This window comes from Hetaerina americana, unplaced genomic scaffold (assembly GCF_022747635.1).
Source record: "Hetaerina americana unplaced genomic scaffold, ioHetAmer1.1.p SCAF_8, whole genome shotgun sequence".
Taxonomy (NCBI): Eukaryota; Metazoa; Arthropoda; class Insecta; order Odonata; family Calopterygidae; genus Hetaerina; species Hetaerina americana.
The window spans coordinates 69,289,555-69,577,912 of record NW_027287427.1 but is presented as its reverse complement, the minus strand read 5'-3'; the positions used below and the strand labels follow the sequence as shown (position 1 = coordinate 69,577,912).

Sequence of the window (288,358 nt, the reverse complement as noted above, 5' to 3'; positions counted from 1 at the left end):
GCATTTCATAAAAAATGCTTAGATTACAAATTCAATATCTTGTTGAAAACAATCTTGTAAATGGTGATTTTTTAAGTGCATAAAGATTCTAGGGAGAAGAATATCTACCTCTTTTAACCACTAATGTAAATTCGTCCATGAGGCGTGAAGAAACACGCATTGACTGGAAGGAGAAGAGTTTCTAAATAAAACTTCAAGAGGACAGAAAAGGCGGATCGAGAAGATATATTGTGTGGTAGTGATATGAGTAAGGCAATGAATGATTAAAGAGAGAATATATTGGGAATGCAAGGAAGGTCATGAATTTTTGAACGGAGTAGAATTACTAGATGACTTGCCGATGTGTAAATGGTATGTACTAAAAAAAACAATGATTTAAAATAGATCAAAGTTTACATGAATATTTTGAATGAAGGTTTAGTATTACGCTATACAAAATATTTTTACGGGCCGTTTAAAATCTATTTAACAGCATATCAGCTTTTGCGATGACTTTAAACCGGAAAATTACGAATTTTTTTATCCCTTCAGCTAAAAAGTTACTAGTTTCACTTTTCATTTTTAGTAAAAATTAATGTGGAAACCAAAATTATTATAAACATTTTTGCTAAAATCTCAATCATAATTTTTCAATGAAACTCGTTGACCTTATCAAAAGCATTTTTTCAGATTCCGGATCCCTGGAATATTTGCATATCGGCATCCAATCGGTCTGAAACCCCAAGGCTGAAAAAGACGATTTTGGCTTCAGCTGAAACGCTAAATAGGGTTTCCTACCCAAAAGTTAGGCGAGCCCAAGACAATAAGCTGAAATTATTCGTGCATCGATAAAAATGGTATGAACTTTCGGTGTAAAAGATTTTACTGGATCATCATTTATACTAAAATTCCATTTAAAAAAATGGTAATTTTTGGCAAAACTTCTTGTTAATAACTTTTTTGTCACGTTAAAACTATGAAGGTCACTCTGCGAAGTTGGAGTGCAGCGGAGAATTTTTATTTCTCATACATTAACTGTATAATCGAGTTTTCGACTATTAGGCTCTCATTCTTTCGAGAATTAAAATTTTAAAAGAATTGACGCACAATATACAACTTGCACTGTCTTAAAAAATGTCCAGCGATTTTTTTGCACTCAAATCACTCCTATTCATAGTTCATCAGCAAAATATTTTGACCATTTACCAGTTAATATTAAGCCAACAAATAAAGCATGAAGGGACATGTTGAAGGCTTTTAGATATTATTTATTTATAATTTCATAAACTACTACAAAACCATTGAGGAAGTAAAATTTTAACCGTGAAATATTTCTGACATTATTAATACATCCTGACAAATAAATTTTTATTAAAAACTATCAAAAAGTATATCGAACTCATAACTATATAATAAACTGTCCATACTAATTTTGAGTCATTTAGTGAGCTCAACGTAAATCTTAGGTTTAAGTATAACAAAATGTTTCGCATACTTATGGAATAAAAATGCCTTTAAACTTTACCGTATTTAAGTTGATTTAAGTCGGGGAGTTTTATTCTACTTAAAGTTAATACCATATTTTGTTTCATTTTTCTGCACGTGCACTTCATTCTTAGACATAGAGTAAGAATTTGATCAATCTAAATATTAATTTAATAATATATTATTAATATTTAAAAATACAATTTCTTGTATTGAATTGCTCCGTAGCTTTTATTCATATATTTAATTTAGTTCATAAATGCTAAAGTAACACTCCTAGATTTTCTGCAATTCAGTTAACATAAAATGCTTGAGATTACATTAATTGAAAAAAGATATAATGTATAAATATATTTTAGATAATTTTCTAAATTTATACATTATAATACCAAGCCATAAACTATGCATAAGTGTCTAAAGGGCCCTCAAAAACCAATTCTTGGAAAAATAATAATGGATCCAATCACAAATGGGAATACCCACAGATTTCCTCTCTGACTGACAATTTCCCACGAAAGCACCAGAAATGGCATAAATATATTATGGCGACATTATAATATCAGTTTAATTTTTAAGGTAAGCAGGTAGGTATTTAAGAAACGAATAATTTGTGACCCATTTTAAGCGGAGATTATGCAGTGAAATTTGTTCGGATGTGCTTGTAGTCTAAAAAAATTGCAGGAATCCTTTTTTCCTTTATTTCACAGAATAATACCTTTGATCCAGGGTGCTAATAAATAAGGCTTAATAAATGCTTAAAGCTCTAGAGAAGCAATGGAAAATCGATAAATCATAGTCTAAATATTTTTCCGTCGATTTGATACTTTCCATACACACGTTTCATAAAAGCACAAACCATACAGCCAGCATAATTAGATAAAACTATATGCATTCCGAATGAAAACGCAAAACAACAAATGAGACGGGAAAATAAACAGGGCAACTCGACGAATAATGATTTGTGCCGCGTATCATCCTTTACTCACGATCCTTCAATAATAATTCAAAGAAAACTACCAGGCCTTTTTAAGCTTACTCTATAGAAGTAACTCATGACGAAATTGATATGCTCTGACGACCATTTCCTTTTATTCCACAACCTGAGTTTCTACGTAGCTATGTATTGAAATATAGACCTTAAAATACTGAAATTCGTTTCGAAAAACTGGGTCATTGTTCTACTATTCAAGTCATAAATATGACTGCAAAACTATTCCCGAAATAAATATCAGGAATGGACCAAAAAGAAAAAAATGAACTTTTCGGACAACTGGGGAGAAGAATTTAGAGCAGCCATCGTTACAACGAAACGTGAAACGCTCAGAAGAACGGTGCTAGACCCATGCATGTTGAAATATAAGATTTCTTTAAGTGTGCTATCACAAAATTGACTTTTTGTTTCAATTCCTCCATTCGCTCCAAGTGGTTTTAGTATTGGAAACACCGAAAAAATGTGAAAACAGGATGAACCTCCACTGATTTCAATGTCAAACTTTGCATGAGGCATTTATTTCAATAGACAATCCCAATACTCTAGGCATAAGTGAATCTTCAAAAATAATAAATACCAAGACAAAAACAGTAACTCCCATTATAATTTCCTCTCTCACACTATCCTCCATACTCTCTCCATACGTCAACGCAATAGAACGCCATCAAGCTTCATCTCGCCAACCTGATATATATACATTCTCTTCCTCATCTTATACATTCTGCTTCTCAAGCATTTTCTCTTATTCAGACGTCCCTTAAATTACAAACTCCCTCGCCTCCTCCTCTCCTTACTTCGCATATTCATTTGTTTCATTCCCAAACTACAACCTGCTGGACCGGGGGACTCGCGAAGATATTTATTTGCGACAGAAATCATTGCAAATCATTCAATAATTGGGAAATTAAAAACTGCATTTTCCCCTATAGTTAGCTTACCCTCGTCTATTTCAAGATAAAGCATGCTTCATCAATATATTTGCACATATATACCATATTGAATGAACATGAGACAAAGGTATAGCCTACTTGAGCCACCACGGTTAACGTGCAGTCTTTCCCGTCGAGTCGAAAGTTTGGGCATCGCTGACTCATTGCATGCCCATTTAGAGCTTTGACAACAATGATAACTCCTTAAAATGTTATAATGAATTACCAGCCTCAAGCCTGTACACATAAACCTAAATTCAAAATATTTACTTGAAAATATTTGCACCTGAAAATGATAAGACGAACGACTTTTGCGCCGGAAAAGTTCGAACGCAAGTTAAAAATGAACGACCGATGCGCTTTTAAAAAAAAATTGCTCCTTCCGCTATCGGCTCACGCCTTTATCACCGCGCAGAAGGAAGAAAGCGGACCCAGGAGATAGAGGCAGCCCTTGGCGCGGCAGAGAGAAAGAATTGTTGGACAACATCTTCCTTCCCTAGTGCAGAGTGACTACTTTTGCAGCGAAAATAAAGTGGGTTGTCGGTGAAGCAGGCACACGCCCTCGCGGAAGGTGCTCGAGGCAGCCGGAGTGTTTGTCAAGTGGTCTCGGGCGGATTTAAAGATGGTGGTGGTGCCACTTGACTCTGGCCCAGGGCGGACGCGAAATGAAGAGAGGCCTAAATAATTTTCGTCGCTCCACTCCAGACCATGCAAAAAAAATTTAGAGGAGTGCAAAAAAAAGTGTAGTGAGCCTGTTTTATGCCTACTTAAAGCGGCAAAACGACGGCGTCGAATGCCTTAGCGCTGTCTCCACGGTTGTGCCGGTCTGATAAACCATATAGAAGTGAGTAAACAAACATGAATGAAACATCAGAGGAAAACAGGGAGAAAATAATTAATGTATTCATGAAGAAATGTATTCACGCGGCAAAGGCAGTAGTTGTAGCGTGGTCATCCTCGTAGTTTACTACATATTACCCCATATTGTATTTCAATTTTTCTTCCAATTTCATAGCAATGAGATATGCCATCAAATACTTAATAGATTACTTTCTTGTATATTTCACTAGTCGAAACTTTATTATTAAAGTTTTAAGACCAAAATACTTTATTTTTTTCTCTTTTTGGCTTTTTCCATAGAGCATACATTCTATACTTTCATAGATTAAAAATAAATATTCACTTGGAAGTATCCTCAAATCAATGTTTTTTGTATTCTCTGAAATAACCTACAAAAGTTCCTCACGTATCTATTGCAGCACTGCGGCTTTCATTATAATACCCCTTTTGAGCCATGGGATTAACATTTATCCCCCTGTTTTAACTCTGCACGGATGTATTCCCATATACATATATATATACATACATATATATATATATATATATATATATATATATATATTTATTTATTTATTTATTTATTTATTTATATATAGTTGGAATACTAAAATTATTTTCTCTTCCAACGCACCCAGCGATCACACTCATCCCGTTCTTCATATCTTTCGTCGTGTTTGTTTTACGGCAATGCTCTTTTGTCATTTTCCGTCAGTAAATAGTTTTATTCTGTGTTTTAAATCAGGATTAGTAACTAGAAAATGTTTATCAATTGGAATAGTTTTTTTGCATATTTTAACTCTAAAGCTCTTCTTTTTTAAATATCAACTGATATTCTTGAAACAATATGGCACTGTAATAAGGATTTATTCCAGGTTTTTTTGCAGATAAAAGCATTTTTCGTTCATTAGTTCACGAAAGAATAAAGCTATTTGGAGCGGGTGGCTTTTAAAATGTTTAAAACAAATTAATCCATTGAGTTTGGATTATTTCCACATTTTTTCTTCCATACGCATTCAAAAAGATTCAAATTCATATGTTGTATGTAACCTAAGATCTTTCCAATATAACGCTCAGTTTTTGGATATGGTTAAGGTTTTGAGTTTGATATTAGGTTTAGCTCGTTTTTAACTTATTCTTGGAAAGGTATTCACACGTCAAGAAATAGATTGTCAGAATGGTAAGATACAGAATGTATGTATTTGAAAGGGAAAGAGTAAGGACTATTAGTTTTCTGGACTATAAAGTTATATCAGGAGAAAGAAAACAATTCTGCGTGGTTTTGTACAAAAATTAACATTCATGTCTATTATAGTGAAGCTTTGTATTACCCTGAAAATTATGGCTGCAATTTTTTCTAGTTAACATCACATTCTGAAAATCAATTCTTTTCTTTCAAAGTTCTTTTTTTATCATTTTTTGCCTAATGGATACCGTGATGTTTCTAGATAAAAATTCACTATGGGATCCCCTTGCAGCTAAAACTTTCCAATTGAATCTAAGTTGTAATGAATTCATTGTTTTTCTATAATGATGATATGAACTATCAACTATTCACTACGATTATCTATCGGAGTGTAGCATGGGCTGCAATTGAATTTATTTTCTCTGCTTTTATCTATATTGTTTCTATCCTTTTCCTCATTATTGTGTCAGACTTCTCAATGTCAACTAAAAAAACCGATGGAGCATTTTTTGTGTTCATTGCATCTCAATTCACCCAACTCTTACAAAGATTCCTTTTTTTGTTTCAAATTTTGAAGCTTAATTATCTGGGATTCTCTCGGGATTTTCCAAATATTCCACATCCACTCTCAAACAGTGTCAGTCCTTTGCTGTCTCTTGTCTGTCTCCACTGTTGATTCGGTTCTTCCAATAAACAAAGCTATTGTAAGTAACACCAGAGCACAAGGAAAACATCCGAGTGATCTGGAGTTCTGTACATTATATCCCCTCTCTGTGGGTGGTCACCGAGTCGACCAAAATTCTGGTACAGGAGAAGTCTTGTTCCTTATAATAATATTAGCTTGGGATATTTTTTTAACGACTTACAGTCAATGAATTATGCCTTCCATGCTACGACTTCACGAATATTTCGTGTGATGGCAACTACGGACTAAGGTCCCCTCTAATGAGCACTTACCCATGCCGAACCGGCCAAAACTAATTGTATATGAATCGTAATTCTTTCGTTCATCGTGTTTTCATGAAAAAGTTTTGAGTAATTTTCTATAATCTTAGTCAGCATTGTTTAAATGTGAAAACAGTATTTTGTCATTGTTTCTCAAATTGTCTCAGCGAAAACGTACGATCTACTTGCGTCAGATGCCTTTGCAGTCATATGGAGAACGTTTTGAGGTTGAGTTACCTTCCGCTCGAGTTATAGCCTTTGATCTTTCTGGCATGTCTCATACCTGTAGGAATAGTCCTCATTTCTCTGAGGAATAGTAGTGAGGACAGTTCACGTGTGAGTTACAGAGGTCAACAAAACGTGCGAAGCCTTCTACCGCGTCGAGGATGCAGTACTGGGGGAAGCCTTTACAGCATGATGAACGCAGTCAATGAGAAAGGAAGGATTTTTTTGGAGCTGGCATGTGCACTGTAAAAGTTAATGTAACAATAATATCAACACTCTAATGAATTTTAAACAAAAATATCAGATTAAAATGGTGTAAGAATTTCATCGTGATCCCAACTCCATGAATCACATTAAAGAGGACAGGTGAAAAAGAATGCTCGTTTGTTTAGGGTTATTCGTCCAAAAGTCAGCAATTTGTAATCTACTAATTTTCGTCCAATAAGCATCATACGAAATAGGCTACAGCCCACAAGTACACACGACTAATAAAATTTGAGTACGTTTTAGAGGTTCTCATTTAGATTGCTTGGTTAGATAAATAACCAATCCGTTCGGAAACGTATTCCAGTTCCCAATGATTTCCCTCGAGAGTGAAAACCTAATAACCTAATACTAAAATTGAGCAATTTAATTCTTTTTACCATCTATCCTCAAACTCACTGCAATCGCGCATGTGTATATAAAACTTGAATATTTCATTAAACCCATAAAGTTTTCGCATGATAAATTAATATTATTGTTTAAATTAGTATTATTTAAACTTAACATTTTGACAGGTGATCATCAGCTAAAGAAAACAAACCGTTAGCGGAAGGATATGAAAATACTTTACTACACATTTCTCTTTCAAAATAAAAGGCTAAATTGTGCCGAGGAAAGTAATCAACTTGGCTTTGCATTACTGTACGTGAATACATGCGTGATAAATAAAAAATAATGAAATCAGCCGAATCCGCGTTTAAAATAATTGTCATCCTTGGTAGACCGATTTCGATAGCTGGAAAAATATTGCTATTTGAGGTTGATGTGCTTGAAGTCCTCGAAAAGACTAGATAATTCTGTATTCGTTGCCATGTGCTACATTCGGGAATAGGAACATCATTTGGGTCCCCTCACATAAAAAAACCCATTCCGCCAGCACATAGAAACTGTTCTTACGCGAGAGAGTGTGTGAAGGGAGGGAAACAATGCGAGGGCTCCCGCATTAGCGCAATAAGCAAGGCTCTAACCTGTTGTGTAGCACATTTCTGCGACTTTATGACCCACTATCTCGCAGATTAACAGCGCGGAAACCCTCTCCCGAAAGAGGAGAGATGGAGAGGGGAACGGATGAGCCATTCACGTCACCCTCCCAATCTCGCGTTGCCCTATCAAAAACAGCGTTCCAGTATGAGGGGTTTAAACCAACCGGGAAGTTCATCCCAAGGGGTTACCCTAGAATCCAGCCCAATTCTGTAAAAATAATACCACAGGTGAGCCCTTTGCCTCGCCTAGCGAAATGATTCATCCACGGCTGTGTTGGTTTTACCTAGTTGAGATTGGTCATCCACTCGCGGGAGCCACGGGTTTGCCAGGCCACTACGGTTACCTTCGGAATTGAGTTTGAAAATGTACTCTTTCCCCTCCACCTATCTATCTTTCGTTTTCAAGGATAATAAATCAAGAATTTTAAGGCATGGTTACGGAAGAGCAAAGGTTATTGGCTCAAATACTAAGGCGGTAGGAATAGTGAATGCGGGAAAAATGAGAGGCGATGGGATGCTAAAGGCTGTCGAGTAAGAGAGATTATTGGGTAAGTGAGTAGTGAAAGGAAATTATTATACATGAGAAATTATGACATGTCTATTTCCATGTATTTTTTACTATATATTTATAGTCGGTAAATAAAGTGGAATAGGGTCAACAGTTCACCTACTCAGAAAATATTGTATGAACTCTTCGAGCCAAAGGATAAATAAATTTATATGGTGTTTTAAAATGACCTTTTTAATGAAATTTTTACGAAATTAGTCTCCAGTTGGTTTAATGCATATTTGGAGGAAATAAAGTGAATCATATACAACAGTTCACTTTTTTAGGAAATGCTTTCCATACAACATTGGTAAAAGTAGTAAGGACATTGCATGAAGCCTTCCATCACGAAGGAGAGCTATTACAGACTGAATGGAGTTTATTATAAGGGGCTTAATGAAAGATGTAAAGAAAATTGCCATAAAAATTTGATGTTTGACATGATTTTTTATGGATAGGAAATACCCGATGAGGAGACAGAATTAACATAGATTCGGAGTTTTTTAAGTATGGTTGGGGAGAAGGATAAAACAAAATGAACATAGAGAAAAAAAATGAATAAGTACTGTGAATGGTAGGGGAGGAGAGAAGGTCCATTGAAACTCATAAAAATACGCAAAATTGGATGCAGGGCTTACTGAGTAGAAATGGAGTATTCTAGGTTTTCATGCTAGGTAAATGGGTAAGGTAAGGTTGAATGTTGAGTAAGTGGGTTGAAAAGAGCAATAGATAAGGCACGTTATATGAAATCAAGGAAGGCGAAAAATATGCAGAATGTATAGTGGCGTGTTAGAATTTTATAATATCATGTTAGAGTTATTTAGAGACGCATCAGTACTCAGTCCCTCGATCGATTAAAAATATGCCTCGGCTGTTATGCTGTTGCTATCAATGATCACCTCCTACAACCTAACAACAACCACCTCCTATGACGGACTCTTTTCACTCGAACCTGGTCGGCAGAATGCGAGTGGAAATCGACATGATTCGCAGTCAAGGCCGCCGTCGCCGCCGTTAACTTTCTGGGTCGCCCGCCGTCCCCGCACGCTTTGTATGCGTGTTCTTTCGGACCCGTGAGGTGCGCGGTCAATAAGGCGAGAGGAGGGGGACAGTCCCTGGAACTGCCGTCATCACTCCCGCCAAACGCCCAGCGGAATCCGAATCCTGTAAAAGATGCAGAGCGGAAGCACGGCGACAAGGTCATGGCTGTGCCACATCAAAATTTTTAAAGACTGGTGAGGACTCGCATCGGTCGAAATCGTCAACAGCTAAGACCTTAACATCACCAAGGCTTTCAGCATTCCAACAAAGCCACAATAATCAACCAAAGCAAAACCCAGTTAAACCGCCACACCTGATTAATGAACATTTCGTAGATAAATTTTATCCTTATAAGGAATAAAATTACCGATCAAATATGTAATAACTACGATTTTTTTGTGATATATTTGAAAGAAATGTTGGATGACTTGCTAAATAGTTTAGTCCATCAATGCTTCTCTCTCTATCTCTCTCTCTCTATCTATATATATATATATATATATATATATATATATATATTCATATATGAATATATATATACTATATATATATATATATATATATATATATATATATATATATATATATATATATATATATTCATATATGAATATATATATACTATATATATATATATATATATATATATATATATTCATATATGAATATATATATACTATATATATATATATATATGTATATTCATATATATATATACACATGCATATACTATATGTATATATAGATGATGCCAAAGCACTCCCTAGAGCAATTTTGTTCGTATTATATATACAGGGTCCGTACAATAAGTATCGTGACTGGTCCGCTGTAGCCTCAACGGAGCGGTGGATGGGTGTCCGACCGGTTGGCTCGGTAGAGGGGTCCCCCACCACTCAGGTGTACTTTAGTTCAGTCGCCTCGGGGCATGCATTGAGACAGGAAGTTGATTTTTTTCACGTGTGATTGTTTGTAATGTCGTTGCGCCAGCATTGAGCGCACCGTCGAGCAACGCTACACTGTGAAATTTTGCGTTAAACTCGGGAAATCCGCGTCGAAGACCCTTGAACACATTAAACAGGCTTATGGAGATGATATATGTAGCCGCAGAAGAGTTTTTGAGTGGCACAAAATGTTTAAGGAAGGCCAGGAACTCGTCGAAGATGAGCACTGCTTCGGACGCCCGACGACCGCTCGAATCGATGCTCAGGTGGCCAAAGTGAAAGACGTTTTGGACGCTGACAGGCGTTTAAGCATCGCCCTTATCAGTGAGGAGACCGGCCTATCAGTCGGAACCGTCCACACCATTGTAACAGGTGATCTTGCGATGAGGAAATTGTGCGCGAAGCTGGTGCCGAAAGTCTTGAGCGAGGAACAAAAACTGTCGCGGGTGGAAATTTTGGACCTATTCCAGGAAGTTGAATATTTTCTCGACAGCGTTATTACCTCAAAGGATAGCTCAAAAGGAGCTCAAAGGATATCGGTTCGACTCCATCAAGGCGGTTCAAGCGGCGACGACAAAGGCTCTCAACAGTATTCTGGAAACCAACTTCCAGCGGACTTTTGACGAGTGGCAGACGCGCCTAACTACAGGTGCATCGATGCATGACGAATTTATTTTGAAGATTATAAAGTAATTGTAATGATAACTACAATACATTTTGGTTTTTGGAACCAGTCCCGATACTTATTCTACCGACCCCGTTTATATAATGTAAACAAAGAAGCGGAATAACGCTGGCGAACACAATCACAGAGAAACACACACAAATGAAACTCACACGTATTCCGAATTTTAGTTAGCAAAACCATCTTGGCCCAAAAGCCAAAAGGTGATTTTTCCGCCGAAAATGTTTAATGATCGTGATTTTAATTTGTTTATAGATTGTTTCTCTGCTCCTTCCGTGATTTCACCGGAATTCTGGTAGCCGTGATAATTACACATCTTGAATGCAGCTAAGGATGCGCAAATTTGTTCCCCAGAATCGAACACAAAACTCTCCGGTCAATATCAAAATTATATCATGCCACATTTTGAGCAGTTATAGTTATTATTTGTAATACTCCGAAAACTATAAATGCACGGCGTATATCACCATAGATTGATATCTTTCGCTGGAATCAAAACACGGTGAAACGTCATCGATCCACTATTTTCCAATATCTTTCATTTTACTTATGGATTTGGTGTGAATATACTTATTGCAGACATTTAGAAATTTCGGCCCTGCTAAATTTGGAGCGTAATGAGTCGTAAGGATGTCACCTGCAACAGTCGCAAGCACTAGGACGCTGTGACGTTGCTGACAGATATACAACTGTTACCTGAAACTATTGCTTAATTAGCAGTAGTCCAAAGGTTTGGGTAGGTTTTCAATTCAGGTTCCAATTGTTACTCATTGCTATTATTCTAAGCCCAAGAACGCCTGACAAAAAAATACCCCTTTACCCCATATTACTAGTTACCATGGCTTGTGCTCTGCATGGTTTCTACTTCCCTTATTTCTGTCCAAAATGCCTATTGTTTTCCTTTCTTTATGCCATTATCCCAAAATACTATCATACCGGGCCGGAAGAAGTACCCACTCGTATATTTAAATATCTAGTTTCAGAAATTGTGCTGCATCGTGATGTAATATTTAAGAAGTGTCTGGTAGATAACAAGGTTTCGAGAGATTGGAAAACGGCTAACGTAACACCAATATTTAAAAACGAGACAAGGAGGAACTGATCAATTACAGACCTATTTCTCTCATATCCATTTCGTATAAGATTATGGAACATATAGTATTCCTCCCTATTACCATCATCAGAATCCCATATCCTCGCAGTATCTTTTGCATCCAATTTTCCTGCCGTCTTCCAATATCTAAAACAGCCTATTTCACTTCACCTACTCTGCCCAGAGCTTGTGTCGGTATGGAAACTACTGAAATTTGTCGCAATAAAAAAATGTACTTTCACTTCTTGTTTGCATCCAATTACCCCTGGAAAAAATGGCTGATTGCGACTAAGGTTACGCGAAAATATGAAAAATATCAGTAGTAAAGAAGATAAGAGGTCAAAGTATGGCTGATACGCATCATATGGCTTAATTAAAGTGAGAAATTAGACAAATGAAACTAGAATAGGAGAAGAAATAAAATGCTGTTTATGGTAGAGAAAACAGGGAATTTCTAAGGATAAAACCAATTTATTTTAATTAAGTTCCATTGCTTGAGATACTCTTTGCGAGTCGTCCATCAGACGTAGCTATGGATACCACAACACATGTCGATACTATGATATGTACCAATCCTTCTTCGCCCTGTTTTGAGTTCTGCAACGTTTTAAATAACTGTATACAACGCAAGGATACAGTTTATTCCTCGTCGACGGTACAGCCACAGGTTTTCCATCAAGTTTTGGCCGGTACTCATCACGAACATCATCACTTTCCACTCAACTGCGCCGGGAAAGGCACAGAATCTGAGTTCTGGCATGAAATTTTGTTCATTGATTCTGGTAAAAAAATATCAGAATATTTTCTCGTGTTGCAAATTTATTGCGAAATCAGCTCAATATTTTCCACGATTTTATTACCATTTCCCGAGGAAAAATCAAATAACGGAATTTTCTAATGCTGAAATCACTCTGGCGTTATTCCTCCGTAGAAATAGGTAACTGACCTTTGAAGATCGAGAGGGTCAACCACTCAAATCCTCAATTGCTTCACTAACAATTTTATAAATGCCCTTTACGAATAGGATAATGATAATTGAATAATCAACTGATTTAATATTTTAATCACAATACCAACCGATACAGTTCACTTAAATTGATTCCCCAAATTCAAATAATGATTTCTCATAGAATTTTAAATTGACAATTAAATACGAATTCATATAAACTTATTATTAGCTTAAAATTAACCGTCGACGTAGAGGTAGACTAACTAAAGAAATACGGATAATACGATATATTTACTGGCATAAGTGTTTAAAAAGTGATTTCATTAACTGTTCAAGCACTATATATTAGGAAAAGCCATTATTTTTTTCTGTCTGAAATTTTCTCTTCAAAGATTGACTTAGTTTTGCTCTCCTGTCAGTTATCTTCTTCAAATCGTTTCAAACTCCAATATCCTAATTCTTCAACTTTACGTTCCATTTTCGGTTTCCCTCTGTATTTTTACCATCCATTCGTCTTTCATTTAATGGCATAGTCATAATTTTAGGACATAAATGCGCCATATTAATGATTATTTTTTCTCGCAGTGTTCTCAAAAGCCTACTCTAGTGTTCAGTCCCTTGGAAAAATGTGCTCCAAATGTTTTAATGATCGCTCTTCCCTTCAAATCTTTAATGCCATTTTCTCCCCTTTTGGGAGACCTAGCCGGGATTTTAATGAGCATTTCGTATCTGGGACAGAAATTTTCTAGCGGGAAACCATGCCTGCATGTGGAATCTAGTGAACATCATTACGACCGCTAATAGTTTTCTCTTCATCAGGATATCCATTTTCGGGAATGACAATAATCCTGCATCATATATTTTAAGAATATATATATGAAGACCGGCGGGTCAATATTAACCCCGTTACGGTATTATGAAAATGAATACGTAGGGTAACAAATAAAAATGAAATATAAGAGAGATAAAACTTGTAATACAATATAAATTCTTATAATACGAGAAATTTATAGCCTTTAAATCATTTTTGAGAACATATATTTGTGAGTTATTATTAATCGCGCTCTCTGATTTTCCCTAAATTGTTTGCTTATTTCATTTGCGTGACTATAGCCCTTAACAAAGGAACAGGGTATTTATAGACATCAAAAAAATTCAATGAGATTAAATCCTATTACTCAAACGAGTGCTTTTCTCGCAAAATGTAAATTTGAAAAAACCTTTAGTAGATTTTATCCTGAAGATTGGAAATTAACATTATTCTTAATTCACTTTCATGCTTATTTCTCAACTATCAAGCAATTTTCTTCCGTTTCATGTACACCTCACTTTATAATTATACAAAATTTCTCCAACTCAAGCGTATATTTATTTAATTTCGCAATAATCATTATGAATTAATTCCCCATGATGGACATATCTATTACATTTTCTAAATGGTTTTTCTTAAGGATTTTACCTACGATATTAATATTTAAATCTCCTTTTTTACGCGGGGCGCGGGGTATATTGATTCTTTTCGCTCACCTATCGTCGTAGTTTTTAAATTCTTACTCAATTTTTAAGTTATCAAATGTAATTAAAGCTGATACAAAGAAGAATACTTTTGAAATTACTTTTTTACTCAATTCAAAACTTCCATAAATCCTATTTAATGGGTTCACAGCTCAATTACTATTCTCGGAACCCTTGTGGAAAGTTTTGACGAATGGAAGCATTTCTATTCCCCATAGGCCTCACCCAACCAACACCGCGTCAGACCGCCTTTCCTTTTAGGTAAATTCCAGTCTCCTGATTCGGACTCGTGGGGATTTTTGGGTCGAGAAACGAGAGTGAGCGCGGGTGGATTTAGGCAGAGTAGCCTTGCTGCTGCCGGTGAGGACAAATGACGTGAGGAAGGGAAAGGAGACGAGGTGGAGAAAGCCGTGATGATGAAGGAGGGAGAGCGGGTTGGGGGTTGGAAGAGGGAGAGTAATAGCGGGTGAGAAATTCGACCGGGGGTTGCGACCGTGCTCTATATCGGAGGCGCGGGAGGTGAGATTTCTCCCTCTCCCCCTCCATCTCCCCTTTCTATTCCGCTCCCTCCCTCCATGCGAATGGTGGCGAGAGGTGCGAAGTAGCTCTCTGTAGCCATGATGCGAGTCGCAAACGCCCTTCGGAAATTGCGAGAGGGAGCCTTGGCGTAGTCCCTCGGGAGAGATAAGAACGAGGAGGGAGAGGGACCTGGGGGAAAGGCAGGCGGCAGCAGAGATCGGGCGGCCCATGTGGCGGCTGGGGTAGAGGGGCAAGGGGTTTTCCATGGTGAAGAAGGGGAGCGGAGGGTGAGGTGGAGGGGATCTCCTAGAGGCCCTAACCCGCCAGGTGGCAAATACAAACTACTGGTGGGGAGTGGAAGGGACGGATCGATATTGTGGAGGAGGTTTCGAGGGGATGGCGAAGGGGAGGAGAGGATAAGGGGTATAATTCATTGCATTCCAGGGATCTGGTTCGAATCCTGGATGGATGATTGTCTCCTCCCGACACGAAAATTCATTCCATTACCCCAACTCGGCTGGAAGAGGTGTTCCATGTCGCCGGCTGAACTGTAGATGTTTCAGCGTCGGCTGACAGCGTACTAAGCAACGATTGCGTAAAAAAAATAATTTATGTTACGTAGTACTTGCACAGTGAGTCGTGGCCAATTGGATTTTTGCACTACTTGGCCAAATTTCTAGGATCCCTTCCTCATTCTTCCTCCATTTCGATATGCAAAAACCTGGAGGAGCGCGCGAAAAAAATGATGACAACGATGCTCCTTTTCAACTCCCTGTCATTGGAGGATGTAGTCACAAAAACCCTCGAAGTCAGACTAAACCTACGGAGATCCATGTGTTTTACTTGGGCCATCACAGAAGTTGCATGGGCAAAGGAGGGGTTAATGAATACGCAAGAGATGGACATGAATGAATTTTCATTAATTAACTCATGCTTTGCTGTGACTAATTGATTGTGAGAAATAAACTATGGAGTATAATTTAATAAGCCTTTCGGTATTTGTAGGGAAAGACATAACAATATCTCTGTTTTTTCATTCAATATATGACAGGCAAATCTTTATTTTAAATAATAAAGAATAAGGCAGCACGATGCTGCATAAAAGCCATGTCATAATCCCTAGCTTAACTCTTGCCGTTCGATGTACCATAGTCTCGGAGCTGTGTGACCTCCCAGCTCTCTCCAACAATAGTATAAACCCGAAGGACATCAGGAAACTTTGTGCCACGCCCCATCTGGGAAATCAAGGTTGCTGAGGCAAAAGTTTGAGAGGGCTGTGTCTCCCAGCTACTTGTGCAAAGCAAGAGACCTTTCGGCAAAATATAACTTATTCTTATTACGGAAAATTGGATAGAATTTGAGTAAACTCGTAAGATGTCATGTAAATTTAGAATTCGTTCCTGCTTATGTACCAGAGCGAAAGATTCCACACGATGTGAAAATAAAGTTTTCACGGACAGCCTAAAACACTAGTTTAACATTAAAAATCATAAAATTTAATTTCTAATATGGTGACAGCATTGTAGGCGAAAAATATCGTTGAATAAGAAAACGAAAATGATTATTTAGAGAAAAAGAGGCATTATTTCGTAATTTAAATTGATTAACTGCCATGATTAGGTTTCATCTTGAGATTACTAATTAAATATAACCTGAGAAAACCTCTAATTACGCAACATAGGTCTAGGCCGTTTAAAGAAGATAGTGAAAAAATACAGTCGTTTTTCGTATATATGCGCCCATTTTTGTTGACAATGCATTTATGTATCAAAGAGATGTCTTTCGTTTTGTAACTGATGCATATTAAACTATCCTTATGGCCAATTCTTCTCATATAATTATGCTATTAAATATATTTTCCTTAAACAGTATAAAATGGAGTATATTTGATATTAATACGAGATTCAATCTAAAATTAATTTTATTTATTTACAACATTCCAGTGGTGGTGACTTTAACGAAGTCATTTTGACTCTGCGGTCTCTTTTGAACTTGAAACTATAATCGGGACTCCACGGAATACAATGTAATGGCTTGGTCACATGGGTAAAATTAAATAATGATTAACGATAATCAGATAACCAAACCAATCATTCCCTCAAAACTTGTGCTCTGATTCGTGGGTAAGTGAATTCCACTTGAGGGATCAAATCACGACTGGCAACGAACAATTAAAGCACACCAAGAAACGCAACTACCTGTGGTTTCTCTTGAAGGGAAAATTAATTCCACGGCAAAGCAACCACGAGGCCTCAATCGTTCTATCTTATAGCGGTTCTTCAAGGGAGTATTTGGGGGCCAATGTTAAGGAATAGCTCTGCCAGGTTGCTGGCACATTAAGTAGTTTGCAGGGAAGCTGATTACACGCCAAGGATCAACTTTCCAAACAAGTACACACATACGCCAGGGACCTCGAGGTGGGTTACGAGTAATTTAATGCAGATACTCATAAGCAACCTCGAAGAATTCAATTACAAATTCCTCATTTCTCCGCAAATTGTCCTGAAAAACATGACTGATTGCTTGCAAGCAGATTGCTGATTAAATCATTCTTCTTTTCCTCTTACTTTCATGAGGTTTCAAACCTCAATAGAGAAAAAGTAGATTTTGTTTTGATTTTAATATTGAAGGATCATCGGAACACACCACATAAAATTAGAAAATCTCTCTGCTTTAAAATCGCTAAAAATTTATTTTGCTGCTCTTCGTTTAGTGAAATTGAAGTTTGGGTTACAACACGTCCGGAATCACCGCAATTTGTCTTATTTATGAGGATCTACGGGGGTTGGTAGAGACATTAGTCACTGTCTGAAATGTTTCAAGTATGGAAAATATGTACTCACATTTGTGGGTGCTTGCGTGTAAAAACATATAAACTTATAAATCATAGTCTTTTTTAAACAAATTTCTTTCCTATAACCCTAAATTTTCAAGTAAAAATTCCATATAACTAATATTTCAGTTACAAAGCCAAACTCAACAAAGAACCTCACTATATTTTACGCGTAATCTTTTGGTAGTCTTAACGTTTAAGGTAGTCTTTGAAATTTCACGGATGGTAACTGAGTTACCACTGAGTTTCTAATTCTCACGTTTAAAGACACAACCCTTACAAACAGAATACAATAAACCCTTTTATAAACTTCTGCCTCCCTTCATTCTATCCTACAAGTAGAGGTTACGACTAATACTCGTACATGTACCTTACTCGCCAGCCAGTTCACACATCTATCACAATATTCAACATTCAATCGCTAATCAAAATGCTTTGTATCTACGTATCTCCCTTTGGTATATCCTTTGGATTTCTCCTAATAATCCTCTCTCCTCCCCCACCATGCCAAGTATTTCTTCGCATGTTTTCTTTTCAGTCAGTTTTATCTTTGTACGTATTGCAAGTGCGAGATTATGAATTGAAAAATGGTTTGTAGTTGAGGGAAGAAGATGGGTGGGGCTGGATTGAAATCTTGTTGGAGCTTGCTTGCCGAAATCAGCTTGCTCTTGGCAGGAAACGTGGGCAACAAAAGCTTAATGGCTCATCCGATGAATGTAATACTGAACTTTTTCTCCCCCAGAATGAGACTTGACAAGAATACAAAAAGCAAGTTGCTATTTTACTGGGAAAGGAACCGGGACAGTGTGTTATTGCGAAGACTTCCGCGGTGTAATGTGTAAATTTCGTCTTATCCGCGGTTTCTTCCACGTAGGATCATATTTTGAGAAGAGGGTATTACTGGCATTTTATTCGACTTATTTAGGTCATAAGTGTTTCATTTCTGATCTAAGACGCCGACTGCAAGAAGTCTTTCAATATACTTAAGCTTATTAAATCCCGAGTTCCCCCGAATCTTCCTCTTCAACGGTTCTTCATTTTAGTAGTCTTTTGTGCAATTCAAACTTGGAAAGTTTTCGTGAAGTATTTAGGAAAACTTTGATCCCGCTCTCATGCAACTTGGCTACAACAGTTTTTTTCATCTTTACCGTGTCAAAAACATGACTGTTACTCCAAGTGTACTGAAAATATCATTGCGTCCTTGATTCAGTTCCTCCGTATATTTTTGTGGTGCTGTAGCTCATAGTCACATTGTTTTAAGTACACTCACTAGAGTACTTTTCTACAGTTACCAGCAAGAAAACCAAGAGCCACGGAAATAGTGAGCGATATAGGGGGCACCCGGACATTTACATTAAACTCCCATTATATTACGCATTGAAGAACATTACACGTGCTTAATTCGCGAAGAAAGAAATATCTCCATTAGAGAGAGCATGAAAACGAAGAAAAACTTGCTATCACTAAAATAACTTCTAGGGTATTAATCAAGTTTGAAAGCAACGCCACCAACTAAAATATTTAAAGGCAAACATTAAGAAATGTTTCTATGAGCTATCACGCATTCATGCCATGGTTTCTTCTGATTGGAAGTGGCCCATAGGGAAACATAATTCTATTCAGAACGCTTTCTCGTGCAGCTTCTAGCAAAACAAATATAAGGTTGACAATATATTCCATGTTGGAGTAAATATTAAACGTGAGTCGTAGGGAAATATGGCCTGTCTCTGATACGTCCTTTGGTTTAATATTTGTTATGCTTAACTCAGAGCCGATGCGAATTAACCGATGAGCATAAAAGTAAACGAGAAGAGCGCTCTGGTAAACCAGGCTGCCTTAACCACAATGAATTTCCACATTTAGATTATATCGACTTTACTTTAGATGCCTTTATTCGGGAAACGCCGTATCTCAAAGAGGGAAAAAAGCTCTTCGCTAATTCCCTAAGTATGTGCTTTATAATTTGTGATTTTCAGCTGCTCCAAATTTATACCCCCATACTACGAATCGGAGGAATTGGCCATTAATAATTATTTGGCCGAGGAATTTTTAAGTGTTTTTATCCTTTGTTTGCAATAGATAATACAAAAATATCGTTTACCAGAAAGCGAAGGTTTTTTTAAGAAGGAGTGTTTCAACTTATTCAGGCGAGAAGAAATAAAACAAGGAAAAGTTGGAGAACGGACAAAAAGAAATGATCCGGCCATTGATAAGGTGATTTGTTTTATTGATTCGCTGGAAGAACATTAGCTAATAAGCCGCTGCTTGTCTGATTCGGGACCTAATAAATTTATTAAGGGTGTATCGATAGGATAAGTAATTGGAGCGCCGAATTCTCGTTCGAAATATTATACCTCTCTCGACATAAGGGATTATTTAGGGCCAAGGCCGCCAGCTCAGTTTTAAAACTTACTGCCTTACTGGTTTCATGATGGGGGATAATTGTGAGGTGAATATTAAACGAAGCGCAGTGAGTTAAACTCAGGTAAATGTATTTTAACCAGCTATGTAAGTTCCCATCCAAAAAATTATCACTCTATAAGGGAATAAAAAGCGTATAATTATGGGAAAGAGGGCAATGATAGTGGGAGAAAAGTAGGATAGTAGTATAAAAGGCGTTTTAAAACAGCAAACTGCTTGCTTCTGCATCCCTTAAATAAGTATTTCATATGGTGTACTACTTTCAATATTTATTAACTTTTATATCGTAAAAAAACGAATTTAATTAGGTTATCAACATTTAAGGAAGAAAATAATCTTAGCTCTGTCTTGTATTTCTGAAATAAGTATAGTTGTTATTGCTTTGTGCAGTATTATCATTATACATTGAATAATATAATCAGCATTCTTTCAAAAAAGAAGATTTTACATTTAATAAACGTTTGATTTTTTGTTCGCTAAAGCGATTCTGATGGTACTCGATGAAATTTGATATATACTTATAGATAGAATATGCAATGCTTACATGAGTCAACTATGATTTCGGCATTCAGTGCTGCCATATTTTTAATATTTATATTACTTAATTTTAATGGCTATGAGTTTTATTAAGAATCAATATGAATAATCTGTCCTAAATGTAACTGCCCTGCATTTTTGTATCGAAATAAAACTTGAGTAGGTTGGGATAAGGAAACATTTAAACGCCATCAGTGGGTATTGATGGAGTTTATATAGGAGAGTAACGTATGGTAAATATTGGCTTATACGTAGAATTATGTGGATTAGATGCACCTGAAATGGATAGGTATGGGAGAAGCGTACTGGGTTATGGGGTACAAGGGTATGTAGAGAGAATGGATCACAGTCGTAACCCAAAACAAAGGGGAAAGTCGTCTGTTTCAAAAGAAAGAGTGGACTGAGAAAGGCATGGGCGAATACGGCCGAAGAGACTGACGGCAAAGGACGTAAGTAGTGTTAAGAGAGGAAGGGCATGTGTTAAAAACATGTATCGTGTGATGGGGGAAAGAAGTATTCAGCGGTATAAAAACTGAATACGGTAGCAAAAAATCAGTACAGAGAACATATTTGGTTAAAATTATAATAGAGATTTTTTAAATGTCTGGCAAGAAGTCTTTTAAAGACTGAATGATGAAATGAGGGCGAACTCAATGATATGGGAACTAAATTATTCCTTTATTCTAAAACCAAGCGTCTTAAAGAATTGTTGAAGGATGATAAAAGAAACACATGTTGATAACAAGGGCTTCCATATCATTAAATTGTAATCCACCCGGTTATTAATACAGAAATAGATGAAAATTTAAGTGAAATGGCTATTCATGATGGTCCTAATCACTATTCTCATCACTGTCTCCTTTTCCAAGGAAACATTTGTAGGACTGCCCTTTCTTCTGGTTATATACAAAATTCTTATACGAGTAATGCCTTAATATACTTGAAAACTGGAATCATTGAAATTTTTCAACTTGAAATATAATACTTAAGTTACTTTTGAGTTCATAAAAGTCGGAGACTTAACAACAACATCACGTGTAGTTCCCTACCTTACTTTAAAATTTCCCAGTTTCATCTCTCAAAAACGTGCTTGTAATGAAAATAAAAGCAAATTAATTCAGCATGTCGCTTATAAATTGAAATATACGTCATGTAAATTAAATCCTGTAATTTTTTTCCTCTCAATGTTTTAATTAAACGTGACCCAATGCATCGATTTTTGAAAAATGACATACGTCATTGAGACTTATCACGTCATTTGGGTTTTAGCATGAAAAACCATAACACCTCCTGTATGTTATGAATTAAAAGTGTTTAACCAAGCAAGAATACCGTTTCACCAGACAAACCGCAGATACTAAAAAATGGCTTTCTTTTGTACATTGTTCAAGAGCTTTCATAGATATAGAGGTTGCCTTTGGACATGGAATACTAGTCAAAATTTGACAAACTTTAATGAAACAATTTTATTAAAAGTAGACCTTCCAAAAATATTGCTCGGAAATTATGGCTAAAAATGTCTTTTATAATTTTAACAAAACCACATTTAGTGTATGTTTTTAATTAAAGCTGAAATAATCCGTGTAGTTCCAAGATAATACAGATTTAATGTAAAATTATGATTGAATTAGCATTGAAACCTTGCCAGTTTAGCAAAGTCTGAGATCGTTGAACGGAATTCCCAGAGTTTTTGATGAAAATATTTGTATAAAATTTGTTATGAAAATCCATGGATAAAATAGAAATTTACAGTCATTTCATTGAAATACTTAGGCAGCTTAAGTACTTTACACTGCCTTAATCCGGGCCTACATTTAAAAACCATTCCTGAAATATTGCGATAGTCTTCGGGAATATTTTTTCCTTTGGTTTTGTTTACATCGGAATAAAATGAAAAGCGGTGCTTGCATTTCAATTTTATCAATTACATTGGGCCCAGGAGCATAGATATAGAAAGACTTGGAAAAAGAAAATTTTTCGAATCCCTTATGCATTCTTCTCCGCTGTAATGTTCTTGAAAATTCATGCCATTCGGGTTTACTTTCGCGTAGGTAAACCGTCTAAGACAGCAATTTTGACGCCATTGCGGTCAGAACCTGAGTTATAGCTTGAGATGCATGATTTGAACAAATTTCTATAAGTCTCTCAATTTTTTTATCCTCTCAGTTGGCATATAAATACGATTCATTCAAAATAAAAATTATAAAAACATTGGACATTACAAAAATAAATATATCCATCTATACTAAACTTGAAAAGGTCTTATGAGAAGCATAAATAAGGTGCCCTCAGAATTCTAGATATCAAATAAAATCCACCGCATTAAGCTTTATTCTATGGCATTAATTCAAGTTGAAAAAATGGAGCTCATTTAATATTTTTCATTCACACCCTCATTCCAGTTGTGATTTTAACGCTATAACAAAAATGGTTAATGGTAAAAGGAATGATAAGCTCTATTTACACATCAGTGTTGGAGTGAAATATCGAAATCGTCACTCAGAAATGTTTGTCATATTTGAGAGTAAGTACTTACTCTTTTCTCAAATACAAGGTTACGTACTCCTGGGCACTGAAAAAATGCATAAATAAGATTCACAACCTAAATTTTCCATTTGAAATTTTGTAGGAACGAAGAACTTCCGTCATTGAGAACCCAATGGTTTGTGTTCAAGGGGTTGGAGAGGATGAATTTCCCGAATCGGCGCGTTCAAAAATCAGAGAGAGGATAACATTTCCTGGGGGAGAGGAAACATAAAATCAAGGAGAATTTTTCCTCCTCTCGGAAGAATGGAACATGATCGAGAGGAACCTCTGGGAAGGACACGAACCAGACGAGTTTGAGGAGAGTGGCGGACGTGAGCTGATGGAGACTTCCTCGAGGCGAAGTGCATCGCGAATGCAACGCAGGATCCCAGTAAATTTCGTTTGTAGAGAACTCAGTAAATCGTGGATATCCTTCACTCTTCAAATGGTCAACATAAGTAAAAATGATTGGTGATTGTCTGTGCCATCGTACAAATACCTTTGCCTAAGGTCAAAAGTATATATGTTCCGATATTATCCGAACTGTCGAAGGAATTGTATTCGTTTTAGTAGATAATAATCCATGATCTAGGAAAACCACCTGACAGTTGCAAATGATTCATTAAAAAATACCCGAACATCCAGATCAGAAGAAGTATTTACGGTGCATATCGCGTAATTATTCCGATAAATAATTTTTTTATTCAACTAATGAATCAGATTCGTGATTTACGATAGATACATCACCCGCTTCTGTCAATTTTCCACGAAATATCTGTTATCTCAAATTGGGAAAAATACGATCATCTTCGCGTGCGATGCATGAGCGGAAATTTTTAAATACCGAATACTAACTTTTAAATCTTGTATGGGGTGAGAAAATACTTTATTTAAACAGTGACTGCATCGTAAGTGTTTACATATTAATTTATGACATTATTCCACCAAATAATAAAACATTTGACTAACTCTATAAAATAATGTAAAAAATAAAATTGCATTGGTATAATTACTAAATAAGTCTATAGTAGGGAGACATTTTACTTCTCTTGCGTGCTAAAGAAACAACTTGCTGCCACCTTCAAAATTTTCCTTCTCCCTAAAGCATTATACGTGTCAAGTGACTAGATACTAGCATACATTTTAAAGTGGCACCAATGCCAAATCAGAAAACAGGATAAGGAAGTTGATCATGTTATATCTAGAATTTATCATATCTATTATCTGACTCTCCTTCAAAATGATTAAAAGAACAGATTCCACAGAATTGTTTTTATTGATGCACCAATTAAATATTTTTGAGCGCATCATTGGAAACTATTATCAGGAATTGTAATTTCTTTCATCAAGTTCAAGATGGAATTCCACACATAAAACCGAAGACTGTCATTGATTCTCTTTCAATTTAAATGCCCAATATTAATTGCTATTTCCAGCTAAAGGAACGCTTTTAAGAAATTCATTACTCGGTCTCCTTCTGAAATTTATGATATTAAAATATCTCATATATAAATGCAAGGATTTTTATATACTTAATATGCATAACATGATCTAGAATTGTACATTCCTTTTTTAGCCTGAAACGTAATTGAAAAAAATCTTGGATTACATTCTTGGCAATCTACAGTAAGTTTGCATATGGCATAGATGTTTAAGGTATGCAATTTAATAATTTCAAACAGTCCTTCTCTAAAATTTGAAAGGTATTAGGGTTCATTGATTTTCAACACTATTAAACTTCAGATAAAATGTACACCACATGTGGTTGACGCTGAAGCCTATTTAGAATTAAGGACAATCATAAAAAATACGAATCAATTTCGGAATCACGTTCATAAAAATAAAGCCTTGATTAAAATGAGATTCATAAATGGAAAGACTCCAAACTATTTACTCCTGGGTACTTATCTATAATGAGCCTTGCTTGCTATTTACTTGAGGAGAAGTAAAAAAGTGAATTCAGCGAGAAATTTCTAGTGCTCTTGTTAAGATCCCAAGATTTCATCTTTACTTATATTTACTGGCACCGGGACCTCCATGTGAAGATACACTTTTGAGCTAGCCTCCTTCTATCGCGACTGTCGGTAAACTTTGGAGAAAGAGGGACAAACAATTCCGTAACCCGGGCACGTGCTTCTCCCGGCCATCGACGGCCGACGATCGGTGCCCCCCCCCCCCGAGGGAAGAGAAACAAATGAAAATCACGGCTGAGGAGACGTCCACGTAGAGATGGCGGCGCCGTCTATTTTTATTTTGATGACATTCCCACTCTACTTCTCTTTTTCCCTTTCAATTTCGTCCCTCTACCTACCTACCTCCCTCCCTCACGATTGCGGAATCTCATCCGTCCGCTGTCGTTAAAGGACCCCACGCAATCAGGGACGTGCATGAAATGCACCCAGCAAGTGGTAAGATTTTTCAGCGGTAGTCCGATCCCAACTTTGACTGAAGTATTCTATCCGTCAGTTTGGATGCTACATTTTTGCGTGACCCCTTGGCGTTTTTCGTCGTTACGTGAGGAGACTAATGACGGCGCCGAAAATCTCTCCAAATTTCCTCCCCATTTCCTGAACACTCTACCTCAACCATATTACCCACCTATCTCTAATAGTGAAAATGACCATAGATTCCAGTTGCCTTCCCTAGTAACAAATACATGCTACATGTTACACTACTACATGCATAAAATTAATGCCAATATAAAATGTTTTTTTTTATTTAGCAATTTACCTTTCATGTTAAGTATGGGCTGGATACAGAATAAACACAACTTAATTTCTAAGTCACGCCCAGCACAAGAATATCTGACAACACGTACAGCTATAAACCCTTCAATCACTCTTTAATTCTATTTCCCTGGATTCCGTTCAACATCCCAATCCCTTTCTTGCAGTCAGTCAATCGTCAAAATTCCACGACCACTCAAAATGCTCTGAATTCTTCTTTCCTGCCTTTTTGTATTTCTCCCAATAACCCTCTTGCCTCCATCGACATGCCTAGTTCTTCTCCGTTTATTTGCCTTTCTGGGCAATAGAGTACAAGTAAATTAAATAAACAAATGCAGATGTATGATAGTATTTATGCTGAAAAAATTTTTTTCCAAATTCATGCAGGTAAATAAGCCGTTGCCCGTTATATTTTATGTGTTATTCGTAATCGCAAATGTTAATAATCACTATCAAAATTTAGCTCAAAATTGATTGATGTTACGTGAACCAGATCTCCTTCCCATTGGCATTTACCTCACCGGTATCTTTTTCGTATTGTTGCAGAATGGAGTGAATATTTGATAGCTTTATTTATTTATGCATATTACAAAACTTAAAATAAGCGTTTTTATGTCCAGTTTTGTACATTAATATGCATCAGCTGTGCAAGGTCCTTTTCATCCTTTAGAATGTCAAAAAAAGCCTTCCCTGAGCTGAAATCAATGCGCAAGTTCAACAAAACAGCAAAAATTACATTCTGTATTTTAATTACTCGTTCCGGTCCATAATGCTGAAGCACGAGTATAAAGCATTTCCTTCGACATAAGTTCCTTATTTTTTACGGATATGACGTATGGTATAGCATTCACTAAATAGCCTTAAACAAACTCACCTTTGCACAGAAAAGCTGCCCTAAATAATGTCAGTGGTACTGTCCCGTTAGGGGTGGTGACCAGCAGATGAGGTAATTTTCTTCGTTGACGATATACAGGGTCCGTAGTAGTATCGCGACTGGTTCGCTGTAGCCTCAACGGAGCGGTAGATGGGGGTCCGACTGGCCGGCTCGATAGAGGGGCCCCCCACCACTCAAGCGAACTTTAGTTCAAAGCTCTAAGGATATCGGTTCGACTTCATCGAGGCTGTTCAGGCGGCGACGACAAAGGCTCTCAACAGTATTTCGGAAACCGACTTCCAGCGGGCTTTTGATGAGTGGCAGACACGCCGAACTAAGTGTATCGATGCAGGAGGAATGTATCTTGAAGATTATTGAGTAATTTTAATAATAACTGCAATAATTTTTGATTTTTGGAACCAGTCCCGATACTTATTGTACGGAGCCCGTATAGGCAATTTCATAGAAGTAGGAATTTTGAGGAAATTACGGAAATTTGGAGTGAAACTCGGCGCTGGAATCAACCTTCTCATAATGGAAGGGGCCAAGGAGTTCACATTGTAAAATCTCATCCGACGAACGACGTTCTCCACTCTGAAGGCTCTTCCCTTGGCAACCAAATTAGAGATCGGGAACTTCCACTGAGAAATACCACAACTACCGGGATTTAAACCTGAATCCTCAGACTGAGAAGACTGTGCACAATAGGCATTGCGCCATCTCGATTTTCAACTCGGCTTCTATTTGAGAGAAAGTTTTTCAAAGCGGAGAATAACTTCCTCCCGGCCTTTATTCGCGGAACCTTGTCGAGTTTGGACCTAAGGTAGGAGAAGGAAATTCAGAAAGGAAATAAATGACGGAGAGGGAAGAAATTTTGTGCGGGGTCTGACAGGAGGGTATGCCGACAGAAGGTCTGCCATCCCTTCGTAACCCTTTCCACCACACTCGCCTCTCCCACCCACCCCCCCCACGTATCCACCCAATCTCCCTCAACTCCCCCGCCGTGATATTAAAAAAACCCAAATTTACGACTGCCCATGGAAAAAAATAAAATGTATGGAAAGGAAAACAAAGGCTAAAATTCTAGGCGTGGTGAGGTAAGAGGGAAGGACAAGTGGATGCATGAGTTACTAAGAGGCTAGACGGTTGAAGAGGATGCTGAAGACGATGCTAGAGGGGGAAATGTTGGGAAAACAATGCAGAGGGAGGAAAAGAATAGACATTTTAGGATGAATTAAAGGAATTAAAGAGTATGTAGAGCTATGAGTTAATTTAATATTGAGTTTCGGTAAACTTTGTGTCATGTTAGTCAGAGCTTCAGTAACGTGTAGTGCTTAGCCTAGTCAAAAACCTACCAATACCCGCGAGACTACTTTTTGTAATAATCACGTAGAATACCTTAAGTGCATTTTCCTCAATCTTACAATAATATCTACTGTCGAAAAAATGAAACAATGCTAAATATTTTTTTAATGAACAACAAAACGATTTAACTTAGAGATCTGTCCGCACCGCCCACTGCACCCGCGGTCTCACTCGCACCCACAAAAACATACGAGCGCAGTTGTGAGCTGGCAATCGTCTAAATTACAACCTGCAACCCAAATTCAACCACCACCTCTCCTCCTCCAACGCTTGTGCTTCTTCCTAATTAAACCCCCGCGTAATTTCTTTCATTTTAATCTTTTCACGCGAGAAACCCTTGACGCTTCGTATTTAACCCGCAACTTAGGTGGAAATTATTCATGGACCGAAAAGTTGACTGCCTCCAATACGATGGAAAAAATGGGAGGAGTACGGCAGAGGGTTTCGACCGCAGGGGAGGGGGTGAAAGAGTTGGGGGAGGGAGGGAGAGGAGCAGTAGAAGAAAGAAAGAGAGATGGAAAGAGCAAGGCGGTAAAGAGCAAGCAAGCGTGAGAAGGGAAGAGAGGGGAAAGAGAAAAAGATTTACGGTCTGCGGAAAGGGAATAAATAAAAGATGAGAACGGGGATCGAGGGAGGGAAATAAATGGAAGAGGGGGAAACTGAGAGGGATAAAAAAAGGAAGGATGGGAGCGCAAGCCTGCAAAACAGGGAAACGAAACGACGATCGCCTGCGTGCACACAGGTGAAAATAAAATATCTGTGGAGGGCATAATGGAAACTGCGCAGAAGGGGGATGTTGAGCAATCATTAGGGAAATGAAAATGAGCAGAAAAACGGGACCCAGGCGGGGATGGGCATTGCGAAATGGGGGAGAATGGAAGTTGTCGAAAGGTCGGGACAAAAGAGGAGAGAGAAATGTGCTCTCCGATGTACATGATAATTAGGAAATTCCGTTGTGCGAGGCTAAGAAAACGTTTTGTGGTATCTATTGATCATCCTGTGTTAGCTTCCGCCGGCTGACAAAACATTGAAAGAAAACTCGCCGTGGGACAGAAAAAGTTATTTATTTCAAAACGATGCTGAAAAGAAGTTTCTGTATTTTTCAAGGATTTATACTTTATTCATCAATTTTTATTCCTATATAATAAATATATATAGAGGAATGAAAATTGATGGATAACTCCTATTTATATATATATATATATAGTATAGAAACACAAAAAAAGAGAACACTCACACGTATTTTCTTGATATTTCGACGGAAACAATCCGTCTTCCTCTGAAGATATAGAAGTAATTTACTTCTATATCTTCAGAGGAAGACGGATTGTTTCCGTCGAAATATCAAGAAAATACGTGTGAGTGTTCTCTTTTTTTGTGTTACTATATTATGTGTTACTGTGTATTGTACTATTCGGCACTTCCGTGTTACGTCTATGAAAGCATATATATATATATATATATATATATATATATATATATATATATATATATATATATATATATATATATATATAAAACAGCACACTATGACTCTCTTTGAAGCCCCTTGGGAATCTTATACAAATGCTTGAACTTCAGCGTTTTAAAATTTTCGCGCCAACTGTAGATACTCATGGCTTAGTACTGATTATGTATCATCCGGCCATAGTTGTTACCGTGAGCAATAGCATGTAGTGAATGAATTCATTATAAATGATAGTCTAAGAATTTGAGGTCTCATTTCAGACAAAAAATATATAGCTTTTGATTCAAATATGACTAAAACTAAAGATCGGTCAGCGTAGAAAACCAGTCATAGTGTCATTCCTGTATGAAAAATAAAAAAAATTATATTTTCGCCAAATGTGAACATCCCATTTCGTACGTAAAATTGATCAAAAAAATTTCATATCACCAAATGCAGCAATATAAATACTACATCACTAATGTCGGTCTCTTCTTTCATCAATATGAACATACCATCAATATAAAATTATTATAGCGGCAAATTGTTTCTCAAATATTTTCATAAAAAATCGTAGGTGCTCTCAAGAAATTTAATCAACTCATGATGACAGAAAAACTCTTTTCAATTTCCTTTTCTAAATTTGTTGAGATACTAAACAGGTTCCAACGTTTTCACATCAATGTCATGAATAATAATAATATTGATTGGAAAAACTGACCGTGGTAGAGTGTCTCAATAAATAAACGTTAATAAACTCTCCGAATTTACTATTTTTCCAACTTAAATTTTTCTGAACAAGAAAAATCAATGGAGTAGTCATACGAGCATTAACCTTTTCTTTTACTCCAAATCTGACCAAAATATATTTTCTTAAGTTTAATGAAATTATTTAAGGATATAATTTAGCTTCTCTCAAAGTAATAAGCACCGAACATTGTGCTCGAAAAATCCAATCCGCGAATTCACACATTCACACTCTCAAAACTACAACCAATCGCTAACATGATGAATAGGGTCGCCATATGTCTGCAACACCTCAATACGTGTCTATCGGTCCAAAATAAAAAACTCAAATTTATTCATGAATTCAGTACTTTCTCCAATGTCAAGTAGACCGAATGCTAGATATATTAAAAAGTGTTTCCTATCTTCGGTCCTTGACATTATTTATTCAGGAAATAAAATTGAATGATTTATGTTTCCTCTCTTTTTCAAGTGTCGCACACTGTTTCATCTCTCCAAAACTCGATTTATGGGTTCGTTGTCACCTTGGAAAGCGGTCACGAAAAAAATACACACCTAACTGCCGCGGATGAAAAATAAGTTATGAAACTGGGGCGCGGTGGGAGGAAAGTTAAGAAGGCCGCGGTTAAACGGGAATTCTCAACGCGAATGAAGGATATGGTGGGACGGGCTGATGAACGTTACATTTTCAGGGGATTGAACTGGAACCCCGCGGCAGGGCACACGGATTCGATAAGTGAGAAGTAAGACGAAGGAAGCGGAGAAAGCGCCTCAGTGGTGATAAATTGGTACGGCAGAGTGTAGAAAGGTAGTGCGGAAGAGGAAAATAGAACAATGGAGGTGGGGATATACCGAAAAGATTCAAGGCGTCTAAAGCGTTTCTGCCATTCCACGAATGGCTCGACGTAAGACATACCGATAACAATCCGCGTTCCCGTATTTCCTCCCGAGCAGTCTGCTCGACAACCCGCGCCAAAGGGATCATTTGTAAGGCTCACAGAATGGCGTGGCAAATTCTGTGTGGTTGTGGAAATCGTCGTGCTCACATTTCTTTCCCTTCCACCGGAAATTATTTTCAGGAAGAGTGCCATTTCGTTCGCAGGTTGCACACACAAACAGCAGAAATTTGACTACAATCTGACGACAGCATAAATAAAAGAAGCATATTTATTTGGTTCCAGGGCATAAGAGTTTTTTTATCGGATAAGCTCTCTATTTAAATTGTGTTTAATGCAATTGACAATTTTCCGTTAAATTCATCTTAAAAATTGTACAGATCACGTTTGAAATTCATATGTGTTTTTGTTTAAATAATATACACATGTGATTCACCTCAGAAATCGAAATTAAGAATTTGGGATTCAATTTTAAATAATGTGAAAACTCTGTAACACGTAGTTTATGATGCAACTTCATGAAAAATTATGAATCGACGCTCCAATCCTTTTAAAGAGTAGGAAGTAACGGAAGGGTACATGTCGAGAGGCTCCCATATTTTTCCTCCCCGGCAAGAAAGATAACCCTTTTTCTTTCATGCCCATCTCTCGTGTATTATAATTTTCTTTTATTCGAATACGGTAGCAGTTTCCTCTCATGTTTTCCCTTTTTATCAGCACCGCTTTGGTAACACAAACGGCGTTATCTCTTGCCAGGCATATTGAGGTAATACGCGAATTTCAATGCGATAAACGGCCGTTGAAGTGAGGTTTAAGCTTATCGGTACGAAATTGAGCCCACGAATTCCCTTTACACTCGATTCTGTCTTCCTAAAATTAAAATAATAATGTTCAAACAAATTGGAGATTTATTTACGAGATGGATTCAAATAAAGTGGGCAAATAATAAAACTTTTAAAAAAATAAAACCTGTGAGAGAGGAGAAAAGCTAGGATAATAGCGGGAAACTAGAAAAAAAAGCTTCGTCTAGGCCATTTCGGTTGGAAATCCCTACCCGGGAAAAAGGGTCACTGGGAGAATGAGGGCGTGAAAGGCCGGAGATGCCATTATTACAAAGGTGAGGAAAAATGCTCAACACGAAAAATAATATTCCCAGCCGTGTGGTGCGTAGTTGACGACAGAGACGAAGTTGTGAGGAGTAAGTGTAAGTAAGTAATGCATGGAGGATGGGAAATGTGGGAAAGAGGTCGGAACACGAAGTAATGATAGGAAGAGGCGGATAAAGATAAAGCAGGAGATAAAAAGAGAAAGGATTAACCTCTTTCAATGTTTACCAGAGAAGAGAAGGCTTTAGTGGAGAGGAGGTCATTTTTAAAGTATACTTATGTCACCGTGACATAAATACATAAAACCGCTTTTATTTCTTGCGCAGCAATCCTGGCCAGCCGAAAAGCCTAGAATTCTGTTTAATTTGCGTCTATTCGTAGAATTTAACATCCATGGTTTATAGTTTATTTTTTAATCCTAACTCCCTTCTTATGATAAAGGTTCATGAGGTCTTATAGTATTCTTTCCCGTATTACTTGTGCTAGAAATATTTTGGCTGTGTGAACATAGTAGAATCCATCTGTTCTTCATCCGTGATTTTTGTTTTTCGTTTTGTGTGCTTTCGAGTGCTCATTTCAGATTGTATGTCACTAAGGTACATCGTACATAATCTGGAGGAAAGTTTGTTCAATATTCTATATGATTTCGACGGGAAACAAATTTTAATTTAGCTGCAATGCGACACTGTCGCTACCATTTCAAGGTTTATACGATCCAGCGTACAATATGTGTATATTTTCAAATTTCTATCAATTTAAATAGATTTCAATAGATACAATTAGTCCCAAATGGCTAGTTTTGTTTTAAAAGATATCATTGGAATTAAACCTATATTTCTGAGTGCATTTCCATTGTAACAAAATGTATTATTGTATTTGTGGATAAACTGGAATATTTTGAGTACGGCACACATATACTTGCAAACATTAAATTTTATTTAATACTTAGAGCAAATATTTTGCAAAGCAAATACATACGGATTGCATTGCAAACTGAACGATGAAGTAAAATTTGCAACAATATAATAAATATGGACGGGAGTATTTGTACCGTGAAGAATTACAACAGTCACTTTGTTTTTGCACTATTTATATGTGCTCCACACAATTTCTGTAAATTATAGTAATTGAACTTTTTTATATAATTTTTTTACTTAAAAATGCCAACGTGTGCGTTTGTCAAAACTTGTCTTAAAAAATGTTGATGAGTGTTCAATGGTTTACAAGAAAATATTTTTTTTAAATGTTTTATTATCATATTTTGGTTTAACCGTTCTCTGTTTTGAAGTCCTCCTATATTATTTCATTTTATTTAATTATTTACTTTATGTTTCCTCTCTAATTTCCCTCACCCATCCTTTGTCCATGCATAACAGTACGGCTGGGGTTGACTCATCCCTAAATATTGTTTGAAATATTCACTGCAAAAGCACGGGAAAATGTTTTACATATATTTGAATATTTCTTCCATGCCCTTAAAGCTCGGCCTCTTTGTAAGGCTGTTTCGTTCTCGAGTTTTTCCATGTAAACCACGATGTCGTCAAATGTGTTCAACGGCTCACTGGAAATTTTTAAAAAATGCTAACGTCAAAACACTACGAAATGTTCTCAATTTTTGTATAGTTCTCGTTGACAGCTATAAAATTAACATAAAATAACAAGCCACATATAGGTGTATAGGCCTCAAGTTTGCTGAGATGGACACTGTCAAACGCGGCGGCACGCCCATAAATATTGCATGATTTCCTCCTTTAAGAATAAACGACCTATAAATCCACCAAATTGTGAGTAATCTTGCGTAAAAGCTGTGTTACGCTGTATGCGACTTGAACTCAATTGGATATGTTGCTTACGAACATGCCAACACGATTACTTTTGGTTCATAGATGTATTGATATATCAATTTCATCTGGTGTCAGTTTTTGTCACAGTTGGTTGGTCTTAAGTCGCCCTACAAAAATAATCTTACAGTTATGGCAAATAGCATAGTTATATTTCATCATTACACATTTCTCTATGCCTTAAAGTTCCTATTAGAAAATTATTATAGTACTAATTCACTTATTATTATTATTATTAAAAATACACATGTGCTAATAGACATTGTCAGGTGGCACACAAGTCCCAAATATAACTTATAAGTTGAGTAAGTTATTATTGAAGTGTAACTTTTTAAGTTCGATCTTTGACAATTGCTACAATAATAAAACAGGTTTGTACAAAAAGTATCGGGAGAAGTTTCGAAAAATAGATTTATTTCAGATATTACTACGGTGCCTTAAAAGTCTGCAAACTACATCCGCTGAGCGACGACACACTTTGGCCAGCGGCTTTGTCCATGACTCGAAGTAGGCGGATTCCGGGAAGTCCTTAAGGGTGCGAGTGCAAGCATCTTTGGATGGTCCCTTTGAGGAAGAATTTCACTTATGGGTATGGAAAATAGTCTGCTGGTACCAAGACGGTACTGTAAGGGAGTTTGGGAATCGTCGTGATGCCGTCTTCGCAAGTAGACACTCGACTATGCTCATGGTCGTCCGCCAAGACCTTCGGGACGAGTTTAGCGTAAATCTTTCGCATCACCACATTTTCAGTCATAATAGCGTGCGCTATCATCTTATCAATGTCAATACCATCTGCGATCATACTTACACTTGACAGAAAGTCTGAATTCAGCACTTTACGTACACGTTTCAGGTTGTCTTTAGTTCTTGACGTCGACGGCCGTCCAGCGCGGGGTTTGTCTTCCACAATTCCTCGGCATCTTTGAAGTGCTTGTGCCAATTAAAAACTGTAGTTTGAAACATACTTTCATCCTTGAACAATTGGCAAATTATGCCCAACGTCTTTATACCCGATTTCTCCAGTCCAACACAAAATTTGACGGCGTACCGCAGTTCAATCTTTGGCTGAATTTTGTGCTTGCACCGAGTCACTCGACAGGGGTCCACTAAAAGAGCATCTAGACTGAAATAACGCTCGCAGACGATTGGCGCTTCTTAAAGGCCAGACCCCTCACTACCGAGCCTGCGTGGTGCGACGCACAGTCCCATCAGGAAAAAAAATTGTTCCCGAAACTGTTAATGCAAACCTTGTAGTTTCGTTGAATTATTCTTGAAAAATATAATATAATACCTTATAACCAAAAAAAAATTTAAAAGAAGAACGAATTGCAAATTAATATAAAATGAAAATTATTTTACCATAAAAAAATGAAAGAACAGTAGATATAATATGCTCATATAAATTTCTTGCGTTTTTATCTTCATTTTGGTATCGCTGCTCAAATAGTTCGACAACTTCATATATGCTCTCGCTCCTATTTTTAATCATTAGCCCCTATAGGTACTTATTTTTACAAAAAATTCCTACAATCATTTAATCCATTGCTAAAGATGAAGAGAAACTGGAGAGCCGAAACTTGTTATAATTCTATACAAAAATGTAATTTATCAGAATTATTTATCCCTATGAGACTACAAAGAAGTCTGCAAAGTATATTATATGACATATATATATATATATATATATACTCATATATACAGAAAAAGATATAAGGAAAAGGGATAGGAACACACATAAAGGACGAACACAATAGAGGTGGTGAAGGCGGAATCGAACGGATCACAAGAGTAAAAATATTTCCTTGACCGGGACATAATATTTTTACTCTTGTGATCCGTTCGATTCCGCCTTCACCACCTCTATTGTGTTCGTCCTTTATGTGTGTGTACCTATCCCTTTTCCTTATATCTGTTTCTGTATATATGAGTATTTATTCGCCGTTTGGCGGGATTTCGTGTTTGAATGTGTTATATATATATATATATATATATATATATATATATATATATATATATATATATATGTATATATATATATATATATATATATATATATATATATATATACCAATAGATGCCCATAAAAATCAAATGTGGCTATCACCAAAATTATGAGGATAAAAAAGTGTCAGCAATAGTTTCCAGAGATGAAATTCACAAAAATTAATTACTGAAGGATGAAAAAATATATCGAACTTTTTAGGTTAAAGATTAAATTATATTTGGATAAAGCGTTGAAACAAGAGAACCTTTGTGAGATATCCACTTTACTAGAAGATAATGGAACAAAACCAAAGATCTTCAACCAAAATCGCGCATCTGAGGACGAATATGATAAATGTTTGCAACAAATATTCAGCATGTGATATCAAATTACTGAAGTAGTGACGCCCGAGGATAAATGTTCAGTATGATGCGTTTTAACTGACTGCATGAGGCAAAACAATCCGAATAAGATAGTTATGAACGATGTAATACATCCCGAGGGTAAAAAAAGTGTAAATATTGTGACATAATACGGTGTTTAAAAAGCTGAGTCTTCGCAAATGAAAAAAATAAAAATCATAGAAGCGAATGTCTTGAACAATTATGGAGCCGAATGAACAGCTGCGGTAGATGAAAGAATGGAAAGGAGAGAATAAAGTCTTCATTAAAATACATCCTATCAGAAGAAAATTTCAATTAAAGATAGGTAAAAAAATAAAAATAATGGGGAAACTCTTAATTAAGATATATTTGGAAGAAGCGAATACTATATGGTTATTGACATTATAAACATCAGAATACAGGAGATTAGAATTCTTATAAATTTAATGCTACCGCATGATGATGAAGACAAAATGAAAAGACGTAACTAAAAAAATGGATAAATTATGGGAAGATAGAAGAAAGAAAATCCTACGGAGAACAGCCATAAAACAAGTTATTTTTAAATTATAAGACATTTTATGACCCAAAACTTAACATTATACAGAAGGTATTTCGAAAGAGAGTATGAACTTCAATAACCATGATGAAACGACGTGAATGCGATAGATGGAACTGGAATGAGAAATCATTAAGAAGAAAAAAGAAACGAACGGGCAACTTTGTTTTTCTGAGGATGTGTTTGGGAAATATGCGAAAAACTAATCCTAAGAAAGTTGGCCATTTATCGCGGTTATTCCTTAATACGCATTTCAAAATCACTGAATTTCCACAGCTGCCTTTTATTTTCCACAGGTTTTACTGAAAACGAAGATACTGTGGAGCACATTCCGTTTGAAGAATGTATCTGAGAAAACAGAATAACGCCAGTAGATGCTTCAACGAAACTTAGAGGAAAAAACACGTAATAAGAGACTGAAATTAAGATCAAAGGAACATTTGAAGTCCAGAAAGCAACGAGATAATCATGTGGACAAAGAGAACGGCGAGGATTCAAACCCTTTACGATAAATTTGTTTCCAAGAGGTTTAATTAAAGCGCAAGTTCCGCGGAGGAAATGACTGCTACTTCCAAAAGCTAATATAATTCAAGCGAGTGAAATACAGGAATGGAACTGAAAGAATTTTTTTTAATTTGCCTTTTTGTGGGCAAAGAGTATAAATTAGGTACAAATAAGTATTAGATAATAAAGTTGATTTTTTTAAGTTTTAGCTCGGCGATCTAGATATCGTATTAATGAATTGTATTAAGATCGCATGTGATAAAGGTTTCAATCTACATTCTTTCGTCATTTTTTGAGAAATTTTTGCACATAATAACATCTAACGAGCTCAGATGGATGAAAGTTGTAACAGCTTGCACTTCAAATGCGTGATCATTGTTTGCTAAAAATGAAAGTTAAAACTCGCCTCTTAATAATGTAACTTAAACACTGCATAAGCATTTTAACGATTACTTCAATTATAAAAAAATGAAGCTATTTTCATTATACATGCAAATATATCTTTTTCGGGTAAAACAACGCGTTAAACAAAGACTATGCTCACAAAATGTATCAGTATTTTGCATACATTCGCAGTTTTTTAGTCATACAAGCATTCCACCCTGTGGCCACTGACAAACTTTAACCTCGGTGTCAATACCTAACAACTTATGTTAGAGGATCCGCAGGGAACAATGGAATTCCTACGGTACTAAAACAAATGAAGGAAATCCATTCAAGGGTTAAATTTCAGTGAAATATAGCAAAAGAAATAAATAAAAACTTAAGCAATGCTGTATCGACCGAGGAATGACACCGCACTATGGAGAGTGGAATATTGGAAGGTCTGGAGGAAGCTGTGGGTGAAGATGGGCAAATGCCATAAAAGCGCTTGCTCGGCAGTGCGCGTGGATTGAGATGTGTTGTGGCGTGGCGGCTGTATTTAACGGAATACGGGGTAGACAGGCATTGAGATGGAAATGGGCCCAGTAACGTGAGAGCGAGCGAACCAAACACGGTGAAATGCTGAAACAGAGACCGAGGGCTCGCTATAACCCTAAATTACATGATGCATGTTCAAATAAATGATGAATCCGTATCTTGCCTATTAATACCCTGTCCATTTCCCAAGTTTTTTCCAAGAATTAACATGGTTTCAATTCACGCAGAACCGCTCTTCACTATTTAGTATACCATTTAACAAAACTATTACCGTACCTAAATTAATAGAAGAACCAGGTTGGGAATCACTCTTGGGACGAAGATTAATTCATTCGCATAAAATGGAAGCGAGTATCTGGAACGATGACGTTGAAACTGTTTTACTGGCCCCACCATGGAGAGATCAAGACTAGATGATTAAGCGTAGAATGAAAAGATGATGTAGTTGTGTCTACAGTTCACGTTAGGTTTTGGATGGACTCAAAGAATGTACACTCCAACATTTCTTACTCTCGTATACCATGACTAAATCTTTCACCCCAGGTTAGAGTAGACTGTTCATCAATTCCGCTTACAATGTATCTCCATTCATTCTGTCAAACATCCCTATCCTTTTCCTACTCCTACCACGTCTACCTGACGTGTTTTTCTCTTAAATATTTCCAAATTCCATTGCTCATTAAATGTTCTGCATCCATCTATCATGCCTTCTTTGAATTTCTCTTTAAAAGGTTCCCTCCCCCATAACCATGCCCTGTGTTTTTCTTCATTCCCTATAGAGTCATGATACCCTTCCCATCTTCCTTCGTAATCACTACACAAAAGCCTACAATCTATTTCTGTCGTTTTGCCACAACAGCCATGTTTTCGCACCGAACGAAGTAATGCTCCATATCAAGGTTTTTACTAGTATTTTCCAAAACTCCTTACTTCTCAGCCCTACCATCAACTTCCTTCTACTTGTAAAAGCTTCTTTGCCAAACGCAATTTGCCTTCTTATCACCCTATTTATTTGACCATCTTATCTCGAGACTCTTCAAAGATACGTCGTGTTCCACCTGTTCCAGCTTCAACCCACCATTTTCGACGTTTAAATTCGCTTTCTTCCTTTTCGAAAATGTCATATTATTCGTTTGCTTACATATATTTACATGCTAGACCTATCATACTTATTTTTTAACACTTCCAGCAGTGACTGCAACCTCTTCGCTGACTGGCGAATTAAAGGTTGATCACCCGAAAATCTGTTTTTTTTTAGATTCCTCACCAGCATTCATTCCTATTTCCATATAACGAGTATTTAATTCAATTTTTACGATTTCCTCTACGTGTATTTAAGCTGGAAAGTGTAGTTTGAATGGAGAGTATTTTCCTTAGATTGTCCTTTCAACCTTTCCATCCGACACACGCACTTACTTGGTTCACCCACAACAACCACTCTCAGGCAACTCAATCCGTACTCAAAGATTTGTACAAAAAAAGCCGAATCTGCTTACCGAACTGTGAGTTACCACTTTAATAATGCTGAGTAGAGTTCAATAGATAAAGTTTTAGATTAAATAAATGTAGATAATATATAACACAAAAAAATAAATCAAATAAATATATGGAAAGAGTATTTGAAGTAACTGTATTCCCTAAAATAAATCAATGCATGGCATTTACTAAAAGTATGCATTTACTAGTAAAATGCAAGAAAGTGCTAGAAGAAGAGATGCCGTCCATGATAAATAATATTTTAGGGTTTAGATGCACCTAGAGCTTAATCGAGAATAGAAAGGTAGGACTTGAGAGGAAAAATAAATAAGGGATAAAGCATATATCTTAAGAAGAAATAAAAATTTAGGAAATAATGTTTTATAAAAAGCTCTTCATTTTAATATTTGGTATTTATTTCAAGAGGATAAATATCACGGAGAATAAAAAGGTCCCCGTGTCGGAAAATAAAACGGCAGGTGAACGTATTAACTTACTTGCGAAGAGTCTGACGTTCTTAAATATATGATGACGATAATCCAATAATAAATGAAGGGAACGGTGAGAGAATCTATTTATATTTTGATTATTTTGATTTATAGGAAGTAGAGTGACGGGAGAATATATTCTACTCCGTAAACTTATCGTAGAGTATAAACAATCAACATCAATTGCATAATTGGATTTTGAGAAAGGTTCTGGCATTCTGGCAATCAGCTCAACGATGGGTGGGACGAAATACTACAATTACTGAAGGAAATTGGAATGTAACAAAGCATAATAAGATTAAGACACACTCAACAACCTTAATGGAGAGAATACAACCATTAAACCTGAGAAAAAGGAGAAGCTAAAATAAAGAATCCATTATCAATTGTGTTTACCGATTTTTGCATCGAGAAAACAATAGATAGAGAAAGAGGTGAAAGGAGAACTTTCATTCAGTGCACTGAGAAAACATAAGCTGACTGTGGTATGCGGGCGAAAGCCATTTTTGATTAGATGAAATTAAATGAACGGTGATCGTCGATTTCTAAGGGGAAAAAATGAAAAGTATTGCTATCATAAATAAGGGAAACAAACTTAAGAAATGATATCCAGCAGAATCAAGGACATTACGTAGCCATTTTTATAATGGAAGGGTAATTCTGAATAAGTGTATGAATTTCGCCAGTTGAGCTGTTAGGCTAAAAATAACAAACATTAATAATGAAAAGAGCAAATGGGATGTAGTAATCGAAACAGGTATAGCGAAGAAGGCATTTTACCAGAAAAAAATCCGCTGTTAATGGAACATTCGTCAAGATATGAGAAGGCGATTCATTAAAACTCCAGGTCACTGACAAAAAAATGGGAAATAGAAAAAAACAATGAAAATTTGATGAAAGAGATAAAGTTAAGAATAAAGAGAAAGAGAAAAAAATGAAGTCCATAGAGGAGAAGATAATAATAATAAAACGCCTTCTTTGGGGAGATAGTCAGATTAGATTGTCCCTTCTTCCAAGTATGGCCAAGAAGGTAGGAGGAGGAGAAGTTGGTGGAACACAAGATGAAAGGAAAAACTAATTGGTATGATGATGCAGCAGTGTAATCTCCAGGTAGCTGTGGCGTAAGGAACCACAGAAGGTAATATGCGTGAAAAAGTGCTATAGCTGAATTTTTTATAAGCAGAAAGCGATGAAAGATTTCAGTTCGAATGGTATGGATATAAAGACTTACAGGGACCCGGTGATAATGAACTACTGAAAAAGTAAATTCTTAACCTGTAGAATGAAATTGAGACCCTAATTCATTATAGTACGTTTTGATTCCAAGATTTGAAATATTTAGTTTAAATAAATATGGGAAAGAAATTAATCAAAATTCGTTCACTGATTAATCATTAAAAATTACAACAACAAAATTAATTTTCTTTTTTCATTCAAATCCGATGCATAGATCATTTTTCCCGTCCATTCAACGTTTATAACTTAAAAAAAACATAATATTTGAATTTAAAAGCATAGGAGAGGTTTATACCAGATTTTTCAAATTTTCTCGCACAATCTCCATCCAAAGTTTTAGATCATTGAACCGTCAAATTTGAACAAATTTCGAGAAATAAACGATATTTTTGTTTCATTCACTCATCCTGAATTCTCACTTTTTAAGTTAACTTTATTAATTGTCATCGATAGGATTTTTCGCCCCATAATAATATACTTTGGCCAATATTTTCTTTTATCTGAGATTTCTTTCTGGTTCAATAATATATAATTAACTTCTTTGTCATTTAATATGATTTCTCCAGATCATTTGCCGAAATCAGAATTCAACGGACATCATTTTTTGTTTTCATCTTTTCTTTTATTTCAACGAAGAAAACTTTCACTACGTCCAAAATAACATTTGAAATCCTCCATGAAACCATTACATGACGCTGTCTGAACTAAGTAAAATAAGCGCATTTTATTCAACAAAATATACGACCGGGGCAAGTACCAACACGTCTCGAGACACGTTCCTTTCTTCACGTGAGTGACCTGGGAAAGGAGCCTGGAATGAAACTGCTCTACTCTCTTCTTCAAGTTTGTGTTCAAAAAAGGTATAGTTGTTGAGCGTTCGAGTTGGAGCGGAGATATCAAAAAATTTTGGCATTTGACGTGGGCACGAAACTGGAAGAAGAGAACAATTTTGGGACGTCATAGGCCAAGGAAGAAGTAGAGAAAGGTGAGGTGAGACTCTCTTCTTAAAATCCATACGCAGTGAAGTTGGTTATGCTCAGGAAGCGCGTATAGGAATGTAAAAACCTCGGTATGACTTTAAGACAGAGAAAAGGACTTTGGTGAGAATAAATTGCGGTGCATGAATCTGGAAAAGTACTTCTAGGGACTTCGATGTCCCATCCTACTGCTGCTTGGGATAAATCTCCCAGAAAAATACGAGATCTAGAAATGCTTGCGTGACAAAATTATGATTACACTGATTTATAGCGCAACAAGTTTTCCAACTGTTTTTGTTCACGTGAATACACCTCGTTAAAACTTGACCGACTACGCGAGATCATCTGTGTGTATTTCTAAAAAATATCAAGGAACTGCATTAGAATAGTGGAGAAACAGAAGCCTACTTTATATCTTAAAGAAAAATTGAATTTTTGACTTTCTCTCCGTGTACGATATAATTTCATTAAAAATCATGTTGAATTAAGAGAATTTGGATAAACATTTAATCCTATCTCCTTTTTTATAATTAAATATTTTCTTTCTATTTCAAAGTTTAGCGGTCTCAAAATCGTGAAATGCGAAGAATTTAGGAAATCATATGGTCCAAGGTTTTGAAGCTTATTGATTTTACCAGTAAATATTTCATTAGTCTATTTTTTTTAATTTTCGGATGCTCACATTTACTACGGGTTACATTTTTACCATAAAGGCAGGTTAAACTGAAATTTCAGCCATCATAAGATACACAATCCTTCGTAAAGTTTTCCATCATAAAGAATAATAAATTAGAAAATATTTTAAGTACTTTGCATGGTAAGATTTTTGAAATGGTATGGACCCCTCCAAAACGTTGTTTTTCATCATTGAGGGCATATTGGAGTTTTCGATAATTTTTAGATTCATTATTATGCCTTATCATGAGAAATAGCATATAAATTTAATAATTTACTCAGATCGATAACTTAAAAGTTAAAATTGCGCTATAGTTTAAGACTAGCTAAGGATAACATTTTAAATGTCCACTTTTATTGATCGATTTGGAAAGTCAGGAAGATAATTAAAGGATCAAAAATATGTTCCACAGGCTGCGGCCAATTTGTGTGAATACCATAATTCGAAGGATTACCGCTCTAAAATACAATTAATCACGGTGTGATTAAAGTTACCAACCTAACAACCCAGCAAGAGGCTGAATACAGACTGGCAAAAGTACTTTTCTAGAGTAATAATGTATTCAACCTGTATACAATCCATCCGTGTTCTATATGAGTTTCATATCTCAATTTCCTTCTTCAAGACACTTTTGGCATATATTTTAAAAACATCGAAGTAAAATATTAACTCATATTAGCCATATTAATTTAAATGAAACGACCTATCTCTAAGACTTTTTCTATCATGCACAAAACGTTAAAAATTATAGATGGATAACAAAATTTCCAGCATAAAGACTTGATTACTATCATTAAATTGACATTATAAATTTCTCTGGAGTATGATCAAGGTTTAGAGTTGTCCAAAAATGCGTGGTCATTTCTTTATTTTCCTTGATTATCGCTCGTGTAAATAACTCGAAGGGATTTGTGAGTTCGCCGGCAAGCTTTTATAAATTATGATTGACCGAGCAGCAAAACGAACCAAAGTTTTGCACTCAGTATTCCATTTCCGCGGTAAGTTTCGATATTTGCACTACAACGAGAGTTCTTTATCTTTCCGTACCCTCAAACATTCAGCAGAAAATTGCTTACCATTTGGTCCCTACGCTTGCAAAACAAACGATCTGCTTTTGAGCACGCTGATGCAAGGATAAAGATACCATTTCAGCAGCAAGAAATGTAAACGAGGCAGTCCGATAGCAAACCAAAATTTGTACTACTCACCAAAATAGGCGTGAAATAATTATTCAAGTTCTTCTGAAAACGACTTGAGTGGTATTTTCTTCAACGTTAATTTAAACCAGCATGCGTTATTATTTGCTATCAATATACATATTTTCTGTTACATAGCGAGTTTAATCAGGTTGGCGGAATTCATTAGGCCCATAATCCATGTACGTTTTCATTAAAACGTTGTGAATGCAAACTACCGCGTATATTATATTCGTGAATATTTCGAAATATTATAGTATATTAAACACTGTAAATTAATATTAGTCAATGATAATAATAGGTTTTAGAAATATTTTTGATAATTTAACACATTATTCGAAATATCCTAGCATTCTTTGCTCAGCAAACACTTTTTAGGGAAACGTAGTATAATTTTGGAAAACCCAACAAGATTAAAGAGTCCCAGGGAAATATGACGAGAGGACAAAACAGTAGTACTCATCATTCACTACTTAAGCCTCACCTAACAGAGTGAATATAAGGGATCATCTCATAAAACATTTAATTGCAAAATTAGATCTTATGTTCAATTACGAGGGTCATCCGGAAAGTAGTACCCGTTCGTGAAATAAAGACACAAAAGTAAATATTAACAAACATAAAAAATTTTATTTGAAAGAGGATACTTTAAACTACTTCTCAACATAATCTCCAAGCAAATTAAGGCATTTGTCATAACGTGTGACAAGTTTCTGTATTCCTGCTGCATAGTCCTTCGCCGCCAGCTCATTGAGATACGCGAGGGACCCATCTTGCACAAATTTTTGCATAATGCAGATGGTGTTTAACAATTTCATGAACAATTGTTCGAGAAACATTGGGAAAATGCTCACAGATGTCATCAATTGTGACGCGCCGATCGTTCCTCACGAATTCGTCAACTGAGCTCACCAGTTGGTCTGTAATGACAGACGGTCTCTCCGAACGCTCATCGTCGTGTGTGTTCCCCCTCCCCATGTTGAATTTGCGACACCACCGCCGAACAGACGACTCGTCCATTACATTGTCTCCATACACCTCCTTTAATTGGCGATGAATATCACATGGGCGAACGTTTCTTGCATTGAGGAATTTAATCACTGCCCTCACTTCACAACTGGCGGCGTTCTCAATTTTTTTAAACATTGTAAACAATCACAGAAACAACACAGGCAATGCTAGCGTCACGCAACTTGGCTCAGAGAAGGCAGACAAGCCACTGAAGCTATCTGACCTCGTCCAGCGGCTACTCGCGTCGTCAGCACTTCATGCGGCACGAACGGGTACTACTTTCCGGATGACCCTCGTAGAACAAAGAGGATTTAGATTGATAAAACTATGTCATGATAAACTTAGCAGCATAACTAGATTATTTGAGGAACTAGGTTGAGCATTACTCATCGTCCGCAGATTTAAAGTCATGGATTAATAACTTGTATAATTTGGAGCAGGACTCTTTTGTAGTTATATTAAAACAAGTAATATAGGGCCGAATAACTACTGCAGTAGGAGAGAGACAAAATTTTTAAAAGAACGATAAGAATCAGAATTATTTTCAAAACAGACACTCAGAAAACAGTTGTTATACTAAGTAGCCTGATTCGTAAATATTCTTTTAACTACATTTAGTTTGATTTTAATCCTTACTAGTAGCTTATCTCTATCGTCGTATTTTTCGGCCCTGCTTGGCGCGGGGTCACGTCCTTGCCTTCTACCTAGATGTCACGGGTTCCATTTCCAATTAGATTATATTGCTTTTTAAGCGCTCTAGTAATAATATCAATGTTTGAATTATAATACTCCTTTTTAAGTCACAAATATTTTAGTGATATTAGTATAGAAGTGGACATCTGGTGCTGTCCTCGTACATCCCATTGGTGGTGTTCAGGGAACCATGGATATTTTTGCATTCATTTTCATTAAGAATATGAAACAAGCCCGTAAGTAATTACCAAAGGGCCAAACCACTTCTCGTTTTAATTATTATGGAGAGGCAGCCCACAAACAAGTTTTTTCTCCATCATTTGAAAATGAGTGAGCAGGTGAAGATAGCATTTTTCCAACTTGATAAGAGATAGGAGAAAAACCCATTTGGACAACAGTCTGATCCTGAATCAAGGCTGCAAGGAGCTCACAGCGCAACTAGCCATCCAACAAACGAATGCAACCTTCAAAGTGCTCTCCGCCAGTCTCCCATTTGTAAAGAGAATACCACGGAGAAATTCGACTTTAAAACACCTTTTCGATCCATTTCTCGATCCTGATTCTCTTTTGTGGCCATTTCAACGGCTTCAGCCTTAAATTAAATCAGAATTATTGGAAACGGAAAACTTAAGATTTCATCTTTTGCAAACAATTCACAGTAAGGTGGACACACTTAGTTTTTCCACTTAAGGTTTGCCTATTCCCCAGCCTAATCTCTTTGTACTCATGTGGAAACGTAGGCCATGAAATATTTTAAATGCGTTAAGAAGAGCCAACTACGTCAAACTCACCGATCTTTTAGGTAAAATGCTGTACTAAAAACCATGTTAGAGGCAAGAAGCACGGGCCCTGAACCGTTGGTAGTCGCAAATATCATGATGAGATAACAATTATCTCATACACAAAACACACTGAGGACACCTCTCATTGACTGCCTCATATTAGCATATACAAGATTTCGATTTTAGAGGAGAGTTACGGCGGTGTCGGGTCCAAAGAAAATAATATAGGATAACCAATATTATTCAAAAGTTCAGTAAGTTTTATCAATAATAGAAACTTATTGACGGCACCTCTTGTTTAACACTTTGAAAATTTATTGTAAACTACCATAAATCAATCTCAACTTCCCTTTGGATGTACGTCAAAGGAAGGCCAGCGAGCCGGTTGACTTTGGGGAAGGGGTTATGGTCTCCGCGAATCCACACCTTAACAGCTGCTACGTATACAAATATCAATTCGAATCAAACCTTACAGTTTTGTAATAATGAATTCAAAAGCTACGGAAACCAAACCATTTAAAGTACATTAACCTACTTTATAGAAAGAACTATTCCATAAATAATGGATGAATATCCAATTGAACGTTATTTCAACGAGTTATAATCAATGGAATTTTTTCAATCATATGTTTTCCAATGATGTTTAATGAGGTGTATGAAAATCACACAATGCATAAAAATAATACAAGTTGCTGAAGATGAGTCAGAACGGTCGCTGCAACAGGGAAAAATTTTCCCGCCGCATTCCGCCACATCAGGATATCGACCGATCGTTTTTGTCGAGACCTTGAACGTTTCAAACGACGGTACCCTCATGTTTAATATATGTACGTAGGATTCACTATGGAGAGCATAATCCGCTCTAAATGATAATGATCCTCACTATAGAAAATTAGTGATGAACATAAATTTCCCGCTATGGAACCAATATCGCCTCTCTCCCGAGTTTCTGTTGAAAATAAAGGAAAGACTGAGGAAAATGCATACATAGACACCATGGCATCCACTGACGTTTATAACACATGCTAGACGCCAATTAGGCGGTGCTATTTAAATCTAACTCATGGAGAGCAGTTATTTTGCGCTTGAGATAGACGTTTTCATCAATCATTTTATCGTTTATAATGTCTAACTGGGACATAATGACCTTGGAAATAACGAGAGGAGATTTAATTGGCTCCACGATCGCAGGGCACCTCGACCATCGACGTTCTGTCATTAAGTGGTATTACTGTTGAATGCTCGTTGCGGTGTGAGAATGCCTGTGTTTGTTCCGAATGTGCACACTTGTAAGATTACGAAATCAAATTTTATCCAACGTTTAATCGATTAAAATGTGTTCAAGTTTCCAAAAATCAATACTATTACTGCTTGAATATTTTAAACACTATGCATAGCATTCAAATGAAAACCAAGCGTGTCGAACCTATGATGCTTTTATTCACACAATATGGGGTTTATGCGCCTTAAATTATGTGGATATTGGGCGAAGTTATATCACAACTTTAAATGGATTAAAACTAACACCCGAAAAACATAATTCAACGAGAAGACCTTTTGCCACGACTCCGCAAGATGCATGCAGGTAAATATTACGTCTGGTAAAAAAGGTATTACAGAGGAAGAGAGAGTACTGCTAGAAGAACGTTTTGCTGAGTTGAGTGCCAAGGCAAACAAGAAAAGATAAAGATATTTTTCGAGAAGGAAAAAGGATAAGTTAAACGTTGACATTAAAGGGAAAAAACTAGATCAGATAGAACAGTTTACCTATCTTGGGCGTGTTTTGGAACAAGAGGGTCTAAGTAGTGAGAGCATCAGAATAAGATTTTCGTAAGAAGGTTTTCTCAATGAGGAGGGAGCTGATGACTGGGACTTCGAGCAAGGGTGTTAAAAAAAGATCAGTAAAAGCTTTAATATGGAGTGTAGTTTTGCAAGGTTCAGAAACATGACCGTTAAAGCAGGATGATAGGCATCAATGGAAGAGTTCTAAGATGTGAGCGTGGAGAAAGATTGACAAGGTGAAATTGACGAAAAGGAAAATAAAGGAAGAGAAAACAGGTATCGTGGGTGAGGAGAGGGGATTGTTGGGAGAAATCCAAAGGAGGTAGGAAAGCTGGGTACATAGTACCACAGTTATGGATAGAATGTTGAAGACTATGATAGAGGGGAGAATAATGGGCAGACCAATTGGGATTAAATTAAAGGGCACCCATGTGGATTGGAATGTAGGCAGAGGAAGAGATCTTAAGTGGAAGAATGATTAATTATAATGAATTGTATGATAACATTTAGTATTTTTCGTATCATGTGGGACTTAAAAGTGTTACTGTATAATATTTTCAAAACTCCTAACAATTATAAGTACAATGTCCTTAATTTTAGCAATGAACATTGCAATTAATTCTCACTTTTTCATAATTTAATTTAAACAAAATTAAAGGTAAGCAATAGTTATAATGACTCATAAAATAGAAATGCAAAATGTGAACATAGAAATACAGATAAGCCAAACCCGTAAACAGTACATAACTCTGCAAACCACCGATTTTAAAGAGAAAAAAATAGCCTAATGTAGGTAGAAAGGTATATTCTAAGAAATGAAAATTCAACACATTAGTGTGCAATTTCAGGTAGTTACAATTGGACAAATCAAGAGGATAATTGTGCTTTAAATGCCTATTCAGATTTCTAGCCTTAATTATATCCTTTTTTCTATCAAAAAAACCATGTAAAATAAAATTCTCATTAGAGTTTGAAATATGATCTTGTTTGAAGGATTGAAGCTCACGTTAAGCAGCTTACAATGAAAATTCATTTTATGTTCATCCATTAATCAAATATATAAATGATTTATCCAAATCATTACAAAGCAAGCTCTGTATTCCAGTTTTTGTTCCATAAAACAATGAGAATGTTACTCACATGACATTAGTCATTTCAATTCCCCTCAGGTAATTCATTTTTTACCATTCCATATCTGCACGCTTACACTTCCACCGTGGATGGTAGACCCTGTATCGAAATTGTCACTGCTTCACTTTAAGAGCCATATATTATCAGGTTAGGATATAATCGAGTTTTGGTTTCCAATAACCTCATTACCAATGAAATAAAAATTCTTTCACCCTCGGTTGAAAACTCTTGTTGAATATATTTTTTTTAAATAAAGAGGCTTAACATTAGAAAATATACTGCACGTGTTTTATGAGAGCCAATGATTTTGAATAGCCACTACTTATTCTGTTCAATGAATAATAAATTTTATGGGTTTACTTTTTTAACCTGAATTGAGGGCCACCAAGTCATGAAAACATTGAACTTCTGTTTGTGCAAAGAGGTAAACATATATTTAAACTCCTTCCCCGATTCGAATATTTGGATTTTCAAAGACCTCTGAAGAAACTTGATTGTATTATATTCGAAATTATCGTCCAACCAACAATCTGGTTTACAAATCCTTTTCTTTATTATAACCTTTGAGGAAATACAGAAGCAATTATTACTTATGGTTGTATTCAGGTATTTATTCACGCAATTGCCTCAAACATCTCCCTGGTGTAAGTCCAGGATGTCTCACAATCTGCTTGTTTAACGGTAAGCATCAATATTCCACTGGAGAATAATTTTTTTTATTATTGCAAAGTGTAATGAGCAGTTTCACTTTAAGCGCACATGAACACATAAGGAAAAACGGAATTTGAACCCGGAACCATCTGGTCAGAATCCGAACCTCATGCCCATGGGTAAACACTCCCGTAGACCTTTCTGTAAATTCCGTTAAATATCTTGCGAGGCCATAATGGAACATGATTAAATGCTTATGAATCAAGATCCATGCTTCTTGTATCGACGAGGTAATCGTACAGCTCTCTGTGGTCGAGGAATACGCTTGCAAAAAGCGACCTAAATAAAATATGCCAGAGCGAATACAATTGCGGATGCAGAAAAAAATCTACCGCAGGGCAGGGATATCTTTTTCACTTTTCAACATAAATGAATGTTAATAGGGGAGTAGATGGTTTCTTATTCTGTACGGTGTTCAATTTTCCTAAAGCTTAAGATTATCGATTATCTTATGTTTAAGAGCATCTAGCAGAAATGTTAAGTGAACTTTGCTCCATACAGCCATACTTGATCTTGAAATAACACTTAAATTGGCGCCGTGCCAAATTTTAATTTTTTTAAATTTATTATGAGCTTCTGCACCTAATGTCTGACGTACGGACATATATTTTAACTTTGCGCATTTAACTTCACATTGCTTACTTTAGTGTTTTTCCCATTGTTTGCACGCATTCAATATGCGACGATTTTATTTTCAAGGAATGGGTTTCTAACATCCCGCATCTGTTTGTCAAGAGGATCCGGATTTATGATATTATACATTATTTTGAAATAATAACGCGGATAAGTTATGAAAACTAAGAATTAGAGCCCTTTCTATTAAATCAGAATAAAGTCGGATGCAACATAAATGCATTTGTGACCGGTTTCGTAAGGCGATAAACTCCTGCCATATGCCCTGACTTCATTGATAATTGTATTCCACTGTTACTGTTTTCTCCCTACATAGTGCACAAGATAAAACTTTCCAAAAATATAAGATCTTGGCGAGAATACCGGGTAATGGAGGGGGAAATATCGAACAAGTGAGGTTTTCTCATGCTGCTCTTTTATTTACTGCCTACTTCTAATATGGGTATATATTTTGACCTTTTTGGTTTCCGACTGCCCTAACTCTAACCATATCAAGGGCCCTGATTTTATAACCTTCGTTTTCATGGCGACATTTGAAACAAACCGCTGTGATTTGAAGACCGTAACGCATCCTGCAGTAAATACTTTATGCCCAGGAGATGTGTGTTATTCAAAATTTAGTGCCAAGTACTTCGGTAATATTCATTTTGAATTTTATTGAAGCCAAAAATATTTTTTCAAGGGGAGTCCATGGCTTAAATGATCCCCCCTTTCATCTTCCCCGAAGCAAACGGTAGGAGGACCAGAATACGGATTTTCAAGGCGGGAATAATATGAAAATCCCAAGTGGGATGCGGATGTCTCGCGCGGGGCACAGGATGTCTCACGCGGGATTGCCTCTGGAAGGAACGCGTCGTTTCACGACTAGAATTTTCGGCATGCTTAGCGTAGCCCGACGACGTCGTGGCACCGCGGATGCCGTCCCTGCGCCAGAACACACACACACACACACACACGTGAAGAAATGCCGCAAGATAAATCGAGACCTCGCAACCGAAAACAGGGCGGGGTAAGGAGGGACGGGGGGAGGGGGATGGGGCGGAAACGAAATAAAAGGAGCTATGAGGAGCGGATGCCGATCCGTTCCCGAATGGGGTGGGAGTGAAGCGTTCAAATGATTCCCCTCCTCCCCCTCGCCATGTCCGCGGTCATGAATCACGTCCTGCGGATTTCAATGGTCCCGTTCACAGACACACACACACGCCGAACTAAAAACCTCACTCTTTGATTCGTTCGATTGGGCGTTGGGGATGGAGTGTATACTGGGTGGAGAGGGTGGGATGGGAAGAGAGGGAGGGAAAGAGAGGATGTCTCTCATATATGAGAACCGCGACCATTGCAGTAATTCACGAGGGGCCCGAAGAAGGGGAGTTGGGGAGGAGGAACGCAGATCTCTCGTCCGCTATATTGATCCCATCCCTTCCGCTAATTCTTTATAGGCGTACAAGCGCCCGGCAATATGTCTACCTCTTCATGATAATACATTTTTTTCTTTTCTAAAAATATTTTTTGAATCAATCGTTGGGTATTTTTCAACAAGTGTTCACCGTATAAATCGATTTCCTCTCATCAATTCAACTTAAAAATGGGAGCTGCGAGTCAGTGGCGAAGAGAGACCGTCGGATATCCTCCCTATGGATGGATGACACCGGCTGTTCTCGAATTCGTAGCGCCAGGTTCCTCACTTACATTTTCTTCCCACTGCTGTTTTTTTAAGAGTATTCAGTACCCGGACCAGATAAAACTCATGCAAAAATTTACTTTCCTCCTCTTATACTGTTTACACATAAGGTCGTATCAGCTCACTATTCAATCGAAGAAATAATGACTTTCGAGGATACTTAACTGAAGAAATATCACTAGCCATCACTTGAACTTAGAATTATGAGCGGTGGTAAACAAACTTTACGACCGCGGAAGTCTTATACTCTGTTGTTTTGAATATTCGTAGTTGTAATTGATGAAATGTAGTCAGTTCGAGAGGCAACCGATCAATTATTACGTAAAACGCGCCGTATTTATTCTACCGTGGGCTTTGGTGACGCTGATACCACATTTATACAACCGTCTAAACAGATTGTGCCTGTGTATTGAAATCATTTAGGTTCAAAGAGACTTCCAGAGTGACGGTGTTATCAATAAGTAATAATAACCTGAAATTGGGTCGAATAAAATGAACTTTTCCATTTGATGAAAAAATTGGGAACAACTGGCATCAAATTGTGAAGAACTTCACCTGATATCATGAATAATTTCAGCCGTAACTTTGTGGGATCGTAATGAATAATGTTAAAACAAAACTTTGTATTTCCACATGAAAATAAGTTTTATTGCGACCTAGGTTTCACTGCGGTTCAGCATCCTAGGCCTGAAGATGCAGCACCGCAGTGAAACCTAGGTCGCAATAAAGCTTATTTTCATGTGGAAACACTAAGTTTTGTTTTAACATTATTCCTCACCTAATATTTATTAGTGACGTTACTTTGCCATCCATCGCAATACAACATTTAAGCCTACTAATGTTCACGCTCTATTTTAAAAATTTACGAACCATATCTCCGTAAATGTCAGCAATCCACAAGTTTTATATTCCCTATATTTATCCTGAATTTCAGAGGCCTTTTGAATAAAATAAGTTGGCAAAACTAGGTTGGGTAATTTTTTAAAAATGTATTGCAACAAGTATTTTTATTCTATTATATCGCATGTTCGTGGAAGTTCCTAGTTTATGCTTTTAATAAAACATTCTTGCTATATCATATTCGTAACTATATGAAAAACTATCAATAACAGTCTCCTGTGTATTATGGGGAAGACCAATCCCGGCCGTATTTGTGCGGCTGGAGTTGATCTTTTCCATCATGTTCACACAGCCGTAGTTACTGTTCCTGTTAACTCATAGTTAAGACCTCCAATTCAACAAAACGGAATCGCTTTCACTGTCTCAAAAATAACATCAGTCTAATTTCCTCAGACATAACCTTCCTCAAGACTTGCCCAAAACATAATATTCTGCCAAAATTGATCTCTTTGGCAAAAATTGTAAACAATCAATTCAAATGATACGATGCTAAGTTTAAATCACAGATTCTCTGTAATCCAATACAAGTACGGCAGGGGTAGATCTTTCCTATAATATGCATTCGGCCTTATTTAAAGTTCCTGTTAATTCAGTCTTCTGTATATCTTCTAAAGATTTCTCTCTTGCACTATGATTCCAAAAATGATTCCTCGCTCGCCCTAACAGAAACCCTACCACCACAACACTTGCCCCAAGATTCTCATCAATCATTATTTCTTTCACAGTACATTTCAATCATCTGCTGTAATAAACCTGTATCCTCGATGAAAACAAAATTTAGAGATGCTCAAGATATTGCCAATTACATTAATCGTTAATACTCTGCTGATTAAGCACCTATCGTGCTCTACTTTTCACATATTCAATCAATTTCGTGAATGATGAAGTGACATTCCTCGAGGACCAATCGTGCTCTATGAAATGTCCAATATTCCTAATCTCTGAAACTCTATGAGACTGGCGCAAATGAAACCCGCATTGTGGAGACCGCCTCCATTATGATCTGGGGCAAGAGCGACCCCATTAACGTTACGCGAATGGCGGAGAGGGAGAGCCAGGAAGAGAAAAAACTCGGCCCGTAAGCAATTAGCGTGACCCCACGGAGCCACTTTATGAAAATTTTATCACCGCCATCATCCCTCTTCCCCCCCCCCCTCCACTAGGAACTAGACCAAAGGGCCCGTTAACACCCCTTCACGAACTTTTGGCGAGAGAGAGAGAGAGGGAGAATAGACTTTCAAAAGCTCTCTCCCACAAGTTAAGGCAATTAGTATTTCTGTCGGGCCATCCTTTGTGATCAAACCCTTGAAAAATTAAACAAAAATCCTGCTCCATTCGGCAGCGGAGTATCGTAGTATTCGTCACCACGACCATTCTAACTGCCTTGGCCTGCCCCTTAGTATATATTCACGTCAGTTGCACGCGATGTGCTTCCCTCCAGCTTTGTCGACGTACAGGGATGCACTGCAGTGCAGTCGCGTCCGTATCACCTTCACGCTGCAAAACCCTCTAGCGCTCCATTCCCTCGACGAATTGGAAATGAAATTGTTCGACTCCATCACGCAAACCCCAAATTTGAAATGGGAGAGTGCTCTGTCCCGTTTGTTACCAGCGAACTATAGTGTTTTCTTTGCAGTTATAGACTCAAATTGAGGCTCTCGCTTACAACTTTATGTCCAGCTTGCCATAGAGTGTATTGTTGATTAAAAATTACTTTGAAGCTAAGCAAAATTGTACTGGATGGGTGGAAGCTAAGTGAGCAGAGTTTTGAATAACTAACCAGAGTATAGGGTTCCATTCCTGGTGACGCAATAGTCTTATCTTCACTCGTTATGATTTTTTGGGTACCGGATCTCCCTAGGAAACCGAAACCAAAATAGCGAACAGATCCCCTTCAAAGTTCTTTTAATTTCACTCGACATTTCAGTCCTAGTAAGATGTGAGCACTGTCCTTAGCAATCAAATTAACCTTCGGATTAATCACTGGATTTTCCTTTTAATATTATGACATTTCCCTCACTTGAGCCAAGGAATGATATCTCAAAGGAATCAAACGAGAATCAAGAAATTAGCCGATAGAAGGATTTAGTTTGAAGTTTCGGCAAATATAAATGGTAACTCATAAAAACCACTTGCAACAAATGGGTTTTGAGAGTTAAGATATCTGGAGATACCTTAGAATTGAAATCCATGACATTACAAAGATACTTTAATGCCATTTACTCTTTTTAAATCAATTTTAAAATATTATTTATTATAAATTCACCTGGAGTGAAAAATTCAAGTGTAACTTACGCGTCATGATGATGAGAGGAAACTTTATTCTGAATGGTTTATAAGTCCGTATTCATAACATTGACACGCAGGAAAAAATGACTTACATTTACTACTACTGAAAGAGCCCTTTAGTTATGCCAACCATAAACTTATTTTCCCTGAGTCTCTGCCTTTTAGAACTAAAGAATTATATTTCCCTTGTCACCAGTTTCCCCTGAATGACTTCCATATTTTGATGAGTTAGTTGGGACGGTCATGTGCTCAGGAAAAGGCGTGCATAATATCATCTTTAAAATGTATACCCTCCGGAGGGGGGGACTTTATCACGGCTCTAAGATTGCCCTTATGTATTATTTCATTCTGAACAGAATAGGATATGTATCTATAATAGTAAAGAAGAATAATAGCCCGTGATATCTACAACAGTCTTGCTGATGGCATTTCTTCTGTCGGAAATCAGGTAGTAAGAAAACCGCTGGAAATTCACTGTAAATATAATGTTTGGGCTCCTTGGGCGTTTTGATGATGAATGATATTTTGGTGCTATAAGTATTAAATACTTCCAGGTCAACAATATATGAGCATTAAATTCTCAACTTTTACACTCTCTGAATAAAAAATGGTTTTTTATGATTGCAAAAAATTTCGCGAAAAAATACATTCTAAGGCATACTGACTAAATTTCACATTTAAAGCTATTCCTTCCTTGGCATAAAGATGGTACCTTTCAAATTATTCTTTCAACTTGAAATATAGTTCCACCTTAATCCGCTAGCTTATTTCTTTCATGAAAAAATTCCGCTTTCTTTTGACGAATCTAATGTAACCATATGGTTCGGATTGTTTACGCAAAGAATACTACAGTTATTTGAAAGATTAATTAGCGTAAATCACATGGCGAATCAAAATTTCAAGTGCCATAGTTGTACCAATAGTTGCAAAGAGAACGTAAACTGAGGTACAACTCGTGTGGCTACCATTTTATTGCCGAGGGAGGTTATTTTGCTAGACTTAGTTCAGTAATTGATCAGGTAAGGTTGCATATAAGGTTGAGGAGCCATTAGCCTCTTATAAAGGAGAACCGTCTATCAGTTCCTGCATTTAAGCTATTGAAATAAAGTACAATGCAAACGAGTAATATGATAAAGATTGCTTGAGACTGAATTTCTGCAAATAATTTGAACGACAATAGTCCCAGGTAATTTTTTACGTATTCCAGTAGTGGTTCGAATTTAAGATGCATCAGGAATTTAGATGAGCCATCACCTTCTGAAGAGCATTATTATGTGTGGAAGGAAATAAAATGCTTAAGCACATGTAGCGGAATATAGAAGTACAAGGGTTAGTAGGGAGCAGACAAACTTATATGCAATCGCTAATTCGTCTTAAAACAGCTGTGAAACCCTCAACTCCCATTTGAACTTGAATAAATTAAAGGATTTGTAATTTGTGCGTCATACTACTCTCCCATTCAAAAATACGTCATATTTGTGCGAGAGAATATTGTCTGCCACATTTACTTAAGTATTTTTGCAAAACACTGGCAATCCCATTAAATTTTCGTCCACTCAATCACCTCAATTAGCTGGTTGGAAGGACCAAAATTTTAAAGCCAACATGATGGCTCAATTGATACTTGAATTAAGTAAATATCGACTGAATGACTGTTAAATGAGCCATATTTATAAAGGGCTTGCAAAGCTTCTTCAAAGGAGATGGAATCCAGTTCGCAAAAAAAGTATTAAACACCGCCAGGAGCGGGGGAAAATAATGAAGCCACCTAAAAAAGGATTTGCATGTCACATCAGAAAAACACTTTTCCTCACAAAACGTGAGCAAGGACATTAGGGAATAGGCGGAGGATGGGAGGAAGACCATTATTTAAGCCTTTCAACTTTGGTGAGGGCCATTTTTTTCCATTAATCCCTCACAAGAAGGCGGAAACCTCTCCAGACCCCGTTCCTTTCCTTTGGTTGCCATCCTAGATAACAACGACACTATGTTTCTTGCTCATATATATATATGTGTGTATATATATACACACACACATCATATATATACATACATATATATATATATACATACATATATATGTATATATATATATATACATATATAAACATACATATATATACATATATATATACATATATATATACATATATATACATACATATATATATATATATATATATATATATATATATATATATAAATATGCGCACTTACATTCCATCACCTTGCTTTCAACTGTTCCTTTTGGAATATTTTCGTAAGTTTTTTGCAAAATCCTATTCGTTTCGGTTCGTCAGGCTGTCTGTCCATCACAGCCTTTTCTCTGCCCGTCTCTTAGAGTCGACTTTGCGAGTCGGAGAAAGGTGGGAGATGAAATTCGCGTGAAAGGTTGAATCCCTTAGGCTGCCCCTTTGTGAATACACTTCGAGAGTTTTTAGTATTCAAGAAAGCTCTCAAATCTTCAGAAGGGCAAAATAGGCACTTTGAAAATACATTTTAGGCAACATTTTAAAGTTTTGTCTTAGAAGTAGATTTTAGTGGGACGTGTTGTTTGTTTTTTGTAGAAATATTGCTGAAAAGATCTATAACACATTCTCATTTCCTCAAAGTATTACAGTGGTATTGTCAAGTAACTCTTGCCTTACTTTATGCAACTACGCCCCCTGATTTGAAAAATTATTATATTCATTTAAACATAAAGTTAAGTTTGCAAAAATTTTCTGGAATTTTCTAGTTTGCAAGAAATTTTCTGATACCGAAAAATCACACAGCTTGGACGAAGCTAAGTGTGCCCGGAGGCGTCACCCAGAATCGAGCCCTGGCCATCCGTTAAGAAGCCCGGCATTATTTCCAAAGGACTTACAACTTCCTCGTTTTGTATATATTAACTTAATATTTAACATAATATTTCATATGAAAGCTAAGTTAAACGTAAAATAAGGAGTCCAAAAACTAGAGCACGTTGAAATTTACATATCTAGGAAGTATTTTGGACCAAAATGATCAAGATGTTGGAAGTAGGGTTATAAGAAGAAATGCGTTAGGAGCTTTCACGAGAAGGTTAAATGGCGTATTTTAAATATCTTCTAAATAAACGTTGTATCATCCATGCAATACCTTTATACCAATGTTGTCTCTCGCCCCATTTATGACCCAGTTCTCTTTCGTCTCGGCAGGAGGGAGAGGCGAGGGGGTGGGAGGAGTCGGGGTCACGGACTGGGTGTCGGAGGAGCACACGAGGAAATATTCTGCGACCGGTGGCCACCACGTGAGAGGTGGGGGCGGAGGAGGGCTGGGGGCCAGGCGAGATGGGGGCCCAGGTGGCGGTGGGCCTGGCCCTTGGGGCCCTCTGTGTCGCCGTCGCTCTCATCGCGGCTGTTGCATGTTGCCGTTGCCTGTGGGTCATCTGGCCGCACTCCACCGCCTGGCTCCTCTCCTCCCGGGAGGAGAAGGTCGGGCTGACGAGGGCCGGTGCGGGACACTACAGTGCCAACGGCTACCTGGTGAGTGCATCCACAGTCATCACCCTCCCCACGAAGTATATTCTTTCTTTCTAATTTATCCATAAGGATCCATATGGTGTTTCTAAGACAAAATTAGACTTAAGGATTTCAATTAAAATGCAGGTTATAATGTCCTCTGAATAGGTTTTGATAATTTTCCAAATGATTTATGGAAGTGCCTTTACGTTTATGTGTGTTTGAGCAGATTATATTAGCTTTTTGTGGGAAAAATCGCTGAAAAACTATTGAATTAAACAGTTCGAAATTTTATTTTTTATATATTTATTAATAATAATTATATTTTGGTATCAAGATCAAATACCAAAAAATATCAGTTAAAAAGTCCCGGAGATCTGTGAATTGTGTTCATTGAAATTGATACGAAATTCAACAAATCACCATTTTATTCTAATCATTGAAATGCAAGTTAAATATTTGAGCTATTAACTTGAGACTTCAAAAATCAAATCTGGGTGTTTCATGAAGTTTTCTCGGGTCTTCCACCGGATCAGAAGTTCCATATTGCCCGACGTTTCGATGTCCGACTCGTGTATCGTCCTCAGATTAGATGATGGTTTAGATGATATACAAATACGCCGGGAAAGCACCAGATCTTACTAGATTCTGGGTGTGTTCACAATCAAAACCTCATTGTCGATGCTGTTTCAATTTCTTTAGCAGTGTTAATTCATTCCACTCCAGAAGAAAAGTGTTTTCTAAAAAGGTGCGTCTTTAATTTCTTTTAAATAGCATTAAAGATATAATTTAGAGGACATTTTTCCATTTCGTCTCGCAGGTGGCATGGGCACTAATAAAAACATTAATATGCACCAATAGTGAAATGAATTACTCTAAATTAGTAATATTTTCTTTGGGCATAAATATAAATCATAAGGAGAAATTATTTTGTACTGACCGCATCAAATTTTCTCGGCCTGCTATCTTCCCTCGGGTTTTGGTCAAAAGCAGGCTGGAGCGATGGAATTGCTCAGGAGCTCTATTTAAACAGCTGGTTTATCACGATGTTATTTTGTGCCGTCTTCCTTTTTTCTACATGTGATTTTCCGGTCACTTGCTGCAATTTATACCAATGGACTGCAACATTGACGTGAAGGAAAGGCATACTCGCTTCAGCCATTTCTAGAGCTATATTGATAAGAGCTATGGTGATAATTGCTCCTGATTTCTAGAGCTATAATGATAATTGTTCCTGGTTGGGTCGGAATACTTGCGTAGGGCCCTGACGAAAGATAGACCACGCAGTACTATGATCCCCTATCGTTCCCGGAAAAAAGGACATCTTAAATCTATCTTTCCTACACTTAGTTTTTCTAATTTTACTGACATGATTTCTCTTACCGTAGTACGATGGGGGTAATAATAGATTTTCAACACCACTGCTTAAGTGCTTAAGAGAAGTCCTTCCAATTTATGCAAGAGATTTAATTTAACCTTCGCTCCGTTAATAATTTCCAGCCAAGCTGCTCTAATATTTTGGATACGCGAATAAGTTTATCATAGCAACGTTTTACCAATCTAGCTCCTCTACCCCGCAAGCAATCCAATGCGGCAATTAATCTAACTTCGTGAGGATCCCACGTGCAAATTAATCTAATAAAGTTCCTCTATTTGAGCGCATTACCATTTAAACGAATGTTTGGGAAAAGCTCAGATATCACAATTTGTGTGCAAGGTGGGTATTGAATATGCTTACTGACCAGCACAAAGAGCAACGAATGTTGTGGTCGAGAATTTGTTCTATTTCCTCTTCTTGCAATTGAAACAGGGGCTTGGCGGGCAAGGTTTGAAGACAGCGAGGAACTGAAGACCAATGTAAACTGTTTACGGCTATTGGAGTTGTTCATTTATTCAATACTACTAGCCGTAAGAGCTCAATTCTATCAATATCGATAACAATGTTGTCAAATGATTCGTTTCCCAGGCGGTGAATATCTATGCTGAGGGATTGAATATGGTGCAGCGTTACGAAAAGTGCTTCGATGTGAACGGCAATCATGCATAAAAATGAAATAGATTTTTAAAAAACTATAACTGACAGAAATACTTTTTAACAAATATTTTCATGACCAAACCGACTTAACTTAAAAAATAACCCTTCTACTTTCCTAAACTAAAAAATTGCGGCACATTACATTTCAAAATTGCCTTCTAAAAGACCCAAATGTGACATCAGTTCAATGTGCACAGTCGCATGTGTGGCCAAATAAAGCACGTTTCCCCTGCAATAATTCAATTCTACTCACAAAGCATTCAAGTGTGGAGATTCACGGAGTGCAGAAGGTTCGATTGGAAGCACAGTAAGAGCAAGAGAGCTCTTGGCCTTTGGACTACCAGGCGGCATATTATTACCTTCAACAGAAAGGGTGCATGCCACCCGCTATGTCTTGTGTTCCCTTTTCGTTTGACATCCGACTTACAGAGAATTGTAAGCGCCGTTTTCGTACACCAGGCATCGGTGATTTTAACGATGGCATCTCCCGTCCTCCACCCTCCAGTGCGGGAGAGGTCGGCTGAGTGAGTCTGCCGAACCCTCGCAGAGCATACTTATTGCACTCGGAACTCCAGGTTTGCGTGGGTTAAATTGCTTTCCGTAGTACCTTTGTATTCCTTTCAATTCAAATTGATTAGGTGAAGCTGTACCGTAGGCTTATGTTATTCCGTACCTTGATCTTTACCAAGAAAAGGTCATTGCGTGGCAAGGCAATATCCAAGATTTTTCTTTCCTGTAGAAACCGTATTATCCGACGATAGGGACTCATCTGCAAGATTTTAGTGCATTTACTTGCCTAATTGAACCAGCAAGCTTTTTTAAGATAAATATGACAACAATTTTATACACCAAAGGATATACAAATATCAACGAACCTAACTGCTCTGTGCAGCTCTGAGAGGCAACGGGTAACGATATATTTCAGTATTCTATAGAAGTGTCTTTACTATTTAATCTGTTCATTACTTTTTAACATTCTTATCACTATTGAACTTTTCCAGCCACATAACATGGTAAATAGGTGCCTATCCGAAATCCTGTAATACAAGCGCCAAATGTTTTATTCTCTTTTCGGGAAAACATTATTGAGTGCCATTTGATAATTTTCTAAAAGTGTGGAGGACATTGTTTAACGTAAAAGGCAAACATGTTAGCTTGGAAAGAATTGAGGTGCACGAGTATGCCTGTGAGAATTGCTTTGTTTATCTCATTGGGCAAACTGGCCAAAACAATTTAGGAAGAGAACAGAATTGTTCATTAATGAGGTTTCATTTATGATGACCACAAATCTCAACTTTGGAAACAACTGTTTTAACAAAATATTTTAGTTATTTTGGCCCTTTTTATTTTACATTATATGAGTAAAGGCTCCATGACGAATTTCATCCTAGGGATGATTAATTACTATGTCTTACTTAGGCGTCGATTCAGACGTGATATTGAGGAAAGCAAACATGATACAGGTAGTTAAAAGGCTTAAGGATTATGGATTTCCTCTAGCCATAAATTATTCGCAGTAGTGGATAGTTGTAATCATTGACCTAATAATCTATCTTCTTTGATCAATTTGAAATTTTCAATAATCCGGATAAAGTTTTAATTTGGATTTACCGTATGTTCTTTTGTCATTTTCACCTCCTAAATATTCGCTTACCTCCCACCTCACCACCAGCCGTCCTCAAATATGTGCGAAAGTGACCAGAAACATGTTTGTCTTTGTTTATTCTTTCCTCTTCCTTCTATTATTAGATTGTGAACCCGCACCGATACTGTCGAACCTTACCGTTACTCCTCACCCTTCAAACAATCCACTCCAACCGAAAAAAATTACCCCCTACGTAAAACCTATAGGTAAACCCCCCTACGTAAAACCTGTAAATACACGAAATTGCTCTGATGATCCAACACCAGACAGTGCCGAAACCATGGTTGATTTATAAATGAAGAGCGTAATTTCACCTAATGACTTCATACATCACTATAATTGCTAAATAATAACACCTAGTAACAACTGATACCATTTATTTTCTTCTTTAATTTCGACTTTCCCACTTGGGTTCTACTAACCGTGAGTAGGAATATGCGCACAGATTTACAAGGTTCAATTAAGGCTAAACCAGTGAACGTGAACTATAGATGGTCGCACTCTCGCCGATCATCAGATATTATCCTAATGATGAATATAATTTAAGTTGGAAAATGGGTATTAAAATACGGTTGCTAAGATAAATTCATAGTTACAGAGATGAATTATTGGAGAACTGCTGCATTGAGCCGTGCTAATGATACGACAACAAATGGACTGCTGAACTAAACAAGAATTTCCCGCCCTAGAGTTGGTAAAAAGAAAACGGGGTAAAGTTAGTAAGTGCACATAAGCGGAGAGATAACAACAGAGCGGCAGATTGAAGACAGAAAGGGTATTCGGATGTCGGTGATTTTGTTGAGCGTTTTTTCCTGGACAGATAGGAAATTTTTCGATTCAGTTCAAGGGGCATACCTTCGGAGATTTTTTATGAAATCCATGTGGTGCGATTTGCTAATCAATAAATATCCTATCCTGGCTGCTTATTGAGCGGAGTATCCTGATATTCGTCTTAGATCCATTCAGGGTGACACTTCTGGACACCCTCGGTTTTGAACGTAATTTCTCATATTCTAAGGACTTCTTTCTTTGAGTTACAACTCAATTTGTGACTTCCTATAGTTTTAGCATGCAGGACTTTTTGATAGATATAAATAAATTCCCGCCTTTTATCCTGTCTGATGGTTTTAGAGGACTTGTAAATTAACTTAGAGCTTTCAAAATGGACCCATGGTCTTGCAGGAAACTTGCAAGTGTTGCGAGAATAAGCCAATCCACGCTAACTTGGCGTGTTAATTTCGTACATCTCAGAGGGGACGTGTTTTATCGTGAGCTTAACCCTTATCAATCAAAGTCAGACTTTCGTTTTCTTACTACGGTGATGGAATTGCAAATGTACTCAGTGTTAGCAAATATAATAACAGATGAACATAAGGTTTTAATAGTAGTTGTGGAAAAATGTCTGAACTCTTTTGGTGATCATAAGTTTTTCAGGGGGAATTTTTTTTTAATTTGACATCGTTTTTTAGTTTCATTTCACTTGTTTAGGCTGGGCGGTCTATTATTCCGATTTAGTTGGAGGTTCAAATAATTTCTTCAGTGTAAGAAAAAAACTTAAATGTGCTGCACCTTTCTGAAACCCTTAGGCTTGTTTGAATTACTTGATGAAACACATCAGTTAATCCTTAAGAGAGTCTACACTCCTCAAATATTCTATAAGAATTTTTAATGAAGACACCTAAGAAACTCCCAAAGAAGATTGATAATACGGATCTCAATTTCTCTCTTTTTCAATGAAATGGCACCAACCCTGGTTCCTATGGTAATTCTTTTTCTCTTAATTTTTCTCGTTTGTATATTTCACAAATATAGCAAATTTTCTTTAAACTAAATCTAACCCCGCAACAATCCCTTCCTTTAATGATTCCAAAATATTTCCCGTGCATAATTTACATCAGTGAATTGAATATACGAGTAACATGTTCCTATACTGTTTTTTTTTACCTCCACTCATCTTCCTTGTAAGGTTAAGTTTCGTCGAGGCTGGCCAATATTTTTTTTAATGCTTGATCCTAATTAAACGAGTAGGTAACAATGAGTCCTAAGTGCTTATGCTGAGAATTGTCCCGATTCGACTTCATTCAATCCAGTTTATGCTTAAGCACTGATATGGTACTCGTTCTTTTATTGCGTCAATTTTAAACTTCAAATTTGTTAATAATTAGTCGTGATCGTCATTAATAGACCCATAATTTATTTATCCACGAGGTTCCACAATCCTTCCGAAAATTACCAAATTTTGCACTTTCGGCGTTCCTTGATTTTCAACACGAATGTGACTTATCTTGAGCGTCTCGCGGATTACATTCGCATACACCTTTCTCGATCCATCCCCCCATTAGCATATTCAATTTTATCTCTATTATATGTGTTAATACGACTTTCCTGCATTTTCTTAGATGATCAAATCAGTGAAGCATACACCCTTTTTCCACAATTCTCTGTTCCGGAATTTATAATACTCATTCCGTTATGACCAAAATACGAGTGCTTAACAGCCTATCACTCCTATTTTTTACCCCAATCGTCCTTCAATTACCTCATGCCTACAGCATGTAGTCAACATGTGATTTTATGTCTGCATTATTATAAAATTTTCATCGCTTTTGTTTGTTCGGATGGGTCATTAGATTTTATTAACTTCATATGTCGAACAGTCCACTGAGCTCGACCTATCGACCGAACAACTATTAAATACTACCGATATCTATCTCCATTACTGCATATTTTTATGAAATTATTTGCGTGACACCAAACGTGGGTTTACCAGGTCTCAGATTTCTTTTTAATAATTAGATAAATAAAATTAGTTAAGTGGCAGCCTGTTTTTATGTGATCACCATTAATCTGCTCCAATTCATTTTGCGATTCAACTACATTCAACACTTCAACTATTAACTCGTATTTTTCCGCTACTATGAATCATTGGCTGATTAAACCTCATGGCAGAATAATTGCCCATTGAAAGGGGATTTTACTGGTGTTAACAGTCTTGCGTAAATCGCGCAGAGGATTTCGATTATTGCATGATTTTCTTGCACCAAAGTGGTGGTTGGACTAGTTCCTGCATATTAAAATTGAAAGAAACCTCGTAGTAAATTTTGAAGAACAAAGCAAAGCTGTTTGTTTGAGACAGTATCCTTTTACAAAGAGAATGATGCCACATACACTTACAGAAAATATTCTGCAAATTTTAAAGTAAGACACAAATATTTGAATACGTAAGAAATTCTTTCTATTCATTTGTTTATAAAGAGAACAATTTACTGCTCAGCTGATGGAATTTTTTTAAGGTTTGTTGATTGTTTTGAAATAAGTGATTTTTATACGTTCCATTAGCTCACTCTCTTCTAATGTCCTGATAATTATAAATTAAATAAAAAATAAAATTAATATGCTGAGTCATTAAAATTTACAGATTAATATTCAAATGATTATTCACACAGAGACGGAGAAAAAAATTGTTGTAAATCAGACGTTACCAAAGTATAGTTAAGCTGAATGTATTCTTCACAAATAAACAATAATGTCTCTTAAAGTGGGAATACTATAAGAAGTGTCGACATAGCATTGTATCTAAAGAAATTATGGCACCTATTAAGTGTTGCTCCCTCATATTATATAATTTTCACAGCACAGTGTCAACGAGGGCTTACGAGTATAATTGTTGAATCCTTGAAGAAGTAAAATTTCTATCCCAAAAATAAGTACAATAAATCTAGGGAAAAATGTGTAATGCAGATTTAAGTACAAATTGCTGAAATTCTTCTTAAGGGCATCCTTATGTATCGACACACCAATGCCAGTGCCTCCGAAGGTTATGGTATTCTTCCTGTAAGGCATCAACAGGGCCTTCGTTAGGCACCTCGTCATGACCTCTTGGACATTAATCAGTGGTCCAAAATGGTACTCAAAGGGTTTTTACTGGGGTCGTACTCAAAGATCCATGTCTAATCACCAGTAACCACATATTCTAGAAAATTCGGGTCACTTTCACCGTGGTTAAAGCGGTCAAAGGTATGATCGTCACACAAGTAGTCTTCTGATAGCACCTTGGTGACCATCTTGGCACACTCACGGACCCTCAAGGGAGACGGACGTGTTTTCAAACTGCGCATTAGCGACCGCTCGAGAGGTTTAGTGACCGCTAGAAGGCACAGTGCCTTGGGCGAAATGGGAAAGGGCATGGCGGTGGATGTAAAGTGTGTTATTTGCCGTAGAAAATTGAGAAATGGAGTCCAGTGTAGTGGGTGTTGCTCTTGGTACCACTTTAATTGCTCTAAGAGTAAACTGGAGGATTGCGTGAGTGATAATTGGCAGTGCAGTAAGTGTGAAAGTCAGAAAAATCGAAGAGGTTTAGAAGAAAAGGAGGAGGTAATTGAAAAGCTGCAAGCGAATTTAAACATCGCTCGGAAGACAATTTTCAGTCTTTCCGCTGAAAATGAGGAACTGAAAGCATCATTAACAGAGATGAGGCGGCGGGTGAAACAGCAAATCGAAGATGATCTCCACTTTGTCCGGAGGTGTGATAAGAGGAAACCGGAAGATTTAAGGCCGACCAGAAGTGGAACAAGCTCATGTGACGCGGATGCCGATCGGGCTGGAGGAATACGGGAAAGCATCCTACGGAGAGAGCAGCCAAAGAAGCGAGGAGATGGAAGGAAGGATAGGATAAATGTGAGACCGAAGAGGGAAGTGCTTCCGATGAGGGAGGTCATAGTGTCAAGGGAGGGGACGTCTCTTGGTGATCCAGGGCCACCCAAAGTGAAAATATTTGGTGATTCCATAATACGTTTCGTCGGAGATTGTGGCGAAAGTATCAATGAAGGCGTTCAGTGTTTTCCGGGGATAAGAGTGGAACAATTGGATAATAAAATAGCTAATATGGCTAGTGATGGTGATGAAAGTGTTGTCATAATTCACGTAGGGACAAATGACGTAAAAAGTGCTAAGTCAGAAGACCATCTAATCGGTTTTATTTGGGATTTGGCGACGTCGGCCAAAAATAAGTTCAAAAGTGCTCAAATTGATATTAGTGGAATTCTTCGTAGAAGGGACATACATTGGAAGAGAATTGACGCCATCAACGAAGGAATAGAGTGGGTTTGCGTACAACAAAGTCTGACATTTGTGGACCCAAACTGTTGGGTCGGTGATAGACACTTGGGCCGCGATGGAGTGCATTTAAACAGGAAGGGATCCCTGGTTTTGTCAAATCTGTTTAAAAATGTCGCACTAAAGCTCAGTGAGCAGGGAAACCTGTAATGGGCACAAGAGGTGGACCTCGCAATACCGAAGGAAAGAAAGGTAAGGGCTTAGTAGTTTTGCAGGTAAACTGCCGAAGTATTCTAAATAAAGTATGCCATTTCGAGACGTTAGTTGATGCATGTAATCCGGATATTGTGATAGGTACGGAGTCGTGGCTAAGTGATCATATTATGTCAAACGAGATTTTCCTCAAAATTTGGCAGTTTACAGAAGGGATAGGGATGGTCGTGGAGGGGGGATATTCATATGTGTAGATAAAAACCTAATAAGTACATTGGAATGGGTAAGAAATGATTGTGAGATGATGTGTGTTCATGTTAAAGGTAGGAATGGAGGGAAAATTTTAAAAATAGTTGCTATGTACAGAAGCCCCAACGAAGGGATGCACGCAGTCGAGGTATTAGCAGACATATAGTATGCTCGGCTAACCCTGAGGATCACACCCTCATAGCGGGGGACTTGAACCTTCCAGGTATTCAATGGTCGGCAGACGAGGTCACGGTGGGGGGTGGGAAGGCCCAAGAAATCGTTAGTCGTCTTATAAACGAGGAGGGTTTTGTACAGATGGTGGAAAAACCCACGCGCGGGGGAAACATCCTCGACGTCATACTTGTGAGACCGAAAAAGTGGGTAGGGGAAGTCGATGTTCTTCCGGGAATAAGTGACCATTCAGCTGTGCGTATGTATCTAAACTGGGAGAGGGCTCAGTATAAGGGGCTAGTAAACAAAAAGATAGTTTGGCAATATAAACGGGGTGATAGGGAAGGGTTCCAGACCTTTTTAAGGGAAAAGTATTCGCAATGGGTAAGTGGTGGGCAGAATGTAGAAGAAATCTAGAAAACATTTAAGGGGATAATGGAGGAGGGATTAAATAAATTTGTCCCGAAAAAAATTCTTAAAGAAAATACTGATCCAGAGTTCTACAACCGCAAAATTAGATCCTTGAAGAAAAAACTGAGAGTGATTCACAAAAAACGGAACGAGAGCTCGGAATGGCTCATAATTTACAAAAAATTAGTTCGTGAATTAAATAGAGAAAAGAAAATAGCCAAAGATAGTTTTCTACAGAAAATAATCGGGATAGATAATGGAAATAAATTTTACAAGTACCTCCGGAGGAGGAAAGAACAGGGAAAACATAACAGCTTTAAAAAAAGAGGATGGGACACTAATCGTTGATGATAAGGAAAAGGCTAATACGTTTAACAATTGGTATGCAAGTGTATTTAAGGTTATGGTAAATAAAAAGGATCCTGTAGATTCATCTCTGAGTCAACAAGGAGGCGAAAAAATATTAAATACCAAAAGTATTAAAACGACCAGCGCAGAAATTTATAAAAAAATTATGAAAATGAGGGCAAATAAATCAAAAGGGCCAGATGGTATCTCAATTGACTTGCTTAAATTGGGCGGTAGTGTAGTTTCAAATTATATAAATCATTTATTCAATGTTACCTTAAACAATAATGCCCTGCCAAATGATTGGAAGGAGGCATATGTTACGCCAATTTTCAAAGGAGGAGATAAGGCACTAGTTGATAATTATAGACCGGTAAGCTTGACATCAGTTGTATGCAAGCTATTAGAAAAGATAATGGCTGATTATCTCTGGGACTTGTGGGAGAGTGAGAATTGGTTGTATAGTCGCCAATACGGTTTTAGAAAAGGGCACTCTTGCGAAACTCAGCTATTAGGGTTCTGCCAAGAAATGTTCGACTCTATGGATGCGGGAATAGAGGTGGATGCTACGAGCTATTAATACGATTACGAGCTCGTATAATAGTCGACCTGTCAAAAGCCTTTGACAAAGTTGACCACGATCTCTTAATGCTTAAGATGGGCCAATTGCCACTACACACAGATGGAAGAGTAATCTCTTGGGTCAGAAATTTCATGGAAGGTCGAACACAAAGGGTCAAATTAGTAGAAGTGTATTCTGAAAAAGCAAGGGTAACATCGGGAGTCCCACAAGGAAGCGTACTTGGCCCGCTCTTGTTTTTAATATATATAAATGATCTCCCAATAAATATTAATTCTCAGATAAGACTTTTTGCAGACGACTGTATTATCTACAGGAAAGTCGAAAATGACAGAGACCGTGACAAACTTCAAAGGGACATTAATAAAATGGCAGATTGGGTGACAAAAAATGGGATGGATATTAATGTTAACAAATGCAAATCAATCACTTTTAGCAATAAGGTAATTGGAAACAATAGGGAATATAAATTCTCAGAAAATGTCATTCCTAGAAGTGATACTGTCAAATACTTAGGTGTATATTTAACTAAGGACTTAGGGTGGGGGCTAAATGTGGAGTGCATCTATAAGAAAGCTTTCAAAACTCTTCATTGGGTAATGAGAAACCTCAAAGGGAGCGTTAGAGCAACCAAGGAGAAGGCTTATCAGACCCTAGTAAGGCCAATTTTAGAGTACGCTTCTCTTGTATGGGACCCTCATGAAGAAGGTCATATTAAAAAACTGGAAAAGGTGCAAAGAAAGGCTGCCCGATATGTACTGGGGAAGCATGGGAGGATGGAGAGTGTGTCTGACATGCTAGAAACGCTGGGCTGGGAACCTCTAGAATCTAGAAGAAAAGTAAGCAGACTTTGTGGAATGTTCCGAATTTTGAAGGGGGAGAAAGCTTGGGCAGATCTTAGGAAAGAGGCGGGGAACCCAAATTTTATAGGCAGAAATGATCACAAATTTAAGATAAAATGCCGGGCACAGAGAACAAATAAAAAAAAATTTTCTTTTCTAAATAGAACAATTGTTGAGTGGAACACTTTACCTGCAAAAATATTCGAGCCCTTTCCTAACAGAGTGTATACTTTTAAGAATAGATGTAAGGCATATATGTAATAATTTGATTGATGTGTGGTGTATGGTATTATATGTAATAGCTTAATTTTTTTTTTTTAATTTATCTTTTTTTTTTCTTGCTGATAAATGGTTGTAAATGGGATGGGGATTCACTTGTTTTGTTAAAGAGATTTGTGTTTTGAAGTCTAGTTTTATGTATTATCTTTTGCAATTATTTGGGACTTGTGTGCCACCTGACAATGTCTATCAGCACATGTGTATTTTTAATAATAATAATACAATATTGAAAGCTGATGACTCAATACCCCATAATAAAACACCTTTTTCATGGCTAAATCTTCTGTAAGAATTCAATACCCTGTGGTTTTATGAATATTGCAATCTTCTTCTAACATTCTGACACCTTGGGGTCAATCAGAATCAAGCATGTGTCTCACTTTTTGCACATTTTCATCAAACTGCTTGTTGAGGGATGTCCAGGGAATTTCTCATTGTCAACCTCCTCGTTACCCTCCAAGAACATCCAGTGCAAGCAAAAAACCATCACTTGGGACATTTCTCCATCTCCATAAGCATCCTCCACATGGTATCCGGACCCCAATCAACCAAGCTCACTGCACAATTTTATCGCATATTATTGCTCCATGGAAAGGGGCATCGTGAATTCGTGACGTGACATTTGACCAGGGTTTCAGTCTACCAGCAATCCGCACACCGCAAATGCCCATAGTTCACTGAAGTAGGTCGTACTGCTTTCCCAAGATCCCGCATTACCTTTCCTACCACAAATTATCCCACTCCAGCTATCTGAATTGGTGTAAAAAAATCGTCCTACTTATTTTTGGGACAGCCTTTGCATGTATACGAAAAGCACAAAAAGTGTTATTCTTTTATGCAACGACAATGAAGATAAGTATTTTCACTTGATCGCTAAACATACGCATATACGTAGTGAGGTGGAATTGTCTAAAATATTAAAGAAAGTGAATTTCTTTCTATCCACTTTGAATACGTGATAGAAGAACGTTAGGTAAAGGAGGATGGGGAAGAAAGGATTATGCGGGTTGAACGGGATGAAGGTAAAGGATTTCCAGAGTTTGAAGGGGTTTTTACTGTTGAGTATGCAGTTTAGTCGTACCTTTTAGAGAGAGGCTTAGAATTGTAGTGTTGGTATGTACCCATCAAAAACCTGCACTGAACGGTGGTATACCTTAAAAAAATTCATTATATCGATTCAAAATCTCTGCTATATGCAAGGTTGCCACATTTTCCCCACAATTTGGGAATATTGAGATTGTTTCCACTAAGTAGTTCATTTTATTCAAAATTCAGCATATACTATCCGGTTAATTACATTTTCCACATCCGGTAACATACGTGTGTATTTCTTATTTCGTGCGCCTATTACTAATATGTAACGATCAAAGATTTCCTATTAATTCATTCTTACAACTTCTTTCTCTTTTATTTTGTGAAATTTTGCTTAAAGCCCGGATCTTTCCTCCTATTTGGCGTAATGTAGTTCCAGCAAGGGTCTCAAACCAATTCACATTAAATTTCTGCATATAAACAGGCCGATATTATTTTCTTCAATGTAAAGATTAAAATTTGTCCTGATTACGATTAATATTTAAGAAGCGAATATCCACCGTGCTATTTAATTTAATTGCTTTGTGTGGTCTTCTTATATAATTATAGAGGCATTACGCTGCGTCAGGGGCGTTCCCAGGTGCATATAGTATTAGAAACATACGAAGTTTTATTATATGCATAAAATTCTTTTCCCGTTAGCTGTGGCCAGTGGAGTCTGGGGTTGTAGTCGGTACTCTCCGTGTTTAACCCGAGGAAACAGAGCCATTATTACGTATAAGGGACAGTTCGGTAAGGCAATTTGATTAATTCACATGATAGGGAGATATTATATTCTTAGAGAACTTTGTACTGAATTTATAAAAGTATCCACCAACACATATTACATAGGAACACGAATGCACATGTACAACAAGATGTCACGCACAGGTGATTGCACGGGTGAGAAAAAAACATTCTTATCCTTTACGTACCCCGTAATTTCGAAAATTATGGGTTGAAAATAGGTCAGAATAATGTTAGAGTATAGTACTCCAGAGTGTTTTCCATCTTTAGATTTAAATGGATCTAACATGGATAGCCGGAATGAACGTCGTTGGGTTCGTCCTTTCACCATCTAAGGGTATTTCTTCTGAATTTACTCCATGCCCTTTTATTTCATATCCTCTCTCCTTTGATTTTCTTGGTTATAGGCATCGTTTGATAATAATTACCCTAGGTGAAAGTACTGCATGGAATTAGAGCTCCCGTATTTTTTTTAAATACTTGCGACATCTTTGGAGAATACGTTATTATAGTGGGGCAGGAAATTTGATGTCATTTCAATTATCAAACTGTTTTATCGTATTTTTGCCTTCAATTCAACTATAACCTTATCAAAATATGATTTCATGTCTATCAAAAACGTTTCCCAGGTGACTTATCGTTTATTTTGTCACATATTCTAATAAGATTAATAATTTTACAATATCTGTCAAAATCAGAATGATGATAAACTATCTTATTCATATTATTTATTGAGCGAAAATTTGATTTAATGCTATTATTTGCTTGTTGTGTAATGTATATGTGATACAAGTTTCATTACTTTGACTCCTACATTGTGTCAGCGCCAGCCGTTGCTATCAGAAACATGTTCAGCTGGCCTACTCCTACTTCTGATGATGAAAAACGCTTTCCACGAAGAGGTTTCTTCTCATTTTGGGACAGGAAATTTCACATATGCCTAGACTCAAGAGAAAATGAGGAAGACACTTCACATAAGTATTTTAGCGAAAAATTATGACTTCGTGGTTGGTTTCGGGGAACCCGTGCAAACATCTCGTGTAATTTTTCTGATTTCATCGCGTGGGTGGGACCCAATTATATTTCAGTGTGATTGAGTGAACAAAGTCGGTCAGAATTGACATTCAGAAAAAACACAGAAATCAACTTGAGGAAGAAAATAGAAACAAGGCGTGAATTATGAAATAGATGAGAATTATGCATCTCAGACGAGGTAAATCACTTGTTTTTACATTAACATCAAACCTTGCTAGGGGTACACACATCAGAAGAGTATGTGGTTCAGCCTTTAAAAGCTAGATCTCATTATTAGACTTGCAGGGAAATGCAATGAAAATGGCATGAGAGAGGTATTATCAGCTTCAACTAGGTCGCATTTGGAATGTGCCATAAGTATTTGAGATCAATAGAAGAACACTCAAGAATTAGAGCATTTTCAAATAAAACTGACCAGATTTGTGAACATTTTCTAAGAGCTGATTTCAAGCGTGACGGGTGTGTTGGATTAATTTGATAGATTGATTCACATGAGGAAAGTGCAAGAAAAACTCAGAATGATAAATAGAATCCTTCAGTTTTCTTGCGACACAAAGGTGTATCATAACGGCAGTAAATTACATTGGTAGATTCGATCAACGAGATAAAACGACAAGCAGTCATACTGTATTCCATTCCAACCATCAGAGCATACTTATAAACAAACAAGTAATCATTTAATCAATTAACTAATCAATGATTTATATAGACATGTACGTGCGTATCTGTAAGAGTATTTTTTTCATGAGGTAATATAAGGATCCATTCCAATGAATACATGAACTAAAGGTTATGCTTGTATGGCTGGTGCTCAACACCCCTTGCCACACCCCCTTGCGGCGACATGATGGATATTGTGGGGATGTAGATGTATCCCTTAGCTGTTAATGTTGTAAAGAGTTCAATATTCCCGGCGTCCGATCCGAAAAAAAGAGTCTCACCACCTTCCTTCTCATTCCCGCAGATCACCTCCGACTCGGACATCCGGCTCGACGTGGCCGCGGGCAGCTTCCAGCGCTTCGACCCGGTCGACCGTGACTTCCGCGTCGTGCTGGCCGAGACGAGCGCCTGCGGGGGAGGTCCGAACCCCTGGTCTCCACCCCCACCCGGGTCCTCCGGCTCCCCTCCCCCCGCGTCTTCCTCCTCAATCGCCCCGGCTTCCATTCCCCCGCAGCCCCTCCGGCCAGCCCCCGCTCCCAAGCGCTCGCAGCTCCCCTCCGTCTCCTCAACCTCATCCGCTTCCTCCACCTCCCCTCCCCCGGCCTCTCCCCCCCCGCCACCTCCGCCACCAAGGCCCCCCGCCCCCAACTTCACCACCTCTTCTACCGCGCTCACATTCTCCTCGTGGGCTGCGACGCCCCTCCCGCCTCCGCCACCGTCCGGGGCCGCTCCCCCGCCGCCACCGCCCCCGCCGCCTCCCCCGCCCATCCCTCCACCCCCTAGACTGCTGCAGCAGTCCGCTTCCCTCCCCGAGAAGGACCTGGGTCCGCCGCCCCCGGTGCCGGAGCCGCCGAGGGAGCTGGTGGAAGCCCCGGAGGGCATGATGATGCGCATGATGTCTCAGGACATGATGATCGGCAACGTTCCGGGGCTGGCCCCGGATCTGCCCCCGGAGCTCCCGCCGGAGTTGCCTCCGCCGCTCCTCCGGGCGTCCTCATTCGACTCCGTCTGCTCCGACACGTCGGTTGACCTCTCGGACTTGGAGGTGGGCAATCCGGGAGAGCCCCAGGTCACCGGATTCCTCTGCGTTGGGATCGAATACGACAGGTTGGGGTCGTTTTTTCACCTTCTCTTGCCCTCTCACCCCATTCCCGGTGTTCCAGGGTCACAAATTTTAAGCCTAAAGGTATAAACCCTTTTGCTTATCCTCCAGGCTAAAAATCAAATTCGGTATCAAATATGGGGCGATAAATTGACCCGTAAGAGAATCAGAAATACTTAGGATTCTTAGGTGGATTTCTGTTTGAGCATCCGAATATCGTAATATTTTGGTTGTGCATCACATACACCTGGACATTTTAGTTGCAAATAGATATCATGACAAATGCCTTGAAGAACCCCCTGTTACAGCCACTACTCAAGTTACTCGAACAAACTGTAAGAAGTGAGTTATTCAAAAGTATAAGAGCATTACTAAGAGTAGTTTACGGGGTCGAGTAGTTTTTTGAATGACACAGACACTATACCGTTTATAAGCCCTGACTAGTGCGACAAAAATACATTTTATACCACAATCACATAAAGAACATTATTTGGGTATTCTTCCGCTTAAAATAGGTTTTGAATGGATGCTGACTTAACGCGCCTATATTTTTCTAACAAAACATAACGTGATACACCACTCTATAATAAAACTTCATCAATTCTACTTATATTCTATCTGTCTTCATTCCGTTAGATGAAAATCCTTTTTCTACTTCTGCCTTGCTTGCCTTACACCTTCTCCTCTATTATAGTCTTTAGAATTCATTAACAGCAAAATTCTTTGAGACAATTTCGCCTGACTTCTTTGGATTTCTACCAGCGCCCTCTATTCACAAGCACAATGCCTAGTTTTTGTTTTCAATCAAGGTCATCAAGAACGATAACAAATACTGATAAAAACATTAGTTTAAATAAACTACCTAAATATCATTCAAAATAACTGTCAATTAGGCACTTCAATAGTATTTCTGGTAAAATGGTTATTCATGTATTGGACATTCTTTATTTTTAGAAAATTATTATATACAGGTAGAATCTAGAAGTCATTTACCATAATAATGCGTCTTTCCTATATTCTCCCAATTATCATGTTGCCATCATTCAGGCATATACTTGTGTAACTATTCAAGGATGATACAACGAAAAAGTGATTTCATTATAATATACAATTTATTTGAGAATTTGAGTCGTTCTTAGATTATTTCTTAATCTGGTTTACATTGCACAATTTTTCACGAATCTATTTAAACAATTTTCAAAGTCATTATATGATAAGGGCTATCGCCTATTATAACCATTTTTATTCCATTTGTAATCCTTTCTCGCAAAGTAACGAAAATGGTTCGGATTAAATCGCTGTCGATATCGATAAGTAGTGATATTCTTGTGAGATAAAACACAATGGCAGTATAAATTTATAAAAATACTGAGTACAATGTTTATTGATACAAATGCGCTACTATTTATGAAACGTTTTTAATGTAACACGGCATACCAACTAAAGTTGTTGAATCTTCGAGGAAAAAACGTATTGCCTTAAAAAACCTAAATTATCACAAAAATCACAATATGCAAAAAATCGTTCGAGCGATCGTTAAGTACTGCTTTAATATCTCTCCGTAAGCCTGGATGAACACCGTGAATTATTTGGACACAGTATACTGGTAGAGATGGAGGTTATTACACGTTGATGTTATTGATAGTTTCGAACGGAATATCCGATGAGATAGGAAAATAAAAATCGCAAAGCCAGCACGCTTTCAGGGGCTGATATTAATTCAGTCAACTGATCACAAAAGGGCGGTTCCGGGAATCTTGATTAGTTCTTTTATTGATTCATCGAATTCAGGGATTTTTACAAAGCCGGAATCCCTTTTCAACCTAAATTCCACTTCTGGCAAAAGATTTAACTTAAATCCATTAAAAATAGATCTACAAAAAAGTTCATAATATTTTTCGTGTTACAAGATCACTATATTCTTTATCAAGTGAATCTAACGCGAATATATTTTAATCAGAGATTCAAAATAAACGTGATTACATTTAAGTAGATAATAAGCCACTTTACCGTGATGGTTGTTCTAGATTTTTGAATTGCAATTGAAATATTATGACGGAAATTGGTTTCTATCCAGCGATTATATTTATCGATCCCGGTTATCTATTCTAATGTGGATTCAATCCAATATGAGGTCTATCATAATCAATCCAATGGAATACGGCTGTTGTAAACGAAGGTTTGACGCTCATTAAGGGGAATTAAATGTCATTATAAGCATGTAAATTTGCTGAAATATTTTAGTTAAAAATCCGTTCATTCTTAATTATTTAAATCTTTTCTACCCTCGACAGTATTTTTCTCCTAAAATTTCTGCATTTCGTTGCACTTTTTGCTAACTCTCTTGAAGGAAACTATGAAGTACGTATGACCAAGGATGGGACAATTCTGCATGTGTATGCATAAGACTGCTAAAGCCACACTAAGGGAGTATTTGAAGCAGGAGGATAGACGTAGATTGGAGGCTTTTGAAATGTGGGTGTGGAAAAGAATGGAGAAGGTGAAATGGACAGAGAAGAAAACAAATGAGGAAGTACTTGGTATGGTGGGCGAAGAGAGGGGTTTGTTGGGAGTAATCCTATGGAGGCAGGAAAAGTGGATGAAGGGGGTGTTGACCGGCAGTGGGATGTTGAAGACTGTGATAGAGGGTAGAATGTTGGGCAAAAGAGGAAAGGGAAGGAACAGGATAGGGATGTTGGACAGGATGAAGGGAGGAAGAAAGTACTCAGAGATGAAGAGGGACCTGTTATAGAGTAGGATGATGGATTTTGTGTTTTGCTAGGAGTAATCAAATATTTGTTTGGTAGTTGTGTCCATCCAAAAACCTACCTTAACCGGTAGATTACCTTAAAAAAAAAAAAAAAAAATATATATATATATATATATATATATATATATATATATATATATAATGAAACAAATGACCAAATTATTAAATGTTGTCTTGGAGTAAACATAATCGGATTCTTGGGTTCAATTTTTTTAATTACGTATTGTGCGAGGGAATAATGAGTACTTGAATCAGTCAGTAGCATCGTCTACCTCTCTCTTATTTTACCTATGAAGTCAAATATATCTAAATTATTTGTTGTAATAATATTTCCCTCCGAGCTGCAAGAAAACTCGGTCATCCTGTACGTATTTTGTACCTCAGTCTTGTACTGCAATCTCACCCCAAAATAAAAACGATTACCTATCTATATAAATGCCTTCTTCATGAATCTAAAAGCTCCTTACCTAATTCCTTTAACATATCTCAACTCTTACTCTCTTTTGTACATTGTCGATAAAAAGAGGCTTAATAATGTCGAATAAAGAGAATAGAGGCAATTAGCATTCATTCCAATCACTCACGAAATAAAAAGTGACGCACCCAGCTTTGGGGTTCGCCGAAGAGTGAAGCAATGTAAACAAAGCAAGAAACGAGTCATGAAAATCCTTTTCGATGATGAAGCACAGAGGAAGAGATAAATGAAATGGGAAATTGCGGAGTGAAAATTCTGACCCATAGTTTTATGTTACAGGAGTTACTTTCCAAGTAAAACGGCCCCCACGCTGCTTGTAGATAGAGAAGTTTCGTTAGTGACCACTAATCGGACTTATTGGAAAACCATTGATGAAAAAAATTAAAGAGATACAAGCAAGGCTCACGGACTTGTGGGCTTGTGCGCGAGGTCACGATCACTCGAGAAGAAACCAAAGCAAACTTGTTGGCCTGGTGCAGCAAAGGTAGACTTGTTTAATTAAAAGGACGGATATTGCAAGAAAACGGGGAAGGGTAGTTACTCGAATCCACTGTCAGGGTTTACGAAAGTTTAAATACAAACACCATTGACCCACATTCAGCCTCGCGGGCCAAAAGGTCACGGCAGTGTCCATCAATCACACACATACACGTGAGTGATGAGAAACGTCCACTCAAACACGGATTGTAAACGTGACCGCGTCGAAATCACTCGAAGCAAACAGATAAAAAATTTCGGCTCGGGGGAATCAAAAGAGGAAAAAATATTGTTGTATAGGAAAATGGACGAAAGCACGTCTTCAAAAAGGCGAAGGATGAATAATCAAATGTCAGAAGGAAGTGATAAATCTGGAAAAGTTATTAAAGTCATTTTTTCGAGAAAAAAAACGATGATTGTAAGGACGATGGTTTTATAAGTGAAAATTCTTTCACATTAATGATTAGAATGGGGTTCCAGCATTTTGGTTGGCTGAATAGCATGCATTTTCAACGAGAGGGCGTAGTTTTTGGAGTAATTATGAGAGAGAGTGAGTAAAAATGAGATCAATTGTTATAATCCATTAAAGTTTTGGAAAGAATACATAGAATAAAAATCTAAGTTTTAATTTTCAGGTGCTTGTACATGTTACATTTTTTTTGCGTGACATTTTCATCATTTGAAAGAAATTGAATAAAATTATATCACACGTGATTTGACAGAAAATCCTAAATGAGGTAGATTTTATGGAGCAAACTTGTAATTGCACTATAAAAGGATTACAAGATAGTAGAGTATATGGTTTATCAAAAATAATCAGCATATTTCATGTTTAATTCTTCATTATTGTATGGTGTGGTGGTTGAGGTGTAAAACCCCTGCCTTCAATGCGGCGATAACTACGCTAGTATAACCACACACAGCAGGAGCTTTAATAGCATAATCGGGATTGAAAAGTGGAAGGAAGCATGGACCAGTTTCTTATGCTAATTTAACAGTTCTCAATATATCAATCCCAAAATAGTCCCTTTCTCACAATGGCCTCGTTAACAAATCCAAAATTGTGGTTTCTATTTTTTTACAAACGTGGCGTTCGAGTATTTCACAAATAATATGTATTAACCTCCCTTTCCTCCGAGATTCCTAAGAGACTGTCACTTTCGCGTTCTACACAATTTATTTGGGAAAGGTGTTTTTGAGTTTAACGAATTTGTTGACAAATGGAGTCAAATAGCTTCAAAATAATAAATTATATGCATAAAAGATATGGAACCAGAGGATTATTTACCATATTATCGTGTAAAATATCACCGTTAAATTTACCAAATCGGTAAAGGAAAAATTCTCCACCAATATATTTTAAATTACAGATCATATAGGGCATAAATTTTACGGTGCTAAAAATGTAAATTTTGACACCTAAGCTATGCAGTCAGAAATAGTATCTCTCATATTCAGCTGGAATTTTTTCCTGGTTCTTTGGTCCATTTTTGATATATGAAAGCGTTCCGCTAATAAACGAGCGCCAACGAACAAAACTTGAACAATATAGTGCGACCAATATATCTCTGCATTTGAAACATATTCATGGTGACTACCGGGAACAGTAAATTGCATAATTATTTTTCAGAGCAAATTTTTCATTTCACTTTCAACGACTCAATAATTTTGAATACACGGCCTAATATTTTCAATTACCAATATAACGCCTCCAGCCAATAAATCAAGAAAATCCATAAATATACATTAGATTATCCATCCTTATAACCATTCTCATGACCTACGAGTGATTTTTTTGCCAGTAGCTGGGTCAGTGAGCTTTCACTTCGCTTGGAAAAATATTTGCTCGCCAAAGTCCGAAAGTGCTGAAACTAATATAAGAGGTCAACTCATTTGATTTATAGAACGTGAATGACGGAGCAAGTTTGAAAATATTCACGTTCTTATCTTTAAAGCTGTAACTGTGTATCCTGGAGAAATATTAAATCAAACTTCGCATTTGAATACAGCAACCGATAAACTAATTGAAAGAGTACGTCGACCGTAATGAACAACGGCGGAAATGTTCAAGGCCCATGTGAATGGAATTAATGAATGAATACATTTCTTTTTACGAAAGAGGACTTTTAAAATCTCTATTACAAACTGGTTAGCAAACTGTGTTCTTTAATTTTGGTTCAAACCCACAAGTGTTCATTAATTTGCCTAAATTTGTTTATATTAAGGGAATAGAAAAACTCAGGATTAATATTTCGGCCATTTATATTCTGATTTTAAGCCCAATTAAAGAGAAGGGATATAAAGTGCGTACCCATAATATTTTGTCAATTGGTACATGAATTAGAATCCTCGACCTTTCCATTGACAGGACCGAATTGAATAATCCCCAAGATAATCATATTCCTATTAAAACCTTTAAATGATACATAACGGGAAGCCTTGGGTGCAAATATTTGATTATCGGCGATACCAATAATATTTTCAAAACCTTATTTTTTAAATATTCAGTATTTATTTACAGTAAAATATTTAGCATTTTTCAATAGCCGTTTAAAATATTAATTGTGCTTTAAGACCATTATACTATTTCTTCCATCTGTTCAACCTCGATTTACGGAATGAAAGAAGTGAAGCACGTGAAAGTCAATCTGTAAGACGGCCCTGGAACGTTGAGCAAAGTAAATATACATATTTATGCTTCATACAGCAAGTTTTCACGTCCCAAGGAGAAGGATATTTTAGAGCGAGGAAGTTGCATTGATAGATCAATCATAAAGCATACCAGTCAATCACTTAGGCAATTTATTCAACTGACCACACCAACTCTAAAACAACTGTCTGCTTGAACATTTCACAATTGGAGTTTAAAAAGTCGTTCCTTGGAAATTATTCATAGAAAATGGATTAATTTAGTCCCTTTCATATGAAACCTGAATGTTTCCGATTTTGATGTAGCCGTTTCAATGGAGAGCGTGGTCTTTTAATTAGTTTGCGTGTGACATAGCATTCAAACCTCCACTCCGTTGGGTTTGACGTAATTTTTTTCCGCTGGCATATTTGGTCCTTCCCAGCGCCTATTCCATAAATGTAGCATTTAGGGCAACATTCTGACAAACAAGGCGCAGTGTATTTCTAACAACCGGATTCTCCTCCCATCATTCATGTTGGACAAATATGAATTTGATTTCGTGGCTACTTCAGCTTTAATTGCCGCGAAGAACGAGTACTCCCGCGTGGCCATAATCCAATCACCCACCCATACACTTGCACCAATCAAAAAAGAAATAAAACAATTACCGGTTTGACCTGGGAGATCTCGATATTAAATCCTTTTTTTCTCCCACTCCAACCCTAGCACGAGCCCATACAACTCCCACCTCTCTTGGTGCCCCGCGGTCATTTCCGATTGGTCGGTATATTAGGGCATTGTGTGCTTTACTAGGTCGTACCCCGGACTTGCATAAACATTTTTTTCTCCCGTTATTCGCTTCCACTTTCAACCCACCCTCCCCGCTTTCGTCGACGACTGGAAGTAATAGGTCACCCGCTGTGCTGGTGGAAGAGATGGGAGAGAGAGGATTGAAAAAATAAGGGGGAACTAAAATACCTCACTTCCCCTCAGAGGAAGCGGGCTTGGGCTCCGGTGGGGGTTGAAAGGGGTGAGGTGGATAGAGGAGTGGGGGTAGGAGCTCCATCCAATCGAGAGGTCCGCCGTGCTCACTACACCTCACCCCCTTCGCCAATTCCCCTACCCACCAATCTTGCCTGGCCCATTCTTCTCCCTCCACTTTCGAACGATTGGTACCCCAAGGCACCGTTCTTGGACTCCTATCGTTGGCTAATTCCCACGATACCCCTGCATTCATCTGGGACCTCACGCACACAGATTCCGCCGCCAGTGAATCTCAAGTACAGAGGAGGAGCGCAAACGTATTCTTTCCCCTTGACAAGGAATAGTCACGCCTTTGGGTGTCTGCATTTTCAATTTCGTACAGAATTTTCTCTTTTTATTACAGAGTAAAAATTTATTCTTTTTAATATATCCCTAGGCTCTTTAAAGGTTTTTTGTTGAACTAATGCTGCGAGGAAGGTACGCTTACTTTGACAATCAAAACTAGCAATATCACCGAAAGAGATAATTTACAATCGTTACATCTTGACAAATGAGAGACGTTTCAGGCGTCATATGGTGGAATAGCATGATTAATTAAAAATTGGCAATTTTCCACAAAATTAAATTTAATACTACCGGTTTCAATGTAACGACATCATCATCAGGTGTAGCCTGATAACAAGTTGCTACATTGAAACCGTTCGTATTAAATTTTATTTTGTGGAAAATTGTCAATTTTTAATTAATCTTAACAAAAGTTCGATTCAGTCCTTATTCATTCATTCAATGTGTTTTGCTACCTATCTTCATGCTCTCTAGATTTCCACCTCTCTGCCTTCCTCAATCACGCTAACCCTGCATTTTAACTTCTACCACGGCCTTCAACATCCCAATGCCTTTCAATATTTCGTCCACCCACTTTTTTGACTTTTTGTAAAAGTCCTTAGGGACTTCCTCTCTTTGCTCATTACACATAATTTCATTTAGTATCAAACGTTTGAAATAACTACCGCAAACTATATAAGGAAATAGAACTTATAGAGTGTGGAATAAAATATTAAAATGCTCTCGTTTCTACCTTTGGCCTCTCATAAAGGTCAGTTGTAGTTAAATAGTTAAACCCATCCCAAACCTGTAGTTAAACTTATCCCAAAGACATTTTATGCTCCTATTAGGTAAGGTCTGTATAAAATGTGTCGGGAAAAGTTTTATTTATTTATTTATTTCAGAGATTGCTACAAGGCCTCAAAATTCTGCCAAGTACATTCCTTGAACGTCGGTGCCCTTTTGCCAGCAGTTTTCCCACGGCGCGAAGGCTCCCTGGTAGGCGGATTCGGAAGGTCCTTAATAGTACGCGTGCAAGTTTCTTTCGCGTGCGGCACTAAGAATCCCTTGGTGGTGTTCTTTGAGGGATAATTTCACTTTAGGGAATAGAAAATAGTCTGTTGGTGCCATGTCGGGACTTTTAGGGGGTTGGGGAATCCTCGCGATAGCATTGCATAAGGTCTTCGCAAGTAGACACTCGACTGCTTTTGGTCGTCATTTAAGACCTTTGGGACGAGTTTTGCGCAGATCTTTTGCATCGCCAAATTTTCACTGATAATGGTGTGCACTATCATCTTATCAATGCCAATACGATCTATGATCATGCGCAAACTGAACCGGCAGTCTGAATTCAACAATTCACACACCCGTTGTCGCCGGTTCTTGACGTTGACAGCCGTCTAGCACAGGACTCGTCCTCCACACTCCCTCGGCCACATTTGAAGAGCTTGTGCCGCTTAAAATCTGCATTTTGAGATTTACTTTCATCCTTAAGCAGTAAGCAAATCATGTCCAACGTCTCCGTACCAAATTATTCCAGTTCAACACAAAATTTGATGGCGTACCGCTGCTCAATCGCTCGCTGCATTTTGCGCTCGCACCGAGTCACTCAACATGTATTCACTAAAACACCATCTAGCCTAAACGAACGCTCGCAGACGATTGGCGCGTGTTGCTAGTCAGGCACCCTACCGCTGAGCCTGCGCGGTGAGAACGCACAAGCTCGGTGGCACACGCAATGTATATTCATCATGAAAAAATTGTTCCCGATTCTTTTTATACTAACCTTGTAAAACCAAATCAAATTTTAAAACTTGGATGTACTTTAACGCGTTGGTAGGGGAAAGTTGCAATAAAAACGGAGAATCCATTTAGGTTCTAAGAGGAGATTTTTGAAAGTTTTCAAAATACCTACTCAAACTCAAGAATTTCATGGTAAAAAATGGTTATTTCTTTATGCATGTAATATAAAAAAATTATTTTAACCCCCTACTCTGATTGAAATAAAATTGTACAAAACATAAAGATAAAACGTTCACTCTCAGGATCTCACTTGGATAAAATCGGCAATCGAGTTGAAATATGAGGGTGAAGGGAAGTGAATCCATCTCACACGAACAAGTAACCAAATTCCCCACATATCCCGAAACAACGCGGCAGAAAAGGAGCAGTAAATTCCCTCGAAATTACCAACCCTACCCGCCCGATGAAGCCTTGGACATCGAAAAGGAGATTACCCCTGTCGTCGAAATCGATGCATTGATTCGCAATCTCAGGAACTCCGATCGCTCGGCACGAATATTTGGACACGGAACGAGGTTTTATGAGCAAGACCAGCCGGCGCGTCAAGATTTAAAGCTGGGCGAGACGGATGCTTGCAAATTGAATAATTCTAAACAAGATTCGAGTCGTTCATATGACACGGGGCGAACTTCACCGCGAGAATGAATGCTTCCCTCGGTCACGGAGATAGAGGGTAAACTCAAAATGGATTTGAGGAGAAAATCCTCGATTTCTTTATCTCCCTTTTTCAACTCCCATTTTCTCTTTCTCTCTCTCTCTCCCTCTCTTCCTCATTCATCTTCTAACCCCCCCCACCTATTTTTACTCAACCGTAGCCTTGATTCGGTCCATCAAATCGCGCCCCTTTCCTCTCAACCCGAAATCAACCCCTCACCCTCCAGAAAACTCACCCTCGCAATCGCCTCTCCCACCTTTTTTTTCAAAGCTGTAACACCCCATAACAACCCACATTTCAAAAAATTTTGGAAGGGAAGCCGCTTTCATTTCCGACCCATTTCAAATGCAGCGAGGCTTCCGCACTTAATTGAGTTCCCGTGCCCTCACTATAACTTCTCGCATCCCCACAAAATTCACATTTCATCCTCCCTCCCCCCCCTTTTCATCTTCAATTTCTATCTCTCTCGCTCTCGATTCCCGTCGCTGGTAGATTGCCGCTTGTTACTCTTTCCCCCGAGAAACGGGAGAGGTTACCGCTCACGCATTGAGCTTGAATGGTGATGGGCGAAACACGAGGGATGAATCCCAGTCCCTCTCTGTCCAATCCTCATTGGAATCTAGAGATGAGGCAGGGAATGTGGCCCATTAGCCGCTTACCAGTTGAAATTTGACCGCAATATCTTCCATTTCCCTGTAATTAAGAGGAAGCCATTGCTCCTATTCCATCGACGTGGTTGAACTGGGAGAGCAACGCCAGTTGGAGGATATTTTCTCTCCCGCAGCGTATCACTCGCCATTTTGGCCAAGGCGGGAAATTACAACGAACAGAATCATGCTATAGCTACTTGGCGTTTGTGGGGTGCTTTCCCTGATGGATATATTTTTAGTATCCGGGCATTTCTTCAACACCAACGTGTGGACCATGTGGATTTGTGATGAAAATGAACCTAACTGAAGTGAATGCATTTACATTTCTGCATTTACAAAAACAGTAATGATACTCATATAGTTCGGATATATTCAGAAAAACTAAAAAATAGATTATATTGCTATTAACTTCCTGGAAATATTATTCTTTTTCACTACCACACTGAGGCATTGTATTTGAAAGATAATTTTTCGTGACTTTTACGAAAAGCTCATAGCGCCAATTTATAGATGTCTACCACGACATAATGGAATAAAACGTGCCCTGCCATGCATCTATTTTTGCCGCTCTCGATGTTTATCTAGATTCATATTCATAAATATTCTTCCCCATTCTGCCCTGTTCTAAGCGGTGAATTCTTATCAAATTTCTGATTTATCCCAAGTTTTTCATAAATTCAGTACTACAACATCATCTAATAATGACGAATTACTCCAATTATCTCCGCCAGATTGAGTTAATAAATTTATTAAAAGTGTTTTGAGGAATTTTTCTTAGAGAAATCTAAATTAAAATACAGCAGAGTACCTAGTAGCCTTCTGAGAAGGCCAAACTTGAATATTTTTTAAATATATTAGATTCGGAATATTATTTCTTGTTATAGCAAAAAGTAATTTGTTCTATTTCTTTAATAGGGGTGAAAAATCTATTTATTCTTTGTTTTATAAACAATATTTTAATATGAAACTTCATGATTTGAATACCAGCGTTGATAAATACGAGTATAGCACCGTATAATGGTGTGAAAATCAAACCTTTGCCATTCATATTTATGCAATTCCGTCTATATTTAAAATTATAGAATATTTTTAACCCAGACTCAAATTTATTAATTCTTAAATCCAATTGAACAAATTCGTTTTTCCTTGACTTTTTGTCCACGGCAACTTAAAGATAAGCCTATGTTTGAGAAACTACATTTTTAAAACAATTATCAGTGCTGACGTAATCCTTACAGTTTCATACGAATGACGTCTGAGGCACAGCAGATTATTGATGCGGTAGATGGGTATTCATGTTCCAATTACCCTATAGAACAGCCCTGGAGAGAGTAGTGATAATTACACTTGGCAGGATAACCCATTTCAAAAGATAAGAGCAGGAGACAAACAATAAGGGGTCAGCTCAGCATCTTTATCTCTCGTTCATCTTTATCTCAGGGCCCTCAGTGATGTCGCTGAGAAGGATTCTAACCCAAGGGCGTTTAATTAAATTCAATTAAACTTACAGGTTATGCTCTGTCTCTTAAATCGCTTACGCCCTGTAAGTAAAGGGCGAAAGAGATTTTTCGAATCACGAAATGCATTCGTCATTAGAATTGACCACTCTAATGACAAATGCATTGGAAAACAACCTTTATTATTCCTTCCATACGATCAAAATGGACATGGTATTCTCGATTTAAATAAAATATGTACTCAAATTAGCTCTCGGTATCATCTCTCATATCCATTCAAGATACATTTATATTGATTAAAGATGCACAAAATATGCCTTCATCTAGTTATTTTAAGTTATTTAGGAAGAGTTAGAAATCAGTACGAGGTAGGCGATAAGGATATCACAGGAACAGGTGATAACTATTTGTCCAGCATTCATCTGTGGAGTATGTAGGGCCCCAATTTGATCAATGAGACTCTTATCCTTGAAAATATCAGAACACAGCAAATGCTGTACTCTTTCCGTCGGATATAGACGTAAACTGTTCAGACCCCTTGACTAATTTCCTTAAGAGTGCGTTTATTTCAAAACCGGATTTCTCTCCACACTTCCTCGACATCCTGAACATTTGAACGCTGCCAAATTACCCATCCTAATGGAGTAAATGACCTTGGCTTTCGATTGCCTCCCCTAATAAATACGCCTACCAGAAGTCAGATATGTTATTTCCCTCCGCTCTATAGCTGCAAAGCTCGTCAAGTCGGTTAAAATGAGAAACTCGATCGTGACTACGGTAGGTATTTCGCAAATTAAAAAATATAAATACGATTTCTACTTTGCTTATTATGTGATACCAACATCATCCCGCGAGAAGTTGAACAACATAGATTTCCAGGGAAATTTTCCGCCAGAAAGTAACACACCCAACCTTTACAAGGTAGGCGGGTAATTTGAAAAGTTCTCGGAATGGAATAAGAATAAACGACTTATTTTAGTGAAACATTTTTTTTAATTTTACTGTAGTCTCTCTGCACACTAATGTACTTTGTCCAGTGATATTCCAATGTCTTAATCCCGTCTCAAAAATAAGATTCCTTCAGGCCTGCAAAATACCCATCTACTTCAGCTGTTTGTTCTTTGTTTGAAGAGAATCCCCATCCACAAAGGAAGTTTTGAGCTTTGGGAAGAGATCAAAATCTCATGGAGCCAAATCAGGTGTTGGGTGTGGCAACAAATCGTATTTTAGCTCACGCTTTTTTGCCATGGCAAACGACACTTGTGTGGGGGCGTGCATTATCTTGATGTAAGATGACTTTCTTCCTTTCCAAAAATGGTCTTGTTTTGTGTATCTTTTGCATAAGTTGGTCCAGGAGGTTAGCGTAGTATTTTCCACTAATTGCTTGACCAGTGGGAAGATAATCTATTCGCAGAATCCCTTTCGCATCCCAGAAAACTGGAGCCATTACTTTTTCGGTCAACCGTATTGTCTTGGTTTCTTTGGTGGTGGTGAATCAACATGTTTTCATTGCTTTGACTGCTGTTTTGTCTCTGGGATATAGCAGTGGCCCCAAGTTTTATCCGTGGTCACAAACCGGCGCAGAAAATCTTGTTGGTTGCTCATGAAACGGGTCAAACCCTCTCGATTCGGATGTAGTAGCTCAGTAGGTACAGGGCTAGACTAATTACCAAAAAGTCCGGGTTAAAATATGGATGATACCATTAGCATAATCCAAGCTGTGTAACTTTTATAGGTCCCAGATCTTCCGAGGAAACCATAGACAGAACAGGCAAAGGAACTACCCTATACTCTTTCCTACCCTAATAAATTATTTCATTCGGTATAGGGAATAGCATTGGGCTAGCTCTATTCACACGTATCAAAGCAACCCTCGAGTTGATAACTGTGATTGTTATAAGTAAACCCTGGGCGCTGCTCTCTCGTCCATAAAATAATATTGTTGCAATAGTCATAGTAAGTCTGGTGCAATATAAACATGGCGGAGTAATTCCCTGGTATCCAGTTATTCTAGACAAGACAGATATTCATCCAATTAATCCTCTACAGCACGAATTGGCGGATACCCGAGAGTATTGACGGAAAAATCAACCGAACAATCAATTAGCGGACCGATAGAATGTTTTGGGGACTTATCAAACGCTGCTCACATTTTTCCCTCCAGTCTTTCGGGTGACATGTCCGATCAGGTACAACAATTCAGCGTCGGTGCTCCGGTCATTCGTCGAGTGGCATATCTAAAGTTTATAAAAAGAAAAAAATAATAATAGGAAAAAATAAAACTCCCTTTTGTCGTCGAGGAATCCGCTCGCATGTGGACTGGTCGGAATTATTGTCGCGCTTCAATCTTGGTGGATATAGCGTGGCGCCTCCATTCTGCACTGACACACGGAGAGTTCGCTGTGGTCACCGGGATGGGACGCAGGATAAATGAGTTTGAACAGCTCGCCGCCCTCGATGGCAAAATTTCAGTGGCACACAACACACAAGACCTCTCTCGCGACCGGGGAGATGAATTGAAAGCACGGATCATCGGTGTCCTCTGCGGTAACACTGGAGCTTAATTGCAAAATCATGCCCATGCTCCCAACAATCGATAAGACCCTTCCTAATGGTGACACGAGACATTTATTTTTCTTTCTTTTCGGCCCAATATGGGTCTACGAGTGAACATTATGAAATGATGAAAATTGGAAATGATGAAATTATGACATTTGGAAAAATGATGACATTTGGATATAAATAATTAAATATTTTTTTAGATATTTTGTATATTCATAATAACTATTCATTATTAGACAAGATAAATATTTTTATAAGTTAATTATTGAATACTTATAATTAGGATAAGTAAGATTTAGATACTGATTATCGTAACGCAAACGGATACTCGCGCCCATTTCGGTTCTACCTATTTTGAATTTTTTAAGGCTAATAAATACTATATTAATTGTATAAACACACGTATTACTGTTTCAAAATACTTTGTAACAAACCAAATATGTTATAGTAAATCTAAGCTTATGATCTTCATTGCCTACCTTGAACACATGATTTTTCCGTGTGGTTTACTCAAACGTTAATTTCGATTTTCGAGCTTGTTTAAAAGCTGAAAAGTTTTAAAGATATATCACCATTTACAGTATTATATATTTCTCAATGAGGATTTGGTTACAGCAAAAAGATATCATCTGCGATGCGTTGTTTTAAAAATGAGAGCATACCTACGAAATTTACTTTGGTAAAAAGGAAATTATTCCAAGGGTAAACTTTCCGGATTTATATTTTTGCCGAAATTTCTAATTTACAACTCTTTTGTCGTAAATTAAATAAGTTGCTTCAATACCCAGAGTGTTACAGAATACATTAGTATTCTGAATAAATAGTTTTAAAGAATAATTTTACCGCTTAAAATAACTGATAAAAATCATTAGAGACGCATTATCCTGGAAATTCCCTAAAAGTTTATTTTGACCATCTTTACTAAAAGGGAGGGCATTATTCATTAAGTTTTAGTTGGAAAAGAAAACCATTAATTTAAATTGAAGTTGATAAATCAAAAATCTCAAATTCTTAGTCTTTAATATTCCTTCTGTGCCGCAGCTTGTTCGCATGAAGAAAAATAATGTAATTGTAAAGCCTATAAAGTGATAAGAATAAAAAGTAACTCAAATAAATGATAGTTTTTTACATTTCTCAATCTATTTTCTGAATAACTTTTCGAGTAAATAGCTAATAATTACCACTTCTGTGCTTTTTTACATCTTTTACAATAATACGTATAATTTGAAAGTTAGGTCCAACATTAAATTAAATTCTTTTTGACTCATTCTATTTATTATATTTGATGCTCTAAATTGTAAATAAAATTTACATTGTCTAGTATGGATAGATTACACCGTTGTATTTTCCATGCATTCTTTAAACTCTTACCGCTAAATTGAAATTAATTGGGCTTTCAAATATATTCGATCGGATTACCGGATCGCCAAATTTGCTGTGGATATAATTTCAGTGAAACAAGAGTAATCGTCAACCATAATTTTCCCTTTCCATCACATTTTCCAACAAACCGATTAAAGACACCTAGCTTCTTTAAAGCTGACCTGTGTGTGTACCCATCTTTATACTCCATAAAAGACAACGTAAGAGCTGACATGAAAACATTGGACCAGTTCTGAGCCACTTAATGGATTCCATCTCAATGCAACAATTTCTGAGTGTAAAAATCATTCGCCTTGACTAGGATTCGAACCCGTCGCACGCGACAACGAATGCCTGTGACATTGTATGCACGGTATTTCGTCACAATATCTTGTTCCTTTAAAAGCCCCAAAACTTCAGAGTTTAAGAGGACACCTCGATAGCTTAAATGGCTAAACCCTCGAACGGATATTGAGGAATCTGGGTTCAAATCCCAGTCAAGGCGAATGATTTTTACACTCTGAAATTGTTGCATTGAAATACAATATTAGCGGATGACTCCGTTAAAAGTTACCGTTGCGGCATCTCCCGTAGTTTCTATGGAAATTTGGATTCCATCTGTTTTATAACATATGCAGGTACTTTGCTGTTATTTTCTTTCACCGAAATCGCTTGTGCTGTCTACTTTGTTATGATCAATTATAACACTCATTTCTTACATCACTCCCATATCTCATCTAAACGCTAAGAAGAACCTCACCATCTCTTGATATCCTTCTTCCTCTATAAATTACCTTGTCGTGTTCTCATTAAAAATATAAGTTGAAAAGTTAAGTCTTCAATGTATAGCACGAAGATTGGAAGTCCAAAAAAATTTTCCCTAGCCACTCCTGAAGTTACATATATTGCTAAATAGGCATATATGTATTTTATATATCTATATACAAATTTTTCGTGGTATTATGTTTCATTTTTTAAAAATCTACAATGAACTCGACGCCAAAAAATATCTTACATTGTCTTTTTAGCACTGGTGTGTTTTACTAGGGTCTGCAATAATTTACTTCATTTCCACAATAGGTTCACAGTGGAATCTGGAATTTTCATTTCCCGGGAAGTAGGATAAAGCATGGCGATCGATGGGTCAATTTCCATTTAACTGAGCTACACATCCGCAAGTGATGAAAATGAACAAAAAAACTAAATGCCTTGGAGTGAATCTTTACAAAATGCCCTTATTGATTAAATTTCCGCTTGCAGTCATTTCACAGTTTCGCAATTAACATGCAATTTCCCCTTTTTTTGTCGAAAAAAAACTTTAGGGGCTGAAGGAACGAGCAAATACAACCGAGACACAATTACAAATTCATCTCTTCTCGGAGTGCGTTAGCACTAAGTGGGAAATGTGTGGAGTGGCAATACAAAGCATGGGATAATCTCGAGCGCCCTTATCAGATTTTCAGAGCCCCATTCTAGACCAGGATTGAATTTTAGACGAGCGTCAGCTCTCACGATAGCCTTTCATCAGCTCGGCAATATTTCCGGTAAACCTACAGTAAAAGGAATATATCCGCACCGTGTTTCTCACCCAGTCAATTGTATACGCGAAATACATTCAATGGCTCAGTTAGATTTGCGAGATAACCTCTACGTGCGTGTAAGCCAATTTATCCCAATTCCGAAAAAGAATCGGGTTTCATTCCACAAGGCTCCGTTAACGAGCAAAGATTTTAATCGAATGTTCAGACCCTAAAAAAATACAAGTTATGAGGCCGACTTTGTAAATTAAAACCATACCTACATTATAATTAGATTTGAAGATAATCTATTCTAATAGCAGCCAAGATCCGCTCATGAAAATGAAAAAGTGAACAAACATTTTAAATTCGATGGTATAAAAGGACGAGTATGATAAACTTCGCGGAATTTGATGAGAGACTGAACTGTACACTGAAATCTATATAATTTGCCATAGCGATATTATGGCTTAGGATCAGTAAGAAAATCAGTATAACAAAGATGGCCATTCATAACCTTGACAAAAGATAAAGATGATTGTGGCGATAGGGTGGTAATGAACAAACTAAAACACCTCTTAAAAGAAAGTCGTGTAGATCATATGCATGTCAATTTTCACCAATTTAAAAAAAAATTAATTTTAATTTTTTTAATGAATTTCTGGGTGAAAATAAATCTTTAAATTTGAAATTTGAATGTTTTATTATACACGTGAACCTAATTTGCCGTCTAGGCAGCAGTGGGATGTCAATTTGGCCCATTATGTTCCTAGTTCATGGATATCTACCAGAGTGGCTATGACGTACAGAAAAGTATGGGTATTGTGCTGACAATGTCCTGCTCAAGCACTTTGAATATTTACGGCGAATTCAATACAAAAAATGGGAAACATGCAAGAGAAAACTATTTTTTTATGTTTAATTTTTATTAAGTTAATACAATTAAAAAATTAGCTAAAGTGCAACAATTTCTGAGTGTAAAAATCATTCACCTTGACAACGAATGATTTTTACACTCAGATTTTGTTGCATTATAATCCGCATATTGCGAATGACTCCGTTAAAAGTTACTGCCATGGCATCTCCCACAGTTTGTGGTAATTTAAAATGTGAGTGCTATAAATCGTTTTAATAAAAATGTATTGTTGAATATTCCGACATTTAACTAGATGTGCATACAGGTGCAATTTACGGTACGTTAGCTTTTGAAGCCGAGGATCCGGTATGCAATGGAGGATGGTGCAACTTGGTGGAACTCCATGATGCGTATGAAAAAAAACACTCAGCTATTCCACAAAATATAACTTTACTGCGACCATTTTCGACGCCGTAAGCCGACAGCCTAATGTCATCAGCAGCGCCAGATGATGATACGTTGTATCTAAACCAGTCGCCATAAAGTTTTATTTTGTGGAATAGCAGTTTGTTTCCATTCCTACCCACCGAGTACTCGGATTCGAGGAAGAGCAAAGGCGCTTTTCTGTTGTATAGGCATTCCAATTTATATGTCTACGCCGATCCGTTCAACTACAGTGAGTGGTAAATCGGTTTGGGATTCATTTAATCGCTAATTGAGAGTAGAATGATGCAATGGGACCCTGATCAATAATGTTATCTGGGTGATTCAATGTTCTCCTGCACTCATTTCTGGGCCTAACAATGTGAGAGGTCATCGTTTCCAAGACCTCCCAACAGTTGAAAGGGCGTATAAAATCATTCGATAAATTTACTCATGTCCTTCCGATCCAAACTTGATTTTTTGAAAGGATTAGGTAATAGTCATGTCATTATATCCATTGAATGTAATTAGTAAAATAAATTAGCTCACTTTTATACTGCTTGTGTAGAAAGGCTCTCTCGCACAAAATTCCATCAGAAATTCCAATTTCCAGTCATTGTCAGATAATTTTTTTTTAGTTTCCAAGAGAATCTTTGCGAATACAAATCCCAAAAGTGAAGATATATTGACGATTGGTGTTAAAATTTTCCACTGAAAATAATCGCCAGCGTACAATACTTTCTAAATTATATTCATTGCTTTTTATAAAAGCAATATGTGGCTAAGCATTAAACAAATGTATTAGTTCTATTATGCTCAATTTTAAACTAATCACTCGGATTTGTTCATTGGCACTAACTTAGATGAAACGGATCCTTAGTTACATGTTCTTACTGGAATTCACTTTTGATTGGAGGTCATACGCATAACAATGCACTGGTGCTGACACAATTTTGAAAAAAAAATTTTTCATGAATTTCATTTTTTTAACTTTTATTTTAGCATAGATATTTCGTGGTTGAAACAAAAGAGACGATTCATTTGACTTTATTTCCTTAGCATTCAAAATATATATCCAAAAACATCATTGCGTTCGCATGTATTCATTATGGCAAGCAAAAGGCGCTCATAAGAGCCGTACGTATGCCATTAAATTTCTTGGGAGTAAGGGCAGATGAATGTTGTTGAGTCTCTGCGCATGAATTTGTGATGCAGTCATGATCAATCGTCAAAAGAGCAGTAATTGAGGTTTAGGTGGCATGGGATGTGTCCGTAGTTCTAAACTGAGCAGATAAAATTCAAGAGGTCTCTTTCCTTCATTAGTGCATTTTGAGGTAGTGTGCCTGCTAAAGTTAACGGTTACCGAAATTCATTCAGCTTGGAGCCGCAAGAGAGTAAATGGAGACGAAGCGTTCCTCGTCAATCGTAAAACCTCTCTCTCACACACTCACTCAGTCACTCAAGGGCAAACTGTAAACCAGGGCTCCGGAGAGTTTGAATCCCTGTATCAATTAAGACCCACAAGTGTATGCGACCATTAAAATTAGCTTTCTCTCCGACGAACCACCCGAAAGGTCTCATATTTCATAAAACGCCCGTTTTGCGTCCACTTGTCGTGATACAACTCCGAGATTTGTTAGACGTCTATCGTAAAGGCTTGACGAACTACCATACAAGTAGTTACTTTAAATTAATTTTTCTGAATAATGTCTTATATGATACAATTCTTAACAATAATAACAACCTTTGCTATTTTGTAACATTAATTACTCTGTAACTCTAGAAAGAGCATACTCAGATTCTGCCGTGGATGAGGATGTTGTCTAATTGTGGAAGTCTTTATTAGAAAAAAATAGGATAATGTACTTTGAATGAATAGACTGCATACGTATTTTGTTAATTTCGATTGTCTATTAGAGTGTAGACAAACAAGGATAGATTAAGGATGGTTCCCGGTAATTTTTGTTCTGTTCGTGTGAGTTTTGAATAAATTTTCCATGTATTGTATTAAATTATTTCCTTCTTCAATTCATCATATTTTTACCTTCTTTCATGTTGGCTGTTTGAATCAACATCTATCTTTAAGACAAAATCTAGATTATGAAAGTGTTGATAATTCCCAGATGGAATGAAAATGCTTTATGACAACAGATAAAATATTGAAATCGTTTCTAAAATATGGCAACCTTGGCTAATTTTAATGAGGGCGTGGCCGGATAAAATATTTTTTAAATTAATGAGTGTAATACTAAGTAATGATTGGTACTAAATACTGGTAACAATTAGAATGCATCATGTTAAATACAGTATTACAAAAATACAACGCTTTAACGTTTATTATTGTGCTTGGCTGGCGGTATCCTAGGTTTTATCATACGCCATTCAGTAAACATACATTTACATACATTCAGTAAACATTCACTATTGCTGCACACAAATTGCACACAAATTACTAATTGAATTATTATTTTTAAATGGCATATACCTCTGTATTTTTTTATAAATATGAGCTCGCACCTCACAAATAATGAACGATCGCGAATGCAAAGTTCATAAAAAAACAAATACATATCCATTTCCCAAATCAGATAAAAGACCTGCTGAACGCACGTCATACATGTTGCCACATAATATGGCGTCCTTTTTACGGAATATTCGATCAAGATGACGTGCTACTCTTAGAATCCTTGCAATCCAGATTAATGCGCAGGTAATGCGACATTGATGAGTTTGAAGTACTAAAGGAAGATGTAACCTCAATGCCGAAGTTGTTGCCCTCTTCAGGTCGAATCGGCATCGATTCTCAAAGAGAAGTAAAGTGGGGTAGGATACAGCCATGCTTCCGTCCGTTGACCCAGCCTATTTAAAAAAACCAGTAATTTTCGTCCGCTCCCTTTCTGTGTCTGAAGGATTTCGATTTTTTTTTGCACGAGGTCGAAGGAAATGATTCCGATTGTTCCGCAAGATCTAAGATCGCAGACGCTTACCACACAATAGTCCAACGGATAATGCACCGCAAAAAACTGAAAGACAAAGACGCTGAAAAGGGCCTCGCAGACGGCGGCCTCCCAGACGGCAGGGATTTGTTATCCCGGCTCAAAAACAAAAGTGGATCACTCCGGGAGATTAGTGCCCCCCCCTTCCTATCGCGCATCGGCTCTACGAAAGCTTAAGGAATGAGAATGTACAATCCGCAAATGGCGACAGAGAACAACGGATAAGGATGGTCGCCGGCGTATTTGCAATGGCCGAACTCTTTTCTATGGGTTCGAAGGAGACCAATGGCCTCTCCTCCGGCGGAAACCTCATTGCCCACTCAGCTAGCGGTGCTGAAAGATGCACCCGTCGCATTTCCATCTTCCTCGAGAGGAAACATAAAGAGGTCTAGTGTCCTCCAAAAGGTTTTTTACGGTCCAGTACAAATGATAGGGGCTCTAGGAAAAATCAATTTGAGCTTCACACCAATGAATTTCGTTTCTCTTAGAAAAAAATTGTACTCCATGCACAAATAACTAATTATTAATTGTCTTTTCCATTTGCATGTTTCCGATTAAAATAGATGACGATTGCCAGGATCTACGAGTTTCACTTTCTATATTAAATCAGCTAAATTAAATTAGGAGAGATGTGATTATTAACAATTGTGATTTCCACCATAGTATTTTTATTCACACGACGCCGGTTTCAACACTTCGTGTCATCTTCAGGTCACCTTCAGGCCAGCTGAAGATGAAACGAAGAGTTGAAACCCGGGTCATGTGAATAAAATTACCATAGAGGTAATTGTAACTGTTAATTATCATTTATCTCCGATATGGAAAGTTTCCGCTAATTTAAGCCTGAAAATATACGGTAAATTAAATCATATTAAAAAATCTACGTGATTCATGCGATAAAAAAACAAAATTTATTATATTTTTTACTCTCATCCTCTACCTTCTTTCATCGTTTCAATGAAATGCTTTTGATTGTTTTCGCCCTGTATTTTCATCCAAAATGAATTTATTCTGCTCCCGGAGCATTTATTAATTAAATAAATTGATTCATATAGATAATCTCACACTTATCCGAAATTCTTGTGATTTTCCGTAAAATAAAAAATGCAGAAAAATGATATTCATATTATATTTCTCGCATATCCCGATAGGAAAATATAAAATTGGAAAATATTATCCATTAAACGCTTTCACCTAAAAATATGAGAATTGCCATTAAGGATTAGAAAAGGGGTATATTTATTTGATTGTCTCATGGAATGATTTAAAATTATTTCTGACTTTTATACCGGTTATCTTTTAGTGATTGTTCTAATTCCTGTATTCTTTACTCGCTTCTTATATTATTTGCTTGATAATTCTCGCCAAGACACATAACATTTTTGGAAAAGGCTAAACCGTCATTGTATCTATCAAATTTAGTAGTTTCAGGTGTAATATGGTGGAATTCAAACATGATAAATGAATGATAGTAACAATTTTCCACTGGATAAGGTAAATAGTACTACTGGGTTTAAATGTACTACATCATCTTCAGATCAACCTGAAGATGATGTAATACATTAAAACCCGGTCACTTTTCACCAGCTACCTAGTGTAAAGTTGTTACTAACTTTTCTTTATTGGATCTTTCGCTTAAATATTTTACCCTGTTCTCTTAGGATTTCCATTCAACGACCTTGGTGTATGTAGGCTCACTCTAAACACACCGTTAGCTCCCTAAATTTACATACGGTAGGTATAGACCTTTACATTTGTTTCAATAATTAATTTCATTAAATTCATAGGAAACCAAATTAAATTTCAATCACGAGTTTTCATGATGTCTCTAAAGGACAATTCAGTTTTTATAAGAAAAGCATAATATATTCCATGATCCGTGTGAGCGAATGATGAAAAATTAAAATTTTTCTTACCTTAATCTCAGCATTCATCACGTCATGCAGCGATCTTTTCCTTTCGTTCCTGCACCAACTACAAAGACAGCCTCCGATCTTTTTTTCTAGTTAAGATTCCTCTTTCCATTGCTCGTTATATGGCGTTCAAATTAATCGCCCGCAGTGTAGAGTCCTTGTCATCTCCCGTCGCAATCATGAGTTACGCTTACAGGCACTCTTTTGTTCTTTTCCGGTCATCAGCAGGCATGTTTAATGAGGGCTGCTGCTTCTTGAATTTCCCCTCTCCTCACCTTGCCACCGCTCTCAAAACTTTCCACCTTCCAACACATATCCCTGCAAAATATTTGTACCAGTCTTCTGTAATCGGGTGCAAAACTTGAGAAATTAGTTAATGTTTTTCCTGAAGTTCCTGTTAAAATCTTCAGGTCTATAAGTCGTGGGTAATCTCATGACGATTGGCTAAGTGAGTAAACTTAGAAAATAAAATTGCGAAATTAAAATCAGAAAATTTCCTTTTACCTAAATAAGTAGTGTTTTCTAAATGACTTGGTGCATGCTATAAAAAAATTGCAATAAAGGGACCAAAATAATCTAATTGCTGACTTATCGTATAATGCTCTCAGAATCCATCATAAAGTAAGAGACAGGCTCTTAAAAATGAAATTAATTTTCAAAAGGCATCACACAAGGCAGCAGAAATATTCTCCCGAAAATTGAGGAATCGCTACTATTTTATTGGCTGGTAGGTTTTCAGGGAGCATCGTATAAAATTTTAAGCATATGAAACTGATTGGGAGCGAATGTCTTTGTCCTATAGTTTTTTCTTATTAAATTTTTAATGGTCGAAAATCGGTCTTAGATATGATTCCTTATTTTCTCATTTGATTAATGTTTAATTAAATGGACATTATGAATCATTGTTTTCAAATATTAGGTTAATGGCAAAAAATGAAAGAATAATGTGAAGTTGAGCAGAAGGGTCCCTATTTCGAGTAAGACTGTGGGAAAAATACGTACTTTATGTATCATTCATGAATACATGTCACGGTCTATTTTTTATCTCGAACGTAAGGTGATACTATATTTAGTTTTGAGTTGCCCATAATATTCAATCATTATGATTATTTTATTTCTAGTCAATATTTTCTAAGATTATCAAATCAATTGCACTTATTTTGTGATATGTTCCCAGTATCTCTCAGACACATCGTATTATTTGTAACATTATTTGTACAAGAGTAAAAAATAGAGTTTAATTTATAAAATACCATTTTACATGCAAATATATGAAATCATTGAAATTCATAAATTATAAATAAGAATTTATTCGGGATTCTTCCAATTAATGGTAGGTTTTAGGCGCTCCATAACGGCTATTTTCCTCTTCGTATCACAAGTACTGCCCCTGTCACTACATTATTTCCTACATTAGTACTACATTCCTTCATTATTTCCTAGATTATTTTCTAAATTAGTCCTACATTCCGACATTATTTCCTACATTAGTTCTAAATCCCTACAGTATTTTTTCTCCAATTATTCTTAACTTATACCAACCTTTATGCTGTCTAAAAAAACCTATTATTCCTCCCTCTCGCTCACCCACTCACTTTATCCAATAAAAAATTTATTTTTCAGGTAAAAAAATTGTGAATTTATTTTAATTCATGATATCCATTATATATGTTAAAAGCATAGACTGGTGGTCATTATAAAAATGCTAGATTTTCGACATCAATTTCCTAATTCGCTGTGTTTAATTCTCAACTCATGTGAATTGAGGGTATTATAATACAAAAAATGTTAACTTTTCGTTATGGAAAGTCAACATTACTTGAACGTTTTTCATTAGATTTAGCAATCCTGTGAATAGCAACGGAAGGAGAATTTCGAGCGAAATCTTTCGTATTGAAAAACTGAATGGAGGAGTTACTGTGCCGAAGCAAAATCTAATGCCAACGATAGATACAGAATCATCTAATTTTTCAAGCCAAAAGACAAGTTCTGTCATCGAAGCATACACGTGCCCTACCCTTCATCAAATGCCTTAATCGTAAGGAGTATACACCCGATTCATGGAAATAATCTCTACCTCAATATCACCAAATAGTATCCTAGTGAGGGATTTGGGGCCCTAAACCATTCAATTCACAAAATTAAATTACTTTTTTAAAATGAACATATATCATCTATCATTTTCGTTATGCCGTGAGTTGGGTCTAAAATTGAAATTCTTCCTTCAAGCCAAAAGAAGAGAGAAAATTTGATACAAGAAAATTAAAGCAAACAAAGTTTTTCAGATGAAATTTAGCTCACAATAGTTTGAAAATTATTAGCGATATTACTATTATGGTAAGTGATTGCTAATTAACCTTGCCACAACGAAGTATCATAATTTATTCTATTGTTTCAGGCTTCACTTCGTGGAAGTAATTGATATCCATTATTGAAATAGAAAGAAAGACTCGTACTTTTCCACAGATTTTATTATACGGCACGACGCGTTTCACCGACTTGCGGCATCATCAGGTACAAATTTGCAAAACAGACAGAGCAAGCATATATACCCTCAGGACAGAGTGGGGGCGGGGAGGGTTGGAAGGATTTGAGGGGGGTGGGGGCTCGCAGGTGCGTTGATGGATTGTTTTGACCATTTCCAGGCTAATTTCTCGGAGAGGAGTGGGGAGGGGTATGGGAATAATTGCTCATTACAAAGTGTCGTGTTGGGGTTCACCAAGTGCCTTCTAATCTCTAATTGCTCGAGAGCGTCCCCCTTCCTAGCCGAAGTCTTCCTCAATTCTGTAGAAGAACATCTTTTTAATGCTGACAATCAGCATAACAAAAACGTGGGCTATTGGTTTCGTTACGTGGACGATATACTATGCCTATGGACCGGAACCAACCGACAGTTAGACTCCTTCCTTAATTTCCTAAACACTCTTCATCGGAATATCTCCTTCTCCATGGAAAAAGACGTCAACGGCACCATCAACTTCCTCGACTTGACAATCACAATTAGGGATAATAGACACGAATTTGCAATTTATAGGAAACCCACATATACAGACCATATAATTTCTAATGATTCCGCACACCACTTTTCTCAGAAACACGCAGCCCTCCACTCCATGATCCACCGTCTCCTACACATCCCCCTTTCCCCCAAAAACTTCAAACTTGAACTCGTGAACATCACTAATATAGCTACCAACAATGGTTTCAACCCCAAACTAGTTGACACATTACTACGGAAAAAACAAAAAGCAATGGCCATAAAAAGCATTTTCGTATCTCAGCCCGCAGTATCTAAAGATTTTAAGTGGTGCTCGATCCCGTTTCTGGGAGATCTTTCATATAGGATTTCCAAATGCCTACCCACCTCACTCAAAGCAGCCTTCCACCCACCCATAACCCTCTCCAAACTTCTAGCCAATGGAAAAGACACCCAGGATAGCCTTCTCAAATCAGGCATTTATAAACTGAAATGCGAGGATTGCAACAGCGTTTATGTCGGTCAGACCGGCAGGAATATCAAGTTACGAGTCAAGGAACACGCTAGGTGTCACAAAAATCAGAATAACAACTCTCTCTTCGCCAAGCATTTACTAGAATTCAACCACAGCAGTGACTTTGTCCCAGAGATATTACACACACTCCCAAAAGGATTAAAAATGGACGCTCTCGAGCAATTATAGATTAGAAGGCACTTGGTGAACCCCAACACGACACTTTGTAATGAGCAATTATTCCCATACCCCTCCCCACTCCTCTCCGAGAAATTAGCCTGGAAATGGTCAAAACAATCCATCAACGCACCTGCGAGCCCCCACCCCCCTCAAATCCTTCCAACCCTCCCCGCCCCCACTCTGTCCTGAGGGTATATATGCTTGCTCTGTCTGTTTTGCAAATTTGTACCTGATGATGCCGCAAGTCGGTGAAACGCGTCGTGCCGTATAATAAAATCTGTGGAAAAGTACGAGTCTTTCTTTCTATTTCAATAATGGATATCATAATTTAGTACGAAGATGCTGCGATAAAAGTACAGTAATTCCTAAACTTCTTGTGACGGGGTAAACATTTCCGAACTCAACTTCCCTGAGAAATGACGAACTGACTTATTTTCTTTATATCATTTATTTCGGTCCAGTATTTCTGTATAAATAGTTAATTTTTCAAAAATGTCCAATTATTGCAGGAAAATGATAGCTAGAGGGTAGAGTGTTAGACTACTGACCGGAGGACCCGGATTCGATTCACCCGTCTGATTACCCTCAGCTTTACCCCAGCTAATCTTTCAGGTAATGTTTTCTGGTAAATTATAACCGTCACAGAGAAAGGAACTGACCCTCGCCTGTTGTGTTAATTTCACAAACCGCCGGGCTTAGTAGTAGGTGAGCTCTACTCTCACCTATCAACCCCAACCTTCGGGTTCAAAACTGTGGTTGATTATATAATTATTACATGACGGGCGGTGGTTTCTTTGGCTGGGTTCGATAGAGAGAAGTCTCAGAAAAGGCTAATGGCCGGTGGCAGTTGGCTCTCAGCCTTTACGGAGGGTCAATCGTTCGTTTGAGTAACCTCAATAACGTGACCTCCCTAAGCTTCATCATAACCGGTTTAATGGAACAACGATACGCCCGAAAATTTTGCGTAAAACTGGGAAAAACCGGGAATGAGACTCATGTCATGCTCAAGACAGCTTATAATGATAACGCTTTGAGTATATCGGGTTTTTTGAGAGGTACAATTTGGAGAGAGTAGAGAAGATGTTTGAAGACGCCGAACGTTCAGGATGTCCTTGGACCTCAAAAATGACAAAACCTTGCAAGAGTGGAGGCTTTGTTGGACAGGGATGGCAGATGAATTGTTTACATGGTTTTAGATGAACTTCACATCCCAAAAAGTAATGTCCATCGACTTGTGAACGGAAGTATGGACATGAGAAAGGTGCGTGCGAAGTTGGTGCCGTGAGTGCTCTCGGACGAACAAAAGAAAACTCGCACGCGGATCTGCCAAGAGCTTTTCAACAGTGAGGAGCCATATTTTTTAGACAATGCTCCACCAGACTTCTCCCTCTTCCACCGCCTCAAATCTGTGCTGAAAGGACGTCATTACAACTCGATGGGAGCGTTACAACAGGCCGTGACGATGGAACTCAGCAGCATTCAGGGCGCCAACTTCCAGAAGGCGTACGAGGCGTTGAAATCAGCTGACAGCGGTGTGCGGACGCTTAAGGTTGCTACTTTAAAGGCTTTTGAGTGAATTTATCAATTCTGGAATGATTTTTTGAATCGCCTGAGTTCTACTACTTTTGGAGAGACCTTGTTTATTTTCTTATACAAATTTATCCCTATTCTCTATTCATGATACCATCATTCTTGCATCCATTTTCAAATGTTTTTGGACTTATATGGGTTCATACGCGAATGGAAATGTATATACTTAATAACAATGATGATAAATTCCAATATCATTGATAAATACTCAACGCATCATAGTAGTTGATAAAGTTGACAATTTTTTGTAAAGATGCAATAAATATTCAATATTGGATAGCTAATAAATAAATAGTAAATAATGGTCGTTGAGAAAATCGAAATTTTCTCTAACTTTCCAAAAGATCGCTCCGCAAGTCCCTCCTTGTGAAATACTGCAAATGATTAAGGCCATAAAACACATTTCATGGACGATAAATCCAAAATGGCAAAAAGTGCTACGCGATGGTTTCCCTCTACTCCTCCCACCTCTTCCTGGGACCTCTGCCGGGAGACCCGCCAACTTCGGGGCCGTGGCCTTTGCGAAACCGTTCTGTGCATCCTTCCCCTGACGTCAATTGGCCTTCGCGTGTCTGATCCCTTGCCCTCCCCTTTTTGTCTCCTCCGCAGGGGGATCTGCTACGGCGGCGTCGGCGGGGGCGGGAGTGCGGGGACCATCTCGAGCGCGGGCGGCGGCGGAACGGGGGGCGGGGAATCTGGGGGCGACCTCATCGTCAGCGTCCTCGAAGCTAAGGACCTCCGGGGCACGGATGGGGTGAGCCCGGCGTCGGACACGTACGTCCGGGTCTTGCTCCTGCCGGACAAGACAAGTCACATGCAGACCAGGGTGAGTTGTGTGCTTTCTGTTTCCGGATCTCGGCATCGTATGGAATCGATGCGTGGAGAGCTCGACTTTTCCTTTGCCGTTCCTCAACATTTGACGCAGCGGAGGAGACCGATCGCAGAGGCGCGGTAACCTGCGATGGGCGCCGACTCCTGCAGTGGTGTCTGCTCATACAATCGTTGTGACATACACAAGGCAGTCCTTGTAAACGTGACGATAGATGGCTCTACGTGTTGTGGGCAGTATAATACAGCCGACCATCAGTCCGCCCCGTAACGGTGTAAAACGTAATTTAATAGTCCCTAAAACACTATTCCATTTGATGAACATAGTTGTGGACGTAAGGGGAGGAGACATTTGGGTCATGTCACCCTTTTCGAGATAATTTTGGCGCTAATAAATTTAAAAATAAACAGTACTTTTTACACTTTTTGTTCCTCTCATAAAGGATTAAATTCAGTATGTTCTGTTGCTGCCTTTTAATGACTGTTATCAGTGAAGTAATGGATGAACTCTATATTTGGTGATAAAGGATTATAATTTATTTTTCTGTTAATACTCCTCCCCTCTTTAGAGGTTTTCGAATTCCGTTACTAAATGGACGCCTGATTCTTCATGGATGGTCGTTAAAAATCAGGTAACGCGTGTTTGGTTCAGATGGCTCAAGATTGCACAACGTGAGCAAAAGAGGTATGTGAGGGGAAATATTCATTTGAATATGGCGTACTTTATGACTGCGTATTCTCAAATGCCGCTCGACTCGCAACTTTTCGACTGTGAACCGATTTCAACCAACCATGAGCTGGATCAGGAATGCGATTTATTTTATTGGAATCATACGCGTTTATCGTGCAAGATTTTGGTCTCTTTCGCAATGCGCCACGCTTTCTAAATCTCTACCCTCCTTCCATTCTGCTATCTGTCCTCTTTTAAGATATGAATTATACATACACACAACAAACGCTGGCGTGGAGCACTTCTCTCCAGACGGAATAATGGTTTCATTTCGGAGAGACTACATTTATACTGAAGGAAACTCTCAACAGTAGAATAAGAATCCTGTTATACAGCGTACTGCTTCTCGCAAAGTTCATTCGCGATTTTCAGTCCCTCAATTTAATAAAAACAACAAAAACTTGTTTGCAGGGAATAAAAGTGTAGGAAAGAAACATTTTGTACAAAAGTACAAGGGGATTACATTGAAAAAGAAGGATTTTTCAAAAGTGTTTTACTACTGCAAAGATATATGCCAAAATTTTTGGAATGAATAATATTTCAGAATAACTCCCGAATTCAACGAATCGGGCAATATATGAGAAACAAAAAATATATATTTTGTTCGAAAGCAAAAAGGACTTTAAAAATCAAAGTTATAATTATGTTTTAAAAAAATACAAAATAATTTGATGATCAATGTCGATAATATTTCAACTCCTCCGAGTGCCTCGGACTAAAATTTGTGTTTGCTATTCCAAGCCAGGAAATATCGTGGAACATCATGAGCATCGTTAAAAGATAAACACGTACTAATCGGTCATGCGCAAATTGTTCGGACAAAATATACATTATCCAACCAGCAAGAAAAGATTTCATTTTTAACTATTTCTTTCCCACAAAAAGAGTCCATTATGAGAGATTTCAGAGCGACGCAAGGCAAATCAATACAAATAATATTATATGAAAATATTAATATTTTTTCAATTCAGATTAAAGTGGACGCCTTCTTTGGTCGTAACACCTTCGAGGTGGTATCAAATAAAAAATAAATATTAATGTATTTGTTATTAATCGCAGAAAACCTTATAAGTTATCATTCATTGTCTGGGGTATAACAATTAACGGCTAATCAATAATTCCTAAGATGATTCAATATCGTATATTTGAATTTTAATCGAGATATACTGTTTTAGAAAGATAACTGGCATATAAGATGGTAGATTTTCTACTTAATAAAATTAAGTATTATCAATATTGAAAATGACATGCATTCAAATTATGAAATAAATCTATGCCATCTGTGCCTAGACAAGATATGGAAAACTAGTAGTAGTAGTAGTAGTTTTTACGGGAGGCGACCGACAGCTGAGGTCATTTGCGCCATAGGGGATGGACAGGAAAGGATGAAGGGTGGAGAGAAACCCGGCGTCGGCATTAGCCTACTCTTTACGAAAGGCGCCAAGGGGTCCGCAGTTTAACGTCCCATCCGACGGACGGCGTACTCACCCAAAGTGCCCTCCACAAAGCACCTCAGGTAGGGATCGAGATACCTCTGAAAAATATTCAACACCGCCGGGATTTGAACCCGCGCCCTCTGGGTGGAAAGCCAGTACGTTAGCCCCCGCACCATCTCGATCCCCATATGGAAAACTATGTAGTACCATGGTATTTTAATTATACTGGTTTTATTCCCGTAAGGAGCATAGTTATAACTATAACTAGATAACTATGAAATTAGATCACTTTGTATATGTGATAATTTTGTTTAATTTATCCTGGCTCTAAATTGTATGATAATTTAAAAGCTTCTAAAAAAAAGGCATCCAAGTGAATCTTAATTTTTTCTTCCAAGTGAAATTCCAAGTGAATCTAAACACCTTTTTTTTCTTAATTTGATATTTTTTTTAGGAAAATAATAGCATTATTTGTAACAAATTTTGACCATTTGCATTTTATTCATTCAATAATTAGTTTTACAAGTTTTATGAACAATTTTTATTTGTTTTCTTGTATTTTCATATTTATTTGTACGTATATCTTCATTTGTATTTTTCCCTGTCACTGCCCTCATTTAATTATCATATTTTCCCTCAAAAGTTCCTTCATAGCTCCCTAAAACTCATAGGACTCAGCTATTTGTACTAACATATTGTATGTTATTCTTAGAGAGTGAAAAATAAATATTCATTAGTTTATTTAAAAGAAATATTTATGCTGTGAGAAATAAGCATACTCTGTGAATGCAGTAGAGTCCTACCGTACCGAGGAGCTAATGAAACAAAGTCAATCCATTGTCATTACCAACTAATGCACTATTCGGGGGTCTCACTCATACAGCATTCGCTCCGATTGTCATGGCACATTAACCCTCATAAATTTAGAACTAACCGACTAATCACGCTCGGGATGAATTATATAAGGTTGCAACTGTTCTGATGAATCACCTGGTATTCTGTACGAAAAAAATGAAGTGTTGCCATAATTTATCCCTCCTTTCTTAAAGATAAAGAGTTTTCTTTGAGAAAACTTTTAACGTATCTACAAATTTCGGTGATGTTTAAAATATGCTAACGACCACCGTCACACCTGCCAACAAACTTGGCTTGGGGTTGGGGGCTCCCCCAACAAGTAGTTACGCGCGGGGCAGTGTTCAAGGGACCGCCCCTAACATAACCACCTTGAGATGTTTTCTCTGCCCAAAATTTTTATTTGAGCTTGGGTTGATTCTGAGATAAAAGCCCTGGATTTTACTCTCAAGTTGTCAAAAATGCTTAATTCTTAGTTTCGTCAATATTTTCAGTAATATTCCGGTTTAGTCAAGGTAACCATTTATTCTTCCGGTGAATACCTTGAGGTATACCTGTATATGTAACAGTAGTCTTATACCAAGTTGTAGATTAGACTAAACCTTTGTTTTCCTCCTAAGGAAATTATCTCTATTTCTGGTAAAACGTATGTTATACACCAATAAAAACAGATACTCCGTACCCTCAGCGACCCTAAAAGATAAGCCTATACCAAGACTACGAGTATATACCTAATTTCAGTTCATAAATAAATGTTTGGCCATTTATAATTAAATGCACATATTTAAAAAACAGAGGCATGGTATAAGACTCAAGTAAGTAAGTAAGTCACGCAGATATTTTCTTCGTATTTATGAAAAGGAAAAAAAAGGAAAACCAAAACTATGTTCACATTTTCTAAAATGATATAAAAGCAATTATGATTTAATTTTTTGCTATTTTACTTCATCAATTAAACTGCAAATAACTATATAAAATCATTTCCTGTTTTACACATGGAAGATATGCACTCAAGTATTGATCATCATACCCATTTTGTCCATATTCCGAGCGAGTTGTCCAGTTTGATTTTGAAAATCGGAGCATAATAAATAGAGGAGTAATTATCTAAAATTCGATTTCATAATTTCGAATCAACCACAGAAGTTGTTCAGATTAATAAGACTTAGGTCAATTCCCTTTAAAGAAGCATTATTTTAGGATAAGGATATATCAAGAGGAATTGAATATTTATAATACGCCTTCAACACAATAATAATTTTGCCCAATCAATATAAAACAAAATAATAAGGCCTTAAATGAAATAAAAGAGAGAAAATTATTTCGCATAATGTAGCAAGGAGATTATCATTCTATTTTTAATGGAGAGACATATCTGTCTACCATTTGCATGAATAAATTGTATTTTCTACACGAGGGAAAAATGTATTTCATCCTAACATTCTCCTTTGAATTGTAGAATTAATTATTCAAATATATATTAATCAGCCGACGTAACTGCAGAAAAGACAAAAAGCATCCTTGACATTCCTTAAAGTTTTACCGCAGCCAAAAGTAACCAACTATAGGGATAAAGTACAGCGGAATTCCACTAGAGTCGTATGTCCGACAGGTAAGAGAGCTTTTAAATCAATAGAATTCCACCTAAAGGGAAATAATTAATCAGTTAAAATATAATCGATCACTTACTTCTATGAACATTTGCATCGCTATAATAAGCATGAAAAAATAATCAAACAGTAAATATCGTCATTCGTTTCACATGTTGCAAATTTGTGATGTATTTCAATAAAAATACTATGGAGACGATGAGGAATCACTTTGTTTTGATGAACTTGTAGATTCACCGAATGCTAAATATCGAATTCGTCATTTACCATTCCATTAAAATTATCTATTACCATCTAACTCTCACGGGTAATGTTCTTTAATTTTTAAAACGATACGAAGGAAAGCAGAAACGACTCGCGAAAGGATTAAGCATTAGAGCCAGGAAACAGTCTTAGGAATTCTCCACGAAGGAACGCGCACTTCTCAAGGCAAGAAGGGATAACTCAAATGGCGGGAGGCAGTAAATTTTAACTTACTGCTCGACGGGACACCGCGTGCCCTGTCACGCTTCCCCCTCTAAGAAGCACTCGTTAAGCGGTGGCGAGTACAATGACACATCGCTTCACTCCCTTCTTTGAGTATCTATCTCACCGGAGAAAGTCGGGCGAGATATTAAATAATTTCCCTCCCGACTCAGGGAGGGGACGCCACACCGAGCAGTCTGGAGGAAAATGACTCCCAGTTCGCCGCTTTCCACGGGCGTATTTCACCGCTACGAGAAGAGTTAGTGGATGGGAAGTTTCGAGGGAGGAGGAGAATTGGAGGAAGTAACTGTCCAAATACGGCAGAATCCCCAAGACTCTCATGCCCAATCCCTCGAGGATTACATTTTGTTTCCAGGGGTCTGTGTAAAAAATATTTTCAAGTGCCACATTAATCTTTAAACTACATGCTATCCTGAGAGCTTTTAGTGAGAAGTGTACAAGTTCAGCGAAATTTTGATTATGAAAGTACATTAAGAAATAGAACATTATCATCTATCGCCGATAGAGGTATGGGCTAGCAGTCTAATCATGCAGAGCAGTTTTTTCCTCATTTAATTCTTTTTTATTTCTCTTTTCTCATTTCTTTCGGTGTTTTCTTAACTCTTGAAGATGGTCTTTTGATCTTTTCGGACATAGGACCAGCTTTCCTTGTTTAGTTGTGTTCATGTATGTGTCTATGTTATATATATATATATATATATATATATATATATATATATATATATATATATATCACCACTTTCTTCCCCGGAACACACAAAATTAAACATCTAATCCGTGACCTCTTCCCAATTATCAATAACACTCAGTCCACATCACTTTTATTCCCACACTGTCCCTCTGTTTCGTTTGAACGCCCGTCGAACTTGCGAGACATCTTCAAGTCCACAAATCCAACTTCAAGCACCCCCGTCTCTCCCCCGCCCCTATCCGCACCATGCAACCGCCCACGCTGCAAATGCTGTCATCTTTTAAGACCCTCCCCCTCACTCAGTACCAACTCCCAACCACTCGCCACCTGTACCTCAAAAAATATTATATATCGCCTCTCCTGTAACTTCTGCCCTGCCTTTTACGTAGGCGAATGCACGACCGCACTTTCCCTCCGCATGAATAACCACCGATATTCCACCAAATCTCCCACTTTTCTTAATTATCCCATCCCTACTCACACCGCTTCCCACAATCAATCTTTTGACGACTGCTTCTCCGTTTCGGTGATTGAAATCCTTCCCAAATCTGCGACAATAATAGAGGTGAGAACCCGCGAGATGGCACATATCTGGGTGGCCCAATCATTCAAACCGCCCGGGCTGAACCAAGCCTACTGAATGCATCAATTGGCTGCCTACATATCCCCCCCCTTGTTCATTTCCTATTGGTCCCTTTACCTCTCCCTCCCCCACCTCTCCCCCGCACATCCTCTCCGCTCTTCCCCGAGAACGCCATTCTGAAGACGACAGCCGTGCTGTCGAAACGTCAAATAACAAATTGTGAGTGTCCTTTCTTTGTGTTTCTATATTCTAAAAATCTAAATCTGTTTTTACATATTTGTGCGTCGCCGAAGAGCGTTCCATTTCGAAGATATTATATATATATATATATATATATATACTATATATATATATATATATATATATATATATATATATATATATATATATATATATATATGTATATATATATATATATTCATGTCACAATCGCACCCTAGACTACTAGTAATAACCTGTAACTTTTAAATCTAGGACTTATTGCTAACGTTTGAAAATTTTACACTAAATACATAACCGCAAGTTTGGTTAGAGTTGGAAAAATGGCCTAGGGGTTTGGGGTTTCAATCCGAGTGAATATGATACCCTCATTTTCACCCCAGTTCGGTAATTTTTCGGGTTCACATTTTCCTCGTGGTTCATGAAAACATGATTTGATAATCAGTTATACCAAAAATAAAATGTGATGGAGTACAATTTGACTAAATCATCAGGTCACATCATCAGATGGTATCCCTTTGAGATAATTACGACGAACAGTAAAATCCATCAATCTTACACCTAAATAATATCTATCCATCTCCCTCTCTATATATGTATGTATTATATGTGGGTATATACAAAAATATGTAAGAGAATGGTAGTATTGATGCAATTATAATCATAGTTAGCAGAACTTCGAAAAACTAGCTATGTAGGAAGTATACGCCAATATTAATTCATAACATTTTGCAATTGATTCAATAGAATTCCATTAAATTTTTTGTCCCCTCATTCTTGGGCTAAAAATTATAACCAATTAGACGTAATGCATTTGATTCCCTACAATGTCAGAATGTGACTGCAGGTTTTATTCAAATGAATCAAGGGTAAGCTACCTGTCTAGAAGTAGGTTTTGGACTTCATTAACTTTTATCTTCTAGGCATCATGCTACTACTTATTTTTCCCTCATTACTTCCATCTCCATTTCTTTTGGACTTCTACTTGTCTGCATGGCACTTGAATAGGCCTCTCCACTTTCTTCTATTATGCATGCCAACAATTCTCTCTTCTATTACGATTGTCAAGATCCCATAAGCTCTCACTATGTTCTCCACCAACTTTTTCTACCTTCTTTGGACTTTACCTCACAGCTTCTTCTCTTCTCCCAATATGATGAATATTTATTTTTCTTTTTGCATAAGTCTCAGGACGCTCCAAGCAAAGGCAATAAAAATTTCTTCAAGGTCTTGATCAAGTATTGATTGACTACCAACCCCTCCCTATTCCCTAATCTGTTTTAATTCCATTGTACTCCCAAATAGCTCTTTCGTCTATCATTCATCTTTATTGGGCATACTCCTACATGGGCATTTGTCCATTTTCATTCAAGAAGGGGATTCCTCCATTTTACATTCATCTGAAATCTGATACATCTCAAGGTGTACCCATTCCATGTCATTCTTCTTTTCATTATTGAATCCAGTATTTTTTTCCTTCTATAATATTCTGCGTGTCCCTACTATCATCAAATAAGTTCATACTCAATGACCAAGTAAATGAAAACTCCTCGGCCTTCCTATAATAATGACGTTTATCACGCAAGAACGAATTGTAAACCTAGGTGTTTATAAATAAGCATTTTTATTGCAATGGAAAGATTCTTTCTTTATCTAAAATGTTCTAGTGTAAGAATCAAGTGATTTAAGAATAAATTATTCCCGGGAGAGAATATATATTAACGATTTCCAAATTTTCAGTATAAGTATAGACAAAATTTGAAGTTTCTATGAATGTCTATTAATTTGATAAAAATCAGTAAGCACATTCCCCAAATTATTATTTAGCGTATTCAAAACAGAATCACAATAAAAGTGAATAATTAAACGCATAATACGTAAATATTTAAAATATGTTAAAACCCTTCGAAGCCTTAAGTGTTTCTTGGTTTGAAAATAAATTAGACAAGACTCTCTCAGGCTAATCATTATAATGAACGACTGCGAATTTCCCTAGGTCTCCCCAGTACGTAATTTTCGGACAAGGAATTCGAAATATTCCGCCATAGAGTAAATTTTATGGAGAATTGGAATACGTCACCCGGTATGGGAGCAGGATTGGTTGGAATTTCCTGGGGAGGAGAACGCAATCGAAGAGGAGGACCCTGAGCTCGGAAGAATCGTAGGAATGTGACAGCAAATAATCTTCCAAGGATACTTTTGAGTTTTTATTTGAAATTATAAGAAATATATGGATTTATGCATGTATGTATGTATATATATGTATATACATATACACACACACACATATATATATATATATATTTATACAAATATTAGATCTACTCCCCTCTCCCTGCATCCCCTCATTGCCCCCTCACCTCGTTCCCTCGCTAATTGCCTCTTAAAAAACATTGTTTAACTTTTGTCATGCAAACGTTGCACTTCCTTTTACATAGGCGAATGCATTACCCCCTTATTCATTCGAATGAACAATCACCGGTACTCCTGCAATTCTGCCTCAATCTCTTCTCTTCCTATCCCTTCACACATTCCCACATCCTTTCATTCGACCAGTGTTTTGCTCTTAGCATCTAGAATCCCTACCCAATTCAGCCACCAATATAGAGGCGAAAACTCGCAAATCCGCGTATATATTAGCTTTCCGATCTTTCAAAATTCCCACCCTTGACCGCCATCTTTAATTTCCCTCCCAGCATTCCCTGCACCACACCTCTCATCCCCGCCCATACCCCTTACCCCTCTCCAGCATATTTTCCGTCTCACTTGAAGAAGGCCTCGGAGAAGGCCGAAAGGTCAAACATTTTACCTTGTGAGTGTCCATTTAAATTGTATATATTTAGTCTATTTTATTTGTGTTCTATTATTATGTATATATATATACTATGTCCCATTATTATATATATATATATATATATATATATATATATATATATATATATATGCGCGTGTGCTCGTGTGCTCTTGTGTGCGTACGTGCGTGTGTGTTTGTGTCTTTGTGCGCGTGCGCGCGCGCGTATATACATATATTTATATGTATGTATATGTGGCATACATGGAAGAATTTTTTTGCAATTGATAAAAAGGCCTTAATTTTTTAAATAGCCGTGCCTTCTTACCCATTGAACACAATATTAGATTATTAAACCATAAATATTTACTATCACTGCTTCTTTCGTATGAACTCAGCCTCTTAATGTGAAGTTCCAACAGCGCCGTCTGTGACATCCCAGCATAATCTTTGAACCAAAAATTAATAAGTTTTGGAAAAATATGAATATGTCCAGCATGATTTAGCAACCTAGATGTGAGCCAAGATTCTCTGCTTACTATCCCAGCCATCCATTCACTACGCTAATACGTCGCGCGAAAACATATAAAAGCCTCTTGTGTTTTAGATCAAGCTTCGATGGTCGCGAAAATTCTCCATGGCCCTATAGCATCAAACCTGATTTTACTAACGAATTCTTCTGCTCTTTAGATTAAATGCATAAATAGCAAAATAAAAAAACATCAAAAATACGAGGAAGAACTTCAGAACAAATATTTAAAATAAAAAAATCTGTCTTGTGAACCCCTATTCATATTGGACAACATTAATACGTAGATAATTTCCTAAGATTTCGTGGAAAATAATTTGTATTACTTTATTAAACTTTCTTGATGCACCAGTTTAATTATTTCGTTGCTTTCATACCCACAGGTTTATCGTCGATCCAGCTGTCCTACGTACAAGGAGAAGTTCCTCTTCGTGGTGGATGGGTCGGCTGTTGAAACGCGATCTCTTCAGTTCTACGTCTACGCCAGCGATCGTTACTCCAACACACTCATTGGCGAAGCAGAGCTCAGGCTAAGCGACGTCACGGCCAGAAGGCAACCGGTGACGACATGGCTGACCCTTACGGACACCGGGTCACAGGTAAGCTTGAACTAAAATCAGCTCAGGAACTCTCCGATTAAATGCATCACTCCGTACGCCTAATCTTGGCTTTCAATTTCTCTGGGTTTAGAGCAGTTATCATGAATAAATTATTTTTTTATTCTCGGAAAAGTTATTTTAATAGATTTTTATTTTAAATCCAGACCTTCTAATGGATGCTACTCAGAATAAATAGTTAATGATGCACTTTTCATGTTTCGTAGTTTTCCTAGGTAAACGAGGAGTAAACTTCCATTACTCTTTGCAGTCCGTGAATAACAGGATAGTATTCCAAAGAAACTGCGGGAGATGCTGCAACAGTAACTTTTAACGGATTCATCCGCTAATGTGCATTTCAATGCAACAATTTCAGAGTGTAAAAATCATTCGCCTAGACTGGGATTCGAACCCAGATCCCTCAATATCCGGTCGAGTGCTTTAGCCACTTAAGCTACCGAGGCGTCCTCTTAAACTCTGAAATTGGGCTTTTAAAGGAACAAGATGTTGTGACGAAATACCGTACATACAATGTCACAGGCATTCGTAGTCGTGCGCGAGGCGCCACAGTCCACGAGGTTAAAGCCAACTTTAAACACTTATGGATATTGAGGGATCTGGGTTCGAATCCCAGTCAAGGCGAATGATTTTTACACTCTGAAATTGTTGCATTCAACAGGATAGTACTTTACTTGGAGTCACATGAATCTAAATTAAAACTTTTAATGCTTTTAAAAAATTTCGTAATAAATCCTAAAAATTAGTGACGCATCATTTATGTTTTATAAGTACATTTTAGTTTATTGATCACATATGCTCTTTTTAATCTTACACACCTTAATATATATTTCCGGCAGCTCCGTTTAATCCACGTAATCCTATGATAAGCACATATGGGTTCGTCTCCTAGATATATATAGATATAGATATATATATATATATATATATATATATATATACTCTCTTTCTCTCTCTCTCTCTCTCTCTCTATATATATATATATATATATATATATATATATATATATATATAGTCAATCCGCGGGAGTAATGCACGCAGTGCGGTCCGGTCCTCTGAAGCCTTGGACTCTAGTCGAATATGAGTAAAATATTCAAATTCCATCATAGGTGGCGACCACATGCTTTCAGAATTTTTTTTCTACATTTGATCTTTAATTAGATAAGAAAGTAGTCAATATAATAAACTCCAATATTGAACGTTTTCTTAATTACTCGTTAACTCCTCCTGGTGACATAATAACCTATAATGTAACTGCTGAGTGTTAAAAAGATCGCAATTCCACATATCAATGCACGTTAATTTGTGGAAGGGCAGACTTTTTATTTTCCTGTATGATGATAAACTGTAAAAAGTGAAAGTTCAAACAGTTCCACATACGTATTACGTCTATGTAAATTTTAGTGGCATTGTATACGAATATCTTCATTCATATAAAGTAATTATCTAAGTCAAAAGTATCTTATTTTATGTATCGGCAACTATAATTTAATGCGAGATACAGAACACTTTATTCACAACGGAATATACACAAAATGATCGTATTATATTTCGGTCTTCAATTTATATGAGTATATTGAAGGAATGCATTCAGTATACATCCGCACGTGTGTCTTACCTTAGACAGCTCTCTCAGGGAGTATGGCTTTAACTGTTCGAATAAATAATATGAAGAACGAAGGGTGTTTTGAACTCGTAAATCAGTCTGTTAGGACATCAATTTTCAAATACAAGGATGAGAGAGAAATCAGTGATATAACGATACACCCGAATAATATCTGATCCATTACAATGAAAACTTAAGACCCATCCATCAGGAACGGATAGGGTAGCGAATCAGCAATATCTCACCAAATAAAAGTCTCAGTAATTAGATATCTCGTTGCACATCCAGGGCCAAATCTATTGCATTAAGCTATATCATTCACAAACAACCTCGTCGAATCGGTGGGTGCGCACAATGGTGCTATTTCCTCTCCCAGTGAAGGGTATCAGCTCGCACACTGCGGCTGCATGTTCCGTCTCAATCAGGTGTGGAGAGGCACCGAAGCGCGCCGGCGCCTTGCACAAAAGCAATCCAGTAATTCAATTGCACCCCGGCCTCACGAGTGAGCGCGGTGGTCACCAGGTCACTGGCACCGGGCCTCGTTCGCCCCCCAAGGGGCGAAAAAGGGGTCAAAGGGAGTGAGGGAGGGAAGGGTGAGGAGAGCAACAGGTGAGGAGCAAGTGGAGGAGTGAGAGAGGTAAAGAGAAAGAGAGGTGAATAGATAACCTTGGAAAGTTCTCGGCATTTTCCGAGTTATGGCAACATTGTGAGAGATGTATTTGGCGGGTGTAAGGGTGGGAAAGGGGTGGGAGATGCCATCTTAGAGAGAGAGAAAGAAGGCAAGAAAGAAACGTAACTGGAATATTGCGACGAGAGTGACGAGAAACGTAAACATTTCCGTTCTTCCGAGACTAGCGGAGAAAGCTTTGGGAGTGATGTCAAAGTGGATATCCTCGGGTGTGTATATGTATATATATATATATATATATATATATATATATATATATATAAATGCAACGTTTCCCGCTGGCCAGAATATCAAATTTATGGATTTCATCAAAAATCCGGGGAATATATATCAATATGGATCGATCCGAGGCGCGACTGAGATACGTGTCCCTCCGCAGGGAAATGCACCGCCTTCCATTCAAAGTAGAGCTCGTGAAACATTTACATTGTGGTACGCAGGCAATATCACTACGCTAAAGCATTACTACGAGGGTTGTGGGTGAAAGCTCAGATGTAACCCGTCATTGGATTGGTGTGGAGAGCCCCACTCCGTTCTCCAATAACGCGGCATGTCTCTGCAAATGATTTGTGACCGATATTACTCAAGCTAAGTTGACTCTCTTCCAATGAAAACACAAATAAAATCCTTCAGCGCATTCCTTGTGCGTTTCGATAAGTAAATGTGTCTTTTACAGGTGAGAAAAACATGCCGAATATTGATGGAAACTGAATATTATGTCAAAATGTATCAGTAATAGCAAAAACGTTTTCAATTGACCTCAATCCTTCTACGGGGCGATACGGGATCAGTTGGTTTTTATGCGGAAAATGTTTTCCCAGAATCCTACTTTGCAATTATTTATAATTTGGGCGGTTACTTTTTTATTAGAGATGGCCAAAGAATGGCCAAGAGATGGATTATTTCTTCTTCTTGTGTGTTTTCTATTTCTCCTTTGGTAGGTGAAACACCTCCCTGACGCCATCTCTTTGCCAAAGAATCGGGGCACTTGTTTGCATAAAGCATCGCAGATATCAGTGTATATTACGTTTCCTGGATAGCTCAAGTGGTTAAGAGCCTCCACCTGGCAACTGGAAAGATCCGGAGTTTAAATCCCGGTCTAAGAAATATTTTTACATTCGTGATCTGCTTGATTCCGCCTTCCCCACCTCTCCTGTGTTCGTCCTTTATGTGCGTTCCTATCCCTTTTCCTTATATCTGTTTCTATATAAATGAGTATTTGTTCGCCATATGGCGGGATATTGTGTTTGAATGTGTCTATATATTATATATATATATATATATATATATATATATAATATATATATATAATGTATATATACATGTATGTATATATATTATATGTGCATATCTATGTAGACATACACATTCAAACACGGAAACCCGCCAAATGGTGAACACATATTTATTCGATAGGAATACATGTAATATATATGTTCCCATTCCTTTTCCTTAAATCTGCAGTAAAGTGAATGAATATACACACGCACATATATATGAATTTATTTATACACATATATTATACGCTCGCATTAATTCACGGTGTCTTTATTTTAAAATATCTTCATGATAGTGTTGGCACTTACTTGGGAACAAAAAAAGAAATCGATAGCCGACAAAGAAACTATAGGATTGGTAATTAGTGAAGGATAAGGAACCCATGAATTAAGGACGAGATGATTAGAAAGAGAGACAAAACAAGGAAATAGGATGAAAATACTGAGCTAGATAGAGAGAAGTTTAAAGAGTTCAAGAGGTTCAATATTAAACTGAGGCGCGAAACAAAAAATGGCGAAAGAAGCGTGTTGAAAGTCATATTGCGAGGATATGGAAAGTTATAGAGAAATGATGAAATCGGGGCGCTATAGAGGAAGTTGAAAGAACTGTCAGGAAATAAAAAGAGAAAATCGTTGCAAACAATCAAAGCTAAGTCAGGAAAATTAATATCAGGTAACATTCAAGAGAGAAGGAAAATGTAGAGGAACTGTATAGTACTATACAGTTTTGAACAGCTGCCTGTCCTCATTATTTCCGAAAACCCTACTATCTTATCTCCCAGCTTACCTTGTATTCTTTCATATACCATGGCCTTCAGCATACCATGGCACTACCTTTCAATATTTCACTTCCCTCTTTTTATGCGTGTTTCGAATTTCCCTGGGAAACTTGCTCTCTTCGCACCCTCAAATTAAATTCTCATCGTTTTTCTTCCTCTCTGTCAATCTTATTTTCTCCTTTCATCACTACACCCAAATCTAAAAAGCCTCCAATCTGCCCTCATGCTTTTCCCTCAAATTAAATAAACTTTATCTTATTAATTAAATTGTTAATTTAAATAAATACCAGGTTAAATTACGCTGATTAATGACATCACATCCCCATAAGAAAAAATATTTATTTTTTGACTAAAAATATTTTTAGCCTTGCTATCGGAGTGTAATATGTAATACCTCGCCGGAATGAGCAATATATTTGTTATTATTTATTTACTTGTAAACGCGGGGTATCTCCATGCAGTCAAAAATATCAGATCAATCCTTTCATTGTTTTATATGTTTTAAATTTGAACAATGATTCATTAAATTATCAGGAATCACCTAATAACCGAATGTATGTTCAGAATCTTCCATAACAACTATTATGTGTAAAGTATCGCACAAGCTTGCACTACCTTAGCATTTCCCTTGGTTCTCCCTGCATTACTTTCGCCTCCGGTACTTCATATTTCCTACGTGTCTACATCACTACTAAAGAGTCATTATTTACCTTCGTTTATGTTGCTTTCTCAACATTTTCCCCTATAACATCAACTTAATTCGCTCTCTCTATTTTTTTCCGTCTATTCCTTCTACCATCTCCGGAATCCACCAAATAAATTCCTCAATTTTCTTCCCAGGTCTTGGATATTTTGAATCTTTGTTCTATTGATTAAAAAAATCAAATCGTATTAGAGAATGATTAAAAAAAATGCATGACTGTAGCAACTCGAAATATATATGCCACAATATGTAAGGATTTAGAGTAAGGAAGTTAATTGTCTAAAATAATTTCAAATTAGGCTCTCTCGCTTTACCTGTCTCAAACGTTATCGTTGGTAAGAAGCATGTATGTGAAATGTTAATTTATTCTCGAAAACTCTTGACCCGGTTTTATAATGTTTCGCTAAACTCAATTGTGTATTAACATGGCGGTTTACTTCACGTGGATGCAGTTGGAAGGTCTGAATTTTATGAAAAATTCAGATGGAAATAATCCTCTCGTTATCTACTCTGACTACGTTAACGATCAAAGTAACAAGCAGTCTGTGTGTATGCAGATGCAATAAAACTGATATTTGACTTTAACTAGAAGTTAAAATCAACCTTACGATACATAAAAAAAACTGGGCTTTAAGAGCATTTGAAAAGGCATTCAGGGTTTTCAACAACCTACTATTTCGCTATCCATCACGTACCTCTTTTACTCTCCAAGCATCGTTATATTCGGACTTTTTGCGCACATGGATGTGCAAAGCTAATTTTTTACACTTTTGCACTTTTTACTGTCATTATCTCATGCGTAATTTAATAATAGAACGTTGACTTTAAATCAAGGCGTATTTTGTTACCGCCGGCATGGCCGTCCAAATTTGCAATATAGGCCAACATTGAAACATGGGCAGCAAGGGCCTTGAAGAGCCTTGTATTCTCCTCACTTGACACTCCGCATTTGTAGTCGGTAGGGCATCATGGAAATGAAGCTCTAATCTATTCAATATGGCATAAGGAATTGTCAACGTGTCGTAAGCAAGGGGGAGCACACCGCTAAGGAAACGATAAGTCTGGAAATTGGAATCGTGCCTTTGAGGCATGAGCCTTTTCAAAGGAAATCGAATCCCACGAGGAGTGAGCTTGTGGGGCTTCAAACATTCTCAGAATAAGATCCATTTTCGCCCATCCCCACGCATTCTAAATGTCAGATTGATAAAAATTAATCGCATATAATATGTGATTTATAAATAGCATCTTCTCTGCTTGTCAACCCTAGGGTCAGCTCTAGGTTCAAGTTACCTCTTTACGTCAGCATCACTCGTCCCTTTGAAATCTGTCATTATTTGATACATTTATCTCATTCTGGGGATTTCTCTTTTATTCATCCCGTTCACTTTTGCCACTATTCCTGTCTTTGCCAGACAAGCCTGCTCTTCAAAGCGTGCCCGATAATACCGTCCAATCTTCTTTTCAGTATTTTTATTAGAATTTCCCCTCTTTTTCTTGATGAAATCTCTTCTTTAACATTGATTCGATCGTTGAATTTGATTTTTATCCTTATCTTCATTCAATCAAGGCATTTCGCCTATTTTTAAGTTGGTTTAAGAAATTTGCTCATTACTAATTATTGATTGAATATCGTGGAAACTTACCATTTCTTTGTAACTTCTGCAGATTTTCATGCTGCCTAAAAGATTACCTACATGTATTCCTTCCTCTGCATCCTGATACCCCAAATTTTCCCCTTCTGTCAAGGCCTTTGCTATTACACTACCTTTTAATTATTTCCTCCATTCACTTCCTCCGTATTTTCTAATTTTCTCCAGTAATTCTCTTCCTTTTTGCCACCCTTTAAAAAATCTCAGTGTCTTTATTCCCCTCTGATCAACTTGTTAACCCTTTCATTAATCTGCGTGTTGTAAATGAATATTATAACAATATTTCGCAACAAATTCGACCGAAACCTATAGAAGCATGTATGATTTCAATAGGTACTTGTAGTGTCCGATTTGCGGTATGTAAAATTTCTGTCATGTAAATTCAAATGATTCCCAAATGCCATACTTAAAAAAATCTTCCTAAAACAAAAAAAATCCCCAGAGTTTTTAATCAAACAAGCATGAGGTAAATGTGAGCTACGTGTTGAAGCTGCGTCCTTTCACGTAATTGCTGAACTTGCATTTTAACCTGTTGGAATGTTCCGCGAATGACGAGAAAATGTGACACCTGCTGAAGCCTTGAATTTACAGTTCACTAATTACTGCATATAAAAATGCAATTTTTTTATGACTCTTACCGGAATGCTCTCCAGTTACCCGGTTTAGGCATGGTTTTAAATTAAAACGAGAACTCGTGACCTCTACGGCGGCCAAAGGTACTAACAGGACATGTTATTACAAAATCCCGAAAGCACATTAATGAGAGAAAAAAATTTTCGGTGATAATTGAACGAATGAAAAAGTTACCGTGTACCCGATGCAAGGTGGGAGATTGCAAATCGTCCGTTTCGCCCATGATTTCAGTCTCGGTTTTTTTTCTGTTCCAAAACAGGGGACACGAGTATCCATTTTTTTCTTTCTCGTAAAATATTTTGTAATCACCAGAAAAGGTTGTAGGGGGGTTTAAAAAAATAAAGAGTATTTTGGGCCTCTAAAGCATTCGGGGATTATATACTTCCGCGGCGCCGAAGCACTCACCGTGCCTGACGATGCCGCATCAAAGTTCTTATTACGCTCTCACGCATTAATTAGACCTCTCAGCCAATTCCCTTTGAGGAGAAGACTCCGATGGCTCTAAAATGCCTCCCCACGTCTTATTAGGAGAGAAATAATGAAGAGAGATGACGGATGAAAAAGAAGGGAGGAAATGGATCCGGTGAGTGGATGGTGGCACAACCAATCGCACCATCCGCTCCCTATGTCGCCTTCCTCCCGCTACGCACTCACTCCGCCATTTTTTCCATCTCCTGGAAGATCAGGAAGCCGTGGAACGAAGGTAGCGTAACCCTAGCTGGGAGAAGGGCCTGGATGAAAAATCGAACAGCTCTTCAGAATGAGTCTCAGGTGGAAATATATCCGGGATCTGATGATTGCTTTCGGGAACCGATTTTTGGAACTCAACTGCGGAAGCCAATAAATCCAAAAATGTGTTATATGAAGGAATAATTTAATTCGGTAAATTTTAATGGTAAAATTGTAAATATGAAGACCTATTTCCAATGAAATAAACGTAAAATGACGTGATCAGAAAAATGTTGAAATTATAGTCAGTATACCAGCTACTCTCTGAGTACTTCCTTTCTCCCTTCATCCCGTCCAACACCCCTATCCTGTTTCTGCCCTTTCCTCATATGCCTAACATTCTTCCCTCTATTACCGTCTTCAGCATCCCACTGCCACTCAGTACTCCCTTCATCTATTTTTTGCGACCTGATGTAGATTAGGTTGATGGATTGTGTTTTGTTAGGAGTCACAACATATTTATTTGGTAGTTGTTTTCATTCAAAAACCTACCTTAGCCGGTAGATTACCTTTTAATAATAATACAAGCTACAAAGAGGTGGTGGCGCGCACTGACACCGATGGAATTATCATTTTTCAATTTTGGATTTTTCTTTTGATTATATGGCGTGTTCTAGTAGTCGTCCCGCAGGTAAAGTAAAAAAAGTATATGTGACGTAGATAAGGATATCTAAGCCCCAGACTCACTCGATGGCGAGGTAGAAAGGGCATTGATGGAATAGCAATCAAATAGGACCCTGGGTGTGGACAACATTCTCTCGAAACTATGGGAATAGTTAAGAAGAACGTGAGAGAATTTTTATGGAATAATTCATAGTACTACCAATTGCTACCAGTTCGTAATGGATTCATTTAGAAGGAGGAAATTACCCGGAAGATTTCGTCCGACCAGTTTTAGCTCCTATTTCAAGGAAGAGAAAGTAGTACAAGCAGAGAATGTAGTGAGTAGAACTTTTTGCATTAAAAGTACGATTAGTTTAGGAGGAAGATGATATAAATCAGCCCACGATCGCTGTAAACTCTCCTCGGTGCTCATTGCAAAATAGGCCGCGAATCCTCTCCCCTCCCCTCGATTGTGCTTTTTCCTACACTCTCCTGTCCTATAGGCCAATATCGCTCACCTCCATCTCCTGTAAGATTTTTGAGCACATCATTGTTAGTTTCATAATGTAGGAGGTAATGTAGGTTTCATAATGGGAGGTACCTCGATAGCCAAGATTTATTGATAAATAACCAACACGGGTTCCGTAAAGGTAGATCCTGCGAAACTCAACTCGCACTATTTGTTCATGATATAATGCATTCCGGTGAAAGTAATATTCCAGTTGATGCAATATTTCTAGATTTTAAAAAAGCTTTTGATAAAGTCCCTCATTGCAAGTTACTCGCTAAGTTGGAAAGTTATGGAATACACGGGAGTGTTATATGCTGGATAAGACAATTTTTAAAAAATCGTGTTCAAACAGTCGTTCTGGACGGTGTATCATCCGATACTGTTAAGGTCACGTCGGGTGTACCACAGGGAAGTGTCATAGGCCCCCTCTTGTTTCTTATTTGCATAAATGACCTCAGCACCGTGGTTAATAGCAGGCTCCGTCTTTTTGCTGACGATACGGTGATTTATGGGGACATTCGAAGTCGCGATGACAGAGTCACGTTAGCTAACGACCTAAATGCAATCCAGACTTGGTGCGATACATGGCATTTGGAATTAAATTTGAAGAAATGCGTAGTAAGACATTTTTGGGAAAAGAGTAACACCCCACAATTTAGTTACAAAGTGAAGCAAACAGAAATCGCGAGAGTAGATTCCTTTAAATACTTGGGTGTAACAATTACTCACGATCTGTCCTGGGGAAAGCACATACGGGAAATATGCGGTCGCGCTAATAAAAAATTGGGATTTGTAAAAAGAGTGCTGGGTAAATGTGACGAAAAAGTGAAGGAACGAGGTTTTATTGCCCTAGTCAGGCCCCACCTAGAGTATGCTGCCAGTATATGGGATCCGCAAGAGATAAATTTAATTTCGGAATTGGAACGAGTTCAGCGGAGGGGGGCTAGATTTGTGAAAAATTGCTATGACCAACGCAGTAGCGTAACTACTTTGCTAGAAAATTTAGGCTGGGATTCCCTTACACAGCGGCGTTTACAATATAGATTAAACTTATTAAAAACATTTAAAGATGGGTTCTTTTCCGATGACATCAAGAACATAATACGAACCCCAACGTATTACGGGCGGAGGGATCACGAATGTAAGATTAGAGAGATTGACTGCAGGACAGACAGATTTAAATGGTCATTTTTTCCAAGAACAATAAGAGACCAGCATTCTTTTAATCGAAATCGCCCAGGATCCGGCTCGACATAATAAGTATTAACCTACAAGGTAGCGACTGCGCAGGGTTATACGCTTATATTTATATTTTTTATATATATTTTTTTGCAGGTTCCCCTTACCTTTCCCCATCCATTTGAAAAACCCTAATCCCCTCATCCCTTACCCTTTCCTCCTGGTGTTGCACCCCCTGCCACACACCTTTTTGGTAGCTTGTAGGGTATTGATGTAGATGTAGATGTCCCTCCACCCCTTCTTCTCGCATCGATTTGGTTCAGAAACGCCGCGCAGTCAAAATTCCAGTGCCGCATTTGTTGAACGCATGACCGATTGAAAAATTCGATATCTCCCTCCGATAAACATGCGTGCATACGAATTCCCTCAAACGTGACCTTGAAAATTCTTTAAAGTGGTACTAAGACCAAGTTTTATAATGTCTCGTTAATCCAATCGTTAGTTAATTTGAACGTTAACTTAACGTATAAATTACCAAAAAATACAATTTCATGAAAAAATGACATTTCTCATTACTGACTGTAAGCGTTATCCATAGTAATATCGTGCGTAAGTTATTGAGATATTTTTTACGATCAATTTTGAATTTAACTACCAGGCTTAAAACTGGGTGTCGACCTTAATCGGAGATAAATATAAACCTTCATTTTAACGAGATCTAAAATCCTCTGGCTTATGGGGCATCTTCCATCTGAACCACGCCGGGCATAAGAAGTCTAGAAATCTATCGAATGGGACAGAGACGAGGGGATGGGCGGAAAGGGATCTGGAGTTTTAGAGAACCAAAACCTGGGAAGGGGAAGGAAGTCATATAAGGTGAATGAAAATAGATGGTTAGTTTTCTAAACAAACTGTAACGTGCCTAATATCCTTTATACCACGAAGTGATATCTGAGAATTCTTTTTTCCACCACCTCAGACATCAGCCCGAAGGTTAGGTTGATACATTACGGTACAACTCACCTAGCACTAAGTACAATGGCGTATCAAATTCATACGTAAGGGCAGGGGACCAATTTCTTTCCCTATGTCGCCTATGATTTCCCAGGAAGATCTAGTACCTGAAAAATCACACAGCTGGAGTAAATCTGAGGGTACCCACAGGAGTCAATCGGAATCAAACTCCGGCTCTTCTGTCAGTAGCCCAGCGTTCGACTCATTAAACTACCACATCCGTCTAACAGCCCTTTTTTAAGAGAGACTTTATTAAAGAGCGATACAATTTATCTTCGTCATATTCCTGTATCCATTCACTTTCGGATTTATCTTATTTGAAGTTGACATCATCTCGCTAAGAATATGAAATCAAGCTAATAACTGTAGCAACTAAGATTTTATCTTTGTGTGAATTTATTGTTAGTCTAGACTTATATTTTTCCCCTAGCTGGCAAAGCAGTTCCACTTTCCGAAGTATTTTCCATCTCAAGCTCTCTCACATTTTTACATCACATCTCTCGTACCTCTTAGCATATGATACCGCATCAACATAAACAAAGTATTTATGTAATCATGAATATTTTCTGTGTCTATAATTTCTTCCGTTTCCTGTAAAAATACGCGATCAAGTGCTAGTCCACATATTTTATGATTTAAGCCTTAATATAATGTTTCAGGCTCACTTCCCTCATTTACAAGATTTAAAAAATTCCTGGGGTTATAAATTCGATGAAATATCTTAACAATGTATAAAATTCTCCATATCTCGTTTTTGGAAAATCCGGTTGGAATAACTCAAAAATCTAATAACACTTATCCTTGTCTCAGTAGTCAAATTGTTACACCAAATCAACGGTGACCTGAAAGTCCAAAACAACTTAATCCACAGTTGTGGGTTAGGTTGTTTTGTTCTTTTCTTTCTTTTCATAAAAAATAGCTGTTGTCTATTGTTCAACACATAAATAAGGTAAATCGAATCATATTTAGAGAAAAAAGGCATGAAACTTGTTACTCACTACGTCGAAAACGTAAATTGGGCTTCTGCTTCATGATGAGAAATATAAAACCTGAAATATTAACCCTTACAAATAAATCTTTTTTAGTAGAGTCCAATTTTCCCGGCAGATATCTAAGAAACTGCAGTAACAAATGCCAAAATATAAATAGGACTGAATTCACTTTGAGACGTTTAATTAAACAGACCGCATATTAGAGAAAGACTTTGTTGTAAAAGGTTTTGCAGTAATATAGAAAAATAGAACATAAAGAATGGAATTAATATATATTATTAATATCCTCGGAATAACTCGATTGTAACGTCGCAGTTTTCATCTCCCTGGTTTCACAAAAATACTCGGGTGCTCTCATCGTTCCAGGATCCCTTTTTGATCAAGATTCCAACCCCTATTGGGATATTCCCTCCGATAGAGTGAAATCCCTTCGTGGCCGGAGGCTGGGAGTTGCGGCCGCTATACGCCCCACACATCGACCGCAACAAATCGATATGTCGCCTCATTTAGATGGACAAGCTGGAGCTATCATCGGAGTAGGAAAGAGAGGCGCATTCGCCATGTTTTCCATCATTTTTATCATCAAAATCGCGGCCAAACTATTATTCAGCAGCTGCGATTCCTTCCCGCTCCAAGAGCTCTGGGCCCACCGTGCAATTTCGTCCGTTGCCACGGGCGACGTCAGCGACTCCTTCTTGCATCATTACTGCTTGGAGCCATGCTGAACTGAGAGAAATATTTACTGGTCCCGGGCTTCAAGTCTCCTGGACCAGTTTCTATGCACCAGGGCTCCGGGGAAGCAAGTAAATGTTTTTCGGTTACCCAAACAACTGCTTAGATTGTTAGGAATCTAAACGTCACATTTTTCATCACATTCAAGTCCATTCTGTACGCAGCATGCATTATATTACTTTTCAGTATAAAGTTTATACGTTAAAATATTTTTCATGTGTACTCGTATTCTGCAAATTATTACGTTCTATTACCATTGACATCCAATTCCCTAGTCAGTGGTGAAGCATTTTAAATAGAAAACTTAACAGTCTTGATGAATTAAATAAAATTTTAGATGCACAGAGTGTTTAACAATCAGTTCATGCCTCAATTTAAGTAATAATTCCTGTAATATGACGTCAAACTAACGAGTTTATAAGCGGGGGTAAGAAAGTTGCACACGTTCATTAAATCCTACGTCGTTCTCTCTTATATTAGACCAAGCACTATTTCCGTGAACGACAATGCATACTACCTTGATCAAAAAGTTCCCGGAATAACCACCGTGTGGCGCTCCCAACTTTCCGATTTGAGTTCTGTTTTTTTTGTTAAATTGGTACATCTGTTTTTGATATTCCCTTTAAATCTTAGTGTCATAACTTGACATTTGCAAAAGTTACGTAGCCAAGAGTACATCTATCTCTGTGTGTGTTGGCGATTTTTTACAATTTCAGAAATGGATTTAAATTTGCAACAACGAACTTGTATTAAATTTTGCGTAAAAAACGGATTTAGTGGCGCACGGACGTTGGAAATGTTGGAAAAGTGTTTCGGCAACGATTCTCTAAAAAAAAAACGGTCGTTTACCAGTGGCACGAGCGGTTCAGAAGTGGTCGTGAGTCAATCGAAGATGATGAACGCAGTGGCAGACCATCGACATCGAAAGTCGGTGAAAAAATTGATAAAGTAAAAGAAATGATGGTCAATAACCGCAAATTAACCATCAGAGAAATAGCGGAGGACTTGAACATTGCCTATGGATCCGTCCAAGACATTGTGGTTAATGATTTGGGTTTCCGTCGTGTAGCAGCAAAGTTGGTGCCAAAAGACCTCAATTTCATGCAAAAAAGAGACCGTGTTGACGTCGCAAAAGACATGATTTGCGAGGCTGAATCCGATCCCACATTCATCAAAAGGATCATTACTGGAGACGAGACGTGGGTTTATGAGTACGACACGCAATCCAGACATCAGGCAAGTGAATGGCGTTCACCAAATGAGCCGAGACCAAAAAAACCACGTCGTTTTCAGTCAAAAAAGAAGGCAATGCTGACGGTTTTCATGGATTACAACGGTGTAGTGCATCATGAATTTTTGCCAGAAGGCCAGACAGTAAACAAAGAGTATTATTTGGGCGTTATGAGACGTTTGCGTGAAGCAATTCGCCGAAAGAGACCAGAAATGTGGGCAGAAAACTCGTGGATTTTGCACCATGATAACGCACCGTCGCACAGTGCTATCATTATTCGTAATTTTTTGACGAAAAATGCAACAAATACCATCCAACAGCCACCGAATTCACCTGATTTGGCTCCCTGTGACTTCTTTCTGTTCAATCGAGTTAAAAAACCATTACGGGGAACGCGTTTTAGCAGCCGAGAGGAAGTAATGGAAAAATCGCAGGAAGCACTGATGGACATACCGAAAACCGAATATAAAAAATGTTTCGAGGATTGGATCAAGCGCTGGCATAAGTGTGTTGCAGTCGATGGGGATTACTTTGAAGGGGACAATATAGATTTAGATGAATAAACTTGTATTTTTAATTTTCTGAATAAATTCCGGGAAATTTTTGATCAAGGTAGTATATTAGTCAAACTACGAATCACAGAAATAAACTTCAACTTTGACCTTTAATGATGCCTTGCATAATGAAATTGAAATACTGTTTGAATTCAAAATTACGTCGTGACAACAAGGCGTTGATTATTAGGGATTAAACAATGTGTACGTGTACACATCTGAATTTCTTTGAATAATTATGGGATTTAAAAAGGGGCTACTCTGCCATCCTAGACGTGGAATACGTCAACTCAATGCCCGAAATTAAACATTTCCGGGAATAAGACGTATGACGCATCGTATTTGTTTCAACTCTCATTTTCTTTTAGACACATCGTCAAATATCTCCGCCGAACTAAAATAGTTGAAGCATTAATAGGAGAAACCTTTACCACTTTGAGGTATCCACCCAAAAACACCCCTATCCTCGCTCTTCACTGGGGTTTTGCACTAAAATAAACATAAACTGCACGCGCTCTCTATACTGCTCTATTTTACTAAAAATACCCGAACAGAAAAACCGAATACATATAGCCTATGTGCGAACCGAACCTGAAACAAGCCATAAATTCTCTTCTTCCAATGCTTGATATGTCTATTAAATGAACATTCTATCCATATTCTTACGAAATCTTTCCTATCCATTGCTGTTGCTAACACATCATAAATATATTTTATATAAATCTAAAAATATGTAAAAAATAAATCTATAAAATAGATTTATTAAGCCTAACGAAAAAATAGTGAAATAAGAAATAGTTGTATTCAGATTGTATTGTGTAAGCTTTTATGCGGGCTCCAGTGATTTTTTCAGCCCAAATATAATTTCCATTTCTCAAAAATAATCGTATATAGGATAAACCTTTAAGTCACACTCGTCTTCAAGCACTTGAAATAGTCATGAACGTTTCGTATTAAAGTAATGATAGGAATTTTGTACAAATTTGCCATATCCCTTGAGGAAAAAATATATGTTTACTATTCCTTCAATTCCTCCCATTTACTTCTCTTCCGTCTCTCAATATTCTCGTGACATACTTGGAAACATTTAGCGAAAGTCGTATCTTTTCAAAGTTTTTCTATCTGTCTTCTCATGAAAGGACCTCAAGAGAAGATTTTCTCACACTGATAAGCTGTTATCCACTATAAAACAATGGTCATCCCCGTGTCCAAATAAAACCGCAGCGTTTTTTGGAAGAAACCTGGAATGTGGTTTCCACCTACATGGTACCCTGTAACCACCACTTGGGCAAGTGTCAGGGGGTGTTTTCACACCAGGCAGGTGACTTCAAAAATTAAGTATTCACTTAATCATTGGCTACCAATAAATATGTAAAATAATTCACACGATAGAGATAATGTTGACTGCCTTTATGTGCACTACAGCATGTAAGTCTGAAATATTTATCTAAGCATGCGAGCCGAGCTGCTAGTAACAAGAAGGAAAGTAAATAAATCAAGGCTAGATTACGCCTAGATAAAATAATGCCGGTATACTAGGCTACTAAGAATGAACAAAGGATTAAAATTTTTTCACCTGAAGTGGTCATTCAAGATTTAAGGAAAACTCAGGCACCGGTGGCCCATGGAAAAACCTGGGTAATTAGGAAGCCAGTGATTCGTTCGCCATCACGAAGAAGTTTGAGTTGAGCAAGTAGTGAATCCTCACCCAGATTTAAAATCGTCAACCACGACCGGCACTTGTAAAATTGTCTTCTATATGTTATCTTTGCCATCGATATTCTCTCATCCAGCTTCTCTTAAAATTTTCCTCCACTCTTATTCCCGATGCATTGCATATATACAATAAAAAATCATTACAAATGAACGCGGAAATAGACATCCGTCCGAGAAATAAATATTCGCCTAACAGACTTTGTTTAAATTGGACGCTCTTAAATGTCTGAGCATCGGTTATTGGGCGTTCAGAGTCCATCCATCGACGCGATCGAAACCATTCGTTTTATAGATCGACGATTCTAGTGCACTGTTTTCTTCCTCTCTCTCCTGATGCAGGCAAGTGAGCCGCTCTTGCCCCAGCAACGAGGCCGTCACTCCCACCCTACCATCATCTGCCGCTGCAATATCTCGAGCCTAGGCTCACACTCCCGGCAAAGCTCCGAAGACCTACCCCACCCCAACGCAAACACGCACGGGCCCAACCTCTCTCTTGCAGCCCCTCCGACCCACTTGCCCATTAAGGCAGAACTTGTCTCAGCTGGGGAGAACGGCAAGCGCGGCGTCACGGATCGCAAGGGGTGTGTTTTGAAGGGGAGTGGGGAGATCGTGTGGCTGGAGCTATTATGGCGGGTAGCGGGGCGAAAAAAAGAGTGGGAGGGAAGACAGAAAGGGTGCTTGTGGGAGTAGTGATAGAGGGAAGGAGAGGTAAGTGCAAAGAGGGTGTGAGAGAGAGAAAACTACGAGTGCAATCTACATTTGCATGGTACTCTGAAAGCTGCTGCTATGGTGTGTGGCAGGGGGGGAACAAGCATCATGCATGTCAAATCAAAAATTAAGTTTTTCTTAATTCTTTGTTGCAATAAACATGCAAAAAATTCAAATAACGTAGATAATGATAACTAAGGGCTCATTTACTACTGCATCAAAGCGATAAAAACTTATCTACGCATAATAGATGGGTTGTTGGTAGCAAGAAGGGTAATAAGCTTTTCTTAGCATGAAAGTAAAAAATTGTTTCCCACCCCCCTAACGTGGATGCATAATGGTACTCTGATCTCTTATCGTTTGTATAGAAATGAGATCCTAAATCTTCCTGTTAAACACCTAAATCTCTCTCTTATTTTATTAACATGATCTCTCCTACTGTAGTACGACGAGGCTAATAATATATTTTCAACATCATCGCTAAAGACACTTTCTTCCAATATGCGTAACATTTTTAACCTGCAATTAAGCGTCGCTCATGAGTGATTCCCAATCTAGCATCTCTAATAATTTTGATACGCTACTGTGTTTATCATAACAACGTTTTACAAATATATCTCGTCCACGTTGCACGCGAACCAATTCGGCAATCAATCCAACTTCATGAGGATTCCATTCGCCAGCATCTTATTCTCAATGAGGCGTAACTACCATTGAAATTTAACCTTTTCGTTTCCCAAATACTCCTCTAATATATCCTATTGGTCTGCTGACTTGTCCACACATTCCTCGTATATGTTTCACCCAGGAGTTAAAGCAAGCTTTGGAAGGGATAGGAATTCCAGATAGGTCTCCAGTGGAGTGGAATGAAGTCCAAAGAGTGGCTGGAGAAAGAGATTGTGCCCAACCTTGGGACGAGAAGGGAAAAGGAGAGTAACGGGTGTGTGTATGGTTCGGGTCTCAGACGCGCTTCACATGGCTGAATAGAACAAGACGAGAAAAAGGTAACTAAGATTCTGTCATGTCTAAATAAATTTCTTGCGATTTAAAAAATAATGAAAACCTGAATCACGGCCTAGAGGAACCATTTATAGGATCAAATAATCTCTTAATTCAACAGTTACACCTCTCACCCTCTTGCGCATAATAATTGATCAACGAGTTGTCATAATTCCATCAGCCAACAAACAGGACGCGTCCTAGAGCATAGGACGCGTCCTGTTTATGGGTAACACGCATGAACCACATTATTTCACTTTTGGAGACACTTTTGGAGTCCTTGTGAGACTCGCCTCCGTAATATAAATTTGCTTTGCCATCACTGTTGTCTTTGAGTCACAATTAATTAAACTGATTTTTTTTATTTCTAAAACCACGCCGATTTTATTATATTGATGACACACGCTAGCGAAAAAGAAGTGTTCTGCTGGTCGATAGAATAACCCTAGAGGAATAGTAATGCAATCCATACCGTGTATAGGAACATACTCGTATATGACCAATTAGTATTGGACGCTCTTCGAAATAACATCCCAGATACTTGATTATTTGATATAGTAAGTAAGTGTAAGAAAAAAAATTTACATTATCAAGGACGGATAATCAACGACTCTAGAAATTTATGATGAAAGCGATGATTGGCTCACTTCCAACATCACGGTATCCTGCAAGACACCACCAGGGTGTGTGACAGTAGGTGATTCCACACCAGGCATTCATCATCAAAATTAAGTTTTACTTCAACGCTAAATATCTTTGATGATAAAAAAATAATTGAAACAATGAAAATTATTTTAAAACAGCTAAATGATTTACTTGGGAAGTTAAGTTCATCTCTATGAGTGCGATATGGGGAACTGCTCGTAAGAAGACCAATAAAATAAGGATTAGATAAAATAATGACGACTTCCTAGGCTACGTTGAACAAAAACTGTTTTCCTTACCAACGTCGCATTTCCTGCAGTTATTCTGATCCCTGTTTTCCGAGCCTTTAGCACCCAAAAATAGAGAGTATCAAACACATGTGTATACAAGCGGAAGACCTGAAAGTTGGCCGCATCCATCCAAGAGAATTATTCATCAAAGAAAATTCCTCGCAAGTTTCAGAAAGAGGATCTGTGGATCCAACCTTCCAGGTTGACTGATGTTAAAAATGGCCGCGGTGACTACATCAGTTAAAATTCATGTTTCTCGTCCAAGATTTCTTGAAAGAACGACATTTGGTGAGAATTTTGAACCATCGCGAAAAGAAGCTTTAATAACGTATCATGCGAGAGAGCCGGGGGACGACCAGGCTGGCGTGCGGACGTCTTCTACCGCGTCCAAGGCTGAAATTTAAGCGCTCCAAGTGGAACGGTGCCATCCTCCGTCCTTTCTTTTTATATTTCATGGCCTTTTCCTTCCATTTGTCCCTCTCCCGCCCGTGTCCTCGAAATGAGGACGAGAAAGGAAGAGTAGTTCCACATGGGATATCCGTGGGCTTTTTCACTCTGGAGAATCCGAAACGCATCCTTGTTTAATGCGCTTATCACGCGCCGTCGCCTTGTTCTATCTCCCTCGCCCCCACTCTCCATTCCTCCCAGGGTTGTGGGCCAATTCTCCGCACTGCGTACTGCAGGGAAGTACGCGTTACTTTAGATGGGGACGGAGTGATTCAGAAAAAGAGAGAGAGAATGAGCACCTCCCTAAACAACAGGCAAGGGTTTTTTTTAATCTAAAGGAGCGGGTGGGGATCCGTTCCCTCAGTCTAGACGCGATTGTGGGGATTTGGCGATTCGCTGATCTTTTCCATTCCCCTTCCTGACTCCTCCACAATCCCTCAACTCTTCCCAACTCAACCATGAGTAAACGTTTTGTCTCTTTCAAAACGTCCCCCCGTTGACGAGTCCACCGCCATTGGTTGCATCGCGCAAGATGTCCGCTATCTTCTTAATGCTCGCCGTGAGAATAGCACTCCGGACGCCTTACGTCCTGGGAATGAGAGGAGGCCAGATTAAAGGGAAAAGAGCGTTTGGTCCGGGCTTAAAAATGAACGCTTCCCTTTAATTTTGTGACATAGGCCATCCGCAAGATACCCGTGGTATTTTTTACAAACCTAGCTGGGAGCTTGTAATTGTATCCAAATAGATACCTGTACATATAAAAGCTCAAATACCATTATGATAAAGAGTTATCTTCCAAACAATGTCCAACAGGACCATGAGGAACGTAAAATATTATTGGACATAAATTTTGATGGGTTGATGAATGGATCTATTGACTACAAACATAAAACTGAATGAACACACTTTAGGTGCGATGAAAATTAAAACTGTTCATAAAATTAGAGAGTCCATAAACTCAACCGAAGTATCAAACTATTTCCAACTGTTATAAAAATGTTTACATTATTAACTTCATATTTGGAGAAAATTCTTATTCTCCAGAAGTAATGAGTTTCTATTGAAAAAACATGAGTTTGTTAATAGTTTTTATGTAATCTTCAAATGATAATATGATAACTATGTAGATATATATCAAGAAAGATGAAGTAATATCTATTGCTTTGGCATAAAAATTTTCACCTGGGTACACCAAATGTTTCAGCAAAGAAATTATTGACTTTCCCAAATCACTGGTGAGCTACCATCATGTTTTAAAAATTCTAATTAATTGCCAAGAATAAATAGTATTCTTACCTTAAATCGCATTGAGTTAATGCGAGTATGGATTTTAATTAAATATACCGACTGCATATTCCTTAATGACCATGAGTGGAAGTAAAATTTTAGCGCATTAATTTTACCCGAATAATTTATAAATATCCTTGAATATTTTGACGTTAGAAAGGGCGCTTTTATTGGGTCGTTGTACCTGCGATTTAACCAAACGAAATCTTTTACACCTTTCCGAACATACGTCGTCGAAATTGTTTAAATTATCATGAGCCCACTTTTGTGCTTAGGGAACCAATTTATAATGCTGTTTTACTGACCTCTTTCTACAGAATGCTCACGCTAACGTGAAGTACTCTATTTGTCGCACAGTTTTCGGGATGTGTAATAGCAATACTTACGCTATTAAATGTTTGAATAATTTCTAAAATTTGATATTATGCAAAATTTTAGGTGCATTCCGCAGGGATGCTTTTTAGTCTTTTTTTGACATACTTTATGAATATGCACGGCATACTATATATGTTGGTACATGCCATTTCATTTGATAAGTTTTCTCGGGTCTTCACTTCATCTTTATTTCGGACTTGATTTTTTTGCTATTAAATCTTCGTTAATCAGTTTCAAAAAATCAAGTTTTAAACTCTCTGGAAAGAGGAACTTGTGTTGATATTTAGCGATATTCCGCTCTAAATGCCAACGTTCACGTTCCTTGAGATGGTATCCTACCTCATTCTTTTCCAATGTGTTTCACAGAGTGAATAGATGATCGTAGCACTTCTCTTTTTCCTTTCTAGATCAGTTATTCATTATGTTGGACTTCCACCACATCACGCCTGAAGGTACTCAATTTGTGGTCCACAGATATATGCTCCCTGTATGAATTAACATTGTCTATTTTTGCGGGAAATTAAATGAAATTAATGTGACGAAAAAATTCACTTAGAGTGTACGAACTAAAGCATATTATTTACTTCGGGAAAGAAGTGAAACGATAAATACCTCATCAGTGAGAAACTATAGTAAATTATTGAGAAACGGAATTGCCAAGAGGTTTTTGGTCTAAATTCGTAATCGAACTCAACTTCCATGACTGCGAAAATGATTACGGAGCAAAGTATTACATTTAACCTGGAACGATCCACATTAAATTCTTGAGCGCATTTTCGAGCATTAGAACTTTCACATTCCCAAAAATAATTAATTATACGAATACATACAAGCATGAATATTTTATGTTCGATTATTGATTAACGGGCTATCCCTAACATAATAACATTTTAAATCACATTCAAGCGGTGGCATACATTTCTCATCACATACATAATATTAAATTAATTCTATCCCTCATATTATGAAGATACGGTACTGTGCGTCCACTATAATTACCGTCAAAATCCCCTCCATTAGACTGCAAGGTATACCACACAAAAATAAATCAATTCAGTCTTCCCTGAGTTACACGTCACTATGCTTTGCTTTCAAAAATGCGTACTTTAAATCAGATATTGAAAATGGATCAAATAAACTTTCAAAAATGCGTACTTTAAATCAGGCATTGAAAATGGATCAAATAAAAAGTACCTAACTAAATACTAAAAATTTTGGTAATTAAAAAAGGGCCGTAAAAGGATTGCTATGATCACAGGAACTTCTGAAAATAGGCGATTGCTCTAAAAAATTCACGAAAGATAGAATTTGGAAGAGCCAAAATAAATAATCTCCTCACTTATATAGTAATACATAAGGGTTAAGAGTATATTTTCAGTACGCTAAACATGATCCAAATATGTCATAAAATATATTAATGTCACTCAAGGTGCAGGATTGCTAGTCAATTTTCTTTTACAAAGTACGAGTACTTTCCAATTTTCCATCCTTTATGAGGAGCCTTCCCATACTAAAATCAAATGCTATCACTAAGCCTATTAATTGTTTATCTCCCAGACCGGAGGCCAGTCCACCGTTTTGGGCATTTAAAATAAATTTCGCTTCCTCCACTAAACGAATAATTGCAAAGAGATCCAGTTTTACTCAGCAAAGGTTTGGATTCTATTTCCCTGCCTCATTCCGTACCAAAACATCAGGTAACACTTTCGCCGAGTTGACTCGATTAATAAGCACTAAACATTTTTTAAAATCGTCTGGGAAAAAAAAACAATTTTACATGGATTTCTAACACTTCATGGTCGAGGGAGTCCTGTACTTAATTCAGTAGATGGTAAAATTAAGAATTTACGAGAAGTAAATAACTTCCGGTTTTGCAAATGTCACAAAGATTTATTATTATTAGCAGTAGTCTACCGGGTCAGGGAAGTTTATGATGGACCCTGGAAACATTACTGAGCTCTTAAGCCGTTTCTAACAAGGCACAAAATATCTTTAAAACCCGTACTATAAATAACTCATTATTTATATGTCTATAATTTCTACCGCCCATAATGCCACCCAAAATGTCCATTCTTTTCCTTACTCAACCTCGCTTTCTCACCATTTGCCTGTCAATTACTGTCTTTAGTGTCCCATTTTCTCTCAATATCTACTACATTCACTTTTCCTGCCTTCTTCATATCTCTCTCAATAGCCTTTTTTCTTCCCCTACCAAGCCTATAACTACATCGCTTGTTTTTTTCTTTCCATTTTATTTTTTCCATTTTTCTCCACACCCACATCTCAATCTGCCCTTATCCTCTTGCCTCAACGACTACTTCGACTTATTCTAATATCGTTCTTGCCAGTGTATTTCTGCATTTAGCTTTTCTCTCCGTTTTCTGAGCATTATTGATTCAATTATAATTATTTCATTCTCCTTATCATCTCGCATCACCTTATCTTCACTCTCCTATTCTCCTTGACGCATCCTAATCTCCTCTTCTGTCAATTCAATTCACTTCCTCTAGTTCTCTCCATAGTCACAATTAAAAATTCTTCGAAATATGACATTACACTGCTGATGATGATCAGTGCTGACAAGTGCATTTCAAGTTTACATCAATCCCTCTTCAAAACCTACGAAATGCACTCACTCTCCTGCATAGGACACCGTTAGAACATTTCCCCCGAATGCAATAACGTTTGTCCCTGTTTCCTTTGCTCTTTCCACATCATCAGCTTATGATAGTTCAAAAAGAATCTTTAAGATGTCCCTTTTAGTGCCCTAGGAATAATTCCCTCAAGCGGATTCATCGAGAGCAGTGCCATTATACACTCCTCTGACATATCAAAGTAAACGAGGGCGTATTTACTGCGCGTTAATGGGCACTGCAGGAGCGCCACGAAAGAAATGTCCTACTCCGGTTTTCTTCCGAGTGCCTATTACTCTAGACGACAACTCTATTTCTAGTCAACGCATGATATTTCTAGCGGAGATATACCCCACTCGCTGTCTCCTCCAATGCATTCACACCTGTGCTCATGCATTTAAACTCACCGCTCTGACCAGAAAAAAAGGATCTGCACTTGTCTGCAACCTGTATTCATGTTTCGTTTATTTATTTACTCTATATCCTTTTAGAGCACACAAACGTCGAATCCATTAGGGTGAAAGGACTTTTCAGCGTTAAAAGTTATGGATTTTCGCGCGGAGTGAATGTGGCATCTGACAACGGTATTTTGGGAGAGGCGGAGGGGGCGGGGGAAGAAATGACGGGGGGCACACAACGGCAGTAGAGGGAAGTGGATTTAGTGAATAGAGGGAGAGGGGAATAATCTATTTCGACACGCGAACAAGGTCGAAAAAATTTCTGTGGATCGGTCACGTGTCAGGATATGCGAGGGGACTTCCAAAACTCCGGGGCCAAGAAATTATACAAATATTTTCTTCCGATACGTGCGATCCACCGGATAAACCGGGAGCATATTTTCCATCTCATTAGGAGTTATCAGTGAGGGGAACGGCGTATTGCAGCCTGTATCGTCTTTATATATTTGATTTACTTTTTCATGTCCTCCCTATTTGCGCTTCACACGATAAGTCTCATCACGCTTCACTATCGATGTTATATTACCCGGTGACAGGCGGGGTAACATCCTCGCCTACCAATCAAGAGATTGCGGGGTCCATTCCCACCTATGTTGGTTTTTCTGCATCTAGGGCTTGGGTGTGTGTAATTTTTTCTATTGTTATATCGTTGTTAAAAGTTCAATTTAAAGACCAACGTGATGTGTTCGGATTAATGCGAAATAAATAAATAAATATTTAAACACAATTCTATCATAATTCCACTGAAAAATTGGCGAGAAGCGATCTTTTTCTCTGCATTTATGAATTATTTCAAGAAATACTAGTATAAACTAAATTTCTAAGGTCTAATTTATAGAATTTAACACCCGCAGACCCCGAAATAATGTCAATAACGACCAAATCTCGAATTTTTTCTTACTAAAATGACTTTTTTTCGCCTCCTAGAATTTAAAGAATTGACGAAAACATTCCTTAGGAGATGCGATCAACGTTCTGAATCCCTTTGCTTGAAAATATTCTTAAATCCGAATTTGTTAACACATGGCTTTCACAGAATGGCGATCAAAGTATTGTCTTAGTAGGTTAAAAATTCTTCACGGGGATGAAAAATGACAGCTATAAATTTTTTTGTGATATGCGTTTTAGAAGATCAGACATCTTATTTAAAATCAACGTATCTATTCAGTTATTTTGTGATAAATTTTCAAATTTACATGCACAGAAATTCGGGGTGGCTGATGGCTCTTCACTAGACAACATTCACGGCTGAATGAAATTTCGAACGACTGATACTATGGATTCCCGTACGGCTTTTCGAGGCAACTAATTGGAATGAAAGCGCCCAGTGATTGTCCGAAGCCATGACTCCGTCGCTTTGACGTTCCTTCAACCCTTTGATGAAACATATTTAGTGTCGAAAATGTATCTCAACTTTAATGTTATATACTTTATGACGTGTTCAAAAAAGCTGTCCATATCAATATTGAAAGAATGGAAGCTCTTTAATTATTATCTCTGATTATGCAATTCCAAAGATGTTATTTATATCAAAATGCCTGTCATTAAAAAAGTAAAAAGCCATGCAACTCTAGATTTGAGATAAAATGCATGTCGAATACGGTTGATTCGTTTTATGTTAAAATTTTTAAATTGTAGCTCAACGTTTACAATTTAATCCTGGCGTGCATAACCGGGACTATGAGTATTTAACATTTCACATTCTTACATAGGGAAAAGTTCAATATACCTACTATTTGCATTTTTATAACCAGCAGTCTAATAAATACCTCTAAACTCGTGTAGATGGATGCTTGCCACCGTTGGATTTTTTCTATGTGCTGTCCTAAATAATTAAAAACAGACCTTACTTTTTTCTTTAGAATCGCATAGGTGTAACGGTACCTCTTTATGCAAATATATTATAACCAACCAAATATTTGATCGACCTTAGAGATGGATAAACTCATTTGTTAATTTCTTTTTGGTAACCCGTCATTTATTTTTATGATCGACGATAGCTTACATTTTATTCAAAACCCAATTGACCCAAGCCCAATTCAATTTTCAAGGAACAGAAAATGCAGCAGTAAATGATCAACAATTCCAGCAATTCCATGAAATATTTTTCGTATTAGATCTTTTAGCAATTAACAGGAAACCAGGAATTCATCATTACAATTAGTTTCATTTCCAAAAGTCCAATGCCTTTGCTCGAAATAGTTCAAACTATATTTCCCTACAAAGGAAACTCATACAGCAAAGTGTGTGATCATATTTTTTTTTAAGTTAACATAGGAAGGTCTACTTAAAAGACCTATTTAAAATATAATGCGAATCTTCATTTTCATTATGAAATTTTCATGAGGAAAATATCGATTATCAGCTGTTACTATTTCGAGCAATAATTAGTTCACTACCATTCGTAGTATTTATAACTCTTCATAAAGTAGCTACAAATGATTCAAAGCATATCGTATTTGCAAAAAGCTTTAAAACGTTATATTATTAGGCTGCCTGACTTATCTAAAATACATATTTTAAGGGAATATTTAGGTTTTGAAAAACCTTTAGAGCTTTAACACGGTACAGCCGATTTTATCACATATATAATATCGCCAGGCACCCTTTGTAAAGTAAACTTTTGTACTGTATTAAAATTTTCGTGAAATCTACAGTTTTTTTTCTAATGTGAGATTCAACATAATTAATCCGGGAACCAGTGAAGGGTGTTGTTTGTGCGTTGTATTTACTACCGCGATGATACGACTATGTGCGATATAACGCCAGATTTTTGCTGTTTAAGAAACTTTATTCTTATCCAAAATAATGAATCTTTATTCCAAAGACTTTTTAAATAAATGGTTGACATTTTGGAAAACTATTACTCTAGAAACCTTTGGGTTTCCTCGTCGATTTAGCTTATAAAGAAAAGAGCGCCATCATTAATTGCCACCGTGCGACTGCAGGTCGTCCACAACGAAGACTGACCCAATTTGCTTCCTCGTGTTTAACTTTGAGAGCTTGAGTATCAATCCTATGAAGTTGTTTAAAGAGCTGGATGAGGAAATGTTTTTAATGAATAACCAACGGCTATGGAGTTATTAGCTTCGACTTAATTACCTAAAGTAAATATCGGAATTTCGGATTCTACCAATATCTCTGCGAATTTCCGGTGAAACAGAAGTCAACATTTAAAAAATGGGTCAATAATAAAGTTGATAATGAACCGTGAGCTTGTGTACTCATCAGAGTTAGTCTTCCCATGAATAGTGAGACTATCTGAACCGTTTCTAGCAAATATGTAGGTAGAAAATATTCTATAGACCTACTCCTGCTTAAGCTATTATTTGCGCTGAATTATTTTCTTTGTTAGTCCTTCATGCCTTCCACCAGTCGTTCATGGCATAATAATAGCCTATCTTTGAAAGGAGTCCCAGGCCAGATGGAGTTCTCGAGAGTTATTCAACTAATCTATTTCCTATCTTCCGCTTCTCCGTTTTATCAACATTCTTCCTTTATCAGGGAACTTCAGCGTCCAGCATCTCTAAATCCAATAGTTGTCTCCTTTTGGAATCTCACCAAATAACATCCTTTCTTCCCCTGCCATATTATATAATTAGCCTGATGTCCTTCTACGTCGAACTTATGTTACCCATTATTCTACAGTGCCACATCTTAAAAGTTAGTTATCTACTCGCCCATTTTCTCGCTTCAAAGACCAAACTTGCACATCATACATACATAAATCGCTATGCTGCGCATTGAGCTTCACTAATCTTTTGCTTGTACCTTCACTTTGAGAGTCTGTTAAAGATTCCCCCTTCTTTGGAAAATCTTCCTTCGTCAAATCGATTTTCTCTTAATGCCCAATCACCGGTTCATGACGGGGCGTAAGGAGGTCACGTTATAGAGGTTGCGAAAACGAACGATCCGCACTCCGGAAATGCTGTGAGGCAACTGCTACCGGCCTTCAGCGTTTCCTGAGACTTCCCTCTCGGACCCAGCCAGGGGAACCACCACCTTTCCGTCCATCTGATGGGGAAAAAATAAGCCGTACCTTTGGGAGAGACCTAGTAGGACCGTCTCTGACGTGCCGAATTTCCAAGATATAATGGTTAAGCTACGACCACCATCTTCCGCAATCAAATGAATATCTCTCGTTCAATCTCGAAGAATATTTATCATATTTATCGAAGGACTTTTTTTCTACTCCGTTCGTGGAAAAATTGGTAACAGAGAAAAGCCGAGAAAATACTTACGAACCGCTGTTGCATTGATAAGGAAATTAAGTCAAATAACGACCTTATGATAAAATGATTTAATGATGGTTAGCATTGAATTCGGAATTTAAATGAAATGTGTCAATAGCAACGTACATAATTATGGATAAGCAGTTCAATTTCAGTTGATTAGGCTATAGGCTATATTAAACAACGTCCTCCATTGTAATTATAACTTATAAGTTATGGGAATATCAATTAAATTTCAATTAATAATATCAATTGAAAAGTATATTCTATTAGCTCAATTTGGACACGCAAACACTATGAAAGGGCCAATACGCCAAAATAAATAAATTGATGCTCTATCTGTAATATTATTTTGAGCGCGACTTGTGAATGCCTCATTTTAATTTTCCGATATTATGTCCAAATCATTCCGCTACGTGATCATGCATGAATACGTGCCAACCAAACACAAATATGACCCATACTAGTCCTTCACTCGTCTTGATAAACTGAATAGGCAGAAAAACGAGTGCGCTTAAACCGCAAGCCAAATATAATTAATTAAGTTATTTATGAAAAGGCATAAAGGGATGCTTTTGACTGCTTAGAAAGCACCTTATCGAAGCTAGCAGCCACCATTCTAACTATGCCGCTATTGTGCGTAGCTGCGTTACGATATCACCAATATTTATTCAAAGGCTCGCTTTTGAGCAAATAAAAGCATCCAATAAAAATAATGATCGCAATTTGAATGGAAGATTCGTGAAGAGCAAGAGTAAGAAATAACTTCATTTGGAAAAATTGGCAGAAAGTGATATAATAATATGAGTGAATGGAATGATATAAAATATATATTTTTTTTTCGGGCACCAAAATCTTCCTGGGAAACCATAACCGGCACAGGGAAAGGAACAGACCCCCTACCCTGATATGTGAATTTAACACGCCGTCGCGCTGGGTGAACTCTACCATCACCTACCAAACCGACCTTCGGGTTGATTACTGTGTTTATGGTTATGTACATATAGTTTCATGGGGGGGGAGAGACCATAGGTAGCATGTCTGCCAATGGAGCCGAAGGTCGCAAATAGCCGAAGGTTGCAAGATAAAAAATAAACAATAATAATCAAATTCGCTTTCAGTTTCCTTTCCATCATTGAGTTCGTAATTTATCTTCATACCGCCAAGTCGCACAGTAATGAAGTGCTGTGTTATATTTATTTTTGACGTAATTTAGTAGTTATTTATTATTTATTTTAGTACCAAGCAAGCCATCGCGAGGGTGTGTGGTAGGGAGTTACCAGACTAATTTTGACCCGAATATGACCCTACCGCGGTCGGACATATGCATAATTCAATTTGACCAGAGCTTTAGCAAAAACAGCTCGGGGTATTTTTATCACAATTATTCACTGGTTAACATTTATTTTCTAAAATATGAAGTTAAAGTTAAACGAACAACTCCGGCTTGATGCCACAGTCGACTGTTACGACATAGGTCTACTCACAAAGATGAATTGAACATAATGATTCTGTGATACTGCAGGAAATGCCGCGACAGTAACTTTTAACGGAGTCATCCTCAAAATGTTCACAGCTGAATTGTAAATAAAGTGAGCTGAAGTCTATACCAAAAGATACGATCCAATAATGTTTTGATGACTGGAAATAATGTTGACGCAGGCGTTGCATATTTCTTCATGAGGATTATTTTTAAGGAGACAAAATAAATACTGATGAGTAAATAAATATTTGCTGATATAAATTAAAATTCCTAAAATTAATTGTTACGCATCTTAAAGCTTATCCTAATCTTAAAATGTTGATGATATAAATTTCGAGTTAAGCTACACATTTTGCAAAACAACTACTGAAAAAACTTAAGCGCGCATTGCCCTGTTTTTTTGTTGTACGTCCTTAGAGGGAAAGATAAGTACTTGAATGTGTCAGCGGTGCTGCCCCTCGTATTTTATCCTGGATATTCCAACCTGCCAATGTCTATTGGGTCAGTAATGATCTCCTTGGTGTCTCAAGTATACTAGAAAGAGTCCAGTCCATTTCACTGTACCACCTGAGGTCTCCCAGAAAGTATAGTACTAGAAATGGTTAGGGAAAATACCACCCTTTAGGTGGCCTTATCTAAAAATAACGCGGGCGAAGGCAAAATCTTCGATAACAGGAGAAAATTGGGTCTGATCGGTTTATCTAGATAGGAGTGAGAGCAATTTAACAATTCGCCGCATAAGAAAACTACCGAGTTCGGAAGATTTGAGACCCACTTGACAGATATGGAAGATGCATAAAGGATTTTTAGAGAGGAGAAAGACCATGAAATGGGTCTACGAGGATGTGATTGCGAAATAGGTCGAGAGAGAGGCAGAAAGGTAGAGGGAAGAGGCGAACTAAGAAACACGAAGGGAAAATGGGTGGCCGGAGAAAAAGGAGGACGACAAATGGCTAAGCCTGGATTTTTGAGAGAATAGGAAAAGGGTTATTCGGACGAGTTAGGGGAATTTAGGGTTCAAAAGCTGCTGACCTGGGATGTGGGAAGACATTTTCGGAGAACGGAGATTTCGGGAGAATGTTGGAACTGAGGGTAGAGATTCGAAAAGGATTTCGTGGCACCCAGTTAACCTTCAGATAAAACCGGTTAAATTGGTCCAAGAGACTATTTTGCCTGGTGAACGACATTAATCGGTTATCTAACTCAGGAAATGTGTAAGGTTCGGCTTGAATTCGGACTTGAAACCTTGATTTTTACTATGGAAATAAAGTTGACTTTATTGAAGTAAAGGACCGGCAAAGAGACACGTATTGTTTTTTATAAAACTATGTTTTCAATTGACTGGTGATCAGGCACTACTACAAAACTTGCCCTACGTAACACTAAACTTCATGTCATAAAACAAATCATTAAAATAAAACTTTCTTAGCAACTCATTTATTCTACCTCCCATATTACCGTCCAAGTGCATGATTGTATCCTCCTTCCAACTATCTTAATCAACATTATCCCCTCAATCACGGTTTTCTCCGTTCCCTTGCCACTGGGATGCATCCACTCTCCTTGCGGTTAGGCTACAAATGGAATACGCAAAAAGCATTTGCAATTCATGAGAGAATATGCTAAATGAGAAATGGGAAAAGGTCCAGAGAAAAAACTCTTGCGCTTTAAAAAATTGATGTATTAAGTAAGAGTAAGAGTGGCGAGATGCTTGGAGGGAATACTTTACCTTCATTCACAAAAAGAGCAGGCTTTTAGAAATGTACAGAACGTCTGAATTTTCTTGCAATAACGTGAGAATTATAAAGGTCCCAAATTATATTAGTTAATTTGACCACTGATATGTAATAATACCGATGGATACCGTCATCGACAGATTCAAGCACTCGTCCTTCCCTAACATGACACTCAGTCATGACAAAATCGAACACAAGCGCCCGAATGTTTTTAATTTAAGACTAAAATTTGATGATTTATTTATATACCCCGCAAACCACCACCAGGGTGTGTGACAGGGAGTGAATACACACCAGAATAATTTAACCCGAACATGATCCTAGCGCGGTCGAACAATGTTATTATGATTCCCTATCGTTCGTGGAAAAAAGGTCATCTTAAATCTATCTGTTCTATACTTAATTTCTCTAATTTTACAAACATGATCTCTCCCACCGCAGTACGATGGGGATAATAAAACATTTTCAACATCACTTCTAAAGACACCTCCTCCCAATTTATACAAGAGCTTCAATCTGTAATTTTAACCTTCGCTCCGTGAGAGTTTCTCAGCCTAGCTGCTCTGATATTTTGGATAGGTTACTAATTTCATCATAACAGCGTTCTATGAATCTAGCTCCTCTACTCTACCCCCGATCCAATTCAGCAATTGGTGATGGGAATTGTTTTTATTCCCAAACTTTATTATTACCCACTTCTTTCTGTTAAATTTTAATTGCCAAGTGTCGCACCAGCGTTTTATAACATTAAGGTCATCTAATAAAGCTGCTCTGTCCTCAGGACTCCATTATCGGCAAATAAACGTATCTTACTATTGACTACGGAGTCATTGTCGTTAACGGAAAGCAAGAATAAAAGAGGTCCGATGGCACTTTCCTGGGGAACACCTGAAGAGACTTCAACTGCATTTGAGCTAACTCCATCTATGACTACCCCATGTACCCGACCATTCAAAAAGTCTTATTCCAACCCTGGATATTTTCATCTATGCCATACGAGTATGCTTCTAGTTTTGCGAGTAGTTTACTGTGAGATACTTCGTCGAAGGATTTCTTAAAATCTAGAAAAATCGCGTCCACTTGAGCATTGCTCTCTCTCGAAATAATAATGTTATGAACAAAAAGCGCAAGTTGTGTCTCGCAGGATCTACCTTTTCGGACACCATGCTGATTTTTCTTTAATAATTTCATTTCAATTAACTTTTGATTATCGAGGTGTCTCACGATCGAACTAGCAACTATTTGTTCCATAACCTTGCACGGAATGGATGTGAGGGAAATAGATATTTAATTACTCTGTTCCTCCTTGTTTCCGTTTTTCAATATACAGATTCAATTCCTGTAGGTGGTACGTTAGTCATTTTTATATCTCTGGGGACATTGTGATCTACTAGAGACTTCTTAAACATTATTTCTAGATACGGCGCAATTTCCGACACTAGATCCGAGCGGGTATTTCATCGGACCCGGAGGATTTATTAGGCTTAGTATTTTTCAGCATACATTCCATTCCCTTACATGAAATTTCAGATTTGGGCATCGGTTGAACGGTACGGTTTGGTAAGCTATCGGGATTTTCCAAAATGCTGGTTACTCTTTCACTTTTATCATTTTTGAGTGAATTAGAATTTGGCATATTTCCCTGAACTTCTCTGACGTATGAACAAAATGCTTTTGGATTCTCTTTCAAATTTTCCGCTAAACTTTTCCTTTTGAATTCACTTAACGCTTTCCGTAATTCATCCTTGGAATTTGCCCTGGATATGTTATAATCATAAGTGATCTCATTCTTTTTGTCGCTAAAGATATCTTCCCTAATGCTTTTCATTTTGGCATGACATAGTGTTTGACGTCGTAATGCCTTTCTTACATCCGCGTTGTACCATCTAGGTTCCGTGTTATCTCATATAAATTTACTGGATATGAACTTCTTGACTGCTGAGCATGTGATCTCAAGGAAATGATTCCCCGTATCATCAGTATTTCGGTGATTACTTAAAACTAGCAAATATCTTATCTTTCTTAAAACTAGCCAATTTATTCTGTAGTACGCACTTTTCATTGCAGTCCCCTTCTTTAAACAAGTAAGTTTTCCTTTTAGGCTTCTAATTTCCGACCCCATGTAGCGGAAACTTAGCGTTTACTGCCCTGTGGTCACTAATTCCTTTTATAGTTTCCATGGTTAAGACTTTTCAGGAAATTTTGCTGCTACCAAGATCAAGAATATTACCGCCTTTGATTTGCTGACCTAATTTGAGTATTGAATTTTCTCTGTCGAGTGGCGGTCGCGTACAAAATGCGCATGCATAAATTATTTTGGATTGAGGACTTGTAATTGAGTACCAAATGCTTTCTAAACCATTACCCAGAGTTACCTCAGCCCTGCTGACGCAAGAATTTTTAACTGCAATAAAGGCACCACCCCCGATCCCATTTCTTCTGTCATTTCTGTATCTTGAAAAGGATTTTGAAAAATTTTCACCGTCCGAAACATCAGTGGATAACCAGATCTCTATCCCAATACCTGCGCCTGTGCTTGATTAAGGTGGTGATGGGTTAGTCATACAAATCAAATATTGCATGGTTTATATAACCATATAAGTTCAAACTTGTTCCAGTTATTTCATACACGAGCAAATTTAATTAATTTTACATTTACTAATTCAAATTTTTCGCGTACGCCTATTATGCTTGAATCCAAAATGAATTGCGTGCAGTGTAGACGAGCTAGATTTATAAAAAGTTGTCCTGACAAACTCAGCAGCCTATCCAAAATATTAGAGGACCTAGGCTGGGAATCGCTCACGGAGCGAAGTTTAAATTACAGGTTGAAGCTCTTGCATAAATTGCAAGGGACACTCTTGAGTAGTGATAAAATGTATTATTGCCCCTATCGTAATGTGGTAGAAGATCATGTCAGTCAAATTAGAGAGATTTAGTATTGAGCAGATAGATTTAGGATGTCATTTTTCCCACGAACGATAGGGGATCATAATGACATTGTCCGACCACGGTAGGGTCATGTTTGGGTAATTAACCCCCTGCCATACACCCTAGCAGTGGCTTACAGGGTGCATAAATAAATAAAAGAATACGCTACTATCACTCACCACACGCTCTTATGTAGTTTTAGGCTATCATATTCATGTAGTCTTGCTTTAATTGAATTTCTTTCATTGATTCTCTCGTATCCATCCATCCGTCTTTGCTTAGAACTGCTTTTTTTTCTTGCCGTCTGCACAGGAATAACAACATGGCTGACGACAATAATTGAGCAGCAGGATATAAGAGATTTGACCACTAGAGGGGAGCAGATATGCATCAACATAAATAATCGCGGTGTGAGATATAAGATAGCGAATAAAAATATTAATTGAAAATTCACACCACTAGTCACAAAGTAATACTCTCTTTCGATACTCAATAATCTAATACTCTGAACCTAAAAACGTAATCCTAGAAATCATCCAATGCCACACTAAGAAAAACGACCGTTGTGAAATGCACATCACAATTATGAATCGATTAATTATGAGCCAGTTTACAATTATCGAGTCTTATAATGTTTGTCACGTTACTCAATGTAACTTGGTAAACTTGATTGTAGCGTCAGTAATAATATATATTTTAAAAAAAAGTTGCGCATGGAAATAAATGACTAAAATATATCCCGAGAGAAAACGAGACGTTGAAACTGGCATGATTCCCTTGGAGCTGCAAAAACTGCGACTGAGTAAAATTAGAGGCAAAATTTAATCTCTGGTTACAAGTGACACACTCACGTAGACATAATTACAAACAAATATTTTTCACAAAAATTTTCATCTACATTAACTTGTAAAAATGAACCATTTTCTCTCAATTGATCAAATGGCATCTCGTAATGGCAGACACGGTTTAACAACCGCAATAACAGCACTTTTCCGGCAAAGTGACGAGCTGGGAATGGCCCTAATGTCGTTCGCAACCGGTTGGAATTGCACTCATTTTGGTCTCCTACGAGGTAGCATTAACTAATTAATTTGATGATAGCCCACATGTAACAATCAGAGAGAATGGTTAACTGTTTGGCTTGATTAAAGCCGTCAATGAAATTAACTGTATTCAGGCTCAATCATAAAAAAAATTGTGATAGCCCTTTACAGTATTAGTTACTTGTAACTTTTTCCTCAAATGAAATGAATGAATTCATTACAATTGTGGAAGTTAAAATAAAAGTTAAATTTGCAAAACAAGCAGGGTTTGTAAATTATTATTTACAGTAAATGGTAAATAACTGACTTGACGAGATATGAATTTGCCAATTTGAGAAACCGTACACCATTGAAAAGGAAAAAAATATGTTTGAATTCAATCCCATTACAAGAAAAGAAACGGTGTTCCTTTGCGCAAGCGTTATTGCATAATGCATTTAGGCATTATCGATGTAAAAGTTCTTCGTATGTTAGCAAGCATATATTCATATGCATGCATGAACTAATATTTCTCTAAGTATGCTTGGTTGATGCCCTGAACCCCTATCTGTCACACGCTCTTGCAGTAATATGCAGGGTATTGTGTAGATGTAGATCTTTGCTCACGTCGCTGAATCTTTCCCAAATGTTTCATATTATTAACAAATTAACTGAATAATATCTAAAGGAACACCGTGACACCAAATTAATGGTGATCAAAAATATGATTGATAAATATTTGCTAAAACTGCATATATTTTAACGATTACGCTTCCAATTTGCTTCTTTTAAACAATCAACTTAATAATAATATTCTATAAAAGCTGGAAATTTTAAACAAAAGTCTGTAGCGCTAAATTCGCTATCATTATCGGCTACTTGTTTTTCTTCTGGTCTCCCATTCTTGTAGCAGTGGCTCAATTAAGTAAACTTTCCCTTTTCTTTCGTCCTTCCCCTGAGTTGGACTTTCTACTATAAGTGACCGACATACCTTTTAGTACTTCTCTGGGAAGTTTTATGGTGTTATGACCAGAGAAAATTTCTTCAAATAAACTCAGAAATAGGCACCTACCATAAAATCATAAATGTGCTCCCGTTTGCGTCAGCAATTCAGGAATTAAAAAAAGGTCCAGCAAAAATCCACCAAACTTAGACTTTTGGTAAGGCACAAGAAACCTGAGTTTTCTTGAGGTTCCTGAGGTACTAACTCTCTGCTAATACTCCTGCATGTATGACTTGCTACGCAATAACACCCCCCGCCACACGTCCTTTCGACAGCTTTTATGGTATTGTGTAAATTCAGACACAGGGTCGTAAGGCTAATAATATCATAAAATAATAGTAGTAGATTTTTCACAGAGGAAATGATGGATACATTTAACGTATATAGGGCCGTATCATTACGTTACTCTGTTTTACAGAATTATGACGTTTTTTTCTATCCATTCATTACGAGAATTTTTATTAATTAGTTTTTCCGTGTGGACGTCACGTCCACATAGGGAATTTTCTTCATTTATTTATTTGAAAGGCTATACAAGGGGGAGCCACATCGTTGTAATCTCGTCTGTGATGTTTGAACACGCCCTTTTCAGCCTTTTAATGAAATAGAGTGCCTAAATGACGATTTTCCTCTTAGGTCTACTCAATGCGAAAAATTAATACTGGATTCGATTCATGACCGTTGCGAGTTGAAAACCACTCAGGGGACGTGAATTGGATGCAATTACTGGTCGCTGCAGGATTAAAATCTCTCGTCGCGGGAGAATTTCGGGGGAATAAAAGTATCCAATGAAGGGGTAACCCTAAGTGACACAGAAATCCTCAATATCCTTTTTTTTCGCTTCTCAGCCTCATCTCCTACCCTTCCCTAATATTCATTCTTCCGTCATTTAGATATGGTGTCCCCCGGTCTCTCCGCCTCAATCTGTTTCTAGATCTCCCCCTTTAATCTTTTCACTTGATTTGCTCTCCCTTCCTCTTCCCCAAATCCACCTCCTCACACACGCACACATGTTCGCTCTCTCTCTCTCTCTCTCTCTCTTTGTGTCATGACCAATTTTCTACCTTCTCCCCTCCTCCCGCTCCGTCCAACACTTTTCTCAGCTAATTTTACTCCTTCCCTTCCTTCAACTCCTCTTCCCTCCCTTCAAACTGTGACCCGTCCAACGCCACCCTCCCACGATCAATCACAACTCTTCCTCTCGTCTTGCTCTCTATCTCTCGTTCTCTCGCTCCTTCCCCATGTCCTTTCCTTCTTCCTCGACCTCTTTTTATTCGGTGAATGCTTCAAAAGGGATCGAGTGGTTTTGGGACGGTAGGTTGAGGGTAGAGGCGGGGGTCTCTTTGGAGAATTCGGGGGTTTTGGGAGACCTTTCCTCATTCTCTCCCCCGTGTACCTATCCCTTCCCTCAACGTCCATCCCTCTTCTCCTTTCCCTAACCTCCCCCCGACCCTCTTCAATCGATCAGGAGAGCAAGCACCTGCAAAAAGGTTTCTTCTACTCTCTCCCTCTCCCTATCTCTTCACCATGCGTACACCGTTCCTCTTCTGTTTCTCCCAACCCCCTTCTCCGGCAAAGAAATGGTTTGATGTGCCCGGACGAGAAGAAAGAAACATCTACATCTGCAAAATTCCCGGTAAAACGTCGTGGGGAGAAGGACTGTGACATAGGATGTTAGAAAGCTAGCCGCCAAGCATGAACAAATTACTATCCATTCATGTATATGAATGTATACTTTTTCAAATATACAAAAGCACGAACATATACATGTTCATATGCATCATGCAAACTTCGATGCGTATCGAAAAATCATAAAATTTTAATCTTCAGGTAGAAAATTTCGGATGATTGGGTTCATCTTGTTATGAATATATATCGCACGAGGGAAAAACGAGTACCTTAATCTGTCGGTGAGGAGTCATTCATTTTATATAAATTATATTGTCTCTCCCCCTCTCTCTCTATATATATACATACACACACACACACACACACACACACACATATATATATATATATATATATATATATATATATATATATATATATATATATATATATATATATATATATATATATATATATACACACACATTCATATACATATGTATAGGCATATTGTGTGTATATATATATATATATGCGTGTGTGTACATATATATATATACACAATATACATAAATATTGCATATTACACATTAAATATCACATATCACACATTAAATATGCATATTGTGTATATATATATATATATGCGTGTGTGTACATATATATATACACAATATACATATATATATATATATGTATATATATATATATATGTATATATATATATATATATATGTATATATATATATATATATATAACACTTTTTGAAAGACTCACGGACGTGAATAATAATGTATAACACTTAGCACTAGTGGACACAGACAAAAACACAGAAACACACAAAAAAAGAGACTCACTATTTTTCGAATTTTCGGTGGTCGTTGCCACCTTTATCAAGGAGGAGAGGGACAGAACTGAAGGGAATACGAGGGCTGGAGCGATGGATGGAAGGGGAAGGTGGGGAGGGAATTCCGAAGGGACGGGTTTGGAGGGGCAGCGTTAGAAGGGTGGGGAGAATGTAGAAGGTGATGGGGGTGGAAGGGGGATGAAAATATAATTAGAACAGGGTAATTAGTGCCTAATATTGATTCCTGGCCAGTTCCAGGACTCCAAAAGCCAGATGAAGGATTGCTCTAGTGTTTTCAGTTTCAGAGGAGGATCAGAGGGTGGGAGGGATGCTATGATGGATACACTATAGCATTTATCAAAGGGAGTGTTGTGTTCGGAGGCGTGTTTGGGGATAGGGAGCATGTCAATTAAGGAAGAGTTTTTGCATGAGGCTCGGTGGTTGTTGATTCTGATATTGAGGGGTGTGGTGGTTTGCCCAATACTATATAATAGGCAGGACAGGGCTTGATAAAGGTGGCAACGACCACCGAAAATTCGAAAAATAGTGAGTCTCTTTTTTTGTGTGTTTCTGTGTTTTTGTCTGTGTCCACTAGTGCTAAGTGTTATACATTATATATATATATATATATATATATATATATATATATATATATATATATATGCAATATCATTTTTCCTGGCGATACAATCTGGGCACTTGGTTTCATAAAATCCCCGCATATTTCATTGTAATTCACGTTTTCACGATATCTCAAGTGGTTAGAGCCCCGGCCCGGTAAGTTGAAAGATTCGTGGCTTAAGTCCCAGAAAAGGAAATATTTTTGCGCTTATGATCTGCTCGATTCCGCCGTCCCCACCTCTCCTGTGTTTGTCTTTTATATTTACCCCTTTTCCTCATATCTATACGCATATGAATGAATATACGTATGTATATATAAATCTTTATATATATACACAAACACATAATGCTTTACATTTAGACAACAAAATAAATATTTTTAAAGCCACCGTCATTTCAATTATTCGAAATATTTTTCATATTTACACATAGCTAACAATTAAGGTAAACATAGTTGTTGGTGTTGCATTCCTCGTGTTGAATTCCTCCTGCCACACACCAAAGCCACGGCTACGATGAAGTGAGTGCATGTAGAAATGATTAAAATAACCTCATTGTACTGTGATGGGAGACATCATGGGTATGAGTTTGGTGACTATAAAAAGTGAACTATGATTTTATTCCTAGTTTTCTTGATTGGCAAATATAGGTATTAAATTGTGAGTTTGGCCAAAACGTAAAAGGCTAAATTAATCACTTATGTTCAGGCAATTTAATTTACATTATATAACCTATTCATTTACAGGTTTAATATCAATGAGCGTAACACTAAGCATGTCATTCAGATAAAGATAGTATGAACAAAAAATTTGAAATTGAAAAATAACCAACTTGGCTTTTCCACATAATTTTCAATATGGAAATGCCAAGTTGGTTATTTTTCAATTTCAAATTGAAGATTTTACACCAAGTCACGCCAGAAACAGTTTTATTTATGAAAAAAAGGTACTTAAGCGGATAAAATAATACTTTGTAATTCCACAGATTTATTTTACAAACACACGACCCGGGTTTCGACGTACAACGTCGTCTTCAGGTCTTCGTCATCTGACCTGAAGATGACGTTGTACGTCGAAACCCGGGTCGTGTGTTTGTGAAATAAATCTGTGGAATTACAAAGTATTATTTTATCCGCTTAAGAATGAACCGATTCCATAAAATAACGCCTGAAACCATCGATTATAAAAAAAAGGTAAATAAATTTCAAAAGTATAACACATTTTCTCATTGCATAATAATGATAGAATACTCAAATACACGTTCTTCTCGATAGCACATAGTTATACTGTTTTCTGAAATGGTTACGCAACAATAATGTTAATGCTTTAATTCCTAAGCATTACCCAGAGGAAATGGTTATATCGTTAACTATTTCGCATCAAGTGCGATGCGATATCTGATATCTGGTGTGATATGAATCAGTCTGAGCACATCCTTACGAATAGCTTCAACCAAAAAATGGGAAACTGATAAAAGGAAGCTATGCATTGGAGTTTAGATGTTAAGGATAGAAAAAGTTCATAAGGTATTTGTCACCATGAGAAGATAAATGTTTGAGCTATTTTACTAAGTATTAAGAAAGAGTGAGAAATTGGCGAGAGGAATGAAAATAATCGTCACAGTAATTAAGAAACGGGAAAAATAGGGCACCAAATTACAACCACTCCACGGTGTTGGCAAGGGGATTTGATTATTTCCGAGGGTGCAGATAGCGATATCCGTTCAATACCACCATTGAGGATTAACCACCATCCTTTTCTCTTCCTATTTCTTTCTGCCCTCTTTTTATCCCATTCCTTAAGAGACCTTTTTCAAAATGCTCAAAGACTTCCCACTAACATTAAGGTGACCAGAGCGACCACTCCACTGAAGAAAAAAGTGGGGACACGCTCTTTTCTTTAGACTCTTGGAACGGTCTGAATTACTGATTGTGTCGGGAATAGAGTTCAAGATTACGGAAATGGTCGATTATTAACGAGTTTTTTCTTTATTTTATAAGCTGGGCGTTCATAACCTAAACCAATTGAGAACGCAAGCATTACGAACATGTCAAAGAAATAATACAGCCCTGTACGTAACCAGGACGATATCTCAGATTTGACAATGGAATGAATCTAAGGAGCGGAAGTTCCTATTTGATTCCTGGAGAACTGAAACCAGGAAAACTGAAACATTTAAAACAGAATACGCACTCGGATTCAAAACCTAGCACTGAGGATGGAAAGTTAATGATTTAATTTTAAAATAAAGGAATTATTTTTTCTTTTCAACTTGTACTTTGAATTCCATTTGATAACCTGGAAAGGTGTGATTCAGTACGAGGTGTACAACAACAAAGCTGTTTCTTTTAGTAAATGTTACTTATAAATATGTAACATATTCAAAATAATTGAAATAATGTTAATTACAGCTGCATGCACTACGGTATCTAAATGTAAAATAGTTATCCACGCATGCAAGAGGAACCGCTGGTAACAAGAAGAATAATAAAATAAATTGTTTGATAAAATAATGACTGCATACTAAGGCACTTAGAATAAAAAATGCCTTTTCCCTGGCGTGGTCACTTACATTTATTCTGAACTTTTCTTTGTTATTGGGGAAAAATGATAGCATAAATATGTCGAATCTACACTTAAATCTCTCTAATCTTAGTTGCCTACTCCTACATTAACTATTACTCCTGTCCTTAACTATTACTCCAACTGTATCACGATTGGGCAAATATATTTTGGTCATCATTAATAAAGAGACCTGCTTCCAAATTTATTGCAAGATATTTGACCTCTAGTGTCAATTTCACTCCGTAAGTGGCTCCCAACCTACCCGTAGTTCCATTTATAATATACGTATACATGTTAATAAGTTGATCATAAAAACATTTTACTCATCTGGCTCCTCTTTACATAATTAAGTCGTAAAACTACAATTTAAGTGAAAAATAAGTATACCCAGCAGAAATAAACTGGAGTACTTATTTGAATCTAGCCTCAATTTTTTCTAAATTGATTAAAATAGTCCTGGAAGAAATAATTCGTAAACGTCTCTCAGCTATGATTTATTTTTAGTTCTGAAACGTATTTGGGCATAGGGATTTGACATTGCTACACCTGAGTTGATGCATTGCGCAAAAATGTCACGTGAGTTTATTGAAACATTCTTATACCCGAACTTAGTCCTTTCCAGGGAGTGATCATGTTTCCTGTGAATAGATCAAATTCTCTCTGTGTAGAAGTTAGATAAACAAGCATTATTTGACAAGCCGAGAGAGATTGTCTAGATTTACGTTCAAGTTCGGAATAATCGGTATGGAAAAAGTGCTGTTTTTTGGGGTTTTTCACGGAACACATTGTATACCCAATAGTAACCCGTCGAATGGATAGAATAAATATTATGAACTAAAGGCATATTTCCCAAAATCCCTTTGAGCAGTCATAAATAGCAAAACCCAGTAGCGGCGCGTGTATTATTTTCTTTACATTCGGATAAAAAGTTTTCCTTTTTCTTCAAAGGATTACATCTATATGGTTTTTATATATATTGCCTTATATTTTCCTTTCATTTCCAACTCTCAAGCTTCTTTTTTGTGCAATGCTGATAATTTTTTTCTTTTGATTTTTATTTGCTTTTCCCCATGTTGCTAAATGTCACTCTGCACATACGAATGTATATCCAATATTGAGGCAGAATACACTATGCGAGTATTCCCATAGTTATAGTTTTCTTTTTAATGGACTCAAATTTTTGGGTTCTAAGAAACCTAAAAGCGGGTTTACTTTATTTCCAAATAAGTTATTTAAAATTAGAATCATTATTTAAATTAGTACTTTATAATAGAATATTTCGAAAAAAATTATGCTACGCAAAGTTTCTTAACTACATTCATACAACTACTGCTATATTAAAAGCGGTCTCTTATGAGAAAATTAAGGAAAAAGAGTGTTCCAAGAGTAATATGGAAAAATCAAAAATTACAATCACGTTGGCGAAAGTTTATACGTTTCCCTATTCTCGTGACCCATAAGAAAAATCTTGATTTTCTAATCAAGTATTTTAGAAGCTAATTACTTATTTGTGTATTACATTATATTTTAATTTTCCATAAGGAAATTTACATTCCGAAAAAATTTAATTTAAATTACTATGACAGCGCCATAAATATCATGTTTAAACTGATGAAGAAGGGAACAGGGAAAACTACGATCAGTATCGTGTTTAAACGTGATTGAAATGGTAATTTAAGTATTGTTTTCAAGCAATCCCCGTATTGGACGATGATAGAGTGAGTTTTGATTAGTCCCACAAATCCATAATTGTGTGGGAGTCGGATTTAGAGAAGTAAATAAGGAACAGGCGATGAAATTAAACATCCAGACATCAATTGTTTTGTCCAATTTCGATTTGATTTCTACCCACTCATAATTTTATGTTGGAAGTTCGGTTACGAACTAATCTGCTTCTGAAAAGAAAGTTGGGGAAGTTTTTGTAAGTTCGACTGTTTTCCAAAAATTTCATAGGCCCCAAATTTTTAAATTCTCAAACTATACCGTTTTTTCCTCGTCTCCCAATATTAAGGTTTTTCTAGCTAAGAAATGAAAAAGGCTAGCTTAAATAGACACGCTTAAATCTCATGTTTGCTTTAACAACATTTTTCTGAAACAGAAATAATATCTACAAGTCCAGAAATAATATCTACAAGTCCAAGTCAAGGTTAGATTTATACAGGCAGAAAATTTGTATAGGCTGTGATAACTCTAATATCATCTATGGCTCCAGATAGAATAACGGTAAAATAAGCAACAATGTTCTTTCGTCTTCCTCATAAAATGATAAGATTTAGGAAGGATATCCGGAGCGAATTCAATCCAAAGGATTTTGTCAGTAGCTTAGGGAATTACAAAAGATTAAGTTATTCCTCTTCAGCGTGAGAGGATATGTACCTGCAAGATAAATCCCTATTTAGACTAGATTCCTAACCAGGAATACCACATAAAAGAGGATTCAAGGGGACGTCGCCATTCGAATCCAATTTGCCTAAAACGCGTACGAGAAAGTCACTCTAAGAAATTAACCAGCCCTGCCTACCAATATCGGTTTTACGATCACAGTAGGTTGAGATACAAAAACCGAACTATAAACGGTGAGATATGATTTTACTGCCGGCCGACATACCAGACCTCACTTTGGAAGAATCATGTGATATGATGGAAAGTTTCTATTATCCTTCCCATTGTCACGTATGCATAGATTTTGAACGGAATCAGACCAGATATTCGTCAATAATTCATAAGCTCAAAACAGTATTTACGTGCCATACACAGTTTTTCATAAGGTTTCAGTAAAAGATGTCATGTTTTGAACTCATTTTACAACTTCCGTACTCCTAGTGTACACTATTTTTACCAATTGTACCCTTCAACTGCCCATCCATAACACCGTCCAATTCCCCCAGTCCCATCAGGTCATTCATTTTCCGTTTCTCGTATAAATGTGTGCAACTCGCGAAAAAAGGAATCATTTCCTGAATGAATATATTCCATCTCCCATACATATAACAAGTTATGCTCGTGAATTCTAGATGAATGCTTAAGGGTTTTAATTGTCTTACTGGGCGAATAAATGTTTCCCGTTAAATATTTCTGCGATACATTTTTCAAGCAACATATTTTCCCAGTCTACCTGAGGATTCAGTTACACAGTCCAAACTCTCACGGGCCATTTAAGATTGCGTTCGATTTACCCATATTTTTTTAATCAATTAAGCATTATGCAAGTACAACCTGTTTCTTTGGCTGTTGAAAAGTAGTTTCCCGAGTATGTGGTCCAAAATTGAAAATTTTAATTAAAAAGGCAAACGTTCAAGATGAGTCAACAGTTTTAAGCTTCCATTTGAAGAGAAAATTGAAATCAAGCTCTGTTTAGCAAGACATATCAATCTATCGCGTATATTAACAATTCATATTATAATTTGTCAACTCCAAATATTTGATTGTATAATAAAGACTAATTGGAAAGCTGGTTTGAGTTCCATTGATTCGAGTTTATAATAGTATATCATCGCGTTTTTATTGATGGAAACGCATTATTTTCTTAGCATGTTACGATATCGCCTGGAAATTTGACGCATAACCGCATCGGTGATTTGGTTTAATCATTTAGTGATAGTTCATTATAAAATACCATATGATGTCATAAAAAATATTTCTTTACAAGATTAGTTCTTGCCCATTGTAATATTTAAATACTTAATTGTGAAAGTTGAGGAATGAAATCCCTATGTCAGTTCAAGTTATCATTACCCTATCCCCATTTTTAAACTTTTAGCTTCAAATAATGGAAATAAATGGTTTCAAATAGTCATCACGACATGAATAATCAATAAAATTCCGAGTGAATGTACCTGAAGCCTAAATCTTTATTCAATAAATTTACAGTTTTAATTATGACGATCGTCTTTCCTCGTCAATGTAAAGGATAGGACTGACAACATTACCATTTATGCTACTAACGAGCTTGCTAAATATAGCGGCAAAATAAATAAGAGATCCGACAAGAAAAAAGAAATCAACTTTATATATGAATATGGTAGAATATCTTACGCTTCTATGCTTACATGGTAGCCTGCATGCCACTAGAGTGTAAGGCAGGGGGTGATTCCAAACCAAGCCTGCGCCTACAATTTTAAAGTTAGTCAAATGCTAGTTACTAACGAATAAATCATTATTAAAACCTTATAAATAATCGAAATACAGATATTCTTCAAATTAATAATAATACTGTCGACTGGTACAGAAACCCGGATTCCACTGCTATCTTAACGAGTGCTGCTACAGATAAGTATGCTACCGGGACATCCTTTTACACTATGAATTCTATGTATGATCCTTTAAAGCCCATATAAATTCTAATTGTAATAGGAGGCCTCCCAGGTTAAGTTGGTTAAAAAAAACTCGGACGGGAATCGAATGGATCCTGGTTTGAGGTATAGTTGAAGCGGATGATTTTTAAGGTGTGAAATGTCTGCCGTCCGTATACTATACTCATCCGTGGATGACTCTCTTAACTTCACTATCGGGGCGTCCCCCATATTGCTTTGAATATGGAAATAATTTTTACTTTCAGCTTTACCTATACTGCATCATCAAATTTCCTAGCTTCACTCTGCGCATATGAGACGAGTTTTTACAAATGGCAAGGTTAAGAAAGAATAACGGATACAACCCAGGGTTCTTGTAATTAAAATATGTTTTACGGCCATATGTATTCCTTGGCAACCCATATCATCCCTTATCTCTCGTAGGAAACACGACATTTCGAGTATTTCACTTCTAAGGCATCTTCTGCCGAACGGGTAGCATATCCATCGTCTCTTCTACCGCAGCGCGCAGGTGGAGAGACATAACAACCTTGTACACCTGGACATGGTATTACAGGAAATTTTACCATAGACAACACAAGCGTTATTCATAACCCGCGGGGGTTATTGTTAATAAGTGCTAGTCTAAACCCGATAAGTTCACTCCGCAACCCTTCGCCGCGGCAGGAGGTGCCCGCCCGTCTACTTTGGGGCCCGAGAACAATTACATGCGGAGGGAAAAAAAGCGATTTCCAATCCAGGATTTGGTACCCTCATTCATCTCCCGCCCCCGGGGTCTCTCCGTACGAAAAACAATCTCAAAAGGTCACGTGCCCTCCTCCGACCTTCTTTCATCCGCCACTCCTTCCGCTGTCCTCTCTTCTCATTCCTCCCTCCATTCCCTTTGATTCTCCCATTCTCCCTCCATTCCGTCTCCTTCAATCCTCTTCACACACCATCATTCTTCTTCATTCCCCTTCATCCCTTGTTGCTCCCCATCAATCAATCCCTTCAATCACCTTACCTCCCATTCAATCCCTATCTATCCTCTCCCCTCTTCTTCATATCCCTTCACCCACCTTCAATCCTCTTCGATCCCATTTACAACCTTCACTAACCTTCACCCCTCTTAACTCCCCATCATACAATCACTTCAAATCCAGTTCACTCTCAATCATTCTCTGTCAATGCTCTCTAATCCCCTTCCCTCATCTTCACTTCCATTCACTCCCATCCATCTTGTGTGCCATTGTATGTCACATGATGGATTAAAGGATAAGGAGGGCGTGAGGGCGGGGGGCGTTTTAAGAGGGAGCGCAATCAAGTCATTTTAAATAGCGCGCATCGTCAACAGTTATAGCGCAGAATCCTCCCAGGAGGGAGGCGAGCGGACTTGGGATGAAGGGAGCGAGGGGAGGGAAAGGAATAAAATGAGACGAAGGGAGGGAAGATTCGTGGATGAACCGTGGAGGTGAGGCAAAGTGGGTTTGAAGGCGGATGGAATCTTTTTTTTCCTGGCGCTTCGTCGTTGGTGGTGGGGTTGAAGGGTAGGTGGGGGTTCGGGTGAGAGCGCAAACGAACGATTGGAGGAATGTGGGCCAGGGACTTTGAGTTTGCGGGAGAGTGCTTAAGAGGTGTTGAGGATGGAGGGATAGAAGAGGGAAGGGGACAATAGGGTAGAACGGTGTAGACGGCTATTCTACGAACTACGCACACATATGCAAGTCTCAGCGGGGCAATGGGGAAGGGGTAATGAATTGGGATGGCTGTAGTTGTGATTGAAGTGGATGGATTGGCCCGACGTGTCCAGGCATATGCGCTTCTTTTCCTCGAAGTGGACGTCCTTCATTTCTGAATTACCGTATTTGACGGCGTAAAAGATGCACCCTCATTTCAGTAGGGTACAGACAGGAAGAAAATTTCAGAAGTCCTCAAGAAAGTGTGGGTAACTTTTTAAAACGTATAATAACACTCATTAAGCTACGACATTCTCCAATTACATAATGAATATCATTTACTCAAAGCAAATGAAATGATTTAAGAAAATGGAGTCTAAATGGATGATACTAACTTCTTGGGATAAAATACACGTAAAATTCAATGCTGAAAGTCATTTGATGGAGTCTGAACCTTTATGCATTAGACCCTGGTGATTTTTCAACCATGATATAGGAATAACAGATGCGTCTAATATGCCATCAAATACGGTATATTCAATGTCCATCTGCCATGCTTACTCAAAGAAATACGTATCGTGTATCACCGTAAAATGCTACATGAAAAATATAAGTAAAAATGAGCTTTGATTAGACATATTCATTTGCTTTATGTATTAAATATTGATGGTAGCCATCTCTCCTTTTTATATTTCAGAACATCTGATAAAATAGATGCAGAGATTTTAACTATCAACAGAATGTTGTAACCTGTGCAAAGCTAATGACTATATCACAGAAAATAGGAATAAGTGGAGGGATAGGACATTAATCCGTACAACCTTTACGTGTCTCAGACTGCTCAGGTGAAAGAGGGGGACGAAGAGTCCGGATGGTCAGTGTTAGGAAGAGGTATAAGGCAGGGTTGTCCATTATCACCGGTACTGTTCAACGTATATGTGGAGGAAATGATTAAAGAGGCATGGGAAGAACTCGTGACAGATATGAAAGTTGGCGGGGAATCCGTCAGATCAGTTAGGCTTACTGATGACCAAGCCCTAGTTTGTCAGTCAGCCAAGGGGTTTCAAGTATTGCTGAGAGAATTGGAAATTCAGAGTCATAAATATGGGAAGAGAATCGTTATATATAAAACAAAGTTATACGAAAATCGATAAAGATAATGGCTAAGGTTAACGTTAAAATAGGAGGCCAAAAACTAGAGCAGGTATAACAGAGTTTACGTATTTCGGAAGTGTTTTGGGTCAAAATGGCTTAACTAGCAGCGATGTAAGGAGAAAAATTGCACTAGGCAAAGTGGCTTTCACAAGGAGGAGGGAATTGATGATAGGGACGTTGAGTAAGGATTATTAAAACTTTGATACGGAGCATAGTTATGCACGGCGGGGAAACATGTTCATTGAATAAGGATGACAGGGGTAGATTGAAGGCTTACGAAATGTGGGTGTGGAGAAGGTGAAATGGATAGAAGGGAAAACAAATGAGGAGGTGCTGGATATGGTGGGTGAGGAGAGGGGTTTGTTGGGAGAAATCCTAAGGAGGCAGGAAAAATGGATGAAGGGCGTATTGATCGACATTAGGATACTGAAGACTGTAATAGACAGGAGAATGTTAGGCAAACGAGTAAAGAGCAGGAATAGGAGAGGGATGTTGGACGGGATGAGGGGAGGAAGGAGGTACTCAGAGATGAAGAGGGACCTGATGTAGAGTAGATTTGCTGGATTGTGTTTTGTAAGGAGTCACAAAATATTTCTTTGGTAGTTGTGTCCATCCAAAACCTACCTGAACTAGTAGATTGCTTAACAATAATGTGTTTACTTATTGCAGCATAAATGATCCTCTCTGCAAAAAATCACTTTAAATTATAGGTATTATTAACAAATAAATTCTCAATTGACAAGAAGATGATAATATTTCTGTTGAAGACTCTAATAGAGGGGAAATGCCAGGCAAACGAGAAATTAGCAGGAATAGGATAGGGATGTTGGACAGAATGAATGAAGGAAGGAAGTATAATGAATTGAAGTAGGGCTTTCCGTAGAATAAGATGTTGGACTGAGTAAGTTAGGAGAGATGAGCATTTTCGCTGTACCGTTTAGCAGCTTGTGCACGTCCCAAATCTAACTCTAATTATCTTTAATTCTAATCTCCTATCCCCTAATCATCGCCGGTTTACATGATTGAATTACATATACTATAGCCTATAACTTCGTAAATTAAAATTTTAGACTTTATTTTTAGATTTAACGGACCAGTGTTACTTTGGATAATTAAAGGATAAGCCAAAATTATTAGATACACAAGAAAAAATAACATTATCAACAAAGGTATAGCATTAACAACAAAGCTAATATGTTCATAGGATTAACTGACGGACCGATCGAACGTTTTTGTAAACCGCTACTCCATTTTACTTCAGTCTCACTAAAGAATATAACTTTTGTACTATGCTCAGTGGGTATTTCCACAGAGAATTAGCACGCCCTTTGTGTGCGGAGTAAAAGGATTGGGATAAATGGATTTTAGCGCAACCAGTTCGTTTGGCATGCAGTGAATTGCTCTTTGATGCGATACAGATGGTTATTTTTCAAATTTCCTGAGAGTAGTCGTATGGCATTTCTTTGAAAACCGGGAAAAAACTTCCTTTTTATGCACATCTATAAAGGCCAAATTAAAATCTAGATTTAATAATAATACATTTCATGACTTAGAGAGCTAAACGGTGCTCTGCTGTAAAAATATACATATAATTGCAAATATAATAGTATAAAATAGTATAAAAAATAAATAGTATAAATTTTGTAGGTATTAAAATAGGATATATAGTTATTTTAAACCTAATAGGAGACTATGCTGAGTAATATTGATAATTACGACGATCAGTGGTGAGATAAGCTCTTAGCTTCTTTCCATTTCATGCTCAATTAGCCCCCAGAGAGATGTCATGTTGAACAGTATCGATAAGCACTGTCAATAACTTGTGAAGTTATAACACGTGATGTCCTTGCTTACAATCCATCCCCGCAACCCCTTCACGACTAAAGGTGTTCCGAAGGTCTCCGCGGCGGTAAAAGCCGAGATGGCGGTGGCTCGGAAGTGAATCGATCTAAAAGTCGGGGAATAAAAGGGAGACTAAAGCCGTAGCAATAAAAAATATGACTGGCTCTCAAGAGGAGTGAGATCGTCAAGTTCTGACGTAAAAAGGAGTGAGTTGGGGGGGAAGAAATATCCCCGGTCTCTCCTCCCGCGGTAAAAGGTGGCGGATGGGTGGTGGGTCAGTAGCCGTCGAGATGGCATAAGAGATATAAAATCTCCAACGGATTATGTGAAGGAGAAACCATCGGTAACCTAGGAAGACTTGAAAAGTGGATAGGAATTTTTTTTCTCTTAGCGAATTATTGATGTGCATGTAGCCCCACGGAAAGCCTAAAAGGAAATAGCACAAAAAGGGATGCATTTTTGGCAAAACTTATATTCATTGAAAGTATAAATGAGAAAAAATGGAAAAAAATATTACAGGAAGGAATCACTATGAATAGGTCTGTGCAAATCTCTTAGCAAAGCGATTGTGCTTCAACTTTTCACTTTCTGTTTCTTTGTATTTTGGTGCAAGAGTGATCATATTGAAGCCGTGCACCAAGAAATTCAACAAGAATTCAACAATGATGCAATGCATCAGAAATGATTTCATTCTACCGCTGAAACCTTTTCTCACATTATGCTAGTTTCTGATAAAAGGACAAGAGAAAGAGAAAATCTCGTTCTTATATTTGAGTGGGATTACATTTCTTATCTTTTCCTAGCGCAGTTAGTATGAATTCGTAAATCATTGGCTCTTAGTAAATGTTTATATATTGATATCATTTAAAAAAGTCATCAAGTATAACTTATGAAGTAATGATGACAGCAGGAATTAATGTTATTTTCCATTTTTTCTCTAATTTTAATTTAAAGAGGAAATTGAGTACGCGATTTCACTATTATTCATGAGTAATTCCAAGATAATATTAAATTACAATCTGATATCAGTTGAAGCTCTCTGAAAACATGAATGAGCAGAGATCTATACCTTTAATAATTAAACACAGTAAAGAAACAAACCACAATGGTGACTTCACGCAGATATCTGAAACTGTTTGAGTGCTAGAGAAAAGCATGATAAACTCACTTCCCACACGATTCCATCTGATTTATGAGTTCCTTATGAAAAATAACTGGTGTATGTCAATTATTAGCAGAAAAATAACGACTTTCACAGTATCATTTATAACATATCCAACGAAATATAAAGAAAAGCTAACTAATTTTTAGATTAATAAGATTTTTTTATAAAAATGTCTTCTTCTTCTGATAAGTTGTAAAAGTATTGAAATAAGTTCAGAAAATCCTTCAGAATCATTTCATCAGCGTTAGTCAATTTTAATCTTTACTTCCTAAATGGACACTTATGAAACAATTTTATTCAGCAAGACTACCTGCAAAAAGCTGAAAATGAAATATGGACATTCTGTGTCACGGAAACATCCTCTATAGCATAGATTTTAATTCTTGGCCATAATTTTGTTACTTCTGCAAAAGGTACGTGAAATTAGAACTGAGGAGGAAATATGTGAGGACGCTAAATATAATTTATTTGTTACTCCTGTCAAATGGCATTCCTAACCCTTATCATGATCGAATAAGCCTGAAATACGACTAATGCCCAGGTTTAATTAGGAGAAAGATTTTCTGACCGGATGAATCTCTTTTTATCCTGTTTTATTATATTCCATTTTTCTAGTTTTACAAATAATGTATTTTATTTTGTCAACCTAAAAGTGGAAATAATTTCACAATCTATTTTTCTGCTTTTTTAAGCTTAGCTACACTCATATAATTTACACCTACTTTTCTGGAGATGCAAAATATTTGAATTATTTTTCTTCAGATTTTAGGGTGTGAAGCATTTCAATATTTCCCAACCAAAGAAGGAAAAAAGTCGGTTTTTTCTCTTGTCTGGCCAGTGGTATCACTACATTAATAAAGTTTGAGCCCCACTCAATTATATTCTAAAGCCAATATTTTTTAACCTGAAATACTATATGTAACTTAAAAATACGAGAAGCAAAACCGAGTGTGAGAAATAAGTCTGTCCTCCGACACCACGATATTGTCTCAGAGAATACTCCCTTTAATATAACTTTGCCCGCATTTTCCCTCAAGTATACGCTACGATGGAGGATATTTACCCGTTTCCTGATACTTAATAACTTCTTTTTCCATCATAAAAGAGCAAGCGACACGATTAAAAAAATATTAACTAGTTCGCCTAAAGTCATCAACCTGCGTTCTCTCGCGCCCTTCTCTTTGGCAAACGAGATTTAAAGGAATTCCCCTCTCCTTCGCTCATTTTGCGTATTTCTTTTCTTATCTCCCGCCCCCCCCATTAATAATTAGGCCACGACGAAACACAGACTCTGCATCAAAATGGGCGACAGGACTATTGGACGAAGTAAAATTGGACGACGGACCAGTAGAGCGCGACTAGTATATAATGACGCACGGAAAAGATCCAATTTTTAAATCTATATTTTCCTGTCATTCGATGAAAACCTTTTGGCGGAAGAAAATGAGGCAGCAAGATGGAGAGCCTGAAAATCTGAGAGTGGGGAGTGAATTTGTGAGGAGGGGAAGGACGTTTTGCGAGGAAGACGGTGTGGGGTGGAAATGGTCGACCCGAAGAGGAGGTTCTTCATTGGATCGAGATGGAAATTCAGAGAAGAGCGGTCGAAGTGGAGGGTGGGTAGAGGGGTCGAGAGGAAAAGACACGAGCCAAGAGGGAGGGAAACGGGTGGGAGAGAGAAGAAGGGAGCTCATCAGGAGGGAGTTCACTTCGATAAGGAGATGGGAGGTTACAAGGAGGGAGTTCACTTCGATAAGGAGATGGGAGGTTACAAGGAGGGAGTTCACTTCGATAAGGAGATGGGAGGTTACAAGGACAAGGAAGCTATCGAAGAAGGGTGGGAGGCAGACATCGGAGGATCGAAAGAATGGGGTTAAAGGTCAAAGTGAATGCGGAAGATGAATTGGGATTGACGAATAATTTGGAGCAATAATTGAGGCTGATCCGAAGTCGGGTGGTTTGGGGGTTGAGGAAAAAATCGTCATCACAAGGTGATCGTGTAGGAGACGGGAGTAAGAGGAAAGAGATGAGAACTTCCTGATGAGTTCGATATAAAGAAGAAGTGAGAGAGAGAGAGATTGAAGGAGAAAAGAAAGGGAGTGGTACGGAGGGATAGAGAGGAGAAAGAGGAGCACGAGCAATTACGTACGATGGAGCGTACGTAATATCATGGTGGAACCCAAGCGATTCCGAGGTCACTCGAAGGCAATACCGCATTTGATAATTAACTTTGCCAAGGTCTGTTCATCATCTCTCAACAGAGGGCGGGAAACTTATTTAAAAAATATATAAACCCCTTAAGAAGAAGTATTTATACCCACCCAACAAAAAGTAATCGACCCAAAGGTCGGTTTGATAGGCGAGGGTGGAGCTCAGCGTGTATTAATCCCTACGGCGTGTTAAATTCACACCAGCAGGGTGTGGTTTCTCTTTCCCTGTTCCCGCGTGCGGTTTTCCAGAAAGCTCTGGTAGGCGATAAATCATACTTTAAAGCAGAGAATACCCACAATAATCCGGATTTGAACACGGTAATTTTCAGATTCTTCAGTATCTGATCACCTTACCCATTAGGTTACCACGCGCACAATTTAACAAAGGTACCCTGAGAAAATTCATGCAAGCATTGCGGTGGTAAATTCTTCATTTGACCTGCTTAATAGACCCTCTAAGATTGGAAATTTATATTTACTCGCCTTTTGATATCATTGCATCAATCAACCCGAAAGTTTGTTTGGATAGATGAAAGTAAACACTGCGGATCATATTGTGCCATTTATACCTATTGATATTGATGTGAATGAATTAGATATTTCAACAAAATCAATTGCTGGAATTTGATTGCTGTAAATTCAGTGTTTCCGAAGAGTATATATGGGCCAAAAGGTAAATAACTTAATTCTACATACACGTATCGCTAAATTTAAATATTAATATTACATATATATCTACCTGATCTTCATATCTGTGTGCAACCACATACGCATTCAAAGAACGTTAATGTTTGAGCCCTTCCACATTCACTTGAAGTAATTTAATGAATAAACTAATAAGAACTTTATATGAAAAAAACAAATAAACCTTGTTCCTTACAGTATAATACCAAGCAGTAATAAATAAAATGTTCTCAATTTTCTTTCTCTTTGTAAATTGGCGCCGCATAGATTGTTGAGAGGTATTTTATTGCAAGGAGTAAAAGATGATATGACCTAATTGATTGCATTACAACTACAAGTTTGCTTTTCTTAGGAAACATCATAAAGTCCACAAACAAATATATTACTCATTAACAACTTTGTATTGATACTAATTTTTTTCTGAATTATAATGTTATTATTACGACAATTTAGCTGGTAAACTACGTCCGTAATGTTATGAAAACCCATGTTAACTCTAACATTTGTCACTAAATATCAATGAAATCCAATTACAAAAATAAAGAAAAAATATAACATCATATTTACCAATATATACTTTAGAGTTAATATATTCATGCTTGGAATTTGCTTTTTGACCGAGAATCTTACTGATATTTATTACTCTTTTATGCCCACCCCATTTCTCTTTGACTTATTTTTATCAATTTAATTGATAATATATTAACAAGAACAAAATTAAGTTCAAAATAAAGTGTCCACATGTGCAATTGTCCTTGCATGCATCAATATTTCCCAGGCTCTCTCATAAATGATTCCTATTTTTGTGAAATAAATTCGTCGCACAATCGGGTGTGGATACTGAAAAATAAAATAGTGATTTCCTCAGCTTTCTCCTTAAAATCCCATATGATCTCCGCCAATAAAGACAATAATTTAATATAAATTGCAATGCTTACACGTGAAAATAATATGAACTAGAAAATCAGCTGGTTTTCCAAGCTCTCTCGTATTTGCTTTCTCTCATTGAGTGACACTGCTGTCCAAAAGTGATGAAACGTTCATGGAAAATTTAGCTTGCCCTCGGAATAATGGTCACTTATTGAAGTAGTCGGGACTAATGATAGAATTACCTCACTTTGTTCCACGCGGGAATTGTGGATAATTGCTCCCGAAATAATATCCATTTACCAATTAAGGCGAAGGATTCCATCCTGACTTTCACCGTTCCGGATAATTAATGCTAGCCCAAATCCCCAGTCTGTCAGGCTTAAACCATGAGTCCCGTGGCACAATTTAGGTAGTTCCCATTCCGATTCTAAAATTGAGCTTTCTATCCTTGCGCGGCTCAAGTAATCATCCAAGTGCTTCAAAACGCGATCATCCCACCCAGAATGAGGCACATGACTCATTATATTGCAGTCGAAGACTGATGACATAGGCAGTACTTTTATTCACACAATTGTAACGAAAATTCTATGCAACATGCTCTACATTAAATCTCGACTCAGAAATATCCAACACCCGAAAAAGTCAATAAGTATAAGAAATATTAATAATTTACGTTTTTAATTTTTCAAGACCATTTTTCCACGTTCATATTTTTTTAATCTTAAATTGATATTTTTTGGCCCACTAAGTCTTTCAGATTCTCTTTTTAAAAAATAATATTTTTTGAAACACAATTAAAACCTCCTTTGTCACAAGATGAACGTATACACGCTGTAATTAATTCAAGTGGATACATTTTGCCGACCAAATAAGGGGTCACACATAGCAAATAAAACTATAATCACCTTAAGTAAAAACTCACCCTAAAGACTCATTTTAGATACTTAATAAACAACACATTTTATGTTTACACTTGATTATTTTATAAATTTACCGTGCATTTAACTACGAAACTGATTTCAAATAATATGTTTTTACTCGTTTCCTTTGATATTTAAATTTAAAATTTGGCTGCGGGATATGTACAACGGATCTCATAATTCAAAACTTGGTGGCTTTATTATGCTGATGGATGCCTGGGAAAAGGTGCCTGTTATTTTGGAGATGAGGCCTTATCAATTCATCTTTGACGAAGACTTATCCTGAAATTATTTAATCGCTCATTATTGGTATATTTTGAAATTATAAATAAATCAATTAAATTATTGATGGGAAGACTTCCTCAGAATTATTCGGTTAGTGTAAGTAGTAGTTTTCTGTATTAACTGTAATCTCAGTTGTTAAAAATACTAGCAAAATGTTATTGACTCCCTAGATTGAACAATTTCAATAGTGGACGAAAAAGACAAATTTGAGATGCATGTGATATACTTTTCTACTAAGCATTTCACCCTCCACTCGATGATTGATCGTATTCTTAGTATTCCACTTTCCCCAAAAAACTTCATGGTCCAGGCTTACCATTCGATTCATTGCAGCCAACAATGGATTAATACACGGAGGTTCAATAAATCAATGAGTAGAGAGCATGCATGCAATAAAATGGCCATACAAGGAATCACTTTCCTCGAAATAAATCTGACGTCTTCAAAAAATGTTCAATTCCATATATGGGCGGTGTATCATATAAGATATCAAATGTGACGGAAAAGGTCCAAAATGAAATATTGTGTTAGTTTAATATATAAAACTAAAATGTAACGATTGCAGTGTAGTTTACATTAGGCAGACCGGCAGAAATATCAACAAACGAAGCAAGAAGCATCTCTGATTTATTGCAAATTTAGTTTTCACTTCGAATGAAGCCTTGCAGTTATAGAGATATAACTAGAAAATTGACTTTGTACCGTAAGTGTTATGTGAACTTTTTAAGAGTTTGCGGATGGACACGCTTGAATAGATGAGGATCGCAAGGCCATCAGCATCAGCTAATTCACAAAACATAGGAGTGTATGAAGCTCAATTATGTGATATAATCTGAATTCCACTGAATAAAATCATGTGTAATACAAACCAGTTGCAGTGGCTATTAAAATTACAAATATATATGTTTAATTAAAAACTTTCTTTCTTTCAAAATTTCTTTGCGAAAACAGTAATTATGCTTGTGTAGTCAAACTCTCATTATTCTGATCCTGCTCAACTAAAAAAGATTGAATAATTGGAAGAAAATCATTGTCGTATATGATGACGCAACTCAAAAGGCGCCCTTTCCTATTCTCAACCTCCATCCATAGGCACAGTAGTTTTACTACGACACCCACACTTTGTTGCGGCATTCTGTAAAATATAACGCTGGAAGATATTGCACTAGTACCAGCTCCTATTTTGTGTTCAATTTTATATATGGTGTGACGAGTAGATTCGTTAATGCCATATTTCTCTCCCATTATCATCTTTCTTCGACCTGAATTCGCCACGTAATGACATATCCCCATCCCTGACCAACTGATCATGTAAACAGAAAAACGCATCCACCCTTCGCTTTCCCAAAACCTCCAACGCTTCCCTATAACACTCCCTTAACCCCGCAATCATTCCTCCCCGCACGACTTGTCTCCCACCGATTCTCCGAGTTACGTTATCCCACTCACAACCCACCTCCCAGACCAATGGCCATGGTGACGCCTAAATGAAATTTTGCTTGAAATCAATGTCCCCAATTTCGAGCTCAAAGGTATTCCGTGATCGTGATATGCTTCATGGTGTTTTGGCAAAATTTCACCTAATATATTATTTATTCTTAAGTAATCATGACCAATATTCATTCTTTCATCGTTTATTACCCCATGATAATTACATCTACCTCCCTTGACCGAATATAGTACTAAGTATGGAAAAATAGACGAGGATATCTGAAACTTTATCGTTAAGTGAAATTTTATCATCCCTGCTTTCGATGTTTCCACACTGATCAGTGACTGCGAAAGTAGAGATTCTGAAACATACCGTAGACATGACATATATTAAAAGATTACATTTGGATCGATATAGTAAACCCGAGGTGTGGAATCACGAATACTTTTAACGGGGGAACTATTAAACTCCTACATGTGTAGGTTACGGAATGACTTCGTCCAGGCATGACGTGACACGTGGAGGATACCGAAGAGGGGCGACACCATGGGAATGGGTTGTCACTATCCGGATTAAGGACGTAAAAGGCTGTAATGGAAGAACCTACCCATATCCCGACTTGGGGATTCCGTTCGTTTTATCGCTGATTGGCGTTATTTGCGTATGTCAGGGGGCGGGCCCCGGGGAAAACGCCATAGCATGGCGCGGCGTGCTCCAGAGCCGGTCGTAATAGCAACCAATATCCTTCCTCCCTCGACCCTAAGGTCCAAATAAAAGCGAGGATTTACGGCGGAGTAAAGCCTTGCACACCCCTTCCGCTCCTTTCTCACCCCCCGTACCTCCTCCCCAAATGGAACCAATCCCCCATCCCCGTCCTCCTCCCCCGCCTCTTTCAATCGTCTCGACGCCCATCCCACCTTCACCCTTCGATTAGAATTTCTTCCGGTGTTATCATCGCCCGATACAGAGAGTGAATTGGTCACCGCCGAGGCATTAAACGTTTTAGGCCCGCGATTGACTCTGTCACGATAAGGGGACTGAATGACGGAGGTAAATTAATTATTTTCCATCACAAGAACCGTCTAATGCCTTCAAATCAATCAAGCCAAACTTTTTCATCATTTTCTTTCTTTCCGAGATTAAACGTCACCAAGAGGTATCAATCCGGAGATTGGTTTGCAAAAGCTCTTAAAGCTACAATACTAACTGCTGAGGATTTTATTCCTTCCTAGTGCTGCTTTCTCTGTTCCTGGCTGTACTTTTTTTTAAAAAGACATAACTGTGTGTATTAAATGCTGAAAAATTCCGAGGAAGACTTGGTAAAAAGGTTGGACTTTTATTGAGTCTCAACTCACCATATATTTCGTCAATTAAGAAAACCTCACATCACTTAAAATATTTAGCCTTAATTTTAAGCGTACATTATGGAAATAGCTCCTTCCTTGAGTGAATAATGTCACACGAGACGGATATATTTAAATTTATATGCATGCATTTCATCACCACCGAGAGTTTCCAGTTCATGTTTAAATGCCACTTTGATGTATTATTTTATGGTATTTACGTAGAAGCCGCTCCATTAATAACGGGATTTGCGCCCATGGAACTTAAATTAAAATTTGGAATAAAATTGCGATATATTTCCCTCAGGGATTCATAGTATCCATAAAATTCTCTCAAAAAGTATACATACTCGTACAAACTGCTTTAAAAGCATACTCGAAGTCTAATCTCAAAAGATTATGGACAGTTCTACCAAACGGTTTTCATAGATTTTCATTTAAACTGGTAAATTTAATTCTTATTAATTTTGAGAGTAATTTTACATTTATTTTTCACGATGCCGGTTACTCCATCAGCAGAGGGTTATAAATTCTTGCCTAGAAAAGTGTTTCCCGAAGGTTTACTTGCTCATAAATTTTAGCGTACTATCTACGAGCTCAAAATAGCATACATTTCCCTAGGAGTAAACCTCAGGGACGCCTTTTTAAAAGTAAAATTGAAGTGGTCCGAAATATATTATAATTTGTTCTCTTCTAGAAAATGCAATAGATATAACAAAAAAGGATGTGAAATATCTACAAAAATGCAAAATTATATGCAGGTACTTGTCAAATATTTAAGTTCAAGTCTTATTTTATGCATAGTTCATTTAAAAGTTTAATAACTGTGTTAAATGTCATGAAATTGTTAATAAAATATTACGATTGAAGATGTGGAAGTGTACAAAGGGATGATTTCCTTTTTGCATTACTGACTCATTTAACTAAGCTCATTTGAGCTCTAAATTAATGATATTGATTAAAATGCATGATTTTAATTTTGGTTTTCCTCCACAGAGGACATTTCCGGTAAAAAAGAGTAAAAACTACACTTTTTGTTTATGCCTTATCAATAAAAAATCATTATAAAAAACGAAAAATATCTCATTAATGAGTTTGATGACAAAAGGGTGCTTTTCTTTAATCCTGTCACAGAAAAACACTCCGGCGAAGGAATTATTAGCAACAGTCTCTCCTGGATGGAGTTTGAAGGACCCTGGCTCTACCACCGTCATTAGTACTAAGCCCAAAGTAACGTGCTACAAAAGAATTTGAAGGTCCATATTACATATTAAAGAATTCATTAAGCTCTTCATACTTTCTGTCTCTCTTAATGCCTTTCTAAATACCTATTCTTTGTCTCCCCTACCTCACTTCCCAAGCAATCTCCCCTCTATGTATACCGCCTTAAGCGTTCTATTGTTGCTCAGTATCCCTAGCATCTGCTTCTTATGCAATCTTCGAATTTCTCATAGCAGCCGTCTCTTTTTTACTTATTTTCTCCATACTTCTCCGCCTTCTTCACATTTCAAAAGCTCCAATTTATGCTAATCCTCTTTCCTCAACGACCGAATTTCCGAATCATACAAAAGTATACACTACGCTAAATTTTTCAAAAGTATCTTTTTTTTACATTTTGACTCAATGTATCAGTCATCAACTTCCACCTCTTTGAAAACGCTTCTTTCGCTGCCGAATGAATTCAAAATAAAATTACGTGTAGTCTTTTGTATTTAGGTACCCAAAATAACCTTATTCAATGTTTCCGTGCGAGTTGAATAAAGGCAACCCAAATCGATTTCCATGAAACGTGCATTCATCTAAGATAAAATGAAATATTATGAACACTTGAGGCCAAATAACACGTCCATATATCCATTTTCTGAGGTACTCCTCGCGTAAATCTGTAAAATTTATTGTGAGAAGTACGTCAACATGTAGAGGCGCAAGTGAGCAAGTCGTAACGGCTTAATAAGGGTGTAAAAACTTTATTCCCGAAGCACTGCCACCGTAAAATAAACCGTATTCATTTTTGTATGACAGAAAATACTAAGGAAGGTTACATAATTTTGTTCGAGCATCCTTCCCAACCAGGTTTTGCTTCGCACCACAATCCACATTACTCGAAACATAAGTCCAGGGCAGAGGCAAACGGTTTCCGCCCACGGTATCTCCCCAAACTGACCCCATTTGACCTGATCACGTCCTCATTCGATTCCCTCACCTCTAGCCGTACGTCCCTCAGAGTCGCCACGTGGCACCCCCAACTCCACTAAAACGCCACCCCTTTGATTAATCTGTTTTTAAGAAGTTTCCTCTTCAGATCTTGTTTTTCTTTTGTTATTCCCTCCTTTGTTATTCTTTGTATTATCCTTGGCACAGGATGTAATTGTTGCAAAGACACTTAGCAGGCATGCTAATCTATAAATGCTGCACTATAAAAGGGTTTAAATCTTTAAGTACCTAGGAGAAGTAGTACGAAATAATCATCGCTGTCCAAGTATCCACTAATCTACATACCTAAGTAAGTTAATGGCTGGGAATGAGAAAAAACGAACTAAAATGATATCAGCCTAGGCAAAGATCCTCGCGACCTACAACACGAAAGTCTTGTCAATCGGGACAGAAGATACGGTACTGCTAGATTTTTGTTAGACCAGAGGCCCTATGCTCGTCAAAAACTCTGAACTTAAAAAATAAGTGAGGAAGTAATAACTAGAGAAGCTAGAATCGAGGGTAGGGAGAATGATTTTGGAACTCATAAACACTAAACGATTACGGGAGACCAGAAAGAACAATGACGTGCTTAATAGGGTTGAAAAGATATCGAATGCCATCAAGAAAAGGAGCCTGTCCTTTTCCGGTATAGTCCTACGAAAGAACGACTACAGGCTGAAAAAAGGTGCTCCTCACACAAGCTTGGAAGCTCACTGGATGGTAACCCCTTTAAATAATAAATCAAGGACTGGAGTTTACTGGAGATCATCCAAGGATGAGATGAAACCTGCGCAATTATAACAATATCCAGAAGAAATAACCTAAAAAAATTTGGGCTATGATTCATAAACATGTTTGGCAACGAAAATATGCGTGGGGCAAAATAGGTCATATAGGTGACGCTAAAACGAAAGCAAATGCTGAACGGGGGTCAAATAGTTACAGGTAATCTCAAAATTGAACCAAAATTTATCGCCATTTCGTCGTCCCCTGGAATTTTTTAGAACACCGCATTTCAAATATTTTTCTTTGAAAGTTAATCGTTTAAGAGGGCTTCTAATACACTTATTAATCTATACAAAGCCTCCAAAAGAGTTTGCAGGAAGGTAAGGGGTTCACCATGCATGCCCAATTATTCATTCATATGCATATTAATCCAGGCAATCAATATACGCATGCCCCAAAAACACTCATACTCACACGTATATACTAACATAGATCATCCAATAGGTGTTTTTTGAGGCGAAATCATAAAATGTTTGTTTTTAAATGTATATATTCAGGAACTTTTGATCGGTTTTGTTATACTGCGTACACAGCGAGGGAATAACGAGTACTTGCATCTATCATTGACCGTGCGTAACCATCATTATCCAAGGGATCGAATCTACATACAAGTATACAAATTACGGATCTACATACTTGTAATTTATTTGGGAAAATAATATTTCTTTCGGAGTGGTAAGAAAAGCCAGCTGTCCTCCACCTATTTAAAAGTCTGCCTTTCCTGCTCCTTCGTGAATCAAGGAGTTCTCAATCCATTTCCTCTAGCATGCCCGTAATACTTACTTTATTTTCATAGAAATGTTTTACAATTCTAATGGGCTTTCTCTGAACATATTTCATTTCCTTAATTACTGGGCTCTGCCACGGTTTCCAAATATTTGCCGATACACGACATAATATCCAGTATTCTTCACTAGTTAATTCCCAACGGGTCAGCATACCGAACTCTTGACCTCCAAATACCAAATGTGAATCAAAGAGAAATTATTGATACCTGAATATTTTCACCTTATTTCAATAGTTTATCTAAATCCAATTGCCAATTGCTGAGCTGATCTGCATTGAAAATAAAGATGCATTAAATAAATTCCCTATATACGTATGCTATATTATTCACAACGAGATTGTACATTAAGAAATGTAATGCATGGAGTAAGTGTTTCAGAAATGACCTGTCATCGTGAACACGAATCAATAAGTGGACTACAATACACACGTACAAAATTCACACCTCTTTAACATTATCATCTTCCCTAAATATTTATAAATACCGTGTAAATAAAGGATTATATTCAAATAATAAAATATTTTTGGTGACATAAATTGAATTTTTCATTAATTATTTAAAATTTTATTTTTATGTTTTAATCTGTTTATTTAACTCTCGCTCTTATGAAATGTACAGAGGTAATCTTTATGCATATAAAAGTTAATAGAGAAAGCAAAATAAGGACAAATTTTGGGAGGAGATAAAAAAATTTTTTTCGGGGAAATTGTTCTGAGTGTACTCAGCCAATAACACCGGATCCGCTCTCATTGCCACAACAACGTATTTCAGACTCTAGATGTTGGAACATCATTGCGAAGATGGGTCAATTTTCTCCCGCGTCCTCGAGAGAAATCATGGATGAGGGGGCAATGATGAACCGCGAGAAATGGAATTAAAACGACCCCGAGGAAACGTCCGGTAGAGGAGCTCGAGAGTTCGAGAGTGTGCTTTGTAAGAAGGGAGAGGGGAAATGAAGTGTCAACGGTCGTGACGGGTGTCCCACCTCCAAGCAATGGGAAGTCGGGATTTGCGTCACTGCAGGACATGGACTCGGTAATCAGCCCGAGACACAGGTGGAGGCTGAAACATTACTCCTAGAAATGCCGTCATTTCCACGTAAATATTATCCGTGCTTCACGACTCATATTCGGAGAAAACGGTAGGGGAAGAGCTGGAGATATAAATGAAAGCAGGTGGGAGACTCATGACATTAGATTTTTGCATTATTAAGTTTCAGTTGACCACTGAAATACTTAAGTCAGCCATAGGGTAAAAATCATTTTTGACCTAATTACAGGGTCGCACCTAAAAGTGGTAGGACTGATTTTCTCTGGCGCGAACTGAGCAATAGGGGGGTCTGCCTGGCAGGGTAAGGTGGAGGGGGCTCTTAGCAACAGACCGACACCAACTTCAGTCGCCTGCGGGCTGTCGTTGAGTGAGGACACCGTTTTTAGTGAAGCAAGTTTTTTGTCCGCGTCGAAAAACAAAACGAATCTGAATTTAGAGCAACTTTATTCCGTGAAGTTTTGTGCGAAACTCGGGAAGACGGTAACTGAGACCCTCGATATGATCAAGCAGGCTTATGGGGACACTGCCTTAAGCTGTTCCACAGTATTTGAGTGGCACAAGTTGTTTAAAGAGGGTAGGGAGCTCGTTGAAGACGACCATCGCTCCGGACGGCCGTCGACGGCAAGAACCGACACGAATGTGGACAGAGCAAGGATACTGCTGGACACAGACCAACGCTTAACCAGTGAAGAAATTTTACACCAGATGGGTCTGTCTGCATCCAACGCCCAACGCATTATTTCACAGGATTTGGCCATGCGCAAGGTGTGCGCCAAGATGGTGCCGAAAATTCTGCCATGGCGCGCTCGTCGTCAGACAGCTCCTGGACAAATACGGCGTTGCCACGTTGCCGAACCCGCCTTATTCTCCCGATCTGGCACCACCGGACTTCTTATTCTTCCCCCTGATGAAAAGACAGCTCAAGGGACGACGTTTTGACTCGATAAAGGCCGTTCAAGAGGCTTCGACGAGGGTCATCAACGGCATCCCCAAAGAAAATTTCCAGCGTGCGTACGGGGAATGGGAGCAACGTTATACTAAGTGTGTAGCAGCTCAAGGAGCATACTTTGAAGATTATTAAGTCGATGTTAGTATATCGTCAATAAAATTCTTGTAGAAAAATCAGTCCTACCACTTTTGGGTGCGACCCTGTAGAACGCCGGTTTTATAGGTATGGGATGGAAATCACTGTAAAATACCAAATTATAAAAAAAACAATATACACAGCAATCGACCCGAAGGTCGGTTTGATAGGTGATGGCAGAGTTTAATGGAGCTGTAACCGCCCAAAGTGCCTTGCCCGGAAAACGAACCCGGGCCCCTAAGGTCGGCAGTCCAACGCTCTACCCCCTGGACTACCGCGACCCACAAGACGGAAGGCTAAGTTAAAATATTAAAACAAAACAAATAAATTATATCACAAGTTACTTTCGATCTAGATGACCCTTCCTTTGCTCATTCCTCATGTTATCTTTCGATCCTCTGATGTCCAATATGATTCCTCATTTTTACATTTTCTCCGTCCGATCCGATCTTAAGCATCCACTTCAGGAGAAGAACAAATTCACTTTATAGATTTCAAAATAGCAATTAAAATTAAAAATTAAAGCGCTTAAAGAGCTTTTGAATTACTGTTGGACTTTCGGCCATTAATTGCTGAATGAAAAAGGAAAGTATTTGAAGCAGCTATGTATAATATTTCACCAAAACCTTTTAACCACACTTATCAAGAAAAAAATAATTTATCCAGGGTACATCTACATCTACATCTACATCTACATAATACCCCGCAAGCCGCCGCAAGGGCGTGTGGCGGGGGGTGTTAGGTCACCAACCGTAAAAAGGAAAAATACCACATGCAAAAAAACAACACGGAAAATTACACCCACAGCAGCGCACACACTCATGCAAAAATCCCTTCATCCAATACTCATGCAAACACATTTACGGATAAAGTGTCAAAGGTCACTCATCATTTTAATATATATACAAATCCAATAATTATTTAACATAGTACAAAGATTCATATTTAATGATAAATTTTGGCCTCAACTTTGTGGAATGAATAATTATTCATTGTTAAACTTAGTCTTCACCTTTGAAGCTAAGGCCAGTCAGACTTAAATTAACAATCACCCGAGATGAAATTTCCTATCTGGAGAAACCTGATTAAGTAGAACAATAAGGAACTCTGCAAAATCATTTAAGCTAACAGCTTCATCAAAAAGGGTTAATCTGTTCCATTTTTAAATCAGCCGCCCAGAAGAGCTATAGCATTGTAACAGCATCAGTGGGTTATTACAGAGACGCGAAAGAATTAAAATTTAATTGAAAATTCAGGTTGAACGGAAATTGATTTGACCAAAAGTCATAGATTATCTTATTAACTAAATCATTCCATTCTATATCCGTTAAATTTCAACATGGTTTGGATGCTCTCGAAGCAATCAGGTGAGTTATGGCAGCCCACGGAACAGATACACGCGCCATTGGAAAAGCAAAAGAGAGAATAAAAGATACCTTCAAAACCTAATACTGCTGGTATATGGGGAAAACAAAATTTATGATTAAAAAATAAATGAAGAAGTAAAAGATAAAAGTCTAAGGAAAAATATAACATGGGTCATGATAAAAATAATGAACAGGAGAGATGGAACAGTAGCAACCTTGAGACAAGAGTAATTTTTAGGTGTGCGACAGATTAAAGACTTCATGGTGAAGACCCAAGGTTATGTGTGTAGGGAAGTATGATAGACGGAAGAGCTATAACAGATGGAGAAAGAGAGTTGACATTAGGAATGAAAAAGTGAAAGGCTGGAATCCACCTTTCGTTGAATTGAAATACGAAATACCGATTATATCTACCATGTCTGAGTACGTAGGCGAGAAACTAAACATCATCAACTCATGGTGCGATACGGGGAACGCCCCCGCCGCGTCCATATCCCAAGATCAGATGTGACCACACGAACGGTCGCACACACACACCCAACCGTTGAGTTCGTGGCACGCACAGTTGACGAGAAGGCCGCACGCATTCGTTCTAGATAAGACGACACGAGCGCCACCAGATCCGCCGCGCGCGCCCAACTACGAAACTTCTCCCCTAATATCGATGGCTGATGTGATTAGGGGATACGTACCATCCAATTTCTTCGGAAAAACTCGATTTCGGAAGGGAATTTTTTTTTCCTTTTTTTAACTATATTTTCCGCACAAGCGGAGCGTGCACGGAGAGTGTGGTTCGAGGAAGGGTAAGGTGAGGATCCAATGCCACCCACGTTCCCCCAAGAGGCATACGAGGGGGGCGAAGGAGACGGATAGCTAGGCTCCGCCGCGGGGGCGAGCCAGCCACCGTGAGGGGGAAGAGAGAGAGAGGAGGGGACACTGGGAGAGGAAGCAAGCGGGAAGATATGAGGTAAGAGTAGATGGAGCAAAGTGCGACATTAGGGAATGGAAAAATGGAAGATATACCGAGGAATGGATGAACAAGTACTGTCTACGAGGGGACGCCGAAGGAAATTCATGGAAAACAGAGGAGAAAAAAAGAAATAGGCGAGTACTTTAGCGAACATTAAACAGTATTAAAGAACAAGATACTTAAAGACCCCGTTGAAAAAATCACGTCCCTGAGATTTTACACGAAGAAACTAGTACATATGCGTGGAGTGTAGTGTTAGATAAACACTGGGTATACATTTTCCTTAAGGTGAAGATTTGAGAAATAATTTTAGACAAACATGAAAAATAACATTTCTAATGCGTAGCATACTTTTTCAGCCGAAATGGTTGGCAAAGTTGTTTTGCTTTATACCTTTCTTTCTGGTTTAAACAGCATGCCAATTCTTATGGATTTAACATCTCTATCAAATCACCAGAAGTAAATTTGATGCTTTAATCAGACTATTTCTTTGATCACTTAATGCCTAGCAGGTATCCTCAACCTGAGTTTACGTCTTTGTTTATATTTTCTCCATCCTTTCTTCATGCTCAAATCTCATTAGCTCCCAATCTATGCTCATCCAATTTCACGCAACCAATTTATCGGCATAACGGTTTAACGGGACGGGCAATAATGTAAAAACCGTAACACGCGCCACTATCTATGGTCACTCAAATTTTATTTGTGCTTTATAATTCAAGGAGAGTCCTCTAAAAAGAATCCAATCCTGTGGTAGTGCGCCTATATTTTGAAGAGGTCTCATAAAAATTTTCCACTCAGTCCATTCGAGCGTATTCTAAAAATGCACGAAGGTGACAAAATTATCCCATATTCACTTTATTTCTCCAACGATATTTGATGTTTCATTTCTATACTCAATCTCTCAAAAGAATTACAGTATTTCTACATTTCTTCATGCACCTGTTTTTGCAATCAGGAATATCTTTGCATCAAGTCAAATAATTAAGCTTAATATCTTATAGTAACATCACCTCTTAAATACTTTTATTTATCCCGTTTAGATATATACACACGTACGCATATCTATATACATGAATATATACATCCATATACATATGTGAGTATATATATATATTTATATACATATATACACACACATACATATATATATATATATATATATATATATATATATATATATATATTTACATCGATGATGCGGAAGAACCCACGAAAGCAACATAACACTTGAACGACAAAATAAAACAACACCAATAGAAGATATAAAATACAAAAATGTACACAGAAAATACATTAAAGAATATTCTTATTTAAGAAATTTTGAACTTTCGACCTTCTTTAACGCTATCTTCAGCTCAAACTGCAGTCTCATATAAAGAAGGCATAAGAGAAGGCCGAAAACTCAAACTATCTTGAATATGAGGGTTCTTTTTCATGTTTTCTTTGCATACTTCTGTGTTATATTGTGCTCTTCAAGTGTTATGCATGCATATATATATATATATATATATATATATATATATATATAATGAGTGTGTACGTATAATTTCGTATATAATCACAAATTCCAACTGAATTCTTCGGTCACATCCTGTATTGATTTTGACTATGACCATTCAAAACCAATAAAATTTTCATAGTTTCCCATTACAGAAAATTCGGTCATTGTTTTATTTATCAAAATAAATGTTCATAATATGCTTATTGTATTCGGGTTGAGGAAGAGAAATCTGAATGTGTTAACTTCGGCATGTAATATCGGTGTTACCTTGCTCGTGGCACAAATTCATTCAAACATCATATTTTTATGCCTCAGTATTGCCATATATAGAATTTAAAATAAAAAAAGATTCATTTTCCGACATAAAATTTCCCCTAAGAATATCAAAAACGTTCGTTTTTTCCAAGCTGTCTCTAGTATCCCAATTGTTTATTTGAATGCAAATGAAAGTCTATAAATATTGGTATTTAGGGTGAAACTAAAAGCATATCTAAGAATACCCTGAACTTTCCTGCATATTTTTTATTTTGTATGATTTAAATTTTTTCGAGTGGGAGATGAAACTAATATGTGTTTGCGGAGGTAGCATGATTGCGATTGTGAATGCGTGGCTGGTGAACTAACACCCCCCGCCACACGCCCTTCCGGCGGCTTACGGGGTATTGTGCAGATGTAGACGTTCCTTTAAAACCCATTGAATACATTGAAAATATTATTTCTCATATTTCCGAAATTGCTTGGCAAAAAGTGCTGCTACAGTATGTTTGGTCCCCTGTCAAGGGAAATTAATATATTAAAATGTAAATAAGGATAAATGTTATTATAAACCTTATAAGATCATAAAGAATTATGGTTTATAGCAAAAATCGAGCGACAAATTAAAAGTGGTGGATTTATATTCCTTTATACGTAAGAGGTAATCTTTTAACTGGAAATACTTATCTCCCTGGTCCGTTTCCCCTCTTTTAATAACCAAAATTTAAAGAAATAAAGACTAAAAAATATTGCACAATCTAGTAAATTAACCGTCGGCACTTCTTCATCCAACCCAACGTTAGTGCGTCTTCAAGTGGAAGGATGGTAAGGAATCAGATCAAAAGTCGATGTCTCAGCTTTTTTTTATTTCAATCTCAAAAGTGGGGAAAAAATTTAATAAGGGAGTGGAATGGATCCAAAAAAATTCACGACATCCCACATATCTCCTCCCTCAAAATTGTCATAGACGGCGTGAGAGGGAAATACCAAGATCCCACTTAATCTTCACACAACTCCGGCAGTCGGCATATCTTCATCGCGACGATTTCGGGAGAGAGCTCAAATGCGCACTTCTCTGGGAAGATCTCTTATCTACGGCGAGGCTAAGTGAGAGGAAGAAAGAAGCGAGATCCACAAAATTCGAGACTGAGAGATGGAGGGAGAAAAACAAAACCGGGGAAACTGGGTGTGAAATGGAAATATATACATATATATCGTATACATGCGTGTGCATATATGTACATATGTATTTGTATGTATACGTATATACATTTACATATATATATATATATATATATATATATATATATATGTATCATACACGTATATGAATGTGTGTATACATATATATACATATCCATACACATATATGCATACGTTCGCAAATATATATGTATATACACACACGTATGTATTTACTGTGGTGGGTGAGGTATGTAGACGTGACAAAATCCCTCGTGATAAAACGGATCAGGAGCTGAGACTCTGGCAGGATGGGGGGGAGGTGTTAAGCCTAAAAAGGGAAGAATCTTCCCGAGGGTGACGGAGAGGAAAAGGCTGACTGATTAGAGAGAGGAAAGGGCGGGAAGTGGGTAAGATCACGGAGCGAACACAGGGGAAGTGAAAAAGGAGTTAGGAGAGTGTTAGAGAAGGAGTGGAATAATCCAACGTTAAAACGCGGGGCACGGGTTTCTCTTGTTCTCAAAGACTTTTCTCTCCTTGTCGCAGCATTTGAAAAAAAGATTCTATATAGCACAATAGTAGGACTCGGGAATGTTAAAAATGCTTTAGAGCTAATATGGTATGTAAAGTTTATTGGTAAAAATAGTAAACACTCAGAAACTAAATCTAACGAAAGGTATCTATCAAGATTACCTTTGTCACTTAAAGCTCTCACAAAAAATGCAAATCAAAATGAATGCACACTATTTCTTCATCCCGGAGTGGCCAAATGAGGTAGCTATTCAATGCAAGATATTTTAGTACTTCTGGTGAAAGCTTTCCCAACTTGTCAATTACGAAGGTATACTGCATAGATTTCGTTGTTTATCCGTCGATTAAATGTCGTCAGTATTGGAGCTAGCGTCTTTAGGTCGGATGTCTATTCGTAGCTGGGTGCCATCTTTTTTTGACCACCTAAATATCGATGTTGTGCTCTGATTGAGGGGTCTTTCATTTTATGATTTGACATATATTTTGAATACTAAAAAAACCAAATAATTACAGAGGACCCCCTTCATCAAACTGCCTATGCAACAAAGGCTAATCGTTACTACCCATCGGTACTTCTACCTGAAGATCCTGGTTGGAATGATGGCAAAGCTCTTACCAACGCAAAAATTTTGAACGCGAAGAAACCCAAAGTAAACTCGTAAAAGAGCTTCCAAATAATTTAAAAAGCTATCTTTCTCTTTCAATCTAGTGTTTTATTAGATTTTGATAGATTTTTTGCCTAAAAACATGTGAACTGAACTTTGATCAAAAGTCTTTTAAAAACGGATATTGAAGCGTCAAGTTTCTACACCTCAACAGGCTCGTTGATAGTGCATAACTGCGAAGAAATTAAAGGTGACCGCAGACTCTCCACCTCTCCTATTACATAGCTCACTAAATTGTAATGCGTGTCTTCATTCAGCTGGAAGCTTACTTACTGTTCTTCAACAAGGATTTGTGTAGCAGGGGATCGTTTTAAGTAAATGGCTTTCAATCGAAAAATATCTTCATTAAATACATTTTTGGATCATCTCTTCTGTAGATTTTGCAGGTTATTTTACAGTTTTAGAGAAGATTAAAGCACACTTTTTCAACTTTTGCCTAGGTAAGTTCATCGTCTATAATTTAAAAGTGTGCAGACTAAACAGTACACTTGTACATATATCATCCGCTTCTTTAAGAGTTCCGCTCGTTAAGCAATCTTATCATGACTAATAATCTTCAATTTCTTAAGCATTACCTCTCAATTTGACTTAGTCGCATTATCTTTTCAATATCCCGATAGTGATGTACGAGGCGGTCGTATGTGATGGCTGCATTTTTAGAGCCAAACATTAACCATACTTCCACTCCATATAAGAAGGAGGTATATTTTGTATGCCTAGGAATAACTCACTCCTTCAATGAATTGATTTGCAAAAATGTTATTTTTTACTAAGCCACTCCACTTTTTTCAAAATCAAATGATTTCCTGGCCAAAAATGGATAACTTATTAGTCATTATTTCCTTATTTCTATCTCAAAATTGCATTAGGTATTTTTTTCCATTTAAACACTGTACGTACACAGCAGACATATTGAAACTCGTGATTTTTTAGCAAATGAACCTTTCTTTTCACTCCAAAAAACAATTAATTTTGCTGAATTTAATTGGTACCTATGATTATGATTTTGAAATAATAGAATGAAAAGGGGGAACCAGAGGAGTTCGTCCCAGACATCGAGCGTAATCTGGTATAAAGTATTCTGTGAAACTGTTGTTTTGAGAAAATACAAGACGTCATCGACTCGAGTATAAGCTCAGGCATTTATAAAAGGCGGCTTCGGAACTCGGGATTGCGAGACCTAGCCCCCCAAATCTCCCTTCAATGCAGCCCTCACCGACACTTCAGCACAAACCGAGCGAGCACGGACGAAGTGTTATCGACAAAAGGGAAGAAAGAAACGAAATAATTATGATCTCGGTTGATGGGTGGAATTACGACAGAAAGGAACGGCCAAATGAACGCCACCACCCACTGTCCAAGTTTTCGACGCGAGCCAATTACAAAAAAATTGCAGAGAAGAAAAAAAAGAATGAAAGAACGCACCCAAAGGGTGTCTTTGACCAGCCCCGATAGTTGGAAATTCGAATGCTATTGAGGCAAAGGATAATGACGTCATCTCCACTGGCAATGTTCTTGTGTTCGTGACGGAGGTTGGAAGGACCGGGGAGGGGAGACGGACAAAGGAATTGGTCAGAGGTGGAAAAGGGAAGGATACGGGGGATGAGAGGGGTAGTCAGATGGGGGAGCTAACGTGCTGGGTGGATCGGGGAGCCCCCTACCAAAATGGGGGTGAGAAAAAGGGAGCCCCTGCATAAGATGACGGCCATGAATATATGAGATGCCCGTGCGAATCGGCGGAAAAGAGGATTCCGTGAGAGAGCGAAAAGGAGGCGGGGTGGAGGGCTTGCTGTGGGGCTAGAGGAAGACAGAGGCAGGAGTGGAAGGACGTGCGTGGGGGTAAAAGGATGGTCGCAGGAGGAAAAAGGAAGGTATATTCGTGGAAAAAGAAAGGAAAGCGAGCAAAAAGATAAAAAGGGGGGAGGGCGGAGAGAGAGGAAGAGCCACAAGGGACCGGAGGTAGTCAGAGCCAACGTCTAAAGCTCTTTGTGCTCAATGGATACATGCATAACACACACACACACACCCACACATGAGCACAAACAAACCCACATCTTTCGTCTCCATTCAGGCCCCAGTCGAGCGCGTCGGAGGTCCCGTGCGAAGGAGGAGCGCCCCCAACCGTTCTTGACGAGGCGGACGGGGCATCAACGTTGCCATACATTGGCGAAGGGAGGGAGGACCCAGATCGAATGACTTCCACAGCGAGACAAACACAGTAGTAGAAACACAGTACTTGGAAAGATGGCGGTTTGGTCTTGCTCATTTTAAAGCTTTGTGATGGCTATCGCTAATGACACCGTCTGCGTAACCAACGACTGAACGGAATGTGCACGCACTTCAGTATTTTATGCATCTTACCTGAAATAAGTATATCAATGTTCAAATTATGTTGAGTCATTCGAGCAAAGGTAATTGATTTATAAAATGCATATTTTGGAAGGTACCTAAAAACCGTCGTTGTTCTACGCACTGCGTGGACTTTATATGTTATGCCCGACAGATCCTTCTTCAGTCCGTCGTAACTAGTGCTTGTACACATGCTGTTCAAAAATCATTTTCTCTTCCTTCGTCTGGACCAGGTGCCCAACATTTTGCACCCTATCCGCCTTCAACATCCCATTGATTTTAGACCTTTCCTCCACTCACTTTTTCGGTATCATTTGGATTTCCCCCTGCAACCTACTTCCTCTATTCTTTTTCATACCCATGCTAAAAGTCTGAAAGGTTATAATCGTCTTCCCGCCTCGAAGACCAAGTTCTTATCCATACAGCGCTATACTCCAGATTAAAGTCTTTTTTTCGTCTCCTGCTGCTTACTAATTTGAATGCCATAAATAATTATGAAGTAAATTAAATTTAAGTATTATTTGTAAGATTACTACTAATTTTCTATTAACAACGACATAAACAAATAGAACCGAATCATTTTTACCGGGAGAATCCATCCACGGTCGAGCATATTCAGACAAATCTTTCAAATAATTCAGACAAAATCATTAATTTTGGATGGGATAAAATACTGAAAGGATGGTCGGGTAAAGAGAGTAATTTATACTCCGAGGGCGTTTAAGGGAGTGACTCAACACAAGGCGTTAAGCTTTTCTTAATTTTCAGTTACCATAAATATTTAAAATAATGTGGGTAATGATAACTTCCGGTAAATTCACTTCGGTATTAAGTGTGAAATACTTCTCCGCAAAGTCGAGACGAGCTGCTTGTAACAAGCACAATACGGTTTGCATTAATGAAAAAATTATTATTTACACAAATAATATAAAATAAAGAAAATAACTACATCATAGGAGAAAGTCGCCTCCAATTAATACTAGATAGTTAATCCGTATTCAAACTTTTGCTATGTCAAACTAATGATTAGTCCTTCAGTCTTTCTCCGTAATCAATCTACTCTACGTAGAGCTCATTCATTGCCACCATATATAAACTTTCGTGCTCTCCAATTATTTTCTCCAATTCTACTCAAAAAAGTCTTTCAAAGGCGCATATGATCTCTGACTCGTCTATTTATTTATTCATTTATTAGTTTGCCAATTATTTTATATATGTCACAAAAACCTGGTCTGGATTTGCAACAAATTTATGGGACAATATCATTTACCGTTACACCCTATTTTTTGTTAAAAAAAGGAAAAACTCTTCCTCCGCCCTAATGACCATTTTTCCATCCGGCATTAAAACAGATAAAAGGATGCAACATTTTCAGAGTATAAAAATCATTCGCCTTGACCAAGGCTGCGAATGATTTTTACACTCTGAAATTTTTGAATCCCACATAATTCACATTTAGCGGATGACTCCTTAAAAAGTCACTGTCGCGGCGTCCCCCGAAGTTTATTGAAGGATTAAAGGATCTCATGTAAGTTCTGAACCGGAAAGCAATGAAGAAGAGGACAGGGATAAGAATAGAAGAGTCGAACCACTATGGCAAAGGTCTGATGTGCTACAGAATAGAAAGAAAATTAAAGTAAGGAAGGAAAAGTCTCCCACGGCATTCTAAGGCACAATACGTAAATGAACACTTTCTAAGAAGTGAAGTACTATATCCAGGATTACTTGGGACGTAAATCACATAAAGTGAATAAATAACTTGAAACCAAATATTTAAAAGAAATATTGTGCCTAAATTGGTGCAGATTGGAGAATTTTTCATGTTTAATTAGATAAAAGCGCCAGTAGGAGTTGTACTCTAAGGTTATTTCAATGTATTATATTTTCCCCAATTTTCATCTAATTGAATCAACCAATTAAGCAATAGCTTCAAAACTTTTAATTCTATGCTGTAATTCTATAGCTGATAAAATACCGAGTTCTATGAGCCTCAAAAATCTATCTTAACCCCTTGCGTATCCTATCTTCAAGCTGTAATGCTTGGGGTAAAAACTTTGTGCAATTTAAAACTTTTCCAAGTCAAATCCGGTTGTAAAATAGGAAATTTCTTGTTTTTAAATATCACATACAGCATATATCTTCCTTGTAGTTTAGTATTTAATGAGATTATTCACTTTCCCGTATACTTTAAATTGCTCATATGATAACAAAGCTACGGTTTTACGGCACAATGTTTTTCTATGTTATCATGGCAATGCATTAATGAATTAATTTTTAAATACTTTCATACTCGCTCAAATAAAAGTAAAGTTCTTTTTGTGGCATACTATATTTTAATAATCCATTATAATACCTCATGATTACGAGACCAATAAAGATGAAGGAAATAAACATTTTTATAGGGTTATGATCACAAATACAAATATTCCTCCACGATATCACCATATGCAGAGCGGCCAAGTTAAGCCGAGTAGACACGAGGTAGTCAGCGACTGGGTCCGTAACTAGGTCTCGGATTCACTAAATCCTACGTTATGGTAGTCAGAAGGGTTAATCTATATCTTATTTTAGTTTTAGACCTTGTCTGAAAGCAATGAATTTACATACTCAAGCTGAATAACCCAGGAGGAAATGCGATAAAATAGAATATTTCCAATTTAAACTTACTAAAGTGGATACCCTTTGTTGCATTGATATTATTTAGTATTTTCAATTCTATTTCTTTATTTTATGCATTATTTGATGCCATTAACTAACATTTTACAAGTTACACTGCATATATATACGTATATGTAATGTGATAAGATCTATGTACAATTCACCCCGTGAAAACTGACAGTTCATCCTGCTCATATAATATAATTTTAAGCACAACTAAAAACGGGTGATCATTGATAATGAATCAATAATTGCATTAAAAATTGAATTAAGGCTGTGACATTCCTAACTCATCAGTAAATAAAAACTTATTGCGTAAGAATATAGTTCTGTTGAATAAAATCAATATTATTAAGGTAGTAAATGCTAAATGAATAGAATTAATGAAAGCAATAGGTTTAGCAAAGACGTCAGAAGGAGACTTATTGACGAGACTTGTTAATAAAGTTTGTGGCCGTTAAAATCCAAGGTAAAGGGTATAAGTCTCTTTGATGTCTTCTTCGGATCCAAAAAATAGACGCTCAAAAAAGTAATACTAAACTATCACGCTCAGTTTCGCAGAATTAACAAAGCATTAGTGCTTACCATGCTGCCACGTTGAAAAGCAAAAGTGGATTGACACCTTGTAATAAGGTAAAATAACAGGATAAATACGTGGAGGGGCTGTATCCACACGTTCGAACAAATCCGAAACATTTCGTATTTTTATCAAAGGAGAAAGGAATTTTGGAAATTGGAATGCCGGTGTGATATGGCTAGAGAGAGAGAGAGAGAGGAAGAGGAAAACGTAATCCGTTGGAGGAAAATAAAGTTAAAGGAGAGAATCGGGTAAGTGAGAAGACATATTGAGGATATAGAAGGATCTTAAGAAAAAATGAAGGCCGTATCACAAAAAGGAAAAGATCGCGGATGAGGTGATATGCGTAAAATCCGAGAACTTGTTAGTCGAGAAAAATAGCAATCAGGAAATGAGGGAGCCGAGGAAAAATCTAATTAATTTGGTATTTCATTTCTTCCTGGAATCTGTTGAATCCTGGCAGAAAAAAACATGGTGGACTCCTCATTCATAATTGTCGAGGATATCGCAATAATGACATCATCCAATTAAATATTTTGGAATCTTGGAAAAAATTTAAAAAAAACTGTGACAAAGATGATTCCTATGTCATCCCTTAAAATTATACCAAAAATAAATATATCATTTCCGACAGCTTATAAATTGCGTTACCAGGGCATAATCTCTTATGTGATAATGAAATTCATCCGTGAAATATTGAATGCGTTGGTCGTAAAGCAGTACTAAAGCAGCCTGAGCATTACAAAAATTAAGTAAATAGGGAGTTAAATGATAAAACCACATATAACTTTTAGAAAAATTATATCATGCTATTTAGCGCAATTCTTTGACAACACAAATTAATACCCAAAATATAATATAACATAAGTACTAATGACACTTCAATGAATAAACTTGCCTGACTTAAAAAATTAATAATTGAGACAAAAGGCTGAATATTTGGTGTCTGCCGTTTAATATAGATATGAAATGGTCCATGCAAAAGCAGTGTCTTATATTTGTTTCACATAACTCATCATGTGCTATTTATGCAGAGGATACGTCCAAAAACTCACCCTGTTCTAAAAGTAAACATAAATATAGGATGCCGATAAACGGCAATTTCCTTAAAAATGATAGCCTGCATTGCCCTTTAAAATGGTTCGGCGATGCTATTGGATCGATGAAGCAGTCTTTTGGAATTGATAGTTTGTAAGCTAGCGGTAACGAAACCTGATGAGTTATGTGAAACAAATATAAGACACACAATCTAGGGTTAACATACGAATATCTCACAACACATTTATGTTCTCATTCGTTACGCTTACATCATCTGTCATTACATGAGAAACACGTGAAAAATAATTATCAAGGATATTTAAAGTAAACTATGGCCTTTTATTATTTAAATATACAAGAATATTAGTTTCAATGGAATGGAAGACGGAAAGGCATTCGCCAGCATTATATTAGACCAAGCTCCATTTATTCTCTGATGGATATATGCAGGTACCTGTATTTGTTAAAATGTTTTGATGAAAAGATATTCATAAAGGAATAACTTGGTTTTAATTAGGTCAACATTAACTTTGTGGAGTAACAATGATTAAATTAATATCAGAGACAAGGAGAGATTAAAATATTAATTTAATATTTTACAAAATGTCGGTTTTCTGCATTACTTTCGAGTTTTCCACAATTATTCATTGAAGCAATATATAGTATACTATTACCAGCATCGTACATGTATACATTAACAACACACTATCGTACTCATTAACCATAGAGAAGGCACAATCGTATGATTTAGCACGTGAAAGTGCTGTAGTGAGACAAATAAGACATCAATTAAAGTAATCTCTCCAAGAGATTACGAGTAACGGTGTAAAGTTTGGTAAGCGCTAAAAACTTTCATTTTTAGAGGTCATTTTCAATCCATTTGGCGACACAAGCTCTGTGGAATGCATTTTATCTATTAATTCAACCCGTTGTCTTGGTAATACTATTTGTTGTAAGGTTTCCAATGGTCAATGAAAACTCTGTAGTACTGACGTCAAGTCATATTTTTTTGTTAAAAATTAAAAACTTCGTCAAAATAAAACATTTCAACCTAAATTATTAACATAATCATAAAAATTTATAATGATACGAAGAAAACCTGTGGCCCAATACAATGTACCCAACGCCGGAATTTTGCCAATTGCAGAAAATTACTATGAAAAAACAAAGCAAGTTGGTAATCCTTTCCTTAGTTAATAATCCTTTCCCAGCTATCGTCTTTAATTTTTACATTGCACCTCTCCCAGCTTGGACGATTTTGACACGAGACTGACCGCATCAGGACACATCATATTCACTCTTCGGGTGGGAAAATAAATCAAAAATGAAATTTTCCTCCCACCCGGTCCTCCCAGTCAGAATAATGCATTTCATCCCGCCATTCGCGGCGAGCCACCAAACCTGTCCATTGGCACTGCACCAGAAGGGTCCCCGGGGTCAAGGGGAAATGACACCACTCGCCATTTGTGAACGTCAAGAAAGGAAGCTTACTTGCCGGGAGGATGGGTATATTCCAACGCGTCGAGAGTGGTAATTCCCGCAATGTATCATCGATATGGCAATCTCGATGACCGCCATCGGCATTCGCAGCCCATTGTCGAAAACGGATTGGAGGACTTTTGTGACTACACGCAGTAACTTCCGGAGGACCAACCGGTCGAGATGATTACAACAGAGGAGTGAGGAAGAGAATGGAAGAGGCAGGTCGATGAACGCAGGGGACGCCTTGAAGGAGATGGACCGAGGAAGTGGATCAGGGCGCAAAGAGTCATGCCGTCGGATGACTTCGGCCGGAATTAGGGATGACAAGTGGGCTTAAAGGATGGTGCGTTTGTAGTCACAAGTGTGATTCTCCCCCGCTGAGAATAAAGGGAAAGGAGGAGAAATAAAAATAAAATAGAGAATGTTTAGGCAACGTGGCGTATGCCACAAAGGTGACGACAAAATCCACGAACAAAAAAAGGGGAAAAACTATTTCAAACAAGTGACAGCGAATCTGCAGTAATCGATCCTAGAATTTTTAGTGTGTTAGTGAGTTAGTTCTTACGCTTTAAGGGTGAGTCGATAGCAGAGGTTATTTCGCACAAATCGCAAATAATGAAAAATCAAAATTCTAAAACGATACCAATGTTGTATTCAGTAAACCATTTCAAATTAAAATAAAAGGGTGCAAATTACATGGCACAATCTCTCCCCTTATTTTTGAAAACCACATTATTCTGATAAGGTACGGTTGTCATCTAGAACGTATTCTAGATCACCCCTAATGTCAAGCTGCCTGCGCAAATCTCGGTATCATGGAATTCCATCAAGAGGTGTTAGATGCGATTATATTTGAGTATTAGTAGAAGTGCTTTTAAGACTATGATGATGATAAAGTAGCGCAAACAAAGCTGCTTTTATTAATATGTTGTTTTCATATCACTCTTTAACAAACGTAGAACTTCTAGACATTCAAGGAGTAGAAAGATTTTGGGATAAGTTCAAAGAAGGCATGAAAACTAATGAAAAGCATATTGAGAATTGACTGATTGACTGTTTAAGAGCGAGGTAGATGGTAAAAACTACGGTAGATTGAGTAGGGAGAGGAAAAGAATAGGTGTAGGGATAATGAAGGGAGGCAGGATGTACATGAATGTAGATTTGAAGTGTGTGTATTTCCAAAATCAACCTGTTATGCAGGTTTTTGAGAAATCACAGAGTGCCATGTTATGTTGGAATTATATTTCAGGGGAGCTTAGCTTGTACCTACTTAGATCGGTAGATTACCCTAATTTAAAATTATACTTTTGTAAAAGAAGCTTAGAAATTCGGGATTTTGCCTTTTTGCGAGTAATTCTATTCGGAGAACAGTTAAATTAATCCCATTTTTTCCTAAATGACACATAATTGTTGTTGAGTTCATTGATTGGTTTCAAATATCCTGATTCCTGAGAGAGATACTCAGCTTTCGCTAATCGCATTATGCAGCTTTGAAAAAACTCACAAAGGTATTATTATTTGAGGTTTTAAAGTGATTGCATTGTTTTGATAATGTCAAGATCTGACACTATCCCAATTAATGATTTTAATTTCACTAAAAAGCTCACACCGAAATTGAACAAAATTTCCGGGGTCAGCGGGTTACCTTGCACACGTGTTTTCCATTTACTAACTCACGAACACATACTGAAATAGAATCAACTCTCCAATTATTCCTTTGAAATGTGTAATTTCGGCTGTTTTGTTCCATGTGTGCGTGGATAATCTCAGGGGATTGAACAACTGAAACCAAACTCAGCTCGCAGCAAAATTGCAAAAGGGATTAAATGGAAATTACACCTTTCGTTGATATTTTTTATTCCTTTCGGTTTAACATTCATTTAGACTGTTTTTCGCAATCCATTCGAGAGGATGTCACTATTACCGGAGATAAAATGTACGTACCTTTAGTGAACGAATGTGAATCGTAACCTACCAGAAAATTATGTGACATCAATGAATACACCTTTAGGGCGAGAAATTTTGGTTTTTATTGTACAAGTAATCCAAGAACCAATCAAAACACCTTCAATTTTCAAAGTCACACATTTGTACGGTAAAAATATAATATAAAAGTTTCATTCAGTGGGTCAAAAATAAAACAGGTCCTTGCATTCCAACTGAAACAAAGATGAGGAAGGGGAAGGAGGATATCTTTATCACTCAAGCTTTTCAGGATTCAAGTAGGTACTTGAAAATATTTCCAGAAATAATGGAAGGAAAAAAATAAGCCGTGAAACACAGGAGTCGGATTCTCAGGCACAAGGAAGGGCTTTGTGTTGCACTGCGCACGGGCGGCAGGTTTTTTTGAAATTAGAGAGAGGGCAGAAGGGCTCTTGTCCGGCGGCCCCTTCTAATTAATTCCTGGCAAAGGTCAACCGCTGCTGCTGGAAGATCGAAAACCAGAAATTCTCCGGGAGGGGTTAACACGGTGGGGCAGCCAGCTGAGAGAGCTTGGCGAAATAAACTAGTTACCGACCTTCTGAACAGAGCCAATTCATCACGAATAAAAACGAAAGCGAAAACCATGTCGTTCCTTTTTTTTCCGAAGTTTGCCGGCACCCAACGATGTAACTTGATGATGTAATTTGAAGTTTGTGGGATGAGCATTGCCACGGACGATGTTTTCGTACTTCGCATGCACTACGACTATCGGAAAAGGATAGGTCTAATGAAAACTTCTCTTCCGTGCATCACAATATTCATTAGCGATACCTAATCGACTCAAATATGGACTCGGAATAATTAACACTGCTCGTCTTTTCCGGGAGTCCTTATTAGAATAATTTGTTTCCAATGCGCATAGCTATCTTAAATAATAGTTCCAAATGATAAATTACATTTTTTTCTCGAAAGCACAGATATTATAAGGCGCTTATTTTGCTATTTATTAAGATTTTTGGATATTTAACTTCATAATGACCAAATAAACTCCTCATAGACCGATTAAGACGTGATCACAAAGCTCTGTTTAAGAATTTTAGAGTACGCTTCGATAATTTAACTAGCTAAAGCAATCTGCCGTACATCGAGGGATCCAGATGCAAATACCGGTCAAGGTGCATTGTTTTTATTCTCTTACATTTTGAATTTATCTGAAAAAGGTTATTTGTGACACAAGTTTAATAGAATAATAGAAGTAAAATATCCTTTGTAGGTGCGTTTACAAAAAAATCTGTCTCACTTATAACAGGATACTGCATCAAGACAAAGAGTACTGTAGAAGAGTCTGCACCAGTCATCCAAGGCTCCTTTTACGCGTGCGTAATATGACAAAAAAATAGAAGAAATATTTTGAGCCGAGAGTTTCAGAGGAAGGATCGAAGTGGCCTCAATGAGAAATCGATCAAAGGGCATCGAAAGACACGACTGTGAACAAGAGTGGACTTTACGAGGTGAACCATATTGTTTCTTTTTTGAAGGCAATGAAAAACTAACTAGATACCCTTATTGCTATTCTGCATTATGCATATCAATTTACTCAATATCAAATATTTCCGTAAAACATACCAGAGGTTCACTCAAAACTAAGGTGTGGGAACAGAGCTGAAGAGTACCAGGTAAGTCGGAAACCTTTCAGACCTAATTGATCAGACTGAAACGTTTCTGACCTAACAAAGATACTAGACATATGTTTTTTAATTTTCTGAGGTCGGAAATTTTTAAGACCATCCATATATATATATATATATATATATATATATATATATATATATATATATATATATATATATATATATATATGATGGGACGGCATAATAGAACACAAAGAGAATAGCAATATTTAAAAGGACACTCACACGGTAAATTGTTCGAGCTTTCAGCCCTTCCAGAGGCCTTCTTCAAGTGGCCGTATATATATACGATATTATACTGCATAGCAAACTAATTGCATATATGCATATGCACTAATCATCGCGAACAATAATAATTTCATATCTTAATCCAAAAATAAATATTTCCACAGTTCCTACAATATTTCTACAATTTGGGACGTCAAACACCGAGGTTGGTGGTTCATATTACGGATAGATACTGATCTCATTATGAAGAGGAAATGAAATTTTTATTAGCCGAAACGGCGCCACCCTTAGAGTCCCACTCAAACCCCAAAGCATTTCACCAACACTCTGCGGATTATGCCGGGGAAGGTTGCGCATTATGGAAGATGGAAGGCATTTTGTCGATGGCAGGACACACATTTAAATAGATCCTGGCATAATAAGTAAAACGCACGGTGTCGCTCTATTTGCTTGCGACTGATTTTGATTCAATTGCTACAATTTCGTGTTTCACTAGTACGTGGAAAAAGTAATTCTGTTTCGGCGGAGCTGTCATGCGCAATCTTCCAGCAATCGACCGGTTATTTTCAAATCCTGGTCTCTGGAATTGATAAAATCTGAATTTAGAACCATATCCTTATCCTGAATTTGACCCATAAATATACGTGCTAATTCCGAAATACAAACATTTTCGGAGAGCTAATATTTCAACTGGGAAATGAAACACGTTGTATTATTCGTGGCCAAAGCAACTTTGAGACTCTGAAAAGCTTCCTCATTTGCCAGGAAAATTCAATCACATCTCATCTACATCTACATAATACCCCGCAAGCCGCCGCAAGGGCGTGTGGCGGGGGGTGTTAGGTCACCAACCGTAAAAACGAAAAATACCACATGCAAAAAACAACACGGAAAATTACACCCCAGCAGCGCACACACTCATGCAAAACTCCCTCCATCCAATACTCATGCAAACACATACACCGCAAAACAACAAAAAACTGCACCCCAGGATACAGCACGAAAGCCATCCTAAAACACGCAAGCCAGGACACAACAAGCAAGAATGTGAAACATCACTACCACATGAAAATGCACCACAAAACACTCAACCCCCCAAAGAGACAGTAAAAGGAAGGGAATTCGACCCAACGTTGCAGGTAGCAGGAATTTCCCCCCGCCGGGAGGGAAGAGGGACTGAAAGGGAAACTTAAAAACAGATGAACAGAACACGAATGATATCATGCGGAAAGAATGGGTTATTATAACAAAACACATAAGGTTAGTGGAGGAGCATGCATTTAAGTAGAACTAATTATTTTTTAGACACTGAGGGTGGCAAGTGGAATTTTTACTATCTATAATCCTACAGTTGCTATCCCGTATTGTCCGTGGGAAGAAGGAGTCCTTGAGTCGGCTAGTCCTGGCATCTATTTCCCGAATTTTATATGCATGATCCAAGCGACCAATGTATGTAGGAGTACGAATAATCTGCGAGACCTCGGTGCTGAAACATGCGGATCTGAATTTATTTAATAATTTCAGTCTTGCATTGAATCGTCTCTCTTCTAATGATTCCCACCCCAAATCCATGAGCATTTCGGTAACGCTTTGCGTTTTATCGTAGGAATTTTTTACAAAACGGGCTGCCCGGCGTTGAACCTTCTCAATTTCCCGAATGAGACCTTTTTCACTCGGGTCCCACACGCTGCATGCGTATTCTAAATGAGGCCTTACAAGAGCGTGGTAACAACGTTCCTTGACCTTTGAGTCACTTTTGCCGACAATGCGTCTAATGAATCCCAATTTTTTATTTGCTTGACCGCAGACTTTACGTATGTGAGTCCCCCAAGTTAAGTCTTTAGTGAATGTGACACCTAGGTATTTTACCGTATCAACTACTGCTAGGTCACCTCCAGCTAATTTGTAAGCAAATCCCGTTGATCTTTTAAAGAAATTTACCACTGAACATTTATTATAATTTAGAGTCAATCCCCAGTTAGAACACCATTTAGTAATGCAATCTAAATCCTGCGCTAGAATAAAACGATCCTCATCCCCAGATATCTCCCGATAGATCACCGTGTCATCCGCAAACATCCTAATGTTACTTTTCACTTCGCGGTTCAAATCGTTAACAAAAATCAAGAAAAGTAACGGCCCGATCACACTTCCCTGAGGTACCCCCGACGTGACTCGAACGCTGTCGGAACTAGCGCCATCAAGGACTACCCTCTGTTCCCGCTCTGAAAGAAAATCTTTAACCCAACTTATAGCGCCCTTGTTTATACCCGCGACCTTTAATTTATGAATGAGTTTACCATGTGGGACCTTATCAAATGCCTTTTGAAAATCTAAGAAGATGGCATCCACTTGCCTACCTCTCTCACCAGATACAAGTAAATCATGTGTAAATAATCCTAATTGGGTTTCGCAGGAGCGGGTTTTCCTGAATCCGTGTTGATTGTCACTTAAAAAGTTAATGTTGTCAAGGTGTCTCATTATTGAACTGACAATTATGTGCTCTAATATTTTACAACAGATAGAAGTGAGAGATATAGGTCTGTAATTACTGGGATCCTCCCTGTCACCACTTTTAAAAATAGGCGTTATTTGCGCGGTTTTCCAAATCTTAGGTACTTTGCACTCTGTGAGGGATTTGTTAAATATAAATTCAAGGTACGGGGCAATGTTTGGAGCTAAATGTTTTATCACCCTAGCTGGTATATTTTCGGGACCCGGGGATTTGTTGGGTTTAATCTCATTAAGTAATTTTAGAATTCCTTGTTGGTCCACTGTTATTTTTTCCATGGGTGGAGTATGTATTGTTTCTTGGAGATATGCGGTGGCAACATCATTCGAGAAAACGCTTTGGAAGAATGAATTTAAGATGTTAGCTTTAACCTCGCTGTCTGTATGAATTACATTGCTACAATCCCTTAAGCAGGCCACGGTTTGTTTACTCCCATTTACTTCCCTAACATATGACCAGAAAGCTTTGGGGTCAGTGTCCAAGTGCTCGCAAAGTACTTTGCGTTTAAATTCCAGTAAGGCGCTACGTAATTGTTTTTTGGTTTCAATTTTAGAGGATCTATATGTGTCCCATAATTGTGTATTCTCAGGAGATGATGTGTTCACGCCTGCCCTCTTTACCCTAGAGTGTAGCATTCTCTGCTTTCGAAGGGCTTTTCTAACGTCTTTATTGTACCACCTGGGGTCGCGATTTGCTTTAACGTATTTTATAGGTATGAAATCTACGATTCCTTTTTGCATGATATTGACAAATTCTGTCCAAGTTTCTTCCACGTTGGCATGACTTAAGCGGGTTTTGAACTCGGGTAGTGAAGAGTTTAATTGATTGGCAAAAGATTCAAAGTCTGCTTTATGGTAATTATAAATTTTTCTTTTTGGTTTAACAATCTTTTTTATTGCTATGTCCAAATGGACATTAATTGCTTTATGGTCACTCAAGCCCTCATCAGTTGATACACTAATAATACGTTCCGGCGTGTTTGTAAGAAATAGATCCAATATGTTTTTTCCACGGGTGGGCATGCGTACTGCTTGATGGAGGGAGTTTCTTTGAACCAATTTTATCATGGAATTGCAAGATTCGCGATCGCGGGTCCCAGATTTAACGATATTGCTGTCCCAATCTATACCAGGGAGGTTAAAGTCGCCACCAATTATGTTTATGCTGTTATTATATTTACGTGTAAACTTGTGAATTTGATCGTTGAGGGTGTGAAGTGTTTTCAAATCTGAGTCTGGAGGTCTGTAGAAAGAGCATAAATTTATGTTGGGTTGATTGGTCCGTAGTAAGGTGCACCAAACACTTTCTATGTTATTATTTTCAAATGAAACTTGCCTGCTTTCAAAATGACTTTTAACTGCCACGAAAACCCCTCCTCCGGGTCTTGTATCTCTATCGTGTCGGTAAACTTTGAAATCTATTGGGAAAATTTCTTGGTCATTAATATCATTGCACAGCCAACTCTCTGTGCCTAATACTATATCAGCGGAATGAGTTTGGATTATGTGTTCTAGATCCGCTGATTTGTTCTTGAGGCTTCTGCAACGTAAGACGTTTTTCCACAATTGCTAGTACCATACAAATATAACTGACTCCTTTTATGGGAAAAATCTTTTATGGCTTCGTTAAACCAAATTGCGACATCAAAAGCCCAACCTAAATAAGTTACTTCAATGCTTCTAAATGTTAAGGGACATTTCAACTTAGCTTTGAATTCATTAAAATAAGACTGTAAAAATTTGTAACGAGAATGATGCTCCGTTACAAATGGGTGTAAAAATGAAAAACTATTATTAGTAGAGGCCCAATGGAATAACCGATAGTTGAAATTTAATTTACTAATACTTACATTGGTCAACAAACCAGTATCCTCCTTAGATATGTACTTTAAACAGGATCTTGCAGATCTACAGGGTTGAACATCTATGTTTACACCCGGGAAATATGATTCAATAACTTCACGCACTTGAGCACAACACAACTTGTCCTTAAAATTTAACCAACAGTGTACATGATAATCAATGTTATTAGATGATTCAGAACTTTCTTTAGATATGCAATAACTAACGAGATCTGTTCTAAAAACATCTAGAACATCAACTCTTGTCAAGCTTTTCAAAGGGTCACTAAGAGTAACAAAGAACTGCAACCCACCCGTGCGGTGTCCTGAAAGGAAGTGAAAAATTTCTAAGTATTTTCATTTCCGTACGCGCATAGGTTATTCTAGTGCGCGTACGGAAATCTCCCCGCCAGTTGCCTTTATCGGCAAACAGGAAGTCCCCCCACCCAATCCACAACGCCACGATAGTGACGACGGAAACCACGACCCCAGGAAAGAGTAAAACGTTGACGGTTATAATCCCATATAGTATTCCTTTTTAAATCAAAATATATGGCATATGGAATATAATCCAAACGGCCAGAAATAACAATGAATATAGTTACCAATTTCCCTACATCATAAGGCATTACACGATAAAACATGATACATGCAAAAAATATATCCACTGGTATACCATTACAAATACTAAATAAAGCTAATTCCCGTATTTGTCTAGCCAACAATCTTCCACAATACATTGTATAATTGATATATTGGGGCCATCTTTCACAAGGCACAGTCGAAATTCTGGATATTGCCCGAATACATGCTGAAGGTTCTGCACGCATAAATCCCACCAATCGGCCCATGTTAAAATTGGGTATTGCAGACAATTGTAAAAGCACATTCTGAGGGAGAGACAAGAGCCGCACCAAACGAGAGTTACCTCGTCGCTTAAGAATTGTTTGTTGAAGTTCGCCGTCCGGTATATTTGCAGCCATCCTTTTATTGGCTTGTTTCCAATTTCACGTCCCGTGAAAAATGACACAACAGAGTCTGAAAGTTTAAAAATTATCATTTATTTCACGGCCTGATAATATATAGTTTACATACATTTTTAATTCAACCTTCATCGCAGCAACATGAACTGTAAATGGATTCAAAGCATCTGCTGTAGGAGGAGGTTCACAAGAATAATACACCATAGGTAATGATCTGCGAGATCCCATTTCATTCAAAATAAAATGTAAATCCTGGTATCCTTGTTGACCAAGTTTAGATGAATCTATTGTATTACGACACCCAGGTAACCAAGAGACTTTAACATTCATTTTATTCAAAACTTTTGCATGTAAGGAAGCATCTTCTTTCCTTTTAAATTGAGGTACAACAGTTCCATTTTTTAAATCTAAAACATTATATCGAGCTTTATACAAAGAAAATTTTGGTTTAAAAGGTTCTAAAACAGATTCTACCACAGTTCCCTTTAAATCTGTAGGCATAATACCAGACTCTCCAAATTCTTTACAAACTTCCAAAGCATTACCTCCCTTAAAAGTGTATTGTCTTACTTCTGAATACATCTGACGAATATATAAATCAATCCGACCTATCATTATCTTTCGATAACTACTAACTAATGATTTGACTAAACCCCAAGCCTCTTTGGCAAAATATATCGAAGGATTACACAAATAGTAATTGTCGTCCCAATGATCATCACGTTTATAAAAAACATAGTCTTCCTCTAAATAGGTACATAAGTTATTACGTAGGCGAACAACAGGAGCTGCATATATACTACATATCACTACCTCATGTTTGTGCTAAATCATGCATATGGATGAATACTTAAATTCTACTATGCAACAAACACTTGCACATATCGATCAAGAGGAGTCAAATCTAATATTAGGGATTAGAAAGAGTAGTTACTCCATTGCTGTGTACTCATACATCACTTCTGACGTGAGAGTAAAATTAACCAATTCCGTTAAAGTAACTTGACGTTGTTCAACCGTACATAATGTCACCATTCAAGAGCTTCCCCAAAATACCTATTTATGTTCACTAAGAATAAAAACCGACTAACTGAGAATACGAATGGGTTATGATGAAGTTGATACTCAGCAATCGGGTTTATAATGGAAAATTCTGAAAAACTATGCATTATTAGATGCAAAAAAGATAAAACTTTTTGCATATCCAGAATGAAAAAAGCAATGTTCCATGACAAGAAAATACTGGCCATCAAATTCAATATTTGCTTCAACGAATATAGAGAGAATATAGATACACAAGAATATTTATAATTGAGACCTAATATGTGAATGGTAACTCGTCAGAGAAGAGTGAAAAAGCTTCCTCCATACTTAAAATGCATAACCTATGATATGGTGGTGACGGTATTTGCAAAGCACATTGTATACTTAGCCATAGATAGCATTGTGATCGCAGATATTTTACTTTTATTTAATACACACTTTTTGTTTATGTTCACAACCTGTTATAACAAATCGCATATGCGTTCCCCTTTCTGGAAAGCATGATAAATTTTTTTCTCCACAGAATTAAAGTTTTGCAGAATCAGAGGAAAGCCTTCTTCTTATAATTTTATATATTTGCATAAACCATAAACACAGTAATCAACCCGAAGGTCGGTTTGGTAGGTGATGGTAGGATTCACCCAGTATTAAGCCCGATGGCGTGTGAAATTCAAACATCAGGATAGGGGGACCAGATCCTTTCCCTGTGCCGGTTAATGGTTTCCCAGGAAGATCTGGTACCCGAAAAATCCCATAGCTTGGGTGGAGCTGCAGGTACCCAGAGACTTGCCCGGGTCGAATCGAACCCAGGACCCTCCGGTCAGTCCAGCACTCTACCCCATGGACTACCGCGACCCGCATATTTGTATAGTATATTTAATTTAGGTTAAAATCAGGTAAAACATTGCACCGAAAACCCCAAGTTGAAATAAAACGGTTATTTATTTTGAAATATTAATATTCTAATTGATAGTTTAATTTTACTCGAGCACATTCTACATTCTATCTTTTATGACTTGCTTAAAATCTCACGAAATTCAATATTAAGCGATTTAATTCGCTCACAATACACGGGAATGCCACAGTAAAATATAGGTTTAGTGTTATTCTATGTTATGAGTGTTACAGTATCTTTTATCATTATTATTATTTTAGCAGGAATGTCTCGAGTATCTAACTTTGAATTTGACTCTAGAAATAATTGAAGTCCCTCGGCAAACCCTTCCAATTATTTCAGGTGTCTGATCCTGTGTATCCTAAATTTTGGAAGTTTTCTCAATATATAATTGCCATGACCACAGATTTTACGTTTCTCTTTGCTCAAGAAATTATATTATGAGAAATGTTGGCCAGGAATCATCGTTCTTAAGAAATTTCTACCGCTGACAGTTATTGAATTGGTTTCCCTCGACTCAGGACTCTGCAATTCTCTTCATACCTGAACTTATGTTCGCATACTAGTAATGGAAAAGTTTTCCCCGTGGAGGCTTATAAACCGTGCGGTAAATGAAATTCCTCGGAATTTGATAATGTGGAATACAAGTATTTTTTAATGGGTAAATTTACTTTCTTGGACACTTTAACAAGGGTTTTGGCCCAGTATCGACCATAAATGAATGAAAAGTATTCTGTCGGCTAATATATGGGGTTACTATATACCAGGACGCAATACACCGTTGCAAAATCACAACCTCCAAATTCACTCATGGAATATAACTCAGTACTTTCTAAGGAGAAAGCTATCCCCAACCAATATAAAGTACAAATCTCTACTTACATTCTTGCTTCTTTATTTTATAAATAATAGTTTTACAGTATCAAGTGCACTGAGTTTATGGTTTTATGCTTTGAAAAATTTATATTGGCGCGCCCTAAAGCACAGTCCACTCCAACCCAAAAACCGAATATTAAAAGTGAAAGATAAAATGCAAATCGTGAATAAAACTGCTAATTATATATTTCATGGAATATCAAATTATAATGCATTAAATCTGGCAAAAATAGGCGCACTTAAAAAATTTGAGGCATTCCAGTATATATTCCATATATTCCCATCTAATGAATACCAATTAAATTTGCGTTGCGCATCATTTCGTTGTAAATTAAGAGCTATTCCATCATCCACTGAGTGATAGTTTTGAAATTTTAAAATGTGGGAACAATGGTAATGATGATAAAAAATAGGGAAGATTATATGCACAAAGGAGTGGAAAACTGAACGAATTTTTAGACTTCCAAACTGACAAGGAAGACCTAGAAAACTTGATAACCATGGAGGGGAGAGAGGGAGACGATATTTAAGATGAGGAAAGTTTTCATGCTCCAGGCGGAGTTAAAGCAGGACGAGAGAAAAGGGCTGGGGAAGCAGGGTTGAGATAATTCTGCGGATGAACCACCGTAAAGGAGAGAATGCCTATAGACACAGCAATGTCATTGAAGCGAGACAATAAGAAGACCACGAAAGGGGAACAGGCAAAAATGAAAGTAAAGGCGGAGAAAGTATTTCTAGGTTAATTAATTTCACCAAGGGTTTTATTTTTCTCCCCAGCAACCATATACTAGAAAAAATGGCGTGTCAAAATTTTAAGATTTAAAATATTATTAATTTGTGTATTGTTTACGTTTTACTCAACTACTTGTTTCCTAGTGAAAAAATTTGAGTCTCTCTCCAACGTGTTCTTGTTAAATGTGATAACTTAAATGAACCTGAACTTTGGTAGATTTTATTATTCTTGTTTCATTCACAATTTTCTGAAATAAAAATATAACTCGCTCGAAACAAATGAGGTATGCTAACTTAATCGGTATCCATCATTAAGTCTCCCAACTTCTCGTGAATCTATCAGGGACATTTGGTACAGTGGTAACTAGCAAACGCTATTCCAAATCCTAAGACACTATCACTAATCCATTGCTCAGTATCTACGTTTTATAACCAAAGAAGACTTCTCAGACGAAATAATAGGATGGATGAACTGAGTGACGACATTCTATCTAGCGTTATTTTCTAGTATAATTTTTGATGGCATCAGTGATATGCCATTGTTTCAAATTTTGCATATCTTAGATTGTAAGTCAACAAACACATGCAGTAACTGAGATCATCATCCTCAATCACCCTCATTTCAGTTACCTATAGTACGTACAAAATTCAGATCAATATAAAATAATTACGTCTTCTTCTGATGGAATCCATTAAGTTCATTAACTTTAAAATCCTTCCTGGGTATTTGCTGTAATTTTGATCACAACTTTTCAATACTTAAATATATGTATATTCCTCCTCATGCATATCAAGGCATTAAGCATGAAATCCCCATTTGATATTTCCTTGCTCCCATTTATCCCATACAATCTACGAATTTCACGTACAATTGTAAAATCTCCAAGAGGAACATAAGAGACCTTTAGAAGAACTATATATCTTGAGATAAACATATCCAGGAGCGAATCTGTGGGAATGAGCAAATTTATTGGAGAAAAATGAGTTAATAAAACCTTTTTTACATAACTGTGACGGTATAAATGGTGGTAATTATACCAGGGCATAATATTAGCGGAATCTTCTTAAGTTTAATTATGAACTACTAATATATTTTGGATTTTACAACTCTATACCTCAACATGAAGATGCTAATATGTCTAGCGTGTCTTAAACAAAGGCTAAATATAGACTCGTTTTATGCGGGTAACCTCCGAAGAGTGATTAAGCATGAATCTCTAAAGAATGCTTACTATATATCATGCAAACTCTTCACGGTGCACTCCCCTCCATACATCTACTAATAATTCGTGTGGGCAGTATCACTCCACGTAATTGAAAAATTGAAAAGCGATCAAAATGTCGTTAAGTGTGCTCGTCATCACTTAATTCAATGCAAGAGAACGTAAAAAAAAGTCAGGAGATACCAAACAATGAGTAATAAGTTTCAAATGAACGTTGAAATAAATTACCGGAAACATACATAGATTTTCTACATGTATCAACAACGAAAAATGAAAGAATTAAATTTCTCAGAATCAGATTATTATTTTTGCAAATTTCACTTGACACAAATCACTACTTGAAGAGAGTTTTAAAGTCTGGATAATATGACCTGTGAAAATAAAAGAGTAATCATTTTAAAAAATCTAACCCAAAATATCAAAATGTTATGCCTTTAAATTCCTCAAATATGGACTCTTATTACAGAGAAATATTTTATATTATTTACCCAGAAAATGGTACTACTTGTGTGAGTTTACTCTTTGTTGTCTGCGATGCCGTGCGTTCTGTTATTTTGCCAAAGAAAGAATCTTACTAAGTTTATGCCATCAAAGAGTCAAACATATTATATCATTCAATCATTTAAGAAACACGCAGCCATGAGGTAATTGGAAAAAATCTCAAATAGCCTTCTTAAGTTCTCCACTTCCGTTCAAAATCTCAGGAGTTCGAGGCTAGGTTTGTTATTGGTTTAGCTATATAACTTGTATCCTGCAAGATATGTTATTATTTTGATCAAAACGTCTTAGGGGTTGCCTAATCATCAGGATCCAATACGAAGTAAGTTTTTTCTAGTTCATCATACCAGCTTTCTGTTTTGCAAATATTAACATATTTTCCGTCATGCTACACCACCACTACGCAATACGCTGACCTCTCCTTGGGTCTTTTCATTAATAAATATCAATCTAAAGCAATTTGAAATACCTATCATGCACAGTCACACGATTACAAGTAAATAGAGGGAACACAGGTTAGGGGCATCGGTGAAGTTGCATTACGGGTTTGTCAAATGAGTACTGGGGGTATATTCGAGTAGAAAAGAAAATTAGATGTTTTATTTCGCATTTTTTCGATCTAATCTTAAAATTTGCGTTGAAGGATCTCATTACGGTCTTAAATATGGTAGAAATAAAGTTCCGGTTTCGTAAATAGCAAAAAAAAATATTTTGCCTGTCCTCAGCATTTTTCCTTAAAAAATTACCGAAGCAGTGCTTATAAATGTTTCCCTTCAATTTTAACAATGAAAGTCCATAGCATGTCTCTACCACTGCCTGTTCCTCGTAATCTATTGTAATTCTGTTTAAGATACTCTGATTGAGACACTTTTTCATCATTTCGTTGATTCAAATGACCAAATATCATGTTTGCTCATATTTTTAGGTCATTTTTGAAGTTCCAATATCTCATTATGGTACATATTATATTTTAGCATTATTCTGTTATATATTCAGCATTTTGCAGCTCACGCTTAATTCTTTAGCTTTATCGTGCATATATTAAACCAATTCTGGCATTATTTTCCATGTTTACAAAGCAAATCAACATAAACCCTAAGAGCATTATGGATATTTATCTTTAGTATTATTTTTAAAACCACCAAAATAAAAATTAATAATTACAAACTTGACTCGGCAGATTAATAAAGTTCAGTTTTTACCGAAAAACGTTCTTTTTCCTCACGAATGGAACTCGAAAACATGTTTTTGCTCTTTCACATACATCTCGAATAATTCAGATATAGCATTCGAACATATGATTTCCCGGTCATATTCATCATATTTCCTGGGAATGCGCGTTATCATAATTTTCTAAATCCACAAGTTGCATTAATCAATCCATTGTGGTTTATTTAAAATTTTTAAAATATTAGGGAGGCAAATACAGCATCCGCCTTTTCAACAAACTCCATTTATTCTTCATATCCACTCTGCACAATTAGTACATATTACATATTTATTTTCCCTATTCACACGAATAATGAAAAAGAAAATAACGAGTGATGCATGACCGTACTATTTATCCAGTTAATGGAATCTTTTTTTCAGTGCATGAGTTACTCTGCTTAACAAAAGAAGGAATGAAAAGCTACTCTAAAGTATAGAATCTTGAAATTTTCGGTTACATTCGTTTAAGGTAAACCTTTTTTTAACTATGCTTCAAAGGATTGTTCTGTAAATGTATTTTTGTCCAGAATAAGTTGTTTTTTGAACTAAAACAACCATGTAGACCTAAATTAAGTTAATAGTGCACTGTTTTGAACCTTGATGGTGTTTTTCTACAATATAAAGTGTACATTTTTTTAAGTAGTCTACTAAAATTTATTCTACATGCAATACATTTTTTTTCTTATGCTTAACATCAAATTTCATGCGCATTTTTGCCACGCTCATAGCCGTGTTATTTCCCCGTTCTTATTAATTCAACCAGGCGGGAAACAGGTCAATTTAATCTTAAGATCTCCGTAAAGAAAAATGAGCTAATGTAGGCGGGTCTAGTTTGAAACGGCACGACGTTTCACGTCAGACGCAGCTATGATAATTTTTTAATAAAGCAGGCCATGTTCCACTTTGTAAATCTTTTCTTGCCATTTAATCGAATAATACTGCAATATGACAACAAATTACAGGAATGAAAGTTTTTTCGAATTGAAATTCAATACGACACCGAGTATATTCGAACAAATTTTGAATATTGCTCAGACTCTTGCGTTGATTTATTTTAAGCACGCTAGATGGTTAATAATTGATAATAAATTGGAAACTTCCAGGATAAAAGAAAAACTAACTCTCCGCATTAGCAAGTAAAACCAGAACATGTACTAAGGTAAGGTAACTTGATTGATATATAACATACCTTACTCATGTTTATGCATTAATTCATGTTATTATTCAACTAAAACGAAATCAGACTGCACCTCTCTAACAAAGTAATTACATTTTTAGATTGCCAACTTGCACGTGACGATCGAGCGCAGATCATCATAAAAGCTAGACGGGACAAGCTCTTTGAAACAGGAAAAAGGGTGCGGTGGGGTTTAGCAGAGCTGGAGGGAAATGTCGAGGGAGAATAGTGAAGGGGTTGTTTTCCCTCTGGAAGAGGTGGGGAGAGGCATGAGGATTGGGAGAGACGAATAAGAGGGAATAGGCGGGCAAAATGCCGACCGAGTGAGTAGGGCCGACGAGTAAGCAGTGAGGAGAGGGGGAGGGACAGAGAGAGTTCTCGGGCAGGGGACGAGAAACGGAGAGAAGTGCACAGTGTTCAAGCGTGGCTGTCTTCTACTCCTCTCCCAATTTCTCTCCTTTTCTCTCGATTCCTCCATCTCACTTCGTTCTCCATACCCTGTTCCCTCTCCCTGTCTCTCCTTTGCATTTTCCTCCTTCCATCAATCTGCTAACCTCTCTCTCCGCCCCTTCCATCACTATTCTCCATTTCTCTTCCTCTTTCACCCGTTTTTTCTTCTCCAATCTCTTCTATTGACCCACTATTTCCCCTCAATCCCCTTTCTACTCCACCATCTCACACTTACTTTTTCCTACCTCATCTATCCCCACCTCTCTCATTCCCCCTTCTCTCGCGCCCATCTCCTTCCTCCCCCTCAGTCACCCCTTTCTCTCTATCCCTCTCTCTCTCTCTCTACCTCTCTCTTCCTCACTCTATATGTCTGCCTACCTACTGCCTCCCTTCTCTCTCTCCCTATCCTCACCCCCTCCCGTCCCTCTCTCTCCCTCTTCCCCCTCACCCTTCCACTCCTCAATTCTGCAGCTCCCGGCCCCTTAACTTTCCTCTCCTACCTCCTCATTCTTTGTCTTTCTTTTTCTGGTGAAATGACGTTACAAAAGGACCACTCTCTCCCTTATACTTCTCCAAAGGGGCAGAGGAGCGTATGGGGAGAAAAGGAAAAGGTAAGGATGTTTGACGGGCAGCAAATATAGGGTTGGGGCGTCCTTCCCCTCTTATGAGGGGAGAGCATAGCGGTCTGGAGGTAAAAGGTCGAAGAGGGTGTGAAGAAGACGGGGAAGGGAAGAGTTTCAAGGGGGAGGGGCGAACCGTGAGGAGGTCAACGGGTGAAAAATGGAACCCGAGCAGTGGATGGTCCGGGGTAGTTAAGGTTCGGTGAAAATGGAATGAAGTGAATGCATTTGGTGATTTATTTCACCTTGATTTAACATCACGCGTGGTTTTTCGTGTCCTTTGAGGTGATCGTTCAAAGCTTTTTTGAAAAAATACCGTGTAGGATTTATGCGGTATAATCTGTCAAAGATAATGCCACAAAATCCTTTCCTAAATATTTTTTCTTTCCAAAACTGAACGGTTACGTAAGCCCTATACGTAATCAATTTCGTAAACGCCTCACAAGAACTCTCCCAAAACTGGTCATAAGCATTATGCTTCACTCTAAAGAAAAAACTGAGTTATCATTCGATGAAAGAAATGAAAGGCTTTAGATAAAGAAAATATATAATTTTCACGAAATATGTACAAAAAACTTTCCCTTTGATTTTTTATTGTAACATTAATTTTTTTCTCCGTGAACATCCTTACTGTATTTATTCTTCCGTACATTTGTAACTATGGCTCATCAAGACAAAAATATGTGCTCGAAGTTCAAGGAGACATTATATTGAAAATGTTGTATATTTATATCCTCTACCACTCCTCAGCAATTCGATACAACGATCTTTTTTGTCAAATGCCTTCATTAGCCGAAAAAATCCATTGAATGGGAAGTAGACAATTAAGTTTTTAAATGAAATAATTTTCATTTATCAGCCTCCATCTAATTTCAGCAATCAATCATATTAATGAAGTACTCAATACCGCTATTGAAAGAGGTAAGCACAGCCCCACGGCTGGAATTGCTAATTCGAATTTTTTTAATAGTGAGTCCATTGGACCACTTCCATTTTTATACCAGGCTTTGACGCATAAACTTTGCTCTAAGTATTACACCTTTGGCCTTTCAAAGCCCCATTTCCTAATTCGATAAAATTATAAAAAAATTACGTGACGCATATTAATTTTTTTTCCTCTTCGTAAACAAATCTTTCATCCTATCATGAGACAGACAAGCTTAAATAGTAGCAAGGAAGTTTAAATGTTAAAGCCACTAAGCGCTCCACACTAAGAGCTCTGAAAACTGTATTTCCTTTATTTATAATGCATTCAGGTGGCTAAAGTCTAGGGTTATTCATACATAGTACACCTATGGATGCGAGTTCATTAAAATAACTGGATTAATACGTTTTCTTATAAGTAATTAAAACACAAAAGTTCCCCCAAATTTAAAGGTAATCGCCAATTAGACTGCATATTTCGTTTTGTACTTACAAGGTTGTAAACATTTAAGGACTGAAGTTTGCTAACAGCAGTTAAACTCGTATGCTCATAGAGCATGAATCAGAAAAGTTTAGTAAAACATAGTGGCTTTATAATTTTTATCTCCAGCCATCTATCGCTGTAGATACACACATGAGCGCTACATTTACACATGATTGATTTAATTTCATGGATTCCCAGCAAATAATGTAATGCCTGAGGAAAGAAAATATCTGATTTTCAGCTTCATTCACTCAAAAAATCAGCATGAGTAGGTTGAAAAATTCGATTATGTCATGTACTTATTATTTTTTAATTAATGAAAACATTTCATCTGAAAAAATGAACCCTGGAGACTTTATATCAAACATTCTCCAACTTGAAATTGTATTTTCTTTAATTCGTTTATATTAAACAACAAATTTTAGATTGAATACTTCACATTCAAAACTAGTGCTACTTTCAATCATGAAATTTTTGAAAATATGAAAAACTCTCTTGATAAGAAGTAACTTTTTAAATGTAGAATGATTAATACTTTTATTTGAACTCGTGTTTAAAAAAACATTGATCCCAATTTGCGGGATATTTACCCTCAATTTTACAATATTATTATATTTTGTAATGCTAAAAATCATACAATCAGGCAGCGCAATATATTTGAGTAAATATCAGAATACGATTTAGACGTCGCTTCGTGTTACTTATTTTTCATGCCTAAGGAATGATAAATTAGACAGCTTTTTTTCACTAAATTTAATAGCAAGCAATCAATGCTCCACTGCGTTGTAGTATCACCACTTGGTGGGGAATTGAACAATTATCTACTATGTGTACCAATTCAGAGGCTCGTGGTAATGGGGTCCTTCCCGCGAGTGTATGGTGTTGGATGGGAACAAGTGGATAAGGGGAGAGCAACCCGGGGTGCGAACGACAAGTCGGTGGTGGGTAGGTGTTTAAGGGTTAAACGGAGGGTGAGGAGATATTGGCAAGGACGACGGAGACGGAAAACGTCCATTCAGGAGGCTCTGACTGGGTTCAGTGAACGACAAATATCTCATCAGGACAAGACACGTGCCTGAAACAATGGCCACTGCTTATGGAGGGGAGACTGGAAATGAGAAACTCGCTTGAATGGTACTTGAGAGGATAAAAAGTGGAGAACTGTGACATTATTTTTCAATGATGAAGTTATATGACATGCCATGAAAGTGTAATCAAATTTAACTTTAAAAAAAAATTAATTCACATCACTGCATATTCCCAACGTAATCAACAATCTGACAGATTTATAGACAATATTGCTCCAAAAAATAGATTTAAAGGGTTTTTATACTCAAATAGCTATCGTGCTCTTCAAAATAAACACCGTCGCTAAAGATTTCTCTGAATACAATAGTTAATGTTAGCAAAAAAGCATGCTGGTAGCCTGACAGCAAGAATTGCGCCTCAATAACTTAAGATGACTCTACCTTGAATTCTTATGATCTTAATGTTTTGCATTTTCTCCAAATCATCACCAAGTTCATTGCATAAATTCAAACTTCATCAGAAGATTTATGAACTGTTCTATCAACTGTAGTGTTCCTATGATTTTTCCTTCACAAAAGTATGCTTAATATGCACACAGATATCGGTATCTTCAGTATTTAACAAAATTTCAAATTTTAATGACTATCTCCGTATCTCTGATTTAATTATTATCAGATTTTTAAAATATTTTCCTTTGCTTGACTTTCTCACTAATTTTTATGCTAGATTTTTCATGTATTTTTAAGCTCAAATATTTTCAAATTTCTCATCGTATAGGGGCTACTGATTGCACTCAAATACGTTGGGCAATTGTTGATACGTCTCTCAGTATAAGACAAGTTCTTGATTTATTACTGCCAAAGAACCGAGGAGTAATTTTTATCATTGAATAAGGCTAAAAGCAGACGTTTTAAAAATCCCATTTAACATATATTAGGAAACTAGAGTTGTCAATTATTTCATAAATGTCGCTCTTTTCTAAAATGATTAGTTGTCATAATAACGATGAATATATATAGTATAATGTACGATAAAGTTGCATAATATATGATATAGTTTCCACGGCAAGGATAATTCGAGTTACACAACATGTCATCCATTTCATTGTATATATTTATATTTATCTTTCAGCAATATAGAAAATGTCGTGAAATTGTAACGTTGTTAATACTTTAATATGGCTTTGGTAATTGTAAGCCAGTTTTTATTTTACTCGCACAAAGTATATGAAGCAAGTATCTGAAGCTCCACAGAGTCGAGCCGGAGGCATCTTCACTTGCGGCAATCCATGTTAGTCATGAACGTGGAGACTACAAATTCTATTTGTGTAGTCAGTTTGTCACTAGTCCAAGGAATTTTCTTTTAATTCACGCGATGAACTCCACTGTATAAATCATCCATTAATTTTCACCGCAAACAAGGTTAATTCATTCGTGCTCTGATGGAATTTGTCGGAACGATTGGGGGCCTCGCGCGAAACGCTCATAAACAAGGTCCGAGAGTAAAATGAAAAAAGAATATATATTTCTCCAACGCAATGAGATGGCCCCTGGGCTCTTCAGAGAACGCAAAATTGAACTCCAGGAAGCCCGGGAGGCCTTAATGTCCAAGCGGAACGCGGGAAAGAGGACGGAGGAGACGCTCGTGGGTATTACAGGAGAGACCGATGAGATATGAGGTGAGGACCCTCCACGCGGTGAATCGGAAAATGCAGCGAGGCGGAGGGAACTGGGACGGCGAGTGGGTGGAGAAGGAGAAAGGGGGCCCAAGGGTGAATGGGAGTGGAGGGCCAGGCGACGACCGTCCGTCACGGAAAACGCCCTGGAACCCTCGGGAAAGTGTCTCGAGGGCGGAGAATCAAAGGGAAAAATGAAAACTCTCAGCAACTACCCTCTTTGACTCTCCTTTCTGTCACCCCTTCAAACACTCTCGATTGCATCCACATCTATTTCCAGATGCAATTGAGATTCAATTACTCTTCAAGCAACCCAGAAGTCGTGCAGAAGGGATTATAGGTCACCAGATTTTAATAGCTAAATGGATAAATTTTTTAGGTTAGTTATTCGCAGCTAGGTTCCTCGGGCGTAGAATTTTTGTTGTTCAGTTCTGTTTTTGTTTTGATGGCTCACGATTAAATTCGATTCATAAGCTAAATCGAGTACTATGTACCTTTCTCATAACCTAACCGTCGCCTTTTTCTCTCATGCTTGGAGCTCTTGAATTAACCACGTAGCACCCGCTTTCTTATCGTAATATTTTTTTTTAAATCTTCTTTGCACCTTTTCTATCACTTCAAGCAGCTCCTTATCCGAGGAATCCCAAACAAGTTTGCTTTGTATTTTTTCACAAAAGTTTATCACACTACCACCGGTACTATACTACACCACTACTATTAGTTATAAAGTTTTTGTGAAAACATACAAAGTTTACTTATTCAGTGATCATGAATATTCACAAAGTAGAGTCAGAAACCATCAAATTCAGTCCCAAATACTTATCGGATATTCTAAACTATGACTCGTCAATGCAAAGCAGCACCTCACCCTTATGTTTCCATAGCTTTTTCCGATAACTGATCGAATAAATCCAAGTTTCTCTAGAGAGCCTCCACAATTCTTCCTCGTAATGGTCGCTCCATAATAAGTATTTTTTTTAAATTGACGCCCAAGTGCCTTTATTGTTCCAAACATAGTATTTCTAGTTCCTAAGCTTTGAACGGAGTGTTGTGTATTCCATTTATTTTTCCCCAAAATGTGATTATTTTACAATTTTAAATATTTAAGATTAGATCTAGGTATAATTTCTTGCGCTAAATCGGAACAAGGTGTAAGTCACGTGGAGGTTGTCCGTGATCGACTGGTGACTTTACCTTACTATTGACCGCGTCTTTTTTAAATAACCTAATCCTACCATTGACGAGGGATACTATATCATTGATGTAAACTAGAAAGAATAAGGGGCCAATAAGACTTTCCTGCGGTACACCTGATGTTAAAAATAGGGGTTAGAGTTAATCTCATACAATTTATACCACTGAAGTATAGGAATAGCAGAATAGAAGATATATTTTGCTAGAAATTTTATTCTCCATAACTTGGTTACATTTGGAATACACGGAAAATATTTGCGATACATGTAAGGAAGATAAAATAGGAATTGGGACAAGTTTAGAGAAAATTCCACAGATTTGTGGAAAATTGCCGCGAGAAGAGAGGGAGTGTGATGGATATTTTGGAGGAATTTGGTTTAGAAAACTTTGATTCACAAAGTTTGTAGGCAATACTTGGACTTTCAGAAAGATGCAGGGCACCCGAGTTTGGTTGCCACCTTAGGAGAGTAAATACGGGTCCAAATTTTAATAGTACATGTATATTCGATCACTGGAGTAAAATAAAAGAGATAGACACCGACACTTGCATATCCAACTACTCCTTATAACCTACGGTATGGAAATGGAAACGAATCTATTGCAAGCACCCTAGCATATTTCCTCAATGAAAAACATTTAACGATTCAGACAAATATAGCATAATTTATATATACATACATGTACCTGTGTATATGCACAACTGATTTTTCAATTGAACCAATATATATTCATATGTATATAACCACCACAGTCATCAACTAATGTCAGTTTCATAGGTGAGAGAACAGCTTACCTTGTACCCAATGCCTTGTGAAACTCACACATGATGGTAGGGGGGCTGTTCCTTTCCCTCTACCGCCTATGGTTTCCAATGAATATCTGGTGTCCGAAAAATTATGCATTTTTGGATGAAGCTGAAGGAATCCTCAGGAATCGAACCCAATCCCTCCGATTGGCGGTCCAACATTCTACTCAATGAACTTCCACGTCTATCATATGCATATATTTGCTTATAACAGTATACGAATGGCTGGTGCCCTATCATCTCCCACCACACACCCCTTCAGAGGCTTGTGGGGTATTATATAGGTGATGGATTTGTGACTGTTGCTGTGAGAATGAGAAAAGTATTGGGTGGCGTTACATTTATCTCATACAATGAGTAATGACTATTACAAGCAAACATCTATGATCTCTTGAATGTATTTACAACGGATTTTGACCGCAATTCAAGTTTCCCCATGCTTGTTTTCGTACCGCATTCCAATTGAAATAGATTTTGTCGAAGGAAAATAGGTCTTCACGCATTTTCCGTTAGACTTTTATTATGAGCATAATTTTATTTTCACCTCCATGTATTCCATGCGCCACAAGTACCACGCGTGATACCATTACATTCTATTACGATGGCGTCATGCGGGGTCCGCGTGATTGAATTCACACCACGACGTTATGAAATTCCTCAGCGCGGTTTCTCGGGGAACAAATTTAAGGTTCAGACCGTGAACTCGGTCAAGTTTTTCTGTTTCCTTTTTTCTCTCTCCCTCTTTCCACTTCTTCCTTTCTCGATGGATAAGACCGTGGTGACGCGAATGCGCGTCACACCGTGTCATCAAATTTGGCCCACACTAGTCCCCCCAACGTCCCTTCCATTCCATTTCGAGTCCCCCACTACGCTCGGCCAACATCTCCTCCACGACCGCAGCAGCGCCGTCCCTCCCGGGCCCGTCGCCGACTTCCGGTCCGCCACTTCCCTCACTCTTCTTTCCCCCTCTCCCTTACCATCGTCCACATCACCCTCTCCCCTCGCTCGACCCCGTGCTCGAAATCGGAAGGGCGTAATAATTTGCGGGATGAATAAAGGGCATGTGTGCGCGACATACCGATGGGCAGAATCCTGGAAGGGGACGCGGGTGGAGCGGGAGAGGGGGGAAGAGGGTAGGTAGGGGGAGGATAGGGGATTGGTGCCTACGGACAGAAAAGTCCCAAAAGGTTTTAACGGCGGACGCGACGTGGTTGGCAAGCTGGGACCAGGTTGGGTTTCGAAATTCTTCCGCACCCCCGGGTCCCAAGTGAAGCGCGATGCGGTCGATGTTTAACCGCCGAAAACGTTTTGTGTCAAGTAAGGTGAAGCACACCTGATCAACCTGAAGCCAAAAGGATCTCGTGAAAAACGCATGATTAAAGAATATAACAAAAAATTTAGAAAAAAATTATTGATATACAAACGCAATTAAATTTGTAATTACATTGACTAAAGTCGCAAAAATAGCCCAGATTATTTCAAGAGAGCATTAATGAAATATTTCTGATGAGGTGAGGTTATTTAAATTATAGTCGTTTTATTTAAGATATTTTTAATTATTTTTGTAAAAATCTTGGAACTCAATACCCCAATACTTAACTGGTTCATTATTACTCCCCTCCGTCATAAACGCCTGTCTAATTAGTTGTCTTAGCTATATAATTATCTCTTACTGTCGCGTTATTATCACGTTCTGCTTACACCGTATTTATTCGTCATATTTTCAGAAATGGATAGAAATGCGCATGCAAAATTTAGTGATTTTCACTAGCAGCTACTGACCTTGGAAGAATCGTTCACCTATTAGTCCAATACTTTCTTCGATAACTTCAAATAAATCTAAGCGTATAAATCTGGTATATTTGTAGGTACCTGTGCATTTGAATGTTAGTTGCTAGTACATTTATTTGGATTTGTGTATGTTGAAATTAGTTTTGCATGAATATCTACGACTCTGTGAGTGTGAATTGACATGCATTTCATAGTTTCGCATAAGGTTTTAATTTTCTTTGACGGGTGCGCGCCATACGCCCTTGTAGAGGTTTACAGAATATTGTGTAGATCTAGATACGTAGAAATTTGACAAAAGCATTTTTCGCTTAAGGCTTTGTTTGACATATTTCCAAAATGGCTTCATTTCCATCTTTCACCCTCGCACTATGCAACTCTTCTATTCCGGAGTCACAATTTACACCTACATGATACCCTGCGTGCCACCCCGGGTGCGTGCTTAATTTTATTTATGCAACACGAAACATGCGAAAACAAAAATTACATTTTTCTTAATATTCTTTTACGATAAATTTGTAAGGTAATTCAAAAAATGCAGATCATGATAACATACAGGTACATGCACTTTGAAATCTAAGTGTGACAATTACACGTATCCATTATACACGAGCTGTTAGTAACAAATGGATAATACATCTACATCTACACAATACCCCGCAAGCCGCCGCAAGGGCAAACGTGTGGCGGGGGGTGTTAGGTCACCAACCGTAAAAAGGAATAGATCAGATGGAAGGTCAATACCCTTGGGTCAGATGAAATAATGAAAATATACCAGGCTATTTGGATTGAAAAGCATATATTTTTTTCCTGTAGCGCGGTTGCTTACAGATATTGTGATACCTTATCGTTCGTGGAATCAAGGAAATCTTAAAGCCATCCTTTTTACACTTAATCTCTTTAATTATTCTGTAATAACCTCTCCTAACGTAGTAATATATAATGGGTGTTATTTGGCATGCTTTTGTTTGTCTTACGTGAGGTTTTTACTCTGTTTAACAGGTGATGTCATAGCACCCCCCACCACACGCTCTTGCGGAAGATTGCGTAGCATTATGTAGATGTAAATGTAGGATCAATCGCATGTCCTTATGAGAATGATATGCTTGACCCAACCCAAGTATGTTCAAACGCATAGCGTGCGAAACTTAATTAATTTGAAACCATCAAGTGCCCCATGAACTGAACAAATGAAGATTTTACTGCCAATTTAGAAGTTTTCCCACTTGTGCCATAACTGCTTTTAGACCTTTCAAGCCACGAACGCAGTGAGTGAGTACGGAGGGAGAGCAGAATAAACAGAGTCAGTCGAATGAGAGCCGGCATTTGTCCTCCATCAGTTAGAAGATAACGCGAAAAACGGAAGCGCGGAAAAAAAATTGGGGAGTCCGTCGCTTGTGAGTGACCCATTGCCTTTTGTAAACCGTTTTCTTTTTCTATTCATTCCTTCCAACTCCCACTCTCATGAATCAAGGGGGACGAAAGGCATTAGGTACGTTTTCGTCCTCCGCGGCCGCCGGGGAAAGTTACGGGGGACGAGAGCACAAAGGAAGCATTCCAGGAGACCCTCTCTTCCCAATCTGCGTGCACTTAACCTCCCCCCACCCACCCATCCCAGGCACCCACAAAAGGGTGGGCAGGTTATACACTTCCGGCGTCAAATGAGAGATGGAAGCACGAGGGAGGGCAGGAATAGAGAGTGTCGGGGAGGGGGGGTAGGAGTGGAAAAGGGAATGGTCGAGAAGGCCAGATAATATAGGGAGAGTAGGGGGGAGAGGGAGAGAATAGCGGGAGAGAGACGTCCTCGGAGACTACCTCCGGGTACCGCCTCACCCACGTCAAGAAGAATTTTCTAAACCCACTACGCCCACGGACGAACAAAAAGAAAAAGAGGAGGGATGTGGTGCCGTAGAGATGGGGCGGCTTGTTAAGGGAAGGGGGAAGTGTGGTCGGGAAAGGGCAAAGGGAGTCAGAACCGTTCGTTTGCACTTAAGAGATGAACGTGACGTCATCCGCGCGGGTGACGTCAGGAATCTCACAGTTCCGGCGCGGCAGGACCAGAATCGGGTTGCCAGGGGACGAGATGGATGACCTGGTGGATTTTCCAACCATATGTTTTGTGCGGAACAGACTAACGTTTTCATCTAAATCCAAGCGATGTCCAGCAAGCCTCCACGGAGGCGTGTGGTATGGGATGAGCGTCGCAGAGGAAGAAGCCTCGTGAAGTGAGGTTGGCATTCAATTCTTTACTGCGACCATGGTTTTGCTTTGATGATGAATTGTGCGAGGAAAAAATTATCTTTGAAAGCAAGTTTGACGACATCATTTTTAGCGATATATATTCTCTTTCAAAGACTGTAATAAACTAATCTTTAACTTTCAGGCCCTAAGTTTATTAAATGTATATTTCAGAAAAATTGAATAAATATGGGGTAGAAAACACATCCCTGTTTCACTCCTTTTTTAATTCATTGCTTTTTTCTTTTGACGCAACTATGAATACTGCAGTTTCATTCCTATACTAACTCCAAATTGCCCTAAAATATTTATTCTTGGCTCTTGATTTTTTCATTACTGAAAATATTCCATCCAATTTGACGTTACTAAAAGTTTATTGCAATTTTACAGAAACAGAATATATTTTTATTTTCCCCAACAGCTTCTCTGTGATAAATTTTAGAGCTATTTTTTCTCAAGTGCACTTTTTTCTCAAACACCGAACTGAACCTCTCTCATTTTTGCCCCAATTATTGGTTCATCATCTCATCTACATCTATATAATACCCCGCAAGACGCAAGGGCGTGTAGCGGGGGGTGTTAGGTCTCCAGCCATGCATGCAGAATCCCAATCATAATATCTCCAAACATTATGGTTTGACCATCCACTGGAACGAAGATATGATCATCTACACCGTGAAGAACAATGATTGGTCTGGAATTACAAACATACATTACTAAACATTATTATGTTCGTTTTTATTTATATTTTTCCTTATCAGAGTCATTTTCCATAAGAACGTTACACTTTTTTTTAATTTTCATAAATATTATTTGATTTGTTAGTTTTTATAAATATGACATACCAAATCAAATAGTAATTTCTTCAGTCCTACATCAGGCATATTAATAACTTCGGCAGGTATCTCATCTAACCTCACTTTCCTATTCTCTCGTATTTATTATGAAATCCATCCTTTAGAAACTCATCCTTTAGAAACTCATCATTCAACATATTTCTTCGTCAAGAAAATCATTCCCAGCAAGAAATCAACCTGATACGTCTATCATGCAAGCATAAGATTGTGCTAACGGAGATTGATTCTAATGGCGCCAAATATTTAAGGCACATTACCACCTGTTATGACTAGTTTTGTTTTAAGTGATTTCTAAACGATGAGTTTCTCGGCTGATCACACATGATAAATGTGGGTTGAAGATGAATCATAACCAGCGAAAGTAATGAGATTCTACAGGAATGGAACGGCATAACTTTAACCAAATGCCGTAGTTCACATAGGCAAATGGGCTCCCATTTAGAAAAATGGGCACAGTAGTAAGAGCATTTGGAGAGAAATGTATTAGCAAAAGAAGCATTTCCAAGGAGAAAAGAATGTTGGACTTTTTATGGGGCTTTTAAGGAGGAAAGATATATCAAGATTTCGGCAAGGAGCGTAGTTTTATCTTTGGGGAGAGACACGGAGCTTAATATAGTTCCAATATATTGTCACGAGGGAGCGAGACGAAGATAAGATGGAAGTATTTCAACTGTGGGTGTGGAGGAGAATGGATCAAATACGCCGGAGAAAGAGAGGGGAGAGAGAAAAGAATAAATATTACATGTTTGGGGGAAGAAAGAAAGTTATCGGAAGAAATTCAATAGGGCAGAAGTGAGTGGAAAAGACATTGAGAGGGGGTGTGGTGTTGAAGACCGTGATAACAGTGAGAATCTTATTCACGATTCTATAAAGGGAAGAATATAAAAGGACTTTCTAAATATATGAAAATGAATTTAAACTATGATGGGCTCTGAACAATATTGTCTAAAGTAAAATGGTAAATGGCGTGCTTGTGGTAGTGTTGTGCATTGACTTACTGGTATCTCTCTGTTTCCATTAAATATTTTATTTTTTATATTACAATGTATTTCAAAAAAAAAGATCCAAAGATGGATATGCGGAATATTTTTCTATCGAGCCATTGGTTATCTAAATGTTATGGTTCGGCGTGGTTGAAACTAAAAAAAGCAAAATCATCCGAGCAGAATATAATCCAATCATTTTACCTTAGGTGAATGCCAAAAAAATTAAAAACTCAAACATTTAGCAACTGATTCATATTATAAGTGATCTGCGTTAAAAGCGTTTATCTCTTTGGCCCGATATCATAATGAAAGCAACAGCACGTTCATCTATCACTCACATTTCATTTGATAACATACTAAAAATGGAGCATAAGGCGTAGAATATTTACCAAAAAAACCTGCTACTTAACTGACGTCGAAAACTAATAAGACATATTTTGAGATATTTACATATTCTTGTGGAAGAATGATTTCATTCCCCCTCGGTTAAATATATATTATTTGATAAAAAATTAACCTTTGAGATGGCTAATCTCAATTGGTAACACTACTTCTACCAAATAACTCTATAAATAATGAGGCCATTATTGTTATCTGAGGTATATAAAATGAAAATTTTTACTGATTTCCTTCCCATTATTTAATTTTGAATTAAAAAATTAACATTATTATTTAAAATCTACCGGTTAAGGTAGGTTTTGGATGGACACAAGCTACTAAACGGTAAAGCGACAAGTCTCTCCTAACGAGCAAAACTCAGCATCATATTCCACGGTAAACCCCAATCCAACTACGTATACTTCCTTCTTCCCTTCATTTCGTCTAATGTCCCCATCCAATACCTTCCCCCTCCTCGCTTACCTGGCATTCTCCCCTCAATCACAATCTCCAACATCACATTACAAATCAAAATGCTCTACATCCATCTTTTCTGCCTCCTTTAGATTTCTTCCAACAATTCTCTCTTCTTCCTCACAATACCTATACCATTGTCGCTATTTTGCTTTCTCTCCACTTCACCATCTCTATCCTCCTTCACACCCACAGTTTAAAATCACCCAATCTACGCTTATCAATCTCCCTCAATGGCCATATTTCCGTGCTGTACATAACTACGCTCCATATCAAAGATTTAACGAGCCTTTTTTAAAAATCCTTACTCAACGTCTCTGTCATCATTTCCCTCCTCCTTGTAAAAGATTCTTTGCCTAACGCAATTCTTCTCTTTTTACTTTTTTTCTAATATCTTATTACGTATAGCATAATTTTGCAAAATTCGTTGGCATGTGAACATATTACGAGAATAATTGCTATTGTTTATAGTGCAATGATGCCATATTACTATATATTTCACTTGCAAAATCAACCTTAATATAAAAAAATGTGGAACATAAAGATACATCTTCGTCAACATAAATACCCCGCGATTCATCAAAATTCTTCGTGGCTGGGATTTCAAGCTTTAGGTGGGATGGATGAGGGATAAGGGAAAGGAAGGCTCAAGGAAAGACAAAACATAAAAAGCCAAAGCTTAAATACCCAAAGACGTACAAATCTACACGCATGCTAGCGGAAAACTTAGTTCCAAACAATTATTTATTTCAACCTATATAAAAGTTCTTTGGCATACGAAAAAGGAGGAAATAGAATTTAAACTGAGCATAGTGCTCTACAAAATTTACCTTTTTAAAAATTCGGATCTCCTTTTTGAAACACCGCTTTAACTATACTAGAACAACCTCAGAGTGATCCTATCATTGTACCCCGTTAGCTATTAGATTTACTAGTGTTAATTTTATAAAATCCAATGAAATGATTAATTTACCCCAAGAGATTAATAATATTATAGAAAAGCAAAGACCATCACTAATGCCTAAATTCTCGATTAAGACATCAAAAAAACAATCTTTAAGTGAATAAGGTCTGAAATTTTTGAATCTAAAGAGAACCTTTTTATCAATACATGCTCTTACTTAATATTAAGATGGTAGAATAATGTGAATCATTATTTACCCTTTCACTTTTGAACACTTTATCTCGTTATCTTCTATAACTTGAACTTAACCGCGCGAATGCAGAATAATGAAAGTGTTGCTGAAGTTTAGGAAATAAATCTATAGGGACGCCCCAAAGCTCCACAGGGAAAAAAATGTTAAGATCCCTTAGAAAATAAGTCCAAAGTACATTTACAAATCGCACAAATGTTGCAAGCCTACCATAAATTTAAATTCTGCGAGGAGACCCGGTGTTCTCCACCCATTTTTCCTCAATACAGCACGCGCTCTGGTGTACTGACTGGCCTAAAATTTTTCGAAACTTATTACGGCATTAACAGAGAAAAAACTATTGTCAAGCCTCCATATATTCTTAAATTCTCGTACTTCTTCGATCAATCTCATAAAAGATAAAAGGGATTTTTGATGGTACAAAAACTCTAAGCTTGCAAACTTCCAAATTAATAAATATAAAGCGCGAAAATAAAGGCAAAGAAAGACCGTGTCACTTTCCTCGCTTAAGAAGAGTAAACGCACTGAGGTAGAGGACTTAGGGGGTGACAAATATTCTCAATCTGGCCCTGTACAGGGAAATATATGTACACTATGATAAGTACGTATGGATAGAAGGAAAAATCCGAGGATAGAGAGCAAAGAAAATATATTCTTTCATTAGTATTTTGATTTTGCGAATGATAACAATAAACAACAGGTTACAACTAAAACCACAGATAGGGTTCAGCGAACATGGAGTTACAAACATTAATTGCATGTAGTCAACATTTGTGACCTATTAGGCATCAAAATAATCTTGTTTTATTTATGCAATCAAAGAAAAATGATGCATTGAATAGCCTTGAATGTTAAACATGCCCTAGGCAGTATTCTGTGTGGGGAGGCAGGATAACGTCAAAAAAGGAAAAGGATGTGGGAGCAGAATTAACATAACAATTCATTCCTCTCTGAAGATACCTGCTTGGTAGATGAAGCATATAGTGTATTTTCTCCTTCCCCCGCCTCCCGGGCGTTTACCTTTTTTCGCAACTCCCTACTCCAATAAAAGTTTAAGGCCATTTATGACACTCGTAGCCTCACGGCCATAGTAACTCCATAAAATCCAATAGTTGACAACCAATTAGTCATGCACTTTTAACAAAAAATCACTTGACAGCAAATTATGCAAATGGTCGAAAGGAAGAGATGGAGAATGTGACCATAGGCACAGGGAGAAAGAGAGAGTTTATGAGTAAGAGAAGAGGCCATGGGTCTCTCGGAAGACAAGAGTCCCCTTTAGACCTGCATTTCGGGGATTGAAAATGGCCCGAGGAGACGTTGACAGGAGGGGTCATGGAGAAGAGGGGAAAGTCGAGAGCAGGTGCCCGCAGGTAGTTTCTGAAGAGGTTGTGCGGTGGTCATCGGAGGTGAAATTAGGAGGCGAGATCGAGACCCCGCCAACCGAAAAGCTGACTCCGAAAGGTCAGGAATAGATTGAGCGGCTGAGGGAAGAAGCCCCCCGTGAGGCGACCGGTAGGAAAATAGAGTAGGAAGTTGGTAATTTGACAAGTTTCCGTACATTCCGGTGTCAGCAGTAATTAAAAGACTTACGGGGTTAGTCCGAAGCAACCCCAATCCCTTCGCACCATAAACCATTAAATAAACATTTTTTTCAAGGGTAACAGAAGCATCCATGTCCGAGACGAGATTCGAACCCCTAAATATCATCTACATCTAAATCTACATAATAATCTGCTAGCCACCGAAAAGGTGTATGGCGAGGATTGATAGGTCACCGGCCATGAATGCACAATCACAGTTATTACACTTACGCGAAAATATCAATTTCATCATGCATTATAACAAAGTTAATCGCACAAAAGAAAGTACTTACATGGAAGAATATTTACAGACAGGACATATTTAAATCATGTGGGAACAATGTTATAAAAATGAGTCTATGAGGGGCAGTCAAATGAAAACCGAGCCATACTGCGCATTAGACCAGTCAGCGCACCAATAAGGACATAACTCAACAGCTGCGTGCGTCTGTGAGTTTTCACTATGCAGATCTCCTGCCGCTGCGATGGCATTACCAATACGTAACAGCAGTTTTACTAACTTTCGCGCTGACTGTGTGTTATGACGGGTGTTAGGTTTTCATTTGACTGCCCCTTGCTTTTAAAATTCTTCTTCTTCAGTGTAGCAGGCAGGATCGTGGTCCTCCAAGACCCTACACCGTCGATGCAGTTTTGATAAAAATTTGATTCGGTTGCTGTCCTTCACCACAAATTTTTGGGACGCATAGTCATTAAATATTTTTATTTAATACACACCCTTTGGCGGCTTGCGGGCATTGTATACATGTAGATCTAATTAACTATCATAACTCACAGATATTATAGATATTCTAACATCTACCATACTGTACCATCTCTGGCATCAAACGGGACTACTTAAAGCGGCCGTGCATCCGTATGCACGTATGAAAGACTTAAACATTTTTTTCATAAAATCTCTACAGAAATGTGCCATTTACTTCAACTCGAGTTTTAAATACTCTAACCCATTTAATTAACTCGAATTTGAAAGTATATTCAAAATTTTACGATGTATGTAACAAGTACCGTTGGATCATAATAATTCCGATATTAATAAAACATTTATAAGTTCTTTAATAATAATCGACCACTCTTTGAACGCATAAATGTAAGATTAAAATATAAATTTCAATTTCATTTTAACCTAGTTATGCCATTTAACTTGCTGTCATTTTTCTTAAGCCAACGCAAAAATGATATTGATGCGTATTTTAGGGGAGTTTATAAGGTTCAAAATCCATTAGTTGAATAATTTTTTTAATATTTAATAATCATACCGAACTCATCTTTTTTTGCGAGTAATTTGTATAAGATTTAAAAGGAGTTTGACAGAATTTCTGAGTTCAATTTACATTATGAATGTATTAATAGACCTATAAACGAAAAAATATTCGAATTAAGAGACCTAATAGGTCGGCCAAAGCATTTTCAACAATCCACAAGCATATCAGTCAAATAATCACGCAATCAAGTAAAAAATGAATGTATAAATACATATATAAAATTACTTCAATCAATAAATCTCTCGGTGTCAGCAAATTCTGTCATTCACATTTACTATAACCTAGGGAAAATTAACTTTTCGTAGAACACCCTTATCTAATTGTAATAACTCATGAGGTACCCTTGAAAGAGCGCATATAAAATTGTTTTCCTGTGCTAAATGTTTAAAGATAATTCTGTCAAGTTTGTTTGTAGGAACCGAATGTTTTCGCATTTCTCCCGGAATATATACCAATTACAATGAATGCATAACTTGGACGAGTTACCTCATGTGCGTAATGAATGGTGAAGCATTCTACCAAAGGGGTAAAAGTTGAATCTAGAAATAAATGCAACATTAATTTTCATCTTGAGCTCTTATGATAAATTCTACCTTTAGATTGAGGGAAATGAGTGATGAATCAATATTCAATATAGAGTCTTTATTACTCCTTCCACTTCCAGTTAATGGAGAGTGATTGTGAATAATTGAGGTTCAATTGAAAAGCGATGAATATTTATTCTCTCGAGAAAGTTCGAGCGATTTAACTTTTCTGCCTTTAATAAGTCATTAATTTAGACTTCAAAATATCATATTTGAAAAGACACGGATTTGAAGCCAAATCTGAGGATGAATATTAGACGTCTCTAGTCAATAATAAATGAAAATCTGGAGAAATACATAAAATACTTTAATTGATAAATCTCTCGGTGGCTACGCATTTCACCATTTTTATTTCCTATAGTTTGTGAATTGGTGAAAATTAACTTTTCGTTCCTAGAGCAACTTAATCTAATTGACATAATTCATTAAAAAAATGTCTAGTGTACGTCGAGTTTAATCTTTTGCGATTAATCAGTATTTATAAGTTTTGTTACCAAGTTCAATTTCAAATGTATAAACAGTGGCACGTGAGGTGAATGTAACATTGTCGTGAATAATTTTAAATATCGAATGAAGTACTGCAACCAGAATCTATCATAGACATGCTTGTATATGTAAGAATGCATATGTACGTATATATGTATGTATATATGTATATATATATATAGATATATATATATATATATATATAATGTGTGTATATATATATATATACACACACACATTATATACAGTACATAAATATGTACTGAGTTAAAAGGTTAAGAAATGTGAACCTTTTGACGGACTGAAAGTAAAATAAATGAGAAGATGCTGGTCACGGTGTTGGAGGAGATAGGGTTGCTAGGATAGATCCAAAGGAGGCGGTAAATGGGGATAAAGAGAATTTTGATTGGCGATGGAATGTTGAAGACTGTGATTGAGGGGAGAATTTTATGCAAACAAGAAAGAGGGAGGATGGAGGTAAGTCATTTTGGACGGAATGAAGGGAGACAGAATATATGTGGAAATGAAGAAGGGTTTTTTGTAGTGTGAGATCAGACTGTCTTATGGACGAGGCTAAGAAATTTATCGTAGAATCGTTTAGTTTGTGTTCCTCCAATACATTTCTAAACGAAAGACTACCAAATAATGTACATATGTCACAAAACGTTTATCTCGGGTGTTCGGAACTTCGCTTGACGACCAATAACTGAAGCGAGACGAAAAAATAGAAAATTAAATGCATATTAACATAAAGTTATGTAATATGTACTTTGTTTTCAACGAAATTGCATTAAATTATGCTTCAAATCCTCTTGTTTTAAGTTTAAACCATCACAAATATACCAAGTTGTCATTTAATAGAGGGGATAACCCAGTAGAAATACAAACCTCGTTAGTCACGTACTCTATTACTCTTATTAATCAAGACCGCAAATCTGTAGCCAGCAATTGTCCATTTTTAACCTTTAAATGTTTTACATTTAGATATTTAACTGGCCAAAAGAGCTTAAGGAAACCAAAAAGTAAAAGTGCTCAAATTCTTTAACTGAAGCTCAAATCTTGTGACTTCATAGCTAAGAGGTGAGATATATTTGTTACTATTCTCAATTTTAATGTAATATTTTAATTTGACGATGACCTGAGCGAAATGATAAAGTAAATCTTTGAATACAGAGAATTTCACTGTATATGTATGTGTATGTATGAATATATTATTTCTGATAGTACATATACCTAATCTAATACCAGAACATCATTCAGAGATGACATTCTTGAGTCACTGATAATTAGTAGTTTAAGTGCCTGCAATAGTCACCATTCGGAAAAATCAGTTGATCGCGTTTATACAAACGCAATTTTTATGATTCGCATCGCCATCTGTAGCATGGCATTTAATAATTTTACAGGTGACAGTTTTGTCTTCATTTCCGATAGAAATGTGGAGAAAATATTTAGGAGCAAATAAAAAAAGAAATTGTTCTGTTCTAGTGCCTCGCCGTTCCAAACGCATAATATTCAGTAAAACCTTGAACAAAATATGTAAATTATGTACGTAAGCTCCCTTTTTTTATAGAATTGGCGAAAGAGTTCCTTTAATCCCAACTCATGTACCAAAAACCATAGTCACAGAACAAAAGCACGAGCCTTTTAGGCATTATAAAATAATAACTCCATTTGTTATTCGCAAAAGCTCCGTGAATCACGTCTCCCAATAGATCTGTGAGAGTGAAAAAAAGGAATGTATTTGTTTGGTTCTAAACCTTCCACTTAAAATAAATCTCCCCATCGGAAAATTTTACGTAGCATGATAGATTAAATCAAAATTTTACCTGCATAATGACGAGGGAGGGGAATTACTTCTGGGTCGAGGAAGGCTTTAAACACCACTGCCATGTGCAGCGACACGCACCAGCGAGGAATAGCTTGAAGTTTAAACATAAGGACTTTACTCTTCATGGAATATGAATGAAACGAGAGTCTGCCCGGAGTAGAGAGCACGTTGGGGCCATAACAAAGCAACACGCTTATGCGATCGGCAATGATTCTGTTCCAAGGATAAGGTAGTCACCCGGAGGCCCACGGCCCTTAATACCGCTCGTGAAGGGTTTCAATCATGTCCGTAGTAAGACGATACTATTTAATTTCCAGTGGAAATCGCAGGTTTGGCAAAGCACAAGCGGATGATTTTGGATGCACGGGCAGAAAGTTTGCAATCGATGGTAGGAAGGATGAAGGCGTCTTGAGGTGTGTGAATGGCGGTGGAAATATTTTGATGACACAAATACACGTATTTTTCTGTGTAATAGTATATCAGCTTAAGGTATATTTTTCATAAACCCTGGGACTATTTACTACGGTAATTCTAAACCATTACTAATATGACACAAAATATTCCTAGATCCCACACTATATGTGTAATTTACAGTGACTCCTTCTTTAGCTCTGCATACTTTCTTCGTTACAAAATTCTATAATAAATGCCTATTCTTCTCCTACCTCAGCCTCGCTTACCCAGAAAATTCCCCTCCATGACCATCTTTAGCATCATATTGCCTCTCAGTATCTCATGCATTCAATCGCCCTACCTTTTTCGTATTTTTCCCAGCAAACTTCTCTCCCCTTGCCATGAATGAAACTTCATCGCTAGTTGACTTTTTATCGGTAGTAGTCAATTTTATTTATCTACTATTCTCCACACTCACGTCTCAAAAGCCTCCAATCTATACTCACCCTCTTGTCTTAACTACCAAGTTTCTGGCACATATGAAACCACACTCCATAATAAGTTTGTATGACGTGGTCTTTACCTTATGTCTGTATGTAAGACGCCTGTAATCAACTTCTGGGTTTTTCTAAACGCAGAAGTTGATTACAGGCGTCTTAGAAGTTGATTACAGGATTCACGTTCTTCTTTACCGAACACAATTATTTTTTTAAAACCTCAATCATTCTACCCACCCTTATTCAACACTTCCCCAGGTAATAAACTTTTTTGCTTTTTCCAGCATGTCCCCCGACTTACATATTGCCCTTCTATTTCTTGATAACCTCATTGCCTTCATTTCCTTGCGAATAATCACTGTCCTATAGATATCAAAATGATTTTTCAGTGCTCTAAGTAATGACTGTAACCCCTTACCTGACTGACTTACTTAATTCTTGATCATACGTTAGTCTGATTTAAAAAGTTCTCCACCGGCTTACTCTCATGGAAAAAAAATTAATTCCTTTGCATAAGGCAACATAAAAGATACTTCCTTAACATTATTGAATGGGCATGAATCTTGGACACACCGGGATGGACATAAATGGCAATTATATACTCCAAAATGTTATGGCTTGAAGGTTATTTACGTATTTATGTAGCAAGCACCACATATATGAGCGTAAACGACGGCGTATAGTTGTACCTACTTAGCTCGCAAGGATATAAAAACTTAATGATCTCTACTGAGGCATTGTAAATTTTCCATCGCTGTCTGAGAAAAGATAAAATAATATAAATCATTGACTAATATCTTATCTGGAAAAAAGCTCAAATTTAGGTAATTTGGTTCATTGACGACCGTCTTAGTTAAATAGGAGAGGAATTTAATAAAATAGTTGAAGAAATAATAAATTAAATCTGTTTGGTATGCTCTGAAGCATAACACATTTCTTGAATATATAAAATGGAAATGAAAAATAACGGAAGGAGAATTCCTCTGACGGAAAGGAAGAAGAAAGCCAAGAAAGAAATTCCTGGATGACATGAAAAGAATTATAGGAGTTTTAACGTATCATGAGTTGAAAACAAAAGCAGTAAAGAGAGCTATTTGGCTGCAACTATGTATAAGGTTCTGACTTCAGTAAATGATAATGAGATGGGCATTTTCCGTGAGGCCGTAAAGTAGTTTATATGTACGTCTATGAGAGGCATTAAATTCAAGGAGAATTATTTTTGTAAACAAAATTTAAAGATGACTGAATCATTTTACTCAAAGGCGTCTTTCTGAAAGTTAACTTTTCTTAGACAAAACACATGCGCCTTTGAACAACCACCCTGCAGATGGTCACATGATTTACGAAATTCTCACACTGAATAATTATCCAAAAAAACAAATTAATTTCAAATTTCCAGTATTTTAATAATGCAACAATCCAATATACGACCTATCTTAATACATTAATCCTCATACATAAGCTTTTAAGGGAGAAAAGCGTATAAATTCCCATATCTTGCGTTATTTTCTTCTTCGCTAGCATAAGAGATGAAAATCATTATAATATCGACAGAAGGATGAACATTAACTGAAAACTGAGCTGAAAATCGCATCAGTCTATGGCATAATTCGGATCTACTCAATTGAAGTATATTATCCGACAGGTCATTAGACGGCTTAAGGAAAATATTTTGTCCATAAATGTATACTTCATTCAATTTTGTAAAAGCGTGAACGTTTCCATCACAAAAGAGAGAGAGAGACGCTCTCTCTGAATCATTATATTAATAGAAATATTGTTATCCCGTGGATATTCTGATTAATAAATCCATTCGTCATCCCCGTGGACCTTTGACTTTTACGCCTTCCTCAGCTCGACGCTTCCACTAGATCAATCTATTCCGGTTTAATGATTTCGAAGGGTTAATTGGGTATTAAAGGAGTGACGAGGTGAGATACCCTTAATTCTCCACGGGAGACTCCTCTTCTGAAATTTAATAGAAATGAATGGACGCCCGACTTCGTACAATTTCCGTCTTAAGGAAAACCATAAAACGGAAAAATAATCAGCGAAAAGGAGAAGAACTTCTAGACTGGCCTGGAATCGATTCTTTTTCAATGAGGGCTAATCTAATTTATAGACCATTTGTGACACCCATTAACCTTCTTAAACCATCCATAAAATGACTATCCAATTTCCTCACGTCGGCGCGAATGCTGCCTCCGATATTTCCATCCATAATGACGACCTAGGTGCGTGCTCCTCAGTCCCATAGTTGGAAAAGTTCCAAAGAATTTCACGCCTTCCTTTTCCCTTCGATGTCGCTGCGATACCTTAAGCCGGTTATCATTTTTTATCTCAATATTACATTGAATTCTCAATAAAAATGATGAGTTTGTCATTTGAAATAGCCACCTTCCAATTTAAAGAAAATGTTTTCATGGTAAAAAAATCAGAAGATACACTACTGTCATTAATCTATCTGAACATTCTTGCGAATCTTTTCACGAATAGATATAAAGGTAAGTTAAACCCGAAGGATTTGAGTTTGCTATCTGTGTTGCTCGATATTATATACGAAATGTAAATCGACTAAGCAAAAGAAAATAACCCAAATGAAGGATGACTTTTCTTTTATATTCTGTCCATCTAACACATGTTCCACGACTTATAATATCGCATTTAAGATACTTAAATACCTAGTAATCCAGCAAAAAGGTGAGTAGCAGGAGGTGCACGTACCAGGTGAGATTAGTATAGTATAAGGGAGGATACGGAAGAGGAAGGAAAAAAGGAAAAATATTCACAAAAAAACATCAAATAACGTGCAGATTACATGAAATTTACAATCTCTGTACATACATACTGGAGGAAGACTTGATTCAAAACAAGTATTAATTTCACTGATTAATTAGTTCTTTGTTGTATGAGAAAGAAAGAAATAAAAATGAACTAAAACCATTCATACGGCAGACCTCCACCATACACCAAGATAAGTCAATAAAACTGGAAAATAAGATGGGGGAAATCTATTATTTCATGGGCATGCACTCATAGTTCCCGCCCCTGAAGTCACAGGTAGAGTATGTGACACCGCGTTGTCGGTAGCGGACAGCAGTGGGCATCACCCCCCACCGAGAGGGATGAGGAATGGAAGGGGGAGCTTGAAAACAACAAAGAAGGGTTGGGAATGTTGTACCGAGCACTACATTCATAAAATGGCAGACTCATGCGGTCATGCAGGAAGGGATTTGGCAACAAAGCACACAAGATTAGTGAAAGCGCATGCATTTGAATAAAAGTAATTATTTCCTAGACGCTGTGAGTGGCAAGGAAGATTTTTGCTATCTATAACCCTGCAGTTACTATCCCCTATTGTCTTTAGCAAAGAGTCCTTGATTCTGATATGTAGTCGCAGCTATAGTTAATTAAAATGAAGTTTTTTAAGAAAAGTGTTATTCTCAAATGAATCTCACTCGTTTCATCATTTTACCACATATTATATGGTATAAATAAATGAGCGACTTCAGTTTATATAAGTAAGTTAATATACAAATATCATCAATAATTTTCAATTTTGTGATTGGTAATCAGCATTAGACATTTTCCTTTCCCTCACATTGAAAACTCTCTCAAACTGAACTACTTTTCCATCCATTTCATTTCCATGAAAATTATTCACGACTAACGATACTGAATTGCACACACATGGAGTTAAAATTTTCATCTTAACTTTTATTACTTCCACTGTTTTCTCAAATGGTCAATGTAATACCTCTATATCATAGGTATCATCTTACTATGTTATGATGAAATTCCACCTTTTTTCATCAGCTACCATGAAATCATATTTATTTTCCATGTCTCACTCATTCATTTCAAGCTCTCTCGGAAAATGGTGAAGAAAAATTTTGAATGGGAATTGTCGGTGGAAAACCATTACTAGACGTGCGCTGTATCTAAAAGAGTTATCCGAATAAAATCTCAACTTCTTGCATGTCACGTAAATCACCAGAGGGATTCTTTAGGCACTGTAGGTCCTGCTTTTGACATCCTATTATTCCGTTACAGGCAGATTTTTTAAGGTTTATTTTGAAGTAGTTTGACTATTTCTATTATGATACTCTTAATACACATTTCCCTTGTCGTCTATCAACCTAAAGTCTAACTAATGTTTTCATGGTAAGAACAGACGTTTTGCATCTCAAAAATTAATATTCTCATATTCTCCCTTTATGTAAAAGTAATTTCGGCCAGCTGATGGAATTCCAGCTCACTTACAGGGCATATTGAATTACTTTCGCCTCCTGTCAACGAGCATCCATAAACAAATGGCGGGCACAGAATGCACTGGAAGAAGAATGTTGATATTTTTAAGTGTGATTTTGTTACACTGATTAAAAGAATTGTTGGAGTCAAAAATTATTTAAACCAAGTAGGAATAAGATGCAGGTGATAAAACATATTAGCAGTTTCTATTCTGATAAATCAGGAAAGAGTCACTTATTAATAGTTTACTCATCGAGATGAATTAAATCTAAATCTTCGAAGACCGAGCTGTTTATTAACGATAACTGTACTAAAAGGGGAACATTTAGCATCTAGTTGCCTCAGATACAGGAGTGCTCCAAGAAACATTTACTTTTGATCAAAACGACATGCCGATGGATCCGATATAACACCAAATTGAAGCATCGCTGGAATCCTGGGTGAATAAATCGATATATAAATAACGAGGAGGGTTTATACAGATGGTGGAAAAACCCACGCGCGGGGGAAACATCCTCGACGTCATACTTGTGAGACCGAAAAAGTGGGTAGGGGAAGTCGATGTCCTTCCGGGAATAAGTGACCATTCAGCTGTGCGTATATATCTAAACTGGGAGAGGGCTCAGTATAAGGGGCTAGTAAACAAAAAGATAGTTTGGCAATATAAACGGGGTGACAGGGAAGGGTTACAGACCTTTTTAAGGGAAAAATATTCAAAATGGGTAAGTGGTGGGCAGAATGTAGAAGAAATCTGGAAAACATTTAAGGGGATAATGGAGGAGGGATTAAATAAATTTGTCCCGAAAAAAATTCTTAAAGAAAATACTGATCCAGAATTCTACAACCGCAAAATTAGATCCTTGAAGAAAAAACTGAGAGTGATTCACAAAAAACGGAACGAGAGCTCGGAATGGCTCATAATTTACAAAAAATTAGTTCGTGAATTGAATAGAGAAAAGAAAATAGCCAAAGATAGTTTTCTACAGAAAATAATCGGGATAGATAATGGAAATAAATTTTACAAGTACCTCCGGAGGAGGAAAGACAACAGGGAAAACATAACAGCTTTAAAAAAAGAGGATGGGACACTAATCGTTGATGATAAGGAAAAGGCTAATACGTTTAATAATTGGTATGCAAGTGTATTTAAGGTTATGGTAAATAAAAAGGATCCTGTAGATTCATCTCTGAGTCAACAAGGAGGCGAAAAAATATTAAATACCAAAAGTATTAAAACGACGAGCGCAGAAATTTATAAAAAAATTATGAAAATGAGGGCAAATAAATCAAAAGGGCCAGATGGTATCTCAATTGACTTGCTTAAATTGGGCGGTAGTGTAGTTTCAAATTATATAAATCATTTATTCAATGTTACGTTAAACAATAATGCCCTGCCAAATGCTTGGAAGGAGGCATATGTTACGCCAATTTTCAAAGGAGGAGATAAGGCACTAGTTGATAATTATAGACCGGTAAGCTTGACATCAGTTGTATGCAAGCTATTAGAAAAGATAATGGCTGATTATCTCTGGGACCTGTGGGAGAGTGAGAATTGGTTGTATAGTCGCCAATACGGTTTTAGAAAAGGGCACTCTTGTGAAACTCAGCTATTAGGGTTCTGCCAAGAAATGTTCGACTCTATGGATGCGGGAATAGAGGTGGATGCTATAATAGTCGACCCGTCAAAAGCCTTTGACAAAGTTGACCACGATCGCTTAATGCTTAAGATGGGCCAATTGCCACTACACACAGATGGAAGAGTAATCTCTTGGGTCAGAAATTTCATGGAAGGTCGAACACAAAGGGTAAAATTAGGAGAAGTGTATTCTGAAAAAGCAAGGGTAACATCGGGAGTCCCACAAGGAAGCGTACTTGGCCCGCTATTGTTTTTAATATATATAAATGATCTCCCAATAAATATTAATTCTCAGTTAAGACTTTTTGCAGACGACTGTATTATCTACAGGAAAGTCGAAAATGACAGAGACCGTGACAAACTTCAGAGGGACATTAATAAAATGGCTGATTGGGTGACAAAAAATGGGATGGATATTAATGTTAACAAATGCAAATCCATCACTTTTAGCAATAAGGTAAATGGAAACCATAGGGAATATAAATTCTCAGAAAATGTCATTCCTAGAAGTGATACTGTCAAATACTTAGGTGTTTATTTAACTAAGGACTTAGGGTGGGGGCTAAATGTGGAGTACATCTATAAGAAAGCTTTCAAAACTCTTCATTGGGTAATGAGAAACCTCAAAGGGAGCGTTAGAGCAACCAAGGAGAAGGCTTATCAGACCCTAGTAAGACCAATTTTAGAGTACGCTTCTCTTGTATGGGACCCTCATGAAGAAGGTCATATTAAAAAACTGGAAAAGGTGCAAAGAAAGGCTGCCCGATATGTACTGGGGAAGCATGGGAGGATGGAGAGTGTGTCTGACATGCTAGAAACGCTGGGCTGGGAACCTCTAGAATCTAGAAGAAAAGTAAGCAGACTTTGTGGAATGTTCCGAATTTTGAAGGGGGAGAAAGCTTGGGCAGATCTTAGGAAAGAGGCGGGGAACCCAAATTTTATAGGCAGAAATGATCACAAATTTAAGATAAAATGCCGGGCACAGAGGACAAATAAAAAAAAATTTTCATTTCTAAATAGAACAATTGTTGAGTGGAACACCTTACCTGCAAAAATATTCGAGCCCTTTCCTAACAGAGTGTATACTTTTAAGAATAGATGTAAGGTATATATGTAAAAATTTGATTTATGTGTGGTGTATGGTATTATATGTTATAGCTTAATTTTTTTTTATGTATCTTTTTTTTTCTTGCTGGTTAATGGTTGTAAATGGGATGGGGATTCACTTGTTTTGTTAAAGAGATCTGTGTTTGTCTGGTTTTATGTATTATATTTTGCAATTGTTTGGGACTTGTGTGCCACCTGACAGTGTCTATTAGCACATGTGTATTTATAATAATAATAATAATAATAATAATAATAATATACGTGTGTATTGATCGGAAATTATCTTTTATTCTGGTGTCGGAAAATAATACAAATACATACTCTTCTCATTGAGCGGTATCCTTTATCCATTTTTGATCGCAAGCCTTGAATTACGGCATGCAATTCCTTCCTGCCGATTTACCCCGGGAAGAAATATGACCCTTTATTCTCTGACACAGCGGTATAGTCTGACGCCAGGTTCATCCTATCCGAAAGCTTCCCGCGCTCAAAAGGTTAAAGAAGGCCCAAAATGACCACCGAATCTTCTACACAGCTTCCATTACAAGTCCACTCGACCCAACAATCCCGAAAACCATTTTGGCCTCCTATACCCTTTTCCCCTACTCCCAACCCATCTTACCCTTAGAGAGGAGAGGGATTCCCTTACCCTACCAAAAAACCCTACTCGCTATCCTCTAACCCCAGCTCTCTCAACAAGTTACCCTAGGATACCCACGTCATTCCTCTCCTCCCACATAAACCGGCGTTGTCCCAGCAACGACGAGACCCTCCCACTCTCCTACGTCACTCAGCTGTTAATTTCCCCGTTCCAGGGGCCGTGAGGAAGGCAATAAGACGCCGACATCCTTCCCCCACCCCAGCACCTGTCCCATTTTCTTCCTATCTCTCTATCCCTCACTCTCTCTCTCTCTTACTCACTCTCCCTTGGCATTTATCGAACAGAGATAGAACCCCCTGAGCCCCTTACCACCCTCGCCCCGGTACATCGCGTTCACCGGCACACGAGACGCGTGTCACTCCCATAAAAACAGTCGTTTTAAATGAGGTCGGTCCCAAATAAGAAAGCATTTAAATATTTACGACCGGAGTAGTAGCTGCGGCAATGATTTAAGAGCTACACTGAAGGGATGTAATTATTGAGAATTCCATCATGGTAATGGAGCCTAATTTGTAATCTCATGCGCGCAATAATATAATTAACATTGTAAAATTACAAAATATAGTTCCATCCGCGCGATGATATTCCATCCTTTTTTTTCATTGCGAATGAACCGGGCCTTTTGGATTAACCCCGCTCCACTTCGCGTAAATAACATGATTTAATAGTTCTCGAGCCCTTGAAACTGCGTCCTTAATCCGAGCTATTTTAATTGGATACTGTTAACCTACTAAAACGATTCGAGTCGGGAGGCAAAGCAGGGATTTAAGGACCTTGTGGCAACATTCCTCGTAAGATTGCGGTTTGTGAGATCGTGTAACAGGAAGTTAGTACCCTAGAATGGGACTTAATACCCATTATTCTGCTTGTTTGAATTAAGACAAATCACTCTCCTATGATTTATTATTATTCATCTCGTATATACCTGTTACTTTTTATTACCTTTTACATTCTCGTTCATTTTAGTCTCCATAACGACAAGCAAATCAATGAATACAACCGTAATAAATAAGTATGCAGAAAGGGTAATCAAAATTGAATAGAAAAAAATTATATTGAGTTTTAACTGAATGAATAATTTTTTATCCCGAAACACAATTTAATTTCGAATAATTGGAATGAAGATAAAGACATTTTTTCAGAAAAAAGTAGTTTTAAACATCCCTAAAAAAAAGCCTCTAACTTATAGTGCTCCATTTAGATGGAAGATTTTGCATTTAAGGCATTGCTATAATTGTTAATTATCGTATTTATGGCCGTGTCAAATGGATCAATTGGCAGTATAACGTTTCTCCCAATGAAACGCCCTATTCAACTCATATTTACACCTCTCGTGGCATTCCTTCAGATGTTATATCCTGTAGAAAACCACAAATGACTACTTGTAAGGAATCTATTATCTACTCTTAGATATACTACGTACAAAGGGAGATTCTTATTATACGTAAAAGGTAGTGGTCTTTAGGGACCGTTCAAAACGCATTTATAGGCAGAATACCATGAAATAATGACCTATCAACTCGTTACCTGTTTGCGCTGCATTACCCTTCTGTTATTTATTAACCATCATGAGTTTGTCCTCACTCCTGATTGACAGTTGCGCAAAACTATTGGAAGAGATTATAGTCCACCAGATCTCTCTGCTGTACAACTTCAAGCAACAGTTAACACGCGGCTGGAAATACAATTCAGCATTATATTAATAACGTGTCGAGACTTATACAAATATGTTTTCAGCGTCTTGGCTCATGCCCTATTTCATCTATACCTACACGATACCCCGAAAGCTGCCACAAGGGTGTGTGACGGGTGGTGCCAGACCACCAGCCATGCACACACAATCCCAATCGCGACACCTCTACTCAAATGATAGTTTGATGCTAAATTTTTATATTTTTTATAAAGCATTAACTTGGAGGGCAATAATAGGGATATATTACAGACTATGAGGTGCTTTATAGTTCTAGAGTGTCCTATTTTTAACTGAAAAACTACTATAAACAGAAAGTTCAAACTTCTTTTACTTCTCAGTATAATCTTCCTAGAGACGAACACATTTTTCATGACATCAACACCATGCTCGCATGGCTCTCAAGATCACTTCTGTCCTTATTCCTCACCAGAAGAACCGATTGGGTCGTGGCTGAGGCTCCATGGGTTCGAATCAACCAGACGTTCGGCATTTTTGATCAACCGTCGTACCTGATAACGCACATTTTGTACACCAATTCATAACTTATCATCAAATGTCTCGTTCAACTGAAGATGGCTTTCAGTGGCTGTTGAAAATCACGTGAGTGGTGAGGGTCACATGTAGTTCTTGTACAATATTGGTCGCCATTTTACACATTTTGGAAACGGTTCTCTTTCTAGCGGCAGCTATACGAACCCTATGCACTGTACGGTACATCCAACTATTTTTATTAGAAAAAGGGACCATTAGTGTTTTAAATCCAATCATATGATTTTACTATCTACTTCCTGTCACCAGGAAAAAATGCATACCTTAGAATTTGAACCAACACTGTAATTTCCAAAATTCTGGCAAAAGTGAGGTAATAGAGTTAGTGAATTATAGATGTGTCGGCACTGTCAACTTAGAGCCGTTGACTAGATTAAACTGCGGGCAGTTCTCTGAATTGTTCCGAGCTTTCAGTGGCTCGCGCCCATTTCAAATCAATAAGGAATCATTTGGTAACTTTTCGAAGCTTTCATGCCTGTATATGGAGAGACGGGGATTGGAATGGAAGGGACTGTACAGGGGAAAACAAAGGAAGAGTCCTTTTGTGTGGGGAGGGAGATGTTTGGGTGGGGGGATGACCAGAGGGAAAAGGAGTCGAGGGGGTCTCATGGAGGGGCAGGAGACTGATGCGGACCCAATCAAAAACCCATTCCACTCCAATCCTCGCCTCCCAATATATTGAACGTTGGCTTCAAAGACTTGCCAGGTGACGCCCTATCGAGATAAAAACCAGTCACAGTGTGTTTTAATAAATCTGTCAAAAATACATCGTGTTCGATTCGATGGCTGTTCTCCGTTGCCAAAGTTACGCTTTCAACTACTAGGATATGGTTTTATTTTCATTCGTAGTAGTAGTAGTTTTGAGGGGAGGCGACCGACAGCTAAGGTCATTTGCGCCATAGGGGATGGATAGGAAAGGATGAAGGGTGGAGAGAAACCCGGCGTCGGCATTAGCCTACTCTTTACGAAAGGCGCCAAGGGGTCCGCAGTTTAACGTCCCATCCGACGGACGGCGTACTCACTCAAAGTGCCCTCCACAAAGCACCTCAAGTAGGGATCGAGATACCTCTGAAAAATATTCAACACCGCCGGGATTTGAACCCGCGCCCTCACGGTGTATTTTCATTCGTTCTACTCGACTATTACCGTTTTAATAATTTTGAGGCCGGTCTCGGGCGTATTTTAGTTCTATTTTAAACAGTGAGATCTGACCAAAATCTGGTGTGACATGTAATATTAGAGCTCACTTAGTACTGCATGTGAGAAATTCATATGACATGGTAGCTAGTGCCTTTTCTATTCGTCCTACGGTCTCTCAAGAAGGAGAGCTTCCTAAAAATACACCAGAGTTGAGTAAAGTTGTTAGCGTCCGGTTTCATCACTAAAATTTGGGGTACCCTCGGGGTAATTGCCGAAGGCTCTATTCACTAGGATCCCCTGCCACCTCGGTTATACAAGGTGGGTTCGAGCTCTAAAATCACCCGATGTTTTCCCATCTCTGAAGTACGTATAAAGATATGTTGGAGCTTGAAATACCCATGGGCTACTTAAAAATACATCAAATAGATGGGTACGCCGACCAGTTCATAGGGTTTGCATTGATTTTGCAAGAACGAGAAGTATTTTCAATACATGAAATTTTAAAATTTTCCTCGTTTAGTGCACGAGAACAGCGTGTGTCCCTCCTTTTCTCCAGCTTATGTGGTTTAAAACGCATCGCAATTCATCGTCAATGGAGTGAGTCATGCGGTGTGCTAGCGTTATGGATGTGAGCGATATGCGTTCGTTGATGCTACAATTCAAAGAAGGCCGTTGAACAACGAAACCAACAACCTTCGGCCACGAACCAGCCGGTTTTCCCAGTGGGCAAAAGAAACCCCCAAACAAGTTTTCTCGGCGGCCGTGGAATAATGGCATCGGCATCACGAATAACGTAAAAGTCAATAAAGAACATCTAACGTCCAACAATCACCGTTCTGTTTTCTCTATTTAATGTAATTCCTAATGTGATTTTCCGTTTTCATTTTTTTATAATGGTATTACATATTTATTGTTTTCTATAATTGATTAAAATTAAATAACACCAAATGGTTATAAATAATTTAAAATATGCACTAATTAGCTACATAAGTTATCAGTTTTTAATAGTGATGACACACAGTTTAGGACATGGGAGTCATGAGAGCAAGGTGGGTTGAGGGTGGATAGGATTTTATTATAAAGTGAAGGAAACTTTTTATCTTCAAGTACGTACACTGCAACAACATTTTAGTATCACATCTTATGGAAGGATCGCAACATTTTAGGTGTCTTTACAGAAGACGCAAGTTAAGAGAAGCCTGCTTGCACATGTGATTAGGTTTCTATTGTTATTAAATAGTTGAGCGAAGTGTTCCGATTAAGGATGAGTAAGGAACGCGGGAGATTTGAATGAAATCTACGGTTCTTTACGCGCATAGTAATTGATGGTGTAAGATGTTCGTCTGCTGAAGAAGACGGTAGATCATCATCTAATCACTTTTCACTCTATGATTTCACATTGGTGTCTGAATAGTGTTTTTAAGTGTTCACATACCCATTTGTAAAATATGAGTCCCTGTCAAGGTTAGCCAATAGCCAAATTTATTGAGTCTTTGTTCTTAGCCAAAATGTACTAGGATTAATAATCATTATTTATTATGATGATGAACCTAATAGTGTCTTCAACAATTTAGTATGATAAACCTTTTGAAATACCACATACGTATACACCTGCAGGTATGCGATTTTCCAAAAATAGAAAGACTAATTTTAATATTAAAATAGTAATTCATTACCTAGAGGAGAAACAATAGTTTACTTATCTCGGAACCAAAATGGTCAAAGTAGTTGAGACATAAGAAGAAGAATTACATCAGTCAAGAATCTTTCACAATGAGAAGAGAATTGATGGCAGGGACGTTAAGTTAGAAGGTTAACTAACAACTCGTGAAAACTTTGATTTGGATCGTCCTTTTTTACGGCGCGGAAACGTGGCCGTGGTAGAAAGACGGTAGGCACAAATTGGAGTCTCTTGAGGTGTAAGTATGGAGAAGGATGGCTAAGGTGAGATGGGCGGACCTGAAAACAAACGAGGAAGTACTTGACATGGTGGGGAAGGAGAGAGGTTTGTTGAGAGAAATCAAAAAGAGGCCGGAAAGATGGATTAAGAGCATTTTGGCTGGTGATGGAATGCTGAAGACTGTGATAGAGGGGAGAATGATAGGCAATCGAGGAAGGGGTAGGAATGAAATAGGGATTTCGGAAGGAATGGAAAAAATAATTAAGCAGGATTGAAGAAGGTCTTCATTGTAGTGTTTAATGTCAGGTTATGTTTTATGTGATATGCAAGGGAATTATCGGTATACTGTTGTGTAGCGTGTGTCCATCCAAAACCTACTTCAACCGTTTGATTACCAATTATAATAATATAGCCAGAATATCTTAATAATTAAAATAATCCTATAAAACGAATGACTTCAATATTTCATATTTTAACGTCCCATTTAGCAAAGCTGGTGGTGCCATTTCCTCAGGGATCCAAGTAGAGACGGCAATATAGCTGTAAAATCACGGTTTTGTACCCCTAAAGATGAATACTCGGAGAGAACCAAAATGGATTGGCAGCATTGGTTCCTTCGGTTCCCTTCAAATGCCGGCCATTCGTGCACATAAACCCTCTGCCTGCATTTGACATTTTATGCTTGGAAACTGTCCCACCCATTTGATAGTCAACACTTTCTCTCAGAAGCTATAGACAGAAATAATCGCGAAAATTTTGTTTCCCTCGTGGATAACTTTCACTTTCCGAATTCACAAGGATTTTCCTTTTTTATAATCGCATTATTCTGAGTAATGCAGTGACTTGAATGTTACGTGAATACCATTTCTTTGCCTGCAGAAATCGGTGTAAACGGATAAATATTACAAAACCCTGCTGAGAATTTAAAGGGAGAACGTAATCATTCTCTTTGCATTCATTCCAAAAAGGACGGCTAAGTACGATACTAGGATTGATTGGTTCGGTTCATGCAAAACTCCAGAGTTTTGTACTCTCTCTCTCGTCCAAACCATTAGAGACCTATTCCCACGACTATCGGACCAAATCCATCCCTTGTTTGTCTTGGGTCGTCTGGAAGAATGAAGATGAAACGTCAAGATATACAGGGAGAGCCTTTTCGTCCCTGGATATTTAAATGCCTCCTTGGACACTGCTCCCCCATTCCTCCTCTCGCCCCGCAATGCTCCTTATCCACCCCGCACCCCGGCCCTCCCTTTCGATTCCAACTCAGCGCTCCCATCGTCACCGAAGCGTTTCCTTTTTATTATCGAGCCCGACCTTTTTAGTTCGTCTTTTACGTCGCTCGTACCCTCTGTCGGCGGATTCCCATAACTAATATAGCCGAGCATTCCTCCCCTCCCTTTCTAGCCACCGCCTAATGAACTCCCGTCTCCAAACCTAGCTTCTGTTCTCCTCTATTCCAATGTCGCCTCTTTCACCTCTTCCTCCTCTCGCAGTCACTCGAAAACAGAAGGATAAAACTCCTCCGAGCCTCCGGTGCTTTGCGGTTCATTTTATTCCAACTGTATTTTTTTCTTTTGAAACATTCGAAAGTTTGAATACCTACCTAAAGGTGGACACTCCGAGGGAAACAAAATGGATAGGTACTGGCTGCTTCGATTCCCTTCAAATGCCCGTCGTTTGTGCACATAACCTCTCTGTCTGCATTTGACATTTTACGTTTGGAAGTAGTCCGAACCGTTCGATAGTCAACACTTTCACTCAGAAACTACAGACTTATCTACTCGCTTATATATGTCTTCCTTCTTGGATAACTTTCACTTTCCGAATTCACAAAAAAAATTTTTTTTTAGAATCGCAATATTCTGAGTGATGCATTGACTTGAATATTACATTAATGCCAGTTCGTATCCTCCACAAATCGGTGTATATGGGTAAGTGTAATGAAAACGCTACCGTGAATCAATAAAATTTAAGAGGAAAACGCCATCCATTAATTATACAGATACATCAAACATAATGGCGAGGTAAGATACCAGGATATCCTCATAATTTCTGGCACGCTTATATGATTTTAGGCTGTTCTCTTAACTTTCATGTAAGAGGTGCGTCAGGGTTCTTGAGGTACCCGGTTTGTTCCATGAGACTGGATGTTGATAGAAAGATGTACTTGAGTTCAACTCTCCATGAATACAAGGAATTGATAGCTGTGTTTTTACACTGAGTCCAAAGGGTTTTTATTGCAGGGGCTTAAGTGAGAAAAGTTTTCAATTCTTAAAATGGTGTCGTCTGATTTACAAAATCATACGTGTCATCATTAATTTTCTCCACTGTCATAGTTTAAAATTCATTAAATTTTTTCAATAACTACGATAGATGCCGCGACAGAAAATTAAACAGTCATCCACCAATATACATTAAAATTCCACAAATTCAAAGTATAAAAATCATTCCAAGGAGAATGAGTTTTACACTTCGACATTGTTCCATTTAAATTCATTATCAATTGAGTGAGACGCGCGGCGATGGTATAATGAATGTGAAAAATGTACCCTCGTGGCTGGAAAATGTTAAAAAAAGGCCCAACGGCGCGGAAAAATGAATCCAAAATGCCTCGGCCACGGACCAGCCGGTTTTTCCAGTGAATTAAACGAACCATTACAATAGCGTTTTCGGCGGTCATTTAATCATGACGTTGGCGTTGCGAAAATGTGCACGTCTATAAAAAGATAACGTCTAAGGCTTAAAGAATTTTTATCTTTATGATAAGAATTTTCGAGAAAAAAAAACATTAAATTAAAAGTTAAAATGTAATCTCATGAACTTGATCAGGTGGTACAATTTATGTATCTCGGAAGTGTTCTGGACCGAAATGGTTAATGCAGTAGGGACATAAGAAGAACAATTATGTCAGGCAATGAAGCTTTCACAGTTTGATGACTGGGACGTTGAGTAAGGATGTTAAGAATAGGTTCGTCAAAACTTTGATATTGAGCGTGGTTCTGTACAATACGAGAACATAGTCGTTGAAGCAAGACGATAGGCGTGGATTACAGCATTTTAAAATGCAGGTGAGGAAAGGTTAGAAAATGTTAAGTGGGTAGAAAGGAAAACGAACGAAATATTGGGCATAATGGAGAAGGAGAAAGGGTTGATGGAAGACATCCAAAGGTGGCAGAAGAAGAGATGGATGCAGAGCATTTTTATTGGAAATACAATGTTAATTACTGTGATATAGGGGAGAACGTTACCGCAAGTGAGAAAGGGGTAATAATAGGATAGGCATGCTGGACGGAATGAATCGAGGAGGGAAGTGCGAAGAATTAAAGAGGGATTATATGTAGTTTCGGATGTCATATTATGTTTTGTTATGAGAAGCAAGTAAATGTATCATTGTACCTGTAGAGGCTGTGCCCATCCAAAACCTACATAAATCGGCAGAAAACCAGAATGGCAATGAAGATATTCGAGATAAAAAATTAGGATACCTTAGAAACTGGACGCACCTCGTGGTCAAGGTAAGTGGAAGCAAAATTAGGACTGCAATTCCATCACCAAAACACAAAATGGAGCTCTCTATGTTCGGAAAATGGGAATGGCAACTATTCATTACCTAACTCCCTTTTCCTGGTCTCAAATGTAACCACTCATGAACCTAATGAAGGCCTGTATCTTATTCCGCCGTGCAATGAAAGGATTACCGGACAGGATTCATATTTCATTAAGGCTCCCTCCGAATCATCAATTACACTGCAGAGTGGGTCATATTTCCACGTGATGGAAACTATGAAGAAACAATGCGCCCACGTAAGTAGGTAAGTCTCAAATCGTGCGCGGCAGATCTGTTCGAGGTTTTTTTTCCATTACTCTAATTACTCGCTCTTCGAGACTAACAATCCTCAGAGATCCACCGAACGGATTTCACGTGAAATGTGCACGTGTATGCCCTGGATGCGATCCGTATCCCATGGTGACCCATTAACCCTTGCAATCCTAAGCACTCGATCCCGACGACTCGTAAGAGAGCGAGAGGAAAATCTAGGATTCAGCAAAAAAATCTCCACATGCCCCACGTAGATCCTTTAGGGAGCCGTAAAGTCGACGAGCATTCCCGAAACAAATGTTCGAAAAATAACAGAAAACTTTGCGAAATATTTATCGTAATCAAAATGCAGATGATCCTCCATATGCGATCTTTAAAAATCTCGATATGAACAAACTGCGTTTCCACAGGAATTTCAATACTCCTAGTCAGAAGTCAAACTCAAAATTTGTAACACATTTATTGACAAACGCCGATATTGATTTATTTTAATTAAACTATATTTAAAACTTTCACCATTCTCCGATGCTTTTATTAATTTTTATAAACTCAAATTAAAATGTATTTTTCTTAGATTTTATCTCCCTTTATTGCATTCAACATACAAATTCTTTACCTCCCCCTACCTCGATTACCTGACGTTCTCCACTCTATCACAGTCTTCAACATCCCATTGCCATTCAAAATCCACTGCGTCCACGTTTTCTGCCTCTTTTGGACGTATCCAACCAATCCAATCTCCTTCCCACCACGCCTATTACTTCCTCTTTTGTTTTTCTTTTTTCACCAATTCCCCCATTTTACCTTTACATCACTCACATCGCAAAAGTCTCCAATTTACGCGTACCATCTTGCCTCAATGACTAAGTTTTATAGCTTTACTGATGCGGCTCGCAAGCTGTCAAAAATATTTTTTGTGCTACCCGTTGAACATAGAAATTGTGCATTGCAATCATCAATACATCAAAATATAACAGAAGAGCAAGTAACTCACTTTTAGGGGGAAATTATCATATTTTTATGTCAGAAAATCCCACAGGCAACCTCCTCTTCGCGCATCAAAGTCAAAATCATCAAATGCTCCTCATTAAAGAGGTCAGTGCTCGGACTCATAGATGGCTTGAGTATTCGACCACTTCACTAATGTACTGTTGATGCAAAAATAAAAACCAAATGATATTGGAGAAAACGAAGGTTCTCACTAGGGAAGATAGATGTGATTTAGGTATAACGAATGAACTGGATTCATTTGGAACTGACTACAGGTATATGCCTATAAAGGGTGAAATACATTAAATATGTAAGCATACATAATCTAGAGACAACTTCTGCACGCAATGAAATCGTTACTGTAAAACAGGAGGCAATATGTATACGCCCTGTTAAATGTGTCTTAGGAAGACAAACAACCGTAGATAACATTACATTAGGAAGAATCCGAAGGCTAAAGATATTTCAAAACATCGTGCCGGAGTTGGCTGTTTAGCGTCATACAAATGAAAGACCTAGAGAGATGTGGGGCACCGGGGCACTGATTTCTTAAGCTGAGAGGTAGTTCGAATCTCTATTATGGTGGTTATTGCATTAAGTTTCCAGCTAGGATATCACGTTAGAAATTGCTACATCAGCGGGACTACATCGGTCAAATTGGCAGTAAAATGGCGCAGATTTTGGGGCACAGAAGAATATGCCATCGCGAAAAGAAGAGGTCTCTATAGTTTCTGTCATCTTTAAAGTCATATCTCAAACAAACTGACACATTGACGCTTGCTCCTATTCGTGAAAATACACTGATCAGTTAATTTTCCTTTCCAATGGCTAGTATATCTTGGGAGGACGGATTATACGCAATGATAAGAGACAACGTATCGCAAAAGAAGTCTACCAACGAGGTGCACTCCGCTCCACATTTCTGATGTTAAAACTTGGTCGAGTGACACTACCTGTAGCAAAATCGGGAAATAAATAAATTTATCAGATCCGTGGAAAAGTTTCGCTTAGTTACACACCAACGGTAAAAGAGATGGAAGTTTCATTTTCCCACCCTGAGTTTCATTCAACTTTTTTTATTCAACCCAAGGAGGAAAGTCGTGGGTTAAGTTCCATAGCGGTCTCTTGTCTTCCCCCTCTGAAATTCCTACCCACGATTTGATCAACCACGCGCTCAAACCGCCGTCGTCCTTCTTGCCGCTGCGGGAAGATCCCATCTCCTCATAGTTTGACCCGAGTCCATTACCAAACGCTTCAGGGGGCAAACTAGAAACTTGAAGCCCAAAAGGGGTGGCGGCTAACACGGGAAGCATTCAAGTAGCCTCTGATGCCGGCCGTCCGAGGGTGTGCCGCTTGGTTGTGTGTGTGTGAGTGGGTCTGTGTGTGTGTGTGTGTGGTCTGTGTGTGATTACGTGGATAAGTGTGTGAGTGTGTAATGAAGTCGGTCACGTTCGAGCGCTAGCCCGTCGCCTTTAATATCAGCGACACTATCGACCCCGTCGTCCGCCCATTCCTCTTTTCGGTATCTAATTTCCAACTTGACGGCAATCGATATAATGTATAATCTTTAAGTGGACGTTGAAGAAGTGCAAATAGCGCGCGCGTAAACAACAATAACCCTCAACAGCCTTAACCGTAAGTCCTTCCGAATTTAAAAAAAAATTTATTCCCGACAGCACACTGTGTGCCATCGGATTTGGCGAAACATAAATTGCCCTGGATGATGGATGGGGATAAATCGCCCGTGGAGATTCCCCGAGTCCCTTTTCACAAACCTAAATGACCGATATTTACTTTCGCCGGATTACTCGCACGCCAAACTGCGGGCTACGGAAAAACGCTCGGTGCGTTTAACGCGCATCACTTTTTTTTCAGGAGGAATAATGAAACTCCATTGAGTGCCCCATTAAAGGTAATTCAATTCTAGAATCACGTCCAGATACGAGAGTCGTATTTGAATACATTCAAAATTTATCAAATAAAACACATGCATAAAATATCATTCAGAATGACCGGCTTGCATGAAATACTGTTTGGCGTGAACCTGCAAGGTTCAACGAGTACTTCTCCCTATTCTGGGATATAATTTCTCAAATCATGGATTAACATCCGAGAATTGGTTTGTATCAACTGTCTAAACTATGTTGTCCTCTGTCAATCTCTTAATTTACTCATTGCTCCTTATAATTTAGCCATAATTATATAATGACAGATAAAGTATAATAATGACTAATATGCAATAACAAATGAAAATGGACCGAAATTAAATATAAACAAATAGGTACTAGGCATGATGAGTAAGGAGAGAGGATTGTTGAGATAAATCCATTGAAGGCAGAAAAAGTTGATGAAGTGTCTTTTAAAAGGTGGTTCAGTGTTGAAAACTGTGATAAAGGGGAGAACGTTGAGCAGGCAGGGTAGAGGGAGGAAAGAACTGGCATGTTGGATGGAATGATGAGAGGAAGAAAGATTGCGGAATGGAAGAATAATGTAATGTAGTGTAGGGAGTCGGGTTGTCTTTTTACACGAAACTAATAAACGTGGTGGTGTCAATTTTGTGCTCATCCAAAACTTACCCAAAACGGTAAAATACCCAACAATAGTTATGGTAATGACAGTAAGAAAACTATCATATGAAATACCCTGAGGAATATGATGCTGAATTTCCGATCAAATGGTATAATTTCAAGTCATATAAGATTGGTAAGCTTTTCTACTTGCCGATAAGCACGATCTAATAGCGATAAAAAAAACCAAGTTGGAATTGTATATATAATAGTTGACGTGCAGATTTGGATGATGATGGTAATTAGGAAGAATATTCGGTCTTTTTAAATTAAGCACATTACAACAGTCATTCCGAAGATTAATTAATCTTCGCCGCATGCCCAATCAATACAATTCCTCGTTGTCGAACGTCTTCCAGTAATGGAAGCACGCCATCCCCTCTCCCAATTGAAGACATTCAAGAATTTTGCGTCTTTCCCAAAAGTATCTCATGTAGTTGAATCAATTAACCTCTATAACAAATCATAAATACTTATCGCGAATATTTTCTTTGATTTCCTACGTGCATTACTCTCAGGTAGCCTTCGACGGGACAATATTCAGTAATGGCAGCAAACAAGCATCTGTATTGGCGTGTATCGGCGTGTCGACGTATCTTTCCCACCTTCGTTCACATGCCATCCCATTGTTTACTTCGATCTTATCAGGGAGCGGTAACAAATTGCCACGCGTGTTTTCCTCGCGCACCTACGCTTTCCACGAAGAAATCGCCACCCCCAATCTTCCCTCGAGACGTCTCAGTTTGAAAGACGAGGAGCGCTTCGCCTCCTAAACGACCCTCCGTTAAAAAATACCAACGGGAGAGGAATGAGAGGAGGTATTTTTAATCTCGACTCCATCGCGTGTTCCGAATACCACAGGACGGCTGGAATTTATCACTTTCGCCCCCTTTCCCCCGTTACTCTCCTCTGTCCCCCCCCCCTCCTCGCCGATATTCGCTGACCAAGGTCCGAAGAGAGTAAGGAAAACCGTTCAACTTCGCCAAAAACGGCCCTATTTGACTCCCTTCCCACGTCCACCATTAAAAAGGTTCTCTGTCAACCACGCTCATTCCACGCACCTACGAAAAACCCCTCATTGTCCAGCACTCTTCCCCATTCCCCTTGGATAAGATCCGTCTTGGCGACTTTTGCTAGATTCTCCGTAGGTGGCACGAAAAGGGTTCTAGGCGCAACGCAACTAGCGCCTCGCGGCAATTCCCCAGGCTCCTGGTGATGGAACCTATCCGATGCCTCGACCTTGGCGCGATTCGGCCTTCAAGCGGGCTGAGATTGAAACTCCTTTAATCTCTCCTTGCTGTAAGGCGGCTGATTAATGCCTCAGTGAGAGAGAGAGAGACCCACGAGCAAATTGGGCCCCATTCATGGTGTTCCTTCGCGGTGCCGTTAACTTAAGCGGGAAAGAGGGAGCTGAATGGTATAGCACGTAAGCCACCACAGTGGGATATGCGATATCTCGTGGAAAAGGAATAGGTATCTCTAGTGCGCGATCTTGTTTATCGCACAAAGGAGACGGAATGAATGTTAATTAGTTCATTCCGTGTAAGTCGTACGCGAACTGACTCTCAAAACAGCGCTCTATCCATATATTTTCAAATGCTGCATGTAGTACCACGCAAAGGGGAGACAAATTCATAAAATTTATGAACATCATCAATCACATGTTGACCAGGTTCAACGTAAAATGCAGCATGAATTTTGAATAGATGATATGGCAAAGATGAGTGTTAAAATTTTGGGGGCGAGAAATAAAAATTAACACGGGAGAACGCTCTTAGAGATGTAAGATATTCTTTTAAAACGCGACGGCAGACAGATGCTGATTGGATCATATTCAACCGCGTCATTTCACTCGAATTCCGCTCCTTGCCACGTGCAATGCAGCCGAAACTCTTTCGGTATCCACCAGCTTATTTTGAGAGCGTCCGCCCGCGCGACCGATTATATTCCACTTGGCCGTTAAATAAAAATGAAGCTGTGTTCTCCATAATGAGGGAGCAAGGCAGAGATTGGTAGGCCTCCGCTGTGCTCCATATTCCCCGACCATCTAGTCATGGGATAATTAAATTTCGTGTCCCAGAAAACGGGGAGGAAGCGGACGTGGCCCTTTTGACTGAATTTTCACAGAGAGATTTGAATTCTGGGCGTTCGATGGGTAATAAATCCAGACAACAACCCCTCGCCACCCTCCCCCACCATTCCTTCAGTGGGGATGACACTATTTTCAATGCTCGCCCAGGCAACCAACTAAATAATCAACGATCCCTCTCCGACGCCAGGCATAAGGTCAGGCGATATGCCGGTTATCTGAGATAGACAAGATAAACAAGAAAGGTTCGTCAGTGTGAGGAGATAAATTAGGCTCCGATAAAGTGGATCCAGAGTCAAATGACCCAAAACTTAATAGCCTCTCATTACTGTCCACTAAATTTCGATATGAGAGGAGTTATGTTGCTCACAAGCAGCAAAGCGATAACATTTCAGTTTCGCGAATCTTGTGCTCAAGCCTAACTTGCGTTACGAGTACTGTCGTAAAAGCCTCTTCTGAAACCTATGTATTCAACTTTATTACTTGAAAACACTCACGTTAAGAATGGTATCACGAAGGAGTGGTATATAGCTGCAGTATATTTCCATAGAAATTATATTAATTAAAATATGCTTCTACGTATGAATTTACAGAGCTCGGGACTTCAGTAGGTAGAGTACTGGGCTAATGGCCGAATGGCCTGGGTTCGATTCTGGATTACGCCTATGTGCACCCTCAGCTTCACTCATGCTAAATGATTTCTGAACCGCAGAGGACACCCACCCCCCTGTCTTGTTGAGTGAATTTCTCACGCCTTATGGGGCATGGTAATTTGGGTCTACCCTCGCCTATCAAACCAACCTTCGGGTCGATCGCTGTACTTTTTATTCTTATTTTCCCAAAATGGGTGGCTCTTTTTCCATACCTTTCTCGGAAACCTTGAATATGTATCATTTAAAAGGTACATGTCATGGTATCACTATACAGCGTCAAAATACTTGCTCAAAACTTTCATTAGGCATACTCTTCCTTTAATGCATTCTAATTATTTCAAGGTAGGTTTTTGAAGGCCCATAAAAACTATTGACTTTTGAGTATTGTGGGAACTAAAGCATCGCAGTAGTAGGCCATCAGTAAGCAGGAGGAGGTAAGCGGTCGTCAAGTTCATTTTAACCATTATAGTATTGTCTTGCGAACAAAGCTCAGGGAGTAATAGGCTTGAAGTTCTCTCCAAAGGACACCAAATGAAGGAAACGGAATACCACTGAAAAATCGGCCACCACTAGCACATACAGTTTGTATTTGAATTTGCAATTTCGACCTGCGAAGTTTACACAGTAGCTATTATAATAATCCGTTCCCTCTATCTAAAAACGCATTTTAATTTGTCGTATGCCTTGTCGTATTCGTAATGGCAATTGTGATACGTATGTAGTATATCTTTCATTTCCACGTTTCTCTCCAGAGATATGAGAAACGAAATAGGAAATTGCTTCATTTAACTTAAAATTTAATCTTTACATGAAGATCTTTGGGGAACATATTCTGATACAGAAATAAGGTGATAATTTCAGTTTTATGATCTAGAGATGTGCCTAAATACTGTTTTCTTTAAACTTGTGAGGTAGGATTGGTGCTGTGGCCATTAAACTGGCTTCTCGCCACGAGACCCTGGGTTCGAATCCCGGCATTGGCAGATTTTCGTTAGTATCCCGATCCCAAGTTTTAGTACCAATAAAAGAGAACTTCCAGTGGATTACACCGACCGACGGATGGGGCGGCGATAAGTTGCGGACACTTCGGCGTTTTCGCTAAGAAAAATCTAACGTATCGTAGACACCGGGATTCTCTCTACCCTTCTCCAATTCCCTGGAAATTCTACCTCTACCAAAATCACTCACCTACTCCTTAATGGTCTCAGATATCGGCCGCCTTCCCCTAATAGCCACCACATCCACCACCTAAATCAGAATATAGTAATGAAACAGTTAGCAAAACCATCAGTTGATGAGCGCACAATGTTTCACCAGCAGAGATACTTCAAACAGCACATCATTACCATTTCGTAATTTGCAACTCACATCCCTTCAACCCACGGTGAGGTCCGCCGCCACCAAACTCAAAGAGAAATGAATATTCAGTCACCTGAAGTTATCCACCACGGAACCCAGTGAAACGTTCCCCGCAGTTGCGCCTTCAGCCACGTACATTCGTGACCGCCGGGACGCTATATGCGCGGGGATGGGGAAGTGGTGAGAGGCGCTAGTAAGCTAATTGATCGCCCGAAACGACGGCACCAATGAGGCTTTGTTGGGGGAGAGGTCAGGAGGGAGATGGGAAGGCCTTTATTATCGACCAGCAAACCAGCACGGGTGCAAACAACGTCGGTCTAAACCGAACACAGCACTAACCAACTCGCTCGGCTTTCCATGTGCGTGTGTGCTCGAGGTCCCCCCCTCCTTTACCCTTGATTCCTCACACGCACACACACACACATATCCTCATGGCTGCCCGCCTACGCCCATTCGATGGTTCTCTCCCATCTTTCATCCCCGCCCCCGTTTAACCACCTTCTGACTTTCTCCTTCTCATTGTTGTCATGTCCGCCTTCGGCCGTCATCGGATGATCAGCGAGGCACGGAATTCGGAGAGGTTATGTTCTCGCTGAGTTACCTCCCGACTGCCGAGAGGCTGACGGTGGTGGTGGTGAAGGCTCGGAACCTACGCTTCTCCGCGCCGCACGCCGGAGATCCCTTCGTCAAGGTGAGTGAGGAGCTTTCATTGAGTTATCGGCCAAGGTATGCATAGAATTTGGTTCGCGGATAAAATACTACCTTGATCAAAAAGTTCCCGGAATAACCACCGTGTGGCGCTCCCATCGTTCCGATTTGAGTTCTGTTTTTTTTGTTAAATTGGTACATCTGTTGTTGATATTCCCTTTAAATCTTAGTGTCATAACTTGACATTTGCAAAAGTTACGTAGCCAAGAGTACATCTATCTCTGTGTGTGTTGGCGATTTTTTACAATTGCAGAAATGGATTTAAATTTCCAACAACGAACTTGTATTAAATTTTGCGTAAAAAACGGATTTAGTGGCGCACGGACGTTGGAAATGTTGGAAAAGTGTTTCGGCAACGATTCTCTAAAAAAAACGGTCGTTTACCAGTGGCACGAGCGGTTCAGAAGTGGTCGTGAGTCAATCGAAGATGATGAACGCAGTGGCAGACCATCGACATCGAAAGTCGGTGAAAAAATTGATAAAGTAAAAGAAATGTTGGTCAATAACCGCAAATTAACCATCAGAGAAATAGCGGAGGACTTGAACATTGCCTATGGATCCGCCCAAGACATTGTGGTTAATGATTTGGGTTAGCAGCAAAGTTGGTGCCAAAAGACCTCAATTTCATGCAAAAAAGAGACCGTGTTGACGTCGCAAAAGACATGATTTGCGAGGCTGAATCCGATCCCACATTCATCAAAAGGATCATTACTGGAGACGAGACGTGGGTTTATGAGTACGACACGCAATCCAGACATCAGGCAAGTGAATGGCGTTCACCAAATGAGCCGAGACCAAAAAAACCACGTCGTTTTCAGTCAAAAAAGAAGGCAATGCTGACGGTTTTCATGGATTACAACGGTGTAGTGCATCATGAATTTTTGCCAGAAGGCCAGACAGTAAACAAAGAGTATTATTTGGGCTTTATGAGACGTTTGCGTGAAGCAATTCGCCGAAAGAGACCAGAAATGTGGGCAGAAAACTCGTGGATTTTGCACCATGATAACGCACCGTCGCACAGTGCTATCATTATTCGTAATTTTTTGACGAAAAATGCAACAAATACCATCCAACAGCCACCGAATTCACCTGATTTGGCTCCCTGTGACTTCTTTCTGTTCAATCGAGTTAAAAAACCATTACGGGGAACGCGTTTTAGCAGCCGAGAGGAAGTAATGGAAAAATCGCAGGAAGCACTGATGGACATACCGAAAACCGAATATAAAAAATGTTTCGAGGATTGGATCAAGCGCTGGCATAAGTGTGTTGCAGTCGATGGGGATTACTTTGAAGGGGACAATATAGATTTAGATGAATAAACTTGTATTTTTAATTTTCTGAATAAATTCCGGGAAATTTTTGATCAAGGTAGTATAACCAATCCAAGCGACATTGAAGATAAATGTACGTCGCATGTGGTCACATTATTCAGTCAATTGATGCCGGATGTTATTGCATTCCTCTTTCAGAGCTGGATGATGTGGAGTTTTGATTTGATGGTTTATATAATTCATGTTTTAAAAAAAAAGTATCGCGAAGTAAACTAGAGCTTAGATATATCTAGCGTAGAAAAAATGGTGTAAGTTCTCCTCTCTTGATATTTATATGTTTAAAAGATAGGGACATAGTCATGTGGCCGCAGCTTTGCTAATTTGTCAACAAACCCTATAAAGTTTTCTATTTATGTTTCATTACCTTTTAACCGTTGACAACATAAGGAGAAATATACCATTAGTAATTTTTTTACACAATTAGTGTACAGGTATATAATATTCATCTTGTAAAAAACCGGGTCGTTTTTAAAGATTACCCACCCATAATAGGAAATAACGCTAAATAAACCCTTTTTTTGGAGGATTCAAGTTTCCACCCTTATTTAACGTGATTTTTAAATCACAATTAATTGGAGTATTTTATCTCACGACTTAAAAACTGTTTTGTTGCGGAAAAAAGTGAGCCTGATATTTGGCTAGGATTGAATTAACGATGCGACCCCTTGTGATAGCTACTTCTTTTTCCCATCCCTCTTGTCAATTGCGTGTAAACGGCTTCGAGTACACCCTTAAAGTTGTAACTGAATTGATGAAGGTGTAACTCCATGTAATCAATACAAATGCATTGTATAGTAAATCACCTTAATATTCATACCCAAGTTAGATATAGGCTAGGCAATTTTTTATTACTCAAATGAAGATAGGTTAATGGCTTCAATTCACGCCAATTTTTATCTTGAAAATCTCGAATTTGAGTCAAATATTATTTATTCATTTATTTCATTTTTCTTTGTTTTTTTACACTCCTTTCGACGGAAACATTTTTTAAGTGCTTCAATAATATTTAATAAAAAGATTCATTTTCCACTGATTAAAGGTCACATATTGCTTTAATTTTGCCACACTCAGGGAGTACTGTTTGTGATTCTCCATTAGTGGGTATTTATTTTCCTACTTATTCGTTTGGAGGAACAGAGGAAACAAATCATTTCTTAATTGTTATTTACCCAAACATTAACCCTTCTCATAAACTATTCTCCCGAATGCCTTTTCATCTAATGCGTGTCATGATTATAAAAACGAATTAGAAAATGAATGAGACTTGTGACTACCCCTAAGTATCAGTCAACGATAAATTACCATCACTAACGTGCGTAGCATAATGTACCTAACATGTGCCACGTACTCCCCTTAATATTAGCAAAACTAAATTCTTCAAGCATATTGCAGAAAATTATCATTTTTCCTGCAACATATTTAATTTTCTCAATCTTGTTTCCATTTACTAAAAAAATATCATTATTAATTCCTAAGACATTCCTGTGTAAAAATTATGAAAATGAAACTGGTATCTTTCGAGTGATGTGATGCTGCGTTTCAGTGATTCAAAATTTGTTCCAATGGAAGATGTTGTTTAATCCTTTCGAAAGACTTTACCCCGAGTTCGTGAAGTGTTATCCGAGCCATTGGGGTTTGAAGCAGAAATGCATTCGACCATGTCTCCCACTCAATAGAATGAAGCGGGTTCACTCCGCAACGAACTAAGATACTTAAAACCTTCCTCTCTCTCTCTCTTTCCCTCTCACCCCTGCACAGGTGTACCTGCTCCAGCGTGGTAAAAAAGTGCACAAAAAACGGACGACAGCCCGAAAAGGGGAGCGGAGTCCGATCTTCAATGAAGCCATGATATTCAGTGTCCCGGCCCACGCACTCCAGGTGAGCCCAATCGGTCTGAGGGTCCTAGGGGACGTGAGGTGGGTAAGACCTCGGCGCAAAAAAGTACGGTTTCGTTCGTGCAAAAAAAATATACGACCTACTATGTGGGCAAACGTATTATATCAACCTCATTTCATATCCCAAATAATCCTGGTTTGTGGTTCTTTGGGGCTGGGGGGGGGAGAAGGATACGGAGGGAAGGGTTCTATTTGCGGATCACAAATTGAGTCCAATAATGCGCCATGAAGATGAATGTCATATGCAAAATTAATTTTTTCTCCGTAGCGACTTCAAAAGATCTCCAGTTTTCCAATTTCATAGACCCTGTAAGGCTACTTATCTATTTAATTTAGCATGTAATATGCGTAAAGATACGAAGACTTCAAAAATATTCCCTCCTAGTTTCACAATGTTATGTTCCCTGCGTTATATTCCTCAATAGTAAATCCGCCTGAAAAGTAATCCATGATAATGTTTAGGGACCGTCCATAGCCTACCTTTATAAAATAATATACATGTACACATTTTTTAACTGATACCACAAAATAATACAATAAAATTATACCAAAGTTAATCTTAAAACTTTAATGTTAATGTGATATTCTGTATTTATCGTCAATATTCGAATGATTTAATATTTTTTCATTTGTGTTGCTCCTGTGGCTTTCGCTGCTCACGTGAAATTCGGTTAAAATGTCTTGATTGTATGACATCCATTCTAACATCTTATGTAAGCATCTGGCAAATAACTCTAAGTAAGTTAAAACATCAAGAACGAAAGTGCGAATTCCTTTGCCCAACAAGTTTTGATGCACCGTTCGCTTTTTACCTCAAAAGTCCTTTCTTGCTTGCATTTCATTCTCAAGACATCACCCAAACGGTTTAAAAAAAAAGCTGGTGGTGAAATGCGAAAACTGCTCAATAGAATTTTGTATAATACACCTGATTTTGTACGAAGGCCCGCATTACCTAACGGTTCTCGCTTTTCACTTATGTGAATGCGCATCATCACACATTAGTATAAATGTATAAATTTAGCCGCATGTAATTTAGCTTCATCCCTTAAGTACCTGTATATTAGGATTCCGCCTGGATACTAGGAAATGCAAATGTTATCAACCAACACCGGTTGATTCGTATTACTTCCTTGGTTAAATTATTTATGAGTTTCAACAACCTAATTTTAAGCTGATGAAAAACTTTTTATCATTTAATGGATTTTGACCTTAGGCATCGAAGACAATGTAATAAGATATCAGGGGATTTTCAAAGCAGCAACCGTATGAAGAGATGATGATTTTGACTTTCGAATCTCTCATAGTTTTGCTTATGAAAAAGTAAAGCATTCGGGATACATTCTGTCAATTAAATGAAAGAATGTAAGTTTACAACTCCCTTCCCTAAGGAATGTATACGATCCCTCCTTGGGTGATACTTTAATTTCCTTGTCCCGCTGGAACGTTAAGGCTATGATACCATTATTTTCTGTGTATTCATAGATTATCTATATCTATTATCTATCGCATATCAAGTCGTTTTTCTTCGATTTCGGTATTAAGTATTCTGATATATGGCATACCATCTAATCTCATAAATTCATGCTAGGAATACAACGGAATCTCAATACGTTGGTGGGATTCAAACCAGGGACTTAGTCCTTTTCCAACCGTCAAGTTGCTGACCTCAATTTTGGATCAAATGCATCCTGAATATCGTTGTAAAAGATAACGTAATGTAACGCTGTATGCCACAACGAGTATGTAAGCTGCCGAGTATCACGAAATGGATTTCAGTTAACTGACACCCAGTTTCCCTCAGCTATATGAAATTCTCTCCCGTATCACCCAACAGCCCCTAGTGGGGAAACCAACCTCTCCAAATTACAATCAACAAATATATAACTAAAAAAAACAGTGCGACACAGTGTGATACATTTATGGAAACATTCTTCAATGGTTAATGAGCTACATTTATTATAATTCCTACCTATTTTCTAATTTCATGGTAAATTAACAAATTGTGTTAGGTGAATAATTGTTCTCATGCGATCCTCGCACGTTAGTCCTAACTGCGATGTTTCTACGGTACATTTGTAGCTCATATCCCCTTTCATCAGCAATAATAGCCCACTTTTGGGTTTATTATAGGAAATTTCATATTTATGCCCGCGGAGAAGTCATAAAAATACCGAGAAGGGATTCGAGAGGGTGCAAAATAAGTTTAACTGAATGGGGTCCATGAATATATAACTCGAATGAGCTTCAATGTGCTGCTTTTATCATTGGCACTGTATCAGAATGCCAATTTTTTCCCATTTTTTGTAACTGCCCGTGTATCAAATGCAGGAGTTCGCCATTCATTACCTGAAACATCTGCATACCAGTAAAACTGCGCCTTGTTTGATTGTTTAATCCTACGAAACGTTTTCACTCATCCCACAAATATTTTTCACAAAAAATCTCTATTCACATCTGTCGTTGAATATTCTCCAACTGAAAAAGCCCCAAAGCTTAACTACCCTTATATTTTTTAATCATCATTATGATACATCATTTTTCCTCAACAGTGGGATTTGTCAATTCGTGCGTTTATTCTACATGTGGGTGATTATGTGTTTGGTGGTATATGCATGCATACCTGTACATGGATGGACTGCCGATCGCAGCAGCGCTCGAAAGATGGGAAGGACGGGACGACGTGGCTCTTTCATAAAATCGAAGGGTCTCCGGATCCATTCACCGCGATCAACTCCACTTCTCCTTCCGCTAAACCCACCCATTCCCGCGAGCGCCTGACGCCACGATGCCCACCCCCCCCCCCCGCCCTCGCCATCCCACAACCGGCGAAGCACCCACCACCCTCCGGGAAAGCAGGAATCTACTCTCGACCCGATCTAAGAACCCCCCTCCTCCTCCCCACTCACATTCACACGCGTACGAATTGATCCGGTACTCATTCCCGTTGAACCGCCCACCCTCCTCCACATCTCCCTCTCTCTCTTTCTGCGCACACAATATATAATCTCCCGCTTCCAATCCCATAAGGCCCCGGCCGCAAATACCGGCCGGTCCTAACCACTCCCGACCACTCGAAAACCTCACTCGATCCCCTCTCTCTCCTTTTCCCTCCCTATATCTCTTTCCCTTCCCCCTTCTCTCTAGCTTTCTCCTTCTCTCTCGGTCATAACGCTCTTTAATGCCGCATTTCAAATCAGCTCCGTCTTCCTCAATCCCATCACCCCTCATACCAATCCCCCCCACCCTCGTCCACAACTCCCACTTAATGGCCCTCGATCTCCTCAATTCATCGCTTCACGTACGAAACACGCAGATGCATCACGGCGATAGGCCATGAGCCCACTAATGGCACTCCGAGGTGGTTGGCTGGTGGGTATTAACACCTCACATCCCTCCGGAAAAATCGGACTTTTTAAATGCGCAATTTCTCGAGAAATAAAGGGAATACGGTTCCACCCTATGCCTCACGCCACACCTCACCGCGGATGACACGTCCCAAGACCCTACGAGAGTGGAAACGAACCCTGAGCATATATATATATATATATATATATATATATATATATATATATATATATATTCATTTATATGCCCGTTTTCATTTACATTTATTCCTATAATAAAGTTTTATTGGTAAATGCCTCGAAGTAATAGGTATGAGTACGACCCAAAAGGAATACTTGTGCGAGGGAAGAAGAATATGGCCTACAAAACGCTCGTCTATATAAAAATCATTTTTCGCTCACACATTTATTATGATAATATTCAAATTGAAAAACTAAATCCATAAAAAGACACATAAATGCGACTGGCTATCCATTACAGTAAGAAATTCATGTGAGGACCCCGTGCGGGTAGAAACGAAAAGAACGCCTCTAAAAAAGTAATCCGTGGCGTATGTGATTAGGTACTTGTAAGCTACAAATGATCGAAGGATACCGGAGTCACAGATACAAATATTTCTCATCTTCTTTGTGCATTGTTTAATTCAACTGTTGGCAATTAATAGCGATAAAGTTAAATAGATATATCAAATCGCGCCATGCTTTCATTGTGATAAAAGTAAAGTTGTAATGATTTTTAAGGTACTCCTGAGATAGGATGTTAATCGCAGGATGAAGGCATGTAAGATGTGTGTGTGGAAGAATAGAAATATTAAGTCAAGGGTAAGGGAAACCAGGGACGATGGGGGACGAGAGAAGGTAGTTGGAGAAATTCGAAATAGGCAGAACAAGTGGATGCAGAAAATACTGAGGCATTTGGGATGTTGAAGATGGTTTTAGAGGAGAGAATTCTGGGAAAGCGAGGAGAAGAATAGGCATTCAGATGAAATCATGGGAGGTAGAAACTATGAAACGCTACAGAATGAGTTATTTTAATATGTAGGATCTAAGGAGCTACGTCATTTAGGGCTTAGGAGAACCGTAGTGTGTAGCCACAAGGTCTATCAAAAATCTACCATAATCTGGTAGACTATTATAAATGACAATAATTAGAGTGAAGTTTATACGGTATCTTACTTAACACAAGTGAGGAAAATCCATATAATAACAAAAAACTTCGAGTACTCTTAATCGCAAGGCAAATGCTTGACTTTGGGGTCAGTCAGCGATGTCTCCTCCGATCAAATCAAACTTATAATTCGTTTCGTCAGAGACTTTGCTTAAGATCATAAACAATGATACCAAATTACTATTTTCGTTTTTGCAATAAATGTTCCCCTTCAGTCGCAGTAAAAGTTTTCTACTTTATGAGTTCCCTCTGCCATTTATGAACACGCTTTTCTCAAAAATTGAATATTTTTTATCTTCTGAATGGATACAAAATTAAGGGTTCGTGTGATGAAGCAGAGAACAATGAGAGAGGGTAATCATCGCGAAAGAAAATCCAGGTTGCGCGCATTTGGAGGTCGACATTTTTCACCCTCGTTCGAGAGCGTACATCCACTCGTGTGTTGTATATGCGCATAACGTCCACCTTCTCCCGGCAAAGGATTGAGTGGAAGGTTGCGTGTACCCACGTCTTGGAAGGACGGCGTCGAAAGTCCGCCAAAATCCACCACCCCCTCTCCTCCAATTCCACCCGTCGTCTCTCCCTCTTTCACACCAGATAAGTTCCTCATTCATGGCAAGCCTGACTCGGGCGTGATGAGGTGGAATGAGACCATGCTTGAATAAATGCGCAAAATCACACTTTTCTACAGTTGAAACAACTTTAATACGACGAAAAACCGATCCGTCGCTTGATAAAGTGCACCCGGTAACCCAACGCGTAACTTCGGATGGCGAAAAAAGCCGAATCCGTCGTATGATATTTGTTTTAAATGTGAAAGAGTGTAATTTTGTTATCACTCGGTTCTTTACGATAAATGCTAATGCCATGGCTCTTTCTTGAAAATGCGATTCCATTAGCTTTGACAGATGATGGTGCCATGCCACGTTACACCTTGAACGCAGTTTCTGTGAACAAAATATATTACCGTATGTTTTCATATACTGATTAAACGGCAGAACTCCCTCAATTTCTTCTGCGCATTTTACAAGAACAGTTATTTGCTAAGAACATTGTGATATAGTTTTGTATCAGAATTAATGTAACAAGTATATTGCAGCTATATAAAATTGATATTTTAATGCTGATGATTAAAAGCGTTTGGAAAAACATGTATTCTCCCAGTGCACTATCCAGAAATTCTATCTGTAACAATATATTTTACGATTTCTACGTCAAGTCAATACAGGTCGAGTTGGTTTTGTTAGCTGCGGTAGCATTATATTTAGTCAATTTCGTGTATGAATTTTCTGAGTATTCTCAAATTCCCACATCCTTATCTCCCTCCAAATCTTTGTAATTATGGATGCATAATTACATATACGGTATTGCCCAACTTTGATTTGAATTGGTAAGATTATATTTCATTACTACATCCATTTGTTGGATGCCTGAAGAAACAAGTACGCACAAACCTAGAATACCCTAAATCCAATTTTAGAGCAGCTCAGGAAACTCGGAGATTGATTCTTATCGCATAAAAGGATTGTATTATTATCAAATCAAGCGCGACAAACTTTCAGTGATAAAAGCGACTAATTTCACCACTCTGACGGAAATCTAGCACGTTAATGATTGCAGCTGCACACATTTCAAAAACATATTATGCACAAATATTAACACAGAGTCGTTCTTATGCTGGTAAACATTTCGAGGTTTTAGGTAGTTGTTTCATCTTTTGTGCGTTAAAATGGAATCGCGCAAAGTAAAATCTTTTTTTTTCAAGCAACTTAAGCACAAATAGAGAGCAGAAAGTGATTTTCAACGGGAGTAGCACTAACTACAGCGTCGGTACCCGTAAGCAAATATGACACTGAAGGACTCCAGTCGTCTTTAACCGTCGTTACGGACATGCCTAAGTTAGATTTCCCTCTGATCTTCTAAATTATGTAATATTGTAAATCATGTTCTGTGCATCATTTTATTTAGACACACATCCCGAATAGTTAAATTCAAAACAAGCGGATACTCGTTTATCAAATTAATCGCCACGGTAAATGCAACCCGACGAAATGAACAGTTATATAACCCGAACAGTGATATGTGTAATACTCTTGCATATTAATCATTCGAACGATTCTCTTGTGCCCTAGCGCCGGATTGCAATTAAATTGATGGCGTAAATTTCTTCGAACAAACCTGGACCGTCAGAGTCTGGGATGTTAAGAGATTTCTATGTTTCACGATAATTACAAAGGAAAACTCAATGCGAACGATGGGTGAGATTTAAAAAATTCTGGAAAACTTTCCCCACATTCCTTCGCATCTACTCCCCAAGCCTTTAGAGAGATTGGTTGAAGGTCGTCCGAAATAAATGAAGGAGCCGCTCCAACTAAAACTAGAACCTACCTTTCCCCAATGTAGCACTCCCCGTGACTAACGAAGGGGACTCATTTGAAGTGGGTGACTTAGCTCTGTCTGCATATTTTGTGCATCTTACCTCTCTGCTTTTGAATTCATTAGGCGTCACCTCTTTCGACGAGGGAGGTGGGGTTTAAAAAGGCATAACCCTTCTAAAATATTTACTCTAAAAAAGAGTTCCACAATACCAGGTTACCTTCCGACTCCTACAACAAAGGCATATGCAAGGATAATAATTAAGGCCCAAAATTTAGAGGTGAAATATAATCCTTACATGTTTCAGACCTGTTAAAATCTTGATTTAACTTCACATGGTCACAACTAAATACCATCTTCAACTATTTCGACGCACGAAATATTTCATATTAATAGACTTTTACTTAATCAGACATAAGAATCGAAAAACTTCACGGAGGTATATTCCGTGTATTAATTATTGTTCAAATAATGTCTAGATTTTGAACAATAAGCACCTCGGTTATTTCAATACGATGCGCATGACAAGTTTTTTGAAAAAGGTATACAATTACACCCGTAATTTCCACTAACTTTTTATTATCAATTCCCAGTTTTGGACTCCTCAAGTTTTTTTCAGCTGAAAAAAAAACAAATGATTTGGAATTTATATATACGTCTACATTATGCCGAGTGCCACCTGGATGGCAAGTAACTATGACATGGTCGTGACCATGAAAAGTTATTGGAGTTTACAAGTGTTTTTCTATACCTTTTCAAATACATAACATTTTCATCAAGTTTATCCTGCGACTGTGCAATTTTTAGCATATAATTAACTAATTTTTTTTAAATAAATGAAACAGTTTCTGGCGTCACTTGGTGGAAATTCTTCATATTGAAATTAAATTTAAAATACTTCGCCTTTCCACATAAACCACTTTTATTACGACCTAGGTTTCGTTATGGTATAACATCATCAGGTTAGATGTCATTAGGCCTGATGATGTTATACCATAACGAAACCTAGGTCGTAATAAAAGTGGTTTATGTGGAAAGGCGAAGTATTTTAAATTTAATTTCATTTTTTTTGGTTTATCCTAAGTTATTTTATTAAAATATTTTAAATTTTTCGTTATGAAATGTTCACATGCATAATATTTATGATACTGGTATTTTCGTATTTATTTAGTTGTATATTGACAAAAATATAAACGTTTTCCTGCTCAAATGCTTCATTATTTTTCATTGACACCTGATGTCTGTATTAATGACCAAGTTTCATCTTATAATTTTTATATAACTCTTTCATAATTTTTAATTACTGAATGTTGACTTCATCTCCCTAAATTGTTCTCCTAGATTCGATTGTTCAAGTGGCTATAGAGATGAAAATTATGAATAAATATAACAGTCATTCATCTTATTTCCATTGTAAAATAATACTTGAGCTATTTTTTTAAACAAAACAAAGACTGCGCACAAAATAATGCTATACGTTTCCCTATACCAGTATTATTTGCTTTCCAGATTCATCTTTAAACGAAGATATCACAGTCTAATACTCACTAAATTTCATTACATACTGCACGAATGAACTGTTTTCTTCCTTTAACAGGAGCTCTCATTAGAAAGTTATATCGACTATGTCCGCAATCCTCGCACAAATCACTATTTAAAATGGGTGCAAATTTATGAAATTTTGCACATAATTTTCCAACAAGTAAAATGCGTATGAATTACCTGACTGAGTTTTAATCTATCCGCACACAATCAGTTGCGTGCACAACTGCGCTCGCACAATGAAAGAATTGAAACTCAGAGGGAGTCACGTGCACTATAGTTCTTTCTTTTATTATTTTTTTCCTTCCGCTATTCCAATCTTGCCAGGTGAAGCACAAACTATTTTTTTTGCCTTCAACTCCCGTTACCTCCTGCGTCGCGATCGCTGTAGGATATCGATTTGATTCGATCCGAAGTGACCATTGTCTCCCTCCCAGTGATGTTCGGCAGGGAGAGGAGGATGTAGGGCGGGGGGAGGGAAGGGCGACGTCCAGAGAGCTGAATGTCAGCCTGGCGCCTATAAATAGCGCTCATCGTGTGTGTATGTGCGTGCGCGTATAGAGGAGAGAGAGGGGGTTGTTCCCAGGCGCGTCGACGACTGACGAAGGGGGGAAGAGGGAGGACGAGGGCAAGCGGAAGGCAAATATGACGTGAATGTTTGCTTTCGGCAGTTCATCCGATGCAAAGAGTGGCGCAAGGTGGCCCCGGGATTTCCATCGGACGGGGGTGAAACGTCCAATTGGTTTCTAATCATGTCATTTCCGTTAATTTCCGCCCGCAGAGAGTTCATCGTTCCACTCGCCAAACTAAAGTAAGAACGGCATACCCCTTATCCCCCCCTCGCCACTTTCATCACCAAAATTGCGATAATGGGAGTATGAATGATATTTCATGTGCAATGAAAATAAATGACGGTATGCTATGGAATAAATGAGAGTTGCGAATGGTTTTCCGCACGAAAAAGATGATGTATAGGCCTGAAGTAAAATGGAAAAATGTTAAAATTCAATAATGTGAGTAAATAAATGCAATTTCATGCACCGCATTTAGCTAGTACGGATAATTATGATATTACAATGTGATCTAACTGATTTCCAAGAAGATTTTCGAGAGATGTGGATTAGAGTGCAGAGTGGTTGGGTGTGTGCGTCCATCCAAAACCTGCCTTAAACGGTAGAATGACTTTTTCACAATAATACTGTGTTTTATACCTGAAGTCTTACCATAAAATTAGTATCCAACGAGTTGTGGAGAAACAAAAGGAACGACGATCATTATCAATTTTTGTGCATTTCTATAATTCCCCTTCATCAGGTGTCTTAAAGATCTTATCTTTTCATGAAACTAAATAACATTGCAATGAGAAGCGACAAAAAATAGTATGACTTAGGTGAAAAAATAATTCAAAAAATGTATTTTACATAAATACTCTCCAAGCCGTTTCCTTTCAAGGAAGAAAAATAATAAAAAAAAGCTTTATTTATATTATTTCAGGGAACTCACTTCATTTTCATAACTTAGGAGAAGAAATATGGTTATATTTTTACTCCGCAAATCAAATAAGTTTGAAACAGTGAAAAATTGTCGATAAAGCCTGAAAATGTTTTCAGAAAGCTGAATTGGATTTCTAGGGGATCTGCCAAAGGTGTTTTTCTGCATTTCCCGACTTTGTGAGATGATTACGATTTAATTCCGATGCGATATTCATTCGATCACTTTAGTCGGACTTTAGCTAGGATAGTGACCAAAAAGACAGTCTACTGACAAAGGTTTTGCCACCCCCATTTTTCTTTTAAAATTTAGAATCCTATATCTCACTGTAAAAGGAATAGGTGGGAATGAATCGAGGTTGCAAATCAAATCGTAACTAGGATTGCAGCACTCATCAGCAAGAAAATCTATGATGGCACCTGGTGATGTTTAAAGAAAGAACATATCTTAAGACTGAGCTCGTAGGTACACTGGAAACAGGTATTTCAAATGTCATAGACCGTCCGACATAAAATGAAGCATAAAATTCTCAGATGAACTTTAAAGGAAAACTCTAAAAAAATAGATTTGTGCACGAGTCATTTTTCACTGAAACAAAAAATCCCTCCAATTCCGGCATCTTAAATATATATTATATCGTAATGTACCTATTTTCACAAATGTTGATCCAAGAGATCGAAAAAGAAATAACATATCGAAATTTGTTCCGTATCACATGGTGTAATCATCCCTGATTTTTGCAGAATACAGGCTAAGCATACATTATATACAGAATGTATGATAATTAGCCTTCACACAATGCCATCAAATTTTCAAAAAATAATTAATGAAACGTATCAAATGCACGCAGCTAATTTAACACTATAATCTATTTGTCTTAGAGCTTTGAAGAACGAAATAACGATACGATAACCATGGAATCTTTCAAACAGATATATATATATATATATATATATATATCGTGAAGTATTGTCTCTTTTCACGAAATTCTAAGTTTTCAAATCGGAAAAAATATTTTTTATCATTTCTATGCCGTCGTTCAGCTCCCTCGCACATCCATACAGGAAGCTGATTATTTTTCTTCTAATGAAATGCCCTAGCTAAATGGTATAGCTCCTTCAGTATAGGGCAAGGTCCAAATACCATTTCAATGCAGAAATGTTAATTGAAAATATTTTTTCACGTCTTTTATCTTGCACTTTGTAGTACATATACATTCGAATAAATATCGAAGCTGCAAAAATTAAATTAAATGAGAAAGAGAATTAAGTTGATATTAATGCTATCTCTTTACCACACACAAAAAATAGAACGTATAAAATATGTATAGAGTCAAAGTCCTTGATTCCCAATATTAAAAAAGGAATGATTTCCGGTTTTTGAAAAATGCCTTCGCGGCTCTAACCCAAAACCTGGCCTTGCCTCCCCAGAAAATAGGGTTTTCCCAATGTTTCTGAAATATCTTTCCATGCAGCATTCTCAAATGTAAGATTGGTATATGCCCTTCAGGCATGTTTTCTTCCTGCTTGATTTGAGCGATCGCCAGCCCAATATTTTTAACATTTCAATGACGCTGGCCATTCTCATAAAGTTTTCCATTACAAATCTTGCGGCTATTCGCTGAACGTTGACCATATTCAAGTAGTATTTATTAGGGTATACCAGCAATAGTTGAGTTACTTAGAGAAATAGAGGATACCTAGTTCACTTGGATACTAGTAGTTCCTTTAAGAAGTGGAAACGGTGGGCAGACAACAAGAGCCGACATGGGTATACAGTCTCACGTCTTAGAAGTAATGAACTGAAATCACTGTTTCTCCCTGCTCAGCAGCCAAGAATTGAACGGAAAATTACTGATACACCACCTTTCCGGGGTTGAAACCGATACCCTAAGGGTGGAATGATCCCCTGCAACAATTTTTGCAGAATGATAAATGAATTCAAACCCCTTGCTTTGTAATGAGAACACTAAAGTGCATTGGATTAGGTTTCAAATGGAACACAAAAGAACAAAAAAACGATGATATGGTCATTACCATTTTTAATACACCCTAATTACTAATCTTCAATGCTCATCACGCTGTAAAAAATTTTAAACTTTAAACTCTAATAATTTATCGTCATATTACTGTAGAAAATTAATAACGTTCTAACGGTCTAATTCCCAGAGCAAATGAAACGAAATTTTCATTCAGAATTGAAAAAAATTGCTGTTCATTGACCTAATCCACAGCTTCTTTCCTCCTTTTTTTTACTTGATCGATATGTCTTGAGCATGTTGATTTTCTGCATTCCAACGCAGCAAAGCAAAGGAAATTTTGTATTAAATTTTCTTCGAGATGTTTTTTAACAGAATCAACGTATTCACCAGCCGTGTCGCCATTAAAAAACGCTGATAATGTTGATGTCCCAAGTTGTTAAGTACTTCACCGTTTCTGAGTATCTTCGATGATCCCGGATTTCATAATGTAAATAATATCTCGAAAGCAAATTTTTATTGGCGCAGATGCTTATTAGTCCTCAGCTTGACCCCAAAGAGAGTGACTCGCACGCTGTTGTGGTAAGTAACTCGCATACCTTAAGTGTACGTACCCCCAACATTGAGATTGGGCAACTAAATTCAACATGGAGGCCGGATTCCCATATGCTTCCAGTCCGATCTCAACTCCTTTCAAGCGTCTAGGCTAAAAGCACAAACCACAAGGTAATTGGGCCACTCCATCCACAACACGACCGTTGTCTCCTCACCCACAAAGCGACCATTGGGTGCCTACATTACGCGCTCTCTGATTCTCTCAAGTGAAACACAAAACCGACACTCTCTGGCGGTAGCGCGCAAAGCTCTAATTGACAAATTACGGTCAACTTTGTCCACGACGCCATTTCCGACCTTAAGTTCCATCCATTGTAGGAGGCATTACATGAGCCACACTCAAATATTTAGTCTGGTATCTCGTTAAACAATCAAGATCGCGTCGCAAAATATCGGATATAATAATTTCACCCGTTTGATCATGTTCAAAATAATAAGTGCCCCAATATCATGGCGACATTGTGAAAAAATTAGAACATAATACCAAAAATAAACGCGTTATTATTATATGTTATTAGCTACGTACAAGTAGGTAGTATTCAAAATGGAGGAAGGGGCGGAGGGAGGATGAGGAGGATGTTTTCCAGAAATGGTAGGGTAGCCGATTGCACGAAAACAAGAGTTGAAAATTTCGAAAGCTGTGTTGAATTTTTATTGTACCCCGTTGATTATTCTTATCATTCCCCATTAACTAACTCCGCCCTTCACACTCTGCAGCCTCAAATTTGACCAAAGGGCTTTAATGGGTCATCTACCAGAAGTGATCCCCAAAGATTCTCGGAAAATACCCTCTCCTACCTATCGTCTTTCTTCCTTACTCCTCCGCTTTAAAACTCGACGATCAAGGGAGTGGGAAATTTAATATTTATGGCATACATGATTAAATGCACCTGGATGCTTAAATCCTTGTCTTGGTTTGTGAAAACTTGAACGGGATATTATTATTGTTAGTACAATTGTTTAAATTCGATAAGTCATTTAGTCGTGTGTTAATATGAGGTAGCAAAAAAGAAGTGACACAACAATTACAGGATATAAAAAATATAAACCGAGACACACAAAACAAACTCTTTAGAAAAATGCATTTATTTTTTCTCAGCCGAGTCATAACATCTCAAAGTTATCGGGGAAGAGTTCTAGGATGCTTTTGGTAAAACATTCCAATCTTTTGTCCCGGAATTAAAAAAAGAATATTTTCCTGTATTAGAAAAATGCCTTCGCGACTCTATCTTAAAAACATGGTCTTTCCTCCCCAGATAATATGGCTTTTCCAACTACGAAACATCTCTTCCCGAAGCATACTAAGTGTAAGATTGTTATGCATGCATGCAATTCAGGTGTGCTTTCTTCCTTCTTGATTCGAGCGATTCCCAGATACCCAAATTCAAATTTTTTTTAACATTTCAGCTAGCCTTTTTCATGAAATTTCCCGTTACATACCTTACGGCTAGTCAATGAACTTTTTCCAATTGTTTAACCTCCCCAGCAAGATAAGAATTCCAAACTGACCTTGTATTCTGAAATAGGTCTCAAACAAAAGTTTCAAAGGAGAAATCCTTTGTTTCAATAGAGCATTTCCCCAGAGTTCTCATCACAAAGTGTGAAGCTCCTCGATATGTGGTCCCCATTTTAGATCCCTACTTAGGGTTACTTCTAGAACATTACAATGGGTCGTTTCGTTTAATACATCGCCCTTGAAATAGTAATCGTTCGATCTAGCAATACTACCTTTACGGAATCTAACTAGTTTTGCTTTGCCAGCATTGATGACAATCCGGTTCTGGTTTGCCCAATTTTCAAAAATATATAGGTCGTTTCGTCATATAATGTCGTCATTAATTGTTCCCGATTCTCCTTAAATAATGAAATGCAATCTGCAAACCCTCTGATGATATGATGAGTATAATATTATTGTTAGTATGAATTGCACAACGGTACTTTTACGACTGCTGTCAACATTTCGAACCCGCGTCCCTCGCAGTGGCCACGAGACCCGCCGGACCTAAAATGCCCACCCACAATGTCAGGATTACAACTATTTTTTAGCAAAAATGTACTACAGCGTCTCCTCCTCTTCGCTGAGCTCTTAACACTCATATTCTCGTAAACGTGAAAAATTATCCATTTTTTTAAATCGACGCTCGTTGTAAAGTGAATAGATTATGCCACGTCGGAAGTGTAAAGAATTAGTTGAACACAGCTATTAATAGGTTTAACAACAAGAGGCAATTTTGATTTGAAACATTAACACATGAAATTTCATCTCACATACTGCACACCCATGATTCAACTGGTGAGGACCTCGACCGCTACCGCTACGAGCCGTGTTCCTTCCGTGGGTGTCGTGTAATTCTGGCCGTTAGTAGCCCGACAAAAACAGTGCCACGTTGAAAAGACCTTGTCAGAATTCCATTGAGGACATGGGCAACAAGTAGAATCTTGCATGCAAAAAACATTTCGGTTGTCTTCTGAACCCTGAAGGAAATAAATCTTCAGCAGTCCCATGGAGTTTGCAGCATAATTTCACACTAAGCATGACAGAAACAATCCATAATTACAATGAAAAAGCTTCTGGCAGTTCCCACCAGAGAGCAGCTGTCAGAGGGAAACAGAGATTACGCAGACAAGTAAATGCGACCATTTATTGGTATGCAATAACTATTTACATGCCTGGTGAACTAAATAATTGATTTCACGGAGTTGACATACAGTATGGCGTATTTATTTTTCCTTTAAATTCACTAACCTTGATAGTGAGTCCGACTGATGAAGATTATCGAGATCTATTTCAACATGTTGAAGCAACGAGAACTGAAAAATTAACAACCATTTATTAAAAAAACTTATAATTTTATATTACAGAAATTATAACTCAAATTGATGCACAATTACTTTTTAGGTACGGTGATATCTAAATATTTCGAGCTGAGTAAAGTTCAACAGAACGTCTTAGTCTAATAAAAAAATGGTTCGCATTAAATGTTAGCAATTAATCCTACGTATTTTGAATTAAATTTATTAGGATGATTCGTGGACAACCCAAAATGTAATGATTAAAGGCAAACCAATAGTGGGGAAATGTATACCAGAATTACTCTGTGGGAGTTTTTAAAACCTATTGGTGTCACCGTGTTACTATGGAAACGGTTACATCGCCGGCAATGGTCATACCACCATCACAATCATCAACCCGAAGGTTGGTTTTACAGGTCATCGTAGAGTTCACTACCTACTAGGTACTTAACAGCGTGTAAAATTCATACAGTAACATGGTAAGGGTGGCAGTTTATTTCCCTGTGGCTCCGCGGGAAGATTTGGGACCAAAATATCGTACATCTTGGGGAAAGCTGGGGGTACCCAGAGGCTTCGTCCGGAATCGAACATGGTCTATATGAGCCCAGAGCTATATCCACTGAGTTATAACGCCCCAAATGGTCACACTCAACGCGAATATCCCTCCCTAAATGATATGTCTCTGCTTTTCATTTCAGACCATCCAGCTGAGAGTAACAGTGGCGGACAGCAGCGACATCGCCATCGAGGGCGGCGTGGGCCGGGGAGCCGCGAGATCGGTGGGCCACGTGATCGTCGGCTCCCAGGCAACGGGAAAGGCGCTCTCCCACTGGTCGCAGATGCTGTCCTCTTTGAGGAAACCCATAGCGATGTGGCACGCGCTGCGCAAGTAGTTAGACAAATGGATTCAAGGGTTTAAAAAAAAGAGAAAATAAAAATTAAGGGGAACTCCATTTTATTTGGAGAACGGAATGTGGAAATGAAATGGGCAGAGAGCTAAACAATCGACGGTGGCGCAGCGTCGCACTGCCATGATGTCAAGTCTGTGGCGGACGGAGGATTAAAAGCGCAATCTATATCGAGGACCAAGTAAATAGAAATCATGAAAAGCGTGTCGTGTTGCTCGCTTGTACCCACATACATATTACACTTACATATAAACAAAGCCTATATTTACACGTAAATTTTAAAACTTATCTGTAAATAAAAGAAAAATAATTGTGATCAGTTCAGTATCCAAATCTTTTCTCTTCCGGGAGGCATTTACAAGAAGAGACGGTGGAAAATACGAGGAGCTTGCGCCGAATATCAAGGGGGGTTTGGGTTTTTGAAATCGTCTACTTTATCCTCGCAGTTGTGAGTGTGGCTTCAATAAAATCATTTAACGAATTCATCAAGGATGTTTAACAACCACAGGGCGACTTTTATCCTCGTGGGATCCTGAGGGGTTGTTAAAAGAGCGTTTCAAAACTCTTTTTTAGGAGCTTCACTTTCCCTTCTTATTACGCGGTATTCCACCATTTTCATTTTTTACGGAGCTATAATTAATTTCCCATTGCTATTTTCCTCTAACAATAAAATTTAGACTCAACTATGATTAGAGATACGGTCAAAAATGAGACAGCGGAAAAATCTACCGTTTTTTTGTTCCCTTCGACAGTTCGAATTATAATGTGCAGTTGCGTTGCGGAAGCCAATGCGGGTTTAATTAATTAATAGCGTCAAATCCTCATTCATTGTCTACCAAAACGATTTTCATTGGAATGAGTGATAGTTCCTGTTATTCTAACCAAAATGTTGCCCTACTCAAAGTATTGAATTAATAATTTTTAATCCAAATGTATGTTCTAAAAACCCAATAGTCAATATTTTGGATTTTAATCTAAGCGTAATGCATAAATACCGAAACTCATGGATCCGTGGCTATTTTTGTTTCGTAAATTTTCCACTCCGCCAGTGAAAATTGTCTTTATTAATAGCGCTTATTCCGCATATCGGTGCTAAAATATATGTTCCATATACAAATGTCACTCCTTAACGAAAAAAACTTCAATCCGTTACCGAGTATTAGCTGAAATGCAAAAGTGAAAAGGAAGACTTTTTTTTTCTCACGTCTACGTTCAAAATGTATTCCCCTTTGGGTAAACATTAGACCAAACACCCGCTTAAATTAGATTGCCAGACGTCTTGCTCCTTAATCACCATCGAGAAGAGAAGTGAATCTTTCCTGGCGAAATATACCGCAGCGAAATAGCGAAACGCAACAGTACATTACACTCAAATAAGATGTCCGTATTCACAAAATATAACACTAAGCATGTATTTGCGAGAGTGCACTCCAACCATATCTCAAAGAACGTCTCGTTCCTGTTACATAAAGCTCTAAGTCAGTATTTACAATCTGGACTGTTGAAAATTAATAGTAAGAATAAATAATGAAAATAAAAACTTGGCATATTTGCAAAAATGTTTATACCAAAATGCACACTCGTGAAAAAACATTTTACGTTGTGAATCGTACAAATAATTCGCGATCAAGGGATGTAACTTATCGCAATATTTGAGAAAATATTCGTGTCATGACTAAGATAATTCGATTTGTAATTTGTGGCTTCTTGTATGTTGAAACTAAGGTCAAGACAATCCGCATTCTGCTGTAAACCTGTCTCAATATTCAAGCCACTGGCGATAATCACAGAGTTCTCCGTCGTACATTTTTAATGTGAGAGTTGTGGTGTCCTATGGAAAAAGTAATATGTGCTCAATAATATTCTCTCAGTGAAAATTATAATCTATCATCAGGTGCAAGTGGTCAAAGGCTGGAAAATGGCGTCAACACGTTTGAAAGAATGGTTTGTAGCTTTTTTCCTCGTTCGTTTGTCGTCCCAACTTTATATAACTTTCTCTACTTTTCAATCAAAACGCACCTCAAGCTAGGAATGAACCCTTCAAGTAAATTTCTTTATTTTTCAAGGAATATTTCCCCTCCATTGAAATTAATCTTTAATTTACTCTTCTATAAGAATTACTTTTATTGGAATTACGAATGTAAGTATTGAAAATCAACGTATTATAGAACGTATCCCAATCTACAGAAGTTTTATGCACCATCGACCATGAAAAGGAGAAAGCCATATGAAAACACAGCAATTGAATCCTAATAACTATTTTATCACGAAATAAAAATTGTTAAATTAACTTTTTATAATTTAAAAAACCTATTTTTTATTGTAGAAAATGAACATAATTTACCCTTGATATTATTAAGAAGGAAAATATATAAATTTTATTATTTTAACGTTTCATTGACCAGATAATATTGTTTTCATCTTAATCACTAATGCATTTAGTTTACGGTGTAGTTTTCAGTGTTACTTTGTGGAAGCGATCCATGACTAAAAGAATACACATTGGTTTTTTATGTGGAAATACAAAGTGTATTCCTTGAATCATGCATTTAGTTTTGGCACACAGATTTGCTGTTTTTTTATGCATTGTGTCTAAGCTCAGTCGCTCCTTTAATGAAAGCATTTCATTTGATAAAAACCTTTCTGCCCAATTTTTTAGATAATTTTACGCTACATAAACCCTTCAATACCCAGAATCATCAACAATCAAATATCAAATTATTTATGTTAATGTAAGTGTAAATTTTTAAATTAATGCAACATCAAGGCCAAAGTCAAGAGAGTGGTGTTAGAAAAGTTAAGAAGTTTGAATGACAATTGGATTTTATTTATTTGTTTGATGAACAGCGTTAAGAGACAACAACTTCTGCCATGTCTCTAAATGGGTGGTTTACTTGAAGATGGTGATGATGTACATTAGTAATAGTTCGAATTCTAATGGGAGACAAGAAAAAATATTTCCGAGTACGATATAACGATCTCCGGCCACCACCCTAGTATAATAATACTTTCCGCGACAGACCATTATCATCATTAGGATGTAAAATATTATTATGAAATCCAAAAACACTTTCGATACATCTCCCTGGATCTTACTCATTCGTCGTTTCCCCCAATCAATTGCCAAAACAAAAATATATTTACACCTTTTTTCCAAACGCTCTTACCTCTGAGATCCCTCCAAGCCAGGCAATAACCAACTTAAATGTGGGTGATCATCATAATATCGAAAAGAGCGTGTAGGTAGCCATGGCACGCCGTTTTTAGCTGATTCATGTCTTTGGAAAACGAAGGAACAAATCGTAAAGCCTTTCAATCTTGCTGCAAAGTCAATGGTTGTTGATTTCCACCGTTCACATTTAGCTCTACGATGTGACTCTGTCACTAATATATAATTGCATGGCCTTCTGTGTACCTGCATCTACTGTTCTGGCTGTAATTGTGGCTCGTAAGTGCCTCTTTTATCTCGAAGTTCATTATAAAGTAAGAATACCAGCCCCACCTTCTTCAAAACTTTTCAAATCCTCTGGTTATATTTATCTATCGTGTTCGTTGTTTGGTGAAGTGACGCAGCTTTCTTCTCTTCCTTTAAGAGTGTTGCGGAACATCTCCCAATTATATAATTATCAGATTTATCAGATTAATCAGATTTATCACTTTATTTACCACAAAATTGTATCGTTTGGGAAAAATTTTAAAAATTCATATCACAAATGCAATCTAATTTTGAGTGATCTCAATCTCATTCATTCGAAATAAACTCACAAAAGTTTGGCATGGTAAATTTTTGTGGCAAACAGAGGAATGTTTTTCTGCCCTTTCAATCATCACACGAATACTTGAAACTGATCAAATCCCAAGGTATGCTCATTAGAAGATTGTAAGAAACTTTGCTTCAGATGTGTTGTCTCATTGTGAAATAAATGGAAGTCCTTATTTAATGTTGACCAAGTGATATCATGCTACTGTTCAACCGAGGCATCACAGTTGTGGTATCAAAAATCAATAGCTTGAGTGTGTACCGTCGCAAAAATATCATTACAACTACGTTGTACACGGAGAAAAATTCCAGTATTGTATTTTCGAATAAGTATAAGTACATGATGTGTGTGTGGAGGTGCTAACATTTTCAAACGTTCCCGAGAAAACACTTTAAAATTACACGGCCCAGACAATTTTTTTTCTTGCCAAATCATTTAATAGAACCTACCTTCATGGATCTATAAAATTTTTATCAAATGATAAATTTAAACAATAAATCCCTAAATAGTTGATTTTATCGGTTACCAGTTATCATCTTTAATTTAATCTGATTTGCATTAAGTACAGGTTGCTCGATAGTTGCTCGATATTGCTAACTTCCAGGGGTGTGAAACTATGTTATCAGAGTCAAGGGTCGAGTAAATATTACGGAGATACCGAAATAAGTCATAATATAGTGATTTCTAATACGTTCATCCCGTTAACTGATATTGGCGAATGTTTTATGAATAAATATTTATTATTCTGCATAAAATTACTTTCTATCTTAAATAAAACTGTTCGCCCCAAAAAATAGACTGGATACATTTGTTTTTAAATCCATATTACATCACGTTGAGGCCTCCAATTAAAGTCGGCATGGCGAATTGATCTGTTCCGTTACCTCTTACATCCACAAAAAATTGTGAAACCAATCTTCAAAGAAAATATTCTTAAGTCTTAAATATCCATTATATTTACTTGGTATAACGCACGGCATAACTTATTAAGGATCTGGAAATATTTGGAAATAATGTTTTAGCCCAAGAGGGTTCGGCAATCAATTCCTCTCTGCCCACTCCTGGAATTTTATAGAAGTGTTATAATTTTCACGTTTCACTTAAATTATTAACACTCCACCAAAGCTCATTTGTCTACATTCTGGGTACGGTCCAAAAATATACATATACTTCCAAGGCAGCAACTTGATGCCGAATGAGCCTGTGAATCTCATTTATAGATTAAGTAAAGGGGAAATGCCTAATTCAAGGTTAATGAGTTTTCTCGCAAAATATATACGCACATATTTTGAAGAAAAAAGCTTTTATCCTCCGTTGGCAACTCAAATGGTGCTCTTCCATCGACTGTATGAAGATCGTCCATTGATGCTGGCACAAATATGTAACTGCTCTCTTTTCCTGTGAATTCATCGTTTAAAAAAAATATATATATATATATATATATATATATATATATATATATATATATATATATATATATATATACATATATATATATCATATATATTCCCTCTTCTTTTAAGTGGTTTTACAAAGTCCATCGCCAATTTCAGTGACCATGAAGAAGTCAATTTTTTGTATACGTTTTTTCAGCCACTAAACCCACACCCATCATTAAAAAAGGATACGAAATTCCCTTGTTGCTGGTGGATGATATATATTCTCACACACAAAAAATAACTTATATTTTTGTGTTTGCTAAGACTGAGGTGTTAAAAAAGGATAAGGGTGTAGAACCTTGTAGTTTATTAATAAAAAGACAATAACAATAGGCAATGATTAATTTTTAATATGAATTTCCCCCTATTGAGATCAATTTATAATGGAGTTACCTTCCAACAATCCTTCTCTGGCAGGGATTTTTCATTTGTGGAAAAAACCCAGGTGATTTTGCATCCGTTCTAATTTTGAAGAAATATAAGCCTTTTTGAATCAAGATATATTTAACGGAACATAGAGACTTTATTAATTAGTCCCTCTCTTTACCATGTGTCCTTCAAACTTGGAATAATGGCAAATAACAAGACAAAATATTTGTAAATACTTTTTCTATGTAGCTAATTCTCCTTCTAACAATATGTGGAGGTTTAATGTAATACATTGTCTGACTTCAAAAAAAAACACCGATGAGTTGCCTTCGTGAGTAATACGTCTCTCCACATGAAAAACTTTCCTGACATCTCCTGAAATATCTTGTACACATCACTTTCATCAATGTTACAAAAAAAATGCAATTTTATGTGCCCAGAAGATGTTCTATTTAATCTGACCAGTGTATGGTATGGATATCATGTTTTTCTTTAAAAATATATTGTAAAAACACCCCAAAGATAAAAATAAAATGCTGCTACATTAATAAGAATTTCATTTCCTTGCCTGGACACTGAAAGCGTAGTTGTGCTTTGACGGGTGAATGTAACTTCCACCTCTCTCAACTTCAAAATGGAAATGTGATCAATACAGACTACAAATATAAACGTGTAAGAGTCTTATTTACGAAGGCTGTGTAAAAATTGATCATGCATTTTTTTGCATTGTTTATTGTGAAAAATTATACTTTTATGTTATATTGTTAGACGAAGGAATATGTGATCCAAGTTTTATTGTTTTGACTCCAGTAGTACACCAGCGGCATCCGTTGTAATTTGAAATTTTCTGTTAGCCTGCGGCAACGATGGAAGTAAAGATACGAATGCAAGACCCTACACTTCATTTAAATTTTGCTTTCGCCTGGAAAAATCGTCCGCTGAATTCTGTGCAATGACTGCCGTAGACTTATAAAAGTCTATTCTTCCTCATTTAACAACTATAAGATACCTTAAAATGTGTAAAAAATCAATTTCAAGGGAAAGTGAATTCTTAACAGTCATCGTATTAATACCGCTGCTGCCATTGTAAGTGAAGATCATCAAAAAACGTTAAGAGCAACTTCGTAAATATTGACATTTGTAATAGGTGCCGCTTTCACGTTCGTGACAGAAAATTGCGCATAAGACTAGTTGATGCGCGCTGGATTCCGAGACTGTTTATGTACAAACAACAGGACATCGCATGCAGACTTTCATTATTTTTTTCAGGAGTAAAAGATAACGCTTACCTGGGAAACACCCGAAGTTACTTATACTGCCTTTGAGCTAACTACATCTACTACTACTCTTTGTACCCGACCATTCAACAAGTTCTAAATCCAACCCAGGATATTTTTATTTATGCCATTTGCATATAGCTTTGCGAGCAGTTTACTATGAGGTATAGGTACTTCGTAGAAAGCTTTTTTAAAATCTAGAAAACCGCGTTCAATGGAAAATTTCTCTCTCCCGAACTAAGGATATCATGAACGAAAAGGCGTAAGTTGTGTCTCGCAGAATTTACCCTTTCGGAAACCGTGCTGATTCAATGAATTTTTCGACATCCCTGGAATGTGTGCATGTGCATGTTGATCCACCAAACACAAATATATATGGAGCATATTATAAGGATGCACTGAATTATAAGTACGTTCCTCAACCTTCCCATAGTCCTAGGCCTATGCCCATGTGATTTTTTCCTGTTTCCCAATGAGCAGAAACACCGTGAAGAGCGTTTTTCATCGTCAGAAGCAATGTTGAAAGATGCTGAGGCGATTCTGAAGGAACTATAAAAAAATGGCTTTTGACAGCATGCCTTTGAAAACTTGGGAAAAATAAGTGAAGAGTGCATTCAATGTGGACTATTTTGTGGAGGAAAAATCGTGTTGGAGATGAGTACGGGTATGTTGTTTGAAACAAATATGACCATTCTCTTTATTGAACAAA

At 37.6% G+C, this 288,358-nt stretch overlaps 1 protein-coding gene across 1 annotated transcript; it reads left to right on the top strand.

The window, feature by feature from the left end:
• Positions 1–59,757: 59,757 nt before the first annotated feature.
• LOC139697914 (synaptotagmin-12-like) lies at positions 59,758–281,920 on the top strand. Its single transcript, XM_071596774.1, has 9 exons — positions 59,758–59,952; positions 75,574–75,953; positions 76,053–76,376; positions 99,615–99,622; positions 106,187–106,311; positions 116,624–116,839; positions 261,214–261,345; positions 264,452–264,571; positions 280,594–281,920. Exons 1-9 carry the CDS (start codon positions 59,758–59,760, stop codon positions 280,786–280,788), a joined length of 1,695 nt encoding a protein of 564 aa, XP_071452875.1. The 3' UTR covers positions 280,789–281,920.
• The last annotated feature ends 6,438 nt before the right edge of the window (positions 281,921–288,358 follow it).

What these genes read in the sequence shown, in the direction of transcription:
- LOC139697914 (XM_071596774.1), top strand. Translation starts at nt 59,758, where the DNA reads ATGGGGGCCCAGGTGGCGGTGGGCCTGGCCCTTGGGGCCCTCTGTGTC. An exon ending in ACCGCGCTCACATTCTCCTC is followed by an intron (nt 75,954 to 76,052) that starts GTGGGCTGCGAC and finishes TCCACCCCCTAG; the next exon opens with ACTGCTGCAGCAGTCCGCTT. An exon ending in TCCCGGCCCACGCACTCCAG is followed by an intron (nt 264,572 to 280,593) that starts GTGAGCCCAATC and finishes TTTTCATTTCAG; the next exon opens with ACCATCCAGCTGAGAGTAAC.